Source organism: Anser brachyrhynchus (genome assembly GCF_964034855.1).
Source record: "Anser brachyrhynchus genome assembly, chromosome: 2".
NCBI lineage: Eukaryota > Metazoa > Chordata > Aves > Anseriformes > Anatidae > Anser > Anser brachyrhynchus.
The window spans coordinates 135488248-135727720 of record NC_137695.1 but is presented as its reverse complement, the minus strand read 5'-3'; the positions used below and the strand labels follow the sequence as shown (position 1 = coordinate 135727720).

General features: G+C 38.0%; 2 protein-coding genes and 3 long non-coding RNA genes across 12 annotated transcripts; 2 read left to right on the top strand and 3 right to left on the bottom strand.

The window, feature by feature from the left end:
• The first annotated feature begins 27786 nt into the window (after nt 1-27786).
• Nucleotides 27787-43121, top strand: LOC308190008. 2 transcript variants are annotated; one of them, XR_013946772.1, is made up of 4 exons: nt 27787-28464; nt 30686-30818; nt 32024-32125; nt 42979-43121. It is a non-coding gene; the product is annotated as an uncharacterized lncRNA (long non-coding RNA). The 2 variants fall into 2 exon arrangements; XR_013946773.1 differs by lacking the exon at nt 42979-43121 and adding an exon at nt 32701-34586.
• Nucleotides 40807-61683, bottom strand: LOC308190007. Its single transcript, XR_013946771.1, has 3 exons — nt 60182-61683; nt 59421-59498; nt 40807-46031 (listed from the first exon to the last, which is right to left on the bottom strand). It is a non-coding gene; the product is annotated as an uncharacterized lncRNA (long non-coding RNA).
• A 24858-nt stretch (nt 61684-86541) lies between these two features.
• LOC308190009 lies at nt 86542-144522 on the top strand. Its single transcript, XR_013946774.1, has 4 exons — nt 86542-86635; nt 95370-95421; nt 139677-139754; nt 144491-144522. It is a non-coding gene; the product is annotated as an uncharacterized lncRNA (long non-coding RNA).
• Nucleotides 119356-209455, bottom strand: SLC26A7 (solute carrier family 26 member 7). 7 transcript variants are annotated; one of them, XM_080580772.1, is made up of 19 exons: nt 208989-209455; nt 185385-185677; nt 173361-173471; nt 169732-169904; nt 161934-162098; nt 154981-155133; nt 153505-153587; nt 152508-152655; nt 150238-150351; nt 147122-147199; nt 145206-145301; nt 138029-138135; nt 135186-135252; nt 130104-130241; nt 128328-128376; nt 125300-125400; nt 123331-123385; nt 123138-123241; nt 119356-121273 (listed from the first exon to the last, which is right to left on the bottom strand). In XM_080580772.1, exons 2-19 carry the CDS (start codon nt 185572-185574, stop codon nt 121238-121240), a joined length of 1968 nt encoding a protein of 655 aa, XP_080436898.1. In that variant the 5' UTR covers nt 185575-185677; nt 208989-209455; the 3' UTR covers nt 119356-121237. The 7 variants fall into 7 exon arrangements, 6 of the variants coding, with proteins under 6 accessions (XP_080436898.1, XP_080436899.1, XP_080436896.1 ...); XM_080580773.1 differs by lacking the exon at nt 208989-209455 and adding an exon at nt 198701-198781; XM_080580770.1 differs by lacking the exon at nt 208989-209455 and adding an exon at nt 185773-186351.
• Nucleotides 209456-214851: 5396 nt separating this feature from the next.
• On the bottom strand, nt 214852-224237 carry OTUD6B (OTU deubiquitinase 6B). Its single transcript, XM_080580769.1, has 7 exons — nt 224013-224237; nt 221630-221784; nt 219661-219756; nt 218731-219043; nt 218330-218391; nt 217537-217643; nt 214852-217005 (listed from the first exon to the last, which is right to left on the bottom strand). Exons 1-7 carry the CDS (start codon nt 224104-224106, stop codon nt 216921-216923), a joined length of 912 nt encoding a protein of 303 aa, XP_080436895.1. The 5' UTR covers nt 224107-224237; the 3' UTR covers nt 214852-216920.
• Nucleotides 224238-239473: the final 15236 nt, after the last annotated feature.

Sequence of the window (239473 nt, the reverse complement as noted above, 5' to 3'; positions counted from 1 at the left end):
GAAAGGAAAGGAAAAAGGAAAGGAAAGGAAAGGAAAGAAAGAAAGGAAAAAGGAAAGGAAAGGAAAGGAAAGGAAAGGAAAGGAAAGAAAGGAAAGGGAAAGGAAAGGAAAGGAAAGGAAAGGAAAGGAAAGGAAAAGGAAAGAGAAAGGAAAGGAAAGGAAAGGGAAAGGAAAGGAAAGGAAAGGAAGGAAAGGAAAGAGGAAAGGAAAGGAAAGGAAAGGAAAGGAAAGGAAAGGAAAGGAAAAGAAGGAAAGGAAAGGAAAGGAAAGGAAAGGAAAGGAAAGGAAAGGAAAGGAAAGGAAAGGAAAGGAAAGGAAAGGAAAGGAAAGGAAAAGAAATGAACAAAGAAAAGAAAAGAAATGAACAAAGAAAAGAAAAAGAAATGAACAAAGAAAGAAAGAAAAAGAATGAACAAAGAAAAGAAAAGAAATGACAAAGAAAGGGACAAACAAAGACCGAAGACTGATGTTCTACACATAAATCTGCTCAAGAGGAGCAGATATCCATGGCAAACCCTGGCAGGGATTTATTTGCATAAGGTAGAAAACTGTTATGTTTTTCCCATTTTATTTTTTTTCCACATTTCCTAGAAACAGCATTACTATAACATGCAACTACTAAGCACAAGATCTTTCCATAGAACTACTGTTTTTGCTGAGATGGATATATAAGATAGTTAGAATGAAGCTGCCTTGGACATGCCTTGCTGAATGTCTAACTCAAGGATGCCTAAGTCTGAGCTAAATCCAAACTACTAGGAAAAGAACAAAGGTATCGTAATGTCTTATAAACAACCCTAAAGTAAGTTAAGCACATTATTATAAAGGGGCTCATAAACTAGAATTATGTCATGTAATAGCAAATGTCTGAAGTTTCTTGTAGTAGAAAACAGGATGCAGGTCTCTAAGATCTAAACCCAAATATCTTCCACAGCAATGCTTAAACAGAGCAACACAAAAACCTGAAACATCCTACTGTATGCTCCCGACAAAGTTGTGGATTTAGAGAATGGAAGAAAATTATTAATGTATGAGCTGTGTTATCGGTACACATTGCACTTTCCTTGCGACTGGGGAGATGGACTTTCAGAAGCCTGGAATAGCTGTCTAGCACCAGCTCATGTTGGGACAAAGGCTGAATCTATCAGTCAGGGAGAGACACAGACTGTCTCTCTCCTTCCTTCTCCCTTCACCTTCCACCTCTGAAGCCACAATCACTAATGTTTGTTAGGCAATTTGCTGTCATTGTCTGGACTCATCATAGCAATGGACTTTTACTCAGAGTTGTCATTAATAGCTATTTATGATCATAACAGTGGTTTTGTAAATGATTGTAGAATAGAGCAATCAGCTAGCAATCAGAAATATGTCTCTTCTTTTTCTCTCCACACCGGGAAGAGCTGATAAGAGTTATCTTCAGAAAGAAAAGAAAGATATGGGTCAGTGACATAATATTCTCAAGCACAGCTACTGTGTCTCAAGAGGGCAGGAAGAATATGAGCAGAAAGTAGGTATTGTGCTCGTCTTCTGGTCAGCTTCAGCTTTCCATTCCCCTGAAGTGAGTAACCAGCCAGGGAGGCAGGAGATATTCACAGAGGTATCCACCTTTTATCTCTGTTTATCACTGAAGCAATGGGTAATCACTCAAGAGAGGAACTGTTTATATCATTCATTCAGGGGATTCTCATACTGCACTCTTTGATCTTTACCACTTGCTTTTCAGAGAAGAATCTTTTTTTTTTTTTTTTTGGTATTATTGACGAGATACAGTGCTGGCACTAATGACTACATTCTTCGTGCTGTGACTGTAATATTCCTTTGCTGAAATCATTTAGGAATTTCCTTAGGTAATAGAAAGGAGGTGTTTATTCTTCTACTTATGCCTCTGATTTCTTTCTTTTTCTCCACAGTTGTGATCCTTCCTGCTCTTACTTATTAAATTGTAAACCTTTCGTTCTCTCTTGAGTCCCAGCTGTTTCTAAAAGGGTAATTCATACTTCACAGCCTGAGACTCATCCTTACCCCCACTCATGTTCAGTCTCTTTAGAAGAAAGTGAACTTCCTGTGGTATAAGCCACATGGAAAGGGTTAGAGCTGAACAATATTTATGTAAGCATGTTGTTGCTTTGACAGAGCCATGGGGAGCAAACTGTTAGGGGCCTTTCTGTTTAAAGGCTCACAGGACTTTGTGAAGGAGAACACAGAAATCTGTGGACTCTCAATGCTGTGAGGCATTTGGAGCCAAAAATCAAGGGTGGTCTTTCTGGAAACCTTAAAAAAAAAAAAAAAAAAAAAAAAAAGTTTTCTGTTTCCCCTCATTCTTGCCCCATCTGAAGTAAGTCTCTGAATAACATATTTTGATCAAATGGACAACAGCAGGGATAAGATCAGGAGTTCAGGCAGGGTGTGTGTGTGTGGGGGGGGGGGCAGGGCTCACAACAACGGGAGAAAAGGCCAAGAGAAATTTTGGCCAAGATCAAACCTCATCAGAGAAAGCTAGAGCTGTGAGAACTGGAGAGGAAGAAAGAATTTGGAAGGAAGTCAAGAGAAATAAGAAAAGTCACTTTAGAAAGTGAATCAGGCCTCAAGGTTTAACACCAAAACTCTGAAGCTTTTGTTGAGAAAGAGGGGTAAAATTCTGAAAAGATAAAGAAGGGTGAGATGGGAAATTCTGCCTTAACATCTTTAATTTCTATTGGCTGCTTCACATACACTTTCAATAGCCATCTCCCTATCCCAAAATATATTTGCATCAGAGAGACTGAAATAATTCTCAGGGAAGAAGGTTCAAAACTATGGTGTTTTAAGAAACAAGGATCAGCATCGTCCTTACAAAGAGGTCAGGGTGGTTTCTAGTCAAGCTTTCTTTCTAATATTTATATTGTTAATTGTTTTCTGCAAAGAGACATTAAAATTTCCCTTAATTTTCTTCTCCTTTATTTCCAATCAACTCCACAGTTTTTGATCCCCAGCTTATCCCATTATCACTATCCTGTTCTAATTATCTTCCTTACTACCTAAATTACCATACATGAATTCTTTTTCCCCTCCAGGACTTGGCTTCTCATACTTTGATCTGCTAATTGGCTTTTCAATCATCTCACTTTGTTTTCTTTTCTTTTTGATACTTAAAAAGGAATTATTGACTGTAATGACCTGAAAGGTACCAGTTTGATAACACTGGCTCCTGAGACCTGACAGTCAGCCCCATATATGCTGATTCTAAGACAACTAGTATGTCTTCACAGCCAAGAGACAGAACATCTCTACTTCTGGGTATGTGGTTTAGACTCCTTTTCCATAGTTTCTTGCTTCACCGTTGAGCCCTGGTAATTTAAACATCTGTCCCAAAAGACCTCGCCTGAGACTGTCAGCCCACTGCAACCTCTGCACACATTTTTGTGGCTACTGCCTGGACATACTGACTTGAACACGAAACACCATGGAGTCGCATATCACTCAAAACATTCATTGAAAGTAAGCTCCCTGTTTTCTTTCTAAGTGTGGGCTAGGCTCTTCATCTTCCTACTTTTTTTTTTTTTTTTGTCCTGTTTCTCTCCTTCCTTTAGTCCTTCTTTCAGTTCTGTTTAATCTCCTTGCCGGTCTTTCATTCCTTTTAATAATTCATGTTAAACTCCGCAAAGCTCCAGTTTTCTTATTTTACTGACCCTTTTCATTGACCCCTGCTTTCCTTTTTTACAGTTATGTCTACACATTGTCAAAGCAAGTAGGACCACAATACACAGGGTTGTGGTCTAAAGATCAAACCAGTCACTGAGCAGAGAAGTTCATGGTCTTTTGGGTAACATATACCCATACGCACCGCCCTGCTGTACCAGCATTTCAGAATCTAATAATCTTCACTTGACATTCCTGGATTTGCCTAGTGATGACAGTCTCTGTATATTAAGGCTAGTGAATGTCTCTATTGCAAATCACATTTATGATTTTTTTAATGTCTTGAAGACTGTCAGAGGCAGACATCTGAAGGGTGCGATTTCTTGACAGACTGTTTATGTACTAATGTGTAAAATTTCCCTAAAATCTGCTCTGCCATTTCTGTTGCCCGTAGGGTTGAGAAATTCAGTAGTGCCTTATGTTAGTGGTTGTCTAATCGTCTTGAATACAAGTTCTTCCCGTTGCACTGTCATCATGCCATAAAACGGTTCATTGAAGATTCCTAGAAATAGAAAATGAGTTTAAAAAGTAAAAATCACCGCTGGGTTTCCCTCTGCAAAATAAGGATTTAATTTAACAAATTTCAGTGCTTATGTGGAAAATAAAACGTGTGTGTTTGAGGGGCTGTTTTCAAGTGGGAGAAAATTTTGAATCAAAGTCATACGGAAAATGAAGTTTAAAGAATTACTTTGTGAATGTAAAGGTAAAATGTTGCCTTCCCTGCACGAGAGACAGGCTGCCTGGGGAAAAAGAGGAACTATGCTTATCTTTGTGTTGGGTAAGCCTTTTGATAAAGGTGGTACCAAAGGAAGGGGCAGATAAACCCATATGGGAATCCATATGATTACTTTGTGTAATATCTCTAACAAACATTTCTGTTACCCTGACCACTATGAATCCAAGCAAGCTACCTCTAAGAAGCTAATCAAGCAGGGAGAAAGGTGGAATTGAGTAGGCTTGGGTATAATTAAAAATCCTTAGAATAATTATGCTTAACATTTTATTGTGTTCAAATCCTGATGAATTCTGATCACATCAATGTATTATCATGGAGAAGGCTTTATTTCCAGAAGGGTCCTGTAGGTATTCATGTGTGAGATATGAGCTAACAAATTTCTTATAACCCATTATTGTTCCCTAATGTGAGATTTCAGGGTCTATGGATCTGAACATCTCCTACTAAGGAGATGAGGACCTCCAAAAGTATATGCTGAAGTATTCATTTCAAAACATATTGAAATAGAGCATCAAAACACCAAAATCTTTCATCAAACAGAATGACCATACATCTCTCTCTTGCTGCAACATGGAAAACAAATCCTCTTCTTCCCACCCCTGCACTACATATGTAAGACATATAAACCACTATTTACGCATATTCACAGTAATTCATTTCCATGTTATTTTAACCTTACCAAATGCTTGCCTTGAAATATTGGTACAACAACAACAACAACAAAGAGGTATTTAATGAAACGGGTGCATTTTAAAACAAACAAATAAACAAAGGAGCAAAAACATGTACAAAGAAGAGCACTGCCGCAGAGGGAATTAGAGATGTGGTGTGCTAAGGAATGGCTTGGAATGGCTTAGACTATCAGAGATATGCCACATTGAAATCAGTCTCATACACCCAGTCAATTAAGTCTAAAGATGTATCAAATTATAGCAAAAAAGATTATTTCTATGTAAAGTACAAACAGATATATTGAAACAGATAAAGTAGCAACCATATCCATAATAGGTGCCTTAAAAATAAAGCTTTCAACACTCACATAACATTGCATGTATATTACATACTGGATATTTTATCACATTAATAACACAGTAATAACTGCTGAACACAGCTCCATGTGAGGAAAAGCAATACAAAAGAAATACATCTACTTATTGTCTCAACAACTTCATATTTTTATCAAAATAAATATTTAAATTTCCTTGAGTAAAAGGTGGCAAATTCTCTTTTAAATTAATTTGTGCATTTAAAAATAAATCCTTACTTTGAAATACATATTTTCCATCACAAAAGAAAAGAGACAATCAAATTAAAACCTGATTATATCATTTCATTGCTATAAAGTCTGAAGAGTACTTAAGATAAACACTAAAGATATCGTTATCAGTATATATTTATGCCATAAGCATAGATGAACAACTACTTCAATTAAACTTAGTTTAGTTAATTTCCTGCAGGCTTATAAAGGGCTCTGAAAGTGCTAAGATTTATTATTTTTTAAATGTAATACAACAAGAAGTAAAACTATATTTTTATACCCCTTAATATACTTTTTTTTCCTTTTTTTTGTTTTCTCTTCCACTTAACATAGGAAATACTACGAATTAACTGTTTTGGCTGAAGAAACAAATCAGCAAAACAAAATCAATTTTGTGCCTGATACTAGAAGTGTATGTCAGGACCTCTCTATCCTTGAATGTCTTCTTATTCTGTAAATTGAAAGACATGCAGCAACACAGTTTATCTGAAAAGTCAATGGATTTAAGGCAGGAAGACATTTCTAGTCAGTACAGCAAAACATATACTGTGAAACTGAAGACAGATTTTTTTTTTTTTCTGAGTAAAACTACTGTCCTCTGGTTTCAAGAAAGATGTTCTTCTGAGGAAATAGATGGCATGCTATATCTATCAATCAATCAATCATTTGGCTGATCGATGTCTTTCACTCCTTGAAGAAATGACAATACACAAGACTTAGCTGAAGTGGAACAAATGTTCACTTGCTCATCTTTAATGTAAATGTACCTTATGGATTGTTGAACTTTCCAGAGACTACTGCTGTGTTGATTAATTGCTAATGAATGCTAATGAAGGAGTGAGGTGAATATACACAGTGATGTATTTAAGTGATGATTGATTGGATTTAACACTAGCTGTCAGGAGAGTACTTACCACATGCACAACAAGTCCATAAATATGCACAGAACTGTTAGTTGTCTTCCTGAGTGTCTCTCTGGTCTTTTAAGTCGAGCTGTGACAGGGAGACAACTGCCCCCCTAGACTTTTATTGCTGAAGGAAATTCATTCCTTAGGAAGGACATCACCTTTCTATGACAGGTTTTAATTAAGGATTGAAGATCAGCGTGGAGTTGCATGACACAATATCACTTTATACATTCACTTTTAAAGGCAAAAGTCAATTTTTTAGAAAATTTTAATAATAAAGAAAATGCTTAGAGACTGACAAGAGACTCTGTTCATTAAAGCTATGAAATACAGAGGGGACATTAGGATAGACAAAAGAAAGAAATGTCATTTCCAATTTCAGAAAAGCAACATTGTTATTCCTTTATGAGATGGAGGAAAATAAATTGAAGCCGCAAACTTTTTCTGGCAAGTGCCATGCAGCTGGTTAGAAAACTCAGTGGCTAAGAAAAAACAGTGATTGACCAAATAAAGAAAAGTAAGAGATGTGTGTGCCTGGCTCAAGTGCACAGGAGGAGAGATTCGGAAATGGAAGGCGTAGCAGAGCAGACCCAGGACCCAGGATGGGGTGAGTCTGTGGAGCTTGTTGCCAGCTTAGAATAAATTGCCCGTGTGGGAAGCAGGAGATATTTGTGTCATTTGGATGACAAATGCTCGGTGTTCAGCTATCAATATCCAAATTTCTATTGTGCTAGGGTCTTTTGAAACACCTTGCATAGCTGAATGTGAATATCTCCCAAACACTAGTCTCTGGTGAATTCAGTACAATGAAAATGACCATTTAAAAAGACCTTTCAAAGTTAAAATTCCTTTCTTTGAAATGATTTGTTTTTCAAAAATAAATATATTCTTCAGACAGTCAAACTGTAAGCTAATCAAACTATTTTCTATAGTCCACAAAAAATAGAATAGATAGGAACAGCTATTTCTAAACACTTTGGAGGCACTCATATATTACCATGGTTATAATTTTCAACCCCCTTTGATTTTCAAGTCCTTAAGTGCTTCCCAGTAGGTATGTAGACCCTCATACAGAGAAATTAAACCTGCTAGTAAACAGTTGACTATTGAAGGTAGTTGCAATATGTTATGATGCAGGAATAAGAGCTGAAATTCTGACATTGTCAGGAGCAATGAAGCAAATTCAAGCATTTCTAATGATTCAGACAGTTAACTTTATATTCAACTTTTCCACTGATGATAATATTCACTGAAATTTGCTTATACGAGGTTGAACTGGAGTGCAAGTTGAGGAGATTGGCCAATACTGATGTTTGCCAAATGGCAAGGGTGATGGTGATGGTGAATTTCCACCTGGATGTCTCTGGAGGTAACCACAGTTCCTCGCTGTGACCTTATTCTAGGGAGGTGTTGTTTGGCAATAGACCACTGAAAAGGCAGACCCAGACCTTTTGCTAACTGAAGGAAAGGAGAGCATCAACTGCCCTTGTATCAGTGCAGAGCTCATTCAGAAAGAGTAAATACATTTCAGTGGTATTTCTATAGGAAAATCTGTGTAGCTGATATGTTAAAATAGTTGGTTTTACCTATTTAGGCAAAATGGACAAATGAGGAAGAGAAAGGCTGTGTATGGCAATATTTGCTTCCAAGTTACTGGCATCTCAAAAGCAGATGACTCAGATCAGCTTGGATAAAAGAATTTAAACAAACAAATGTGAAAGAGAATTGAATTGGAAACTGGTTTAAAAATATCGTCTGGTCACGATCTTGCAATTTGACAAGACAGCCACATGGGAAAAAGCACATACACACACACACACACACAAATTGTCTTAGAGGGAATGTTAAAATATAAATAAATAAATAAAAAATTACAGAGTAATATAAAACAGTTGAGAAACACAAACAAAAAAAAGCATCTTCATAGTGATTAATGTAAATTAGAAAATATGAATTATATAAAAAATAAGGAAGAATAAAGAACAGAAGTTGTCTAGGGTCACCTAATAAGACCATACAAAGGAGAATTTTAAATATGTTAGGATCAAAACAAATGCTCAAAACTACTGGAAGTGGGGAATTTCTGAATACTGAAACACATTGGGCACATTTCTGTCCCGTATTTGTTAAAAGAGGTGGTCTTACCATATACTGACAGCGAAGTGATTTATGCACCAATGAAAATATGAAAAAAGGAAAATACTAGAGAGCAGCTATTAAAGGTAGATTTTTCAACAGTGACAAACACAACCCATTTGCATGCTAGAGTCCATGTTAGTTAGGCTAGGAGTAGTCTGAATCATCCAGCATATTTTTCAGCATGTTTTGAATACTGAGAAGGACCCCAAGGAATGGAAGAAAGTTTCTGGGATAAAAGGAAAAAAAGAATATGATGAGATAGACAAATGTAGCTTCTTAGTGAACTGTCAATTCCAAGAAAAAATGCACACATCCATCATTGATACAACTTGGTTAATAAAGGATAACACTAGAACTACTCAGTATAGGTTTAAAAAGACAAAGAAAAAAAAAGAAAAAAAGAAAAAAGGAACTCATCTGCTATTTTTAAATGAGATTACCTAATTGCTTTAAATATATCACATAAACACACTTTTGTAGTGTATTTGTCTGTTTACTGTTACTGTACAACTATTCCAATAAGAACATAGAAAAAGAAAAAAAAGCCCTTAAAAGTTTCAATGATTACGTAGCTTGGAATTTTCCTTACTGATGTGCTTCAAAACACAATTAGGAATGGATACTTGTAGAACAGGTAAACTTGTTAAAGAAATCAAAATCTTTCATTGTAGTACCACTCTACTCATGCATCAGAAAAGGTTTCTGGCATATTCCTGAAGAAATTTCCACGGGCAGAAAAGAAAGTTGAACTTTTGTTGTTGTTTTGTTTTGGAGGCTTTCGCTTTTTTGTTTGTTTGTTTGTTTGTTTTTGATTTTTAATATTGACCCAGGTGGCATCTGCTGAACTCCTGAAGCAAATGTGAGCAGAGACAGCATTTTGTTCTCAGTTCAGTCTTGTCATCAACAGAGCATGTTTTGCTCTGTTCCTGTGCCAGGATTTTGTAGGGACTCTTGCACTTCACCTCTTTCTCCTTCATGATCCTGTCAAACACACCTAACCCAGATTTGCTCAAACACTATGATTGCCCAAGTCATTGTGCAAAAAATCTAATGACTAATGGAGGATGGTATGCCTTATGAAGCATTTCATCAAGTAACAGATTTTTTTTTAGACTTTGTTTAGAATTTTTACCTCTTTTTTATTTTTTTCAGTGGCTAAACAAAGACTCTAAAATAGAAAGGACACTTCCTTTGAAACAATTTGTCAAGAACAAGATAGAAAGATGTCTGTATTTGAAATTTTGAGGTTATTCAATGTCCCTAGATTGAAGGTCTAGGTCTGAAAAAGTGAACACAGCACCTGTGATTGGAGGGGGTCATTCAGGCAAGCCTAGGTATCCATGATGCTTTTCCTTGAAATGGGCGGATTTTCAGAGGTACTAATCACATTGGTGCCTGCAGAGTTTCCTCCAGGAGCTGCTAGATACCACCCCTCTGTGAGAACATTGCTCTAAATCTGAAGCATCAAACTGAATAAATAGGATGTCCTGTTTGGACAGGAGACCGTATTTATCTTTACACACACACTCACAGAGACTAATTCCAGCAGTTCAAGAAAAGCACTTGATTGGCTTTCCTTGTTTTATTAATCTTCTCTCAACTTACATGATCACCACCCATGATAGACTCTTCAGGAAATGCCGTTCATGTATTCAGTATAAGCCAGCCTGTGCTGCCGTATATTATTATTATTTTTTTAAATTTTATGCTAACTATACGAAACCAAAGATTTCTCCTGAACATAATGTGTTTTGGATTTGTGATAGACCCATGTGTCTCATTATTTCACTGATATCTGCCGGAAAGTTGCCAGGCTGCTCTGTCTGGGCCGTGTGTCCATGTCTGGATCTACATGCTGTCAGGTTCTCTGGTTTTAAACATCTCTGTGATACAGCACTTTTCTTAGCTTCTCTGGCATATCTCCAGGAGACAGGCACTGTATTTGAAGGTGAGAAGAATACACACTCCTGAATAATCCTTCAAATGAGCACTCAGGAACAGGAAGAATGAGTCCATCCCACCCACTGTCTTCAGAGAAGTCTGTGTAGGAAGGAACAAAAGCATGTCTAAATTTATTTATTAAAAAAAAAATCAGCCATGTGATGAATTATTTCAAAATCAACTGATGTGACAGCATCAGTAAGGCATTTTCCCTGTACTCATCATTTAGGTGAGATACTCAGCAATATCTCTGTACTAGGGCATAGCTGGGGTTGGAGGACAACTTGAATCATGAATGGACCTTCCCTGGCCTCAGTGATCACACTGGTCCACCAGGAACTGGGTGCAAATGGCCAAGCCATGACATGGGCCTCACCAAGCCACATGACAGCATTTCTCTGCAGTGGTTACCGTCCACATGAAGAATTGCTTTACCATAGCAATCACTTAGGGATGCTGCAGCAGTAGTTGTGCACTGATAATCACTCAAATGGCGTAGCACATTGCCCAGCAATGGCAGAGGGCTCCCTGGTGGCCACCAGCACATCAAGACTGCTTGGAAGGATGGGAATAGGAGAAGAAAAATGTGTGTGGCACTTCTGCTCTTGACTTGGTATTCCGTCTTCTTCCATAAAATCATTAACAGAAAACTAAGAGCCCAGCAGTCACCCAAGACAGTTTCAACAAAAGGAAAGGGGAAATGTGGAACATTTGCATCCCTACAGCTGGTTGTGATGTTATCTGTTTGATATTAGAGGAAGGTGGACAACCATTTTCAATCTCTGGGTCTGTTAATAAAGATCTGTAGTCATAGAATTCTAAGCATGACAAATCTCCGTTGACTGTCCCCGATTTTGTCAGATGATGTTTTGTATTTACCTAGTGCACATGTCACGATAAGCACTATAGCTACTGTCAAGGATGCAGGACTACCTACTTCTATACTCCCTTTACACTCGTTACCTAATGTACTTTTGACATTGATAGTCCAGTCACAGTACACAGTTCTTGGTAAAAACCCTGAAAATGTCTATATTCACTAGTCTCTGAAGGGAGTCACTGGTTGGAAAAATGGACTAAAATAAATGGAAGAAGATTTCTACTAGAAATAGTCCTCTGATATCTCTTTCCCCAACATGCCCTCTATCACCAAGAATTTGAATGTACCACTGGAGATGTGTTGGCTGGTAACAACACTCAGTGCCTAACTTCTGTTAAATCCACTCACATCATTCACCTGGATCAATAAAGAAATCCTTACGAGGTCTGGCAAAAATAAATAAATAAATAAATAGATAAATAGATAGATAAATAAATATATAAATAAAATGCAAACATGATTGGGAGACAAATATTACTCTTGGCCTGCAGCAGTTCCACCTCAGGATGTGCTCACACAGACTCAGACTGGTCATCACAGATCAGTTTCTAGGTGGATATTTCTGGGAAAAATTCAGGAACTGAAGGAAGCTTTGTATCCAAAATTATCCACATATTAAACCTATGTGTTAAATAATACCTTCATGTGTGAACTTTAGGATGATTTTGTAAAGTAGTTTCTATACATTCAGGCATACTAATTCACTATGTACAGAAATTATATCCTATTATATCTTATAATATAAGAAATAAGAAATTATATCTTATCCTTCAGGAAGACTCACAGAAGAGGAGGAACAACAGTGTCTTTGTGTCATCTAAGCTCCAAGCTACTAAAGGAATTTGGAAGCTTCTCCCCTAAGTTAGGTGATGTATTCTGATGAGTCTCCTTACTTAGTACCCGTATATTTTGGCCCCAGATTTCTACATCCAATTTAAAAGGAGACAAACCTTTCATTACATCCCTTAAAAAATTAAATATTAAAAACTGTAGAAATGAGAAGCTGAAATAAATCCCTAAAACATACACTAACACACAAACATAACTAAACATATATATATATATATATTTGTTTCCCTCAACTCACACTTTGACTTCAGTTTCCAAATCAGTGTTCATTGTCAAAATGAATTCATTAGATAACAATGCCTTTAATTTCAGTAGAGCTCTAAGGCGATTAAATTCCAAGTGGTCTGGTGATTATGGAAACCCACACCGTGGTAGTGAAAATGGTTTTAAAGGTGCTAAATATGTGTCATTAAAACATTTAAAATGTCTTAAACTTAGTATCCAAGACTTGAAATACCAGCAATTATCAGTCCTACTTCCAGTTCCTTTAGCCTTTCAATGTACGAATCTGAAGTTTGTCTGTGATCACTGAAAGCCCAGACTTAATACCAAGTTGGGTGACGAACACTTGGCATCTCCATGAAAAATAACCCTTGGTATTTGCCCAGACTCTTGCCCACTGCCCTCCTTTTTTCCATGTTCTGAGACCAACCTTAAAAACTGCCTTCAGCTAGCTCCTGCAGCCTCACTTAATGGTATAGCTAAACCCAAGTAAATGGCCCTTTACGATGATGGGGCTAAATCTGAAGATTTAGAGTCAGCAGCCCCCATTCCCCATTCCCCTGCACTGCTTGGGGGAAGGACTTAGAAGAGGGAGAATGGAGGTAGGTGTTTTTGGTTTCTTTCCTCTGTTTCTCACTTCTCTAGCTTTCTAGTAATAGGCAATACATTTACTGATCTCCCAACTCTGAGTCTGCTTTGTCTGTCACAATAATTTTTGAGTGATCTGCCTGTATTTATCTCAACCCTTGAGCCCTTCTCATTACATTTTCTCTCCATTTCCCTTTGAGGAGGGGGAGTGAGAGAGCGGTTGTGGTGGAGCTCAGCTGCCTACCTGAGTAAAACCACCATATTATCATCTTGCCTTTCTCCACCATGCCGAACTCTTGTCTGACTCCTATCCCAAGCCCTAATTCTTGTTTTACTGTGAGAAAACAAACATCTGAGGATAAGACTAAGCATCTGCTCCTGTCTGGAGCCAGTCCCAACATTAGCCCAGTGATCACTGCTGGGTTTTGCTCCTCCAGCCCCTCATTCTGAAAAGTAATCTGAGGTTTAGACTGAATTCATAAGTCTCTGTTAACCCTAAATGTTTAATTTATCTGAGCAACTGCTGCTCTAACCATTGATGACTTTTAAATACAAATTGCTCTCCTTCGTTTTTTGCAGAAAAATAAATAAATAAATAAATCCTTAAATTTTAATTGGACAACCATAATTTGAAACCATACAAGATGTGAGTTACAATATGCGCACAAATGAATCTCAGCTCTTATGCCAGGTTGCACAACTGTGTTGGTCACATTGCAAATGAGGACTGTTTATTTCCTAATATTGATCAATATTGATCACACAGAAGAAACCAAGCCTACTTAAAATGTTAACCAAGTATATTATGTCCAATTCCTTTTTCAAAAGGTTCCCTATCCATTAAAGTTAAATGAGACTTCATCATTAACTTAAAGGAAAACCGATCTCTGACTTAAATTAAAATTGCAGGGCAGAATCAACCACGTTCTGGTACTGTCTTTAATAGTGCTCATCTAATATTTATGTTAGTGCTTCTTTGCTTAGTTTTAGAATTTGGTTTAGTTTAATGACATGTTTCATGTGGGTAAATCAGCTCCTACAAAGCTCAAGGCTGTCTAAAATCCCTCCAGTCTCCAAAACGGGCTGGTTAGAGTGAGCTGTGCTACTGCTGTGCTACATCAGAAACATGCTAGATTTTCAGAATTTGTCCCAAACCCTTAGATTCTTTTTTTTTTTTTTTTTCCCTGACATTTCCTAATTCCATTGGATATTGGCCAGCTGTCAGGACTCTTGTAGTCTTCTGGCAATGTGGATTATAAAAAAGTTTTTGCACTACTTGCAGGCTTTAACCCAACCTTACTGGCAGTGTGCAGACCCTGAGGCCTTGTCCCCTCTTTTTAACCCTATTCATGAACCCATCTTTCTACTCACTTTGTACATATGTGACATCTTTTTAAGCTAGATGTTACAACATCAGGTTTGAACCACATGGTTTACTGCTCTTATGGTGATTGTAACCTACTGCCTCTTTCCAATGGATTATGCCTTTTTAGGGATATTGGTGAATCTGAGTATCTCCAAGCTTTGAGGGAGCTTTGGGTCTGGCGATGACTCTGGATCCATCATTGGTGGAAATGAACCATACCTTAATCTCATGGACATAGTGTCACCACAGATTAAGCTTTCCAGATATTTCTGAAGTAAACCAGAAATCCTGTACAGTTTCAATATTTCCTGTTAGAGTACAAAGAATACATACCTGCAGCCACTTCAAAAATTAATTTCAGTCTTTCCTTTAGCTGAGAAAAAAAAATCTTTAACTCTTTTGTAGCAATGCTATTCTTCTTTTGATGATCTTTACAGAGGCCATCACATTATTAATATTTAATCTTGTTCTTAATGTTAATCATATGTTTACTTACCTTTAATTTAATGGAACTATACCTGTACTTAAGCTGCAGAGACACAAAAGAGTTTACAGGATCCGTTGTAGACCTTGGAAATGGAGAACTCAGTGAAACTGAATATAGAAAACTGATGTGATTCAAGCTTTTTTTTTTTTTTCCCTGCAGCTCAAAACTTGAGATTTCTGCTCTGTTTCAATTACTTCATAATTTATTCCACATTATTTTAAAAACAAAATGGAGCAGGTGAGTCACAAGTAGATGGCATGATATACTTCAGTAGCTTATTCACCCCTGGTCGTGTGAGCCAATCTTACAATGGAAATATCTGTTAAGTTGTGAGAACATTTTGTCTCATCCAAAGAACAGCATGTCTCCTATTAAGGCTTGTTATCCAAAATCAGAGCGGTAAAGAGAAGTCACCAACAATAGTACTTCAAGTGAGTGAGGTTACTGAGATAAAAAAAATGTCGACAGCTGTTCATGAAAAATAATCTAAAATGCATTCAGACCATAATTAATAAAAGGATGAACAGGCACTCTTTCATCACCATGTAAGACTGCACCTTAAAAGGAATATCAGTCTTAAAAATACTCTTCCCAACATGTTATAGGGAAATTGTCTGGCTTTTCTGAGGTTGATAGTTTCTGTCATCATAAAATTTTCTGGCTTGTTAAAGTCAGTCCTTCTGTCCTGCTTCTCACCTACTGTGTCCCTGCTTGTGTTTCAAACCTCGTTGACCACAGTATCAATGGCAAGCTACATTTCCTGTCCTGTAGCTCCACCCCATTTTTCCCTCTTATGGTTTAAAGTATACTTACAAGACAAATTTAAGGTACATTTACAAGACAAAGGCTATCATCTGGCTCTGCAGTTTCCTAGGCTGATTCAATATGCAGCAATACAGATGGGACATTGAGGTGTGCAATAGGTACTCTGCCTTCAGACTAACTTAGCATCATTCACTTCATGCAATTTTAATGTCTGTTATACACAGATGGTCTTTCTAGACCAGTTATTAAGTCCGTTTCAATAGGAGAAACATTATTTGGGAGTACTTTGGATCCTACCATACAGAACCACTATAAATAATGCTATATACTTTTCAAAAAAATCCTCCTAGTAATTAAAGACACAGAGAACACAACTTTCTCTTTTGACTGGTGTACCTATTCAGGACCAGTTATTCAATATGTTTCTCTCTGTTCTTTTGATCTTCATTTACTTAATCAAAGCCAGCTGTTTTCTCCAAAGAACAGCACAAGAAAGAAATATTGGTTTATTAATCTTTTCCCAAGCTGATGCATTCTTGAGCTGAGCACTGTCTGAACTCGGAATGATTTACATTCTTGTTTATTCCAAAAAGGCTTTGTATTTTCCCATCATTTCCCTCCTACTAGTCCAAAAGATATTCAGAATGGTAAAGGCTTCGTCTACCAAACAGGTGAAGGTAAGCATATTCCTATTCCATTTTCATGATTAGGCTCATTATTTTAACAGCTCTTTTTTTTTTTTTTGATGAATTCCACAAAGGAAAGAACACAGCAATAAATGTACTGTATTATACTTTTTCCCTACATACATTTTTTTTTAATCACTGAACATAAATCCATTCGCCAGAAGATATAGGACCTAAGTCTGAGATCTTGTAACTTCAAGTAATATCACTGAATTTAGAAAGTTTATGTAATTTAGCAGTTCAGTACCAGAGAGCAGCTTGGCTTAAAATCTATACACAATATGCTGACTTTTCTGCAGCCAGCAATTTTGATGCTTGGTAAAGAGAGAGAGTTTAAGAGCACCAGATATTGCATCACATACTGTAAAATAATTAGGGTATAAAAGGCACTTTTGTGTGCTGATGCTTCTGCAGTAGTTAATCTCCTGGTAGGCTGAGTACTTTTCCTGGAACTCAGGACAGACAGATTTTACACTGACGACTGTTTGATTGCGTGTGTTTTGCTGCTGTAGTCCTCTGGCTCAGCAGGAGTTTTGGATCCAGAGTAAGTGCAGACGAAGTGCAGGGAGCACTGCATCTCTGATGCATCATTCACTGGCATCCTCCTTCTAGATTAGTGTGCAGCTTTGATGTCTGTGAGACAGGACATGACGCATCATCAGCATGGGACAACCATGTGTGGATGATCAGGAGGCTGATCAGGACACATACACATATAGAGGGCTTACACTGAATTTTAACTAGCCAAAGGAAGTTTGTTATATTTAATTCACTGAAAGAGCTGCCTCTCTAGCCTTCCCCCTCATCCCATAGTTGTGCATTTGAAGGAACTCAGTGAGGAGCTGTATGGCCTAACACAGTGTAGCCAAGGAAACTGAGCTGACTTCCTTCAAATCACTGCCACGTGCTCGTTTCTCCCGTTTGAGGAAACAAAACAGTGATGCTTGAGAGGTCTAAAGTCCACTGGTGCAATGGCACATTTCTTGCTTTTGTTTTGTTTTAGCCACTGCCCATATTGCAGGGAGCTCATTTAAAAAATGAGCTTTAAATTCCCAATTTAAGAAATGTCTTTCACTCATCTTATTCTAGATCAGGGTGATCACATCCAGTAAGTCAGTGATGTTCCCCACCTGTACTTCCACTCTGACCCTGACAGGAAGCAACATATATTGCACAGGAGGACCACAGCAGACTGAAAGAGGATACTTCAGTGCTTACAATGGCAAAAACCACCAGTGGTGATTTAGAAATTACCCAGTGGTGTAGATTGTGTGTTCCAGTATAGGGCAGTAAAAATAGGGATTTATCCAGGTAATAATAACACAAGTGGTGTTTCTATTCACTGGTAGATAGTAAGGGTGCAGATTTTCTCCTCGACTGCTAGAAGATCATGAGTCAAGGTGCAGGCTTTCTCCCTTGTACCTGAAGGATTCTTTGTTTACTAACAAATACTTTGGGAAACTTCTGGGCTAAGCTGTCACAACTTCCAGGCCACGGAAAGCTAGGCCTGATGGCAATGCACCTTATTGGCATGTTTTCTGGTTAAATCAAACATTGGGCAGCTAGAGTTGTAAAATGGTCAATAAACCTTTTATAACATCATAAATAAGAATGCTCATGCTGACTGTTTGATTGAAATGGCCACCTATTCCTACCTCATATTCTGTGATCTCTTGGCTCCTGTACTCCTTTCTTTACAGCTACTTTGACTGGATATTTCCTCTCTGCTTATGGAAGGAAACAACTTTTGTAAATGCTATTAGTATGCAAGCTGCTGAATATCTGGAGGTTACTATTCTCAAATGTTGCATACACATCATTTATTATTCTGTGTTTGTGACTTTCAGGTGGGGTTGTAACATGTGATGTACTGGGAACACAGCAAAAAAGTAGCATAATTCAAAGCCATGAATTTGCTTCCTCCTTCCTAATTCCTTCAGTTCAATTTCTGGAAATATTCTATGAATGATTTTTCATTCATGGGCTTGCTCTTAGATCTAGGCAGTTATTTACAGGCACATCTGTGGCACTCATCGCTGGTATTTCAGCAGTCCTGAGAGGAAGACTTGCATTCATTCCCCTGTTGAGCACAAGGCAAACCTAACAACAAGGAGATTTGGTACTTCACCCTTAGTCACAACCTTGGGACTGAAATTCCTTCTGGAGCCCAGGCCCCCGCTGTAGCCAGGGAGGAGGACCATGGGGCTGAGCATGGCTCTAGTCCAGGGATGGGAGGAACGTAGTTTGGGGGTCAGGAGGAGCCAGTCGAGATGAGTGCTGCCATGAGCTCCTCTACCCGCTGGTGTTGCACATGGAGGGAGAAGATATCAGTGGGCAGGTCAGCTCAGGGCTTCTTAGGGCTCTGACAGATTTCAGCGTGTGTTTAAAGATGAATGGGCACTACTAAGTGAGGGAACCCCCTGCTCCAGCTCTTGCAGGGGAAACAGGTGGCATTTCTCCCTGTGGTGGTAGGTGCAGGACACTGGCCAGCCCCTGACAGCTGCACAGGGGAGAGCAGTTCTGCTCTCATCTCTGGTTTTGATAAGTTTGAGTTGAATAACGTATGCAACTTAAGTTATGCACCTCCTGTTCCCAGTTTCTGGTGATGTGCAGAAATGCTCGTGGGCATGTATACAAGTATCCAAATGATTTTAAAAGCACCAAATAGATTTTGCGTTTTGTTGTAAGATTTCTCCTGGTGCTTGTATGCCAAATTGCAGCCTGGAGTGACATTTTATGACCAAATTATAAAACATTGCACACAAAAATTTCCAATGGAAACACTGGCACAGCCAAACTCTAACAGCACTTTTGAGTTCTGCCCTAATTGCAACAGTGCTGTATAAATCACAGCTTTCTGCCTGTCATTTCTCACGGTCCCAGTGTGAATCCCAGACAGGTCAATGCGTGCCCATACATGATAGGGAGGAAAGTGATGGCACACACCTGAGCTCCCATGTTCTCAGCTGCAGTGATTATTAATGTGAGAAAGCTAGAATGATGGAAAGTGGCCCATGTTCTAGCCAAATTTATAGCTTCTAGCCCCAAAGTCCCTTAGCCTTGACCAGCTGTTGCACACCTGGAAGTGGAATACAGAAATACCCTCCTTCAATTTATCTTTCTTGAACCATTGCGTATGGGACTAAGACAGTGACAGACAGAGCGGTAGGTAACATGATTATAGTCACCCCATGCAAACAATGAGTTTCATGCAGAAACACTTCACTCCACTACCGAAAAGCTTTCCAGACAATCCAATGTCTTAAAACAACATTATACTGACAGTAGAGTTTTGATCCTTTAGGGGTAGTATATGAAGATTTCTTTGTATTTATTTATTTTTATTTTATTTTAAAAGATGACAGGCTAACCAAGGTGAAAGTATTTCCTAACTCTAAAAATATTAAATCAATGTGATAATCATCACTCACAACATGTTTCCTTGAGTACAGGGCATGCATCTACTTCTATGGATCACTTAGTGTTCTGAGTGTTAACATCCTTCCTGAGATCATCCAAAATAGAAGCATCCAAGTGATTAGAAATATTTATACAATTCTATACCACATTCTTCCCTGAGATTCACAGTGAGGAAAGGTATGAGCAGATTAAAGTGTAAAAAAAAAATCCCCTCTTTTGTCTTTCTCTCACTCACAGCGTATATCATCAACAGATTAATATAATGCTCAGATAAATTCAAAATGATTCTGTCAAATTTATAGTCAAAAGCTAGGGGAAAAATCTGATTCTATTCAAAGCAAATACAAATTTTTTCTTGAAATCAATGAGGCAAGGAGCTCTTTCTAAGCTCTTTCCCATTAACAACACCCTTTTTTTCTAGTTTACATACCCTAGCTGGTACAAAGTGTATTTCACGGATTCAATGAAATACAAATATCCAGCTTGAGCTGAATGACTATGAGGGGACAAAGGATTTTGTCATATGTAACAGGGCAAGAAAATGCTCCTACAGAGAGACATATTTCTGGCTTAACAGCATCAGACTTCAGTGTTCTCTAGAAAAGCAATAGGAGGATCTTTGCAAGAGCAGCAATGTATGATGAGTTAAGCCCATGGTAGACACAGAACTGTCATCGCTCCCCAACATGCCTTCACTGGATGTGTGATGTACCCATGTAGTAACAGCAGTATATCGAAACTTTCCATGCTGTATCTTTGTTCTTGAATGAGAATCATGCCTTCTCTTTCTCCCCTCCCCTCTAATATCCCATAGCATCTCCAAATGTGCTTACAATTATTTCGCTACCCTCGGTAAAAACAGAAGATTTTTGAATGAACTTAATACAAATGTAGAAAAAAGGAGATGTTTTTAATGGATTTTAAGGAATTGCTAGCTGTTTGTTAAAGTTTTTTTCATGCCTCATCTGAGATCTTGAAATCATTTATTTAATAATATGACGGCAATGACTCACATCTTTTCTAATAGAGTTGTTTTCATTTATGTTGTATGCAGAAACAGCTCTGTTAATAAAAAACATATATAAATAAAGTAGCTCCAGAAGGGAATGCTGATTTGTATAAGAAAACCCTGGACAATTAGGAACTAATGTCTGTAAAATATTCTGTTGCCACAAGACACACACAAACTGATTGAAGACAGACACTTCTATGAGAGTTTGTTGAGGACTACTTTATAAATAGATGCTCAATAATAGTAGGCCAGATGTTCAAAATAAATTGTCAAGCAAGGTTTCTTGTAACCAAGCTGAGGAAAGCCATCAAAGCAATTGTTTCACAACATCAGATCACATTCTGAGCCTGTTAGCCTATTGTCAAATGATGCTCTTAGGGATGATGAAGTGCTTTCTCCTGTCAGAAGAGCCAATGCCTCTTTTGGTGGAGGGATGAAAATAAAAAATTGGTCTGAGCTTCATTATGAAGATGAATGTAGACAGGGCATTTTGAACCACAACATAGAGACGTGACTATTGCAAGGATTATTGTCATCAGCGAGCCGACAGCTCTGCATACTATACTGGTCAGCACATATATTACATTCACCAGCTTACTCATGCATATGCACATTGGGAAGTTGCAAGAGCAACATTTTCCAATGAGGAAAAAAAAGAAATGATGAGATTTTTCCTGCATAAATATTGGCATCTGAAAGTCAGGAGCATAGTCTAAACATCAAGGTTCCTAGTGTAGCCATTGGAGAAACAGCTGCCTCCAAAGGTTCATTTGTCTTCTCCTGAGTTAGGTATGAGTCACTTTCCGATGGTAGTTCTCTCTCTCCACTGACTATAGAGACTAGATACTTTCCGTGATGGGGATATGACATGACCCCAAAAGCCAAAGCTCTGACATGCATCTGTTAATGTAGTTTCCTTTTGGAACACCACAAAAGCACCAAAAGGAATTTGTATCTGAAAAGAGATGTCTTAGAGAACACACTTTTTAAGCGGAGAAAAATCCAGATGTGCTGGGAAAGACTGAATTAAAATAAATGGATTTGGAAGCAACTCTCTCTGCTTTGCTCCATGTTTCTTGCATGCCAAGTCTTTTCCTCCAGAGTTTCTCTTAGTCCAGCATTTTTTGTGTGTATATGTTTCCAAGTTGAAAAAATATATATATAAAAATTTTTCTATGAGCTCTTTGGAAAGCTCTGTTTCTCTCCATCACCTTTGAAAGTTGCCCGTGTATAAGCTCTCTGATTTCCTGAGCAGTCTCCCAGTCTGGGCTCAATCTGTCCATCTCATGCTGCATTTCAAAACCTTTCTTCATGGGCAGTATTTGGTTGGTCTGCAGGAAGGAAAAGTCTCCGCCTTCCACCAGGGATTCCATCTAACCCAGAGTGAAGCAGCCAAGAAAGGTAAAGCAGTAGCCTTCTTCCCTGGGGCCCTGCTTTTCCTTCTAACATATATAACAAGAGTAAGGTAAGACAAAAAGTCACATTTGATTTACATAGGAAGAATAATTCTACTGCAACTCTTAGCTTTTATGTTGCACGAAATGACAAGCTTTCCATGGGAAAACTGTACAATGTGTGTACGTCTGGTATTTTTCTTCCGGTCTGATAACAATTTCCTCAGGCAACTCTGTAGCATGTAGTGAAAAGTATTTCATTTATTTACTTTAAATCTGTTGCCTGGTAATTCCATTTGATGCTCCTTGAAAAGTACAAGAGTATTGTGGGAAACACTGAATAAACATTCTTCATTCATTATCACCATGCTACTCCTAGTTTTATATATCTCAGTCATATCCCTGTTAAGTCATCTCATTTCCAAACAAGGTCATTGTGGTTTACAAAATGAAAGACATGAGAAGAAGTGAAAAGAATTAGCACAAACCCTGGAATTTCTCTTATTGCTAAAAGCAATCCTGCAGCAAAACAAAGGCAAAATTTTCACTAAATGATATCCATAACTATGAAAATCTGAGCACTTCATGTTTTCTCCAAGTGGCTTAGACTTAAAAACTCTTCCAAAGGGAAGTTAGAAAAGTTTTACGTACCACTATTAATAATAAATAAATAAATAAGTGCTATATACTGCAGTTGACTAAATGCTATTGTTCTTTTTCAGCATTATCTTTTTTGCCATATGTTTAGAGTCACTGGGACTGCAGCACTGTGAATAGCAGCCACACAAGCTATCAATTAACTGTTTCTGAATGCCTCCATATTCTTGCTATACATCACTGTGGCTCCTCTAACCTTTGCAAGATGTTTTCTTCAGTCTTTTTCTCTACAGCATTCTGATGCTATTGATAACTTAAAGTCTAACTGTTATAGTGGCACCATGAGAACATAATCATGGCCTCTAACCCCAGGCCCTGTACAGATCCAGGAGGTATGGATATGGAATTGCTCTCAACCACATATAATTTAAAAATGAAGATGAAATATTTCAAAAACACTCAAAAGTGGGATTCATCTCAATTAGTTCCAAATGTCTCAGCTGCAGATGTTGTCATCTGAGCTAGTTACCTCCAGCTTTCTTTACAGCCAATGAAGGAAAACAGACACCACTAGATATCAGCCTGTTGGATCAGATCTGGCAATGCCTTGTTTCCTTCAATCCACAACAGAGCAAGTCAAGATGAGCTGTTGCACACACACCTGTATCTACAGATGTCTGCATCTGGTCAGATGTAACCCACAGGACACAATGGGGGGCAATGATCTCAATATGGTTACAGCGAATTAGGATTTACAGGAGGAAAAAACAAACAAACAAACAAAAAACACACCCTCATAGTGGCTCTGTGCATGCTTTAGAGGCGAGACATTCATTAGCTTAAGTTAGAGGAAAGTCAGTTAAAATGTCAGTGTACTCACAGAGATGTAAGATGATGGTATCTATACCAGAGTATTAAGTGTCTGAGATCCCAAAGGAAGATTACAACTCATTGAAGAGCAGCATGGTAGTATTGTACCAATGGCTAAGAAAAGCAGTTGTGAGAAGTTTGAAGAGCAAGGAAGAGAGATTAAGAAGTTTATTTTACCTGTGTTTAGCTTGGCCTGCTTGTTGGACAAGAAAAGGTTTTCCTTTAAACATAAAGAAATAGATATGAAGTAAAGACATAAATGGAAGACATATCTTTTTGACACAGACGCACTGGTTGATCTTGTATTTGCAAATGAGACACAGAAGAAAGTGAGAAGAATCAAATCAGAAACATAATAAAGAATACGACATTACTGAGCACCACTCCTCTCTCCCCCATAATCAGGGAGGAGAGCAAAAACATCTTTCAGAGGACTTTCTGTACAAGCAGTTAGCAAGAAAGTAGAAAGAAAAAAACCTCAGTGAGGCCAAAAAAAAAATAGAAAAAAGAAAAGGATGAGTTTTCCAAAAGCTTGTGCTCATTTGTGTTCAAGTTCAAGGCAGCCGGGTTGGTGAGGGAAGGAGGGCAATGCCACTCTGCATTGGGAGCTGAGAGGGTACCGGGGTCAAAATGAGCAGGGGTTGGAGGGACAGAGTGGTGTTAAGCTGAGACTTGTGTAAATCTGATTGTGAAGTGATGGAAAAAGAGACAGAGCATACCGAGAAGCTAAGCAACAGACTAAGGAAGGGAATGAGCACAGGCACAGGCTGCCCAGAGGCTGTGGGGTCTCCTCCTTGGAGACCTTCAGAAGCCGCCTGGACGTGGTGCTGGGCACCCTGCTCTGGGTGTCCCTGCTTGGGCACGGGTGGCACCAGGTGGCCTCCAGAAGGCCCTGCCAGCCTCAGCCACTCTGGGATCTGTGGGTGGGATGAGATGGAATAATTGGAACAAAGGGAGGAGTAAGGGGAAAGGGCAAAAGGTGACAGTCTATATTATGGACAGGGAAGGGGAAAAAGAAAGGAAGGTCAAGGTATATTTTATATTTGTATTTATATATTGAATATATACTTTTTCCTTCACAGGGAGATGCTGCAAATTGCAGTGTAGACAGAAAGAAATAAATGCAAGCATGGGGATGGGTGTAGAAAAGTGAGTGCTAGGTGGTGAAAAGGCAGCTGCTATTACAGGTGTAGGCACAGTGGAAATAGCAATTTATCTCTGAAAATGACAGACAAGTGATTGTCTGAGGTGATATCTAGAACAAAGTAAGCAACGGTGCTTTACTAGCCATTTTTAAAGGTCACCTTGTAATTTTAACTGTGATACCTTGAGACAGATGAAATGCATTTATAATTTGATGATTCAGAAAGAAACTAAAAGGGCAACCCTAATTTACCGTTCATTTGAGCACCAAAGGAAGCATCAACAAAGCTGTATTGTTATGTTTTAAAGTGGCAAAAATATGGTCACAAAACTTCCATTAACTGAGTTGTAGACTAGGCTGGTACTTTGAACTTCCTGATTATAGGTTTTTAGAAAGTCAGGGCTAAAATCTAAACAGACACACCACATATTCCTGTGATTGACGAAAGCATATCTAGTACTTATAAAAATGCTTACATACTTTAATAGTATAAAACGCTGTTAAAAACATTTTTTATTTTTAAAAACTCTTTCAGAAAATGTTCAAATCCTGGCATCCCATAAATGCAGAATTTTCTGTTGTTTCCTTCAGTAAAATAATAAAGAGCAGAGCTATACCACCAAAACTATTCTAACAGTGCTGGCTTCAGCATAACCATCTTGGGTCCCAGCTGGCGAAAGGCTCTTTGGAACCAGGTTGAGACACTCACTCTGTGAGAAAAGCAGATTTAAGTCCCTTTTCTGTCTGATTTAGAGGGGTAATTCTGGGTGACTAATGGATGATTTTGGCTGAGTACCCTCCAGCATTTCCTGAAGGGCTTGTCTACCTTTAGTCAGGCTAGGAACATTTCTTTGAATTTCAAAATGTTCAAAATGGCTTGATAATAACTAAGCTACAAACTGATGGATCGCATATAGAAGGCTCAGCTTATTTATTTTTTCATTTACAGATAAGACCTTAAAGATTTTATTTTTTGCCTTGTGAAGATGAAAACCCTATTGCCTTTCAGTACAAAACTTTAGGAGTTATGTAGAATCCCTAACTAGAAGCAAGATAGAAATGCACATGTAATTAATTCAGAACCTTTCTTAAAGACATGCAAAAGAGAAGTACAAATCTCACAATCTAAACAAAATCTTCTTCCTTTCAAAAAAGTACATTCATAGTTTCCATTCTGGTCAGCAACTTTAGACAGCTGGAGCCCACAGCTAAGAAAAAATACATTTCTTATAATTGTATAAATTAGAACAGGAATGATTGTAATTGCCCACATTCTCTACCAAGATGTTTCTACAGGTTTAAATTAGGAGACTTTACAGGCTTGGGAGGGCAAATTTTTGCAGTTTAGGAAAATAGTAATTAAGTTTTGGACATTGCAGAAAAAAAATAAAAATTAAATGAACAAAAAGGTTGTTTGTTTATTTGTTTGTTTGTTTTTAAGTATAACACAATTTGACAAGTCAGGCATATAGAAGCTATCAATTTTCTGTAGTGTGAAAAATAAAATTTATGAATAATCTTCTAAGCAACATCTGCATTGAACATACTTGTAAGTTACCTAAAAGGTTAAGAATCTAAAGGCTGACTTGATTTATGCCTGTTACTGATAAGTGACTAAAAATGCTTCTCTATCACTTAACTTGATTTATTCAGATGTCTGAAGGTGTTATGGAAGGAAGAAAGGGCATCATTATTTCTATTTTGCAGCTGAGGAAGCAGAAGAAAGCAGAAGCATTGCAACATGTCCACCTTCATGGGGAAGGTACTGGGGGATTCATGGAGAAAAATCTGCTCCTGGCTCTCCAGCTAACACTGTCCCCAGAACAGTTGGATTTTGCTGGAACTGAATAACTGCTGAGTAGTGCATTCACAACTATGCACAAAAAATACGGTTCCTGATTTGATTCAGCTGCATGCCTGCCCTTTTTTGTTAGTCTTATTTCAATCTATTTTTTTTTTCTGCATATGAATGTTGGTGAAGAAAACTGATATAGAGGAATACACATATTCATGCAGGAATAGGAGTATGAAAAAGTGTACTCATCTTCTGTTTATTATTCATGATTCACTATTCATCATTCACTTTTTTCTCTATTCATAAAGTTTCAGGCATCCAATCAGGAGTGGAGACCAGGATGAATAATGGAAATACACAGTTCACAGATAATACTTGGGCTGTAATTTGTACTGGCAAATGATCTGATGAACATTTATAAATAAGTGAAGCATAGTATTTTGGTGGCACAAAAGATTTTGCCCTCAAACAAGGCAGAAGAGAGATGAACTTGTTTATGGCTAAGGGCTCTAAACAAATAACCTGAGCAGATAGCAACCTCATCTGATATATCCTGACTTATCCCAGTAAGATCAAAGGCCATTAAGCTATGGAAACCACTTTGTTCTATGAAGAGGCAGGTGTATCATTTTAAGTGTCATCTTTGGGGAAACACGGACCAGTATCCACAACTGGATTGAGGGGACTTTGGGCCCAGATCCAACAAGCCCAGTGGAAACTTCACCTCTGCTGAATAAGTGATTCCTGCCAGATTGTTTTTCTGAAGAAAAGAGCTTCATGTCACATTTACTGTCTTGAAAATCAAGGGGATTACTGTCTGTGGTGTGTACTCCACACCTAGTTGTCCAAGGAAGGGCCGCTCTTCATCTTCCCAGATGCTATGTTTGATCTGAGGTGTTCAATACTGCAACATTTATTCAGGGGCTAATAACTTTTGGAGGACAGCCCTTAGGACCTTAGAGGAAACAGAGATGAAAAATTATGTTGTATGGGATGGTGTATTCTGGTTTTCCACCCAAGCTGCAATAAGCTAGTGCATCCTAATCTGGGGGTTTTAGCAAATTCCTGGAAGAGTTTCAAGCATAACTCAGGTTGTTCCTTTGTCTATATTTGTTAGGAGATGCAATGAGCTGAATTTTGGTTTATGTTTACAGCTCCTTCCACTTTGAGGATTTCCATTATGTCCATCCAGTGAAATCAATAATGAATAATCAAATCAGGAAACTTCCCAGTGAGAAAGGCTGGAGGTGAGAAGGGACCAGTGTTAGAAGCTGAACAAAGAATGAGGTTATTGCACAGCAGCCGGGGCTATTTGTTTGCTGTAGCTGGCAAAATTAATTCAAGAATCATGCTAAAATCATTGCCTGGCATTTTTTATATTTCCTTATTTTCTCAGTTTTTTCAGGTTGGTCAGCAAATTAGCTGTCAACCTTCTCTGAGAGGTTAATTAGAGGAGACTACTCAGGACACTTCACAGGAGTGTGCACACACTGCCTGGTAGGAATCTAACAGATGTATTAGAAGCTCAGAAACCTCTGTTTTCCTGACTGGGGAATCTTTTTCTCTGCAGGACCCAAGTTCAGGCAGAGGTCGGATCCATGTTTCCTCCCCATGAGGATCAAAGTCTGCTGAGACTGAGCAATGCTTGGAGTGAATATCAGAGCCTCAGCTTATGGTGATAGAAACTGGAGAGGTTATGCAGCTCCATGCAATGTTATTGATTTCCAGAGTAAGAAATTACTGTTCCTAAGGTTTAAATTTTATTCTTTCCTCTGATGTTTGAAATTGGTTTGTCTTTTAAGCTATACTAACAGTTGACATGTAATATAAGATGATTTTGTTGTCACTAGCCAACAAATGTTTGACCTCAACAGAGAATGTAAATTTGAAGCACAAAGCTATAGAATTATGTCTCAGTCCTCGCATTTGTTTTGGCTGTGACCAGTATGAAAATGGCTCCAAATCCAGCTTAGTCATTCCTTGCAGAAGGACTGAAAAAGAGCCAGTCAGACTTCTGCACAAAATTTTGTGTGGGCTTTAGATCAGGAAGCATTTACCCAGCCAGGGAACCCAGAATAATAACGTGAAATGTGATTTAACTGTTAAGTCACAGCCAAAGAAGAATACAAACCTACGTATATTCAGGCCTTACTGTTCAGTACTTGCTGCTAGTTCCAACCTGTTTCTCTCTTTCCCTTCACAGGCAGCTAATGGCATTAATATAACTGAAAACTCATCTTGGGAACAAGAGCACAATTAGAAAATCTCATTCTGACACAGATTCCTTTGCTTTAGTAGATCTTACTGACTCCCTAAAACAAAGTTCCTGGTGATCCTGGTATTAAATTTCACCTTTGGTGTGTTAATTCATGTACACTGAGAGGGAAAAAGGGCAGGCTTTGGGGAGCAAAAAGTGTCATGTTAACTGTGCCATTAATGCAGTTAGCCTCTGAAACCCTGTGCTAGCTCCAAGGAAGTCCAACTCCTTTCTTTTGCTGCTGACAACATACTCAGACATGAGGAGGAAAACTTGTATCTCCACACTGAATAGTTCAGTTAATCTTCCTTACTCTGAGGGTGGTGAGGCCTTGGCACAGGCTGCCCAGAGAAGCTGTGGATGCCCCATCCATGGAGGTGCTCAAGGCCAGGCTGGATGGGGCTTTGGGCAACCTGGGCTGGTGGGAGGTGTCCCTGCCCATGGCAGGGGGTTGGAACTGGGTGGGCTTTAATGTCCCTTCCAACCCAAATGATTCTGTGATTCTATGACTCTAATCTGAATTACCAAGAAGTGATGCATTAGAGACACTCCTGAGGCAATGAGGAAACCTTCCACCCCATTCAGTTCTAAGACCAAGATTGCATTAATTTATTTACTTACATTCAAGTTAATTAAAGGAGATCTCTTGCAAATTCCCCATGAGATACATCAGTGGCTCATCGAACTACATGATATTTCTACTGCAAATAATGATTTGCAGATGCAGTAATTCTTCGCAGTACACATCTTTACTGCAGTCCGTTACACTACCACCTGGTACAAGAGGATATTTAACTCATGGCACTGAAGTCCTTTATGGTACCCCTGCTTTTTAATTTCTATGCAACTTCTTTAGCATTTTTGTTTCTCATTAAAAAGAGATGATAAGTAAAACCTTGACTAGATTTAAACAAGTGCCTTAAAAGTTACCCCATTGCATTTTCTTTCATCTCTTTGTAGGACAAACTTAAGATAATAGACCCATAGGCACACCTGTGCTCATCTGAGATCCCCCATAGCTCCATCAACCCTTCTTGAAGGAACAGCAGCTGCAGACTCCTCTGAGCACCCCACACCCCTCCAAGTGGTTGCTGAGAAATTTTCCCTTTCCTACTAATTTTTGTAGGAGCTGAGGTAACTGCTTCATCAGACTTTGCCTCAATTAAATTCATCATCAAAGAGTCTAATCTAGATCACTTTCATTCATTGAGTTCAGTGAATGGTGCATGGAGGAGATACAACTTCCAGGCAAAATTTCTTCCTGTGGGCAAAAACCACCACCTGGAGTGCTGTTGATAACTTCTTGGGTGTATTGTTCCAGTTCAGGCCTGCCAGTGATGCTTCTCTTGGCTTTAATATGGGCACAGGCAGCTGCCTTTGTGCCAAGCCACATTTTCTATGTACATGTAAGCAGCATAGTCACAGACTTTTTTTTCCTTTTTTTTTTTTTTCTTTTTTTCTTTTTCAGTGCCCTTATATCACAGCAGCTCTCAGCATCACCACGTAACTGGATGCTGAGCTGAAATCTGTGGTGCCAGGGCCCACAGACTGGTATTTTGCCATAACATCCCACTCCACGAGAGCTCTCAGACTGGATGCATAGGTGGAATAAGAGATGATTTCTTTATGTATGAGCGTAGTGATTAATGTTTACCTGACAAGAAATTTTGGTGCTTTCCATTCTCTGGAACAGGTCCAAATTGAGAGTGTGTGAAAGCCTGAAGACGGATCGGTAAAGAAGATAATGTGGGCTCAGGTTCTCTCCAACAAAGAGGAAATTTGAAAATGGTTTTTCTTGATGTCAGGCGTGGAAGGTGAGAACTGAGGTGGGTCCTCTTGTTGGTCTTAGTACAAAAAGAGTGCCTACCTGCATATGGGCTCCTCTCTCTCCTTGCATTTACCTACTTGTAAAGCTATGCAGAGTAATGATATTTCTGCTCAGCCTCTGTTAGGTTCATCACTCCAAGCTCTTTGGTAAAAACAAATAAACAAACAAACAAACAAAAACAAACAACAAACAACAAAAAAACACCCTTTTGAAAAATCCTATTTGTAAAGTAGAAGTGAAGTAGTTTCCTCAGTGTAGAAAATTTCTTGTAATTTTTCCTTCCTTCTCAAATCCTGTGCAATGTTACCTGGCAGTAGCTCCCTGTTTCGCCTGCAACATTCTGTGTGTTTCAGGGTAGTCACTCTGGGATGTCTGGTGGTTCACTGGTACCATGAAGCCAGCTAAAACATCCCCCTCTTCACCCTCTCCTTCCATATTCACCTGATGAACTTCCTTTTTATAGCAGTATTTCTTGTTTCTGGGTACATGGTCTTGTCTCAGGCAATCAAAAATAATTATAAATTCCATACAAAAATCAGGGAAAGATCTGTTTTCCCTGTTGCTCTCAAGAATTATGCAAAAATTCACTGGCCTTTGGGGGAGAAGATGCTGCTAAATCTAATCTAATCTAATATCTGAGTTTGGAAAGAACTCTGAAACCAGGCAAATGTTAATATCTGCCAGGATTTTTATCACAGTTTATGCTATAAAATTGCTGCACACTAATTCGCCTTCCCTCCCTCCCCCCTAACTTCCCTCTCCTAGCCCTATTTGTGCCATATAGAGCACAGTATCATATCTTGCTCCATTTGCAGCCAGGTGCTTTATAAAAGGGAGATTTGCACCAAGTGGGCACCAAGAGTTCAGTGCATCCTGAGCCACTCTGAGACCAGTGGGATTACTCTAGATTGACCCAGACAACTGGTGTCATAATTTTGGTAGTTCCAAACTGTGTTGCAAGTTACAGAATTTTTGTTGTTGTTGTTTTGTTTTGTTTTGTTTTTTGGCTGGGCTTTTATACCCTTTCCTTGCTGTGGCAAGAAACTACACGAGTGAGAGTAGACTTTGATCCCTGCTGAGACACTAGTTGAACATAAATACATAAGCAATATTGAAAAGAAAAGAAACCATGAAAAGTGTAAATAAAGGATGGTGAAAAAGCCCAGCTCACTCATTTTTTCTGCTCTGTATCTGTGGCTACAGTTATTTCCCTGGGGACGAAGACAGTGAAGGAATGCAAGGCTCATCATTTCTCTTCTTTCCAGAGAGACCACATGAGAATGAGATGAGCAGATGACCATCCCTGTAAGTTAGAAATAAGACTTATGCTATTTAAAGGGGAGGAGGAAAGAAAAAAAAATAACAGGAAGGAAAACAGAACAAATGGTTTCCTTTAAAGGCTTTTTTAAACAAAGGAGACACACTATTTTAAATTATGAGTTATACTTAAAAATAGGTTACTTCTTATCCAGTGAATGTACAACAAGAAGAGAGACATAAGCTCTCAATTCTTCCTTGCGTTATTCCTCTGGGATCTGAAATTAGTTTTATAAATTACTTTCACTTTCTTGCTTCATAAGCTCAGTGGTTTGGCACATATAGACAAAGGAGATGTGAACATTTGCAGAAAACCTGTTGCAGAATATGAGGCAACTGGATCTGTGCAAGGGCATTCAAAGCAAAGAGGGCTATGCAGGAGACTTGGGTGTTGCAAAGCTGAGGGATGATCTTGAACTGCTTGAACAGTTCTTGTGAAAGTGTGAGCTGATTCTCTTCCTGAAGAAGCAAGAAAAATCAGTTTTTCCTTTTAAGCCTTTAAGAAAGTAATTTCTGTTGCTGTACTTTGTCGTGTCTGTTCTACTCTAACCATTCTCCACCAGAAAGCTGTCTACCAAAGAGAGAGATTGAGTTTGGATTCCCTCAAACAAAGAAAGGAACTGAACCTGAAGAAAGGACATGATGCTAAGCCTTCCACATCTGCTGTGAATGAATCACTTGCTGGGCCCTTACATAAATCTAACCTGCCCTCATTCAGTCACTTCCACAGAAAACAGAAGTTATGACTGCTTTTTGTGAAGAATCCAATCTGGCTTGTGTACACACACACACACATGTGTTCACGTATGTGTGTATGTGTGACACTGTGAGAAACACTACTGAATCCAGCACTTCAGAGAGACTTACCGTAAGGAATTCATTACTCATAGATCCTTTCAGCCTCAAGCACAGTGATGGTTGGTATCAGCATATGGTAGAAACATGGTTCTCAGTACAAAAAATACCAAAATTATTAGATGGTAGAAATATCATTTGACTGTGATGCTAAGCCTCGTGCCCCCTCTGTGCTGTCCTGTGTGGGCTGCCCTAGCCCTGATCTGCACTGCTTGGTCACACTGAGCACATCTACCTCCGTGTTCCCCACAGAGTTGTTTTGTCCTTTCTCCTGATTAGGGTCAAACAACATTTCAGCTGCTTCTGAAGCCACTTTCTCCCCCAGCACTCAGATGGGCGAGCACATAATGGGGTCAGTAAGGATCACCAAGGACGAGCCCTATTTGGGGAGAGAAGTTCACATGCACTCCTGGAGATGGAGTCTCCGTGTGCCCAGTCAGTTCATCTGGATAAAAGGGAAGTTAGCAAGGAGAGAGGGATCCCTGCTTCCAGCCACAAGGAATCCTGCTAATCCCATAGAGGGATGGGTTTCTTTGGTATTACAAAAGATTCAGTTCTTTTTGTCTACTACACAGGCAGAAGCTAAGTCTTGAGCTTTGCTGCTTCTTAGATTAGGTACAAACAGAGTCTCATTGATAGACATGTTGCTGTCTAAATTCTGCCAGAGTCCTAATGGATCATAAATCTATTTTGACTGTGGTCTTGATGGGACTCTCATGTCATAGTCTCTTACTTGACTTTTCATAACAATGTCTGGCAACTCTCAAAAACTCTCAATCTGCATATGCTTTCTATATGGGATACAAATGCTTTGAATACAAGTAAAAATCCCTTCCATTGTACCTGACTGGCTCTTTTATTTTTATCACACATAACTCTTGTCTTTCCTCATTTCTCTTACCTAAGCTGTGCAGTGTATCTCCTCACTTTGTTTGGGTGTCTCATCAGACACGAATCATGTTCCAGTCAAGGTATTTATTAATCTTTGATGTCTTCTGGCTTCATCCTTTCTTCTCTAGAGTTTTTGTTGTTGTTGCTGTTTGTTTGTTTGTTGGGGGGACAAGGGTGAAGTGGGGGAGGGGTTGTCATTTACGGTATCATGGAGTCCTTCAGACGCCTCAGTTGCCTGTATCCCTCAGAATCAGGAAGAGCTCCTCCCCTCACTTTACAGACTTTATAGAGATTTGATGCTCAAAGAGATTAACTGATCTGTGCAAGATCCACAAGAAAAGCATGTGGTAGAAACATTTATCAGATGTCCAGCAAAGCTGAGCAGTCAGGGGCTTAAAAAAACACCATCCTCTCTCAAAGGATGTACTATTTATCTTCCAAAAGAAGTCTTTTTTACTTCTTTCTCCCTTGTTCAGACACCCAGATATTTTTGTCTGGCATAAACACAGTGTGCACTATCATACTGTCACCTGTAATTTCTGGTTAAAGCATAATTTTCCCTAGTTCCACGGCTGCCCATTCTGAAGTTTCTTAAAACTGTCCTTGAAACTGGTTGATGTTAGGAACAGACTATTGGACTAGATATCTGTTCTGGTAGAGTAAGAAAACTCTGCCACATCTACTAACAGCACAATTGCTTGTTGATTCCCTCTCCAAGAGTTTTGGGTTCACATTCAATCCAAAATCCCTAACAATTGGCAACTGGACTGATGTAGTAAGCCAGATTTTACAGTAGAGTTCTGGGCCTGACATTAGTTAATAAATATTTTTGTTAAAGACTTAGATGGTGACATGAGGAGTTCATATAGCAAACTCTTCAAACTCCAAATGACTTTGATAAATTAAATAAATAAATAAATAAATAAAAATACCCTGGAATAAACAGGATGCAGTTTAATAGGGTAAGTAAAACACATGTAGCCATAATCAGATGTGTGCTTAAAGGAGAAGAATGTGAGCTGGACTGCAGGTCTGCAGAAAAGACGGTGAATTCCAGCCAGAACAAATACAAACACAAAAATATGCTAGACATGTGAAACAATTATTTTGTTATTGTCCCTATTTTTGATCTACTCATCTTGAATATTGTGTCACATTTTGTGGACTGTCCCCCAGAAAAAAAATATTGTTCAATCAAAAAGAGTCTGCAGGAAACCAACCTGAATGATCAGTAGTTCAGCAAACACTACCCATGTGGAAAAAATGAACAGACCTGGGTTGCTTCTTCTGGGTTGCTGGCAGGCGTCACCATTTCCAAGGTCCACCAAACTAGTCCTTCCTCCAACTCTTACCGCATTACTCCCTGTAATTAACTGACTACACTCTCTTCAGACTTAAATACCATTCCTCCCTGGATTCAATGCCTCTATTCAAGTTACCTGGAAAACTATCATGCCTTCTCCGAAAAGCATTTCAGAATGCTCGAAACATTAATTTAACAAGAATGAACACATCTACTTACATGAGAATGAAGTCTATCACAAATCCAAACTAATATTGCTTAGCAATATTTTAAGCTCCTTGCAGGAGTGGAAGTTCTGTTCTGGCATTTGTCCATCTCAAATCATCCAAAAGGCCTTCAGTGAATAATGACACAGAATAGCTTTCACCTATTTGCCCTCAGAACATTTTCTTATTATTTTGGAAATTATATAGGATTAATTTTTGATTTCCAAACCTAATAAAGTCCAGGGACATGAGCATTAGCATAAGCTTATGGGGCCTAACATTTTATTACTCACACAAAGCTTTTCTGGATGAGACTTGTAAAAACAAAGTCTGTTCTCTCATAAGTTAAAGGGCTGGTAGCACACTGAGAGAGGCTGGAGATACCTGAGATATTGCTTCAATTTCTATTACCCTGAAAACACTTCCTCCCCTGCCCCCCATGGAAAAGTCTGATTAAAGAAGGAGTCCTTGGCTAAGCTCAAAACAATCTCTGAAAACCTATAAATCTTTATTAAATTCTTTGCTAAAACTCAGCTGAGGAGGAACGGAGACATACTTTGTTCTGGGTATGTTTTTGCTACAAAATACTCGGGGGCCTATAATAAGAACAGAGCTCATCTGTTGCTAATGATTTGGAGGAAGGGCTTTTCCACATTGCGGGATAATATTAAGGGCACTGTGCTACAGTAGTAGCATTATACTTCATCTGCATCTTAGCTGAGGCCAGACATTTGATATGTATGTAAAACACCACTTACATATGGTGCTGCAGCTCATGGCTCCTGGGCCGCATTCAGCCCATGGGACACGTCCATCTGGCCTGCAGCCTTGGCGCTGAGAAATTGCATCCATGTGGGAGCAGCAGGCAGGCCTGAAGGAAAGCTGTTAGTCGTTTTCTGAAGGGTCAGATGCTGAATACCTTGGGGAACTGCTGCCACCTTCACTTGGCCTATGAGTAGGGTCAAAACTGAAGTCTCAACTTGCTATAAAAAGGCAGGGTCCAGTCTGCATTTGGTGATGGAGTAGAGGTGGAGAAGCTGGTTTGGGAAGTGCTACTTGGGCACTGTAGACCTCTCCCTCCCTCTAGTGGTTTGCCTACATATAGAAATTCTTGTGAATCTACTGTTGCCTCTCTGCTAGAGGACTTGACCCAGAGGTTCAAGTATTTCCAGGCTCAGTTTTGCATCGTTGAAGTAGAGGTCTAGGGTTAAATACCTACTATGAGCCTCAACACTGCAAGACGTCCTTGCAGCTTTGAGCTAAACAACTGTGGCCCTTGAAGTTCCCAGGAGCTCCTGGGCAGCCTTAGTGTGAATCCCATAGTAATACGGTGTGTCATATTAATTGTCCCTGTTGACAACATGGCATTACAGATTCCTAAGACTTAGAGGCTCTTGAGGTTCTTTGGGTTGTTGTGGCTGTTTTTATAAGATCAAGGGATCCTTGCCAGAAATCTCTGCTAGCATCTAACAGCATTGTTAAGAATACTACCCAAATCAATAAATTACACAATTTCTATGATATATTTAATATAGAGACTAGGGTAGTTATTGTGTCAAGCTTACATAGGAGTTAAGGTCTTCACAAAGGAATGATGTAATCAAGGGAAAAATAATACAGTGTAGAAACCCAGACAGAGGGAGAAAAAGGGCTTCTGATGTGAGATGTTACAAGTTTGTTTGATTTCACAGCTTGGTTTGTATGCTGCATCTGTCAAGGTATTTGCACTTGGCAAGTGAATTGCTCTTTTGTTTTTTGTTTTCAAGGTCAATGACTTCAAAGCTGATTTGGGAAATATTAGAGAGAGAAAGAATGCAAAGAGGGGGAAAAATATAGCAATGGGAAAGACAGGGAAGGATGGAAAAAAGGAAGAAACTAAAATACCAGTTTCAAAAATACACAGAACAAAATGTGTCTCCATTCCTTTTTAGCTGAGAGCATGGTAAGTGTGAGCACCTTGTAGAAGACAGGCAGTGCCCAGAACCACTGTATGAATGATGTGATAGTACTACCACAAAGCAGGTGTGTGTAAGAACTGCTCTTCCTACTGCTCAAAAATGCTATATTCTTGAGAATGAAATTCTCATGTGGCAGAAGTCAACAAGAGTTTGCCATTGATTTTTGTGTACTGTTATTTCATCCTTCTTACTTAGCCTCACAAAGTGCTACACTGATAAAGATGTGTCCCCTCTCCTATCTCACGTGACTGGTCAAAAAGAAGTCTGCCATGGATGTTCTTGGCTGTTTTTGGCTGCAGCTGTGATGCCTCCCTGAAGTAAAAACTGGAACCTGCCACCTTGTTGTGGTTTAATCTGGCCAGCAGCCACATACCACACAGCCGTTCACTCACCCTCCCCCCTCCCTCTGTGGGTTGGGGGAGAGAATCGGGAAAAAAATTAAGCCTGTGGGCTGAGATAAAGACAGTTTATTAGGACAGAAAAGAAAGGAAGATAATAATAATAATGATAATAGTACTACTAATAATAATGTGTACAAAACTAGTGATGCACAATGCAATTGCTCACCACCCTCTGACTGATGCCCAGCCTATCCCTGAGCAGCCAGTTCCTCCACCCCGGGCCAGCTACCTCATATTAATTGTCCAGCATGACACCATAAGGTATGGAATACCCCTTTGGCCAGTTTGGGTCAGCTGTCCTGGGCCTGTCCCCTCCCAGCTCCTCCTGTACCCCCAGCCTGCCTGCTGGCAGGACAGAGCAAGAAGCTGAAAAGTCCTTGGCTTAGTGTAAGCACTGCTCTGCAACAATTAAAACATCGGCACGGTATTCTCATCCTAAATCCCAAACGCAGCACCATACGAGCTACTAGGGGGGAAACTAACTATCTTAGCTGAAACCATGACACACCTACTGCTCTACCAGCTTCTTTTCAACAGGAACTGTTTTACTCATTACAAAGCAATACATGTAAAATATGGTGACTGAAATTCTCCAGCTGAAATGTTAGTGCACTGGGAAAATGTGACAGATCCTGTGAGTCAGGCCCTTAAGGCAAACAGTAGAAGTACCACTTAAAAGTTTTTTTTCAAATTCTAAATCTCTTTGAGCATAAACTGAACCAACGGAGAAGTATTACATCAAAACACTACAAAGAAAACAAAGTACTTCAGTGTTTCAAGTATACCAGAGTAAAAGCAGCCCAACAGCTTGATCAAATCTGATAGACACCATTACCTTTGTTACAGCCGTAGAAAGCACAATTCAGATGTTGCTTTCATCTCTCCCACCTCTTTGTAAAGCTCCCAAAATAACCGTAGAGAGTGAGAAGCACAACGTGTTGTTTCCTCCTGCCAGGCTAGCTAGGCTGAATCACAAACATACAGGAATGTCCTCCTTTTTGAAGGAGAATGAAGCTATTTGCCCTGCAATACAGAAGGGAAATTGAGGGATATGGGAGGCCATATGACTGGTCCAACATCACCAAGAAAGTCTGGGGTGAAGCTTGAAAGATGATTCTTATATATCCTGGGCTTGTACCTTAGCCACGTCACTCTCCTTCCAAACTGACTGTGTTATAAGTGCCACTGATGCATTGCAAACAGTTTCTCAGGAAGCAAGTGTTTGTTTGCTCTACCCAAAGTGTGAAATGCACTCAGTGTTACCATGTATGAACTGAGAGTCAATTAGATGTGAATGGGAACCTAAGTTCTAGACAACTTTGACTCCTGAATTTTAGGAACATATTTGTCACTTCAAGGCTTACGAGAAAGTCTTAACCCTCATCTTCTGCTGCATGCTGTAGCTGCTATTGGATAGCAAGAGAATACAAGAAAGAGGACAAATATAGACTTATCCTTTCCTGATTTATTCTCCCATTATTCAGCATGAGTACTTAGTCATTTAAAAATTTCCTTCGTACAATAAATTTAACACATATCATTTACATGATATCAAAGCTGATATCAGATCAGTGATTTTTGCATTTGCATGTATTTTAATTTACTAATTGGCTGACAATAGATGTCTGATTATTTCCTGCATCTGCAAAATGTCATATAACCTTAAATGTTAATATCTGATATTTATTGGAAGCATTTCACAGTTAGTATTTGCATGGTGCTTTCATTTTGGACTTAATTTCCTTTTATAATCTAGAGTTAAAAATTGAATTTTGTACTCTTCAATATAAATCCAGGAATTCAGAGTTCATCCTGTAGACATAATGCTCACAGAAATGTCTTGGATCAAAAAGGCTGTTGTTTCCTGTCATATTCAGACACCCAAATTGTTCACTGTTCAATTTCTGGAAGCATTAAAGCCTTGTATTTATCTGTAGGTCAGGCAGCTGCAAATCTGAACTGTGCCCATGTTGAAACGTCTCTTTTAAAAGTAGGAGGTGATTTGGACTAATTTGTCCGTGGCCTCTTGAGCTCAGACTACCACTTGAGTCCAATTATATGCTCTGTCTTTGTGCTACTGACCTACAATCTACAGGGAGCTGAACTGAGAGCATCTCGTCTGCTTTCCCGAAGGATTTTGGGATAATGATTTTGAATGTTTAGTGTGACATGAAGCCAATGATTACATCTTCAGTATTTTGATTTATGAGCAATATTAGGCAGGAACAGAGAGAGAACCCTGTTGTAAAGGTATTTTTAATCATGCCAATTTTACGTAGTGGAAGGAAACAGACTCAAGAGCCATTAGTGATGATTAGGATCTGCATTACAAAGTAGGTGGTGTACACATACAATATTTCCTATGCAGTTCCACATCTCTTTTTGCCTGTGAGGTTAATTTTTTAACTTACCTATATAGGATTTATTAATAGAGATTATCATGCTTCAATAATTAAAGGCTGAAATAAACATTTTAAATTTAAAAGAATTCAAAAAGTTATGCCTTTTATCACAGAAGCCATTGTTTCAAACATAGAATTGGGCAAAAGAAAAAGAAAAAACTGGTAAAGTGGAAAAGATGTTCTTTCTTCAGTAAGACTTACTTTATACAGAGTTTTCTTCACTGCCAGACATGAAGTCCTGGCTACATGCTGGAAAAGAAACTTCCATAGGTGGGGTGATGGGAGCCTTCTCTTTGGCTCACTTCTGATAGGACTCTGGGACAAAGTCAATTGCGATTTGTGTGGTCATTTCCCAAGCCAGGAAAGCTAGAATAGCAACTAGGAACAGTCCAGGTTACACATTTTTCCTGGGTTTCAACAGGCAGCCCAGCCTGAGGGCAGGCAGGGAAGGCATCTTTGCATGTTATAACCCTCCCTTAGAGTTCATTGCAATCCATCTTCTCACTGCTAAATCATCCTCAAGGTAGTCTAGTCCCACCAGCTTCTTAAAATCTGTGATTGAATCATTTTGGCAATTTCAGAAATCCTGGAGGCATGCAAAGTCACACAGTTACCAATGTCAACACTGAAGTGACTCAACATTTTGACTTTTTTTAAAAAAATTTGTTTTATTTTTTATTAATTAAAGTATTTCTTCTTTGTGTTGCTCAGCTTTCACATTTGATATGGATGTCTGAAAAGAGAATAAAGCATAAATGATGCCCAAACAGATTTCATTAATAAACTCATAAGAATTTTGAGCTTCTCTTGGTTTAATATCATATTTGAATATATTTTAAACGATTTATCTTAGAATATTTTCTAGATGTGAAAAAAAAAAAAGAAAGAGGAAAATATGTTCCTTTTTTGTCTTCTTCAAGGTTAGTTATTAAGGTGAATTGTACATAATATGAGACAATGCAGCAGCACCCTCACAGTTATTAATGGGAAATAAATATGGATTACAGATGTGCTGTCTCATTGCAAAATAAAGTGGGTGATTTATAAGTTGTCAGTTATCACTTTGAAATACCAGTCCTTACAGAGCATCTGAACTGGATTTATTCTGAAGGAATGATATGGAGCAGAAGGTTTTACAGCTTGCTGTTGTTCTCCTTAAAAGCACTGAGACAAAACAGTGTATGCTATAAATCACACGCTGTATACCAAACATTGTTTACATGTTTTCAAGTGAGTTGCTAAACTAGTACAAAAGAGACAAAATTCCTGTTGGTTCTTGATGGAGATACTTTAGGAATTATATTCTAGTTTCTCTTAGGGGAGTATATTCATAAATCAATTTGTGGTTTAATCCCTACAGAGAACGTATTTCTTCTAAGAACCTTGTCTGTGTCTTTGTGTTTGAAGACGAATGTAATTGATTTTACAAGACTGATCTTTTGATCAGATTAGTTTATTGGATTAGCCCTTTATCATCACTAGGATTTATTTGTTTTCCGTGATGTATTTATTTAGATATTTTATAAAGGATTTTTTTTATATACTGCACGGCTGTGACTTAAAAATTAGAACTTCCAATTAGTTTTTTGTTTTTTTAATGAATGAATGAAAATTTTAATACATGACAAATGAAAAGTTGGTTAAAGTTCACTGAGAGCCAAACTCTGTTTTGTCACCTGTGAGAGGGCTGAAAGCGATCAATCAGATCGGATTTCCAAGGAATAATCCATGCTGCCTGCATGGGAAGCCTGATGTGAGTAGCAGTCCTGAGGACCCCCTAAAGCTGCTGGCTTCACCCAGGGAGGCTTCTCTCCAAGGGATGCAAGATGACACTATAGATTTTAAGGAAGACAAAATCCTGATGAGAATCACCCTGAGGTACCTTCAGCAAGTCAGCTAAGTGTAGTACGAAATAACTCTGTGATTTCAAGATCATGTGGACAAATCGTGCCTTTTTTCTTTCATTCTGCCCATACCTTATGCATGCATTTGTTTTTATAGTCTGCTTTGGATGTTGGGAATTAATACTTCCATCTGCCTTTTACCTTAACCTGACTTGCATTAGGGTTTAGTTTACATAAAGGCATTTTTCTTCAAAAGGAAGGCAAATCAGAAAAATAGGGAACTGTGATAACGTAAGAAGCATGCTGTATCCACATTGCTGTTCAGCTGTGCCCACACAGATGTGCACAAACCATTTAAGAACTGGTATTTTAGGGGTAACAAAGGGAAGTATCTGTTGGTAACCAGAGAGAACCAGGAAGACTCATCAGAGTGCAGTGAGGAGGCGGGGAGCTCACAGAGGACTCCTCAGGGCTTTGGGGCAAATCTCTGTATATCAAGCAATTTCCACTGCTGTTCATGCAGCTATTTGTATGAAGAGAGCTGGCACTGACAATGTTTAGCATCCCTGTGAATCAGGATACTTATTTAGGTGCTTAACACAACAGACACCTTCGGGCATATGCTCTGGAAAAAAAATAGTAAAAGACGCTGGATGACTTTCTAGATTTATGCTGGCCTGCTTCAAACAGCTTTAACTATTTGCCCATGGATTTGGATGTTACTACACTTTGACCTGGAGTGTATGGTAGCATCATGCAGTATGTTCTTGACATACTACTTTCTTTCACATCAATGGGTTATAGTTATTAATGGTTGAGATATAATAATAAATCAAATAGTTGGCTATGGATCCAGCCATGAAACTCAATATCCTGCTAGCTTGTGAAAATCTCATTTAGAAGAAAGAGTGGCTAACCCTAGAAAAGACCACCACATTTACCACATTTACCTTTTTTTTTTTTTCTTCTGTTTAAATGCAGACACATAGGGGTGAGCTAAAAACCACCATTACCTCTATCACAGAATTACAGAGTCACAGAGTCACAGAGTCACAGAGTCACAGAGTCACAGAGTCACAGAATCAAAGAATGGTTGAGATTGGAAGAGAACTCTGGAGGTCAACACCCCTTTTTAGGCAAGACCACCTACAGCAGGTGCTCAGGACCATGTCCAGAAGGCTCTTGAAGATCTCCAAGGAGACTTCACAACCTCTCTGGGCAACCTGTGCCAGTGCTTCGTCACCCACATAATAAAGAAGTGCTTCCTGATGTTGAGACAGAATCTCCAGTGTTCCAGTTTGTGCCCATTGCCTCTGGTCCTGGCATCAGGCACCACTGAAAAGAAAAGAATCTGGCTCCATCTTCTTTGCACCTTCTCTTCAGATATTTGTACACATTGATGAGATCTTCCCGAGATGCCTCTTTTCCAGGTTAAGAGCACTACTGCTTCTTAGGCCACTAAAAGAGTACAACAAACAACCCAGTCTTTGTGAAACCAGAAAAGCAGGTAAAATATTTTAATTTTTGAAACAAATATATATGGTTTATAAAGAAACACTGAGTGGTGACCCTTGTACTGAAGTTAGTCTTTTATTTCCCACACCTATGTTATAGGAAACACTTCAGAAATGGAAGGACGAGCATTTCAAAGTTTGAGTTCTGTTTAAGAAGTGGTTTTGTGGATTGGGGGTGGCCTTTCTTATTTCCATTTTCTTCCTCTATTGGAGAGTTACTCATTGTTCTTATCTGTGAAGTCAATTAGAAGAATTGCTAGACAGAGGTGTTAGAAAGATTCATGGAATCTCTCTCTACTACAAAGCAGGTTAAAAGCAAATCCAGATAAAACATTTCATGCTCATTTTGGCTGAGGTTATTTTTGATCAGATCTGTGTCTCTAGGACAAAAAATGAAGTTATAATTTAATAGACTTTGTCAGGAAAAAAAGACTGTTTTGGTCAAGTATTCTGATTTCCTACATAGGAATTTTACAGTGTTACCCAGCAGCTCCTACATCAGCTTGGTTTTTCTTTCTTGGTTGGTCCAGAGCATTTATTTAAAAATCATAATTTTAAGATGATGGAGAATTAGGCTGCTGAAGTTATATTAGCATCTATACCAGATGAAATGTGCAGTTAAAATAAAGATCCCCACGCTGAAATGGTCTGTAAAACCAGAATGCATTACCTACACATATAATGAACTGAGCTCATAGTCCAAGTCATCCAACTGAAATTACTGGGATCACTCATGAGGCAAAATAGGACAATTCAGAAGGAATAAAAACATCAGTGTCTAGCCCAGTGTGAATCATAAACTTGTTTATATTCATACTTGTCTATGCTCTCTTGTTGTAAATACAACTTATTAAAAGTCTCAGAGAAAATAAAATACAAGCAATGGTAGAATGAACAAACCTCTTATTGCAAGCTCTAGCATCAGCATGTTTATACTGTTACATAGCATTGGAGAAACTAAAATATGTTCAGAAATGTTTCAAGAAAACTGTTCTTGACAAAGCAGATTTCTAAGAGAAAGAAAAGCTTCACATGTAAAAATATTCCTTTTGTTATTTTCCTAAGAAAAAGATGCATTTTACTATGAGATATTTGCTTTAAGTGTAAACTAATTACAATAAACAAGCTAAATTAAATTGTTTGAAGCCACTGTAAAATCATGGATTATTTTTCTTTTGTATTCCTCCCTGTTGTTGTGAAGCAAGTATGTTCATTTGTATGATAGAGTTGTTATGTTCACCTTTGAAGCAGAGAATTTAAAAAGTCTTAAATGTTAGAGGCTGATCATGTGGGATTTAGTCATATAATCCCTCATCTTTCAAAAGTAGAATTGTTTCTTCTGTTATCAGAGAACCTATATTCATTCTTTCTGCAATCTAATTGCTTCGTTGTTAGAAAAAATAAATAAATAAAAAATCCTGATAGTCACCAGGTAGTTTTTCCTTTCAATCAGAAAGCTGTGAAAACATAAAGCAGAAACCAAACAAACAACTGGAAATTGATAGAATTTTTGCAAGTATGAAAAATAGATGCATTGATTAATTGTATTTTCTCCAGCAAGCCCAATAATTAACTTCATTTTAAAATTAAAGAGGCAGGAAAATGTAAAGAAAAGAGAAAAGAAGTCTAAAAAACTGTCTTTACCATGAAATATGCATCTCTTTCAAATCTTTCACATGCCATGTTTGAAGCAGGTTGCAAGCATCAAATCATGTTAAGTTTGTCTTACTCTAATGCAATGTGAAAGATACTGCCTGAAGTAATGCATTACAACATGACTTGTTAGATGTGGGAAATTTTAAAAGAAAGCAATTTGCTGATAGAAATAACAATAAAAATTAAACAATGACTGGTTTGCATAAAAATGCAATATTTTCATGGTGTATCTGAGGTCACAAGAGACACTTTGGTCTGAGAAAAGGATTAGTTTCTCATCTGCTGGGAAATGACTAAGGTAGGTAAAGATATCCTGCACAGTAGTTGTCTTCTGCAAAGGCAGTGGTTTGAGCAGCCACTGCATACAAACAAATATTTCCATCACTGCAGTGGTCAACATGGTCAATCTTATTGGAAAAGTAATGTGTGGAAGCTGTACATGCAAGTAAACACCATAAATCTCTACTGCTTGTGGTCATGAGATCCTCAAGGCCCATTGCTGAAGAGCCCCTGTGCCTTACCATAAACTGCAGTTTAGGAACATGTGGGTGTTCTCACTGAGACTTTGGTTGTAGTCGTTTTCCCTCTTGCTTTGCCCATTGCAGGTGTTACCCTACGGACCACAGCAGTGGACAAAATTCTGGATCCTCATAAAACCACATACACCATCAGCTGCACATGGGGTGTGCCATGAGAGAAAGGGCTCCCTTCACTTGCATGAACCAGTAGGTCTCTCCAGGATGAAGGCTGGGCACACAGACAAAATGTTAGTGACCACAGGAGTTCAGGCTTGTAGAAGTGAAGCTATACCCGTTGCTCTTCCTGACAGCGCCAGCTGGCAGCTCCGGCCTGCACCACTGTCACCTGCACAGAGAGTAAACAAAGAAGGCATGCAATAAGTCTGAGTGGGGCATGCAGCTGCACAAATTCCATGTGGTTAGTGCAGGCTGAAAGGAGTTTTATATAAACTGTTGAGATAACCCAGTGCAAGGGAGACACAAGCCATACGGTGGGAGATGAAAGGACAAAGGCAAAAGGACTGAACGGGGAGGGGAATGGGAGCAGAAGCTTGGTGATGTTTATGGTAGGAAGAGGGATGGGAAGGGCAAGAGTTAGAGTGGCAAGCATAAACAACGCCAAAATAAAGGGCAAGATCCTCTTTGTTTTCCCAGATGAGAACGGCGATGACAAAATAATTCACAGCACAGTATTGCTGTGAGCCACAGCAGATATAGCAAGGCTGTCTTTGTGTCAGAGAGAGTCTCACATCAATTTTCCATGGTGGTCGGACTCTGTATCTAGGTGTTATGCAATTCGTGTGCACACATACTCACAGTAGTAAGTTCAATCAGGCTGAATAAAGCTGTGAGCATAAGAAAACAGTATGCTTAGCTGTCTGTAACTGTCTGTGAAGGGGTGCCCATGGCTAAAGGGCAGCAAGGAATTGAAAGAGGAATTCCTGGTCTTCAACAAATACAATCCTATATTTGCTATCCGGATGTGCTCACATTCATGGCTCCAGTCACTGCCAAAGCTTTCAGAGCAGGAGGACGTTGCCATATTGTGTCACCCAAGGAAGTGACCATGCTGTCTGTCACATACTTCCCAGTGAGGTGATTGTTCTTACACACAACTATAAAACACCAGAAAGATGTATAAACCAGAAAGGACTTCTCTTCTTCAATCTGAATGTAATAAATCACTGTGGAAAATTAAAACATATATTAATAGCACGTGAAACCAATAACTATTTGCAAAAAAACTGAATAAATTATCACACATTAAAAAAATAATAATAAAAAAAATGACAGTGCATTTAAGAAAAGGCAAGCTGGGAATAGAAAGAGTTAGACTTCAAGGACAATCTGCCAAGCAGCAGAAATACATTTGCATATGTGGTGTCTGAAACAGGAGCATGAAAGTGGAAGACAAGGATCAGCAAGTCCAGCCATGGTCATTGGCAGGCACATCACAACATTGGTCTCTGCTCTTTGCAGCCCACAAACCACTTCTTTGCTCCCTGTTACCAGTTGCTGGGCTACAGGAAGAGAGCAAATGCCACAAGTAAGTCAAAGGAAGACAGTAGGAGGTGGATAAAAATTATGATTAGCCTCATGCCCTGCAGTGGCAGTTCAGTCCTGCAGTTCTTCTTAAGCCACAATTTTCCCTGCTTCACTGGACATTTAGATCCTTGGCTCTGAACCTCAGTTCCCTCTCCTTCTGTGTCCTATATAAGAAAAGGAGAATTTACTAACATCTTTTGCTAAAATCCTTGGGATAGCAGTGAGAGAAATAGAAAGAGATGCACGTGTGTATCTGTCTCCATAGGTTACATCCTCAATTCTTCATATTTATGGGGATGGCCAGGGATTAGGAGGAGCGTATACATGGTTGAGTTCCAGTAATGGATTATTTTATTCTTAAAAAGTATAGTCTGAGGACAATATTAATCTCTTATGTAAAACTGCATCACTTTAATGATGTATTGTCAGGGATGAATTTGGGTCTACTCATTTAAATTAGATCCAAGTGACTAGAAAACCCCATGAGCAATTTTAAATAGAAAATAAGAACTGGTAAATAAAAACATCTGGTAGATGATTAAGTTTCACATATTGAGCTTTTATTAGGAGTAGCTGATGTAACTCTAAGGGAGAGCTTGCATGTAAGCAGTGTTCATTTACATATGGTGCCTGACCAAGAGTGGTAAAGAAATGCAGGCAGGCAGAAAGCCACTGTGAGAATTCTTCAACAGTGGGCTTGAAATATGCTTCCTCTTTATTCCTCCTCTTTCAACTGTGGTGTGACTGCAATTTTCAGGAAATTCTCCCCACCCTTTTATACATGAGGCCTTCAAATTACACATCTACATTGTCTTTGTACAAATCAGTTGGTAGAGAGAGGAGAGAGAACATGGCAGGCCTCTGTGTTTTCATCAGAAGATCCTTGGGAAGAGCTGGACATCTCTGACCTACCACATACTCACACACTGCAGGTACTGCATCTGTGTTATATGTCAGCTTGAGCAGGAGACTTGTTCCCAACTAGAGGTGACTGAGTATGACAGCTAGAGAACACGTAGTGAGGTACTCTCCTAATGAAAAAACTACCAAGAACAGTTTTGATCCATGAAGAAGCCAAAAAAAAAAAAAAAAGAAAAAGGAAAGAAAGAAATTTCTAGCCTTTTAGCCAACAAGGCAACTCAGCAAGTGACCTGAGAGAATCTTTATTATTCTTTTAATGTGAACAAAGACCCTGGACTATGCCCAGAGGTGTGGTAAACTGCCAGCACTCTTGATACCTCTATGTTAATTTATTCAGCCTTAACTTAAAATATACTCTTGATATTCCTAATTACGGAACTCATATAGCCATACAAACATGATTTGCTTTATTAATGTTCTGCACAACATCACAAAGCAAGAGTCATTAATCCTGGTGAAATGTGAGGGATCTGGATTATGCAGTGCTCCCACCAGTGAAAGCCAGGCTTTGTGTGCCTGCACTGTGGGTGCATGGGGGTGAAGGAAGTTCAAGGCCGCGGCATCATATCACAGCAGGACAGGGACTTCTGCCTCCTTGGACCTCCAGAAAAACATCAGGAAAAAGAAAAGCCTCATATGCCTTTCCCTTCCCCTCTTGCACTAACACAAGGGCACGAAGGATAAGAACGTGCTGTGGTTGCCTCTCCTGAGATGCACTCACACTGCAACACACGAGGGATTTTCAGGCTCTCATAGACCTAGAGAGCACTGGTGACACCATCACTGAAGCTATATGAAAGCTGAGCCAAACACCAGTCTCAGCTTCGTGTCAGTAGCTTGCGCCCTAAAGCAAGGAATAAAGCAAACCTGCCCGGAGCACCTTGTGCCACAGCTGCAGCAGTGACCACGACGACGAGAAGACTTCACCAAGTGGTGCTGCAGAATGAGCCAGCTCCCATCTTCCAAGGTTTGCCTGCACAAGGAACCTTCTACAGAAACATTTGTGGGAGAGGTATCTTGCTTTTACCAAAAAGGGACATAATGTCATTTCAGTAGTGCAGTCAAAGTCAGGGAGAGGCCAACGTTTGCGATCAGTTTCCTTCCTTGTCTTTGTCTAGCAGTGCAAACTAACAGCTTCACTTTTGCATTGACCTTTCTCAAACAGGACGCCTGAAAGACTTCTCGCTGCGCGTGTTCTTGATTAGTTTTCTTTTTAGGCTTTTATCCTCCAAAGTCTTATTTAAACCAATAGTGATATTAATTAAAACAGGACTGCCTTACTTGCATGAGTAAGAACTGCTCAGAGATTTATCAGATTGTGTCCAAGATCCAAAATAGATAAGAATATCTAAGCCAAGGGTTTGTGGACTTTAACACTTTCCCTACTTTTAAGCAACTAAATCACACCATAAATAAAATAGACTAACAGGATAATTAAACAGCCTGAATGTAGCAAGGGGGAATATTTCAATAACAAATATTGCTACCCATATACCTCAACAGAATGTGCTAAAGTAAACAAAATGATAGCATAATTATAGTCGTTCCAGTTATGTTAATTAGGCTATATATACGCTTCATTGATAAGCAACTGTGGTGCAAAGAATTGCTGTAAGCCTGATATTTCCTCAGTTAGCAGCTTTGTTGTGCATATGCTGCTGTTATGATCTCGGTTACATTAATGCAGAGCAAGAAAAATAAAACCACCCCCAAAAATAATAGTAATAATAATGGTATGCATCATGGCAAGTATAGTGCAAGGTTCAAGCTGAACAGCCCATTGTGATTTTTCTCACGCTGCATTCAGATTTAGAGAGAAGATTGCCAGCAACTCTTCCCAAGACAACATCCCAATAAACTCAAATGCACAGCAAACATCACAGCTAGTTGTGCTCCACAGAGGGAGCCCTTTACACCTGTGTTTTGCTGACTCCATAGCTATAATTTCTCAACACTCTGCAAGGTGTTGTTTTGGATTACAGCTGGTCAGAATTTAACATTATGTCTTTTTCTCCAGCGTCTTCACCCCCCCCCCCCCCCCAGTGTAATATTTCACAAAAAGGTGTGGGTTTGATTTGTGGTTCCCCCCCCCCCCCCCCCAACAATATTACCTTTTGTGGGGAAAAAATAATCTTTTAATTGAAAGAAATATGGCTTTGCACAGTTTTGATAAATATTTACAGAGAAATAAAAAAAATCAGAAACCAAAAGGAGAAGAAAACACTGCATAAAACAAAAAAAAATAGGCTCAAGTGCTCAACAATTTTGACAAAACATTTTATAGCAAAAAAAAAAAAGGCTTCTTTTTAAAACAAACAAACAATTTTAAGTGGGTCGCTCTTTAAGTACCCTAGAATCTTTACCTGTTTAAATCTTAAGCATGACCCATTATTTCTTTATTGTTTAAAGGTCTGAATTTTTGAACACTTCTGATGGCTGAAAAAATCTTGGCTGTTTTTAAAGGTGTTCCTAGATCATCAAGATTTTACTGCTAGATTGGTTAACCTGGGAGAGATGTTTATACAAGTAGTTGGGGTTTTTATACATGTAGCTTGGGCATATCTCTACTGCTTAGTACAGGATAGAATAAAGATCCTGCAAACAGCCCCATCAGCACTGTGCTAACATTACAGTATTCCCAGGTCTCACACCAACTTCAGTGCATGTTGCAATGGTGTGCAGTGGAGAGGCTCCTGCCTCTGGTTATGGCATCTCTCCTGCAGTGCTGCTCTGCAATGTGTGGACACCTCTTTACTGGCAGGTTAGCACCAAGATTGTAGGTGAATAGAAAATATAATGCAGGATTACATTAGAATATAGGTACTTTAATGAAATTGGAGAAGCCAAAATACCAAACTGTCCTCTTTTTAAGTTACTGTTTGTGCAAAGCAGGGTATGTTTTTACCCAGACAAGGCATCCAGAGGTTAGTCTCCTGTCTCTGCCCTTCTGGTAAGAGTCACGACCTCTGTGTCTTGGCCTTCTACATCACCACAGTAAATTGGTTTGGAGAAGAATCTGCTGCTTGCCTCATTGCTACAGTCTTACCACCAAGATTTAAAAACACATGCCAAACATTAAAAGCTTTATGAGACTGGTTAAAAAAATCCCTCCCCCCCCCCCCAAATGTAATAATTTTTATTCATGGCCCATTTTTTATTTTCTTCAGCTGCTGATGTGGCTAATTCAGGCTAACTGGTGTTTCTTCATGGAATGGCAGTGCCCTGTTTGCTCAGTTCTAAGCCCCCTTGCTGCAAGGCAAGGTTTGTAGGACAGGAAAAAAACATGGCAAAATGTCCCCAAAAGCAGATACATAAAGCAATATTCAGAAACACTTGTCTCAATGCTATAAGCATCAAATAAAAATAATTACAAGTGCAAATGAAAACATACATTTGTAAATCTCCCCCCTCCCTGCAAATCTGCATGGTTTGAAATATTCAAAAAATAATGTAATATTTCATATCAAATACCTAGAAAAAACAACACTAATGATCATATCAAAACCCTATGTCCCAGATTTTTCACTTTAAGAAGTAGTTCAAAAAATACAGATTTAAACGCTAAGTCCAGAAATAATGAAAGATCTCCAAATCTACAAATAAAGAGGTCCAGTCGTGCAAGTTACTCAACATCTCCTAAGATTTGCTGAATACAAAAACAAATTTCGAGAGGCATTCAGTAATTCCTTTCCCCAACTGCACGCCTGGAAATGTGAATCATAATTAAATGTGCATGTGGTATTTTTCACAATATGTTGTGTTTGTGGTTTTAATTATCATCATAAGCACCACAGTTAATCTGTAGTTCAACATGTGAAAACGTTTATATAGTTTTACATGATGGTTTGGTAACACATACAAACATTTAGGTTTAAAGGAATGATGAGGGTTGGGTCCTCATCGTTTTATGAAGTCTGACGTCAGCCATCTGGAGACCCTTCCCAGCTCTTTTGCCACCTGTGACTTGGCCACCCACTTTTTCCTTCTGACCTCACCTCCTCTAGCCAGCAAGAGAAAGAAATCCTTCTCTGCTGAAGCACAGAAGAGAACCAAAGATAAGAGCCGCTCAGAAAAGAGGGTTTGTATGGTGCTGAGTCTACCAGAGATCAATAAGCACTAAGGAGTAATTCTGAAATGGCAGTGTTCTTGGTCAAACGTCAATGCCAAGCACAAGCCAACCTGGTCACCAGCCCCAGGCATGCCCAAATGCCATGAAACATGCTCTTCACCTCCATCCACAAGGCAGTGACAGTGTGAGAGCATACAGCTGATTATTACTTTACAAAAGGGACTTGCTAAAGATATAAAAATTAGGATGTTCTGAGTGGCTGTGCTACAGTAGGGAGAATGATGAGATGTCAACAGGTCCTGTGAACAACAGTGACTGGGCTCCTACAGCTCCAGGACAAATGATGAGAGACTGCTACTTCATGCTTTTGCCACTGGGACTGCCCCTCAGGCTAACCTTCAGGACCAGGTCTTGTCCTGGTCCTGAATCCCCCCCCCCCCCCCCCCACTTCAACCATTTTTTTCAAGGAGGCAAACCCAATTACTCATACTGAACCTGTGGGGTCTGTTCCCTGTCCAATGAGGTGGAAACAAGGGTATTCGTCTGCCTTCATTTCTGCCTTCAAAACTGCCCACAGAACAGCAACCAGAAATTATATAGGACAAATCTTCATAAAGCTTATGAATGAGTTCCTAGAAAAGCTGCTGTTTTCTAAGCTTAAAAACACCTTGGCATTGGCATTTAAATTTTTACTCAAGAACATCTTTCCTATTGACAACAGACATAGTAGAAATACATTCGGACTTCAGTTACTTTTGCAAACTGTTAAACTGTCAGTGGTCTTCTAGATAAACTGGTTACAAATTGTGGGGAAAGATATTAAAGGAAAGAGCAATAACAAATAAAATGCAGGTACAAAAATGCAGGTACAGAAAACAATTAATGGAGTGGTAGTTTTTCTTTTAGCAAGGAGTTGTGAGAAGTTTTGAAGCCATCAGCTACACACGCACGGTCAACCTGATTATTTGTACTTGAGTACAAATAGTTTAAAGCAAGCAGAGGTTTGAGGGAATCCTTGTTCTTCCTTCTTAAAATTGTTATTTTCCATTTTTCTTTGAAGCTGTTGGGATTAGTACCTTGTGTGTGAGGTAGCCAGCAATAATCTATGCCACACCAATTTGGCATAAAAAGTAACCCCACAATCTAGGTGACACAGAGGAATTAACAAATTGCTTAATATCCCTGTGTCCATTCCAACATCTCTCTAAAGTACAGATCACACATAAGACCTTAAAAAGAGGTTGATAACATGTAAAGAATTTCTCCTACACTATTCATGCAGACACAGGGAAATCAAACCACTTCCTCTGGCATCACAAGCCCAATGAACAGCACCAGAGTTATGCAGGAGGCAACATAAATCCAAATGTTCATAGAATTCTGCAGAACAAACCACGAGGGTGCAGTTTAAACATCTGTGTATATGTATCAACCCAACATTAGTCTTCAACGTGCTAAAACAAGAACATATTCACACAAACCCAGACTATATGAAAACACATCAAGTTCATTCTGCTTCCAGATAATTATACAATATTTAAGAACTGTTTCTCATCATATTTTATCAGTACTCCTTGGTGAAAATGCAATAAATAAGGAATGCACTACTACTGTGCATGTGTATGTGCTCAAAACAACTACATTGTAATTCAAAGAAAAAAAAAAGAAGACTATTTATCCCTGCTGATTCCTTCATGGCAAACATGGACACATCCATGCTATTTCTCATCACAGTTTATTCTCGGTTCCTCTTTCACTGCAGCCAACAGGCTATTTATTGAGTTCACTGTAACAATTACATTCTGTTTACGGGTCTATTTAAGGTGCTCCTGTATACACCTTTTTGTTGCCTTGTTTTTTGCTGATAGATAAATGAAGTCATAGTCCAGCAGAGACTAAAGTTATTATCATCACAAAAACTGTCCCTTTCATTCAGCAGTTTCACTTGGACTAGGACAAACAATACATGGAAACTAGTGAAAGCAGCACAACGCAAAGGCTCCAACAGGAAAACCATGTGGAACTTTCTGGGACATTTTAAAGCTCCTAGATGCTCACAGTCATCTCTCAGCAATTATTGCCCAGCAGCAGAGATGACAGAAGGGCATGTGTGCCAGTGAGTGCTCCCAATCACCTCCACAGCCATGTACCTTTGCTAGGCATTTCAGCACGCCAACTGCAGGGAGCAGTAGCCTCCAAGGCCTGGACACATATTCCCTCCCACCATAGAGCAGCAGTCCTGACACAGATAAACCAGAGTGAGGAAGCAAGGGGAAGTTATATCCATCCACATACCCATCAGCACATTGAGGGGACAGAGGCAATGACTGGAGGAATAGAAACTCAGCAGAGGAGTAAGTGCAATTACCTTTTAGGCTTTCCCAACAAGATGCATCAGAAGACCTTTAAGGAAGACCTCTCTCCTTGGAGACTTTTCCTACGTAATTTGTGAGTACTTATTTTCTTAGAGATCAGAGAATTACTCACACCCCAATGTGGCTGGCAGATACCCAACTGTTCTTACCTTCTCTTTCAAAGAACTATGAGTAGAGGGTGTTTCACTAATTAAAGTTATGGCAACATCTCCCAGATTATGCACAGTTCTGTCTGCAGTGCTGTGTTTGGATATGAGGTTACCAGGCATCTTGCATTATTTCTTCCTTAAGACCGTGAACAATAGCTTGCAATATAACTGTATTTCATAAAGAAACTCCCACAAGGTAGAGTAACTCAACCATCAGAACAGCTAAAGAATAGATAAGAATAGGCAGTGGGTCTGTCTGTCACCCTGACACTTCAAAAATAAATTCCACATTGCTATAAATGTGTTAGAGAACAACAGAATAATGGATTCTTGTTAAGTCATTTCTTCTTGCCTCTTTAGGAGAGAAGGTAAGAGTATTTTCTTGTTGATTGAACAGAGCTAGAGTAAAACTGGTCCATCTATAGTGGTACCATCTTGTGTTTCACAGCTAATATTCTCTGGCCTAGAGATGATATTCATTGTCCATTTATACTAGCATCACTAAAAAAAATGTTTGCAATACTATTTAATTGGTGTTCTTTCCAGTTTCTTATTTCAGGTTTAATTCAAAACAAAACAATCTGAGTTGAACCAAAGACTCATGAATTTATACAGGCTTAAGGCAGTACAAAAGATGATCAGAAACCAAAAATCCCTTATCTTCTAGGAATGATTTCGATACAAGTAATTGCCTGTTGTGCAACTGTTAGAAAATTTTGCTATTTGTGATAAAGAGAAAATAAAGAACATTGTTGCTGTGAGAAAACTGAGCAACCTCCTGAAAGGGCTGACAAAGAACTTGATTTGCTCTAGCTTTAAGCAGATAGGGGGATAAGGCATGTTCAGTACCATTCCATCTAAACAGTGAAGGGCTGTTGTATACGTCTTTGTTCTGGCCCTTATTTACAGTATTATTCATGTTCAATGAATATAGTTTATCAGCCATGTTCAAATAGATTTAAATTTCAGACTACAAACAAGTTCTTAAAAAGATTAAACTTCTAAATTCAAGCTGCAGAAAATGCAGAAAAATGTTGCTGCTGTCAAAGCTCATGTAAGAGTTCTTCATGGGCAATCTTACAAGGAGTATACCATCTCCTGAAACAACATGAAACAGATGCTGAACTACTTGAGGCTTAGTTCCTTGAGGCATTTTTTGTACTGTAAAGTAGCATATCCAGATGTCACTACCTGGAAGGCCTTCAGCATGCATTGTACTAAACATAACATGAAGATGACCAAACATTATTCAGAGCTGAAGACTAAACACAGAAGAAAAAAAAAAAGTGATTCACTATTAGTTCAGCATGGTTGACTGTCCAGAATCACTAGTATTTGGAGCATGACCTTCAGTATATTACACTAATACATCTGAAAAGAGGAGTGGGGCTCCAGAATACAATAAAAAGAAAAATACTGGAACAGAAAACCTCATCAGGAAAAGCATTATATCTAAGTGCTAAAGAGGTGCTAGCTCCAAGATATCTGTTTTTCTCCTTTGTGTCGCTGCTATTGACTTAATCCCTCTATATCTACTATATTCAGTCCTTTTCAACCATCATTTACCCTTTTTCAGTAAAAGTCATTGATATCTTATAACTTGACCTTTCTGTGAATGTCAGATTGTCAGCATCAACAAACTAAATTCATCTCCTGTTCCTTGCTTTTCCTTCCATTATAAGGGTTTGTTTTTCTCCACTCTTTGCTCTCTCCCTCATTTGCCCCATTTTTCACTAACTGACAGCACTGCTAGCATCAGACCTGATTTGGTTCCTGCATGGTTTTGACAGAATGTTTCAGGATCCTATCGACTTTCTCTAATGTTAATTTGTTCTCTCCTTCTTGGCTTATCTTCCTACCTTAACAATGCTCCACCTCCAAGATAACCACTTTCCAGACCTCCCATCCCAGCAAGCAGCTAAGCCCCATGCAGCCGTTCACTCAGTCCTCCGAACCCCCACAGTGGGATGGGGGATATAATTGAAAAACAAACAAAAAAATGTCCTGGGTTGAGATAAAGATAGCTTAATAGGACAGAAAAGGAAGGGAAAATAACAGCAATAGAGATAATAGGATATACCAATCAAGTACGGCAGAATGCAATTTCTCACCACCCACCCATCAATGCCCAGCCACTCCCCAAGAAGGAGCCCCCTGCCCCTGGCCAACTCCCCCAGTTTTATTGTTCTGCATGACACCATAAGTTGTGGGATATCCCTTTGGCCAGTTTGGGTCAGGTGTCCCGGTTCTGTCCCAGCTCCTTGTGCACCCCCAGCCTCCTCATTGGCAGGGCAGCACAAGAATCTAAAAAAGTCCTTGGCTTAGTGTAAGCACTGCTCTGCAACAACTAAACCACCAGTGTATTATCAGCATTGTTCTCATCCTAAATTCAAAACACAGCAACATACTAGGTACCAGGAGGAAAATTAACTTTATCCCAGCCAAAACCAGGACAGTTCCTCAAACCAAATCATCCATTCTTCTGAGAGTCCCACTTCTCCCTGTCCCCATGAGAACCTGCCAACTTCCTCCAACAGAATAAAGGAAAAAAAAAAAGACAGGGCTCTCCTCCTCCCTTCTTGCCTTTCCATGTTGACTTCAATATGCATTGAAATAAAACTGGCTTGGGATTACACGTGTTTTTTGATGAAAAAATGAAGAAAAAATAACTATAATAGCTCAAATGGTTAGTAGCATTCAGGCCCAGATTCTGAAAAAACTCATGTGAACTACATTAAGCCTACCAGTTGAGGAGTTGAAGGCAAGTAATTAAACATCATGGTTTCTAGAAGTATTTGCAGAATTAGGGCCACCCAAGACTGACAAATGAAAATAGAAAACAACTAAACTGTAATTAGCTTTGAGATCCATTGTTTTGGGGCTCACTCCAAAAAGGTCTAACATCAAAATACTTTTTGAGTGCCAATGTTTTCCAAGGTCTTGTCCTTAATGTTATATTAAGCGGGTTTATTTGCATTTAATTTTCTTTATTTCATTTTCTACTTTGACTGGGTCTGTGCATATTTGTTTGTTTGGAGAATAAAATAAATTGCTTTAGAATGATGTTGTTTACACAATTCAATTAGCTTTGAAATTCATGATTCATTTAAAAGGATGGAAACAGAAGGAGCAAGTTTCTTCTCTTCTTTCTGGTCTTCACCAGATAGAATCAGCTTTTTCTTCATCTTTCAAGACCCAGCTTGAATGGTACCAACCCAGTGAATCTGCCTAAACTTCACAACAGCAAGCTTTCTTTCACAAACCAAACTATAATTTAAAGGAACTGTAGAAAATTGATATTTTCTGTGAAAAATTCTCCTCCTGCAAATTCTTTTTTGGAATTTAATCTCCAATCCATTTGTTGTTGTTGTTCAACTAATAGCATACCATGTGAGTATTGTACAAATTATTCTCTTGAAAAGGATCCCAAAAGCATCCCTAAATGCTTTGCGATCATCTTTAAAAAATAAAATAAAATAAAAGTGGAAGGGGCAAAAAATAATCTTTCAATATTCTAAAATCTTAGTTAAGGATATAGATGCTCCTTACTAGTTTAAAGTTCAGGTGGTTGTTGTATTTATATACCATCTATTCAAATAGATTGTAGTTAATTAAAAAAAAAAAAAAAAGGAAAATTTATTCTTTCTAAGCCAACCTTATTAAGAGTTTGCCAGACTTTACAAGAAGTATCTACTGTGCAATACCAAAACATGAATCAAAACTTGCAGGGCCTCAGAGGAAGACCACTGAATAAGAACACAATGAGTTATCTGTGGTAAGGATCCCTAGGAGTTCTTGTTTGTCAGAACAGAGGGTTGTAACACAGACCAGTAACCACTTTCCAACACAGACCAGTATAGTACGTGGATTTGCACCTCCTGCATATCACAACCTCTGCACAGGCCAATTCCTGCTAACTTATTTTTTTCCAAACCATGTAGAAAACACTCCTAAATCAAATCCATGCTAAAGGCTCAAAAGCAAGATTCAGTTATATGTGTAGCAGAAATCAGGGTTAATATCAGAGGAGCACACACCACCTTAACTATAGTGATGCTTTAATAAATGACACTTCTAAAATACAGCAACTGAATTCTACCAGTGTTATTAGTAAGCTGTCTCCTGTACTGAAGGAATGAACAAGGACAATATTGTTACTTATAATTCAGAGCTAGCTTGTATGAAAAGGACATGTGGCATCAGGAAAATGTAATTAATTTGGTGGTGTAAGCCTTCATAAATTATCAAGTATTCCCAATAGCAGTCCTGCAAAACTTACAGAGAACATGAGCTGCCTTTAAATTACTTAGTTTGCTTGCTACCAGAATTCTTTTAAGGTGGTTAGATACTGACACGGTATTAAAAATGCTTAAACTACTGCAATGGCTGACATACCGAGCCACCTTTAATTAAGACCATAATGTTCCTGTGGGCCATACATAAGACAGTAATCTGTGTCCAGAGGCTGTCACTCTCTTCTCTAATGGACTACAGCACACCAAAATTAATTATAGGGGAAAGGTTGCTGCTCCAACTGGGACTGGAGTCTCAAGATTCAAAAGCAAATGTTTTGCTGTTGATCAAAATGAGCAGCTCCTTTTGCAACAGCAAGTGCAGTTTCTGTCACATTGCACTTAACCCTCACTTCCAGCAATAAAAATCAACAAATTTCTTACCTGAGGGGAAATTTTTATATTCTTATTTATTAATTCGTTTGATCATTATGATGCCATCACATCTGAGCACAGTTTTGCCTGTCAAAAATGGGGAAAAAAACTTGAATTGAAGAATTAGAGTAGAAAAATTAGATCAGAACCCCATCCACAATATTCTTGTATGTCTATGGCAACAAAGTCAGACTACTGATAAACAAAGATTTCAAAAGCATTTTTCATTGCTATTTGCTTATTTTTTTTAACAAATTAACTTAGAATATGATAATGCTTTCTATGTTTGACTTCAGCAAATATTCAATGGTAAATGATTTTACAGGTGGGGATGCTTGCAGACACAACAGATTTTAAGCAAACACTATAAAATATTACTTAAAAGAGAATTTCAAATCATGGATGCTATTGCGTAGTGCCAGAGACTTAACTTTTTGGTTCTCTGAACCAAAGCAATAGTCTAGGACAGAAAAAGAAGAACCATTCCTGATGCAGATAACTCTCTGTTAAATTACTTACATTTAACAAAGAATTTTGTGTTATGAGCTTACTGTGTAGATTTCATATCTCACCATCAAACTCACTGAAATAATTTGCTAGGTTAAAAGATATCTGCATAGTTTTGACACTATGTTTCTGTTCCTGCCCATAAGAGGAAAGAGGGAGAGGCAAACGTGTGTTATTGCAAATATTTAAACTGAAACAAGGGTTTACAGAGAGAGAAGAAAAAGACATAACCAAAGTAGCAAGCTTGAAGACAAATTACTGACCAAAATGAAGAGACAGCAGTGATGGTCTCAACACAGCCTGGTCCATGTGATTTTTTTCAACAGATGACCATCAAAATTCAGATGTACACTACCAGAATGTATCTGCAGGCCCCCCTCCTCCAGCCTCAGAATATACGCAGCTCCCAAGACCCCCAGGGGAAATCTTTCAAGCAGCACTGTTCCCTATTTCAGTAACACCTGAGATGATTAAATGAACAATGAAACTCAGCTGTAAATGTGCAGCAAGGTTACAGTCTGCAATCTGAATAGTATTAGAAGGAATGAAATAAAAATGGAATCAATGTTCACAAGGATAATGTAAATCAGATGCAAATAAGCTTCCATTTTATTTGTCTTTTCTTTTTTTTTTTTTTTCTTTCTAATAGTGGCACAGTTAATTGATCAGATGCTCAAACCTTTTTTTTTTTAAACTCAATGCCTCTATTATTCCAGAAGATTTCCTGGGGGATAGAGCCATAGCAAGTTCCCATTCCCATGAATAAAATAAACCCATGTCTTTGCCTATGAATGACTGCAAAATATAAGCCAGAATAAAATAAATGAATATAAAATGACAAAAATCCTCCTCTTATAACCAAAATAAGTAAATAAATAAATAAATAAACTAAATCGCAGAAGCAGGCATTTGTCTCTATCAGGGCCTTCTTCATGAAAGCAGTGCTGGTGTGGGCAGCATCAAAGCATGCTGTAATGAAGTATTTTTGTAAAAGCTCGTTGCCTGTGATTTTCAAGTCACATAAGCATATGTCATATATGTGCTGGTGATCCATGTACCATGTATCCTCATTTTCTCTGTCCAAAGTGGCTGAAATACCTTTACTAATCATTAGCCTTTAAAGAACAATCTAAACACTCTATGCTAGCAGCTTTTTGGCCCTAAGAGCCTGGAGCATGCAGGTTTCAGGTTTGGTTCTGCCACTGAGTGGGTTGTGCTGACCTGATTAAACACCTTAATGTTATTAAATCAACCTCGTGGTCTGCTATATGGAAATATTACACAATACATTCTTTTCTGAGCTGCACTATAATTTACCTCTCTAACACGAGACCAGACCTTATAAAAGATACCCATCATACATCAACCTACCTGTTTAGTCTATAACCCTGAAAATAACAGACAATAAATAATAATAATAATAATAATAATAATAATAATAATAAAATAAAAGCCCTAAAGACCTACAGACTTTTCTAATGTCTCTGTAGCATCAGTCTTACTTCAGTGTACTTCAGTCTTACTAAAAATATTCTTCAACCTCCCCCAGGCCAGCCTTACAGAAGGCACTGCCAGTCTCCAGAAGCAGGCTTTAAGATTGCTGATGAGTGTATGCATCTCTGTAGATCTCCCAATACATGACAAGCAATCTTTCTCATACCTTCATTTCCAAAATTAACACATCCTTTGACTGTAAAGTGATTTTCAATAAGTGAAGAAACTAACACTCAGCAAGGTTGCTGTACATTTCTTTTCTCATCTGACATGCCTGAGATACTAACATGATGACATTGCCAGACCTTCTTGTCCATCTTGACTGCTGACTTGGAATATAGGCAGACACAACTGTGCAGCAAACATTGCCCTTCTGTCTCAATAATTTCTCAATAAATTCTGTCTCAATTTTTATTCCTACTATTAAAAATTTCTTGGTAATGTGTAACCTGTTTTAGGACAGACACAAAATCAGGCTTGATGGTTCCATGATGTTTTTTTTACATTCAGCTTGCTTGAACAGTTTGACGCCAGCACAAGTACTTTAAGAATGCCCTGAAATCCTTTCATAGAGCTTGTCAGATCAATATCAATAACCAGCAGGAAAGATGTTTGGACTGAGACAACTGGAAGCAAATCTGTTATGTTACTGCTTTAGTCTTTGAAGAAAAGTGTACAGCCAAGCTGGAAGCCAGGAGAGAGAACAGGAACTTCAAAGAAGTTCAAAGGAACTTCTCTTCACTCTCACTACTGTTCTTTGCTCAGCAGAAGTTCATACACTTAGCTTTTAGCTATGTGTTTCTGCCAGAATAATCTACTCTGATGCAGACAGTGAAATGTACACTGGTAACATCATATGAAGGACTGGTCATTGTGTACTATATACACAATTAAGTACCAAAGTAAATCAAAAGTCTCAGGTAAGCAATAATGCACTCTTTGTGGCTTCTCAGTAGTTTGAATAAGAAAAAAATACTCCCAGACTTCTACATATCAAGCCTTTTTGGGACTTGGATCTTCATATGTTAGTCCCTGTTGAGTGAACAAGGTAATGAATAGAAAGGACCGCTGGTCTATTTTATTAGTGTCCCAAGTGTATAAATATACCTTAAAATTGCTTTGTTCTTAGCTCTGAATAGCTGAATGTCCCATTGCAGTTAATTTGTGCCTAATGGATTGTTCAAAGCATGACTGCAGTCTCTCTGATTAACCCTCAATATCGGGGAATAGCAAAGAAAATGTGAGCAGAGGCACCAAAAAGGCATGTATGTAATGGTAGTTCAGGTAGCTGGCATCAGCAGGGAGGCATTCCTGCTGGCCAGCCCTTTAAAGAGGATGTGTGGCTGAACATGGTTGGCCAGGAGCAGAAACAAGACCACTTAGGTCTGCTGGAGCCACACTTTCAGGACCACAGAAGCAGCAAAGAGGCAGCTCCTTCCTCTGGATCATTCTCTGCATAGAACCCCTTTCTTTTGTGTTGCAGGTCTGTTCCTTCTACATTTCCAAACCCTTTGCAACACCTGATCCACTCAGATTCCCAGACCCGATTTCTTCCTCCAGACATATTTTTTTTTCTTTAACACAAACAGCAAGGACAAAAGGTCCCTTTTGAAACTCAAAAGGTTGTTATGAGATTTAATCGAGGCACAAAGAGACTGTGCTGCTCTAGGGAGGGAAGTTAGAGTGGAAGAGGGACCTACCACCCATTATAACTAACATCCTATTTCTTTGTCATTATCTCTTAATTATCTTGTCTTGTTTATTTAAACAACAAGGCAATTAAGAAACATTGTCAATGGAACAGAACTCTGGCAGAGGCGAATGGTCTCTGCTGTGAGATAAATGCCAAGATACTTAACAGGCAGCAGCATAACAAGAGAGTGTTTATTTCCAAACATTGGGCAATGACTGCTGGAAAACGTGTGCCGTTGTTACTCCAGGATATCTTACTGTCCTTTGCTGTAATCATTAATTGCCTACTGCTGCGATGTCCCTTGGTACTTTCTTCAGATGCGACTTTACCTAATGAATATACCTGAAATATTGCATTACCACATACTTTTGCATTAACAAAAGGATGCTATAAATACTGAATGCTACAAACCAGAAAGAGTTCAGGAAATAGCAACTGGAATTAGCACTGGACTTATGGGAAGTAGCTAAATATAATTTCAGTAGGAGATGACTTAGGGGACAGGCAGGATGGAGCAAAAGCACTGTCCTGTTTCATCAGACCAACAATCCATCTCATCCAGTGACTGTACTCTGACAGCAGCCAACAGCAAATAATTCAAGGCTCATAATATCTTTACACCAGATAATAATAGAACAGTATGTCTGTAGAAGAAGTTACTGCCTAAGATCTGGAATTGGTGGTGTTTTCTGTCCTGAAGTAGCAAGGGTGATTTATCATTTCATTGTTTATTCTGGTACAATTATGGAAGCCTTTGTTGTCTGCATGCACAGTTTATTGATTTTTGAATACTATTCATTTGTCTGTCCTTGCCTCAAATAAGATTGGAAATTTGCACCTACTAGCTATGAAAATAAAACCAATCAGTTTTGGTAATCAGGGACTGGTTGTGGGAAAGGAGCTGGTAGGAGTGAAGCAACTCAATAGGCTGGTGGGAAGGGGGTAGGTCGGGAAGCTGAGGGACTATGGGAGAAAAACAGTTGGGAGCAATTGGGAGCTCCTACACTGAGTATTTCAGACACACAGACAGAGGACTACCTTCTACCCCTTCATCACTCCCACTGTCTGCTCCCAAGGAAAGGTTTTCTCTGCTGTCGTGGCATATTGCATTTTATGGCAAAGATTGAACAGAATGGCCTGGAAATACCATTTCCAATTGTTATTAAGGGTACTAAAGTCAGATTTTGTGTTTATCTTCCTTCTTTCTGTATAGCCACTTCTATACAGCAGAAATAATAACAGATGACCCTGTGAACAGATGAACAGATGAACAGATGAACAGATGAACAGATGACCCTTTTTCTTAAAAAGAAAAAAAAAATGCATTTATTTACTTACTGATATATTTAGGTGTTTACTATTCCTTGTCTATTCTTTGTTGCTATCCAGAACAGAAAGTCCACTGCTGGCCACCATCACTTAGGTTTTCAGTTTCGAGTCTAGAAAATGCAATTGCAAATATTGTGTCCATTTTGGAGTGGAACAAGAAAGCAAGAAATGAGTTGAAGAATCTGGGAGTTACCAAATAAGAAGTAAAGTTTGTTCTTTAATGTCGGTTTGATATTCTCTTGTAATTGTTGTGTATTCTCTTTTTCAATTGCCTTTTCTCAGTGATTCCAAATGCAAGGGTAATACTTGTAAGTTGCACAGTTTACTAAAACAAACACCTCCACCACCTTTTTCCTGCTCTGCTGGATGTGCTCGATTGCTTGATTATCTGAAGATCATGTCCGGTTACAATTATCATCACTTATTAAATCAAGTTTGACACAGAAAAATAATGAAATGCTTAAATCAAGGCATTCTACTTTGTCACACACTTGGGTCTGCTGGCAAGTCTATGGAACAGTTGTTAATATTGAAAATGAGATGAAAGATATTCTAAATTTATCTCCCCAGCATTTTCATTCAACATAATAATGGACGCTTGACAGTAACACATTGTTGTTGAGCCAGTGAGAATCATTTCTGAAATGAAATGAGCACACACCATCAAAAGTAGTCTCACAGAAACCTGGAATCATTCAGCATGGAATAGATAAATGTTCATTCACCTGGGAGCTGTATTTTGGCTGCCTTATGGCTCAAATAAAAATGAACAATTTTCAAATGAATATAAAAATCATACTTAAAAGATTTCAAATGGAAACTATATATGTATTTTCCAGCATCCATATATAAATTAATATGTACCATCTGGGTTACATCTGGTGATATTAAAGTGTTGTCTCATGAGCAGAATAGGTGTGAGAACCATGAGGCAAAGCTGAGCAGTTCTGGCACTTAAACTGCAAAGGAGACAACACTCATATGTAGCACCAGAAGTATATTGCCCTTGTCCCTCCACTGCTGCTGCTTTTAAATCCATTTCCCTTCTTCTCTCCCATATTATTGCCTATAAATTTTCATATATTACTAAGAACTAAGAACTACTTAGAGCATCTCCATAATCCAGGCTGCCATTTCCTCTAGGTCTGGGTTCAGCTTTTGCCGTAGGTTTTCAGTAAGTTGTTTTTTTTTTGTTGTTGTTTTTTTTCCAGCAGTCACATTTTAAGTGAAACATGTCAGTCTTTCATTTTCCCTGGTGCTCCCACAATGAACTTCATCCTTTTCTCACCTTTCTCTAAAAATTCTACTGCAAAAAGCATACTTTGGTCTGGTTGCCTTCAGTCTCTCTCTTCCCAAAAAGTTCTGGTAGCTTGCTGGTATTCCACCTTTCTCTATTATTTTAAAAACTACTCCCCATCTGTCCCTCTCCTCACCCTCACCTTCTTCTCTTTCCTTAAATTGTCTATTTCTCCCAAAGAGTGTGTGTTGCCACTTCCTTTGTTATCCTGGTTTGTCTGAACCCATAACCATGGAGGTTCTTAGGGATCTCAAAGAGCATTTGTTTGGCAGTTATAGTTTTCTAATAAAGCACCCCTGCCGAAGAAGTTCTCAAAACTGATAAGAGATAATCTTTGACATGTAATTATGAATTCAGGTACTTGACACTGACATAGTCAGAAGTTTCGCCTTTCATCACTTGCTTTACTTCCCACCATAATCAAGTGGGTTTTTTTTGTTTGTTTGTTTTTTACTGTTTTTCATTTTCATCTAAGTTTGAGGGCTAAGTCCTGCGGTAGCAATGAGGTATTTTTGACCATGCAAGAGAAACAGGAACAATTGATTTCACTGACATGCTTAGGTTTAACAAGAAGAGCCAGGCTCTTTCCAGCGGTGCCCAGTGCCAGGACAAGATGCAATGGGCACAAACTTGAACACAGGAGGTTCCATCTAAACACAGGAAGCACTTCTGTAGGTGTGATGGAGTACTGTCACAGGTTGCCTAGAGAGGCTGTGGAGTCTCCCTCTTTGGAGATCTTCCAAAGCTGCCTGGACATGGTCCTGGACAACGAGCTGTGGGTGTCCCTGCTGCAGCAGGTGGGTTGAACCAGAGGTCCCTGTCAACATCAACCATTCTGTGATTCTGTGAACATGTTGCATGTGAATGGGAATGTGATCTTCCATAATACTAGGAGATAGATAAGTTGCACTCTTCAGTGCATAGAAAGTGCGAGACAGAAATGTGCAGATATAAAAGGACTAACTCATGTCATGCAGTGGGCATCAAATCCTGAGGGCTGGTGGGCAATACCACCTCCCAGAAACTAGTTCTACAGCTGGAAGAAAAAAAATATCATCCTTTTAAAAAATATTTTCTTGTTTTCATATAGAGCCAGGCCAGGCATTGATAACATCCATCATGATAATGTTGATCTTGCCATGAAGCAAGGAAATAGAATACATGGCCTTTCCTGCTCTCTTTCAACCCTTTTTTCTTTGCTTTTGTGGGCTATATGATCATATGGTGAGTGTGGCCTTTTGACCTCTGCTACAGACAAAACCATCCAGTTCAGAAACACTCACATTTCCAAGAAAGTGCCAGTAAGATCTCTATGCAGAAATCAAATCTCAGTGACTCTGTATTGAACACAGTGCAGGAGCAGATGTCAGACTTCTGATTTACAGCACATGAAAGTCAAGTACTTCAGGACAACTTGTATGAGAGACGGAGAACAGCACACCATTAAGAATGGTGTAAAGTGGTTCATACGAGTAGATGAGTCTCTTCGTGAATGCAAACAAAGAGTATGGCTGTTCCTCTGCCTTTTCATATAAGGTACGTTCATCAGTAGGGTCTACTCTCACCCACAGTTATGAAGCTTCCACATGCAAGAATTTCAACATGAAAAAAATGTGGATAGAAATGTTTTTGATCAGACACTAAGTTACACACAAGTCTGGCTTGTGTTTCTCTCTAAGAAATGCATAAAGCACCATGTCAGGCCCTGTGTCTTTTCAACACACTGGAGCTGGGGAGATCCTGTTTGCTTAGGACCTTCTTTAGGTCTTTCCCTGGGCATAGGACCTTACTTGGAGAGTGGATATATTTACTTTTAACAAATGAAGGCATTATGCCTTTTTATTTACTTGATTAAACAAATGATCAATCACATTTTAACCTCCAAAAGCCGATTTTTGGACTGTCATCAATTGCTTTGAATTATGTCAAAAAACAGGTATGTCTGAAGGTTTCTTTGCAAAAAGCATTATAATAACAAGATACAGTGACAGCCCAAATTGCTTCCCAGCCCACCTAAATGATTCAGGTAAAGAGAGAAGGAAAGATATTTTCTCTTCTTTTTGCACATGTAAAACTGAGGCTTGCAGTTAATCAAAGAGTCTCACTACTATTGTGGTTCCTTCTTTTCACACAAGACAAGTTATCCCAAATTTGGGTTCATTGTGGCAGGGATGAAATGAAAGGTTTCTCTTTCACTTGGATGAACTATAACACAGGTGGAAGGGTTACAATTATTATTATTATTATTTTTACTTTTAAATGAAGCATTAAAAATCTGCCAGGCAGAATATTTTTTCAGCTTTCTTTCCTAACCCTAGAGTGGCTGTAAAACCTCAGCAGTTAAAAATGTTTTCTCTGGCTCCAAGTCTAATGCATCTATAAAAATTACATTTTAAATAAAGAAAACATGTTTTGTTCCAAATCCAGAGTGGCTCTAAGATGTTACATATTTTCTAAAAATGCATTTAATTCTCTATTTAAAAAAGCCTTCAATACACCGTGACAGACTAATTTGTTGAAAATTCTGTATGTTCTAATCTCCAATTTATCAACCTTAAACTGGCATTTTGGGATATGGTAAAAGAAAAGCCTTAGATTCAAAATCTGTCATTGTTTCCCCTCAGGACTACATTTAGTTCATGGCCTCTCTAGGGCTGGATTTTGTGTTCTGTGAGAAGCAGAGCTCATTTTGGTTTTAAGTCAGATACAGACATTCTGAAGGGTTTTGAAACCATGACACCAACTGAAAAGTCACTGAACACTTCTACCTCTTTGACTGAATCTGTGATTGGCCCTTTCTGAGCAGAATAGCGTAAGACATGAGGGTCCTTCAGAAAAGAGCCATCCTGGGAAATGCACTGTGTGATTTCTATAATCTTCTCCAAGCTCTGGTGTGGGCTCCTTCTTGGGTTTTGAGCAAGTCACTTAACAATTTTCACTTCCATCTTTGCTGAATGGGAAAACTCATTTTTACTGGCCTTAAGGCATGTTGTGCAGACAGAACAATTTGCATGCTTCCAGCAGATAACATTTTGCAAATGCCTGATTTAAGGGAGAAGTCCTCAGAGTAGGGATATGGGAGGATGGAGGACACATGCTCAGGCTGCCCAAGAGGTAAGGCTGCATTCGGCAGGGCTCAAGACCTTCAGAGCTGTGTGCAAGACTGTGCTCTCCCTCACTGCTGATCCCTGAGCTTTACCATGTCTCTTTGGAGACAAGACAGTTAGGGGGTAGAGAAGAGGGTAAAAGTTGCCTGAAGTATAGATATAACTGCATAAAGCTATTGCTCTGTTTTCTTCTCCATTCTTAACTTCTAAGAGGTTCCAGCCACCTGTGTGCCTCCAAGAGCTCTTGACTGAAGGCTCACATGCAGTCTGGCTTAATTTTCCCTTGTTCTTGCCAAGATACAAGAAAACTGTAAAACTTTCCTGCAGTCCTCCACAAGCAGCTTAGCTCTTGACTATCACGCAGAACTATGCACGATCAGCTAACTGTGTTATCCCACTCTCTGTTCCTCAGATCAAGTACATACTGACCTGTATAAGTTCTAGTACAAATCAAGTACATATGAGGCTGTGGTACATACATGTGAGGAGGAGGCAATGTGAAGAATACAGGTCATTGAAACCTCCTCATGTTCACCCAACCCCTCCCATTGAAGCCGACTGGAAGTATTTTGCCTCTCTGCAGTGCAGGGGCACAGATTTCCAGCTCACCTTCCCAGCTCCTACGGATGAAGTAACTCAGTGGGAGTTGTGGGTAAGAGCTGCTGCCTCACTGGAGGTGAGCTCTGCTTGCAGATCTCAGCCGGTGCCCTGCTTCCCACTGGAGCTCTTCCAAGGACTCCTTCTGGAGATGGTCTGCATTAGTCTGTAGAATCTCTTAAGAAGCCTTTTTAAATATTGAAAACTGGAGAGATGACAACATGAGCAAGCAGACTAGAGTCGTCTGCACTGGAATACAGTGTATTGGAATACAGTATATGTCCTCCTTTCTTTTTTTATAAAATAATTTAAATTTGATGTCTAGAATATCTCGCCGTCCTTTTTTAAATAGTTTTAGTTTTGTGTAGTGTGAAGTGATATAAACATGCTTAGGCAGAAACTGTTTATGTTGGAAAAAATATTTTCACAGGCCCACTAAAGAAAATGCCATGATTAGCTCTATCTCAAGTTAAAGTACACTGATGTTAGGGATGGCCATAAAAACCAGTCTCTCCTTAACAAGGAAGAATCAGAATAATTCTTGTTTGTTTACTTGTTTGTTTTCCCATAAAGGACTATTCTTAAAATAATGAGCATTTGTTTATTCATATCCAAACAATTTTGGTTAGGTGTTGATGAAGCCTTCCCAAACATCGTCTTCCAGTGAAGGACCTAAGAGACAGCCCCCATTTACCCTCCTTCCTACTGTGAGATTCCTGCTTCCAAGCCAGAAGTAGCAAATCACCACCCCCTGCCTGAGTTGATTGAAAGAGCTGGAGGAATAAAAGACAAGGGTGGATTCACATGACCAGGTCATTATGTGAACTGTGTGCTGGGAACCCTGCATCTACTGCTTCACCTGATGGATTGCCCACGAGATCTCAGCAATCCCCCTGCTGGTGGGGCAGGGTGCCCATGACATAAACACTAGTTCTGGGCTGCGGAATTCACCCAAGGCTTTTCTAGAGCTTTCAGAAGCTCTGATAAACTCTCTTCTCTTCTACGACCTCATCACAGTGCACAGGAAGGACAGGCACCAGGGCAGAGTGACTGTTGCCACTATTTCCTGCATTAGTGCACAGGATCAATGTCTCTGTAGGAGAACTGTGACTTTATTTTTACTAAACGGCCTGTGAAAGCATTTCCATTAGAGATGGTTTGGTATATTATAACTAAGTGGATGGAACAGAGTGAACAGAGTGAGCGTTTATTTACTCAGGAAAGTTCGGATCACATGGAACATCTGGTTTTCATTGAAATCCTCTATTTTCCAAAAAAAAAAAAAAGGCAAACTAAAAGGCCCAGCTGTGTTAATAGAGACTGAAGGAAGGCAGGTGGCTGACATGTGATCACAAGTGAGTTGAAACGGGATGAAAACATGAGCATCCTCTGAAGTCTCAGTTCAGATGATGCCTGGAGATCATTTTAGGGTCCAATTTACAGTCCTGAATAAGTGAAAAGATTGCTTATAAGTGCTGAGTGCACAAAGAGTTATGTCGTGTTTCTCTGAAATGTTTTTGTTTTCTTTCATTATAAATGTTATTATCATGCAGGTCAGCCTAACAACTAAGCTAACAAGTAAGCACAAGTTCAAAAAAATGCATGAGCTGACATCTTTTGCAGTTGGTAACACCACACACAGCTTTCTAGGCTCCTCAACACAGCATTACCCAATAGAACAACTGTTCTTGTTCAGAGGCACAGGCATGGGATATCTGACTTAGCAGTCAGTGCTAGGAAAGAGTTTTGAGAGAGACGAATAATTCTAGGATATGTGGTTGGGAAGAGGATTTGTTCTGAAAGCATTCATGACTTGTGGAATCTGCTGCTGCTGCCTTGAGAAACAATTGCAATAGAAAAAGAAATGTTTTCTCAGCTTGTTGGCATTCAGCACTGTCCCCAGCGATGTGGGTTACCTTTTAGTCCCTAGGATCCCAGGAAAACATGGTCCTCTCATTTCTAACAAGAAAGAACTTAGGCTCCTTGATCCTCAGTCCCTGCTCTAATAAAGGAGTGATTAACATTACAGTTTATTATTACTTTCAGTTTCAACTCCCATATGAAGCTAGAGGAGCTGCAGTACTAGTCAGAATCCTATTTTCTGCCTGTCAGTTAACCATATGAAGTCCCAAGACAGTCTGACTCACCTTCATATATAAAAGAAAATTATTTCTTTCAACACACACCTGTGTCTGTCTTAAAATGTATCTTTATTCTGAAAAGTGACTGTCAAAAAATTGCATCCTTTCACTCAATAGATTTATAGCTTGTCTGTATTTATATCCAATGTATTTAGTACTAAAATACATTTTTACTGCATTTTTACTTTCACCTCAGTGTTTACAAAGGTATGAGAGAAAAAGTGGATTTCTGTTCTGGCTCATGCATCACAAAATGATTTGTTAAATGCTTTCCAATTCCAGGACCAAATGCTTCTTCCTCAACTATTCCTTAGCAAACTCAAAGGACAATTTATTTGCACAGGTTTAATTGTGAACAGAATTTGATGTAATGAAGTTTTAATGGCAAAGCTGTATGAGCCAGAAAATGCACAGCTTGACTTTCAGATCCCAAGCTGAGTCTGCAAGTGGAGATGCTTCTAAACTGAGAAAATGTCATTCAAGTCACTCAGGCACAATAAATGTGAATCCCTCACCACCTTTTTTATAGTCAAGAACATGCTCATGTGAACACTAATGCAGGACTAAGATGCTGATAGTTATTTCTGCATAACCAGAATAGTAGTTAACAGCAAGACTCGGAAAAGAATTGTGTAAAAACTGTCAGGCTCAATATACACTAATGGCCAAATGTGTTTACTTCAGAGCAAAAGAACTTCAGTGCACCAAAGCTGTTTCATCTTTCCAATTCTACCAGTTCATCAGAAGAATAATCTCTGTTTCGAAATCTTATCTTCCATTGCCCTTCGGCTGCCATGGTTGCAGCAATACTTCCACTCCTTTGCTCAAGGACTCAGCTGGAGAACCAATTTCTAATAAACCGTCAAGGAGTGACAGCCATAAAAATCCCTGATTTGGGGTGCGAGTAGAGTGAATTGTGCCAAGAAACCAGGAATTTAAGACTGGGTAGGTGGTAGGTCTTCTATGTGACAATAATACATACAGTGACATTCTTAGGAGAAAATGGCAAAGCAAAGAATTTCTGACATATGAGTGCCCAACAATCTTCTCAAGTCCTCATTTAACTTACTGGTGTGTTCTGAAAATAATTTTCATATGAAATAAGTGTTTAGAGTCTGTTTACTCACCTTTTCTGCCTCAAGTTCCTCCTCCAGGCGAAAACAGCCTAAATGCAGCAGCTGACGGTATCTCTGTTTACAAAGACAAGTACTTAGTATCTAGAGTCTCTTGGCCTCTGGGAATGCTTCCAGGCAAAGCCAAGATGGTTAAATAGCCATCTGAAGACTGTCAGAGATGGGAGGTGAGAAGGTACCAGGAGGCGAGGATCAGCCCTGATAACTGGTTATTTCTAATGTGTGAGCAGAACATTTTGTTCTATAATTATTTTTTGGTCAGGACCACTATGTCATTGCCAAGGACTGAGCATATTCCTGCTGTAGCTTTGTGATCATTTATGTGTTGTGATTTTAACCTCAAATGGCACTTCAAATGGGTGCTTTCTCACACCATATTTACATCTAAACAAAAATATTAAAAAAAAAATAATTATTGGCCTGATCTGATGTCCTATAAATTATGCCATTTTATTTATTGTCATCTTGTAAATTGATGGAGATATCTTTAGAAGTGTTCTACAGTAGCTCAATTCAGCTGTCATGTAGTCAGTTATAATTTGCCCTATTTTTGCATAATTCATTTTCCCTAATATGTTGATTTATTTGGCCAAACATACCACTGTTACCGTAGTGCTGACTTATTTACTTGTTTCAAAATCTATGTATAGTTCCTGTCTGGTTTAACAGTCATTCCAACAGACTAGCAGGCTGTGACCCCAGTATCTTCAAAGTGTTGCACGAGGTTTTAGCCACTCGTCTCCCATTAAATTCAATGATACTCAAGCTAAAAGCATGAACAGTTCCTTCTCTTTACAGCCCTCTTACCTGTAGCTAAAAGACAGGAAAACCTGTGATCATCTTTTTCTTCAGGTGCCCCACGTTAACCTGAAACTCAGTAAATACAGTTTTTATTATATAACCCAGAGTCTTTTCAAGCATTAGTCAATGTAGCACAATGCTCTTTGTTTAGCTTCACAGTAGAGAGAAAATACTCTGGCTTGCTCATACTCCCTACATGGTTGCCTGTCTCTCAATGGTAATGTGCTGTATATGCTATGAATTTGCCTCCCAGCAACTTTACTGTATATGGATATGTGTAACTAACACAATTTAAGCAAAACTTCAGGATTCTCACCTTTTTTAAATGACCATACTTCCAGTTAAATTAATTCCAATGCCAACATTTTAACAATGTTACTTTATAAACAATATTGAATATTATAAAAAGCAGTTCTCTTTGGTACTTTTGTATTCCTTAAATAAAAATAGACCCCAGAGCAGAAATTATCATCAGACAGAAAATCTACACAATCCTTTCACCATTTTTAGTGCCCATGTAACCCAACTGCACTTTTATGCTCATCTAGGAGAAAAGGGACCTTGTTGAGAAAGTGAGGGCTTCCACTTTCCCCCACACTGTGCTTGTCAATGAGAGGAGACAGATGCTCAGAGCACCCTGCTAGCCCCCACTAAGGAAAGGTAAGCAATGACTTTGTCAGCTGTTGGAAACAGCTCTGACCAGAGCTTCTCCCATCCTGTTTACCCTAAACAACTTATGGAATAAGAATTAGCTCTGTATGTCACATATTTGCCTTTTCAAAGAACATTCTAAAGTGAAGAACAGGCTCATCTGATCAAGCTGCTTCCCTCTTTCTCTCTCCTTTTCAAGGAGCAGTGAGCTTGTTCTGTTCACGGATACATTTAAAATTTGGTTTGTTGATTCTATGGCCCAACTATAAAAGAGTGAATAATACTGCACATGTGAATTAGATCTGAATTATTCTAGTGTAGAAGTTCAAACAAAGTCACTGGCTTCCTGTGAAGAACTGAGCAGGCTGGCCTTTAACTGTAGATTCTTCTTCTTCCTATTTAAATTGGCTGCAAGAAAGCAAAAAGCCTTTCAAATAATTTAAACAGAGATGGCAAGTTAACATCCATTTCTAAAATATAGTTAGGTGATGCTATTCCCCGTAATTAAATACTTCATCACTGGAAACCGTAATAAGAATGTGCTAATTTCTGTTCACAGCAGAAGCTCAAAGGCAATAAATTACAACTCTCTATCACACCCCCATCCCTTTTGTGATTACTATTCTGCTATGGAACTAACGATTTTTCTCTCAAGGCTAAGAGAGTATCTTCTGTTGCCACAACCTTATCAAATTTTTTCATAAACCTAACAAAAATCAGGCATTGGTTGTGAAATGTGAATTTCTAGATTCTGTTAGACACTCTTGTAAAATACCAATAGCAAGCAAACAAAACTGTTCCATCAAAGAATTACATTGATGCATACAGACAAATTATTTGCCATGTATTCTACTGACTGTCCTGAGAACATCCTAACAGATATTAGAAAGACTGTTAAAAATTACAGAGAAAAAACACTCTCTATTCAGATATATTTTTTTAGCATTTTTGTTCTCCAAATGCATTTTCACAGGTCCCTACCCATAGACTTTATCACAAGAACACAATAAACAACTGGCTATGTTTACTCTTTCCTTCCACATTCCTTCCTTTACTCTTTCCCTCCAAAGTACCTTCTCACATCAATGAATCAGAAATCAGGTCAAGGCTTGCTATTGTCTTAACTTTCTATAAAATACTTTTAAAATGGACCACAAGAAGTACTCTAGTCCTCTCCCCTTACAGAAAATAAACTGCTCCTACCAATCTTAAAGTTGGCTGCGTTACGGATTCATTTCCGATACTTGTCACAGTGATGGGTAACATGTATACAAAGCTATGACTCCTGAACCTTATTTCTACCTTTTAAGTGGCTGCAATGTATCCTCCAGATTGCTGACTGAACTGGAAGCAGATGCTTCGGAAACCATTTGGATTTCAATAAAGGAGGGATTGTTTATTTGGTTAAAAGATTGTGTGCAGATTTCAGTGGTTGGACTGGAGTCATAAGCCATAAAGCTAGAACTTGAGATAAAGGAATTCAGCTTCTTGCTTGTTCAGAGACTTTCTGCAAGATCTTGAGCAAGTCATTTAGGCTGCTTTAAAAGTTAAGTATTTTCAATAGCTCTGAGGAGGCGTGTCTAGCTTTTTCTTTTCTTTGGGACAGCATATCCATCTCATGGCATCATTCATCCTTAAATTTTTTAAACATCCCATAGTGTCCAGATATTATAATGAGATCCCAGAAATTCTCTTGTTAAACCCTTCTTTCTTTTTCATGAAATTACACTTGTATATGATAAAGGAAAATTTTAATGTAGAGACAGAATATTTTCTCCCTGGCCTTATCTCTTTTGAGAAAGGAAAAATGTAAGCTTCTCTTAAAAGCGGTAATTTTCTGGCTCATTAGAGGTGTCTTCTCCTTTTTTTTTGGCAATGAAAAGCCATGTACAGTGGCAGAGGCAGGTCACACATGATTTGAAGAAATGCCATTTAATTTTAAGAAGCTGCCAAGAAAGTCTCCCATCATATCTATATACTTCCTACTGGCCTAGCAGTCAGCGCCACTAGCCATAGCACCCATTGGGCTACTTTCTTCAAAGCATCGTTTTATGAGAGCTGCCTTCAGGAATCTGTGTTCAAAAGACTCTGAAGACCTTAGGGTTTATTGCTGTTATGTCTGAAAAAACATTGGACCAAGTCAGACTGCTACTCGTGCCCTTTGCAGAAGGAACAGAGCAGGTGGGTCCTGCAGTAAATACAACTCAGGTCTCATGACTAAGAATCATTAAATAGCCTAAAAACAGCCACATTTCTAAGATGTTTACAAATTGCAAGAGAAACATTTTGCAGAATAAAGCTGCAGTCCCGGAGCTTAATACTCACTTTACTATTTCATTACTGCCCCTGTTTTATATTAGCGCACCGAGCGATTTGTATGCGTCTATGGACCTTTTAGTAATGTATACCCAAAGCAATTGCCAAATGTTATTCAGGGCTGCTAATACGTAATAGTTCTAATGAATAATGTTTTTGTTAGGAATGTGGCAAACTGCTATTTATTCAGATGAATTCCAACCAACCATAATGCCTGGGTCTTACTTCTGAGGTATGAATGCAGTAATTACCAAACACAGTTCTAAACTGCAATTTGTTAACTTGAAGGAGATTGTGAGATCGTGACATACATTTAAAGTGCCCCCAAAGCTATTTTGGGTTGTTTTTTTCCCCCCTAAGTCTTTGTTTATATAAACAGAATCTCCTGTTACTGAATCCACCAGTTGAGTGTCCCCACATCCACTTATGCTGTGTGCATCAAGATTCAATAACTGACACAAGACATCAAAGCAAGCAGTAATATCATCTAGAAGAGGAAAGAGGGAAAGAATTTTCAGAATTGTCCAACTCTTTTTCATTTTCCATTAAGTTTAGCCTCCAGAATAACTTGGCCTCGGAATTTGTCCCACATCCAAGAGGTCACATAAATTAGCAAGAAATAGCACTAGAACCAAAATTTTGTGGATTAGAAATGAAAACTGTGCAGTTTGCTTATGGGTCCAGTAAGAGAGCTGCACAACTTTGTCAGAACTGGACCAGAAGCAGAACCAGCAGGCTGAGCACTATGGGGATGGGAGGAAAACATGAACGGTGTTGAGTGGCAAAGCTGACTAAAGAGTGATATAAATATAAATACAAAAATCAATATCAAATCAATATAAAAATAATCTATTATGTATTTATGAACTGTAAATAAACATGTTCAAGATTAATGTCTGTACGTGTCACAGTGGACTGAAAATTCAATTACAATGTTATAAAAAATATAAATAAATATTTTAGTGGAGATGAAATTAGAACTAGCATTGACAAACGAGGGCTAAAATGGACAGCATTCCAAAACAAGGATTTTTAATAAGGGTGAGATAAAAACCAGAACAAAGTAGCTGCAAACAAAAAAAGAGTAAGAACTGAAACTAATTCATTACTATGGAACTAACATAGCATGAGAAATAAAGAGTTTTGGAGACTGGCCTAAAAACTTTTAAATCATGTGATTCCAAATCTAAATCTAAACTTGTGAATCTAAATAACTAGTATGATGCTGTATGTATTTCCCATCACTCAAGATTATTCAGGACGTATACTTTCTCCTGTCTATCTGCTCATTTTCTGCAAAGTTTGCAAAGTTGCAGGTACGTTTTATGCTGGCAGAGAGTTATAAGTATTTAAACTTATGCACAGACAAGAAATTTGCAGCCTCATAGCTGGGAGACAGATGATACTGCAGGTGCATTAACACAAATGCAAGTACCACACTATTTTTATTGTGATTCACCTGGGAATTTAAAGAAGAGGCAGTCTTCCCTTCCGCAGCTGAGAGAGGCCAGGAAAAAAGACCTGCAGAGAATACAAGCAGCTGGGCTGGAGAAACACGGGTTTTCTGTGACTCATAAGTTTTAGAGTTTGAAAAGTCCAGTAAATACTGAGGCATGGGGAGAAGAAAACTTGGGCATAGAACTAGTTAATGAGGGAAGGATGTTAGAACTGACTGCAACATTTCTGTGTTATTTGTTAGGTATAGACAATTTTTTTTTTCCCCGTTATTATTGTAGAGCTCTCTACTGCTAGATCAGAATGATAATTCTTGGAGGAGCTTGTCACATACATACCAACAAAAAGGCAATCAATGGTCGAGGAGAGCAGAGTCTTCTTTAAAGCCATACAGGAGCCAAAATCTCCGTAGCTGTGACATTGATTATGCTGAACCCTGTGCTTCCAGCCTGGGTCCCAGAGAAATAAATTGAGTTTCAAAAAGCAAACTTTTTTTGGTGGGGGAAGTTTGTGTGTATGTTTTATCCTGAATCCTTCTACTGATTTGTTTGACATCATACTCCCACATCAGCACAAGAGAGGGGAGGGCAGCAGGAAACTGTGGCAGACAGATGAGGATGAGAATCTGGTGGGAAGACAATGGAAATCTTTAAAACTGGTTGTGCTTCCCCGAAAGCGTAACATTAAACAGCACTAGGGGAGACCCAATCTGGACATAGGAGATTTCTCTGGAGCCCTGCAGCTTCACTTGGAGAGACGGTAGCTTGACTGTTGCACAATTGTGAGCTTCTGTGGCAGTCCAAAGAAGTGTGGTCTCACAGTGTTCAGCCTCACAAACAGGAGTTCAGCCAGACACAGCTGTGGTCAGAAGAGCATGATGAATTTAGAGCCTCTCCCCACATCACCGAAGGAAGGGACTGCCCTCAGCTGCCGCTTCTCTGAGCCCGGCAGCTAGACCCCTGATGGGGTTTGTTCCTGGGGTCCTCAAAGCTTGCTCGACAGGTGATACGACAGGTGAGGATTGCTGAGAATACCTTTCCTTTCCCAAAAAGAGAGGAAGGTAAAGCATTTCTGATGCCATATTGCCTGGTGGTAACTCTCCCACCATGTGTGGCTTTTGCTCCTGTGATGCTTTCTGTCCCAGAGGAACGATGGGAAGACAGGATTGTTGTAATCAATAGGAAGGAAAACAAGGAAGAAAATGAGAGAGGAATTAATTTCCAGAATTATGCTGCCATGAGCCCTGGAACCACTAGTGTGATCCCAGTGGATCTCATTCCCTCATCACAGTATCTCTTGCTGCTTTCCAGAAGATGATGAAGTGATGTGATTGGCCTATGTCACGTGTGTCATACTTTTACCTCAGAAAGAGAAATTGGGTAATGCCTTATATATCCCCTAGATTAGTCAAGGTCAGATGAGTTTTGGGTGTGTCTCTTGCCCAAGGAAACATTGAAGATGTTCACCATGAATGTGTGACATTCCTCCCTGCACACCCGCTGCGCAGGTGTAGCACTCTGCTTAAGTATTCACATGGTATTCACTCTGGAGGACCTCTGTCCCATTCTGCACCTCTAACATTCCCCATTCAAAACACAACTAGGCACGGCGAGGACTATTTTAACACACAACATTCAAAGTAGACATTGAATACAATTTTAATTCTCACGGAGCTCTTCTGGCTGGCTCCTCCACAGACATTACTGTTTAGTTACACAGCATTCCTGCGGCACCAACTATTTAACTCCTGAGAAACTGAACCATGAACAAGCCCAAGCATCCTCCTTTGGATGCACACTGGAAATTACAAGGTCCTGATATCTCAGAGCACTCAGCAATTTTTAGCCCATAGCATGTTCTCTCATGGCTCCAATCAACCAGTCCTACATTCAAGAGCACTTGGCGTGTCTGCTAGGCTGGCTTTCAGCAACTTGCCCTGGGAATCCAGAAAACAAGGAGCAGACAGATTAGTGAGCCTCAAAGAAAATAAGGTCTGACATGACTTACCTAGTATCGCAGAGGAAACCCATGTTGTAGATTAAATTAGGATCCAGCTCTCTCAACTTGCATTTGATTAAACTAATGATGAAATCATTTCTTTGCCTGCAGCCCCCTGAATCAGACCCCCAACTTAATTAACAAATTATGCACGGATCTCCTAGCTAACAGTCCCATTTCACTACACCATCATAACTGCACACCAGAGCATTTCATCCCGTTCATCGAATGAGACAGATCCAGCAGAGAAGTTGTAAGTTCATGTAAGTAGTCTGCTTCAAAGTGCACACATGAAGCAGCAAAATAAAGTCTAGACGCAGATTAATATAGTAATTTCTTAACTTTTGAAGGCTAAAATTTGAAACTTACTTTTTGGATTTTGAAAAGTGTAGAATTATTTTAAAATGTCTCGTCCAACTGTTTTAAGTTGTTAAAGGAATACTTTTAAGAACTGCCTTCTTCAGCAATATGCATGCTATTATTATGTTCCACAAGCAAATTAACTATGAAAGACCAATTATACACTGCCTTTCATGTTAGGTGAGCAATTTTCAAGTGTGGGAAGTGTAATAAGTACATTTCTTTCTGCAAAGGGAGTTCTGAGTGTTTTACATCCACTCTGTACTTCCATTTTCCTAGTGGTAATGACTCTGTAAGGGACTCAGAAGAGAAGAGTCAGACCTATAATCTTAAAGACAGACTTTGCAGCCTCCATTCATTTAAAAGTTATTTCCTCAGTCGTCTCCTGTAACTTAAGAAACCTGAGTTTGTGAGGTACTGAAGCGAAAGGCATCTGGTGAGTGAGCTGGGGAGGATGCAGGATATCTTGACACTATCTACAGCAAGAGGGGTTTAAGATGTGCTACACAGGGCTGATCCAGATTAACAAACTGATCATGGGTAGGTTCACCCCCACTGCGAACCGGGTAGGCACACAGTTGGGTGCCTGCAATGACAGCCAGAGTGAGTAGGAGCAGGGCTGCAAGCAAGACCAAGGACCTGCTCTGCAGGGACATTGCCAGCACCCTGCGCACAGTAAGTGTGACTGAGAAGCCTGAGGGAGGTCACCACACCTGGCTGCGCCTGCCAGCATCGTGGTGGGGCTGCAGGATGAGGCAGGGAAATCCTAACAGGCCAGGTGTGAGTCCACACCTGCATCCTCTTTGAAATAGTAGCTGCTTCTCCGCGCTGTGGAAAAGTTGCACACAACAAGGAATATGCAGAGTGACAGCAGTTGGCAGCCGTTTAAGCCCAGGCAACTATTTCATCGTTAGACTAAGTACACAGTCATGCAAACTGATCACGTTTATTGCTGATTTTGTTTATACTTGCGTGTACTAAGGGTTTTTCAGCCAAGAGTAACTCCCTTGTTCAAACCCAACTCATTTGCAGCAGAAGTGATCCTCAACCCTGCTGCATCTGTGTGCACCCTTGCGAAAAGAGAGGGTGGGTGGCAGCGGCAGTGGGAGCAATGCCAATCTTGCCTTGCCAATGTGGATATATGCTCTAAAATATCCAGAGCTACTGTACATGGGGAACTGTGGTGAAAAGGACAAGCAGATGTGATTTACCTAATTGACGGCCTAATTAAGATCTGAAGAAGAGGTGGGTGATTTAGAGCTGTTAGAAAACAAGTTATTGAAAGGATTGAAAATTAATATAAAAGGTCTCAGTGGTGTTTAATAAACAGAATTCATTCAAAAATGTTTCTAAATGTTCCAGACCTCATTTTCTACAACAGCTCTGCCAGCCTATGATCACCACGTTCAGAACTGAGCCAAGAGAACACAGCTGGGGTGAGTGGGGGCTGCCACTGCATTTTCTTGTTCTCATCTGTTTGATGTGATGCCTATCCCTTAGACTGTGGCATTAGTCAGTAGACAAAACATGGTGCAATACGTCTCTCACTTCAGTGAAACACCCACACTCATTACAGCATGTTTTGTTCAGCAATTTCCACACAGATGAATTCTTAAGCACATCAAAACAAGTCAGGCTGGGCTGGAGGCAGCTTTAAGAGCAAGGAATTGCCATGCCCAGCCCTGAGGTGATGCCCCAGGGAGTTCAGCTCCTCCTTGTATTTGCTTATTTGCATTTTTCCTGATTTTTTTTTTTCCAAACAAAAAGAAACACCTGTATCTCACAATCTCTCTCAAATTGTAACCACTATCATGAGACTAAGCTATATCACTGGGGAAGCCAGACAGTAATACCCATCTCTGGGCCAACCTTGTCGTTAGATCTCTAAAATAGACATTTGGCCAGGGAAGCTGGAAAGTGGATCAAAGAAGACTTCTGCTTGTCTATCTAGGAAGCCATTAGTTTTTCTCCATAAGACAGTCTTGAGACAAGTGTGGAGGGAAGGCAATATCTGAGGTAGCAAAGAAGGCCACCTTGCACAATCTTTGAGCCAATCGGCAGTTTTGCAGATGGGAAAGGAAACCATTTAGTTCAGGGAAGCACTGGTGATGCCCTGACAGAGCTACCTTTGAAGTCAGCTTTGGTATCACAACTGGGCAAAGGAAGTGAAAGACAATGAGAGCAATCTTGGCTTCCTGTGTAAAGCAATCCTACCTGCAAGCTGTGTCTCATTTTGTATCTGGATAGTTCATTAAACTGTGACACAGTGATACTGCTTGCTGCACGTGGGGATCCCACGTCTGTGGGATACTGCCAGAGAGGCAGTTAGCAGAGGCTGGACAGCCCTTATTGCTTAGAAGGGAATAATCAAAGAATAAGGGTTCCTGTATTAGAATATACAGGTGTTTTGCATTTCTATCTTCCCACACTTATGCCAAGGTTTTTGAACCTTCTGGATTATTTCAATCAAGTTTTTCACAGAAGTAGAGGTCTCAAAGGTAATTAATGTCTTTAAAGAATATGACCAGTTAAGGAGGGAGAAATCCCACAATACACTGACACAAAAACAGCCAGAGAATCCACTGTGGAGAGGGACTTAATGATTCTCCTACTATAGGGAGAAAAGGAAAACAAATAAACAAACCATCAAAAACAGTTGTACCTCAAATATCAGTCAAAATAACAACTTCTCAGACACCAAAGTAAATCTCAAAACACAGTTTAGTAGAAACTCTGACTGCAGTAGTTCTGATGTTCACTGAATAATTTGTTCTCTCTGGGAAGCCTTCTCTTTTGAACCTGCTTCCTCCACTTGGTAAAAAAAAAAAAAAAAAAAAAAAAGAGAGAGGTTTAAATGATCCTCCCAGTGCAGCATTTACCTTTAAAGACTTGGGGAGTTGTTGCAGAGAAGGCCTTGAAAGAATAAAGGGAAGACATTTCTAGTGAGAGTTGAAATTATTTGGGTCTTAGGTTGGTTTTATTTTAGATTTATGACAAAGAAACCTGGAGTACTAAGTGTATTTTCTTTTACATTTGTACTAGAAAATGAAATAAGCATTATCCAGTTCTTGTTTTATGAGCCTATGGAGATCTAGCCCATAAAATGAATGAGCACAATATCACTGAGTGCTGGACTTTGTTCAGAGTTAGCTGAAGGTTATGCAAAATCATAATGAGATCTGCTAACTTAAGCAAGAAGGACATTAGTCTCCAGCCACCCGTTTTCTCCCCTTCTCTTCTGCACTGTTTTTATTTCAGGAAGCCTGTGAAGTTCTGATCTTCAGAAATGTACCCTGTGTACTTCTGAGAATTATGAGAAATTGTTGATGTGGCTTCACCACAGGTTTTTGAAGTGAACCAAGGCGTTCACTGTGTTCTCCTTGCTAATTGTCCCAAGTTTAGAACTGATCTCATTCAATGCAATAGAAACAACTTTTTTTTTTTTTTTTTTTAAGTTCAGGCAGATTTAAACAGGAAACTGTTTTTCTTAGAACAGTGTTTACTCATCCAATATAGTCTCGATGTTAGAGAAAGAGAAGCTGGGAAAGAATCTTCCTGAAATTTTCATTTATAGATAGATTAATGAGGGGACTTGGCATATCATCTCTAACTCATTTAGACTTGTTTCGCCCATTTGCTGCTTTATCCTGGAAGTGCCTGAGGTACACAGGCTACTGAGTCTCTGACAGTGGGAACTGCCTACATGCCACCAGTGCCAAACAAATTTTCTGTCACGGAATCTCTGGCAGAACTCCCCAGGGAGGCAGCAGTCAAGCACCTGTGGCCTCCAAGGGTCAGTGCAACTGCTCCAGCTGCACAAAAGGGAGATTGGCCCTACAATTTCTGACACTTAAAACCCCATGAAATGTTTTTTTCCATTAAAACCCCATGAAATGTTTTTTTTTTTTTTTTTTCCAGTCATCAGTATCAGCTGGATTATGAGTTGAGTTTCAGATTTTGAACCAAAGTCGTCTATTTAGGAAGGCCTCACGTCTACTATCGTCTGACCCCGGAGAAAGGTACATAGCACAGCTGGGCACAAATCTCTGCTGGGATCTGCTAGTGCAGCCATAACCTAACTGTAATAATTCTCCCTTCAAATCAGAATTTTACAGCTTTCCACAAATCTCTTTAATTACTAAAACCAGAACTCATAGGACCTGGAAGCCTTCACAGTGTTCATCTGCCTAAATTTGGAGAGATTTTGAATGTTGCAGCTGAGTATTAATTGAAGCTGTGACTGTCTGGACAGCAGAGAATTGAGAAGATATTAAAGGGAACAACCCTATATAAAAAACATACCATTTCAAAAACACCTTATTTCTGCTGGAAGCCAAGTACATTTCCTCTACACTCATCTCCGGTGATAAATATCCTGGAATTTTCCCCCCTGAAATGCTAACTAGTCTGCTGTAAGAGAAAGCCCAGCTCACTTTGAAGTGGTAAGTACGCTTAAATTTGCTGCAGGCTTCAGTATCCCTGAGGGTCCTAAGGCCTACAAATTATTTTTATTCATTTAAAATGAAATAGAAATTAGAAAAAAACCTCAATACAACTAAAATGAAGACACCAGAGAGCTTCATAACCCCATCATTCTCCCTGTGGTGTTCTGTCTTCTATCTACGAGGATCTCCCCTATCATTTATTCTGAAGAAACCTCTCCTTTCATTCAGAGCAAAGTAAAATTTGACACATGGTCTGGGAAAGGCAAACATTATTACTGTCATAACTCCACTGTCTGGTGTGAATTGGGGGTGCTTGTATGTTTGTTTGCATATTCTGACAGCAGTGCATCTATATACACTCTACAGAGAAGCTCCAATGAAATTGTTTTCATATAGTGATTTACAACTGCACCCAAAGGTATGACTGCAGCATAGGCACCATGTTTTGACCAGCCTCAGTAATATTGCCCAGTGAAGAGTAAGGGTTACATTTTGTTATAAAAGAACAGCATTTAGCGGTTAGCCTATGCAGATATCCATGCTACTGCACCTTCCTTTCTGTTGCTTCTCATGCTTGCCTGACTGATGTGATTGAAGTTGTGCCTATCCACACTGCTGTCAGACCCCCAGTCACCCTCTGAGAGCAGTACAAACAGTCTGGAGGCAGTTCTTATGCCAGTTTGGGACTGACTGTACCTCAGGGAACAAACACGTCATCTGGCCACCTCATATCAACAGATAAAGCATCACAACCCTCTCCTCCAGCCTATGGAGAGCCTTGTCTAATTCAGCTAAATATTCTTAAAAACCGAGTGGAAATTTTTCTAGGTAGTGCTTGTCACCATGCATTTTATTTAGGTACCTGCCCTACCAGCCCTCCTTAATTTCCATACATTTGTCCCACCTTTCAAGTACATTAGTTCCTATGGCAACAAGGATGCCATTGGCATGGGCAAGCTCAATGGCATTCATAATCCCTCTTTAAAGTCCATTTATAAAACGTAAAGTCACTTATACTATGGTTGTCAAATAAAGAAAGTGTTTATGGGCCAGCTTTGGATCCACTGATGTGGGTAGGAATTCTGCTACTGCCTTCAGTTGCATCCAGTATGGTCCTTATGCTGCACACCATATGTCTCGCTAACCACCACACAATCCCTCACCCCAGACTGCTAGCTCCTCTCTTTTTTGGAAGGAAAACTAGTGAGACTGATTCATGCAAAGTACCCTCATTGTTTATAATGAAGATTAAAAGCATAATTATTTTTAGGAGCTCTTCAGTGATATGAATTTTTAGACTTTAGAGAGAGATGTCAGATGATCTAGTCCTTGACTTTATAAAGACAATTTCCTCAGGTGCTGCGCTCTCTTCTGTTTCATGTCACTGCACCCACCTCCCACATACTCCTGGCTGCCATTTTAAAGAATAGCATAGGAATTATTTCAGACATGTAGAAGATGGGGTGTGATTCAGTTCGAGATCTCAGTGGGCTGCAGGGACAAAATTGGCAATTGTGAAGAACCTTCCTACACGTTTTCCATATATTTCATATGTCATCCCACAAAAGGAATGAAAATAGAAAAGTCCCTTTCACTGAAGCTGTGAGAAGAGGATAGAAATCAGAGAGGTGAGTAAAGTGTGCCAGAATGCCTCCATTTTACACAAGCTACTCCAAAAAAACAGGGAGTAGTCATCTCCTACACACAATATTTCTTAAAACCTGTGCCACTAGACCTTAGAGTATGAGAAGAATCTAGACGCTGGCACCAACACCAACACAATGCTTTCATTATTTATCATCTGCAAGCAGTGTGTTTAGGACAGAGAAGAAATTCAGACAGACCAAGATTCCTGCCCTAGAAAGCCTACAAAAACTAAAAGTGGAATTAACAGCCAACAGTAAGTAAATAAATAACATTGCTTGTGTGAATTGGTAGATCGACGTTACTGGAGTTCTGGACAAGGTACTTCGGAAAGAGGTTTGGAAGGAGGGAGGGAGTTCCCCTATGCATCACAATGAAGAGAGACTTATTTCTATGCGTAAAAGGAAGAATCAAAATGACCATGTGAAAAGGACCTTTCCTGAAGTGCCCTGGGGACCTTCTGAAAAATAGTGCCTGAAGCTCACTGATCTCTTGAAGCTTCTTTAAGTCATTTTCAAGCATCCCACTGGGACATCTAGGATGGGACAATCCTTATGAAGGCAACCGACGATCCTATAGAGGGATCAAATGAAGTCTCAAGAAACAGCATGTGTTTGTCAAAATCCAGCTTTGTGGCAGTGAAGGGTGCTAAGTTTTCGAAATATTCAGTGCTAAATAGGGAAGGCTACAAGAAGTTTTAATGTCTTACATTAACTTTATCTTGAACTCTATTCAGCTCTGCCTGACTCTTTATGCAATATGGGACATATTGATATGTGTCAGTTCTGTCTGGAGGGATGTACCAAAAATATATCAATCTTGGTACATTATGAGACTGAATTGAATATTAAATTGTTATTCTACATAGGCAACACATTGCCTAGGTTGACTCACACATACAAAAGGAAACGTCTGACTTAATTTCTATGCTTTTTATGTTATTTCTGTGCATTTCTATCATCTTAAGAGGAATCTGGTCTACTTTCACATGTGAAGGTTGTTTCTTGGGAAAGAGAAACAGTGACATCCTGTGGTTAAACTGTGGGAAAAGTGTATATTTTGTCACACAGATGTCATTTCTCTTTTTCTATATGACTTAAGAACAATGCAAGTTTTCACCATGAAAAAAGAATATTGATTGGATAGCCCCAAATAGCACTTTATAAATGCAATAAGCTTTCTGTAAACATTAGATTACAGGTGTCAGTATATTGAAGACTTTTAACAAATGTGGCATTTTATGTTTGGTTAAACACTTACCAAAATACACTAGGACTACTTTTAAACATTTAGATAATAGTTTTAAAACACTTGCGAAAAATGGCTTTTGTGTGGAATCCTCTACATTTTTCAGACTTGAAAAACAAAGTCACATCAGAACTAGTATCTAGATTTTTCTCTCATAAGCTCCTTTAGGACTTATCATCTTTGGAAATACTTTGGTTACTGTTGTTCCCAGAATGTATTTGAAAGAATTCACCTTAATCAGAATATGATGGCATATTTCCAGGGTAAGCCAAGAGCACTAGCAGATGTAATAATTGAGCAGAGAATGTTCATATTCATGGGAAAAGAAAAATAAATAAATAAATAAATAAATAAATAAATAAGGAAGTAATTCTGGTACATTGATTTAAAAGGTGATTTCCTTACATGTGACTCTTTTAAGCTATTCTTCTTTAGACATTAGAAAACTTCTGACAATCCTGTACTGATAGAAATAATGTCTTTAGACAAAGCTGCAACAATTTAAGATAACGTACCAAAATAATGCCTCAAAGACTTTGCAATGGTATCAAAATCATATTTCCATAGGAGAAAAGAATGGCAGAATTCCTTCCCCCAGCATTAACTTAATGTCATATACTGGCAACATACTTAAGAACTTGTCTTAAGGCTCTATTTTCTTTTTAGATGTATGTTACAGAAAGATAATTTCTGTGGTTTTCCTCATATGTGATTCACATACCGGATTTTTCCTCTAGTATATTTTTTGTCATTTGCATGTTCCTCAGTCATGAGCTTGTCCCTTCTTACATTTAGTTTGCTTCTATTAAGATTCCCAGGGACACAAAGTCATGGGAGCTGTTAAATAATGGCTCCCCAGTTTCCACTACAGCTCTTGACAGTGGCAGCAATACAAAGAGCAAAGGTTCTCCTGTCCCCTGACTTCCCAAGTACAAATGGCCGAGCGGATGGGTGACAATGATGCAGAATGAAGTTGGAAAAGAAAACAAACTTGTTCAGACAGAAAGGTTGAAATGTGTTTCTTGAGCATAAGTGATTTTCTCCAGGGCTTCAGTTTCATGACTTTTTTCCCCTTCAATGCAAATAACCTACAAAGGTAAAAGCATGTTTATAGAAAAGGGGGGTATCTCAACTCAATGTAAACGCTGTGCAGAATGCACACATCCCTGATGGAAGGTGTGAATGCCAAACCATAAGCTATAAAGAAAGCATTGTTGCCAATGGATTACTTATAACCTTTCTTATCATTCAAAAGGTACACAGTTGGATAGGCACTTTTTTCTATACATAAAGCCAAATAAATAAGTAAATCCCCCCACATGGCATAGAGAGTATTCACTGAGATTGCTAATTTCAGAGACAAAAGAATATGCCATCTAACATTTGCATGTATTTCATTATGTTTGACTGGCATATGGTGATCCATAAGCTTACTGCTAATATAGTGCCTGTGTTTTTTAATTAAATTGATGGTCTTAAAAAAGGTACCTAGTCTCCTGAGTAAGGTATAATCTCTTCAATTTTGAATATTGCGTGGTCTCACACCAACTCTGCAGTAGTCCTAAAATTGCTTCAGACACTAGAAGTTGCTTCAGAATAATTTTTAAATATAGGCTTCTAAAATTATAGTAAAGGACAAAGCAAAACTATAACTAGGGATTTCCCCAAAGTAAAATGAAACATAGAACAGTGCAGGCTATAATTCAAATTGTCAATTAGATTTGACTCAGAGGAATCTGAAAATTAAGTTTTTAATTTCTATGTACTCCTTCCACTAATCTGTTTGTGAACTTCAGACTATCAGCTGAGAAACAAAAAGAGAGGAAAACTAGACTCTTTTGAACCAGAGATTTAATAACTCCCCCAGGTCACAGTGCTCATTATAGAGGGAATGAAGTGCTGGTTCTTGGGCAACAGAGCAAACATCTGCATCCTGCAACAAGCCAGGTGCTCTAAATCAGGGCAAAACCAAGGCAGCCCAAGCAGCAAAATCTGAGCATGTCCTCTGTCTCTGCAGCCTGCCTGGGTCCCTGCTATGACTGTGTCTGCAGCTGGAGCGACCTCCCAACCGAATAAGCACACCTGGAAACGCTGATGGGCAGCAGCTGTCTGGCACCCACAGCGAAATTCCCAGCAGGCGTCAGGTGTTTGCCTGACTTTTCCTAGGGGAGCTGGATGCATGTGCACTGTGCAAGCTTTAAAATGTCATTGTTAGTTTGCGTGTCAGTGAATAACATTTAGGACTTGAATCGAAATGACAAGGGAGAGAAACGTTCTGTGAGAGGTTCTGTTATTGGCAAAAATGCTCGCTGTATTTTTATTCTGAATTTCCTTTCTGTAAATCTTTCAACCGTCTTTGCTTGTGTACCGTAAAATGTTTACTTGCACACTCCTGGAATCTGTGCACACCTATCACAGTGAGTGTTCGCTCCATTATATTCTCACTACCAGACACAGCTTTATCAAAGCACAGAACTGATTTTCACACATTTCATCAAATAATTCCGAATATATGAACAGCTTATCACATGAACTGCTTATCTGCGCCTTTCTACCAACTCTGCATTTGGTCACCAAAAGCATATACCGTCTTCTTCCTGACTTCTGAAATTAAGAGAAGCATCCAAGACACTCACTGTAGTAGATACCTGTTTGCAAAGAGGTTTGCATACATATATGCTTTTTACCACTAGCATATGTGGAGTATTCACAGTCCTTCAGATATCCTCATGAACAAAAGCTTTCACACTTGAATGTTTGCAAGTCAAAGGCAGAGCAAATGCCACCAAAGGCTGCTTTTATGAATGGGGATCATGTGCTTTTATTTTACTCCAAAGGTTTATGCATCTGGGAGCTCTGTTGCATTGCTTGAACAATGCATTTTTGCTTTGATATTATTTCATTCTCAGCCTAGTCCAGGAGCTGTGTATTAAACACTTTTTTTAACTACATGAACAAAGCATTGGTTTTGCTCATGCTGCCCGTGTCAGTCTGTAAATGCACAACAGACATCTTCCAAGTTCTACAAAATCACCTTTTGGGTAAAACATATGCAAGAAAGAACATTCCCCGTTTGTCTGAGTTGTCCCAGCCATGCCCTCTGTTTACCCCCATGCTGCATCTCAGGATGTAGGAAGTCCAAAACCAAACAGAAATCCTACATTGTGTACACGTGCCATATGTGATTCCCCCAGTAGTTTATAGACTGTACAGATGACAGTGTAAATGCAATGTGCACTGGGTCCATCTGACAACTGTGCATGCACAGCTGCACAGCACGTGCAGAGTACATCAGACATGAGGATGGGATGCACTTCCAGTGCATGTGTAGGCCGTCTGGGTGGTGCATGCACACATATTTCTGGCCAGGAAACCCCTGTCACAAATGTGACAGTTCTAATCTAATCCAGAAGCAGTTCTGGTAACAAGTGTCAATCACTGCATCTCTTCCGCTTTCTCCCTTAGGCATGTCCTAGCCACTGCAGATTGTGGATGTGCTACCCGTCCACAACACGCTGCAGAGAACTATTACATTTACATTTCTTCTAACATTGCTCTTTGATAGGTTTCCCTTCTTTTCCCACCCTTAATCTATAGTTGATGTCAAGATTTATTCAGTCTGCATCATATTGTAAAGGTGCCTTCATGAAGGGAAATGCATAATGCATATAATTGTTAAACACTACTTGACATCCTGAGGGGCTTACCCCATGTACATACCCATTTGAAAGACAGCATCATCCAGAAAGTGTAGGGAGCAAACCTAGTGCTCTTATCCAGACAGACATGGTCACTACTCTTGTATGGGGAGACCAGGATCAGCCACTGAGAATCAGTTACACACATTTCCAACAGAGCTTAGCTGTGTATTGGCAAAGCTGCTCTGAAACCCTCTGCCACACTGAAAGCCTCCTGTAAACAATTTGGCTTGTCTTTGACCATTTCACTGGATTACTTGATACAAACGTTGAGCATTTGTTGCTGACTGTCACACAGTGCTCTCCAATTAGCCATCCACATATTAGTGGTAAAAGTAAACTACTGCTTTGCCGGTCTTTTCTGCTTCCCTGGTTTTGTGTTCACTGATGAGAAGAACCTGCTCGTTATGGATGGATGACTTTTTCTCTAAATTTCTGCTTTTTCTCAGGATGTCTATAGAACAGGACTGTGTTTTAATGTGATCTCAGCTCTGCATTTCTGTACTGTAAAAGAGGTTCAGATTTGACCTTTGACTGCTTTAACGTGACTTTTGGACGAGACATTTTCTTTCTTGAAAGGTATTTTACAGTTCAGATGATAGAGATGGATTCCAACCTTAAAGTCACCTAAGGAAATACATTTGCCAGAGTTACAATTATCCACCAGACTTTTTGGGAAATAAGTACCAGTGAAGAGTGTGGCACTGTACCTAGATTTATGCCAGCTGGACATTGTATCAATTTCATTAAAAAAAAAAAGTGTATATGGACACACATACATAAAATATGCAACATATTTCCAGAAAAATCATGCAGTTCGCTGCAACTTAATGAGCACTTAATCAGCTGATATTACAGTTATTACAATAACATTGCTATAACCTGTCCTACAAATTTAAAACCATCGAGAAGCTACTGCTCAAGCAATCTTGACTCTGATCCATATCTCCTTAAGTCACCTTGTTGTAATTCAATAGACTGTGTGATCACTGTCAAGAAGTTAAAGGTCTGTTCCACAGAGATGCAGCTTTGCTTTCAGAGATGGCACATTGTGCCAGAGATTTGAAAGCCTTGGTTAATGTTAAATCAGTATTAAGAGTAGTCTCAGTAGTTCCACATCTTTACATTTACATCATTGTCAGAGTATATTGATCAATGATGCACATTTTCTGGAACAGGTGGATCTAGTATAGCAGGAGCTAAGATATTTTGATGACTCTCTGATGGTGCAGTTGGTGGATACACAAGCAGTAAGTGTTGACAGAAGATCAGAATGATTTTCTTACATTATCTAGTATATTTTAATGTAATTTGTGTCTGTTCAGCAACAATCATTATCTGGTAACAAGTAGTTTTACAAGGAATTCCTTAAGACATGCAGGTACAGACTTTAAAGGAGATTTTTATGTTAAAGAAAAAAAAAAGAATATTTGTTATACTTCTTTCTGCAGAGCTTTATGTGTACAGATAGAGGAAAATATATCTGAAAAGGCAATATTTACTAAAACAGAAATATAAGAGGCACTTGCGGTGGCTCCGCAAGCAGAGTTCAAGGTTTCCTTGAAATCTCATGTTTTACATTAAAGTCTACAAGTTTCTGAACCATATACAAGTTCTGCAAACTGTCTCACACCAGTCAAATCTGTGTGCAGTTAAGAGGCAAAAATCTCCCTTGCACTGAAGCTTACACACCAGAATATCTGATTTACATCATTGCAAGTCTTTTAAGATTGCAGTTTGCCCTGCATCTGGATCCGGAGATGCTTAAGTAGCAGAGCTTGCTTTGAGTGATTGAACAGGGGCCAAAATAATACTTCCAATTAAAATCTGCATTTTCCAGCTCTGTCAGTAGCAGGAAGACTTGGCCACTTCTAACATCCCACTTCACCCATTTTAGTCACCGTGTGGGGCTGTTTGTAACAGCTGTGGCTTCAGGAAGGTACCTGTCACTGAGGATGACAGTGGTCTCAGCACGCCCTGAGGGTTTCAGTGCCACGGCCAGTCCTGTAAGAGGGTAAAAGTGAGTGCTGTGTGGGAAGTCAATGGTAACTATCATCATGCTCGTGAAAGATAGCTCAGGTCTCAAGATCACCATGGCTCACAATGGCAGCTAGTCGGGCGTGCACAAGGACCACTTTAGTGTTTTCTTCATTGCTGCTCCTAGCCCTCATGTTTCTGGCATGGCTGCTCGCGCAGAGAAAAGAGCAGCCGTGAGCACGATGAGAGCAACCCGAGGGAATGGAACCCCAGTATAAAGAACATGCTGTTTTACTTAGACACTTTTTCATAAAAATGAGAAAAAAACTTAAAACAACATGTACGTCGTCGATGTAGTTTCCCTTGGATTAAAAACAGAACACTAGACACGTATTTAATCAGTTTTGCTGTCCCTGGGGGTGTTAATATTTGGCACGCTCCCCCTTTCAATTAAGAGCTGGTTCTCTTGTTCTTAAATAAAAATAGTCAGGAAATTTCCATGAATGCTTTCTCATAGAAAATGCATTTTCTGCAAAACTGAACTTTGAGGAAATATTAATATTCCTTGAGGTTTCTGAGTCTTCACTGTGCAACATTGACTCCAAGGGGAATGTTTTGCTTAGTTAAAACATTTCAATCAGATCAGTTAGACTGTACTTAATGGTCACAGAAGTCATAGCAGTACCTTAAGGGAGTTTAGTTCAGATAATGCTTGCCCCAGTTCTTTTTGCCAAAGCTTCCTTGACTGAGCATAGACATTCCTGAAGCTGAAACATCGGACAAGATCCAGCTCAGCTGGAGACTCCAAAACACAGTGGACAGACAAATGGGAACTCTGCATCTAAGCTACAGTTCCCAGGAGGAATCAGAGGAGCTCCTACGGATAACATTTTAGCTGAAGTCAACAAACCAAAATTAGACATTTTTATTTGGAACTATTAAGGCACTTAACTTCAATCAAAAGAATTGAAAAGATCTGCTGAAATACATTTTAACTAGTTCTGTAAAAAATGATATTTGTTGTTTTCCTCCTTTTAAAAGCAAATAGAAATAATCCTTCAATTGTTGTTCCACCTTTATGTGTTAAGCAAGGGTGACAGAAACCTGGGTGGACCCAGTAAGTCATCTCCCAGACTGCTAAAGTTTAAGGCCAGGAAGGCCAACATTTTATGCAGGCTTCACATACTGAGTGAGTCCACTAATATGTGTGACTAAAACAAAACTTATGTTGAGTGAAAGCACATCTTCCAGAAAAGCATTCAGACTTGTTTAGGCAATATCACTGCTGGGTGGTTTTATTTTTATTTTTATTTTTATTTTTATTTTTATTTTTATTTTTGGTATTTTATTGCAGCAGTTATTTGCCCTTGTTGCTCAGAGCACATCTGATGTTTTCTTCTGACTTCATCTGGCCAGAGCCTCCAGCTGTAACTCTTATTATGGCCATATCTGTTGGATACTTCAACATCCATCTTTTCATTCGAATAAACACATTGAGCTTTAAGTTTGTGAAGGTAAAGTAACTTCTTTAGCTCTCAAATAAATTTGCATATTCTTTTTGGTCATATTCCTTTATTCTTTTTTTTTTTTTTCCAAGTGGTCAACATCTTGATAAAAATCTGGTTGTAGACCTGTGTGCCATGTTCTCATATTAGCTTTACCAGTACACACACAAGAGAAAAATAATTCCAAATTTCTACAGGCTGACCTACTTGTATACTTGGGGACTGTATAAGTCATTTGGCTTCCCCACCACAACTGTAAATTGTCATGAACTTTAATGAATTTTCATGTCTTATGTCTTATATTCCCTTACAGCTCCTTTCCATATACTTCATAAACTCTGCTAGAGCATACTAACTATTTATAAAGTACTACAACTTTCCCTTGACAAATTTACCATACAGGAATAAACCTAATATATTCTATGCTCCAAAAACTAATCTGAACTTCGACTTATTTTTCTGTAATATATGCAATTATCTTGAGAGAAGGATTTTTATGAAGATGTGGTGATGTCTCCATTCATTCTTCCCTTTCTTTCCCATTTTTTTGGTTTTTTGACAGAACAATACTTAAGCGAAACAGCCAGAATTCAGTCAATTAAAGGGCAGTAGAGGTAAGTTTTCAGAATTTTCTGGTTTTTCTTTTGTTTCCTTTTCCCCCTGTTATTCCTAGTCAAGTATTTTCATTAAAAATAAATAAATAAATCTACAAGATAATATAAATATATATACGTGTGTGCGTGTAACATTGATCAACTCCAGAAGACTAAGAAGTAAAAAGGCTAGGAAGGATTTCTATAGGGAAGACTGACCAGAAAGTGGAACAGAAGAGAGTTTATGGAAAGACAGAATAAAAGGAATAAGTGCAAAAGATTTAAGAGCTCCTCACAAGAATCAGATTGAGGAGACTAAGAAGAAAAAGAGATCTGTAAAGGCAGAGCTACTCAGATCACAGAAACTCTTATGTATCGTCTCAGAAATAACTGCATGACTGTCAGCGAAGGCAGAGGAGTGAAGTGCACTGGGGTTCTTGCCCTGGTTTTGCAGGTTTCAGTGGGAACAGAAGGGAGCACTTTGAAGTCCTAGACTGGGACAAAAACCTCACTGCTCAACAGGGGCTCATGGCTAGCAAGAGGACTGAAATCCACCCTGAATTAACCCTTGAAGAATAAATGCCATTGTTTTGGCTTGGAGAGTGGCTCATCTTTGGAAGGGGGCCCTAAGACTGTGACGTCCCGTGATTAAATCTCAGTGCCCCCGGGGGCAATCCTGGCCTAGGTTACTGATAACAAGGACGCTTTCCATCCACTTGCCAACCTTAGCTAAACAAGCTGCTTCTAAACCTCACTCCTTAAAGTCTTGACTGTCACAAAATTCCCACAGATTTCAGCTGATCAAGGTAATATTTCTGAATACCTGCTTTTCAGCTTAGATGGCACAATGTTAATAGAAAGCAATCATTCAGAATTAGCTATGAGTGATATTCCTGAGCTTTCAGTACTCGGAGTGCTTGAAGGGCACACAAATAAAAGGTGGTGTTCCTGATTTTTGTGTGCCATGCACATACAAGGAGCTCTCCCTCTTTGCACAGGGTAGCTGGGAATTGGTTCTCCTGGATTTATTACACCACTTCTCTTGTACACCATCTGAGAATCAAATTGTCTTTGTTTGCACTTTTTATTTTTAAGGTAGCAGTTTACTGCCTATATGTTGACCTTGTGTGTGCCTGTGTCTGTGTGTACATCTATGTAGAAAAGCTTAGCTTGGAATAATCAATTGAATATTAGGCAAACAAAGCAGAAAGAAAATCCCACTCCTTTCACTTCACTGAAGCTGTGGAAAGGCATGACAAGCAGCAAAACCCCAAGCCATACTCAACCCTGGTTCTGAACGCTGGCTCTGAACTAGCAGTGGACTTTACATCAGAAAAGCTGTGAGCCTAAGTCAAAGTCTAAAGAGTTAAAAGGTCAGGAAGGTAAACAGAATCAGGGCCACTGCAAGCTTTATAAGTCAGTAAAGGAATTTTAAAGCCATATGCTGCTTAACAGGCACTGGGGTAGAGGGAACGTGAGACTGGAGAAATATGATCTGTAGATCAAGTCCTAGTAACAATTCTGGCAGCAGCAACATTCAAAACCATCTGCAGCCAGTTTAGCAAACAATCTGGAACACCACCAGGAACAAATTAAAATAGTCAATCCTGGAAGTCATGAAAGCCTGTATGAACAAGAGCCTGAGCAAATGAAATGGTGTTTTCTTGAGAATATCTTGCAATATTCTCAAAAACATCAAAAGAATTTTTTTGCCCTCTCTTTCATGTGAAGACAAAAAGCCGAAAGGAGACTCATATGGGCAAGCAGAGAGAAAGGCGTTGCAGGACTGGAGCTCCAAAGCAATCAAAATGCCACAGATTTCACTGGCAGTAATGTTAATACAAGTCAGGAAGAGTCCTTGTGTACACTGCAGGGCCTCAGACCCGGATATTCCACTACACTTTGTACCACATGTTGAGTGCAGGAGCTGGGAAGCAAGTGTGCTGAGAAATCCCACGGAGAGGGGTGTGGGTGAGAAAACTGGCTAGCATATGTGCGGCTCCAACATACAGCAAACCGAACTCTCACTACATGGATTTCATTGTGCGGCACCTCCCAGCAAGGGGGGAAAAAATGTGCATGTGTGTAAGAGGTTAGGAGTCTAGGATGTAGCGCCAACAGGAAACGGAAAAGGGAGAGAAATAGAAAACCAGACGTGCGTAGAAACTGCAAGGAAACACACCTCTGTTAATGCTATCCAGCGAGGAGCACTGCCTTGGCAAATGGCTGGGATAGCGAATTGTCAGGGAGAAGAACGTGAGACGAAGTGTCTTCACAGGCCCACACACTGGGTGCAGCACAGTCAGGGTCTCTGCCGTGGGCCATGTTAACTCCCCCTGGGGACTTCTGTCCGCTAAGTCTCGCATCAGGTGTGATGCTGATGTTCGAAAGAGGCAGCTCCCACCCCTGCTGCTCCGGCACTGTCGCACCGCTCTGCTCCGGCAGTGAGGGCACAGCCCTGCTCCAAAGTGCCCTCCGCTTTACCTGAGAAAAGAGGGAAAGATTTTCAGTTGTGCGTTTGCCTGGATTGTTTTCATCAAAAGGGAAGTTGAGCTCAATCCAAGTTCCTAGCACATCAGATTCTCACTGGTTTAGGCTGAATATGAGGATCTCTCAGAGTGCTCTTTTCCCAGAGCAGTTTGACTCACCAGCAGAGACGGAAGGGCAGAACGAATGATCTGGGCCAGGTTTTTGCTCACACATTGCAGGATGTGAACAAGCAAGGTTCACATAGGCTGTCACGAAAAGGAACCTTAGTGGGATACCAGCTTCCTTTCTGTGCAGTCGGGGACAACATGAGAACAAAAATTAATTTCATATTAATCCTGCTCTGAGCTTTGCATAGTTTTAGTCATTCACCTCTCAGTTTTGTTAATCTGGAATTAACAGATACTAAGGCAAAGTTTTACTCAGCTTAACTGCAGATGTAAGTCCCACTGTCTTTGCCACAGATTGGTATGGGTGAGGCTGAAGCCCTGCTCCTCATCCCAAGGAGGGTTTGTGTTCACCAATTGTCACTGCAGTAGCAGAGCTGTGATGGAGCTCCCTCATTCCCCAGCCCTGACTTTAACCAGGAGAAGGGTGCTAAGCTCACCAGACATCCCAGACCAGCCTTGCACCCAGCTGTGAGGAGCCACATGACTCGTGCTAGGTGGCTGTTTCATCGCCATCTCTCTTTGTTGGTTATGTCATGGCTGCTCTTAATCTGGCTCTAAATCTGCAGTCAGAAAAAATAAAATAAAAGAGTGATTTATAACCAAGAAAGCATTTTCTGACAGACTGGGCTAGAGGAGGGGAAGCAAAGCAGGCACCTATAAAACACTATTTCAATTTGTGTATCAAGACTTTTATTAGCAAAGCTGATGGCAAGCGGCAGTCTGAGCTGATGAAGTTCACAATAAAAAAACCATAGAGACCATTCCCTGGCTTTTTAATTGTCCTTTCTAAATCACCCATGGTATGGATTTTGGAATTAAGTGGTTTAATAGCTGACTCAACTGAATGGTTTTGATGATGGTTTTATTCAAATGAGGGACAAGCTGCGCTTGCAGCGTAGAGAGGCTGGGGAGGGAGCAGCGGAGGCCCTGGGGGCAGGCACCGATGACGATGGGAACAACGGGAAGCCAGGAAAGATTTGTGCCCCCATGCAGAGACCAGCAGCCCCCCCAGAGTCTGCCTGGCTGCCAGGCCCCTGGCAGGAGCCCCACACGCACCTCGCTGCTCCCCACCAGTGGTACAGGATGTGGTGGGACCAGCCATGGTCCCTGCCCAGGCAGGGACCATGGAGAAGGGAGAAGACTTGGCTTCTCCCCCTGGGGCTTCTCCCCCAAGCTGGGGTTGATAGCTAGGGGATTTCTGGGGACAGACTGCTGCCCGAGCTCTCAGCACAGGCTAGTAGCTTCCTCACTGATGCTGCTGCAGGGAGCCAGGAGGGGGGGAGGTAAAATACGCTCTGCCCTGAGGTTCTGAAATGGCAAGATCACTCCTTCTTACCGAGGAACAGTTTAAAAACAGAAAGTCCTGTATTCATTCTCCCTCGTATCCTGCCTCATTTCATGGTCAAATTTCAGTATATTCCTGTACCTCACTAAAGCATAGCTATAAGGTACATAGCCCAGCACTCGCTGGGGCTGATACCAATGCAGTACCAGACAGATATGGAGAGCAAGCTGTATACCAAGAAAACATTTGGTGAAAGCCAAAACACCAGTCCCTGTCCTTGTCCCTGTCCCTGCACCCTGACCCTGTCCTTCCATCCTTGCAGCAGGAGCAGGAGGGGCGCAATATTTGGTCAAAAGGGCCACCCAAGGTAGGCAACAAAACTTTCAGCGTAGGTGTTCAGTTAAGTCTTTCTGGCTAAAGCAATATCCTGTAAAATCAATAGGAAAACCTAGATTCCTTTTCCTTCTAAGGCCCCCGGAGTGGGGGGTTGTCTGTCATTAGATGCCTCAGTTTGCCAGAAAAGATCTGCCTTTGAAGATCTTCAAAAACTCTTACCTTTTGTGGTCACTTGCAAGGGAATATAAGCACAGGGTTTAGCAGGGCTGTTTCATTAAGTACCCATAGCACTGATCTACATCTGACTGAATATGCCGTGACCTGTCATGCCCCATCTTTGGCAAAAGATTTTTTTCAATCTTCTAAGAATGTTTTATTCATACCTGTATCTAATTTTATTTGAAAACACAGAGGATTCGGAGTCAAACAAATAAATATCTGAAAACTCTTAGTGGTGAGTATCATTTCTCATTTTTCCTGTAAAGTTCCCAACCCTCCATAACATCTAATGGGCTGCAGGAAACAAACACAGCTGCTAAAACCCCTGCAAATGAATTAAAGAAGTAGAAATAATGATAAAACTGTTTACATAATTTCAGCCAATATCATTGTATTGTTTTGTTCATCTCAGACAGGCCTAAAATTTTGTAAAACTAATAAACCACAATATTTAGAGCAGATTCAGTAGTTGTGAGCATATACCAAGACCTCAGGCGCAAGACATAAAATAAATTGAAAAAATAAAAATAAAAGAAGGGAAAATGTAAAGTTCTGTTTTTCTTGAAAAGAAAGCCCCATTTGCCGCTCTTAGCACAAAATGGCCACCATAAGAAACAACTGCTTTTTTACTTCTTCTCTTTAAAGGAATATACTTTCATGTACTTTCTGCATATGTTGAGAAAGGGTGAATTAACCATGACTGCTTTTAAAGAGCACACACACACAGATTTCCTTACCATTCCTAAGGAATAACTCAGATTCCATAGCCCTGAGAGAGGGATACCAGAAAACCCAACAGGAAACTCATGGACAAATACAGTCACACGTAAAAACGCACAATGTATGAGCGTAGCAGGTGTATTCTGTGTTCATGGAAACATTGCATGAATTTTGGATAAAACTCCAAGGACAAATGTAAAAAAGAAAAAAAATAATCTTTATTCCTTATTAAACTTTATTAGTAAAATTGTTTCACTGCTAGGAAGCACTTATTGAAAGAATTTTAAATTATTGTAATTAAGTAGTTAAAAACCCACCGATTAAGAATTACCAGTGGTGGTTTTACCCTGCTGGGCAGCTGAGCTCCACCACAACCACTCACTTACTCCCCCTCCTCAAAGGGAATGGGGGAGAAAATACGATGGAAAGGGCTCAAGGGTTGAGATAAGGACAGGGAGATCACTCAATAATTATCATGACTGGCAAAATAGACTCACCATAGGGAGATTAATAAAATTTATTTCCTCTCACTAGCAGACTACATCAGTGAAAAACTAAAAGCAAACCAAAAACACCTTCCCCCATTCACCCTCTTCCACGTCCTCCTCCCCCCCAAGCTGCACAGAGTAACAGGGAACGGGGGCTGCGGTCAGACCCTGACGCTTCATCTCCGCTGCCCCTTCACGGTCACTCTGCCCCTGCTCCCCGTGGGGTCCCTCCCGCGGGATGCCGCCCTTCCCGAACTGAGCCTGCGGGGGCTGCCCACAGGCAGCAGCTCTTCAAGAACTGCTCCCACACGGCTCCGTACCACGGGGTCCATCCCCCAGGAGCAAACTGCTCCAGCACGGGTCCCCCACGGGCGGCAGCTCCCCCCAGACCCCTGCTCCTGCGTGGGCTCCTCTCCACGGGCTGCAGCTCCGGCCCGGGGCCTGCTCCTGCGGGGGCTCTCCATGGGCCGCAGCCTCCTCCAGGCCACATCCACCTGCTCCACCGGGGGCTCCTCCACGGGCTGCAGCGTGGAGATCTGCTCCGTGTGGGACCCGTGGGCTGCAGGGGGACAGCCTGCTCCACCAGGGGCCTCTGCACAGGCTGCAGGGGAACTGCTGCTGCGTGCCTGGAGCACCTCCTGCCCTCCTGCTGCACTGACCTGGGGGGCTGCAGGGCTGCTTCTCAGTCCTCACCCTCCCAGGTGCTGTTGCACAGCAGATCTTTTTTTTTTTTCTTTTTTTTTTTTTTCCTGTCTTAAAAATGCTCTCACAGAGATGCAAACAACATTGCTTATTGGTTCGGCTCTGGCCAGCAGCAGGTCCCTTTGGAGCCGGCTGGAGCTGGCTCTGATCTGACATGGAGCAGCTGCTGGGCTCTGCTCACATAGGCCAGCCCTTCAGCCCCCCTGCCATGCTCTTGCCACGTAAACCCAAGATGGTACCCTAATCTTGTGGTGTTTTTAATGGAAAATCTGTTCTGTGGAAGAAACATCAATTATTTTTTAAAATCTTCCTGGATTCCTGACCCCCATAAAAGACAATTATGATTTGAACTCTTCAGAAATCTGTTATTTGGTAACATCACATAAAACCTTTGTCTTTCCTGTGCACTGACATCCATCAAACAAAATCATTGCACCATCTTCAATCACCTGGTTAAGAAATACTACAGTTACTGTGATAGCACCTAATCAATATATTCTGTTTTGAAGATAAATCTTATTTCAGTAAATGCCTTGCTTCTTGGACAGCAGGAGACTGTTACTCAATGAAAATATTCTGTTTCATTCAGATTATCTCTTCATTAAAAGTTCATGGCTGGGGAAAAAAAAAAAAAAAAGTGTGGTTGGGAAGGCAATTTCTTACATGAATCTGAAGCTAACTAACTCTGTGGCCGAAACAAAAGGAAAACAGAAAAGGTGTTTTCTCCTGTCCATGAATCGAGGTACTACCTCCTGCTTATATGACTCCTCACACTGCCATTATCAACAAAGACGATTCACACTGGCCATCTAGAAGGGCTACCTGATCTAGTAGGTGTCCCTGCCCATGGCAAGGAGGTTGGAACTAGATGATCTTTAAGGTCCCTTCCAACCCAAACCACTCCATGATTCTATGATTCTGACTTGTACTTATATCTCCCAGACAGATGTCTTAAATATGGATTTTCCACCACAACTTAGCTTTACTTCAGTCTAAACTGAAACGGTTAAAACCAAGAAAAAATTTATATTAAAATAAAATAAAAGTAATATCTCAGAAATTGCTTCAGACTACATATTTTATAATTAATTTGGCATATTTTGTGTAAGCTAGGAATGCTTATTATTTTTAATATAAAATAGATATACTTTGGCAGGAGAAAGTCATTTCAGATTCAGTAATAAGCATATTAGTGTTTCTAGGTGTTCTAGGTGCTCTTGAAAGAGTATTTTGGAAGAAATTTCCATTCCATTCTTTTCTTAGGTGCTCTAAATATTCCACTGATCATTGAGAATTGCCACCGCATGGACAGGTGAAATCCTGCACAGCAAAAAAACAGTGTTGAAAACTCTATGGACATGGATGGAGCAGGCACTATACTTCAACAGTTTGAATTTTCATCATTGTAGTCATTTCCCTGGAAAATACTTCCCAGTATTTAGGTAACTGATTTATGTATAAAATCTGTTTTGCTACAAAATGCTTTCTGTATTATTTTAGAGTGGAAATATTTTATGTAATATGGAAATATTTTATGTAAGAATTGCCTCGGTTAAAACTTAAAATACAATTTTCCCCATAGTTCTTTTATTCCATAACCCCCCCCCCCCCCCCCAAAAAAAAAAAGGATTAGCACCAAGAAATTTAAGTGATTTGCACAAATGGAGGTGTTCAAAGATGCTCCAGTTCTGAAAGTTCACAGCAAGTGAAAAGCTTTAATTATCTGAACCATCCAGATAGTGAAATGGGGGTGATTCATCATTCCATTAGACAATTCACGTTATATCTCCAATTACATCTAAGATATAAATGGATATAAAGCTTACGGTACTCTGGAAGATTCCAAGACAGCTTTAATTGATTTCATTGGGAATTCCATTTGTGTACCTAAGGGGAGATTTTGGCTGTTCATATTAAAATGCAGCATCTCAACATACTTAAATAGTGTTAGAAGAATCTGAAAGAATGGACAGCTTAGGTTTTTCTCAAGAGACATCAGGATGCTGCAGCTTACATGAAGTATATAACAATAACAAATATAATAGTATATAGTATATATAGTACATAGTATATACTATATAGTATATACTATATATACTATATAGTATACTATACTATAGTATACTATAGTATATAGTATATACTGTATACTCTATATAGTATATAGTATATAACAATAATAAGTATAATAGTATATAACAATAATAAATAACAATAATTTGAAAATATGAGTATTCACATCAACAAGGATTTCAGTGTAGTGATGCACTTTGGAAAACAGGGCTGCATCAAATAGCATTCCTGAGTTTACACCGGTTTAATTTCTAAGAGATTTCTGAAAGAAATAACAAAGCCTGATCTGAGAGTTAATGGCTAAGGACTGCTGTATATTCATATTTGTTTGGAACAGTTTAGTAGGCTGCCTTGTTGTGCCTTCATGCCCTTCTGCAAGCAACAGTGGTGCATGAGCATGTGGTAATGAGCGTCCTTAAGGCGGAGGGATTCCAGCCAACCCTGCAGAGTGTTCTGGGCTGTCCAGCAGCATGAGAGGGACTTCAGGTTGTGAATAAAAGACTTGCATCTCCTTCAGTTCAATATACTGTCTCAGCTATTTCTTCAGGAACAGGAAGGGAGGGGAGAAGCAGCAGCACTGCAGGCCCCTCTCAGGGGTTAAAAACCTGGTATTTTTTGGCTTTGGCTGGATGGCTGCAGGTCGTGCACAGAAGTGTGAGTATAGGGGAGTACTCACTGGGTGAGTATGCAATAGCCAGGGACAGTGGTGCTCTGTATTTTACTCTCAACAGATGCCAAGTCAATGGGCAGTAGGACAGCAAGAAGTAGTTTTCATTTCCTGCCTAAATGTTTTTCTCAGGGTAGCATACAGTCAGCGGAACTGCTCATTTATGTCAGTAAGTTCAGTGTCTGTTGGGCATTAACTGAGGCAAGTGTACCCTGCTTAATTTCATAGTTGCCAAGTAACTTTATTTCATGCTATGCTCTTTTTGCAAGAAAATCTGAACAATGTTTTAGAAGGAAGCTTGTCTGTCCCATTTTACCCTCTTGCATTTGGTCTCCTGACTGTCTTTAGCCCACTGCTGTCTCACAAAATCTCCTTTGGGCAGTAGTAGCATAGTTAAAAGCTCAGAGATTTATGGCTTCAATTGTTTAGCTCAGTGGCAATAATGCATCATGACAGAAGCAATTGTTGGAACAGGCAGCTATGATACCATTCTTTTATGAAAAACCGTAGTTTGAGATAAGGAAGGCAAAAGAAGTCTCTTGTGAATATTATTATCCTCTGGAAATTATCCCAAAAAGATTTGCAGTTTCTCTATAGGCTATGGCTAGAGTTCATTGATCCACAGACTATCATCCTGAATAGCAGATTAAAAACAGATGGCCATAGATCTGCTCTTGGCTACAAATCTCAAAAGAAATGAGAGGGAGTACAGTGGTGACTGACCACAAATGAAAGGATAGTAAGGATTCTTTTTTTTTTTTTTTTTTTTTAATTCCCTCTTTGGTTCTTGTATAGTTTTATACAATGTCCATTGTAGTTAGAACTCAAATAATATTAACATAGAGAAGGTATGCAAAGTAAACCAAAGTAGATCAAAATTATACAAAGTACCCTAAAAATACATTACAAAATCTTTTATGTGGGGCCTTTGTTAGGTTATTGTGCTGGAGCAGCACATTGCCAGTGAAAAGAGCCTTTGTATAAACTGACTTGAATTAATGGTAGTACTTTTGCTTTAGTGGCTCGGGTCAAGTGAAGAGTAGGTATAAATTATGTGTCCTTATAAAAGTGATAAATATATACTGAAAAGTAAGGCAATATAGAGAGTGAATCCCTAAATATTTTAACTGTCAGGTCAAAATCCTTGTTTTCATTTAACATATGTCCATATGCAGATTTGTTAATATAGCAAGTAATATCAGTCCTTTCGCATATAAGTGCAACCTCACAGACCAAGGTCTTCCATCTTCTTTTTTATTTCCATAGTGTTTGGAATAAAGATATTCCATTTATTGTGGAGTTCTATTCCACTTTAAGTAATATTTTCCTTTTTCTCTGCTCTGAATTTATTGAAATGGTAAGCTGAAACTCCAAAATTACTCATGATATAAAAATTCCAGAAAATGTTAGTACATGCTCATTGAAGCAATATATTTCAACATTGTTTTATTCTGACCTCAGTATCATCATTCTGACAAGATAAAAATCCTTCAACTCAAGACTGTAAAAATTCTGAATTTGCAGTTATTGTGTAAGACATTGTGTTTGGATTTGATTTTTTATTAAAACTATATAAAAAAATCAATCTTCAAATCATTTGAATAAGATAGTCAAACAATTAATCTTCTTTTGATTTTTTTTTCACAGTACATTTTCTCAAAATTAATAAATTAAGTATTTTGAAAATAAGGAAACTACACTTTCTTCAGGAAGCTCTTCTATTAAATAGTTTTGAGGCAATACTACTCTTAGATAGTAAGTCACAAGCCTGGGTAGTCAGTGAAATTCCCATACAGTTCATTATTTAGTTTCAATTCAGCTTTTTTTAAAATGTTTTTGAGCACAAATCAAGTGCAAGCATTTTTCATCAGGAATATACTTAATAACAACACGTTAATGGACTCAATAATATTAATTGTAATTCTATAACAATGCATAAACTATATAATCAATATTATTGTTATAAACATCTACAGTAAATGGTTGTAGGAATCAAATAATCAAATTATATTGTTTCTGTTCTTAGATTGAGAGTATTTTTATATTTCATTTATTCTTGGATACAGTTTACAAGCACAGCTGCACATACTTCAGATTCACTTTCAATGAAGCAGAGCATCTGTAAATGTCTGTTGTTCAAATATTTGAAATAATTTAATTCCAAAGTATGTAGCATGAAAAAATCTTTTTTCTTTTAAATGTTGATAGTACATGAAATACATGTCTACATTAGCTAGGTTTCTTTTTTACTATGATTGAAAGATGAAATATAAATAAATAAAACCATCTCAGCTCAGTTGATGTTCAGGAATTAGCATCAAATTATTGGAAGGTGTCAGCCCTTCGCAAGCTGCCCATGCTAGCATCTCCTGGAATGGTTAACAACTTAGAAACAAACCAACACAGAAGTTCTGGTCAAGACAGCTCTGTTTTCTGAATTAAAATCTGGATCTTAAACAGTCCAAATCGTCCAAAACGTTAGATGCAACTCAGATGTTCAGCTGCAGACCCATTGGAGTTCTTGTCTCCCTAAATTAAACTCACTTTTCCCCAAGACATTAAAATTTCATTTACATTGTTATTCTCCACCAATATGGAATGATTTATTTCTCATTTACATCAGACTAAATTGACAATTTTCTATCAAAATGTTTTCCCCTGTGAAAATTATTTTGCAATTAACACATAAGTTTTACTAAAAGAGTTCAAGGATATTAAACCTTTCAATTAATGATAAAAAAATCAAATGGAAAAAAATATTTTAAAGAAATATAAATATATTTTCCGTTAGTAGTGAACAAAAGGCATTTTATGTGCACATTTATTTTACTTGCCAAATCAATTTAACTACTGGAAAAAGGTTTTTTGTTTGTTTATTTGTTTGTTTGTTTGTTTTTGTTTTTTAATGAAAACAGCATTTTTCCCCAAAAATCCATCCTAAACATATGAAACTATTTTTTTTTAGAATAAAATATAAGAATTAATTTGTTCTGACATACTTATCCTCTCTTTAAACATCTCTGTTTTACGATGCTGCTGGGTACTGTCACAATTCACCTTCTAGACACGTCAGGGAATGTCTCAGGCACATCAAATATTTTTCAGGGGTCATTCCATGAATCCAGCACTTCTTCAATTATCTTTTTTGATGACCAACGAAATGATCCTTGTTGTCTTGATAAAAATCCATTCTTGGGAATGCTCTGCCTTTTCTGTCACTACAAAAACTAACTCCTCACAAATCCCAGATTGAAGAAGACAGCACCACTGCCATTATTCCAGATGTAGCCCCACAAAACCATTTTGAAAAATTCTGTCAGTTCCAAAAAATGTTACCTCTGATAATGAGTATTCCCTGTTTTCACTCCTCTGTAGCTAAATTTTAATGTAAGTTACACCAACTGAATTTTTTAAGGACTTCTGGTGGAGCAGATCTTTAACAGATGTATCAGCTTCAAGGTTAAAATCCTTATGTAACTAAGTTTTTGGAACATAAAAGGAGACTGAGACTGTCTTTGCTGTGGGCTGTTACTTAGCACATGTGCATGTGAAATCTACTACTTACATGGCATTATGTCAAGATCTCAAAAACCAGAGGCTCCTCCAAAATATGGAGAAGAGTACTTGCATATTAAGGAAATAGTGTGCTGCTCAAAGTGAAACATAGAGAGGATCAATCTTACTGTTTTGGTTCAGTAAGTCTGTGCAAAGTATGCTAATTCTGACATATTCATCCTGTAACAAAATGAATTCTTCTTTTCTCCTTATGAACCAAGCTAGGTCTATGGACTTAAGCAAAGAGGACAGAGATGGGTTGTACATTTTTTGGAGAATGGGAAATCATAAACTGTTAATTCCTCTGTTGAAAAATGGTCCAGTCCTTCAACAAAACATTAGACAAGTTAGAATTAGGTACATGGTTTTGAACTCTGTGAAGGAGGTGGACAATGAAAGTTGTTCATTAAAACAAATGTCAGCCAAACTTGCAATGTCTCTTGATTAGCAAAATGGCTTTGCATGTTATGCCTTAGAGTGCTTCCTCAAGGTCCAATTTCCCTAATTTTCTAAACTTGCGCTAATTAACTCTTCATGTGGAGACTCATTGTTACTGATGCAGTAATGAGCTGCACCAGTTACCAGATGCAAAATAAAATAAAATAATAATATTCATGACTCTCAGCTTCCAAGGCAAAGTCTTTGTCTTGTTGTTCCCCTTTTATATAGCTTTCTCTTGTGTGTTTAGTACAGGAACATCCTCCAAAGGAAAGGTGGACTCCCACATCATGCCTAGGCCTCTGTTTAGGAGGAGGCTTTTACTCATTTGTATTTCCAAGCTCAAGATGGCCAGCACATGAAATGCCCATGGAGACATGAGGTGGGATTCTGCATGCTCCCCCAAGCCTTCAAACCTTTCTGATATAGAGTCTGGCTCTGCACTGTTGGTGCAGTGGTTAAAAATAATTTTGAATAAAAAATCCTTATCCATAGCCCAGACTCATATCCCGAAGAGTTTATTATCTGAACAACGAAGGTCTGTAATCAAAATATCCTGACATTAAAGTTGCTGTTGTATCACCATATTTTTAAATATAGCCACAATTTCTCTCTAATTTAGTGTCTTATGCTCTGCAAAGACAGGCAACTGTTCAGCCAAGAGTGGTAAGGAAGGTTAACTAGCAGTTCCTGTCTTCAGAGATCAGCCAATGTCATTGATTATGGCAGTTGTATAAAGACGGAAATGAGGAAACCACATTAATTTTAGTGTTGTTGAATACTCATCATAGTGAAGGGTGAAGGACAAATGAATGCTTAATGAAAACAATTAGAACTATTGGAAAGGAATAGTTGTTCACAAAGTAAAACGGAAAAACCTATGAAGAGGTGGGTGTGTTTCTATGAGCTGTAAATGACATTACAGTCTTGGGAGGAGCAAGATGTGTTTGGACTACCAATTTTTGTCTATAATACACAGGTAGATGCTTAGAATTACACCTATATTCAAAAGGTTGATGGCAACTTACTAACCAGAGCCAGTAAGTCATAGCTACATGCACATTCAATGGGAATAGCACACTGGGAAGTGTGAACTGTCTGAATGGGACTCCCATGTCGTTCGGTAGACTGCCCAAGGAGTCAGACAGTCTTTGCTTCACTCACTGACTGGTCTGTTGAACTTAAACATCTGTTGGGCATGCAAGGGCATTTCAAACACTATAATAGCTGCTAGGAATATGTCTTGTTACCATTAACCCCTTTGTGTCACCAACTTCAAGGAGCAGAATATACACTGCAAGGTCTGGTACAAGTTAACACACTGCAATCTTTGCATGCAGACATAGCCCTGGCCAGGGATAATGAATTAATTTTCTCTGGAACTCAGACAAAGGCTGGCAAAACAGAAGTTTGCAGTGATGCCTTTCCCCTTGCTGTCTTTGTAAGAGGCAGGCTGACTGTGGATTGCTCTGCAGTGACTGTTGAATTTACTCTTGAGCAAATTTTTTTTTTGAAAGAATGCAAAAGAACTCAGCCTGGTGATTTTATCATATTCTTGCCTTTAATGCATTCCAGGAGAAAACAGATGACATCCTAAATGAAATCAGATACATAAGAGTATCCTCCACATAAATTTTAAGGGACAGAAATATTTTCAATAGAGGGACATTTGTTTAAGGTGGTATTAAAAATAGATAAATAAATAAATAAATAATCTTCCCCTTTCTTTTGGCTTTAGGCCTATTTTGAAATATAATGTGGCTATTTTGCCCTTCCACCCTTCTACTGTCACAGTTTTTATCTGGAACATTTTTTTATCAGATAGCAGTATCCTGTGCAACAGGAAAAATATATATATATATTTCTCTTTCAAAAAAAATAATCCAAAGGTTTCATTGTGGAATGAGAAAGGGTCTGATGACATTTTCTAGCAGCCAGCAAATCATGCTGTCATGCATAGGGAAAAAGCCACTAAAATATCCCCAGCTAAAATATCGCAAAATTATGTAGAGCTCAATTCTAGGGAGCCATCTGCCATGTGAAAGCTCCACTGATTTCTAAAGGCGTTCATCGCAGGCAAGCTTGCAGGACTGGACGCATAATTTGTCCCTTTTAGAAACTGTAGCTGTCAAAAAGAAGCCTTCATCACAAACACATGAGTGGCAGAGGCTGCCTGAAAAAAAAAAAAAAAAAAAAAAAAGGCCGTGAATTCAACTGGGCAAAAAATACACCAACATACCCTCGACAGGAGTTTTTGTGCTGTCTGTGTGCCACAGCTACAGGTGTAGAAATGAGCTACCCATGAAAGGTCTGATCCTGCCATGCGTATGCATGGAAATCTGGCTGCTCTCGGGAAGTTTTCTGTTCAGAAAGTGTGCAGATAAGGTTCCCCTTCAGTAACTGCCCCTTTCTGAATTATAAGGCCTTTTAAAACAAAAGTTAAATAATGCCAGCCCACTTGGAAGAATCTTCATAATACAGATATACAGACCATAAGCTACAGATCTATAGACTACAGTTATGTAGACTGAGATATGTATATGTGTGTATGTGTAAAATTTTAGTATTTCCAGTCGTTTTATTAAGAAGTATATGCTGGGGATGGTTTTGTGGGTCCTACCTTGGGACAGAAAGATGGTCTAACAGCCTCTCAGCGTCCTCCCTCCCAGCTCTATGTTTTTGGGAACACTGAACCTAGATGTGGAGGAAGAAATCTGCAGAGAGGCAGAAGGGGATGTGTTTTACAAATTGCAGCCTCATGAGGACTGCAACAACATTAAACACCCGTGGAGAGTTTCTATAATACCAATACTAAATGAAAAATCTTTTATGGCAATAGTGAAAGCAAAGCCTTTGATATATATATATAAAATAGACAAAATTCCATTAATTTTCAACTCAGGACAGACGGTATATTTGAATTTACAGACATGCCAAATGGTAATTTTGGCTTCCAGTCTTTGAGATGTGGCTGATCTATTATGGGTGATAACAGCATATGCTACTTTCTGAGTCAGTTTCTGTTATGTCATGAGAGGCGCCACTGCTAGTAATGGGAGGTATTTTTACGTTAGCTAAATTGCAGTGAGGTTCATAACATAACAAATAGGTGGGCTTCAAAGGTATATTCAGTGCTTGAGATGGATGTCAAACTCAATACTGCTTAAATAAATCAACAAAAGCAAACCTCACATGACAAATCAACATGGTATGTAGTTTGTTGAGGATTTTTTTTCTTTCTCGATGTCAAAGGGTTGTGTGCTTTGACAACTTCCTTAGCTGGTTATGCCTGGGAGACTCAAAGGAGACATTTGGCCTTCGTGGGTCTGTGTCTGAACTCGTATGTCCTGGGGAGGTATGTAGCTGCTTGAGACGCCACCGAGCAGCGATGAACAGCCAAGGAACGGCAACGTCTGAGTGCAATTTGATGGAGCAGATGTTGCATCCCAGCACTCCACAGCTGCCCCAAGGCTTTGTCTGGTGTCAGCCCTTCCCTAAATGAGTTTTCATAATGAATTTATTTGTTAATTGACACATAAAAATCTATGTTAATATAACATTAAGGACCTATCTTAAATTAACATGGCCAAGAAATTGGAGGGGAAAAAAAAAAAAAAACACACACAAGAAATCCTGAACTCGAATGTCACCAACACTTATCTGCTGTTTTCCATGGGGAAGAAACTGCTGGTACAGACACACTTTACACCCCACAGAATTAAGCATTGCTGCTTTTTTTTTTTTTTTTTTCCTGCTACTTGCTAATGAAAATAGTATTTGCATGGGAAGATCCTTTCTGATACCTGCATGGGCAGAGGCAGCACCTCCAAAGCTTGGTTGAGGTTTTGGCAGTTGCTCCTGACCTTGAAGAGCGCAGCGCCATAAGGACACTTTATTTGCTTTTACCTGGTGCCCAGACTTGCAGCTCTGGTGGCACCAGACCTGGGCACAGCAAATTTGGGGCAGATTTTGGTAATCTGGCAACACACAGCTGAAGTTCTCAGACCACACCTTGGAGCACACAGCCCAGATGGGCAGGATGTTGCCTTTCTAAGCCAGGGACCAGGGAGAAGGAAGGTTCAACAGCCATCCAAACCTACATGGATGTCTCCTGATAAATGGGACAGTAGGACTATTATCCTAGCTTTGAATTAATCTTATGACTGAACATATTTCTCCTTTACCTTTCTCTCCTCTAGTTAACACACTTCTAGTCGTATCCTAAGTTTTCTTGGACACATGCCGTGAACTCTGCCTGACACTACCCCACTGGTTCTGGTTGAAGTATCTGAGTAGCTACACTGGTGGAGGAAAAATGATTGAAGTGCTTTGAGTGCTGTGTTTGCAAAGACTGTCCACAACACGGAGGTGTTAATGCTCAGGATACACCTGTTCCTCCTTATGGACCACCTGTCTCTCTGAAAAGGTGTAGTCTGGGAGGTTAAAAGAGGCAGATGTCAGCTTGCTCATACAAGTACTTCACACTGTTATAGATGGAACACCTATAAATACTACATTTTGTCTGAAAAAAGAAATCTTACTCTAGAAAACAAAACAAAAACAAAAACAAAAAACCACAACACCCTCTTTTACTGCTATGAAGTAATTTAAATGTTATTACAACTACATTAACAGGCTCGATGCCAGTGTGGGGCAACTATCTTTGTGTGAGGCAAGTGGCACCTCTGCAGAAAAATTACTTTTCTGCTGATCAAGGGCCTGCCAATAGCAAATGGTTCAGTTTTTTATCCCGTGCCTCCTCATGCAGCATCCCCGTGCAGCCTGACATCCCAGTTGCCCCACATGCCTTCAGCCTTTTCATCCATGCACAGTATCACACACTCCCATTCCCTTGATATTTCTTCTCTCATTTGGTCTCTTCCCACACCCTGCTGCTTCCTCTCAGTCCCATGCACCATGGCCTCGTATTTCACCAGCATCTCAGCCCTGGTCTCCAGCTCTGCATCTGAACCATTGCACGTGTGTCACAGTCGCTGTTGTGCTTGGGCTACCCAAGCTGTAGAGCAGCCTATAGGAGAGAGGACAGGGGAAGAAGGAAGGAGCGAAGCCTTCCAAGACTTCTGTCTGTACGTCTGTAGAGCATCATGGGTCCCCTAAAAGTCACCATCTTAGTTTCATGGTGCTGGGAATTGAAGACATTAGGCATGCCGGAGATATGTGAAGTGGAAGCAACAGTGGAGCCAGGCCAGCAATGAACCTGAAGATCGGCAGATTTAAACACAAATTTACTGCTGAAAATAAAATGAAAATGCAGATTGCAAATGCGATATTCCAAAACCTGTTTCAAATCTGGAAACACTCCAAGACCAAGAAAGAGAGGTTGATTTTTTTTTTCCTTATCAGTTAGGATTGCTCTCATTCTTTCAAAACATGTCTTCCCTTATGGAAGTACTCTGAATTAAGATTTTGGCTAAAGGAATCAAGCAGAAAGCTTGAAACAGAAAGAAATGAAGTTCCAAAGATTTAAAAGGAGTTAGAGAGAAAGCAAAGAGAAAAAGGAACCTGAAAGAAAATTCAGAGAGCATTTAAAATTATTAGTTTATACTGAAGTATAAACTAACTATACTGAAGTCTAAACTAACTACACTGAAGTATAAACTGACAATTCCAGTACTGTGACTACTAAACTTTCTTGGATATGAAATGTCATAATATTATTTTAAAACATATTAGAAGAGGACTTCAGTAATAGAGATGTAAACACAGCAGGTCCACAGTGGCAGAAACTCTCCCATCTGTAGACTGCCACAGATGAATTGTTGCTATAATTACTATAGCCTGTTCAGGCTTCAAATGTTTGTGATAGCAAGTCAAGTCCCTTGCCATCATGAGTTTGGTTTAAAGACCATTCTCTCTCGAGACTAAAAAACATGGTTACCAGATCACACCAAAAATGCAGCTCTGTAATGGAACAGGTCCTCTCCTGTCCTCATGTTTCTATAATCACTTTTTCTATCGCTGTGCTGGTTCAGTTCCTTCAGAAGCTTCAAGTGGTCCAAACCTGAAACCACCCCAGAGAGATTGTGTGTCATTTTGTATTGCTCCTGGCACTTTGTCAGTAGGCTAATAGAGACCTTGTTTCCTGAACTGATGAGCAACAAGCCTTTTTATCCACACTACCTGGGTCTACAAATGTCAGCTTATTTGCTGGTGGCTTTTTTACATAAACAAAGCAATTTACAGACAAGCAAAACTGTGCAAAAAAATGATGTTCAACAAAATCTGACAACTATTAGTAACAATTAAGGGATCAAATTCTTTTCTGTCTCAGATGTAATAAAGACAGTGTGTCCAATTTGTGGGATGTACTTGTGGGATTTAGGTGAAAGCACCGGGTGCAGCTTAATCCAGCATTGTGGAGTTTTAAAAAATTCTTAAGTTCTGGCTGCAGTTTTAAAGCACAACGGGCATAAAAAGCATTTACAAGCACCTAGTCAGACAGAGGCAGCTCAGACCTTTATGACCACCCGTGCATCCATTCCCTCAGTTCTTCTTAATCCTTAATCACCTGAACATATCCAGCACAAAAAGCCTTTTTATTACTGGAAGGCACATTAGGAAAATATTAAACAGCTATCCATTTCTCTGCTTCTGCAAGTCATGCTTTCCAGAAATGCTGTGGAGTCAGAGGACTCCTGTTAGGGAAGAAGTTGCTCCTCAAGCTACCTCTCAAATCCCTGGTGAGAGCCCACCTTGGGCTTTGACACACCAGTTCTGGGAATGAAAAGAATGAGGTTACTCAGCCATCTCACTCCAGAGTGCTTTCCTTGCCATTTTGTGAGTGTAATCAAGAAGCATAGCTGTAGAAAACAAACAACAAAAAAACACCTTTATCATTAAGAATATCTACTATAAATTGGTAACGCTACAAACCATTTATATTTTGCAAGCCATTGTAAAATTAAATTTTAAAAAATGTAGAGGTTGTATTAATTTTGGTAGAGGTAAATGCTTTCATAAATTACCAGGCTTGAAAAATTAAGCTACTACTTTCAAGACCAAATTTTTAAAGGGATGTCAATCTTTTTCTGTTAATGCCATTGCAGTTATTAAGGCAGTGGGAGGATTTACCCATAATTTCCCTTATACTGGGGTAAGCCACAGACTTTATATATGCTATACCATCAGTGTGCACCATCCGTAGATGTAAACTACCGAGTTAAACATAGATTCACAGATTCACAGATTTCTCTAGGTTGGAAGAGACCTCAAGATCATCGAGTCCAACCTCCGACCTAACACTAAGTACTCCACTAAACCATATCCCTAAGCTCTACATCTAAACGTCTTTTAAAGACCTCCAGGGATGGTGACTCCACCACCTCCCTGGGCAGCCCGTTCCAATGCTTAATAACCCTTTCGGTAAAGAAGTACTTCCTAACATCCAACCTAAAACTCCCCTGTCGCAACTTTAGCCCATTCCCCCTCGTCCTGTCACTAGGCACGTGGGAGAACAGACCAACCCCCACCTCTCTACAGCCTCCTTTCAGGTAACTGTAGAGAGCGATGAGGTCGCCCCTGAGCCTCCTCTTCTCCAGGCTGAACAAGCCCAGCTCCCTCAGCCGCTCCTCGTAAGACTTGTTCTCCAGACCCCTCACCAGCTTGGTCGCCCTTCTCTGGACTCGCTCGAGCACGTCCATGTCCTTCCTGTAGCGAGGGGCCCAAAACTGAACACAGTACTCATGAACACAGTACATGACATATTCAAATGACTGTATATGCATAGAGGCAATATTGGGAAAATTAGCCCAGGATTTCTGTATTCTTTATATAGGTAAAAACATCTGTTAGATGCCATACTCCCCTAAGAATTGTGAGAAAGCCAAACTTCTGAATATAATACAATTTCTCTTCTCTCATTATTAAGATCTAATATATTTTCAGGTTGGAGAAAGAAAAATATCTCATCACAGATTGGTTAGACCAAAATGTTAAAAAAAAAAAAAGCTGCTAAGTATTGAAATAATGAGGGCATCTTCCTGCTGCCACATGTAAATTGTCTCATATTCCAATTTATTTCTGTATAAATTTATTGTGTATGCTAATACACAAAATTGAAACAACAAAAAAAATATTAAATGCATCGAAAAACATATGGAAACATGCAGATTATGTGATCTTTACTAAAAATCCATCTTAATGATGAAAGCACCATTTAGCATCCACACTGGAAGTGCACTTGTTCATTTATTTATGAGACGCTACTTTCTGTAGACAAAGAAAGTATCTTCCAAAAATAGGAGTGCCATATTTTCAAGGCATACTGTGTATTTTATTTTTGTAACTAGTAAATGTCAAACAGTATTCATACACAGTATTGACGCATTAATGTTTTCATTCAACAGTGAAGATACCTTTCCTTGTTACATTATATATTTATGGCACACAGAGCTGTCAAATAAATTATGTCAAAGCAGCTGAAGTCAGACCTTGTGACACTTGAATCATAGAATCAGGGCAAATAACCTTTAAAAAGAAAGACATATGATGAGAATTAGAACCATTTAATTTGCATAAATATAATGTTAACAGTCTTTTCCTTATTACACATTTTATGCCTGATTTATAATTGTCACTATGTTCACTTCTTAACATCAGTTTGCACTCTATTTTTTTTTCTTCATTGCTTGCTTTGTTTTGGAATGTGTGAAACACAAATTCTGTAAGAAGCATATGATCAGATCCCCATTTTAACATATTCTGATTTGCACATCTTAAATTTTATGGGAAAACTCTTCATTCACGTCATGTAATATCTAACATTTAGAATTAATTCCTAAAAATAGCTAAGAATTCCTAAACACATCAAACAAATACCAAATCTCTAAAAATATTGAGCAACTCTTGAAAATAATAATATATTAATATTTTCCTATGTAGTGCAGAATACATCAAAATGTGCAATATTGAAACGTGGATCTTTGTAACTCACATGTTCCATATGCTTTGAGTTTAGGGCTGTAAAATCTATGCATCTGAGTACACAGATAGGAACCAAAATAAATGGCTGGATTTTCAGAATTGTTTACTGCCTGGAGCCCCTGTTGGTTTCATTAGGTGAAACCTTGCAGAATGGCACGTTAGGTGAGGAGACGCTTCCTTGAGCCTCTGCTGTGAGGAGTGGAATCTCTTGCCTTCAGAAACCAACAGGAACCAAGGAAGCTCAGCAGTTTGCAGGACTGGACTCTTCTTGCTAACACCACATGGCCTTACACATGCAAGCACAAGCAATAAAATTTTGCATTACTCTGACAAGTCCCTATGTATATTCAGGTAAATCAGGCTGGAAGGTACAAAGATGCATGGCTACCTCAGGGAGACAGAATAACAAAGCCCCCTTATTCTTACTGGCTGCAATTCATCTCAGTTGTGAGAGTGATACCAGGGCATCTAATAGCACCCAGGCTTTGTGCAGCCCCTTTGCTACAGGGTGGGTTTGGTTCACTCTGCCCTCCTGCCCCAGAAGAACAAGTACATTGCAGCTGATGGGAGGTCTGGGGATAAGGTGCTACAGACCTCAGCATAAGTTACAGCCTAATGCTTCCTGTGAGCCAGAGCCAGTGGACAGTATATACAGAAGAGCATTGAGGAACGGGTTAAAACTGATATTGAACTCCAAAACTAAAAGGTTTAGGGTGTTTACTTGAAGCTTCACCAAAGAATCAGGCAGTTGTTTGCCAGTTAACAGTACAACTGGAGCGCACACACCATCAGCAGAGATTTGCAGAGTCACGCAGATGAGACACTCAGCATCTCACAGGCCACAAGCAGAGAGATCCATGATGACTCCCTGGCAGTCAGTCACTGCTGTATGAAATCTAACAACATCTGGTCACCTGAAGGCAGGCAACAATTACGAGTTTTTTTAAATGTCAATAATTTGGTGGTCAAATAAATAAAAAATAAAAAAATAAAATAAAAGAAACATCAGCACTGAAGTAATTTGCCTTCTTAGGTCACTGGTAGGAAAAAAAAAAAAAAAAAAAAGACTTTCTCACCCAGTAACCACTGCTCTGTAAAGCAGTTCTGGTCTGGCAAAGCCTAAATTCAGTACAGATATTTTAGAAGCAATTGAAAGGGAAGCTTCCATTGCAGCCCAGCTTCAAAACGCCTTCATGGGCTCCTCGAATGCTCTGTTCTGCTGAGAAACAATTGTCATTAGTGGTGCTACTTGCCAGAAAGGGAAGCTAATTAACAATTTATATTCTCAGAAATAAGAGGAAATTTAGGTTAATTATACAAAGTAAAATACATTACAGGAATATTACAAGTATCCCAAGCCCCAGTGCTGGAAGATTAGAGAAGTCAGAGTCATAAGGTAAGAAATGTATTTCATCCTTGATTCTACCCTGAGAGACAATCAAGCAGTAATCACAGCATTAAGACAATTTGAATTTGTAGCCTTACACTGATGAAACACATTTGTAAGTGATATTGTGCCACAGGAAGGTCTTTGACCTAATGGGAGATAAACGTCCATCTCAAAACAGCCATTTAGCTGTAGAAAAGTTATTTCTATTGAACACAGGGAAAAGCGGAAGATATTTTGATTAGCACTACAAATTTCTTAATTTGATGCAGAGAGCTTCATCAGGCACTAACATTACAAATAATTTTAACAGCATCTGTGTTGTTTCATTAACAAGATCATTCAGAACAAAAGTGAAGGTCTCATGGTCGATGCTATCTTTGCTAAAGACCACGGTTTAACAATTTCATTAACCAACATATCCACAAATCTTTAGAAGATACATTTAGCCATCAAAGATGAAATAATGAACTTAATAGAAAAGATAACTTTTATTCATTTATTCGGCTTGCAGTTAAGTAGAGATCTCCATTCAGCTGTGACATACAGTTGATTCTTCTACAATTAAAGCACAATGTAAACAGTTTCTAAAGTGTTCATAAATTACTAAAACTGTCTGAGGAAATTAATAATCAAATGTTATAGCCTGTTACTACGTCCAAGGATGTAATGAGTCATTTGCAATCAACTGCAGCATCTGACACAAATGCACTTGGCACAATGAACAGAACTTACTTCTGTGTATAACAAGCTTCTCACAGTTACCAATCAGCATTTTGCATAGTATTTTTGAAAAGTTATCTTAGTAGAACACGTAGAGAATGTTTCTGCTCATCTGTGGTACGATGTGTGAAATAGCCCTAATAGTCACCTATGACTGAAAGGCTAAAAGAACACAAGGCTCTCTCCCATTGTCTTTTAGTAGTGTGGAATGACCAAGGACAGAAGAAAGGCTTATATTTGCCTTAACAAAAACATGCAAGATGTGAAAATCACTCCATGAGCTGTCCCATGTACTTCAGGTAGCTGCTTTAGGCAGAGACAGCTGAGAGAGTCTAGACAAATATATAGATGTAACTGCTGCTGAAAAGAGGATGCTTAGCATTAGATTTTGGCTATGCTCTCCAGCTGCACAGAGCACCCTTGTGCTTCTCTCCTCTCTGTAGTGTTAAGATGACCATTACAGCCATGCCATATTCATTTACATTTTAGCTTCCATAGTTTTTTTTAAGGTCAGTGAGGTAGTTACCTACTCCTCATCCATTCTCTTTTTTTTTTTTCTCCTCAACTTTTATATTTTACAGCTTGTGTACATATATGGCAAAGACAAGAGGAAAAAATCTTCACATATGTTGCCAAATAATACGATATTGATGTGATAGTATAATCTAATATGATTGATGGCAATCCATAATTGCAAGCCAAACGTGTGAATTCAACCTGTGAATTCTTCCCCCGTTTGTTTGCTCGCAGAGTACTGCACGCTGGAATTTGGGCTGAAAATTGACACATGCCTTCTGTGTCCCTCTAGGGTCACCTCCCAGCTGCCATAGCTGAAGATTCCAGCCCTGATCAAATTCCAGCAGTAATTCGGAAATGCAGACTATGCTGGAAACAAGAAAAAGTTTTGGAAAAATGTTACCAATTTTTCCTCTTCAGTCTGAGCTAGAGAATACCTGTGGCACTGAAAATATAGCAAACCATTATAATAACTCATGACATCTACTAGAAGAAGAGACAATCCAGTGCACTTAGCCAACATCCATCTGCCTTCTTTCAATATACTGTGCTATCACTGACCTTGGCAGGCATTAAAAAGCATATAATAACCAAGTATGAAAAATGCAAGGATATGTTAGCTGTGATATGATGCTGTTATTGCAAATAGCTATCTTGAACAGCAAAAAGGATAAGTAAAGCTATTAGAGTATGCATTGGTGTATGACTTCCTGCATATACTGTATCAATTATAACACACCACTTTTAAGAATTCATAATGTCTCCTTATTCCATGCACAAAACTACAGATGCATATTACAACTAATGTTATAATAGAAGATATCTAAAAGATAGTAAACAGTCAATACCCCACATCTGCTTTCTAATAATTTTTGTCTAAACATGTATAAAAATATAATATAAAACCATTATAGAACAATTGTATGAACATTCTCTGAGTGATGGCAGCTAAAGATTTTTTTTTTTTTCTGAATGGCAGATCTATCATTACTGAATGTTGTAAATATGTATGGCATACAAAATAACATCTATGAGATCTCTTGGAGAAAAGAAAAATGCTAAGGAGAAACCGTGGTATAGTTCATTCTGTATGAGTTGATCAGACTAGCCACATTTGATGGGTCAGCATCACACTTCACTCTGTTCACTGAACTTGCTGTAATTCTAAATTGTGAGAAACAGAAGAAGAAAAAAAAAAGTATTAAAATGTTTTCCTAGAATATCACATAAAAGTAGTGGACAAAAGACTGATGTGAGGGGATCAGAAATGTAAATCCAAACAAATCACTTTCCATAAATTTCCACCTCTTTCTGCTCTGTTCTTTTCTATTCTATCCTGCCATTTTTTCTTCACTCAAAATTCCTGCTGACCTGAGCATCTTAAAAAGTCATATGAAGCGTAGACACAGTTACAGTGTGGTGCTGCTACTGCAGTCACCCTGCCTTTTTACTCCTGTCCATCTTATCTTCAGTTGTTAAAGTCAAGGAATACATCAAGAAACCAACTCACATATTTTGAGTGCTCTGAAGAGTCATTGGCAATATACATACACTGTCCATAATAATTACATTCAAAATTTGAGACTGTGTGCAAGTTTTTCAAACTGCTCCACTAAATCATTATTCAGAGTTTTGACTTGCTTAGCAGCTCCGGTAGAAGCATGTTATCAGTTCCTCGAAAAATGGACTTCTGAGCTCCTTTTTACTTGAACATTTATCCTGGTCTTTCCACATCCCATTTCCATAAAACGGGAATACTAGCTATCTTACAAGAATGTTAGGAACATTAATGGGTGTCTATAAAGAATGTAGACCTTTTATAACACAACGATCATGCTAATTCATCTAATCAGACCCAGGCAAAATATACAATAGCCATCCCCATTATTTTTGCCCTGCAGTTACCATTTCAGTAAATTATTTTTGCAGAGCAACAAAGAAAAATGTTGAAAAGCACCAAAGAGAACATACTTTTCCTAGTCAATCCACCAGAACAAGAGTCAACTCGCCTTATCTGGGTAAATCAATGGAAAGTGTATTTTGTCCATAGGCAGTTCTAATTTAATTCGTAAAATGTGCCAGATCACAGTAAAGGGGAGAAAGAGCAAACAGAAACCACAGACCGTGATTAGTTTAATGTCTCTTGGAGAGGGCTCTGAACTGAGCTCTAGCCATGTTTGGAATCATAAATACAACCATGGGAAAGCACACTGCTTATAATGCATGCTCAGTTACACTGGGATTACAATGGAAAAGGCTTATACAGTTTACGAGGAAAGCCCAGGTTTATAGCCTTTTAAAAAGGAATGGAAGAATTATTATTGAGCAAATAAATACATGTTTAAGCAAATGCATGTTCAAGCCTCTAGCCTCAATTTCTGAGCAAATCCTTCTTCCTCCTCCCTCTAGCACTCCCTTCCACCTCATACATGTCCTCTCCCCTCTTTCCACCAGTGAGCCAACACATTACACTGCAGGGCCGGGCAGAGATGGGCTTTTTAGCTCTGAACAAATTTGCCAGGGATCCAGAAGTGTTTTGGTCAGAACAGCCTGGAACCGCAACTTGAATTTATCCACCTTCTCTGTTACTTAGCACATGTGCATCTCAGGGCAATGCTAACTGGAGGCATGCTGTTTAAGCAATTCAGACTGAGGAACAGAGTGTAGCTTTAGTTATGCACAGCTGGGTACAAGGTAATTTCCCTCACTGAGAGGCTACGTTAGGTATTTTGAGATGACATTATGCTTTCCAGTGGACCATGCACCCAGGTTAACGCACCTGAACATCACGCCTCTGGATCCAGCATAGAAGACATAGAAGTTATTGCAAAAGAAGAGGAAGAGAATGCAAGCAGGGAAAATGTGATAACTGCAGCCCCAGAGGCTGAGGACTGGTTGCAGAGAATACAGATAAAAGATTTCTGCACAAAACATTCACTGGATAAACGAGATTTCCCCAGACTATCAAAGTGCAGTGAGCATCCAAGAAGCCCCTCCAGACTTCATCTACCCCTGCTGTAAGTCTCACCCTGTGAATCTGAATGGCATCGATTGCTGAAGAAACAGATTCAAAGAAGACAGGGTTTTCGGATTCAAGATTTCCACCGTACTGCATTGCTTTTATCAAGGAAGCTGTAATAAAACAAACATATGAGCACTGATAAGGTAGTGAGGATATATAAACTGTCATGTTAAAAATTTTGCTGTAAGCTTATACTTGCCTTTGCAGCGTGCTAGCAACACATCAATGTGTCTGTTTTTGCAATCCATGTAAATCTATATGTGTGAAAACATGAAATTCAAAAAAAAAAAAACCTGTTTAAAATACCAACGGAGAATAAAATACACAAAAAAGAATGTATTCAAAGCAGGCAGAGCATGAAGTGCTGCTGTTCAGGCTATGCTGACAGCAGCCACCAGAGAGAGCCCCTCTATAACACAAACAAGGAAAACCCACACTGAACAGGAAAGCATCATTTCCTCCCCCCTCCACAAAGTACTCTACAGTTCTACTGGCAATAAAACTAAATTGATTAATAATATAGCATTTATAATTATATTTTTTAGATTAGTTTTTCCAGTATGCCTTTTTCAACAAGTTGCTGCATCTCCTCTCTGTATGCTTACCAACCAGTCCAGAAAGACAGGAATTTGACATAGGAAACTTTGAAACTTCCAGTAGTCTATCAAAAAATTGCCATAGCCATCATGCTACATCCTGCAGTAAGTTGTTCTTTTTCCTTTCTTTGAAAATATGCAACTTCACAGAGACTAGGTATCCAATAAGCTAGAAAGTAACAAAAAGTGAAAATAACTCTAGAACTAGAGTAGGGCCTTTTCTGACAGACGAGGAAGCATCCAAGGCAGTCCCCATTAAAAAAATAAAAAATAAAAATAAAAATCTTAATTCATCCATGTAAAGTGGAACAATGCTAATAGAAGAGATTCAATGAGAACCACATCAGAATAACAGATTTTTAAAAAGGAACCAAAAGCCTGCTTCAGAATAAAAATCCTTGTAACTCCAGCAGAAGTGATGGTATTTAGGGAATTAGGGAATGAGTGTAACATGGAAGAAGTGCATTCTTCCTTCGGGTAACTCAGTTCTGGACCTGTCTTTCAGACAGAGATTGCAACCCCAAACTGTATCTCATAGCCCAGGATGGAGTTGTATCCCACAAATCTGTCTAATGCTTCTTTGATTTAATCTGCATTCTGAGATCTCAAAGACCTTTTGGAAATTAGTTTCACAAATTGTTTGTTTATTTTTACCTACTAAGCTTATTGAATGCCTTTATTTTGAGGGGGGATGTAATAAAGAATAATTCCCATTCACCTTACTTAATTATCCCAGTTTTCCTTTTGACTATATACACACCTAGATATGTTGTTTTAATTTTATTATTATTATTATTATTATTTAATTTAGCACTTCATTATTCACTTCAGTAAACTGAGAAAACAGTTAGGATAAGAAAGGGCCTGGGCTGAGACCCAAGTTCAAATCTAGTCTTCTATCTTACACAAAAAAATAATATATGAACCAAACCTTGCATACCCAATTAAATCTGTACTAACTGCACATCTTCTATTAAATGCCAAACCCTATGGAAACACAGGAAACGGATTCTGAACATATTTTTTCATCTGCTGTATAGAACCGATCATTATGGTTGCTGGTTTTGGTCTTCTCAGGGCTCCTGCAATGAGCAAGGAACCCAACCTTCTAGGTATGTAACCCACAGAAGAAAACATGGAGATCATTAAGACTCCTGGCTTAGAAGAAAGCAGGACATATAGATAAAATCACAGAAATAAAAGCTGTAATTTTAATGGTGTAAATCCACACAGAGGTCTGCTACAACTGACATAACTGACATGACAGGGTTGAATATGACCTAAAACAGTTTAAAAATAAATAAATACATAAAAAGGAGTGCTTTCAGAAACTCATTTCCATTAAATATGAATACTTACATTTGCACTGAATGTCACTTAAAATATTTAGAATTATTTGTATACAATTTTATATAAACATAGTGCAGTTCGGTACCAAAACTCTGCTCATCTTTTCCATAAGTGACCACGTTTATCCACTAATGTGAGTGATGTGAGTAGTAGCTGGTCCCAATAACTTGTGTGTGCAATCATATATTTCTATGTACAGAACGTGTCTGGTGTTATAAATACCTGAAGCAACGTGGAGGCTCCAGTGTAGTCAAACAAACTCAGTCCACTACAGTCTAATATCAAAACACGTCGCTCACTCTGAGATGGCTGCAGTGACTCACCTGCATATTTGATATGGGAGAAAGCTTTAATTAGCAAATAGTCAAGAAATGTGTATAACGACAGAACAAAATAAGCCCAAAATATCACAGTAAAATTTGTCTATTTTTTACTGGGACATGCATTAAGCAAATGGCACATTTTAGAAGTACAGATAAATGAAGGGCCATCAGAGCAATGGGGTGAAGTCGACAGGCAGAATATATTATTAGTGAGATGTATTAGACAGAAATAGTCTCTCCAGGACAAAAAAAAAGTTCTTCAGATTTGAAATTCTACATGATTCTGGCTTGTTTGGGAAAGTTCACTTAGGATTCACAGAGAAAATATACCTCTCAGATTCTGAAACTGCGTACATACTAAATGTGTCCTGAACTAGCATGCAGATGATTCCTGGCTTTCATAAAAGGAAAAAAAGAAAACAATGTACATCTTATTTACAATGGTCTGTGGACAAATAACAGCTTTAATATTAGTTATCACAAAACAAAATTCAAAAAAAAAAGATGAATGAAAGGAATTATGAATGTAAAGATAGGTTAATTGAAATGGTTTTGACACAGCAGAAGAAAAGATTTTAAAATCTTGAGGGGACTTAGAATTTTCTTATTGTGTAGATTTATAATGGTGCTAATTCCTTTCTGACAGGAGTCTGAGTCTTTTGCACTTGCACCTCCAGAGATTTACTTTCTTTGTACTGTCCAATGTACATTAATAAACACATTGCAAACAAAAATAAAGAATTTCAAAGAAAGCCTGCCTGGCACTACTGCAGTGGAAAACCAGGAAGGATTTATGAGATCTGCTGGTCTGCTTACTGTAATCAATTCTACAAAACTCTGTCTCCAAACCAGAAGAACTTACTCTTTCCCTGTTACTTACTCACCCCCAAAAGCATGCACATTTATATCTGCATGTTCCAACAAGTTTTACCTTAAAAAATGGTCTGAGGTTAATTTTCCCTTTTGATTGTTATGTTGCTTAAATACAAGTTAAAAGTTTGACAGTTCAAAAACAGATTTTGAATAAATATAATTACAGGTAACTTGCTTCTGTATAACAGAAGCAATAATAAAGAAATTGGAAGAAAGGAAAGAAATAGAGAAGAAGGAGGGAATTGATTTAACTTAGAAATACTACATTCAAGCACAGAAGTTGAGCTCACCTTACACCTGAAGTGTACTTAGCTGATATGTTGCACAAGCACACCATGAAACCCTACTATTATCAACTATACTCTGAAATCTCTTCCTTGACAAACCTCATGAAGGTCAAACCATACGTACACACGTACATATGCATAGAGAGAGTGAGAGGCTATGCTGGACTGGAGCTCGCATTACCTTCCCCAAAAGCTGGCATCCTGCCATTAACTGGAGGCTGCTTGACCTCTGAAGGTGGGTGGTGGTGGTGGGGAAACCTGCTGCCTCTGAACCACTGGGCAAGGGCAACAGAAGCTAATTAACTTGTTGCTGATATAGACAATGTCAAGTCGGTATTCCCCAGAGGTCAAAAATAAAGGTTTTGACAAAGATGCTGCTGCACCTTCTAGGACAACTGATGTCAGGACAAGAATTATGTCTTCCTGCTCCCCTCCTTCCTAAAAATTTAAGCCCCATGCAGTTATGCTTTTTTAGTGATTTTTTTTCCTCCTCTCCAGTTTTTATTTTAAAGCTCCCACAAAGAGTCACCATACTCTGTTTAGTACAAAGAACAACAACATTTAAGTCCTCAAGGCAGGACTTAAGGAATCAGAAAAGAGGTCCTGTGCTATCTGTCATTTCTGTAATGTGAGATACCAGTTTATCCAATGAAACCACATTTCAACGAAACCTGAAATTTGTACTGACAAGACCTTCCAAAGATCTCCCCACAAACACAATGCTGTGTGCTCATTTACCATTTTACAGTATAGCACTGTATAGTCTCAATAGCCATTATCGTTATGTTGCTGTGCTACAGCAAAACATTCTATCAACCCCAAGTAAAGTAAACACTGTAAAAACATAAAAATGTCATGAGCCTAGTTAATAAGCATAAACTATCAGACAACAGCCCCCAAATCAGATTCTCTACTGTGGTCTTAATGCTTATAAGTGTTTTAAATAAACACAGCATTTGAATTCCATCCATGATGAAGTCATCTGTATAAAGTATCTTCTGCAAAAGGTTCTAGCAGCTATCCCATGGGAATGTATGTGCTCTGGTTTAATTTAAATTCTATAAAATGTGGGAAGAGTAGAATTATCCAGTTTAATCCTTAATTAAAAGCAAACCCTTAGGTTTTTTTTTTCTTTATTCTGTGTTGTACTGTTTTACTGTGCTGTATTGGTGGCCACAGTGTCACTGATAACTCAGATGACGTTTATGAATTTTTCTCTTCAGTGCCTTTAACGTCCACAAAGACTTCACATAGCTCTAATCCCACCCTATTTTTAGTTTTGCATATTAATGTTCAAGTCCCACGATGAGCTCAAAACCAAACCAACCAACCAAACAAACAAAACACAAGAAAGCAAGAACACAGCTTAGCAAAACAGCTTATTAGGCCTTTGGCTGAAGACCAATAAAGGCAGCAATGCTGGAAGTGATCCCCCCCCCTCCCCCACTAGGTACCCCTATCCGTATGCATAGAGTGATTTGTGTGAAATAAGCAGGGACTCCTGCAGACAAAAATATTTTCATTGGTTTCCCACTTTTGAAATCTTATAACCTCAGTCAAGAACAGAATAAAAACAGGACCTGTTAGGCCAAGGTTAACAGAGTTTAACAATTTTTAGCACTCATGTTTCAGTGAAGGTGTGATCTATCTGAAATATTAGTTTCCAGACAATTTGAGTTCACCTATAAATAAATAGAAAAACCTGGAGCCATTTTGCACACTTACATCCATCTTAGTTTTAATATAATTTATAGATAATAAACTCACCATGACAACTTCCATTGGAAAATGAACAGAGTAATGTGTTCTGCTCACACTGAAATAAAAGCAATGAACAATTAGCATACCAAGGAAAACTAATCCAATGCAGAGTAACCAGAGAAAATCAATGCAATGCACAAGAATTCTGTTTCTCAATATCAAAATTAACTCATTCTCTCCAAAAACCATATTGTATGCAACAGTCTATTGGATATGTTATAACTGCTGAGCAAGCCTTTCATTATTCTTCTAATGTCATATAAAACTGTAACCTCACTTTTTTTTTTCCCTTCAGATGACTCAATCTCTTTGACATTTGTATCCATTATAAAACATATTATGAAAACGATGCTCTTGGGAAAGCAGGGGTTAAGAAGCGATAGAAAGATGAGAAAGATGTTCTTGAAAAGATAAATTCAAGTTAGGAAACTTTTAAGATTAACTTCTACTTGATGCAATCTCATCTAAGATTTTAGTGAGAATTGTTATGATGTAAATATATTAAAGAGTTATGTTTATCTGGAGAAATGTTTTTGTAATGGTTTCGATATGAATGTTAAGTTGTCAGTAGACATATGTTTAAAACAGAAATATACCATGGAAACAAAATCCAAAGTGCAATACTTTTTCATTTCCATTATGTTCCATAGAAAGACTATTATTTCACACAAACACACACACACAAAAGAAAAACAAAACAAAACAAAACAAAAAAAACTATGCACAGTATTTCAGGCAGCTGTACTGCCAAGTAACTTCCAGAATAGACAAAGGATAACATCTCACTCCTAAGTAACTTATAAATTAACTTATTAAATTAACTTATTAATTCATTACTCTTATTAAATTAACTCATAAATTAATTCCATGTAAATCCTAAGTAATTTCTCTCAGTTTGGGAGTTTGTTATCTTGGTAATCCAAATCAGTTAAACTAGAAGAGCCAAGGAAAAAAAGCAGCACAATATCTGAGCTGGATTTCTGAATAACAAGAAGGCACCCATCAGAGTAGGAACGGGTAGTGCAGATCTTTAGCAAGAGACAGCAGAGGTGGTAGACAAATATTACTGTTTTAACAAACCATCTAGGAAATACCTATGATTTTCTCAGTCCAGTTCACCAAACCAGATGAGATTGCCTACAGTTTATCATTTATTGTATTGGATTGGAATGTCTTCATTGTAATGATAGAAAAACAATACATTTTTCCCTCTTTCTGGGAACATTGTAGGAATTTTCGGTAGCTATGTGCAAATAAACTTTACAAATACAGTCCTTACTGGGACATTTTCCAAAAACAAGTTATACAAAATTTTTGTGCTATTTATTTTTCCAATACAATCAGTGCAGAAAATTAAAAAGAAACACCGCCTTAGGTGAAAACTTCAAGCAGTTTGTACCTTCTTCCTATATCTATTAAAATTATTCATAGTTAGAATCAGAAATGAAGCATCTGTCTCTCATGGACTCATCTCCAGAGGGAAGAAAAAATTAAAAACAAAACAAACAACAACAAAATAAACAAACCCACAACTTTATTCAAGTAGAATTTTAGCTACTCATTGAATTTTCGAAGTCACAACCTCACATTATCTGAGGTTATGTAATGGTTCCCAGAAATTTTGAAGAGCTTTGGCTAAGTGTTTTAATGTATTTTACAGGACCTTATATTGAGAGGTAGGAAAGATATTATTTTCAAGTAATTATAATAAAAAATGCAAAGAAAGGAATCATACTCTTCAGCATTGTCACCATGATTACAGAAGCATGTAGCACATCTTACCTTGTTTACATCTTCACATGCCTGGCTGCTCGTGCTATCCTTCTGGATTATTTTTGTAAGGTCTGCCTGAAATTTCCTGGCATTCAGAAAGACTAATGGGTTGTTGACTGAAACTATCTTTACCTGTTTTAATGATTTCTGTGAAATGAAATAAATAAAATGCTGAGAAGTTTATCTTCATTTTACAAATTATAATAATAACAACAGCAGTAATTTCTTTAAAAGTAATGAAAATTCCTGTAAATCAACCTAGAAGGAACTTTGGATTGTGAAGATGATCTAATGGATAACCATCTTGATCAGCTTCACACATGACTGAATAAAAAAGTAATCTATAAGGAAAATTATCCTTAATTCAGGTTAGCGCAAAAGCAAAATCATATTAATTCCAATGCACAATACTAAGAACTATCATCTGGCAGATAGTAGGAGCACTGTTTCAGTTGGTGTGATTCCCAGACACAAGCAAGACAAGGTCTGAAGACTGGGAAAATCTTCTACTAGGTAAGTATTATATGTATTGTAAAAAGTGAACAAGTTTTTGGAGCATACAATGTGGCTGGTTTGAGGAAACAGTCATAATGCTAATCTCAGTCATCTGAAGATGACTGTAGTACAATAGGGATATTTTATCATGGAAATGAAAAAAGCAACCACTGACTTCAGTATGGGAGGAAATTCCCACCAGCCCCACTTGTCTGGTTCTCATACCACCCTGAGCTGAAGTTGAAGCAGAAAATCATTTAAGTACATCCTGCAGCAGAAGCACCTGCCCTGGAAGAAACCTTTCTGTAGCCACTCTTACTTCACTAAGCCCTTCAGCAAAAGCAAATTCCTGATGGTCCCACTTGTACTGACTGGATCCAGACTGAGCCTGATTTAAAACTTTGCTAGCATTTATCTACAACCAACATAATCAATAATCCACACAAGAACCATCATCTGCCCTGGATCCTGTCTTTGCATTTTATCAAAAAAAGTTTCATCCAAACTTCACACTGTAAAAAGCCAGTCACGATATGTGTATATATATATATTTATATATGAATATATTAGATATCAACATCAGTTGACATGCAGGTTTTCTAAGTAGAATTAACCTAATTCTACTGATGTCTTCACTTTTGACAAATTACAAACCAACTGTGTGTCTCTCTTCCTTGGGAAAGAACCCTATTCTTGCCGTTTTCCCTGCAAATATCCCATCTATGTGATAGATACCAACCACTTGTTCTCTATCACCATCTGAGACAGACCTGACTCATTGTGGAGCAATTGTTCTCAGCTGCTTTGATGCCTGCTGCTTGTATTTCAGACTTGAAGAAAAGTCTGCTGGCCGTTACGGTCTTCTACTTTTCCAGTTGTACTATTTGATCTAGTAAAAGATACTACATCTGCATGCTTTTTATCTATATTCAAATAAATAACGATTCTTTTATGCCTCTAGTGTTGTAAAACAGGACTAAGCAGGATCATATTTTCAGTAGCATGTTCTACCCAACAGGCATGAAACTAGAGATCTTTAAATATCCATAACAACACTGCTAATAAGCTCCAGTTGGCAAAAACACAATAGGATTAATTTGCCTTTCAGGTATGTCTTTCATAGAGGCTGGACCTCTGGATTACACATGGAAGTTCAGAGCATTTTGATGAGAAGATGAGAACAGATGAGAAAAAAAGAGGATAGTTGAATCCACAACTGAACTTTTCACAGTAATGATTCTGTTTATTTTCATTACTGAAATATTTTTTTAATACCAAAGTAAAATATACGATTTATGCAAGTATCAGTTCTCAGAAGTGAACTACTCATGACAATGGGTAATAGGAAGTAAAAAAACAAACAAACAAACAAACAAACTCCAAGAGTTTGCAAGAGAATATAAACTCCAAAATCCTCTATTCTTCCTCATGAAAGTCAAAGACACGCAAAGTTACTTAACTACGTCGTACTTAAACATAAGTAAGTGGAGCTGACAGAGAGGCAATTTTGTAGAAGTTCAAAGAATCATGGGATTGCATTGAAGATACACAGTTTTCCCAACAGACCTTAAGCAAAACAGGACTGAAAATCTTTACCACAAACCACACAAACGGTCTCCTTACTGTAGACTTCTGAGAAGCAGACAAACTCTCAGACACCACCATAGTAGACATCATACAGGCTAATGAAACATTTCAGACATCCAGAACTGAGGCAATGAACCCCAGACTATATATAGTGACTTAGTACAATTTACCTGTGAATGCAATCATCATATCACCAACATAGTTCAGTCTGTCAAGCGGTAAAGCCTAACCAGCAATTAAAAAGGGTAAGAGTATATGAAAAATAAATAAATTAATTAAATAAAACTTCTTAAATAGGGGTAAAACAGAGGTCAATACATGGTTGAATGTAGAAATACTGTGAAGTCTAACATTCCCTTAAAAACTATTCTATACATGGCTTGGTATGGAGACAAGTGGACGCTTTGGTGCCATACCAGAACTGACAAAGTAGAATGTGCAAACAAAGACAAAATAAGGCAGATGTGCAGAGATCAAAGCCTGTGATCCTCAACGAGCTAATATGAGGTGAAAGACTTGAAAGTCTCAAATCATAAGGCCAAATCAAGCTGATGGAAGACTTAGGTATAACCTTTTGTATGGAATCACAGAATCACACAATTGTAGGGATTGGAAAGGACCTTGAAAGATTGTCGTCCAGCCCCCCGGCCAAAGTAGGTTCCTTAGAGCAGGCTGCCCAGGTAGGCGTCCAGCCGGGCCTTGAATATCTCCAGAGAAGGAGACTCCACAACCTCCCTGGGCAATCTGTTCCAGTGTTCCATCACCCTCACCGTGAAGAATTTCTTTCGCATGTTGGTGCTGAACTTCCTGTGCTCAATTTTGTGGCCATTACCCCTTGTCCTGTCCCCACAAACTACTGAAAAGAGGTTGGCCAAATCCCTCTATCTCCCACACTTCAGGTATTTATAAGCATTGATGAGATCCCCTCTCAGTCTTTTCTCCAGGCTGAACAGACCCAGGTCTCTCAGCCTTTCTTCATAGGGAAGATGGATGGGGAAGGATGGGGAATCCAAATTTGTCTATCAGTCCTGGCTCTGGTTTAGTTCTAGCTCCTTTCTCAGTAAAAACTCTTCTGAGAAAAAAATAACTTATTTTTGTCTGTTCTTGCTCAGAAAGAAAAAAAAATCATCTCAGGAGGTGTTTTTACTCTGTCACTTAGAAGGTTGCTGCCAATTGCCCTGCACACATGGCACAGCTCTCTCTACACTTGGGTAAGAATTCAGTTTAGTGAATGCCTTTGGTACAACGTGTTTCAAACAAGCTTCTAAATACCCTTTTAATTTTTTCCACATCAAAGTGTCTTTTCTCCTGTTGATGAAATAATCCCTATAAATCCACAGACCTTAATGGTGGGGTAGATCATTAAGCTTGCATATTTTCATGTTTAAAAGTCCTGTTACTTATGTCTAAGCTGTTATTTACCAGTGGAACTTGGATTACTCTAACATTCATACATTAAAAATTACCCCAAATTACCCACTGACTCCATAAATTAAATTAAAAATATTTAGTATAGTCTTAAAAATATTTTCCTTTTTTTCTGTATAATAACCTCTTGAGCAATTTGCTTTCTTAACAAAATGTTATTTTCCCCAGTGTCTGCAGACACTGCTTAGTTATTACTTGGTTACTGGCACTAATCTTAATCATTCAGGATAAAAAGATGGGGAACAGTTAGCTTAAAAATGATGCATAGGGATTTGTACAGATATTTTATTAACTGACACACACACACACAAAAAAAAAAGTAGGCAAGTCAAATATTGGTTACCATCTCTGACAAATTTACTCCACCAATTTTCTTAAGAATGAAAAGTGATAATAATAATTGACAGTTGGGCTAGCCTCAACAATAGTGTTTTTAATTTACATTTTAGAATCCTCCCCATTCTCATGTACCTCTCACATTCCAGCATTGTTCAGCATGCCAAAACAGTAAACCCACCCAAGCCAAATTCAGATTTTGAGTCTGAGATAGCTCTGATGGAAAACATTTGCCAGACAAAATAAATTCTTCAGAAGAGTGCCTCTTAATAATAGGGTAATAACTGCTGAGCACATTGCTTACTTGTACAGAAGACCCTTCATATGTGTTGGGAAAGTAAAGCAGGCATAGTAGAAACTGCCAGGATGAAGAGGTCAGGGTGTCCTAGTGAATGGACTCCATGCCGAAAGGACACATGATTCTACTTTCTTGGCTGCTGACCTACTGTTTTGTTTTGGAGGAGGAAGGTCACCTCCCTGGGTCATTACCCTTCCCTTCTTACCACAGACCCCACCACAAGAAACTTTGATAATAATGGTAATGAAAAAAATGAATAAAAGGAAAAAAATAGAATCCTTGACTAGTAGGTTTAAGCTTGTAAGAAGCAAATTTGAAAACCACGTTCTTTGCGAGAGATGCTTCCATCCATATTTCATATGACGGTACCCTCATTTGAGTCCAGGGTGGTGCGATGTGTGAAGTGGTCTGACAACTGCATGCTGCTCTCTCTTCTTCCTACTACACACAGTGTCCTCAGGGACAGCCAGGTCACAAGGGGCTGGTGGCAGAACCAGGGGTGGAAAAGAGGTGGTGGATGATGAGGGCATCAAAGGATTTTCAAGAAATGAGGAACTCTGAAAAGAATATTTATTATCTACACAGCTATCATCTGTGTAGATAACCCTTGTTCTTGCTGAGGCGAGATTTCCCTAGACAGACAGGATTTAGGAAACTTTATAAAGAGCAATTCCTCACTGAAAAGTAACAAATAAACCAAGGCAGGCAGATATAAAAGGACTTGCCAAACTTAACTTTGCAGACCAGCAACAGAACCAGGAAAATATTCCAATTTCCTGAGGCTACTTTTCTATTCTCTATGTCACACAGGATTTAGATTCAAAGTGATCATTTCATAAAAATGTTCTGAAAATACTGATTATAAGCTAGTAAACAATTACAGAAGATAAACAAATATAAATTAGTAGGACACAAAAAAAGGAAAAGAAAAAGATAATTTAACTTACACAATTATCTTCTGTTTTGTATTTATATTCCACTTCTTTCATATTTTTCAAATTCAGTGTCCTTGCTCTGTAACCAATACAAACAGAAAATCTGTGAGGCAAACAGTAATAGTCGTGAACAGAAACAGAAAGTGAAACACACCAAAATTACAACATGCAAGTTTAAAGTTATGACAATGCAATCCATATATATTTTTGTGCATATAAAGCTTATTAATCATAATAATAATGAAGTTAAAAGAGTAAAAGGCAAATTTTAGAATTATAGAATATCAATTTGAAAATTTAATAACATTATATATTTATTCAAATATTAATAATAAAATGTTTATATTAAATTTCATTATTTGTTTATATTATTAAATGTTTATATTAAATTTCATTATTGACTTATATCTGGCCAGAGAGCTAGTTTTATGTCAAGATATGTAATATATAAATTACAACTTCAAATGTACAATTTAATTTTAATTAATATTTTTTACCTACAAAATCATATTGTAAGGAAAGGAAACAAAGATAATCAATAGATATGAGTTATGAAACTCAAGGATTTTTTTTGTCATTAAAATTGATGCACCTCTGTATGATAAAACAAAACATTATGCTATAGCTGTCAAAGTGGAGGACTTAACTGGAAAAGCTGGTGTCCCTATGTTCTCTATATGGTCAGTGGAAAGAGAAAGTTGCCTTGAAAAGGCAGTTCAGTGTAAGATATTCTACTTCCATACATCCTTTGCAGGAACACATTTAAGTGGAGAACAAGATTTCTATAAAATTAGCCATCACCTGAGCTATGTGCCTAAAGCAATGGAAATCATCCCAGAACACAAGCATTTAGTAGATGCAGCAATGCACAGGGAGGTACTGGGTCACTGCAGGTACTGGGGTAAGCTAAATGAGGCTTGCAAAACTCAGCTGTTCTCTCCTGTCTGCATAAATCTAGCTGTAGCTGCTGCTGTTTTTTAATATATTCTGATACATGACATAACATACCATGTCCAATACTCTGGTGTCTGAACAGAGGTTTCACAATAAATCATCTACAACATTTTTTGTGCTTTAGTGTCTAACTCTTCTGCAAGTGATTACTGAGAACATTTTTGTCCGTGACTGGGCGACTTACTGCATGTTCCCATGCTAAACTTACCTGTGCAGTACAACTTTTAAGATTGTTAGATCTTTCAGTGCCTTTATAGTTAATGGACAATCATGTGCAACATGATCAAAGACCACAAAAATCACTGGAAAGAGTCTTATTTATTAATTTGTGCAGGTTCAGGCTGAGGCCTCTGTCCAATAGCAGAGGATCAAGCTTTTTTTTGTCAAATATCCCTACCCTTCCGTTATAGAATCGTAGAATCATTAGGGTTGGAAAAGACCTCCAAGACCATCTGGTCCAAACATCACCCTACCACCAATATCACCCACTAAACCATGTCCCTAAGCACCACGTCCAACCTTTCCTTGAACACCCCCAGGGACGGTGACTCCACCAGCTCCCTGGGCAACCCATCCCAATGCCTGACTGCTCTTTCTGAGAAGAAATGTCTCCTCATTTCTAACCTAAACTTCCCCTGGTGCAACTTGAGGCCATTCCCTCTAGTCCTATCACTAGAACCTCAGTCATCCAAACACAGTATGTAAATAACTTGGAAACTTATCTTTCCTTTTACTAGCAGAATTTACTCATAGTTTAGTTTGCTGAGTAGCAGAAGGTTACAAGAAAGGTTCTGACTGTTTCAAGCAGAAACCATCTGCCATAATTTGCAATTGCCTTGCAATTTTGAGCTACTTTCATGCCGATTCTGCAAATTAATTCTGTGAGAACAGAGCTCTGCACAATTTTAATGAGCATTAAACTGAACTGTCTATATGGTATTTAATTCCAGTGCAATTAAATGTTCGTGCAAACAACTGCCTGCTTGCCTACAAGTCATTTGTAGGACTGGTGAGTTATGGATTAATTTTGTAGTACGAAATGATCATGAACGATGATATTTTCCTTTGCTCATGATCAAAAGTAGCAACTGTAATATATTGAAAATAATATATGAATATGTTAGATTTAGTTACTTTGTCCTGACTTTTCTAATTCATACATAGAATTTACAATGAACATTTCAGACATCAGAAAATGTTGTGTAATTATCTTTCATTAATGTGTTTTAGCAAAACAAATATCAGCTTGCCAATCCTGTGCTAGTCTTCTCAGAAATGCTCTTCCTCAAAGGCAAAAAAGTATTGAATGGAAGCAAATTTATATTATTGATTGCCCTGTTGATTTTATGCTACCTTCATTTAATGGGTCCTAGAGATGTGTAATATTAAGAGAAATCACAAAATAATGCCGTAGTATAAAAAGTTTTAGCCTACAGGTGTGACTTTTCCTTCTGAATGATCTTATCCTATAATTTTCTGCAATTAGAAAGGAGGGTGCAGTGAGGACAGAGCCTCTTATCCGTGCCAGGATAAGAGGCCCTGGGCACAAACTGGCCCCCAGGAGGCTCCCCGTGAGCACCAGGAGCACTTCTGTGCTGTGCGGGTGACGGAGCCCTGGCACAGGCTGCCCAGAGGCTGTGGGGTCTCCTCCTTGGAGCCCTTCAGAAGCCGCCTGGACGTGGTGCTGGGCACCCTGCTCTGGGTGTCCCTGTGTGGTTGGACCAGGTGGCCTCCAAAAGTCCTTCCCAACCTCAACCATTCTGTGATTCTATGCAACTAAAAACTGAGGTCTCATTGTTAAATTTAGTGTACTGTATATATATATCCCATCAGTGAAGCAATATGCCAGAAAGAAGACAAAATGATGTGGTACTAGAACATTTCAATAAATTATATCTTACCTGGAAAAGCGGAAAATCACAGTTACTATAGTGGAGACAACACCATACAACAGTCCCACATTAGCAGCAAAACAGATTGTGAACACGTAAGTACTAACCCATATGCTCTTTAAGGAGGGAAGAAAAAAACTTGATTAGGTGAATGGCGATTAGCTTTAATTTTGTAACAGTCCACATTATATGAGTCAGAAAAAAAAAAAAAAGAAAGAAAAGAAAAAAAAGAAAAAAAAGAGAGGTGAACATTTGGATCTTTGAACTGACAAATACAGAAGACTGAATTATCGATCAAAATAACGTCACTCCACTAGAGAACACATCATCCTAATGCTCACAGAAGTTCATTTTGGAGTTCCTTAAAACAGTATATGAAGTTGCACTAACAATGTAATTCAGAATAAACTCAGTTTGTTAAAGCTATATTTGATTTTCTCATATTGTAAGTTATTGTCAGCTTCTTCACTGCACGCAGTTAAAATCCTCCTTTCCTTTTACACAATGAAGTACCCTAAAGATCACATACAGAGAGCTCGTCTCACACTAATTATTTAATTGGGAATTATAATTTGATAGGAAGTTAATTAAAAGTGGCATTTAGCAGACTATAGCTGACCAAATCAATTCTATAACAATTTTAAAATGGTGGAGAAAGAATTTATTCTCATGAAAATTGTAAGATTTCAGATTGCTTCCCCATCTTTCAATGCTTGATAAATAATACTTTGAATTCATTTTAAATATAATTAAAAAAAAATACAAATAAGAATATCTGAAACAAAAGTCACTTTAAAAGGGTTTTTAAATATTTAAAAGGCAAAAAAAAAAAAGACATTTCTTTTTTTTTCTTAATTTATTTCTAAACAAAAATAATCATCTATATTTCCATACTATAACACTCCATGTGGCATAGCGATGTATAGATTTTTAAATTAAAAGGAGAGAAATATAAATGGCTGGATTTCTTATATAACTTTAATGTTAGGGATATTCAGCACATATTTCTTTCCTTGAGGAACCCTTAAGAAATGACTGCCACCTAATCTTTATATAAAAAGTGTTAAAAAAGAATGGCAAGTATTTTCACTCCTATGAATATACTGTTCTCCACAGGTGCCCCTTTGAACAATTACAGTGCTTCTTGTTAATGTTTGCAGAGGAACAGATCACATTACAATGGCACAATTGGTGTTAAAATTACCCTTTCTGATGCTTTCACTTAGCTCGGGAAAGCCAGAGACAATAGCATACTTTCAGCCTAACCACAGGAATTTTGCTCAATTAGATTTCAGAACTGTTATTTTATGTATTATAAACTGTAAGTCATACTGTACTAACTCACGTTTCATGGAGGACAGAGTGTTACATGACTCTACTGAGAAACCTTTTCCTCCCTCATCTTCAAAAATTCTTAACTACTGCAAAAGGTTTTGCAGTCTCCTCAATGACCCAGCTGCCAGGAAATGAGGTGGTTCATTCTTTGAAACAGTTCTGAGTCTCCAGTAATATTTTAAAATGAGATCTTATACAAATTACTGTGGATATATTTGCACAAAAAAAAAAAAAAAAAAAAAAAAAAAAAAGCAACTCATGTTTAGTACTGACTGATCAGAAAGAAACTAATTCTAAACTTATTTATTATATATTTATAAAGGAGCTTTCTGAATATGAAAGGGCTAACAGAAGGACTACAAACCTGAAATTCATTTGGATCAAGAGTTGGCCCATTCTGGTAAGGCTGAACCCTTGACAAAGCCTGAGATCAAGCAATCCACTTCAACTGCAGACCTGTGCCTTGCTGTCACCTTATTCTTGATATCACATCTAACTAAATATCTGCTGCAAGACCTGCAAAATTCTTCTTAGTCTCAGAAGAAAAAAGGAAAGATGAAATCCCAAAACAAAGTCCACACTGGAAGAATCAAAGCCAAAAATATTGAAGTACTGCTGAGTACTGAGAAAGCTAGTTGAGTACCCCTTTAGCAGCATAGTATCTTACCTCTTAACTGTAACCAGACTCCTATTGTTGTAGAGGACGAGCCAAAACAATCATATTCTCATCTGCCAATCACCCTTTCAGTGATTTATATTGGCCTTGAGTCAGTACTTTTTATGCAGAGTAGCATCAAACTTGTAGGAAGAAGTTATGTTAATCTGCTAGACTTTTTTTTTTTTTTTTTTTTTTTTAATTCATGGGCTGTTGTAAGGTTCAACAAAGAAGTCATAAAAACATCAAAGGTTTCTTTGGCAACTTACTTCAAGATTGTTAGTACATACTCCAGGATGGATAGAATCTAACCACTTCATTCTTCAAACCTCAGAGATAATGTATTATATAGGTACATGTTACTCTCAAAAATCAAAACAAAATCCAACTTTAAAATATGCTTGTACTATATTTTAAAGAGGGAGAAAAGAAACAAGTAGAAGATACAGATTTATGTTGAATCCTGCATGTATCAGAAAGTATCAGAAGCATTGGGGGGTATTGTGACTGCATGCATGTAGCAACTATCTCTGAAACTCTATGGGCAGTGTGTTTCCATGTAGACCTTTGAATTTCATAGGATCTACACATCCACCACTGGGGGAAGGCTACAATAGGAACTTGGTGGGATAAAAGCACATAAACAGAAGTGGGAGAATACTCTCTAGGTCAATGATTAAACAATGCAACACTAAAATACTGTGATACTAAAAGTTTCTGTACCACTTTGAAAACTGATGATAGATTTAATTGCAAACTGAAATGATCAACTATTGACTGCATGGGTATGGTTCATTTCACTTAACATTATCTACAGCACAGATGTCTGCATCTGGGTAAGCTATCTAGATTCCCACTATAATCAATGGAGACTTGCTTATCAGTGAGAGAGGGGAATTTAGGATGATTCTTCCTGATTGTGTTGGTGACTACTTAAGGAAGAGATGAATCATGCCCTAACATGACTTGACTGACAAGCCTTGCACTGTATATACTGTGAAGTATGCCAGTCACTTGCATGTAGCCAGGAGAATCCTATTAAAGTCCTCTTCATTCAGCAGTTGCCTTGGCAGAGAAGGTGCTGGAGTCCAGGAGGAGGCTCAGACTACAGGGAGGATACATAGTACATCCATGCCCTAACATCCTTCTGCAGACAAATGACTGATGTCTGCATACATTCCTCAGAGTACCCTGCAGCAAAACTCAGCATTTGAGTGCTCAAGTCCACTATAGTCATACAAGAAGAACTGCTGAATAGTAGATGATACGGTACTTTTTTAATATCATTTTTCACAAGCATTCCATACTCAAGAGTTGAGAGGCTTTTTGTTTCTGCAGACTGCCTGGAGACAGATGGACTGATATAAATATTATTTTTTAAAAAGAATTTATATGGCAATCACACTCTCAATGGATTAGGCACTTGTAAACCTCTTCCCACTCCACTTAGACAAACTGCAGCAAAATTAATGTAACACAGAGTAGCATGTTCATTAATGCAGGAGGGATAGAAAATCTAGGACTTCATAACCTAGAAGTATTTGTGTAAAATTATTGTCATAGAAGAGCTGGAATGTTTGCTACTCTGTGGAAATTTGATTAGCAAAGCCCTCTGAGATCTCTCATGAAACAGGGCCTCACCATGATGAATACCTGAACAAATCTACAATGTTATCATGGGGATATTCTCATGAGGATAAGAAGATAAAATGTTCTAAAAATGCATGAAATTACACCAATGGGCTCCAAAATCCGATGGAAGACCTTCCCTGCACCCCTTACTCCAATCTATTTTGACAAAGTAATTTGACAGTGTGGTGGTTTTGTGTTTCAGAAACCCACACTGGCGAGATGCTGGAGGGCACTTGTTGAAAGTAAGCCCTCCCTTGCTGGCTCTACTTTAATTGCTGACTTGGTATCAGTGATTACATCTTTTACATATTAATAAATGTGCATACACTTACAATTCATTCATCCATAACTACCTCTCGCATCACAGCACCATGCAAGGAATGTGTAATTTTTACCATAAATTGTTGCTGTTCTTTCTGTTTTACAAGTCAGGCATACAACTTAGCTCTGCCTCAGCTGAGGTCATTTCCTGGCCAAGTCATTTGTACAATTTGTAACACTTTTTATCTTTAAATAAAATATTATTTTTCTGTTCAATACTCTAAATCCCTTTTATATAGCTGTTTAACTCATGAGAATAATCTTTATTCTATTGTCATTTTTCACCTTCTGAAAAACAGTTTCCCTGTATTTGGTAATTTCTATTTCCAAATGTTAACAACAAAATGAATATTTTTCTTTAGCAGTCCATTATCAGTCTTTGACTAGTTAGAATATCTGCAGCTCATCTGGGATTTTCAGCCCTAAAAAGAGTTAACAAGAACTTTACTGGCCTTTTTGTTGATACTAGGAAAGTGCACTCTCAAGTTGGTGAACAGAAAAGAGAAGATATGTTAACAAGTAGGCATGTAGAAGGAATTAGCCTTGCGGGGAAGGGTACAGAAATCAATGCTTGAACTGATGACACACAGAAAAAGTCCGCTTTCCCTCCCCCACCCCACCTTGCCTCCCTCCTTCCCCACCACCCCCCCCCCAAAAAAAAAGAAAAAAAAAAGAAAAAAAAGAGACAAAAATTCATGACAAATCATTGTCAGGTCAGCGTAAAAAACACAGATAACACAGGGATCAACACCTTAGAAACAACCAAAAGATGGAGGGAGAAGAAAATCTGTAATGTATATAGTTATGTAAACATACTGTTATTTTAAAACACATATCAGTGGAATAGAACAATTATTTATCTGAAATCATTGAAGTAATCTGAGAAGGTGCTGGGGCTGACAGAAGACCTTAATTGAAGCAAGAGACCTTTAAAGTTAATGTGAAAGTTGTGAATGACAGGACTCTGGAGCAAGAGCAGTGAGGTTCTAGCTGGAAAGAAGTTCATTGTGATTTGAGGGATGGGATTTAAAAGCAGGACATTCCTGAAATCTGATAAAAAAAAAAAAAAAGTTGAAAGAAAACTGAAACAAGTATATGTAATTATATTAACAACTATATGTAGTTATATTAAATTTGCAAGAAAAAGCAATCCGTGGCTGAATGGAAAGATTTCAAGCTGTACCTTTTACATTTAAAAGGATTATGATGTATAAATCACTAGTCGACAAACTGTGTTCAATGAGAAGCTTAAGTGCGAGGGAACAAGGTAACAAAAACTATAACATTCTGTTTCCATGCACTATCATTTGCCAGACACGTGAGCATAACAAACCTGACTTCTATGTTACATGACACACACCCTTCAAAGAATCAGTTCCAGAAAGGACAGCTGCTAATTACTTCCAAATGTTTTGTTAGAGTTTCTCTCTTCAAAATGCTCTGGATAACCTGGTAATGGAACTGATTTGTTTCCAACAAGCTGTCAGGTCTTGGGTGAATGTTTTCAGGCCAAAATCAACACCACTGTAATTTCTCAAATCACTGGGCTTGGTGGGGCTCCCTAGCCTAGGCAGCAACATAAGATCCATGTTTAGAGCTTTAGATTATGCTATTTAGAGCAGGATGATTTACCCTGTCAGGCTAAGGATTGATGGTACAACTACTTGAAGATAAATCGTTGTTCAAGTACGTTCAGTCAAAAAGATAAACCCAGCAAACTCTCCCTCTCTATAAACTCTCTTAAAAATAATGACAGATGTCAGAGATGTAATAACTACTCACCCATCCTTTTCTGCCAAAACTACGAAAGCAAAAATCAGTCAGGCTAGTCTGCCTATAAAGATGCATCAAGGCTGGTGAGCTTCTAGAACATTCTGCTGGAAAACTTAACCATTTATTTTCTCAATGCATTGTTAGGGAAGCTATAGATGCCTCCCATAACTACCAAATTTCTTAAGTCCACTGTCCCCAAAATAATTCTTGATCCACATCATTTATCATTTGGGTCAGTGGCAGCCTGGGTCAAGCTGAAGACCAAATACAGTACAAGTGATAGAAAATATTTTCAGAATTTTGCTGCCTGAGGAATATAAGGCTTCATGAAAGACAGACCTTTTCTTCTTTTCTTCTGGATGATACCAATAATAATAATAATAACCCTAGTCTTCTATCATTGAATATGAGAAACCTCACACAGTCAAACTTGATGATGTTTACTCAATTCCATTTTCCATACTGAAATTCAATACCTTATAAACATATATATATTTTAATCAGGCTAGACCAACCATTACCCCTGCAGAATACTAAGTCACTGGAGAGTTCAACAAAATTGAATATTACCTCCAGAAACCTGTACCTCCCACCACAGAACAGGGGGATATGCCCCAAATACTTTTATAAATATTTGCTAACTGAAACTGCATAAGCAGAAGTTTCAGAATCATTATGGAATATCAATATGTGTTTGTGTGATCTAGAAAGCTGTTAGAAGTTTTGGTTCCACTAATTTGGTAATGTATTCAAAGGTTCCCTTGCTAGAGAAATCTGGAAGTCTTCCTAAACATGGAGTCCTCTTTAATATTTGCTGGGAATTCTGTGCAAAGGTATGTCAGATTGTTCAGACTTTGAATTAAACTGTATTTTCATATTATGCCTCTTTCTACCTATCTGCTCTTTCTGCTCTATTTTATCTCTAATACTGCAGAATCTCTCATTATGATCAAATACGTATTTTCTTTGCAAAATCTCTGAGGTAAGGCAATTTACATCTTTCTGCATCTCTGGTGTTTCCAGTTCTGCTTGTCATGTGTGGTCATTCCATATCCAAAGAGAACAAAGATACTGGGATCTTTTTGACAATAACAAAATAATAATAATTAAAAAAATATAACTATAGCAAAAACATGCTAACTGGCTAGAGTAGGCTTACAAAATTAGATACATATCTGACCCAATTAGTCTGGTCTGACTGTATATACATTTTCAGCATTAAATTGGGTTTGATTCTTTATCACTTGCCAAAATTTCTAAAATTTCTTTTTTTTTTTTTAATACAATTGACATTTCAGATGCAGCTATTCTGAGACAGAAAATAAGCTGATTAATACACAAAAACCCTAATAATAATGTCTTGAATGTCTTGCACTTATCTATTCTAGGGCCATAGAACTATTAAAGTTTATTTAGCAAGTATTTATTAAAGGCTCTCAAGAAAAACTCCTCGGATTGAGTCTCACTTACCCAGTCTATTTTATCCACATTCCAATATTTTTTTAAGTCACGGAACTGCATTAACATTCCTTTCAAGCCCACAATGATAATGCTTGCTAGCACACACTGAAGGAAAAAAAAAAAAAAGAGCTTGTTATGGAATTAGTAGGGAAAATGAATGTTCTTTCTTCAGTTCAATGATCAATATGGTAATTAAACTATTGAAAATCTGAAGTTAGTGTTTCAAAAGTGGGATAAGTTCAAGTATTCTTCTGATGTAAATATAATAGTATCACAGACATTCTTTTTCTTTCTTGAAGGCATTCTAGAGGGCACTTGACTATGAGAAAATGACAAAAACTTCAGGACATTCCAAGACTCTCCATGGATCATCAGACCAACTACATTCTGACACATTTGGGGGACCCCAAAGCAAATCAGCACCCAACTTCTCCACAGTGAAGAAATTAAGTTTCCCTTCATAATTACCTACAGAAAGTGCTTAATGCAAAAATAAAAAATAAATAAATATCCATTAATTTTGTGGCAGACAAGATAATTTATAGTTCTCCAAATCAAAAAAGGAGGCAGAAAGGGATGAAGAAATCTTCAGGAGCTCAAGAGTGATGGAGAATAATCAACTTGCAGCGGGGAGGTGGGGAGAACCAAAAAAGCGTAGGAGAATAGTAATAAAATATCAAGAAAGCAACATATGAAACATTTTTCTTTTTTTTTTTAATATGGAAAAAATCTATAGGAAAACAGTCAAAACTTACATATATTCCATATAAAAATGAAGGGAGGAAAAGAGTATAGTAAGAAAAAAGACATATTGTGCATCTTCAAATGTCTCTGATTTGCATGATTAGAATAAGCTATAACAGGATGTTTTTAAAAGTGTTCTGCCTTCATCTGACACTGCAAACAATAGCATGAAGTAAGTTTTAAAATTGTATACAAACATAGCAATATTTTAGATAATTTTGGAGCTGTATTCAACATCTTTGACATCTTTAGATAAAATTCATAGAATCATAGCATGTTGGGTTGGAAGAGACCTTAAAGCTCATCTAGTTCAACCCCCCCCCTTGCCACGAGCAGGGACACCTCCCACTAGACCAGGCTGCTCAAAGTCCCATCTAACCTGGTCTTGAACACCTCCAGGGATGGGGCATCCACAGCTTCGCTGGGCAACCTGTGCCAGTGTCTCACAGCTTCGGAGTAAAGAGTTTATATCTAATAATCTTATATCTAATAATATCTAATAATCTTATATCTAATAATATCTAATTTAAATCTCCCCTTTTTTAGTTTAAAGCCATTACTCCTGGTCCCATCACTACACTCCCTGATAGAGTCCCTTTAAAAATAAATAAATAAATACATAACTATTCATTTTCAATATCAAAAGCTAGATATATCTTATGTGAAAATACATCATGTTACCTCATAGATTCTTAATGTAGAAGATGTATTCCAAGACAGTTATAGGAATATCTCATATTTTTCTGTAATTAAGCTTAGATCACTATCTTCAATCATCTCTGTTACATTTATTTCAAAAGTATAATCATACATCATATACAAAACTGGAGTAATATTGTGGATCTTCATTAATTTCTACCAAGCTCTGTCAATTTAAAACCACAGCAATCTGGCTGAATGCTTTTCACAAACTACATGTCAAAAGTAAGTAGAAGAGAAATACTTTATTATATGCTTCAGTGATATCTTATGTATATGAATGTGTATGTGTAAAATCTACATATACTATGCAGTAACCTCTATATCTTATTATTCTAGGACATGTTCTACCCTTGCTGTTTTCTCTCTCATTGAAATTAAAGGGAGCTATTTCAGATAGTATGACATTTCTTTCCCTCAAAGAAATTAACTCTTTAGAAAATATTTGATGCAATCTTTAAAAAATAAGATAAGGAACATACCATAGGCAGCCAGTATAGCATTGGTCCAATTGTGTAGATCACCACAAGAATTAATGCAGAGGAGATAAGGCAAGCCACCTAAAATAAATGAAGAAGAAAATCCAATCCAATCACTCAATTAAAAAAAAAAAAAGTTTTATTATTAAAAGTTGTAGACATAGTCAAGAATGAGATGCTGAATATGTCAGCTATTAATATATCTATAGATTGCAGAAACATGTAGTTTCAGTTTCTATCTAGGGTGATTACTTTCAGCCAACAACAGTGAAAATACAGTAAGGGATACCAATATTTGGGTTAGACCATGATGTCAGTACACAGACTGAGACCACAACACCATTGACGTAGTTGTTAAATGGAACGTGTGTAAGCATTATCTCATTTCAGATGTTTTGCTGCATCCAGTGTCATTCCATAACATATTTATAGCAATTGCATTCTATGTAGCACTGAATCACAGATCTGTCATAACACTGAGTATAAATTATATATGAAGAACTGTATTATTATTTTTGCACAGTAAAAGTTTTCTAACTTCTTTTACTGGGATTGGCACTGAAAGGAAGCGATTGGGTTAAGTCAGAAACCACCAATGACCCTCGTGTTTTAGCAGCTATGCATTTTATTTTAGAAAATGTAGCAGCAAATTACATTTATATGTATATATAATGATAATTAATGCAAGTAACATGAATCCAGACAAACATATGGCTTAAGAATCGTATGTTACTTCACAGTATTCATGGTATTAATCTGATGGAAAACTACAGTAAAATTGTAATCTCCTTCTCCACTCTGACTGTTCACAAAGTAGAGAACTTCTGGTCTCATTAAGATACAGTCCAGATTCACAGAAGGTTTTGATGGTAAGTAGACAGATGCTCACTTTATTTTTATATTGATAAAATTTTTCTTTACTAAAATAATTGTTTAATTTTAAGAGACAAGTTGTTAAAAACAAAACCAGACAAGTTGTTAAAACACTAGAGAAGAGAGCCATGGTGTACTTAAAAATACCATCAAGGAGGATAGACAGAGTGTTTACAGAAAAAGGGACACAAAATCTGCTGGTAGAGTCACAAGGAGCTTTTCCCTTTCTCTGCCTTCTCAAAAAAGCAGCACACCTCCCAGCCAAAAAAAAAAAAAAAAGTGTTGATTCTACTTGAAGGACACTTCTCAGTCCATGATACAGTCCTTCACTTCTGTTGTCTCTTTGGAAAATATGTCAGTGAAGAATAAGCAACATCACTGAATGCAAAATGTAGTCTTTGGAGAAAAGAAGGCTATGCATAGCCTCTGAAAAGCTCTTCACATTTCTCTCATGTCTCTCTGTGTACTTAAATCAAGCTGTTGCTCCTTTTTTTTTTTTTTACCTATGATCTGGCAAACATCTATTAGTGATATTCTTCTAATTTGTTCATTCTGCCTAGACAGACCCAAAAGAAGGATCTGGAGCAGATATGTTGTTTTCCAAAACAAAGGCAAAGAAGACAGGAGAGAGAATGTTGTTATTTATATTCTCATAATCCTAGTGTATGACCACATTCCAATTTGGGGATGCAGACTCTGTAATACTATGAAACCTCTGGATAAACCAAACCAATACTTGTTATTTTTACCATGGACTTCCCTACCTTGACTTCAAACCATGTTGGTTTCTTTTTCCATTTCCTATCATGAACAATGTTCTAGTGGGTCATTTTCCTATATGTTCCAGTACTCAGATGTCCTTTATGCCTTCAGGTTACCCATACAGGTTACTCAGATAGGCCTTCAGGATACCCTAAAGCTTCCCACAATGCAGTAAAACTGCACTTTGCCAACAAAAGATACGAGCAGGTAACAGAAGAGGATATCTGTGAAGGTGAAGGCACATGGCATGACATTGAATCCAACACAAAAATTCAAAATGGATAATAGAAAAGTGGTAGCTAAACTATTTGCATATAAATGCTTTCAAAGATGATTATTGGATAAATTATTCATTATTGTTAACTGTGTTCAGAGAAGTGTGCTGGCTAATTAGCAAGTAATTAACATGCAGAGTTTTGAAATAAAACTCTGTATCATTTCTCAGTGTTGTGGTGTCTGCATGAGAAACAATTGCACAATACAGTCAAGAAGAATCAGTACCTATGAACTGTGCTTAAGCTTGTCAGTCATATTTTGTTAGCACTTTCATTGTAATTAATGACCTTTATACAGGCAAGGACAGCAGTTATAAAAGGACAATTGCAACAAACTCCATGGGACATAATATTTATGTGGCAGGACACTTGATTTGCAGAGGAAGGAGGGAGAGGCAGTGTTTAGGGTTTCCCAGCTGGCGTGGCCCACATGGTGCCATCATATGTCAAGGTCTCAGCAGAGCAGTTTACTGCCTTTCTTGTTCCCAGGCACAGGTAACAATATTACAGGGTCACAGTGAGCATTTTCTTCAATTACAGTTCCCTCTTTTCCAAGCTACTGCCATGGGATCTTTTGGATTTCATTTCCATCAGAAAGAGAAAGACAAAAAAAAGTCTTGAAAAAATGAAATGTCATCTCTGTGGGCTCAATGAATGCTGAGGGACAGGACAAGTACAGGTCACAAGTACAAGTTCTGTCACAAGGCAGAAGTTGAAACATTGCTTCCTCTAGGAGCAGCTCTTAAGATTACTTTCTCTTTATTTTGCAAATCAGATAAGAGCACCAAATTAATTAAAAACAACAACAAAAAACAACAGTTTAGCCTGAATCATTAAATTCCTTAGACACCATTAGAGGGCACTTTTGTTACAGTGCTGACAGATTCACCAAAAAAACCAGAAAGGCTTCTGTAGAGTTTCCTGCAGTCTGAAAACAAAGCACTGCAGACCCCTTACTGCCCCAGACTTTAGAGTTTGTATTGAATTAAACTGGTAAAAGTGCATGAGGAGCACTGTTAGCTTTTCTAGTAAGGCAGTTGCTGATCCATGCAGTAATTCCATGCAGATTGTTAGAATTAATAGGGCAGAGTCATTTTCCAGGATAGAGGAAAAGGGAGAAGAGAGGAGTACAATGGATCAACGAGTGCAAGCTCCAGTGAGCAGCATCGTAGACTTATTTCTCCTACTGACTGCACTCTAACCCCTTACCTGTGTTCTGGCGCCCGTACTATATAAAAGTGACGTCCGTCCCATTGCTGCCGCACTTGGTATGCAAAAGAAAAATGAAGGAATCACGTTGCTGAGACCATGAGCCAAAAATTCCTGCAAAGTAGTTAAAAAGAATGTTTTTCTTTTTTTTCTTTCTATTATTCTGCCATTTCAAGGCTTCTAGCCAACAAACGAGTCCCCTATGTAAATATTAGCAATGATAAAGGATGGGCATATTTTTTGAGGGAAAATATCACATACATACATGATAAAAGATCTCCCAGTATAATATATCTTCTTGCAACACAGAGCTATCTTGAAAGGTAGAGCTGCTGAACCCAGATTCATCAAAAGCAGAAGACGACACATTTTGTTCACAGAACAAATGATAGTGCTAAGTTTTGAAGATGAAATTCAGCAAAAATATTTACATCGTGATCCACATCTGCTTTTTAACAGGCAGCAGTCTCAAGTAGTGGGATCTGGAGAATGTCCAAGTTTTTTCTGGCTTATGACTCTACTGGAAGAAGACAGCCACTGTCTTTTTTTTTCTTTTTTTTTTTTTTCTCTTCTTTCATAGCATGCTTTAGTGAAAGTGAAGTATGGCAGAAACACTATCTGTGCACTGTATTTCATTACAAACGTATTTGATGTATATTCACAATCAAAATGCAGACGTGTCTGGAAAATGACTTACAGAAGAAAAAAGTGCAGTGGGGAAACTACCTTGTATCTGCAGCCTGAGATGAACAGCTTCTAAAGCTGTTCAAAAGCACCCCAACTTGGCTACCCAGCGTCAGCCTCCTGTCCCAGGCTGTAAGGAGCTCATTCATCTCCTGAGGGCAATGCGTAAGAGAAGACATCTGTACTTCTAGAAGGGCTCAGTACACAAATGGTATTATATCCAGCCAGGACAACACGTGATTATATGTAGGTCTCCACAGCACACGAGAGCACCACTTTAAAGGACACAAGATAGCCTTGCGCACCCACGCGTCACCATGTACAGCCCTGTGCCTGGTCCCTGAATGCAATGCAGCTTTGCCACTATGCTGCCACACTGTATGCTCTGTTCTCATGAAGGGTTTGCTCTTTGCTCCATTATTCTGTGCAGACATACAAATCGTTCCCACCACTTCAGTAATTAAGGAGCATAAGTTACAAGTTTTCCAAACATGCAGAAAGACACACAGGCTGCTGTGCTCCATTTAGTGCCCTTGAGACACTACAGCGTATCAGCTCAAACAAAGCACTTTACACTGCTACCTAGGAAACACTGTTCTGCAGCATCAACAGAAATTCGTGAAACAAAGTATTCATTCTGAACATTTTTTTAGAGAACTGAGTAGACAAGAACATTGTCACCATATTTTCCAGTGATAGCAGAAGCTGCAAAGCACATGCACTGATGTAGCAAGACTGATCTGTTGAGATAGGATGACCAAATATGTCTCCAGCTGCAAAACCACCTGTCCTTCATCCAGCTTTATGTCATTTATCTCAAACCATTTAACAGAAAAGTGGGCGGAGAGCATTCTCATAACACAGCAGTATTTGGTAGTTAAGACCTTATTTAAAATTGAATGTTTTCTACCACGGATTTCCACTTGGCTTGAAGCTACCTGTCCACGATGACCAGCAGTGGGGTAGTGCAGGAAGCAAACATCCCACTCCTATTTGAGCTTGCCCGCTGCAGAATGGAACTCTGCACAGAAAGCTCTTACAGCTGAAAAATTGGCAGTGCTCTCTGAACCCACCCTGCTTCTTTTATATAAATAAAGCTTTATTTCAGATGGGACTTCTACTCTGCATAACCCTTATTTTATAACTGATAAATGTTATAAATGTCCTGGGGCTGTAAGTACCTAGTTTATTTTTAAAACTGCTTTGTTTCTTTAATCAGTAGCTGATTTAAAATCTTAGCTGGTCTTTAAGACCTCAGCTGCCAGAAGAGAAGCTGTCTTGCCTTAAAACACTGGAAAAGCACATTAACGCCTAAATTGGCTGCTGGCTGGACCAAATGCAGCATTGTGAGATTATCCTAAAGGATTCACTTTCCCAAAAGGTATATCTCAACCAACTAGGCTATTCTGCAGAGCTGATTTGTACTAGATTGTGGTTTTACAGTAATCACTGGAAGGCCTCAGGATGCCACATGAAACTTACCTTTTCCTACTGGGCGTTCATCTATAACATTTTTCCAAAATAGTGAAGCAATTTCAAGGCTTACTGACCTTAAGGTCTCCTTAAGTGAGGAGAAAGAGCTTTACCTGGTTGTCATCCACAGTATATTTAAACTTTTTAGCAGAGCCTTGGGCTAGAGCTAGCGATGCTACATAACCAACCAGCGCTACTCCAAAAGCTTCAGTGACTACTTCAGACAGGACATTCATGGGTGGCACTTTTGGTGGTGGTAGCCTGTAAAAGAAAGGAAAAAGAATAAAGAAAAACAAAACAAAACAAAACACAATCTTTTTGCAATTCATGAAAATACAAGAGAAACAGAGAAACAATCTCTGCATGCCTGGTTAACATTTAAATACTTGTGACATTTATCAATATTTTAGATTAGTAAGATAACAGTATATTGGGAACTGCAGGGAAAAAATTGTACTGGCAGATGAAAATTTTAGATAGATAATTCGATTTGTAAATTGTGGTTTGAGAATTTGTGGAGAACTCCCTTTAAATTAGCTCTCTCCACTGACATAAAATCCCTAATTCACTAATTTTGTAATGAGAAATAGAAGAGATTCGACTGTATATCCTTTTTCTTTTTTCATACTTGGCTTTCCTGAAAAGTTCAATTTAAGTCTTTTAAACCATTTAGTATCTTCATAGGTTATAGACAGTATGGAAACATACTCCATATAAGGGAGAGGTTAGACTCCATCTAACCATCTAAGGGGGGTTGCTATGAAATGCTGCAGTTAAGAACTGAATCACCCCAGCCCGCCTCTGCACTCCACGAAAAGATTTCAGGATCTCCTTTCTATCATATATCCATTAGACATCATCAGGTATTCCATACGTACTCCATAAAGTATTGAAATAACTACAAAAATGTACAAGAAAGTTTGCATAATATCTATACCAATACACCTTTTTAATGTGGGACTGAACTGTGAGAGGGTATTTGAGGAGTTCAAAAACGGACATGATAGATTTTTGCTATTTCTTATTTCAGAAAACTACTTTGACCTCTTAGCAAGCTGTTTGCAGAACTAAACATATTTAAAAGCCACAAGCTAATAAAAAGCACATTACCCTTCAGGAATATGTCCCACAACTTCTAGCCCATAGGCGTATTCCATATCAGCATAGTAGCAGGCAGCAGATGTAGCAATTATCTATTTGATTCAATACAGAAAAAGACATTATGTTTCTGTTGCTTTCAGGTTCTCACATGGTCCCTGTTATTGCCATAGCTAAACACATGACGGTGTTCATGAATTTATCCTTACTACAATTCACTATGACAGGGAAGTATTATTACTAAAATTTCAGCAAATGTGGAAGTGAGGCAAAAGAATCTAAGATCTGGATGCAATAATGGGTTTAGAAAATACGTCTGAATAAGGTCTATAGTGGAGTTTAGCTGCTCTGTGCTAATAAAATCTTCAAAAGTCTCTGGAAAGCCTCCTGACAATCAGAATCAAACTGTCCCTGTGCAGCATGTGCCTCAGGCCACTTCCATTCATGCCAACAGCTTAAAGTAATTCATAATTTAGCCATTCCTGAGTGGTCTGAGGCAGATGATGTTGTCTGAGCACATCTAATCCAGACTGGCAGAGTTGACTTCAGCACAAAACCCAGTAAGAGGTGGTGTGTTTGCCTCCTATATATATGTTCCAGCACGGATAAACCTTGCTGAGGGAGAGGAAATTTTAGGCCTAAGGAGGTTCAACCTGTTTCCTGTACTTTTTGTGAGCTAATCACATAAATCCCAAAAGAACAGGATCAAGCTCCAGTCCATCATCCTTGGTCTGCTGCATTTTCTGGTATTGTTTAAAAGACAATACAGAAATAGATCCTAGAGCAGGGACCAGAACCTCCTTTTCCAGCATTTTTCCCATGAAAAAGGATTCTTTTGTAAACTTTTTTTTTTTTTTTTAAAAAAAAAAGAGTAATTGTGATGATCCACTCTGAAAAGAATCTTTCACTTTTTTAAAATTTTCTCTTAGATGTCTAGAGAAAATCAGAAACTTCTGTCCTGGTGCTGGTTATCTGACCATAGCTTAATCCTTAAAGTAGAGATTTACAATGCAATACCTAATTTCAATTTAGCCTCTGCCATATGAAAGGAAAATTGTAAGTAAACTTACAGAGAGCAATAGCTTAGGTATTTAAATTTCTTGCAGATAATTAACAGGCAATATCTAAGCCAGAACTACCCAGTACAAGATTTGCCTGGAGTTACAATGTGTCAGTTACTTTTCATTTTCTACTTCAGACTTACACTTTAACATTCTAGGCTCCATATTCTTGTAATTATGTAAAAAGTAGTAAGCACATGAAAAATATTACACAAATTGGGAATGTATGTCACTTCTTTCTTAATTATTTAGCCAAACTGTTTCCTGTTCTTACATTTAACATACAGCCATGAAAATTAGCTATCCATTTAATAAGTGGCAGGTGTGGCTGTGGGTAACTCTACACAACACAGTAAACTTTAGCAGATTAGTTAAACCACTGAAAACTCTGTAAAGAAAAACGTCTGATATTTGGCTTCATACTTACCAAAACCAGATCGATAGGAAGAACTATTTTAATGTTTCTCTGAAATTTCTCATTCAGTTCCTTAACAAGAACAAGCACCACAATGCTCAGCAAGGAGAGAAGTAAGGCCTCTAGTTGAACTGATCTGATATTTTCAAATATGTAGGCATAAATCTACGGTGATTGAGATGAACAACAAATTAGAACCAGATTACAAAATACACCATTCTGGGTCACGTGCTATGACATCTTCTACACAACTTCAAATGCTTTGAATTACCCAGGAGAGCAGAATCAGTGCTCCAGGATCTGAGTCATCTGACACGCTGGCTTCCACTTAACATTTTGCAAGGAAAAAAATCACCAGCATACCATTGCTAAATTCTATGAATTTTCAAAGACTCAAAATCTGTAGTGAATATTTGTATATAAAAATTCATACATTTCTATTGGTTGGTAGAAGGAAGCTAGAAAATTCCAGTACATCTGATATTTATCCTTTTCTTATTCCATTTTATTAAATTCAATGACATAAATGAGTGTTGCACAAAAATGTTAAGAAAAGCTCGCACAAAGATTTATTTTAGGTGTCCATAGCTTGTGACATCCATCAACTCCAATGGTAAAAGTAACATCTAAGGAAAAAAATTAAAAGACAGAAAGGAGGGAGAAGAAGAAGGAGAGAGGGCAAGAAGAAAAAGAGAATGAATAAATGCAGTATTGGCTGGGAAGAGAAGCAAGAGGAATCTTCCCAGATGATTGTCCTTTTCATGGCCTCCTCTCAGCGCTCAGGGAGGTACAGTTTCTAGAGTAACCGTATAGTTTCATCAAGATGCACTCAGTCTCCGTGTTGGTTGCTCTTCCCAATATACTAACAGCGCTCCACAGAGCACACTTGGATCAGGTCCAGATGTTGCATACACTAATTAGCTGTCATGCTTTGTGTGTGTATTGTTGGCTATTTAAATGACTATTTAAATGACTAATGCTATCTACAAGGCTCTATTTCTTTCCATAGCATGAAGTTATAGGTTAAAAGCCACAAAGCAAGAGATAGAAAGAGGCTGGGGGGAGAAAGGATGATTCACACATCAGTGGAAACTTTTTCTATGGGAAAAACAGCCACGGTGATGTGTGGGAATCTGCAGGTGCAAGGGTGCAAAGCACACTGGACCACAAGATTAAAAGTCCTGACACAGCAGACTCTGGGATGTTGGGGAATGCCTACAGTACTGCAAGGGAGAGACAGAATGCAGTGCTAAAAAAGGAGACTGGAGCAGAGCTACAGAGCTGCAAATGGGAGGCCTCAGCTGCTCGAAGTCTATGGCATGGCATGGTGCAATGTGACGTAAAGCATGGTCAGAATAATATTGCATCTGTGATAAAGAAAGAAAATATAATGCTAAACATAAGGAACCTGTGGAATAGAATGAATGAATAGGAATAGGAAGACTATGAATGAATAAAAGGGATCTATGATGATGAATACAAAATTATAAGTAACAGGCTTGGAAAAACACAGTTGCCTTCACTCCAGCACTGAGGACACAGTTATCAGTGAACTGTAATTTCAGTTCTACTCTGAATTTAAGGTTCCTGAAAATGAGGCATAAATCAGTATGATAACAGATTAACAGAAAGTAATGAAAAAAATCACAAGTCAGTTGTAATGGCTACAAAGGGCTGGTGAAAGTTGGTGGAAACTTCCATCATGATATACAAAGGAATAATTATATCCCCATCACAAAGTATTTTCAGGCCTTATGAATAAAAGCAGCAGTCCATTACCTAGAGGAAAAAAAGAGTAATGAAAATGGAAATAATGCATATGCTTAATAAAGCTGCAGGGGAAAAAACAAGGTAGGCTCAGTCCCTTGAATTCTGCATTAAGGTTTTGGTAACTACTGTGTAGCCTGAAATGCAAACTGTATAGAGAACAGAAGCTGAAATCTAGGCTGTAGATTTAGACTGCCTTACAAGTATCTTCCTTTAAAAAGACAGCATAAAGGATAATAAAATCAAACAACTGAGACTGAGATATTTAATTAAACAAATGAAAGGTGTTTCTTTTTCTGACAAAAACAAAGATCACTAAAATAAATTAGAAGTGGCATTTGTAGTTTTATCAAAATATAGATTAATAATTTTCTGCCCCACAGAATCTGTTTTCAAACAAATGTATAATGCTAACAAGGTTTGGTGGTTTCGAGTTTAAATACAGATATTTATGTTAGATGAGAAAAAAAAGACTAGAAAAATTGTCTTAGGAAAGGTTCTAGGAGAAAGGTAGTCAATATGATGGCATTTTTTCCCCATTCTAGTTCTATCACTCCTTGAAGACACAATGCTCATTTTGAAGAATGAGTAAATTACAAATAGGTTCCTGATTTTTCCTCTTGTCATTTCTATGAAGTTTTTCATAATTTATAAGGAAAAAAAAATACAACGAAAAACTCTAAAAATAGTTATGGAAAATAAGAAGAAATTGGAGAAGAAATGTATTTTTTTCTCATAAAAGGGAAAATGTAGACCACCCCATTAGCCTTGGACTTTTGACTGAGGATGAACAGTGTAAACCAGCACAAACATTTCTCAGAATCTGGAAGAAAAACATTTTAAAATCGACTTGTTAAATAAAATGATCTACATGTCATAGGTCTGAAGGATGGTAATCGAATGACAGTTTTTAACCACATATTGTCCCATTGTCATCAGACAATGTGGACTGTGTCTTGAGTGACTTGGGATGAGTCTCTGTATCCATAATTTTCTAAAAATGCATTTTTAAGAGAGTGCAGACCTTGGCTCAGTGCCCAAGCAGGAGCTGTGATTAATTAGGACAAAGAAAGCAATCTGGAAAACTACATTGCAAGCTGTGCCCACGAAGTCACTAAAGTCTGAGCTAGATCTAAGGTAAGGAGGTAAGAAAAGGGAAGAAATAGATTGATTCTTAATTGTTAAAGTCATAGAGATGTCGGCCTTTTTAAAATGAGCACTGTCAGCATTAGTTATCTCTGGCTTTGGTGTTGAATTTAGTTTGCCTAGACAAACTGAAATATAAAGAAGGGTGAACAAATATAATTCTAATGAAGGATTACTAAGAAATGTGCATAAACTTTTAGAATGTTTTTCTTTCTTTACAAATTGACTGAAAAATAAGATTTGTTATTTTTCTAAAAATATATAGCCAAAACTCCTAGAACTTTCACAGAATGCATGAGGCTGTCAGGGACCTCTGGAGGCCACTTGGTCCCACCCTTGTTCAAACAGGGATACCCAGAGCAGGGTGCCCAGCACCACATCCAGACAGCTTCTGAAGGTCTCCAAGAAGGAGACCCCACAGTCTCTGGGCAGCCTGTGCTCCATCACCCACATTGTAAAGTACTTCCTGGTGTTTAGGCACAAACCCCAGTCTGTGCTCATTCCTTCTTGTCCTCACACTGGGCACCAGACTGAACAGTTTCATCTCTCTCCGCCTCTCCTCATAGGACAGATGTTCCAGTCCCTTGCTGGCCTTATGTTGGACTCTTTCCAGAATTTCCAGATCTGTTGTACTGGGGGGCCCAGAACTGGACATAGTACTCCAAGTGCTGCCACACCATCACCGAGTATAACAGAGAGATCACCCTCCTTGCCATACTGATGATACTTTGCCTAATGCAGCCAAGAATATTGTTAGCCTTCTTAGCAGCAATGGCACATCACTCACTCATGTTCAACTCAGTTTCTACAAGGACCCCCAGATCCTCTTCTGTAGAGCTGCTTTCCAGCTGGGTTTCCTGGGGTTGTTCTTCCCCAAGTGCAGGGTTTTGCACTTCTGCTTGTTGAACTTCATGAGGTTCCTGTCGGCCCACCTCTGCAGCCTGTTGAAGTCCCAATGGATGGCAGCACGGCCCTCTGATGAAGCAGCCACTCCCCCAATTTTGTGTCATTTGTGATTTAACTGAGAGTGCACTCTACCCCATCATCCACATTGTTCACAAAGACGTTAAACAGGATTGGACCCACTACTGATACCTGGGGTACACTGCTATCTACTGGTCTCAAACTAGACTTTGGCCACTAGACACTGTAGTGTGGACAGATTCTCTGAGGATCTTGTGGAGAGCAGTGTCAAAGGCCAAAAAAGATTATTTCAAAAATGAGTATGGAAGCTGAGGCAAACAAAAGAAGAATTAAAAGCAACAAATTAGTTATAACACCTTATACAGCTTAAGAGTATATGGCCCTATTACGTTTTAAAAAAAAAATGTTTGTTTGTTTTTTGACAAATACAACACATTGTGTGAGGAAAAAAAAAATTCAGGTAGAGGGAACAAACATGAAAAAGAGGGGGTAAAGGACTGATATTGGGAACATGAAGACTTTCTCAGCTAACTTGCAGCACCACAAGGATTTTACAACCAAGTTGCAACACAACCACAAAAGACTGGTTTTTGCAAAGTAGGTTTGTTTACATCGCAGGAGATCACTTTGTAGTGCTGCATTTTCTCAGAAACTTGTGGTAGGATAAACATATCTACACCAGGATAAAGGGCAAATATAGATATGTCTTTCTGTTTTCGGATACTAAGTAAAACTTGTTGATAGTTTTCTTCCTGTCCCTTGTGAAAATTAGGTTTCACGTGTAGCGCTGTCTTACCATTTGTCTTTCTCACATTTACCTTGCCATTCCATTTTGTAAAATCTCTATTGATGCTGCAATGTGCAGCTCAACTGCAGTGTTACAAATCGTATACAGGGAAAATGAAATGTAATATATTACATAAGCTATGTGTAAACACAACAATCCCATAGGCTCGATGCCAGTTTAGTAGATTTGTTCTCCATATACAGTGCTCATTTTTACATATTTATTCGTGATCTCACTCACTGTAAAAGAATACATTTTACTGGCTTGTTTTACTTTTAACTCTCCTATCACACTTTATTAAACATTCTTTTTCTTGCTTTGCCAACCCAAAGGCTGCCTGAAGCAAAACAATGGGCTTTGTGAGTGGGAGGTGGTCTGGAGTGGAGAAAGGAAAAAAATACAAATAAAACGCAAAAATACCAGTCTTTGGGGTTTCATGAATTTGGAGTAAAGAACATGTCCAGAAACACATTGCCAAATTCAGTGCTGTTGACTGAGATACTGGAGTTTCTTGAAGCAATCCATAAGTCTAAACAGATACCAGAAGCATTTAAAAATACTTTTATGGTTAAATTGTCCCTTCTACATATGAAGGCTTTCTCATTTGTTATTATTTTAAGTTGCACAGAGTTTTGTTGTTGTTGTTGTTCATTTGTTTTTACACAATTCTACAGAGCAATTGAAAACCTTAAAAATATATATATACTTGGAAAATGCTCAGAGGAGTTTGATTTCAAAAGTGAAATGAAGGGCAAAGACCTTGTTTCAAACACATTAAAAATACAAGGGATAAGGGAATAGATTTCTTTCAAAGCATTTGAATGACTTCACTTATGATATCATCAACACACCAACATGGAAATATTTCCTTCTACTACTTCTGTTCTTTATTATTGCTCATAATGTATATTTTGATTATGTCTTGGCTGTGGTGCTGAACACTAGTCATCTCCACAAGATGATAATATGCCTATATGTAAGTAGAATCACCATGGAAATATCATGAAAAACAAAAAAAGGAAAAAATAGCTGCTCTCATTTTATATTAAGAAGTATTTATGAACAGGCTTTTAAAGAATAAACAACTTTTTTAATATATGGTGAATCATTTGTAATAGTCTCACAGGCCAACCAACTACTCATAAAAATGACTATGACATTTTTACTTATTCTTACAAGATATATTTACTTGTCTTTATTATATGTCCCTAATTCTCATCAATAAACTGTTCCTGTAGAAAAACTTACTGATGTATTATCCAAATAAACTGTTACCAAATGTATAAAATACTATAAAACAACATTCTGAAAAGCAACATCTTTTTTTTAATCACATAGTCTAAATTAACTAAGTTCCCAAAATAAGAAGAGAAAATGAAGAGTTGAGCAATGCAAGAAACTGGTCAATCTTTTTAAATAAAGTGTCCTAATTTAGTAGCTAACTAGAACAAGCCTCACCTCTTCCCTCATCTGGTAACCGAATCATCTGTTGCTATCAGTTCAAAGTAAATATCTACTGAGCGAGTAAACATAATTTTGCTATGAGTAAAATGTCATTTTGACAGATATTATTGTAATACTACTAATTCTTCAGACAAGATATTATACTCACAACACCTAAACTCGGAGTTTGCTAAAGTTAACTTAAAGAATCTATTCTCAGATCTTTTATGCAGTAAAATCATACAGTATAGAAACCCTGAAAGATTTCAGCCATCAATATCTACTTTCCAAAGGGAGCCAACATGATAATATATAAAAGGTTTTATGCACTTTATAAAAGCTACCTTGAAGCTGTATACTTGCTGTACTTCTGGCCAAAAATAAATAAATAAAATAAATCATGTCATAAAGTAACACGTAACATATCTAGGGTAATTTTTTGCATAACAAGTCCACAAATCATGAGTCACGTTTATTTTACTACAATGATGGTTAGGTTACATTGAGCAAAATATAAAGAAAATAATGACATTTGTAATATACAGTGTTCCCTCTCAGATGCTGGTCATACGAGAGTTAACCCTCCCTGTAAAAGTATATAAAATCTGTAATTGCTCATGTTAATGAAAGGAATTATTGATGCTATAATACATTTATATTGCAAATTGTTTATTGTACCCTTTCAAAATATGACCGGTCCTGCTAACTCTTCATCAAGTTTTTCTAATCTGTTTCTACAAACAGAAGTAGCGAAACAAAGATTTTGGTATTACTTTTTTGTTCATTCACACACATGCATCACAAGTTCTGCATATATATATATATAAAGAAAAAAAAAGCATAGCGTGTTAAGAAAATGTTAGCTAATGAAATAACCCATCTCATTTACAGAACTCACATGAAAAAATCCTAGTGGTCCTGATATATATGGCATTTTCATTCCCAGCAAGTACTTCACTTGTGAAGTCACCACATGTGTTGCTGCTCCTGTTGTCATTGCGCTGATCACTGGTTCTGTTAACAAGAAGGTGGCACTGCCCAACTGCAGCATAAACATTGCTACCTGGAAAGCAAAGGTATATGCATCAGCAAGCGTAATAAAGTGCAGCTTCCTGGTGATAGGGCAGTGAGTCCTTTTAATAAACTGTAAGATAATTGAGAATAGAACACACAAGTCCTCTGAAGGATGAACTGAACTTAAAACTGAACCCGCTGGTTCATCTGCATTATCTCATTCACATCAGGGGTTTACCAGACTCTACCTTTAGCTTAGTAATGAAAGCCAACTTGGAAAAGCTGTCTTCATGTGATGCTTATTATTCTCTCTTGCTCAAATATGGGATAAAAACAAATACTATAAAAACATCAGCTGAATAAGCATGGTGCTAAGATTCATTACTGCTCCTCTGATATTCATACTGAGTAGGCAAAGGGTCATGGTCCACCTAACCAATGCCAACTTGTCAATAGCATGATTCCCAATGTCAGTAATGTCAATAGCTACCAAATTTATTAGGTGCTAAAACTGCAGAGACATGAGGCTTACACTGAGCTTTGCCCTGCCCCAGGCCACTATGCCACCAGTGTCCCCATCCCACAAAGTCACACATCATCTTAGCTCCTCTGGCAGAATTTAGCCATCTGATATCCTACCGACCCTGAGCATATTGTCTGATATATCATGATACTTGGTGCTCTTGTGCTACAATATCATAATATCAAATATTTCTCGTGTGACCAATCCAGTATCTCTAGTTACATCAACTTCAAATGCAGAGGTTTCTGTTTTTGCAGCTATTCAAGTAAGGGAGCTACAGAATTTGCTTTAGATGATGGAGGGTACAAAAATATTTTCTTCTTTACAGAAAACCAGAGAAGTTTATATAGCTTCATGTTCTGTTTCAACAAAACTTATAAAATTATAGTAAAAGTAAGATATCTTAAAGATTTTAAAAATCTGCTTCCTATGTACTTGGGCAATACTTGAACTAACTTAAAATAGAATATCTGTATACAATCAGAAAATTTAAAACAAGAAGAAAAACTCAAAATCTAATTTCATAAACACAATCCTATATTCAAACTAGATTTCTCCTCTAGGAAAAAAAAAATAAAAAAGGAAAGAAAGAAAGAAAAAAAAAAGTAGACACTGGCTCAGCTATATTTGATCTTGAAGATAATTTCAGCTGCCCTGCAACTTTTACATAAGTTATTTCAGAGTGCAGGGATAAGGATCATAGAATATTATTCCTCTCTAATCTGGGAATCTGTTTACAACTATTGTAGATTCTTCATACGAATATAGTACAAAACCCCAAAGTATTAAGTGTCCTACTACTACATTATCTCCCTTTATCCCAGACTGCAATCACTTATTTTTTTTAAAGAATGAGATTTGACAGAGTTTATTTCTTTGACCAAGGTTGTTACTGACTTACAGATGCTACTGTGGTTTGCATAACATGTAATACTTTGCTGGATGACATTAAACTACATTTAAATTATTCCCCTTACAATGAGTTCTGCAGAATCATTAGATTAAAAATTGTTATTTTTTTTTTTAACTTTTATATCCATTTGCATTTGTTGTTCTTCTGCCTGAAAAGTTAAACAACTCTGCTCAGAGTTGTTTATAACAATACTTTCCATGAGGATTATTTTGTGTTTACCATATTAAATACAGTCATTTCAGAACACATCAATCTCCTTTATTTTTGTTTTTGTTGCAGTTTTGAGGTTAAGACAATCCTTTTCAACTGTTATTATTCCTTACACATGACCACCATTTGTTTTTTCACCATAACTCTCACCTGTATGCAGCAAGCTACAAGTATAAAAGCTCACAAAAAAAACCAACAATAAAATTAAATAAATTTAAAAATAAAATAAAATAAAAACAGAGTGGCTTTTATTTAACAGAATAACCTCTAGTGAGCAATTTCCTAATCCCTTCAAGAGATGAAATATGAGAATCTTTTTCTCTATTCCCAACTAACAGCATGTGAACTGCTCAGTACTACAAAAAAAAATCAGAATATTGATTGCCATTCCAGATTGGACCCCAATAAAGATAATTACTGTTATACTCTCAGTGAGTAGTAATTTAGTTAGTCATGCCTAAAACCAGTAATTACTAACTTCAAAATATTTTGTTTATCTGTTTGTTCCAACAGTGTGCCTATTCAGATATTTAAAATATTTTTCACAGGAGAAAAGTTCAATAAGAAATAAATTTTCCCTCCTCTAGTGAGTTTTTCTTTGTTTCTTAAGATCAGTTTGTATTATATTGTTGTGAAATTTCTAAACGTATTATATTTTAGTTTCCAGAGGATGAAATGGATGTTTCTTTAGTTGTGGAATCAAAACCACGGAGGCTGTTCAGTGAAGTAACTAATATCACTGAGAAATAGTAGTTAATATTAGCATTTCAGATAAAGTTATTATTACTATAGTGAATTACAGAGATTTACGACTGCAGAACGTTACAACTTCTGCATCACACTCACATTTACTTTTTTTTTTTGACCTTATTTTTTTTTACTTTAATTTTTCAGCATTTTGAGGCCATGTGACCTTACTTCACAGGTAGAAACTAAAAGGTTGGTCACATTTAAAGCACACTTACTGTTTTTGTATAACTATGTATAACTACGGGTTATATAAAATAAATACAAATCATGACTATGGTTTCAGATGGGCAATTTCTGTAGCCACTCAATGAAACAACAATGAAACAACAAGCACCAGCCTATGCTGATCATCAGTCTCTTACTGTAGAAGGTAACTCAGGACTTCCAGAAACAAAGGCAACTCTTCATCAGCATGTACATCCTGCTCTTTATTTACTTTATAGCTAAATTAATTAAAAATTATATAAATAGCTAAATTACATATATATATATAATATATTTTATATATATATAGCTAAATTAATTAAATGTGCATCCATGAAGCAACCAGAAGAGAAAACACCTGAAAGGAAGGGTGTAATTTTCAGCATAAGTGTGAAAGTGTGAAATTCCTGTTGTCCTTGCATGTAATGTACAGAACTGCTTAGATGGAGAGGAGGCAAAAAGTTGTTTGGAAATCAACTTCCCAAAACCATTTTCATGTGAGTTTTCCTGTGACATATATACTTTGTATTTTTAGCATTTATACAGTCATAGATCAAGTCTCAAGTTAACCTTCTCTGCTGGAGAACAGACAGTCCATAGCTTGGCTACCACTGCTTTTTGGATAAACACTATTTGAGAGTAAGCTAATGTGCTGCACAATTGCAGCACACCAGGTTACGTCATAAAATCTTTCACCCACTGAGCAATAATCAAAATGCAGAGTTTAATATTCTTAAAGAAATTTACAGTAATCTACTTTATCTTCATTACTGTCATGATGCTCATTTTTGTAGGTTCCTAGTCTTTTCTGGTATACTGTATGATTTTCCTTCCCTGTTGATGCACAAAAACTACAGAGAAAACTGACTGTGAAGCTTCAGAATAGCAAATAATAAAATGCAAAATACTGTCAAAAGCAAATAAGTTTCTCTTTTTGTTATTTGTACTAATGCTGTTTTTTTCTAAAACTGTAAAAGGAATAAAATTTTCAGATAGTTTAAGATTGTCTCCAGATTTTTTCCTTTTTCAAAATTTAGTTCTTAGGTGATGAGGGGATAAGTAATTCAAAGAGAGAGTAATCTCAGTAAAAAATAAATAAATAAAATAAAACAGTTTTTCTAGTTTCTTTCTGTGTCTTTTTCAGTACCTCACAACAGGAAAAAAATTGCATTAAGTAAATTTTCTTGAGATTTTGTTTTCACCAGATATACATTCTTGATAAAATTCATGCAAATGAAATCAGAAGGAGCTGTCAGGGAAAGGGAAAATACCCAGGAGAAAGTGAGGGGAAAAAAAAAAAAAAGAGATCACAGAAACAAATTATAAAACCAAGCGATTAAACAGAAGTGGTGGAGTAGAAGAAAAAGATGGGGATTTAGCAAGGAGAAGAGATATGAGTAACTGCAAAAAGCAGACTCCTCTATGTTCATTAATTCAAGCACTTTTGGTTCTTGTCCACTTTCAATACTTACTTCCCATGACAACGAGCTCAGTTTATTATTGTTAAAATTCCACTCTCATTGTGTAGCCAATTTAACTTTATGGCCAGTAAGAATTTTTCACGCAGAACGGGCTCTTTGGAAATCACTAATCTCAAACTTTCTGTCCAAAGTAATTGAGTCTGATAACATGTTACCTGTTGCATGAATTCAGTTTTGGAGAACATTTTAAAACCCTCAAAACTCCATGTTCTTGAAGGAGATGATTCTTTTTTGAACATTACACAGAACAAGAAGTGGTGGTACTCTTTTGGATCATTTGCTGCCTGGGCTAAGAAGATGAGTTCAAGCAGAGGCAATATCTCTTGGAAGGAAACAGTACAGACTGTGAGCCTCTCATTTGGTATTTTCTGTAGATTATCTCAAAATCAGAGGTTGCAAAAGTGAAGATATCTGGGGAACTTCTGGAGACCAACATGACACGGACAGTTCAGCTTCATTGAGTCACCAGTTTAAATTTCTTTTTGGCCTGTTTAAATAGACATAATTGGTAGCTTTTGTTCTTTTGATTTAGAATCACAGAATGGTTTGCGCTGGAAGAGACCATAAAGCCCGCCCAGTTCCAACACCCTGCCACGGGCAGGGACACCACCCACCAGACCAGGTTGCCCAAAGCCCCATCCAGCCTGGCCTTGAGCACCTCCAGGGATGGGGCATCCACAGCTCCTCTGGGCAGTCTGTGCCAGTGCCTCACCACCCTCTGAGTAAATATTTTTTTCCTAGGATTACTGCTCTTAAGTTCATTATAGCTGAGTTAGAAGTATTTTGTAGCTTCTGGTGGTGTGTGGAATGAGCTTTCCTCACTCCAGGACCTGAAGAAGACTTCTTTCTGTGGTTCAGACTAACAAGTAGCATGCTGTGTTGTGCTGTCATTGTGGGAACCAGAACTCCCATCCATCCTAGCTGTCCTTTCTAAAATGCAGAATATCAGCCTGCAGAAAGTCATTAACCAAAGCTTTCCATTGTAAAAGGAAAATGAACTATTTTCCTGATTACCAACGTATAATAAAGATTCATGTTTGTTTTCAGAAAGAACTACATATTACATACAATAGCGCAACATAATTGTCTCCACAGGGAAGCAAAGTATTGGATGAGAATATTAGCCTTACAAAAACATACTTCATGTTCAAAGGTACTCCTTCCTTATTAAGCAAACTTATAGCAGGTCACATAAATAACCAAGTGTAAAAGTAGAGTTTAATGCTTTTTAAATATAGTAGCTGAAAAATAGTGTCAAATCATTTTTCTGGCCAAGTAGGTTCAAGTCTTTACCTACCCGTTCTAAGAAGGAACATGCTGTTTTGGAGAGGGACAGTTCGTCCTTTGGGTGGAAAATGCCCATGGTAAGGAATAGTCATAGCGTCAGCCATTTATATGTAATTAGGGACTGGTTAGAACACTGTGTTTCAGTATAAAGAAACAGCTTTATGAGCAGATAACAAAACAAAGGTTTGCTCCTTTCCCAGACTAGTACCGTCCCATCTACAGTGATGATTCCACTTCCTTTCACATTTCAGAATGTCCTCAATGGAAATCTTTTGCCCTAAAATACATCATATAAACCTTCTCATAACAGAACACCACACCTATTCTATACGGTTCATTAATTTTTGGTTTAGTCTGATCAGAAGACGACACAGGTCACTGATGTAGCTCTCCACTACCAGCAAGATTCACCTTGTCTCCTTATCTGATAATTGCAGCAACTGCTAGCCAGGAGAATGGAATCAAGAAGAGAAATGTGGATTCTCACAATTCACAGCACCTAAGATGATGGCAAAATTTAATCACAGCCTTTATCTGGACTTCCACCTGAATGTCACTGATGCGTAGCCTCTAGGCAGTCCTCTGGGATATGGGAAATACATATTTTAATCTGTTCTCTGTGTCCTAGATAAATGCTCTGATCATTGCACTTGCATGAAGCACTAGTGGCAGCACAACAAGCACCGACTCTATTAGTAGGACTGTAATAAAAACAACCTTACTGACCTGGGAGAATTGCCCACACACTTGGCACAGCTCCCTCCCAGACTCACTTTGAAGACTCAGGCAGAGGATTTTCCAGTTCTTCTCATTCCAATCAGGCATAAATAGGACGGAGGCTAAGACAAGTCAGCTGGGGCAGTTTAAAGCATATGAAAAAGCAGAACTTTTCAGAATGAAAGAGGAAGAGGTCTAGAGGATTTACACACCTAATGGGATTCTGCAGCAGCTAAGTAAAATTTTTCTGCATTGGATTTTGAACTTAGATCAAATGCAGGAAACTTCCCATTTTAGGCATTTGGGCATTTCAACACACGTGGGGATGACATAAGAGACTGCCATTCTCTGAGCACAGCACTCCCAAATGTGTATGCTCAGAGGACTTTTAGCTGTTATAAGCACTCTGCACATGATGCAGTGGTGTGTTACACTCATTGGTGCACATACAGAAGCCAGGCACAATTACAGAGTCACTGAATCGCAGAATGGTTGAGGTTGGAAGGGACGTCTGGATGTCACCTGGTCCAAACCTTCTGCTGAAGCAGAGCCACCTAGAGCTGTTTGCCCAGGACCATCTCCAAGGAGGGAGACTCCACAGTCTCTCTAGGAAAGGCGTGATGTGATCTGCACCAGGTCTATCTACCCTATATGTTGTCTCTGGGGGTTCCTTCATATGGCAAACTCAAGTTATAAGTCTGTAACCAATAAAAGAAAACAAAACCAACAACAACTGACATAACAACAACAACACAGCAGAAATGGCCACGCTTCTTGATACTCCCTACCAACTAGCATAAGCACATGCCCCAGTCCCTTCCAAGTCCCAAGCCACTGGAGATGCCAATGTGGGCTCCTTAGCTCATCCTTTGCATGGTAGAGGGACCCAAAGCACCAAGTGTAGAGATCTGGGTTTCTTCCAGGAGGTGAGGTACCTAAGAGGTGTTGCAATGTCAAGTGCTGGAACATTTCTTCCATTTTAATATTTACAAGGAAAGATGGAAGCCTTCTTTGAAGACCTAAGCAACTGGCAATGGATAAAGGAATTCAGTGCTTGTGGTGAAAATAGGAAAAGAGGAAAATTTAAAAGACCTCTGATCATTTGAATAAGCTTTGGAGAATCATTTGAAGACATCTGTTTTACTAATTTATTTTGCTTTAATGATGAGTGTATGAACTCTAAAGAGAATTTAAAGATGTTTCCCCTACTGTTTTTAATTATTGAATATTGTATAGTATTTCTCTTCAGGCCAAAAACAATAGAAAACCTCAGGAATATGTCAGTGCTTACCAGAGAGCTGATTCATGTTTTGTTTCTGAAGGAGAAGGAAAGGGAACACCAACAGCAACTGAATGTTTTATTAGAGCTGACTGAATGTAGTTTTACTTCACATTACAACACCCTAGGAGCATGTATACAAATAATTACTGCATCTCAACCAGCAAATTCTTAAAGCACATTCAGTCTATCATTCATGAACATCAGACCAGACCCATGGTCAGTTTTTCTCAGAGAAGTGAAAAAAGTATATTACAGAAGTCAGAGCTGTCACAAATGCCAAACATCAGCAGCATACAGAATGTGTTCACCATTTACCTGAATGATTCCTCCCAGAAATGAAACTGCAGCTGCAACTCCAATCCTCTGCATTTCAAACTCTGATAGGCCCAAGACTCCTGAATTATTGTTTGCAGTGAAATTAGTGCCAGCTGAGGGAACAAGACGTTCAACTGCATTGGCAGATATTAAGGAAGTCAAAGCAAATGTTCCTATAAAAAAAAAAAAAAGCCGCAGATTAGTTACCAAGGATTGTATATCTGTACTCATCACTAAAGGTCCCTTTTTCAAAACTTCACCATTTTGAGTGAGTGTCATTTTGTGCAATCCTAAAAATAATTTCTAAGATAATATTTTTACATATTACTAATTTCTTCATGTAAAATACCATTTGTACATGTAAATTAAATGCAAACTTTTCATGATAATACTTATTCTTATATTAAACATATTAGACAATATTAGACATATTAATAAAAGAGGTTGAAACATAATTATTCACAATTATTTGAAGATATCACAGATGTTTTTGACTTACCATGTGTGTGATGAAATATTTTTTGTCTAAAGGTCCCAAATGTTCACCATTCAAATTTCTAGGGTAATTAAATCATGCTATATACCTAATACTTAGCACAATATAGTTAGCAGATGTGAATGTTTAAAAAAAAAAAAAAAAAGAAAATTTGCACTGGAAGCAGGTTAAGAAAAAAAAAATCTTTTCTTAGAGTGGTAAAGCAAGTTTAATGAAACATAGATAAAGAAGGAGGATAATCCAATATTTTAAAGGACAAATATATCACATGGAGCTCCAATAACACAGAAAATGCCCAGTTATGTCAGCGCCCCTCAATGGCACATCTGGCCCAGTACTCTGACTCCAGCTGTTGAAATCAGAGGTATTACTCAAGGAAAGTACACAAGCCTGGCCACTTTCTGTGGTCTATTCCCCTCGTAAACCACAGCATCCATAGCTGTTGTATTGAGGATGCTAGTGGGCACATCCTTACCTGGTCCTTTTAGATTTTCCTTATGGACTAGCATTCATGAATTTGTTAAGTCTCTGTTTGAGCCTGCTTGTATTTTCTTCCTCCACAGCGTCCTCTGGGAGCAGGTTCCAGAGGTTCAGCATCTGCCATAGTATTCTCTTTATTCTATACTTTCTTTTAAAGTGATCTTTCATCAGTTTCACTGAGCTCTCATTATTCCTATTCTTCCTTATTTGTACAGAACCTGGTGAGAACAGTTCTACCGTCGACTTGGCCTCGATATAGTAAAACTCCCATCACAAGTTCTTTGGGACCCTACTAGGACTCCTCCACCCTGAAAAATGACCATTGAGTCTTATCTTTGTCTTCTTGTCCTTTAACCAGCTAATAATTAATAAAAGAACTTTTCTTCTATCACAAGGGCAATTTAGTTTCTTTAATAACCTTTGGTGTGCAACCATATCAGCAGCCGTTTGACCATTCTGATATCTTACAAAGTATTTATTTTTGTTATGTGCTTTCTAACACTCCTACAGAACTCTAGGAGGTTAGTGAGATGGGATTTTTCCTACATAAAAGTCATGCTAACACCTTTCCAGCAAACTCTGATCATACATAACTTTCAGTGATCTTATTTTTTACTGTAGTCTGTAATAATAGGGGAGAAATACAGTTTCTAGGATTCCCTCCAGAGCCCTTCTGGCAGTTGAAATCACTCTGGTAGTTCAACAGTCTTGTGACCTTGTCACAGAAAGTCCCAGTTATGTCTTTGTCAGAAAGGTGTCACAACAGTTTCCTTCCTGTCTTCCTCATTTTTATGTATTTAAAGAACTTTTAACTACCAGTTTGATCATCTTCTCCATGGCAGTTTTCAAATTCATTTTTTTAGCCTTCTAAAATTCCTGCATATGTCTGACCTACCACATTTCATGGCCTTCCTATCACAGATAAAGATGCTGTCAGAGGATCCTCCAAAATCACTTATATCAAAAGCAGACAAGAAAAACATGCAGGGATTTGTTATTCAGGTAAATAATCTTTCAAATTATATCAACCGTGTCACAGAAGAGATATTTCAAGTAAAAGTTGACAGAACATGGCCATTGATGAAATTTCCCATTTCATGCTAACGTAAGTGACTTAACTAACAAAGGACACCCTTGTAGCCTGTGCACATATAGAGAGTCCCGTTGATATTATAGAAGCTGCTGTTAGGAGAAGAGATTTTCAACTATGTACAAGGGCAATTACGGAGCATTTGGAGATCTGAGAGAGGCAGTATGGCTCCAATTCAGCCTGCTTACCACAATTACTTAACTGTGGCTGATGGGATAATTACATGAGACATTTCTACTGAAAGGATCAACAACACTTATCACACAAGTTTATTTAAAATAATAATAATAATAATAAATTTGTTTGTCTGGAAGACATCTGAACAGGTTTCCAGGTTTTCACAAAAGGGATTGTGCAGGAATCCTCAGCCACAGAATTGAGGAACTCTCAGCAAATCACTCTTTGAATGCTATTCTCTCAAAAGGATAAAAGATCAGCCTTAGCTGCTTGCACTTACCTGTTGCCTTATCTGTTTTCATTAGTAGAATTTAGGTCAACCAGATACTGATTTATCCACTTTCCTACATATGAGACATTCTTATCTTCCTAGTAATCGCACAATAACAAACAGCTGACAATCCACTGCCAAATTATTGTTTTTAAACAACTTTTTGTTATAGATTCGTGTTTTAATATATTTAATGAAAAAAAAACTGTTCTGAAAAAAAATAAAAGTATACTAATCTATCTCTACTCAAGTGCCAAAATTATTTTCCATATTCTAAATTTTCACTTTAAAAAATATTTCTTAAATCAGCGGAGTACATTCCATCACTCATTATAGCTTCAAGTTAATATCAGCATCCACAGCTCCTTCTCAGACATCAGAAGGCTCAAAAACTTTCTGCGCCTTTAAGGAAAACAAACTTCCAGCTTTCCTCCCGCTCTAAAATAATGTATAGCTGTTCAGAAATTTTAAATAATTTAACTGAATATTAGAATGCCTGGCATAAGAATTACTAGTCAGCCAAACATAGCATTGATAGCTTTTCCCCTAAAAGGTAAACAGAATTTACCAAATTTCTTTGTCCATACTGCAAAACCTAAAGACACTAAAATAATTCAGACGCACTTTGCTTTGTACTGTATATAGAGATATACAGATAGATATTTCTAATGGGTAAAAAGAGCTTTATTAATGCTTTCAGATCCAGTCACTGGTCCCACAAGCATACATTAGTGGGAGCAATACGGGATGCCAGAAGAGTGGATCATATAACATGGAGTGCACACTACTTGTCCAGGACTGCACAGAATATTCAGGACTAGACTTATATGCAGCTCTGCTGATGTCAGGAGTCTGGTACTTCTGGGCTATCGTTTCCTCAAGCTTGTCCCTGTTGAACTAGGTGAAACTTCATTTAAGGAAGAGGTGGATCTCCTGGTGTTTGGGTAATTCAACATTGTGTAAAATGGAAAAAGAAATCATTGTAAAAAGAAGAAAAAAATATATAAATATATTTCTGTTTAGTCTTTAATTTCCTTCCATTGATCTTATAACACACTTTTACTTCAATTGCCAGTTCCTTATTTCTGAAAACATTTTAACGAATAGACACTTACCTGTCGCAACATGACGTCCCATTCCAAATATGGCGTAAATAATGACAGGGAAGAAAGAGCCATATAAACCAAAAACTGGATGGACTGAAGACAGAACAGCAAAGGCCAGCCCTATGGAAAGTTACATGAAATTACTTCTTTGCATGAAGGTAAAATAAAATTGTTCTGCTTTTTTTTTTTTTAATGAGGAAATGTCTATGATTTTATTAAGAGCAGTAAAAGAAACACCTTCATTTACAAAAGTCTAGACCGTAAGCCACTGCAAAGACAACTTTTCAATGAGGATCAGGAAGAACTGAGAAAGGTTTTTCATCTATTGTCTATCATCAAAGTCTTCACACTTTCTTCTGCATCTTCACCACCAACAGAAACAAATTGGTCACAGATATGATCTATGGCCTCAGCTACTGTTTTTTCAGGTTGTCTCAATAAGTGTTTCCAAACTATTTTAATAGAAAACCCTCACAGGAGGAGGCAGTACCATTCCACACACCCCCATCCCAACAAACAAGGGTTTGAAACTGCCAGGGCTCCAGGCAGTCAGATGGTTATTTCTTACAAGCAGTTCAAAACCTATAATTTTGGTTTGGACGGAGCCCTTTCAGTCTGCTTTCTTCTAATTTTTTAAACAAAAAAATATTCCAGAGTTCATTGTTTTTAGGTGCCTGGGTTTTTTTAATCCTTCAGATATTAACATTTTTTTCATTATGTAAAGCTGTGGGTCCAGAAACACAGAAAATATTTGATTTTTATATTGAAATGGAAAATGAACTGAATTGGTTAGGATTTAACTTTACAGATTACTAGTTACCTTCATTGCTTAGCTATAGAGGACAATGTCCATCTTTCTCCAGGAAATCTTCTTTTAACAGAGACATATCTGCAGAGCAGCAGCTGTGGTTGCTGTTCAATTTCAGATATCTAAGATAGCAAGCAACTCTACATTGACTTCTTACAATGCAGCAGAGAGACTCCTCTGTCTGTCATTTCAGTTTTTCCTTCTAGCAACTAAGATTAGGGGAAATTGCCTGGCAGAGTACCTCCATAAATCTTGTTGGATACCACATCCTGCAGTAGGGAACACAGGACTGGCTTGTGCAACACACAAGGTGCCTTTCTGAAGTCCACCTTCAATGTGAGTGACCAGTCTAAGCTTTTATATAGATGTACGTGTGTGTTCTGGGAGAATGATCGTGCATGGTCTGGGACAGAGAGTTGGTTCACATCTATGGATCTAAGGAATCATTAGTTCTTTTATATGCTCTCCATCTTGCATTAAGTGTTCGGCCTCCATCAGTGATTACAAGGGAAGCACAAAAGCTCCCTCTTCACTAGGAAAAGGTAACAATTTTGAAAAGCAAGTTTTAAAATAACATCCATTTTTGCAGAAAGCAGATTAAAGTCTTATAATACATAACATTAGAATTAAATTGTATTAATATTGGACCTTGAAGCTTTCCTTCTAAAAGGAACTGAAGAGTTTTTCTTATAAAAGTAAATGGTTCGCATTTAATAAGTTTTCACCCTAAGAAACTTTATAACTCAGTTCAAGAAGAGGTTACCTTAGAAGTTGTACAAAACAAAACTAGAGGTTACTGTGATATGCCACTATACCACTATACTATACCACTTTAGCTAAGCTAAAATACTTAGAAGAGGGACCACTAACTTTTTCCTATTTGATATTTCCAATTAATACAGGATTAAGAACAGCAAACATTGTTCTTCCTCTCAGTATTTAAAAGGAAAACAAAGGTTCAGCTACCACAAAATATTCTGTTGTCATCTGACTGTAAAAGCCAATTATTGCCTCTCTACATGTATTTACATTTTTATATGTTTCCTAGGACATTATGACAATTGAAACTTTTGACAATTATGGCCAGAATGTGTTTGATCCAGCATAAGTTGTACGAGCTGTGTGTAGAGCACAAGAAGCAACACAAAAACTGCATCAACATCTCATTTCAGCTCTCTGAACAGGCCACAGAAGAACAGGGAGGCACAACCTGAACTCCTACAGCCAAGTTCTGTAAAACTGTGAAAGGGGCTATCCAGACCAGCAAACCCCCAGGATCCATGAAGGAATTTTTCTTTGCTCACAGACTTACTGCTGGGAAACACATCTCATCTATAGGCAGATAATCTGAACATAAACCTGGCCCTTGTTCTTGTCTTTTCACTTGTGGACTTTTCATAGTCTTCTTGTATTAAGTTTCTAGAAGTGGTGGCTCATTCTTTTCATGGTGAGGTCATAGCAGTTAAGACAGAGCTAAAATTACCAGTCTTTGATTCCAGTCCTAACTCTGCTGGGTTTTTGTTCCTGTTACTGAAAAGTGTCAATTGTGTGTAAGAGCAGAGGGGCATTATAAAACAGAATTAGTAAAGACTTCAGGTTTTCTGGTTCGATATATAATGTTCTAAAAGTTCAAATACATTTTAAAGATATAAGCAGTAGTATATTTCAGCTCACTTCATTAATTTTCATATTAAACTTTGCTACAATGCATTCCATATGCTCAAGAACTAGTCAAAAGACAAGAAACATTATTTTATTTTTTTTCATTCCAAACAGTAATAATACTCAGAAGAAATATATCATAAAACAAGGATCCCATGTAATCTCAGTGGTAATGTGGAGAAGCCTCAGTGGCAGTGACATTAAGGTTCTCATATAAGAATATAAATTCCATGGAAAGAAATGCAAACAACAAGTTCAAATACAGTACATTAATATTGTGGTTCTTTGCTTTAACTAACTCCTTATCATAAGATAACAGTGTGCCACGCAGTTTCATTGAAAACCATGCTCTCTGGCTAGCACCAGATGCATAACAATCACAGCTTGCCACACTGAAAAGCAAGAGATGTGGCACCACTGTTGGTAGCTGTCAAATGAAGTTAACTATAGAATAACAAGCTTGATACAAATAGAAATAAGGCCTACCACAGGAGAAAGGTCTCTCAGTTTGCTAATGTGATAGTTTCTCCTAATTAGGCTAGAGACAAAACCACAGTCACATAAATAAAAAATATTTTCCATAAAAAGAACTATGAATCGGCATAGTATGATCAACTAGTTAACAATTTTCTGCATTTGGAAAAAAGCTGGTGACACATATGTATGTTCAGAGGATATCTGTACCATGTCTTTTAGAAATTCTGTATGCAAACCAGAAGCAGAAAAAGTAGCAAGTCTACAATTAATCCTAGGAGTTTAAAAATTTTCTTCATTTACTATTTACTGTGAAAAACTACACATTTAATAGATTTTCCTGTAGCATATATATTCAAGTAAAAATGTATTATTGTAACTTTTCTTTTCTTGAATGAGTCTACATTAAGAGGGCCAAACATCAAGTTTATGGAACTCCAAACAACACTAATACATCTTATCCCTCTCAAAATGCTATCTGCAGTCAAGAAAAATCTCTGATGCTTCAGAAAAAAGTCAATTTTTCTTATTAAATAATTCAGCTTTGAAAATAAGGAGAAAAGCATTTCCTCTAGATGTCCTGAAATGTAGAATTCACACATATTTAATGAGTCTCCTATCAATCCCTCTTGGAAAACCAACAAATTAAACAGCCAATGATTCATATCTAAGGCTTTAATTTCTAACTCCAGGCTAATAATATTTACTGAGTTAACTATATATATATATATATATATCATAACAATTGCTTAACACAAATCTACAGCCCTGGAAGATTATTTGGCACTGACATGTTAAGAGCTATTAGCACAAAAAATGATCCTTTGTAAATAATAATATTTTCCTCCAAAAATTGGAAAGCTCGGTATCAGTTCTTTTATGGTGCACACATACAGCTCATGCTTGCAAGATCCCTGTTTCCTAATGGCATAATTTGCTGGGGCTACGCACGTGGATTTTACCTTCTGCCTAACTTATTTGAAGAGAAGGTACAAAGAGCTAAAAATCATTTCTTAGTTCATCTGCCATTCAGAGCCTGAAGAAAATGAAGAATTTAATAGCAAAATGGGATGACATTCTGCAAAACTTAGCATAAATCTTTCAGAGTCCACACAAGTGATAGCAACCATTAGAGAATGGTTTTTGAGGAATGCTTCAGTGCAGCACCTTCCCAAGCAACCATCACCTTCAGTCCACGGAGACTGGAGTATCTCAGCTGTATTAGTCATACAGTATATGAATTGCATCTTTCCCCATGTGCCATCTGAGAATTACATCAAAAGTATTTTTGGGAAAGCACTGTTCTACTCCTCCACTTTGCAGATTTCCAGATACTGACACTTGTATCTTTATGTTCAAAAGAAAGTATAATCAAGTATTACGGTAGTAGAAACAAGTGGACTGTCTGACTCATTTATGAATTCTCTAATCAAGGTATCTTGACCTTTCTGTACATAAAATTTTACATACTTACACCCAAAAACAGATAGAAAAAAAATCTAGAATTTTCTTTTCTTTTCATGATGATCTAGGAAAGAAAGGAAAAAAAAAAAAAAAAGACCATTGACAGACAGGCAGAGATTAAAGATTTAGACCTAATACTATTATACACCGGTCAGCCATAACACATGAAGAACCTGGCCATCTCCAAAATAAAATTAAATAAGTATTTTGAAAGGATATTACAGGAAAACTCCTCTGCACCTCAGTAAGAATAACCAGAGAACTAAACTATGAGGTAGCCTCTTGAGTAGCATCAATACTGTAGAGAAATAAAGACCAGTCATTGGCTGATAACAGGCCTTAACCCAAGATGAACCCGACTTTATGAGACGTATGATGAAAAACATCCATTTTGACAAAATGATGGTCAAGGATCTCAGCACTAATAGTCTTCTTGATCTCTCTGACCTAGAAGTTTATAGGTGAAGTCATTTTTTTCTTCAGGGAGTCAACACTCCCTGGGTTTGTCAGTCTCTGTCCATGGTGCTCAGTTACCTCCCAGGCGCAGGGACGGGACATCGCACAGCTTATCTGGTCATACTGACACGTATACCTGTACCTAAGACTCCAGAGGATTCAGAGGTCATTCAGAAGCTGAATTCACATTCCTAGGAGTCAGTCAGACAGGTCTACATTAGCACATGTGCAACTTGGAAGAATCTTAGCAGACATTAGGAATGAAAACAGTGCATTCACAGCAGCACCAATGCCTTAGTCGTCTGCTGGAAAGTTGTATAAATACGAAATATTGCCCTGCATTTACTTACTAATACGCTACATTTCATTATCAGCTTACATCATTATTCTCTGTAAGGGAGAACTATACCAGAGTTCAGCTGGAGACTTTCTTCCACAAATCATTTATGAACTGCATGGATTCTCCAATGCATTCTCTAGGAAATTTTTTGGCTCTCATTCCAAACGTGCTTATTCAATTTCATCTACACATGCTATTTGTAAGCCAGATGTACATTTACAAGACAGATCTACTCCTTAATAAAATTATTAGCTCTAGTTAGTCTGCTCAGAGTATATTTATGTCTACATTTATGGTCAGAGCCTGAAAAGAAAAAAAGAGAAAAAAAAAAAAGAAAGAAACAGCAACTATCACCCCTGAGAAGACAGCTGGGGTTCCTCCATGAAAAGATACGTGTGTGTGTGTGTGTGTATATATACACATATATATATATATTTGGCATCGTGCCTTCCAAAACACTGGGCACCAGTTCCGGAATGCATGAAGGCAGTATAGTCCATTTTTTTTTATCAGCATGGTCTCCAGCTAGTGTTAAGGAATTAGTTGTTCAGCAATAAATCCAGCTCAAGATTAAATTAACTTTAATTAAAACATACAAAACACACCAATCCTAGGCAAGTTATTATTGGGCTTGCAGAATGAAAAAAAGTTGGCAAGAATAACAATCCTGATTTCATCAGATGCCATCTACTTATTTCACTTTTAGAGGAAATATGCCTCAAGGGCCCTCCACCCCTCCAAAAAAACAATCCACCAAAACCTATTTGAGCCAAAGCATTTCTTTCTCATGATAGGTCATAGGAAAGCCAGCTAATGTATAACACTACATATGAATTCTATATGAAGTATATCCATGTTCTCACTGACTACAAAAATAAACTTTTTAAAAAAATTGCAGAACACCACTGTAATCTCAAATCCAATAAACATGAAAGTCCAAATCTTGTACCTACATGCTTCCATATGGGTACCCTTTGAGTATATGCAGTATAGCACATAGTCACACCTTTCTTTCAGAACAAATAACAAAATGCTTATGAATCCACCAAATATCAGGAACTTAACCAGAGGAAGATGGAATCAGAAATACAGTGAAGATTTGTGGAAGATTTCTGTGTGTTTTTTGTTTATTTGTTTGTTTTTAAGATAAACACTTATCTTATACCTCTACCTTATACCGTAATTTAAAACTTCAGTTTTTGGAGCAGCAACTGATATTGTAGGGAAACAAACTTGTGAAGGATCCCCTTGAGCACTGTGCTCTGATCCCCTTTACAACAGGCAAATGTAATTTAATGCATATATGAGTTACGTGATAAGGAGATATATCTCCTTATCCTGATATTTTAATTGACTGTTTTTAGATTTTAAGTCTAAATGTATTCATGCTACTTTATACTCATTTGTTCATGTGCTGCAACTGTTTTTTTTTGTTTTGTTTTTTTTACTTTAAAATAGGATCTCCAAGATCCTACAATGGAAAGTGAAAGGTGCAAGTATTATCATCACCTGGTAAATGACAAAACATAAATTAAGTCATGCATTTGCCAAAGCAGAATTCTCTCTGGTCATTAATAGCTTACAGAAGAGGATTATAATTATCTAAACCTAGATCAAGATCTTGGAAGAAGTTTTGGGGGAAGGGTTCATATTGTCTAAAGTTAGGTATCTATATTAGGAATTTACCTCCAGAAAGAGTAAGACAACTTCAGTTGTTAATCAGAGAACTTACTTTGAACATTATGTAATGTCCTAACCAAAGTACTCTGATTTACACTTTGGATACATCTGTGTCCCCTAATTATACAGAGAACTGACATATCTAAATAAGTTATGCACACTAATATATGTATTCAAACAGATTATGGGAGATAATTAAGGATAATTTCTGTGGCTATGAACTCAACTGCATAACAGAGGGTAAAATTGCATAGCCTTTTTCAGACAAACTCAGATTTATGTTTTTGCAGACCATGACAGTCAGAGAAGCTTACTGATGGGTAAGCGTTACCTACATAGCTTCTAGATGCCATGTACTGTGTGGACGGTACACATAGTTCTGAGAGGAAAAAAAAAAAAAAAGAAAAAGAAAAAGAGAGATTCTAAACAGAATCAAAAAGAGAAGCAAAAACTGAGATGGGCATGCAATATATCAAGCAGTATACATTGTATACTTTATATCCCAAGAGAAGGCACAAAGGTATTTGTTTGAAAAGATTACATTGGATGAAGAAGGCTAGCAAAATGGATTAATCAGAGATGTATCAACAGATTGGTAATGAATAAATGATGCCAGGAAAGACCACCTATGTAAGGCCTTGAAAGTAAAGATGAATAACTTGCTTAGTGCAATAAAAAGTTACCACAGACTGAAAATGAGCTAAGCAGCTGCATTCTGAACAGATATGAATAGGTTATAGCACATGTTCAGGAGGATACAGAAAATCAGTTTGACAGGTTTATGAGATTTAGCTGCACGGAAAGACTACATCATAATACAGCTTAATGTTATCATGCAAGAAAACTCAGAAAAATTCAGACAAAATTTTATCAAAGTATGCTCCTTGCACATGTGGATGAAGTCCAGGTCACACGGCAAAGCCACAAGCAGAAATTTGGTATTACTGTGACAGGTTAATGGATGCGATACACTAAAGAGTATGATCTGCCTTTAACTATTTTAAACATGAACAGTTTATTACCCACAATACCACAGTTATAATGGCTGGGAAATACCTCACCTAAATTTTCATGTCTACATCATCTGTGGCTACACCTGAGCCAGTCCCCTATTACTTTCAGTGGAAATCTTACCAGTACAATCAGCCTTGACAATGTAGATGCCTGGAGTTTGATGAATCACACCTGTAGTGGGTTGACTCTGGCCAACAGCTAAGCACCCCCAAGCCATTTGCTTGGTCCCCCCAAAGGATAGGGGAGAGAATCAGAAAAGCAAAAGTGAGAAAACTTGTGGGTCAAGACAAAGACAGTTTAGTAAGTGAAGGAAAGAGAAAAACGAGCAAACTAAAGTGATGTAAAGATAATCACTCACTACCTCCCACAACGTCAAACACCATAAATTTCACTCTTACCAACTAGATTTCCATTGACTGTAAGGAATGCAAGAGCAGCTCCTTGACAACTAGATACCTACACTGCAGAATGTTTATTTTATTTACACAAGTTTAATTTGGAGAGAAAAATCTTATTAGGGACTTGCAAATCATCTACACGGAGACAGTAATTGAATTTGCGTGTATGGGTAAGAAACAAAGAACAAAACAGAAAGAAAAGTCTTCATATTTTAAAATCATCTTCCTGCTGATGGGGTATTAATGAGTTTTAAGAGGGAATGAAGTACTAGTCTGAGAAGCAAATAAAGGATTCAATTGCTAATTTAGAGACTTGTTTCTCTAGTCTATCAAAAACAGATTTTTGAGAAACAGACAAATTAGGTAGTAATTACAAAAACATGAAAACTCTGATTTCTTAGCTATCTCTGAAAATGTGCTGCAAACTTCAGTACTGGATAACCAAGTTCATTTAAGATTCTAAGATTATTTTTCAGCCTTAGGTATCAGAGTAAGAATAATGATTCTATGTTTGAAAAATGAGATATTGAGAACGACATTATTAAATAATTATAGTTTTGTGGGCTTGAACTAATGAATTTTGGTTTCTTTTGTCAGTTTAGATTAAAGGTTGACTGCCTTTGCAGTCCAACAGTGCAAGCTCCAACTGAATCTTTCCAGCAATTAGGGCATTAAAAGGCTTTTTTTTTTTTCTACTACACGTTAACTGATGTCTAACAAGATATGAGTTTCTATTATCAATTTTTAGAACATGTAGGGTCTGTTTTCAATGGTTATTTTCATACAATTTGTAGAAACATAATCACATTGGACACCTCTTTCACCATCTTCTGTTGAATTAGCTAAAACACTAAAACTAGAGGACGTAGACAGAGACTGTACAGGTATTGTTTCAATAGGTAAACAGGACAGAAGAATTCACCAGTGAATTCTGAGACTCATGAATTAAGATTAACTTGCATTTGTAGTAGACAATAAAACAACTATAGGAGCATGTGGAGACGCACTGCTTAGTTTCAGCAAAGACTTGGTGTTGAGCCCTCCTTCTTCGCAAATGCCAAATAGCACATCACGATAATCCCATGACTTTCTTTCCCATCTCCCTACCCTACCCTGTCCAGTTTCCCCTACCTCAGTACTGGATCCACTACTTACACTGGATGATTAATGAATTCCCTACACATGGTCAAACACAAATTAAGCATGTTTTAAACAAGCTTCAACAGAATTTGAAGGGCAGTTTCAGAAGGTTCACTTTCTACAGAGATTATTACATTATGGATTCTTTGATCATGATTATATTTTAGTCGGATAATATGAAAGAGTAAACATAACACCTTGGAAGCCTTCTAAAGGTCTATTTCTTCCACACTGCACACAGAAGTAAAGACAATTAAATATCCAGGTATCAGGCCTTTCTTGTGCATCGTTCCTAGACTCTGCCCCACAGGACATACGTTCTACTTTATGTCATGATAGAATTCATTTTAATCCTAAATTAAGTGATATACACTCGTGATTTAATTTTTAACTTGTGATTTAAATTTCAAGTACCTGACTTGAAGATACCTTACAGAGTTTATAGGCATAAGTCACATTTAGATAGCAATCACTCCTACACTGAAAATCACAAGATAAGTGGAAGTAGCTCTTTAAGATTCTGTCCAAAACAAAAGATAGCATAAAAACAGCTATTCTAAACTATTCAATACCCCTGCAAAAAACTTTTGGGGAGCAAACATTATCTGCATACATTGATCACTAGTAATATCATTAATTTAGTCTTTTCTTTTTCTCCCTTACACAAGGTAGACTCCAAAAACTGCTCTTGTGTAAGAACTATGCAGACGCAATTTCTAAAAAAGTCTACAAGGAACAATTATAAATGTAACCTTTGCCGTATTTAGTATGATGCCATGACACACTAATGGCAGTGACTTCCTTCTTTCCCTTCCTTTACAAAGACAAGACGGCTCTCTCCTAATTTTTTGGTTAGAAGTTGAAATGCAGACACTTTACACCAGATCAGAGCACCTGCCATCTTGAATATTCTGAATATGGCCAATACCAGATGAGTAAGATATCCCACAGTAGGAAATTGTGAAAAACAGCTCTGAGGAAAGGTCTTTCTTTATTCTCAAGCTACTGGACTGCTCTCTGCCCTGGAGCATGCAGCTCTTATCACTCAGAAAGCTGTTGTGTATGCATACTACTTCAGATTTTTCCATAACTGAAGTATATTTCCTTATACTTGAATTTATTTAAACATCTTGCTGTGACACCCAGTGACACTGTGCTCTGCATGACAATTATCAGTCGTTTCTAACTTTTTCATACCAGTGTTTGATTTTTCCATTTTCTATCTTTACTGGATCATCTTAAATTAATCTCTCATATTAATTAACTTCTTGGTACAAGACTCAGACAATAAATTTCTGTCTAAAACCATGAGCAATGTAGAATTGCTGGTAACTTAATATTTTTTATGTATTTCACCATGATGTTATTAACAGCATTTTAATTACAATTGTATATGTACATACCAGTGAAATTAGATACTTTACAGTATTAGAGTATTAAAGTTCTTAAAGTTCAATCACGCCAATGCAGATGTTCCTAATTACCTTAAAAGCACAAATACTTATACAAACCGGTTGTTTCCAGCTCCAGTGTAATTCAATTAAAGTAGTGCTTATAATTTAACAACATGGATGATAGTTAAGCATAGCTAATATTGGAAATTGTTAAGAAATAGCATATATAGTTTATATAAGGCAAGGAGCTGAAATTCATCTGAAGCAGACAAGCAGCTGGGATTTGCCTCAGACATGTATAAAATATTACCTAAAGAAGGTGACACTATAAAAGACATAAAAAATGGATGAAAGCTTTTATTTCCCAGTAGCAATCACTTTGCAAACTTGCATTATTGGGACTTTTGGTTTCTGCAGGTCATTCCTCAGGGTTTTCTTTCTGAGAGTGTTTTTTTTTTCTTTTTTTGTTGATTTTTCTTTATTTTTAAATTGCCAAATGGAATCTAGCTCCACCCCTACTTTGTATCGCTGCTTGACAAGAGGTGTGCTAGGTACTGTAATACAGCCTTAAATCAACATAGGAACTGAAATATGCAAGCTGTGTATGCACACAGACCCTCTCCATGGGTAATGTTTCTGGCAGAAACACCTCTTAACTACAGAATATTGTTAACTTTTACTGCTGCATACTGGGTTTACACAGGTAATAGTAGCATGCCAATGCTTACTCCAGAACGGCATTTCTTAAAATTCAGTTATAAAATAGACACATTACAGTGCAATTACCATATAGATATATTTTGGTTTTTTCATGTAAAATAGGAAAATATGGTCATTTAACTGATTAAAACATCAGATACAACCATATAGCTGTATGAACAGATTTACTGGTCTCCTACCTCCAATATTAAGTCTGAAAACCTGTCAGAGGGATGGGATAGTAAAGTTTCAGTTCAGAGCAATCAGTTAAAATAACACGAGCTATTTCCATCCACATTTGTACTTCTATTATATACACATAAGAGTTAATACTGTAAACTCATATTTTTTATTTAGATTAAATCAACATTGAAAAGGTAAGCATGTATTTGTCTTAAAGAAAGTTTTAGGATAATAGTAAACAAGGCGGGGGAATAAAAGAAGACCAGAGAAGTTCAGCAGGACCCCGGTTCCAAACAGGACTCTCAGCTGTGCTAACTGTACCTTGTGTCACCTGTTGAACGGCTAGCATCATCCCAGAAACCGCGTCGGGAACCAAATTCTCCTTCCAGTCGTAGGCGGGCACCCACTCCAAAACGGGCAGCCGCCTCATCCACCAGTGCCTGATGTCCTCCAGGCGAAGAGCCCGAACTTTCCTCCAGCCCTCACTCCGTGTCCTTTTGCCCCCCGGCATTGCCAGCCCCGGCCGAGGCTCCCCTGCAGCGGGACGCACGGCTCGGCACCACCCCGCGCCGGGGCGCTCTCCAGGTGGCTTCTGAGGGTTTGCAGTTCCAAGGCTACAGGGGGAAAAAAAAAAATAAAGTAAAATAGAAGGGAACAGGGGCACGTAAGGTTTCTGCAGCCGTTCTCTAACCACGCTGGATAAAAGCACTTATTAAGCGCTTTTAATCATCTAAAAGTGAAACGCAGAGATCCCGACTCCGTTTGGGCTCGCCTCCCCTTAGTTTGGGATCCCTGCCCGTCGCCTCCCGCTTTATATCCCGGGCAGCTTTATAGCCCCTGTGCCTTTGGCCTCGCTCCAGCTTTAGCACGGCGGGACCCCCACCGGCACCGGCTCCCCCCCCGGCTCCCTCCCGGGGGTCCCCCGGGGCTCCCCCGCGGCCGCAGTGGCCGCCCTGCCCTCGGGGTGCTGGTCCTGCGGTAGCTGCTGCTCTTGTACCCCTCGTCCGTGGTAGGCAGCGTGCAGATCCAGAGGGATAAGAGCACGGGGGAGGTGTAAATGTCAAGTTTATACGCCTTGTCCCATACGGAGCAAGGACACGGTGGCAGTAAGGCTTTCGTGCCTCTGGATGGCAGAAAAAATAATTAGGTTAAAATAGAAGATCCATCATCTTCACAAAAGTGCCCTCCTTATCATTGTTCTGCAACAGGCAACAAAAATAAAAAAATATATTTAAATATTTCAGGTTTACTCCTATACATTAATTTACGTCTTATTGTTTAGCTTAAGATGAGCAAAGCTAAAGCACCATCCGTTCAGCACGGTAGCGTGGTTTTGATATTCTGCTCAAATCACCAGCAGCGCTGAGCCATCTATTTTAAAGGAGATCTCAGTTCTCATCTCAAATAAAAGCTATTTCATAGCCCCTGAAAAGGTTAGAATTAATTTAAAATGGCAAATAAAAATAATTAAATTTCATTTTTAATCTATTAATTCAACTTCCTGGTAGTCTGAAACTTGACTCAATTTTTTAACTCCTGGCTTTGGTGGTTCTGAAACAAAGCTCCAGTTTTGCAAATATCTGATTAGGTTTCTAACATTTCAGAGTTAATCAATGCTCAATATGACCTTGGTAGTCTCCTAAATATTATGGTTTTAATGGTTTTCATAGTTATAAATGTTTTTTACAATGTATATTACATCCTTGTTCCTGCATTCCATTTTGATTTTCCTTGTTCATAATTTTATTACATCTCCTATATCATATCAGTCCATACCACATTTAATGTTTTTTTCTTCTAACATGTAAAAGTTTCATTTGGTTAGCTAATTTTTTGTGATATGAAATTTTCTTCTAAATCACATTGCCAGCACATCTAATGATCAAAATATTACTGACAAAACATTGTGGCTCCTGGGTGTACAACCTTAAAATTGATACACTTTGAAAAGAAATCAAACCAATCAGAAATAAATAAATAAATAAATAAATAAACACAATTTGTATACAAAAAAAAAAAAGGAAAAAACCACAAGGGCAAATGCACTACAGACTGTGTCATTCAGGTGATGTCCACTGTTGTATCACTCAAAAGTGGAAAGAGAAAAATGGAAAAAGAAGAAACGGAACAGAAAGGAAAGGCACAAAAAATATCTTCTACTAAAGTTCCCAAGTAGGACTACACCAGTACACTTACTTTTTGCCCTGCCCATCCTTTAAACATGTACATCTTTTAAAGAGCAGAAGAAACACCCAAGACAGGTTTGTTTTACTTCTGTTCACTGTAACAAACCTCAAGATAATGACTTTTTTTTTTTTTGGGGGGGAGGGGGGGTGAGGGGGCACAGGCCTTGCCATAGCTTAAAAGTACAGTTTGTGGAGTTCAAAATCGAGGTTTTTATAACTGCCAAGTTTTTCAAAACACAGACTTTTGCTTATTTTCAAATGATCCGCAGTGGACAGGAATCCGTCTAGCTACAGTGAGTTACCTGTCATGAGCTGCTTATTTTTAATTAAACGTTCAGTACCTCTAACTGTAACAGCATTTACAGAACAAAAATACATCTAAATACAGTTCTACACATAGATATGTATGTACAAAAATATGGGTACTGATGTAAAACAGGCTAATCCTAATTTAATAAATACATGGTTCACTAGAAGCTATGAATGAATATTCTGAAACTGTCAGAGAAAGTATTATGGAACCAAAGACTCATCACTAAACACACAGGAATATAATCGCTATTCTTCAGGTTTGTCACATCCAAAAGCTGAAGCTGTTTGAGAAACTCTGTAATTGAGATTTTCCCAGCTAGTATTTGCAGTGTCAGTAAATTTGGAAAGTTTCATCAAGCCCAGATTAGTATCTGAACTCCTAGGATTAGCTGTATCAACACACTTCTGTCCGTCACCAATAACAACGGATGGTTTTTCTCTATGGGTGTGAGCACACACGAGTGCAAGCATCTTACAGCTAAGACTTGAAAATAAGCACTGCTAGTTAGACTCAGACAGAACTGAACATGCAGAGTCTTTAGGATGTCCATGATGTTGCAGCATTTGTGTGGAAATTTGATTTTACTCCAACAATTGCTTTGATGAGAAAAAGACAGATTGAATTATCATTAGATCTGGAGTTGATCAATATCATCAGCAGTCATGAAAAACATTGTTCCTCGTTGTAACTTCAGAAATTAATAAAGTGCTCACAGCACTGACACAAAGCAATATATCATTTACCACACCCCAGACAAAGAAATCAATTTATTTTTTTTTTTTTAAGGGAAAGCAGACATACATACATAGAAGAGCAAACCTTTCACTACACAGTAGTGCAACCTAAAGGAAACATCGAAAATTCTTTTGTTCTTTTGTAAAACAAATCAGTATCCTAATTGAAAGACATACCATACCAGACACACAATGTTTAAATATTTTCACATCAGGTGGCTCCCATTAACCTATAAATCTATAATCCACAAACCCCCAAACTACAGAGACTTGTCATACTGCAAACTGTATTACAATGTCTATGAGCTACCAAGGCTCCAAAAACCTCTCCTTTCCTGAAACAGGTGCATAAAACTCAGTTTTCTGAAATGCTAAATGCTAACCATGAGAAACCTTTGGTTTTATGCATTTAAGTCAGTGTGTTCACACACATATTTGTAAGGTTAGTTTACGATTAGCTTTTTTGAAGGTCTTACAGAAGTAATACCTATTTTCAAGTGACTAAGTACTTGTTTTTCTGGAAAATACACAGCACTATGATTCTAATAGTGGACATATGTACAATGCTAAAATGACAACTACATAAGTCAAAATTCAGTATATAAATACTATGCAAAAGGAAAGAATTTTTGTACTGTACATCAAATCTGGAGAGCTTTTCATACTTGTTTTAAAATAGGTTCACTGACAAATGGGTTAATTTCTGTGGGGACAGGCTGTATTTTCATCAGTTCCTCTAATATTTGCATACACTGGATATGGTGGATACACATACGTGGTGGATACATGGAGTTAGAAGGTTTGATTTTCTGGCCTCAAAGGGTGAAAAAAAAAAAAATGTTTACACCTTATTTCCACCTAAGCCTGAAAAAGAAAAAATCTGGTAAACTTTAAGACAGAAGTCCTAATCCCCACTTCATATGGAGGTAGTTTTGTAGGAAATCACTGGACTTTTGCACAAAAATTTTATCACATAAACTAACTGGAAAGTTCTAGATGTTCTATAAAGTTCTATAAATATGTTTACTTATCCTCACAGAAGTTAAATGAAATTATTTCTACCTTAGACTGTCATTGATGTCAGGATGGCTATAATGTGAGTTGCTTTTTGCAAGGTTTTTCAAGAAGACAGATCACTTACTAAATATCTGCAAGCAGCCAATATTAAAGCAGTTGGACTTTGGGCTAAATGAACCTGTGTTCCTGCTGATTTACATCATATGTTCCCTAAGAACATTGTGTTCATCCAAATCACTGCCCCATGGTCTCTCACCCAGCCTCAATGAGCAAGGGAAAGTACATGTTGTGATCAAAAAATATACAACTATTGAGGTCTCCTCACCTTTTTTTTAAGTGGTGAGACAAATTTCCACTCATCCTTGTCCTCTATTCTTAGTTTTGGTACTACTATCTTTCTGCCAAATTCAGATAAAAATGGCTAAAGGATTCAGAGGATATCACATGAAAGACAAGAATAAAAGATGGACAAAAACCTTAGCCACACAATCGTTATTTCTTTAGGAAAGCTGGTTAAAATTCCAAGAGAAATCATATGAAAAATTCCAAGTATGTTTGACAAAACACAACTAGATTGAGAATGATCCTTATGGGTCCCTTCCAACTCAGGATATTCTATGATTCTGTGATTTTATGAATGGAAGGCGTATTTAAAATGAAGTGTGGTATGTAGGAGTTCAAACAAGTTGAACTATCGCTATTATATTATACAAGCTACTGGAATGATAAGAAGGTGCTAAAAAATTGAACAAAACAAAAATAGTGACAAAAAGCCATGCCTTCAAAAATGTATTCATGAATTTTGAGAATTAAAAAAAAAAAAAGTGTTAACAATTACATATATTACATAAAATATTAAACTGGGCCACGGAGGCTGTATCCCTTAAGTATGCTAATTATTTACTACTGAAATTTAAGGAACTTCATGCCCTACAATTTTAGCATTGAAACCAAATATACTTCACAAAGTCCAAAGATTCCCAATACATCTTCCAAACTGGATGTAATACTTTTATTTTCAGTTATACTTAAGCTTAAGAATGCTCATTTCAAACATCAAATACTTAAATGTGTATATAGAGTGAAAAAATAAGATCCTAGCCCTTCACAAAACGGATTAAGCTAAAAACTCCCTCTCTTCACCATATAAGATATTTAGGAGCTGCTGTGGCTTGACACTAACACTTCCTGTGCCAAGGAGTGGCCAGAATTATGCCAAGATAAAGGTGAACCTCCAGGCAGCACAGAAGTCAGATCCTGACCCAAAAAGCTGGGGTTCAGCTTTAGCATCTCGTCTGCAAATGGGGTTTTCAGAACTCTTCAATCAGGCTGTGCTATCCACAGCTCTGTGAAGCAACACTGTCACCCAGTGGCTTTGCTTGGGATTTTTTCTTCAGTTGTCGCAGGGTCTGAGAGCACTATCCAGACCGGACTGCCACACTACATGACAGTTTTCGAACTGGATAACATTAAGTATACAGCTTAATGACACTGTCTGGTAAAAATCAAAGTTCTGTAGCAGCAATACAAGTACATACAGTACATTATTCAGTACATTTCAAATGTATTTGCTGGTCTGAAGCTGAAGACTGAAGGTGGATTGCTAGATTAGCAAGTACTGAACCATAAGTGCTCCCAGTGCTCAGGTACAGTCTGCCCTCAGCTAATTAATAATTGAAAAACGTAAGCACAAACAGGAAGAAAATCTAATACTGCACCCATTCTCTTAAATTCCACTCCTGTTGTGTTACCACTGTCTGCTACACAGTAGCTAATGAAGAAAAAAAAATGATGGCGAAATGATATTGAATTATTTTAGCACACTTAAAATGAGCATAAGAAACCTAACTGTGTCCAGCTCTTAGGGAAGTCTTCTGTAAAGAAAATCTCATTTTTTTCATTCTCTCTTAAAATTGCTTCTAGCAGCTGTTTGAAGGTGAACTTTCCTTCAAAGTAAGAAAAAAAGGTTATTTTGCTCTTTTTAAATTAGGGATAAAGGTCACAAAATGGGCTGGAAATTGAGGCTTATGAACTACGTTTGACAACTCATAGCCAAAATACAGAAATATATTGACACCAATACAATGACATTAAACACAGAAATATTTTGTGGTAACCTTGACACAGTCTCATCTGTCCAAAACAGATGCTATTTAAGCACTCAACACCAAAAATGCAAGTTGATAAAATACTTAAGTCATAAACATCAGCTTTTTATTATTATTTTGCTTATCTGAACGTTGAGACAGAGTGAATAAACCAGATTTTCTGATTTCCAGGTGCACAAAGCAGACTTCAGTTTTGGACACTGATAGGCCTAAGTTCAAGTGACCTATCTAACCTCGTCCTCCCGAGAATGAGCTTCTCTGCTCAATCCAAATCTTATTCCATTGAAGATTAGTGGGTGCCGAGCATTAAAATCTCTTGAAGAAATAGCCATCTTTGTGTCTGAGACCTAAAACGTGAGACACTGCCCCAGGACCTGGCCCACCCGCAGCTGTGGGACACTGAGGCACTGATGCTGCTGGGAAGACAAAATCCCCATCTAAAATGTAGGTACATTCAAAAAATACACCACGCTGTTCCCAAGCCTACAAAGGACCCATACATTGAGTTACTTTTTACCTGAATAAATGTTCTCATTTAGGTGCTCACTAACTACAGTTTGTCTTACCAGAAAAGCATTTGGGAACAACTATTGTGAAACAAGCATTCCTGGGGAATTTTATCTCCAAATATCCTTAGAATCGTAGAACAATTTAGGTCAGGAAGGACCTCAGAAGGCCATCTAATCCAAACAGTTCCTCAAAGAAGGGATAACACCAAGTCAGCTCAAGTTGCTCAGGACCTTGTTCAGAAGCATTTTGAAAACCTCCAAGGCTGGGGGACAAACTATTCCTGTGCTTAACTACCCACTGCATTTTGTTTTTCCCTGTGTGTCTCTTTTCAAACAGAATTTCCCTTGCTGCCACTTGTGACCATTGCCACTTATCCTTTTCTTATACAACTCTGACAACAGCCTGGTTCTATTTTCTCTGTCACCTTCTGGTATTTCTTCTTCAGAAAGGAGAGCCCCTTGCTTCAGTTTTACATTACTCCACTTTCAAGAAGAATAAAAACAAAATAGTCTTATTACAAAAATGATCATACAAGAAGCTATTCAAAATGGTAATTGTTTTTAATATAAATAGACAACATAAATTGATTTCAAGTTTCAAACATAAAATATTTATTGAAGGAAAATGGAATGAACTTCACTTCAGTTCCTGGAATGGTAGCAATGTGTGACTCAAAAGAGCTACCCACAGTGCCACAGCTACTGTGAGCCTGTGAACACGCTAAAAACAGGAAAACCTTAAGCACCATCAGGATCATGAAAAAAGATAATTTTCAGAGCCATATAACAGATCAATCAAATGAATTTCAAGGAAAAGATAAAGAATGTTAAAATGTGATGTTGCTGTCCTTTTGCTTCAAAAATGTGCACCATTGTGAAGGAATCACTTTGCTGTTGCATCCCATAAGTTGCCATTTCTTCCTCCAAACATACACTACATTCAACAGTGTGAGCAATGTAGAAAGTTTTTCACACTGTCTCTAGTATTACGTCATCTATGGCAGGGGGATAGACTACTAAATCAAATATTATCCCACTTTTTGTATCCTTCTTTCTAATGTAAGTGTTTGTTCTGACACTGTTACAGACCTAAGATACTGCCATATGAATAATCAGCAATAGCTTGCCTCCAGATACTTCAACAGATGAAATCCCTTATTTTGCATCCCCTGGTAGTATCTCATTCATTTTTCTCTGTGTGAAAGCCTCTGAATACCTAATTTCCACCCACTCTTACTGCATACCGTGCTGCTACATGTTTTACAGGGATGCATGATTCAGTGCAAGTGTTAGTTACAAAAACCTGCAGCTTTGGAGTGTTCGTAGATTTTATTCGTTGGGTTGATTTCAACCAAGTGAAAAGGATACTTAATCACTTAACTGAAGAAACAGTTCAATTATCAAGCACCATATTAAACCAGATCTGTAGGCTGCCATAATATGAATTACTATGGTAATATATTTTACAGCTTATGACAGAAAATATGGCCATTCAAAAAGGAAAGCCTATAAAGGGTAATAATTAAAATTTAGTAATTAAATAGCTAGCATTTTACTGCCCTCAGAGACAGTAAGCCAGAGAAATTCCAAAGTGGCAACCAAATGAATTCCCTGAAGCTGAGAAACAGCTAAAACAATTCTTGAAAAAGTGGTCTAAAAATATTAACAAATACATATAATCCTTGGTTTCCTCATTGTAATTTCAAATATCTTAAAATGTACTTCATGAGACTAATATCTTGTAATCTGCATACTTTGCAAAAATGTTTCACAAAAAGAATGTACAGTCCATGCTAAATAAAAAAAAAAAAAAGTTACTTTTCAAGCATGAGCCCCAGAAGACTTGAATGCTTTCCCTTCCAAAACTTGTTTGTTAAATTCACTTTAAAAAATATCAACACAAATATATGAAAATCCAATGTATTGTACACAATGCTATCCTAGTGGCTAAGAAGGTAGAGAGAAGACAAAACTTGTGTTAATACTCTGAATTGTAACATCAGCTTTTACAGATACCAAATATAAACCAGGCAGATATATATATTCATAAGAACATTATTTTTATAAAAAACTTTGCTACCAAAAAGGATAGTAACTTCAGAAAACTCAACAAACTGTTGTGCTGAAGTGTCTTTGTGTGGTTCAATAAAAAGTCTCAGCCTTGCTTGGGACTGAGTCATCTAGACACACAAAATAATTAGGCTTGATATGAAGTATTTTAGATTACTCCATAATGTCTCCATAGCTTATAAAAAAATTTGCAAATGCTAATTGTTTAGAAATAAGTCAAACTAAGTCCTCCAGTGTACTTGCCAACTGCTCAGAAACCAGGAACGGTGCTGCTACCTCTCCAGCACTTTCTTCCCAAGTGTGAGGAACAAAACCAGCCCAGTCTGGGTGCAGTCACCCAGCACAGGGTGACTCAGCATGCCAGCTCCTTAATAAGCCATGACTTACCCAAAGACTACCATCAGACAACTCCATATAATTCACTTAAAGTTTCCACTCCACAGATGCATATTCCCCAATTCCAAATGCACTCAAATGCACTGTCCGGTTTTAATTTGCATTAAAATACAGAATAATTGAGATGAGAACCCAACCAAATGCAGCTACTTGACCATTTTATGCAACTGCACATCTTTTAGACAACTGAATATAAGAGAAAGCAAGTCTACATATGGCAAAACTTCCATGGCCTAGACTCTATCATTTGGACATTTTTGCTCCAATTTTTACTGGCCCATATTTGCAGCAGAAAAATCTGTTCTAGATCATCTTGAGTAATGCATTCTATCTTTGTACCTCTGCTCCACATGTTTATTAGTATATACTTCTGTTCTCCTATTATGCGAATGACAAAGACTGCATTTATGAAGAAAAGGCTGCTTTCTTAAATATCCACTGTTGCTCACATTAGACAATTTAAAACTAGATATCTTTCTTTCCTGGAAATGACTGAATTATTCTACAATGAAAACAGTAAATTATTGTTTAAATCACTACAACTACATCTTGGCATTGCTGTGGTGTATAGCGTTGAAATCTGGTTGGGAGCAGGGAGAAAGGATAAGACCTTCAGTCATGGTCCAATAAAAACTAAAGATAAATTCATAATCATCTGACTGAATTGCACATATTTTAATTAAATCATGATTTTAAGATGTTTGAAATGTGCTTCTTGGGGCAAGAGAAACCCACCACAGACACTTATAAAGGGTTGCAGAACTTCAGTTGGTTTTCCAACCAACCAATGCCCCTGACACCCCCAACTCTTACGATGTTGTCATCTGTCCTTTGTCATGGTGAGGGAACACAGACAGCTGAGACCATTTCAAGACCCTGTTCTCTTCTAAATACGTTTAAAGAGTGGGATGGGATGGGATAGTTCAGTTGGAAAGGACCTTCAAAAATCATATATAGTCTAATTGTCTGACCTCTCTGGGACTAACAAAAAGTTAAAGCAAATTAATAAGGGCATTATCCAAATGCCTCTTGAAAACCGGCAGGTGGAGTAACCATCTCACTAGGAAGCCTGTTCCTGTTCCAGTGTTTGACCACCCTCACAGCAAAGAAATTTTTCCTTATGTCCAGTCTGAACCCGCCCTGGCACAGCTCTGTGTTGTTCACTCGTGTTCTACCATCAGTTACCAGCGAGCAGAAACCGGCACCCCCCTCTCCAGTTCGCCTCCTCAGGAAGTTGCAGAGAGCAATGAGGCCACCTCTCGGTCTTCTCTTCTCCAGACTAAACAGCCCAAGTGTCCTCAGTATCTCCTCATCATATGTATTTCAAGATGTATTGCCAAAACAGAAAAAATATCAATTGATTATATGCAGATTTTCCAAATACAGTTTTTAAAGTAATCAGGAAGACTGTGTTTTTCAGTGTATATGCATTAAAAATTTCAGGTTAAACTCTTAAAAATCTTTATAATCATCTTTTCATCTTCATTTTCTGTAATCCTACAAAACCTATGTCTCACTGAATTTAATAAATAAGTAAATAAAATTGTCGAAGGGATTAAACTAATTCTCAGAGCAGCTATGGAAAGGTTTCTGCAGACCCCAGTGATTACTCAATTGACTGTAGAGTGTTTTGTTAAATAAAAAATGCACTTGAGCATATGGCTGGATAGTCTGCTGATTCAGGTGCTTAGCAGTTGCTTTTGTTTAGTTCCTTATTCTCTTAAACAACACAAACCACCTTCTTTGGTCTTTTCCCCTCATAGTTATGTTGTTACTTTTGAAGTTTTGATTGTTTAGCTTATGTTTTGCTTTCTCTTCCACTGGCTTGCAATTCATTTTCCTTTTATGCAAGATTTCCACTTTCTGATTCTCACATTCTGTACAGACATTTCCCTTCCACCTGGTTGAAACCTGTCCCATGTGCTCAAATTTGCTGATGGGACAGGAATTTTCCTGATTATTCAATGTTTTTTTCTCACATAGGTCAGTTGTGCACTTTCCCAGATTGGAATTACTTCCCTCAAACGAGTCTTTCCTTGCCCTTCAGAAATTCACAGTTTTGTAGGTTACAAGTTAGGCAGAACAGTGCCTCAAACAAGGCACATATAGCACAGATTTGTTGCTTCAATCTTAAGCCATTTTTGACAAAGCTGGAATTGCAATAGGATTTCACTGGAAAGAGGGGAAGCTTTCTCCAAGATACAGTTATCTAAAAAATAATCTTGTTTTAAAACATATTTTGGGACAATTTCTGTAGAAAACTTGATATCTGTCATGAGAGAGAAACTCAGATTCAGAGAGTGACTTTCCGTACTTCAAAGAAATTTGGTGTGCTTACTCAAACATTTTGAGTGAGAAAGGAGGCTAATTTCACCCACGTGCAGTGACATCAGTTTGTCATTTTCAACTAAAATTTCAGTCTTCATGGGCCAAAATATGTGCTCTTCTATTACTTTGCAGATGCCCTCTGGACATCAGTAAAGAAAAGGAGGAAATTTTACAGAGAAGTTGATGAAAAGGGAAAGCAGTGGTAAGTCCTGATGACCTTCATTTACACAAACTGTACAGAACTAAACTGAAGTAAAGGGAACTGACATTGAAAGACCAGAGATTTGGGCAGCTATTAGAGCCACACCATGACTTTGTTTTTCAGCTCTTCTTTTAGCTCCTTTCCAGCCATCTTAGATCTCAGTGTCTGATAAATGAGGCTCTTGTTTACCAGTAGCAACTTACTTTATTTGCATATATATCTGCCATTATATTGCCTTATTTTCACGTGTGTTGATTTTTAAAGTGTGTTATTTAAAGAGCCAGCCACTTAAACCAATGTCAGTATAAAGTCAAACAGGAAGCACCGAGAAACCTGATGCTGGAATGAAGGTGTTTTTGAAAAGGAAAAATGAGATAAACAGCATCAATTACAATATCTACATCTAACAACAAAACCTGTAGCAGACATGAAATATTTTTGTATTCAAATTATACAATTTTTTCCAGAAGTTTTTAAATGGTAAGCCTGCATGTGTGTGTGTATTCCTATATAAAGACAAAGTCTGTACAAATGCCCACACAGACAGCACTTGTGTAAACATCAGTGATGTTTTTCTACTTGTCGCAAATGGATTTTGATTTATGCCCTACCCAAAGGAGAAACTGCATATTTTCTCTTTAAACTATTGAAATAATTGATCTTTAAATCATGCATAATATTACATCTTAGACTAGTCACATATGAAAGTATTCTGACTCTGATTTTCTTGTACTTGGAAGCACAATATGACTGCATATAAGACAATAATCTCTAAAGACCTTAAAGGGAAAACACCACTAAGATCTCCCCTCTGACTCTGGTTTTGTCATTCTCATACATTTGGGCACCTCTCACAGCCTTCTTAACAACATCTTCATCATGATAAAAATATAAATTTAATATGCCATGTTTACAGTTCTTATAGCCATTCTGCCTCAGTGTCAACAATGAATGGAGTGCTTTTAAACCACTCTCTTGCTCAAATGTTCAGATCCAGGAAGGTGTCAGAATATTTGGAGCTTTGCTGAGATAACCCAACCTGTACCTCTCACAACCCGCACAGCAGTATAAAAGTTCATCTCCTCTCAGCAATTTGCATCCTTCAAAGTGAAAAGACCATGCTATAAGCTAAAAGTCTCCAGAAATGTTTGCATTCCAATGATCCTTTATTCTAAACAGAGATCTTATAGAAGTACTTCAATTACAGAAGAATCTGCATGTTTATAGAACTTTTATTTACTCATTCTTAAGCCTTACAGTATCTATAATAGGAGTAGTAATTAGCAAAGTAATTTCAAAGCAACTTTGGACCAGCTGAAGAAGCTTAAAACGCACATCCCTAAATTCAGGCACATTGAGAATCCCTCTGAAATTACTGACTAATTATGTACTTAAGTTTAGGATTATGTTTCCTGAATCAGCTCTGTCTGTGTAACATCACAATGATTTCCAAAGAGTGGGAAATAACAAACAACTGTAATTTCTGAGGAGGGAGAAATAACATGAATAATCAGATTCTTACCATAAAAGAAAGAGTAATCTTGCTTCCACATGAAAAGGTCCATAGAAGTAAGAACAAAGAGTATAAATCTTTTTTGTAAATATAAATTCATTCATGCTTTCTCAGTGTTTTCCATGAGGCATAAGAGACTCTTTAAGTGTAAAGTTGTTCCAGGAAAACAAACAAAACAAACAATCAAACAACAACAACAAAACACAGAAAAAAAAGGTTAAAAAAAAAAAGCAAAAAAAACCAACTCCAAACATTTCAAACCTGATTCTTATTCCATATTTTTCATCATTTCTTCATTTTCTTCCATATCAAGACATCTGTATAACAAATTTTAAAAGACAATTTATAAACTTATGGAAGGTAGGATTTATAATGGAAATGACAAAATACATTAACAGGCAACACTTTATGCAAATTTAAAATTTGAACCCAAAGTCTGTAAACAAAAAACATAAATCACAATATCACATTAAAAGGCATGGATTGCAAGAAGAAGCCAATCAAAAAGCAATCATATATCAATTGTTTACAGCTTACCCAATAAAACCCTGAATAATGTTTAAGCAATGTCATCTGTTTGATCTATCCATTGCTAGAGCTTAAACAGCCAAAACCACTACCATTACACAGTTACAAGGAATAATTATGTATATGGATAGATTACTACTTTGGAATTAATTTTCTCTCCATCTGGTGTGCATCTTATTTTGACCACAAATGAGGTACTATGCTAGGAAACTAATTAACAATTATTGTAAACAATACCAAAGAGAGCAATCTGATTGATCTACTGAGCACATTCTTTCCTTACTCTGTGGTGCAGCAGCAGCAAAGACCATGATGGGCAGGAGCACAGCAAAGTCCCTATAGACAGCAGGTGTACAATTTGGACTCTTTTCATTTTCTTCTGATAGTAACAGTAAAACAAATGATTTTTTTTAAATATAAAACCCAGTGATATTTTACATAATTTTTAAAGAAAAGTTGTAACATCAGTATTTTGAAATCACTTTTCACTTTCTCATTCTGTCAAGCAACCTGTAAATATTATTAGCTTTTTTAAAAAGTTTGCAAGGCATGAAGGCTTCCAAGGGCACAATTTAAACTAAAATTTCATCTTTAAGACAGATGTTTTCTTTTAAAGATCCTTAGGACAGGGACCACTGCTATCTCCTGGGTCACATGTAACATTAAGCTAGGAGCAGACAGCAATACTGCTTATATAAAAAATTGGAGCATTAGGATATAATGAAGTTAAATATGGTCATACTATGAAAAGACTTGACAGAGTCTGAATAGTTATGTTTTCAATTACTTCAAAAAATTGAGACATTATAACAGGAGATAGTACTACAAGATATTAAGGAATTTGCTTCTTTAAAATATCTAAATTAACAAGATACTAAGTAATGGCAGTCCGTGATTGCATTTCATGTCCAGAGACTCTGGATGATCAGTGTTAGGTCAGGGTGATCTGCAATTACAGTTTCTTAAAGTGTGTTTATTATGCAGCTGCTGATGGCAACTCTATAACTCAGATTTTTACAGTTAAAGCAGGAAATATATTTAAAACCAAAAACAAAGAAACAAACAAAAACTCTTCATATTTGAAAACATTATTTCTGGAATATACAGCTGCCTGAGACCATAGAAGGAACATAGCTTATTTTCAAATTAAGAAGCAGGAATGATTGCACAGCAGCACTACAGGCCTAGTTAGCCTGGACTTCATGGGAACCATCTACACAGATAAATAGCTGAGGGCCTAAAAATGAAATTATGCCTTGGACCCTCGATGCCCATATTGATTCATTTTTAGCTCATTCCCTTGATCTCTTGGATTGCTTCAAGTAACTGAGCAAAGTTAGGAGGAAGGTTCACTCCAAAAAAAAACAGCCAAAAGGCAGCACAGATAAGGCTACATCAGTCCTGCCTTCTTTTGCATACCCAGTGCTTCAGAACTACAGCCCAGAAGTTTCTGCATCCCCTAAAAATCTTGATGGTGCAGTATAAAACATGCTTACATGCCTTCTGGTGGGCTGGACAAACAGCCCTCACTTTGTTACAGAAACTTTAAAATGAGAAAAGCACACAAAGAATAAGGGCTGCTCCTTAGAGCCACAGGCACACTGTGGGACCAAGAAGATCACCAAAGCCAACAGCTCCACTATGTGGAAAGGGACAGGAAGCTGCAGAGAGATGGTGTCCAGCAGTGAAAGCAGTGGTTGGAGTAACACAAGGAGAGATCACACCAGCTCCTGACAGTGGCAGCAGAAGCAACATCCATCTGGGAGGCTGCTGAAGCTGCTGTGAAATCCAACAATTTTGTTGGATATGAACAAGTCCACCTTCAAGTGGCTGTTAAGAGATTTGGTTTTCCAAGGTGCTGAACTTCTTCAAACCTCTTTCCATCACCTGTATGGGGACCCAATGCATTCATACGTGATGTCTTGAAAATGCCTTATAATTCTATAAATCATTAAGCAGAATGTACTATAAAGCCTTTGAATAGGAAGCTATATAAAAACAACCAAATATTAAGTCCTTCTAAGAAAACTACTGTAAACTCACATACCTAGGATCCTCCAACAGAGCTTTAAGTCCAAATACTTCAGCCACTTCCTTAAAGTCTATTTACTTACAAAGAAACATATGCTTGTGCTGAATAATACACATTCAGGATTTCCTGTTTTTCAGTACTGCACTTCCAAATGCTTTCTACAGATTTACAATTCCATCTCAATTTCTCAACCCACATCCGCACGTAACCCAATTCTCTGTTCTATTGTACTATTCATCATATTACAGACAAGTCATTTAACCTCCGTGACCTTATCTACCATAGCAAATCGGTGGTCTGTGTAACTAGCGCAAAGATGCACCTGTTTTCAACTGATAGCATAGAAAGAGCAACCACAATTCACAACAACTCATAAAAATTAGGTTTGTGTAAGAGCACATACTTTACGACTTGGTCATGAGCAAAAATTAAGCGGAACTGAAATAGGCTATCAGATCAGGCCTTTGTTTTGAAGTGATTTATCTTCCCCTGTGCTTTCTGGCTTACAGAAGAGAAGTGCTAGTGCACTTCAGTGACGGTGTGTCCGTGACTGAAAAGCCAGCCGGGTCCTGTTGGAAATCTTGGACTAAGACATTGCTCCAAGTTTTTTCCAGAATATCAAGCAGCAGCAGCAACAACAACAAAAATATAGATGGGTTTTCTTTTCTTCCAAATTTTAAGTTTGGTTTACCACTCTTATTTCTTTTAAATGGAACTGCTCATCTGATTTCCACCATGGATTTCTTAAAAAACAGTTAGTGAACAGAGAAGTCCATCTTGCACAATGATGCTGCAGATATAGTCCCAAAGACCACATTGAAAAGAAAGATATTGTTGACTGATGAAATATAACTATCTCATTTTGCTCTAAAGTACTTGAAAATATCCTGATAAGTATAAAAATCTTGTGCATTAGATCTAAAAAATAATTATTACCATCAAATGGAAAAAGGTAGAGGATTACACAATTTGATTTTTCTTTTATTACAAAGATCCCCAGTTCCTATCAGCTTTATGCTTGCTTCAGATCAGAAAAGAAAACAAGAAAACTGCCTAAACAAAAGTGCCATATCCCAAGCAGGATAAGAAACTTATTAAAGAAACACCACCACCAACAACAAAAAGAACAAAACAAAACAAAACAAATGAAAAAAAAAAAAATGAAGTTCTCATTTGTTGCTTTGCTTCCACAAGTTACCAGAAGAATTTCAAGGCTGGAGGTATTTCCTAACCTAAAATCTTAACACATTCCAATACTGTTCTGCTAATTAAATAAAACACTGTGTATTTACTGTTATGAAATACCTGAAATATCTGTTTTATTTGAACTTATTCTCAGCAGGACCAATCATGGCTAAAAATAAGGAATTTCACATTGTCTTTTAGTACTTAAATAAATTACAGTAATACATATTAAGCAGGAAAAAAAAAAACACCTACTTGCCACTTGTCTAGCTTAATTATCAAGCTTAGCTGCTTTTCACTGACTTCATTCTGTCTAACCCAGTGAGGTAATTTTAGCTTGCATGCTATAAATCATCGGTAAGATTAACAACAATACATATTAAGAAGATCTATGTTTTATTGCTACTCAGCTGAACGTCAGCTAAAGTAATTATGGCTATGAAGCTATATTTGTTTTTCCATAATGTGATCCTTTAAGTCACACACATTTGTAATGAGGAATATCCACTTCAATCTCTTTCAAGAGTAGTTTTTAACTGCATTACATCATTTAATATGGGGTTGAAAGTTCATTACCCAACACACAAATCTTTTACTCCAAAAACTCTGTAACTTTAAGAGGATCTAGGGAAAAGTTAGAATTATCAGCACTGCAGAAAGTAAATATATATAAAAGTGTGTCTTGGGGACTGAAAGGCTGCAGGAGATAGCAATGGAATTTAGGATCCTCTACTTCTAAGTCACTCTTTTCATTATGTACTCTATGAGTAATAATTGAGAGTTGTTACTACAAACTAGTTGGTATTAGCTCCATGGCCTGAATCCAGATACTCATGGATGAAGCCCAGATTTTTTAAAAAATCATTGTACAGTGGGAATTCTTACTGGCAGTTGCAGCAGAAGTGTTAAGAACTGGCAATGCAGAGAAATTGTTATGTACTCTGAGGTGGAGAAGTGCTTTCAAAAGAGGTGTAAGTTATATTAAATGTGTGATAGTTGATGCAGTTTAGGTCTGAATAGGCAAAAAGGTATTCAATACCACATAACAAAATTTGCCAGAAATGCTCCATGTTTGTTGGGACTGGAGCTCCAAGAAATAGACTCAGGGCAAATTGCATTAGCTAAGTGAGATAGCTAATGCTGTGTGACAAAGTACATTACTGCTGTCCAGCCCAGTCTTACATAATGTTCATTTAATGAGGTGCAAGAAATAGAAAATGCTTTAATGAGATAGGCAGCTGATGCCAAATTGGATGGAGATGCAATAATAAAAAGATCTTTGGAAATACAAATGAAAAATAACAAACTGAAATTCAAGTGGAAAACAAAGTATGAGTTGCTCACCATTTGCACAAATGTGGACAAAACACCTCTTTGCATGGGATGTGCTCAAAACAGCCAAGTGATACAGGGGAGAGCTCTGGGAGTCTCAGGAAATGACTGAGGTCAAAGAGCTGAAGTTCTTAAGTAACAACTTCAACTGTTCCCAGCCCCAGCAGAAAGCGATGACGATCCATCACTGGAGTACTGAATGATTCTCCAATAAGATGATCTATCTGGAAAGACCTAAGTATGATAGCTCATATAAGAAATGGATGGCTAAGGATGAGAATGGAATGGATGTAAGGCCTGTCTAAAGGAATAAGCGTCAGGTGATTTTCTCCTACTGAACACAACACAGCATCATAAATAAGCTGAAGAGACAGAAATACCTCTCAAGCTGTTCTAGTCTGTCAGCTGGATCTATCAATCTAGGACAGAAAGTAAGTAGAAAAAAAACAATCAAACCCCGCAGTCACTATGAACCAGGAGGCAGAGTCCAAAGAAGTTGTAAAACTCAGCAGAAACTGAGGAAGACATCAGCTAAAGAACTTCTCTGAATTGTGGTCCCTTCGACCTGCCAGGCCACAGAAATATGGGAACCACAGTCAGAAACACATAGAACCAGTGTTTCTCTTCTGCCTGGATGTAGAGAGTGTTAATACCCTTTCCTCCCCTTCTTTTTTTCACATACAGGAAGATGCTCAGAAAGTGGAAGAAAGAATAATCTGGTCTATCTGAAATTGGTGGTGCCTTGAGCTAGATGTTCATCTGGAGGACCTTCAGAGATCTCTTCAAAATTGAAATATTCTCTGATTCTGCCATACCATACACTATAACAGAATGTAACTATGAAATTTGTGCTTCATATTTATTCCTCTGTTTTGTACTGAATTTCAGAGAAGTGTGACTGAATGTTGACATTTTGCAAATGAGCTGTTGGGGGGTACTTGAGTAGTAAACTCAGATTTATTGAAACGTGGGTGTTACTGAGTTTACTGATAACCTTATTAAGAATTCTTTTTCACCCAATTTCAATAATCATATTCTAACCCCGTCTCACCATAACCTTTTGTTTCCCACTATTTTGAAAATAGGGTATTATCCTTTAGAGATAAAAAGTAAATGAGAATTAATACATATCACTAACCTTGGTGTAAAATCACTCAAATATTTGGTTAAAGTATCATTGCAGGCAGTAAATTAATGAAAGTTATGTGCTTTAATCTTGTGTTCTTGTAATGTGTTCTGTACTGATTCCAGAAAAGAGCTTGTGTAACTACTGTTTTACTTCAGAACATAAACTGAAGAAAACAAAAGTACCCAATTGGTAGATTTTTATTTTTTTATATGTCCACAGGAAGATGAGTGGCATGCAGAATTCTTTCATAATTTAAAATATAAGTGGAGTTACTCAGCATAGTTATGGGTTATCTACTCTCAGACTTCTATATTTCAAAAATAAATGTTTGTTAGAATTAGAAAAATTAGATAAAATTAGATAAAATTAAATAAAATTAGATAAAATTAGATAAAATTAGATAAAATTAGATAAAATTAGAAGTGAAGTTGCTCCCATAATCTTAAAGTCTGTTCCATTAAGATTGACAGTTTTATCCTTGACAATGAATAATTAATTTGTACAGTGTTTTAATAAATAATTTGTCAGCTTTCATGGTAAAAATTGGAAGCAAGAAGTGTTTCACTACTGAGACAGTATACTGCTCTGTCATTTGCACTGAAACAGTTATAGATAAAATTTAAGCACAACTAAAATAAGCCAAGTAGAAGATATTTTAATGTATTAATGTCAAGGATTCTGATCTTGATGGGTTGTTTCTGACAATTTCTAACTCTCCAGTAAACTGTCATTCAACTGACAAGATTAATCTAGTACAGCAAGTAAGGATTAGCTGTCTGATTAAAATATGTGAACTATTTATCAGAAGCACTAGGGGACTATGTGCTCCTAAATTATTGCAAAGGAAGAGGAGCTTCAACCTCACATACTGCTTGGAGCATGTCTTTACTTCTTTATGCTTTTACTTTATGAAGCATTGTCTGTTTCTTTCTGCTTACATTTCTTTAACTTGCTTTTTCATTTGTAAAACAGTTGATGTAAACTGAAGCAGCAAAATTGCTTAGTTATTGATATTAGATGCTGCAAACATTTTGTGCTGAAGTAAAGGGAGGTTCTTAGGTTAAGGAAATCATAACGTGAGATAATCCACTGCTTTAGAAAAAGCCCATCAGTATCATTCTGAAAGAACAGGTTTGTCTTCGTAAGATTAGTAATGAGATAATTCAAATATTCCTTTATATGACTAAAGTCATATAACTAAACCCAACTATTTGAATTATTTTGAAATGCAAAACATTTTAAGATACTCCTGTATATCAACTTTACTGATGCTATTCTCTGCTATTTCTTCTGGTGGTGTTCACTGTCATGATTAACAGGAATGTACCCACAAACAAAGCAGAATAGAGTAGGCACCTGTATGGAAATTGGTTTTTTTTTCACCATTCCAAAGGTGCATTTTGCTTCAGTTAACATACTGATGTGAACTACAGATTTTTTTCTGAAAATTATTGTTTTCGATGAAATCAAAGATCTTGCATTAGTCAATGCTTTGTGAGAAACAGCATAAATTTTGAGAGATGGGCAAGTTGCCTTAGAGATCTTTGCTGTTTCTTTTAAAACTGAATCATAGGAACTCTGGGGAATACTTTGTATTTAATATTCCATTCTAGTTATGGCCTTACTATTCAATGTGATGGTTTTAATTCACTAAAACAACTTTTAGTACACAATACGTATTTTTTTATGCATAAGAAATTATATTTTTAAAAAATAAGCTCACAGATCTAACTGATATCCTGTTTGCTCTCTTCTTGGCCTGGTTACTTAGTTTTCATTGTAAAAGTAGTCATCAGTTCTCATCTCCTTTTACAGTGTACAGTATAGTGTTGTTGTTTCTTTTCCCATCACTAAAATGCATGTTTGATGACAGTCACTGAAGAGATCTCTTAATAGTGACCTGATATGAAAAATGTTACACACTGTTGCAGATGAAATTTGTAAAAACTAGCTCAAGACTCTTCTTATATCATGTAATGTCTGTAATAAGTCTGGGGAAGCCCAGTCAGTCTTTGAAGGCAATAGCCTAGTTTGCCCATCTGACAACATTTAATGTTTCATGCATCACTGCAATATGTATTACACATTGTGAGGGATCAGCAAGGATAAAAGACCTCTACTGAGGTCATTTCACCTGTTGTACAAATACACTATCTTGTGTATTCTTCTCAAAATATGTAAATAAATTTTGCAGGAAAAGACACATAAGGGATTAAAGGGAGACTTTATTATAAAATGTATTTACTAAGCAATAGTTTTCAAATTTAGCCTACTCTGTCTTATTATTTCATTAAAGATCAAGAGCTAGCCAGGAAACTAGAACTCTGCAAAAAAACAGTATTAAAATAAATAAACAAATAAACAGAAATGTTCCATCAAATCTTTTCCCCCTTATTCTTTTCTGGTAGAGTATACAGACAAGCAGCAACTTCACCTTTGATTTTCAAGGAGGTGGGAAGCTGCTTTTGGTTCTGCATTTCAGCCACTGGAAATGACCATGGAAAGATCTGAGAAAAACGTGGCAATAAGCACCAGAGATGAAACCTTGTTCGGTTATTCTCTGGCAGGACAGATATGGTTACCACATACCATCTGGGATGGAATGGGCTGCTGCAGCTCACCATGAGCGCAGTCAGCCAGGCTGACCAAAAACGAACAGAGCCCCACAGCCACATCAGGGTGGTTCCTAACTCCATTGCTGACGGAAAAGCAGATTTTTTGGTTTTTCTTTCTTTCTTTATTTCTTTCTTTGTTTTTTTGAGGGAAGAATACTTATGGAAATGAGAAGTTAAGCCATAAATTGGGTAAATAATTTAAAAGTGGTGCCTATCTTCATGAGTTAATGCAGTGAGTGGCCAGAAGACAGTGATGGAAACAATTAGATGGAATGACTAGAAATTATGACATGCAGGGAAAAGAAGAGCGCCTTCGGGTTTTTTTTTGTCAGAAAGAACAGAATGGTTTTCCGATATGTAAAGGGGGCAACTGCTACCAGCCTTTTCCCTGAGTACTAAAAAGAGAAAATAATTTGTATATTATCTGTGAGAAATGGTCTTTGGGAGCATGATCCTGCTTAGAAAGGATAGACATGGGTCTGTTGAAGTCTTTTCCAGCTTTGTAGCAATCTGATTTTTGATTATTCTTTTTGAGTGTCAGTAATTTTACAGCATCCAGCACTTAAAAAATACAGTGGGATCCTCTTTGGGAAACAAATAAATTAAAGAAAAACAACAACAACAACAAAACTGCCCTTATCTGAAAATTAAATTTTAGCATCTTTCCAGTAAGCAAAAAAAATATATGACAAGCCACAGTAAGTCAAAGACAGGTACATACAGAGAAATAATATCTGTAGATACTATTCTCTCAGATAAATTGTAGAGCAGAAAAAAAAAATAGTTAGAAAATTGGAAACTTAATAAAAAAGGAATAAAATCTTCAAGTTTTAATTTATATTAACCACTAAAATCTTTTAGCTTGATTAAAAATGCTTTAAAGTGTAGCTGACTATGCAATACTCTGACAAAATCACATCCACAATTTAAATTTTCCTGCTTTATTAGATGGTCATCATGTGTTTCTGAGTAACAGTAGCAACTATTGATTATTAGAACATACTCAGAATGAAAGTGGTGTAATTTGTCTTATGTTTTTTACAGAAGGCATGAAGTGAACAGGGAAACCTCTGTAAGGGAATGACAGTTTAGAATGTGCTTAGAATGGCAGGGGGGTTGGTACTAGGTGATCCTTCGGGCTCCTTCCAACTCAAACCATTCTATGATTCTGTTTCTTTCTGGAATCATGGAAAATGAAGCAAAATGGAAGACCTTAATTTCTATACAAAAAATCCAGTAAAACAATTGTGAATTGCTCAAAGGAGAAAAATGACATCGGAAAAAAATTGTTTGACCTTATTTAAATAATACATTTTCAGTTACTAAAATGCTCTCTGGGAAAATCTTTTTCTGTCTGGAAGGTACAGCCAGGTTTTGCTGACCTTTACATTTCTTGGCATGCTCTTTTTAATCACTCTTTAATTTGCTATTTTATCTGCATTTTTCAAGTGTTTTTGTCTAGGAAGCTTTTGTCTTGAACAATCAACTCAATGTATTTTCACATCAAGCCTGTGGTAAGTGTAATTAGAAATGTTCTCAAATATTGCATCAGGAACACAGAGAAGTCTGTGTCCCGGAAAGCGATTAGCAAGGAGGTGCTCAGATCTCGTCAGACATCAAAATCCTGATACTTTAAATTTCCATCACTGGCACGCTGAATCACAGAAATGGTTTTCTTTTAATGAGTGTGATGCAGTGCCTGAGAAGTCATGCATGAAATCAACTTACCAGTGATGGACCTTAACTTCAGGGCCTGCAACCAAGAAACCTCTTCTTAAAGGCTCTTCCAATGGCTTTTACAGGCTCTTCCAGCTGTTTGCAAAGGCTTCGCATACATTCTTTTCTATATTGGTTGGTGTGTTGAAGGCACCCCGGTGTTTCTGACCCGCAAGCTGCGGACAGAGCAGTCACCGGTCCCACAGCAGAGCACCAAGCGTCAGGGCTCTTCTCTCACAGAGCACAAGCCTCGTCTCCTCACCTTCCCAGCCTGCCCTCCCTGGACAGCCCGCAGCCAGCCAACACACCCCTTCAGTTGCACAACCTAGTCCTAGTTTCTTTATAACCATGCCCTAGATCTGCAACGGTCCACAGACTTCCAGCACCAGGGGAAAAACTCAGTAGCTAAGACGTTTTTCCAAAGGACCTATCATGTGAAGAATTCACTTTCTCTTAATTAAAAAAAATAAATAAATAAAAAATGCAGCCCTACTCTTACACACAGCATCAAGGCTATTTTAGTGAAGATGTTAGGATCTAAAAGCTGTCCAAATAGAAAGAGACCCTTATCACAATTTTTGTTATGTGTCCTTGCACTAGAGGGGGGAAGATCACTTGTTATGACGGGGAAAGCTTTTTTTATTTCTTTTAGAAATAACAGAATCTGCAAAAACTATTAACACTATCAGAGGCGTGACATCCAGTTTCTTCTTTATTAAAATAAACAAACAAAGTTTATCTTTGACACAACTAAAACAGAAAAACTAAAATTTAAAGTTTTGGAATAACGGGTAGGTCATTTTCCTTGAGAACCCTTTTGTTATTGGCTTTTCCTTATGAACCCTTTCGTGATTGTTTTTACTGAAATAGCTCGGTTTCTCAAGTTGGATTTAAAATATCCTTTTATTACATTCTCCAACTTCTTGTCAGTATATTGTTAATTTTCATTTCATTAAGAAAATTATGAGCTAGAAAAAGCAGTAAATCCTGTAAACCTCTGCCTTTGTTTCTTTCCCCTTCTGAAGAAATGTCTTTTAGCATAAGAACAGATCCCGTGGAGGAGCACACAATCTACCTTGTGCAGATCATGTTTTCTTTCTGGAAAGCATGCTACTGGTTTAATTTGCCATCTCTGTACGTGGCTAATTTTATAGCTAACCTCGCCTTCATATTTGCATTCTTTGCCTGGATGCTTTTGTGCATTTCACACGGGCATCCCCAGTCACCAACAGCCTTCTCTGTTCTGCTTTTGGTGTTTTGTGCTCCAACTTTCTGCATACAAATGCAAGAGAAAAATGCTTCTTTGGTAGATGTGCCGCTCTTTGTCCCCCACTGTTTCCAAATTCAGTTGAGCCTTAATAGGTTTTAACAACAAACTGTTGACTTTTTGTACCACTCAGGTCTCGTTTGTATTTTGATTTTTATAGGATATGCATGTGAATGAGGAAGAAAGACTTAGTTTCATCAGAATGGTCCTCAAGTACCTTCCAGAATGCAATTACTAGAGTGAATTTTCAGGACTTAATAATCATTAAATATATACTTATGCATGTGTGTGTGTATATATATATACAAATGTTTTTGAAAAAAACATTATTCTCCAAAAAGAAAAAAAAATCCTTTAAAACATAAAACAGCATTACTCACATCTGAGAGGCCCTTAAGTTTGTTTCTGAACAAACACAACATCCTCAGACTTTTCATAAATCTAATCTCTTCAGGTACCATGACAAAACATTTGCAAGACAGATAAAGTTCAGGGAGCCTTTGCAGAAAATCTGTCTCCCTGGAAATATATATATTTTAATTTTTGTTACTATCTAAGGCTATGCACTCCAATTTTTCTAATTTTTAAAGAGGATAAAGCTTTTCAGTCAACACCTTTATGTATTTAATTTGGAACATAGAGATTATGTCAGTTTATTTGCAATTTTACTGATTTGTGTCTGTGTGTATGTGTGAACAGTTCATTTTATGATATACCTGTTTTTAACATATGGAGGCAGCTGATAAGGATTTTAATTCTATTTGAAAGTACACATACCATATGCCTCGGGTGATTAATCATAACCCATCTGCTGCTTTTATTAGCGTCTCAAAACAAAGGAATTGGTGGGTTAGTGTTCTTCCTAGAGCCAAAGAAAGCAGAAAAAAATGCTTTTTATATAGCAGGTCTTATTTTTATGTCTGCTCAGCTGCTTACATAGATTAAGTAATCAACACAGGCTGCTTGTCATTAATAAATACATCACAGGAAAGCAGCTGGGAGATAAAGGGCAGCTTGTGTCTGGGAACTAAAAACAAAAAAGTTGTACTTGCAACAGTTTCATGGCTTATGAAAGATGATGGCCCGAAGTGCTGTCTTTTAGACTAACCAGGTGACGCAAATGGGACATCCTGACACACGCTCTCAGCAAAGCCTTCAGGGCATCCCTCGGGTGTTCAGCATCATTCCTCTTGCACAAAGGCTGTTGAGCCCCTGAAGATGCCACTTGTCCTACACAGCTGATTGGGATGTCCTGGAACACACACCACAACATATCCCCTGCACTGTGATCCCCCACACCATCTATGAAAGAGCTGCTGCCCCTCCCTGCTTACTCAACCTTCACATCAGTGAATTCATGAGCCCCAAGGTGACCAGAGCTGGCCAAGGAGGAAGGTTGGAGAGCTGGGCAAAATCCACAGGGCCGATACCAACCGCGTGAGGCAGTGTCCCTGCCCCACCTGCTGCCAGCGCAGTTAACTGTAATTCTCACCTTTACAATTCATAAAAACTTTACACTCGAGCAAAACATGGCAGCTGGAGGGCCAGCATCCTACCCTGTCGGCTCTGCCCCATCACACTGCTGCTAGCACCTCTTACTCCTTGAGGCAGAGTAAGCCCAGAGGTGACGTGCTCTGCATATACTTGAAATTTCAGCCTTGTGGTTTATTTAATGCGGCCTGTCACAACTCCAGTTAAACTGCTTGTGAAAAAGGGAAGGTAAGGACCGAGCATGGACAGCTGGCAAAATGTATCCCCAGTGAAATTTTTGCCCCAAAGCAAGCTGTTATGAAACAGATTTCCCTCTTCCCGGTGTTTTAGCTCTGGGATAATATTTTAATATATGCAAACACAACAGATTATGAAAATCATACATGCATGCATAAGGAATATAAATGCTTTATTGCGTTTCATATTGTGTATTTACTAAAAATAATAATAAAAAAAAATCTTGAAAGTAATGAAAGATTTAAATAATTTATGGCAAAAGGTGAGCACTCCTGCCCTCCCTCCCGCCCCCACCCGCCCTGCTTCCCAGGGCTTTCCCACACTCCCAGAGGTAAAGTAAAGCCAACACACTGGATAGCTTTTGCTTTCAGGCAGAGTGGCTTGGCAGGAAAATACTGTATTATTTTGCATCAAGAGAAATATCTAATCTCTGTATTTAGCTTTTGTTTATGTAAGTAATACAGTATTCAAAAGTAATATAGAATTCAACCAAATTATGACAACCTTTTGTTGCTCTTTAAAAATAAAATTTAGAAAGTCTTGTATACTAAAAACCAAGATTCAGGATTTTAAACTTTTTGTTGCTGGAAAGTATTCATGAAGACTAGGGTTAGGGTCTCTGTAAAGTAATAGCTATCTGTGCTGTCATATCAGATGTGAAATTGGTTTAACATTCCAATGGAAATCCATATTAAGCAATTGTAATGCCGTAAAAATAATCTTTCAGAGAGAGCCCAAAGCCTACCAGGAGCCATATTCAAGCAACAGAGCCAGACTAATCCATTTTCTCTCATATCTACTTGTTGTTCTCAACATTAATTCCAGTGACCAGATACGAAAGATTAGTACACTTATACGAGAAAATGATTCTACACAGACTAAATTCTCCACAGAACCTAAAAGTTTTTTCTCCCAAGTATTGACATAATAAAACATCACCCACAATTGCACTAGCTCCTTATAAAGCAAACAAAAATGTGAATAAAAGGTCCCCAACCACCACAAATACAAGCAGTTTCCGGGAGAAAAAAGGCAATAAGCAAAAGCTAAAACATCTAGAATTCCAGCAAGAGATAATTGAGAACATACACTTAATCCACGTAAATGGCACTGCAATTGAATACAGATCCACTGTGAACAGGATTCTTCAGAAAGGATCTTTATGTGGCTCTTCCTTCAGAGGACACAATACGAAAGGCAAATCTTTTGCCTGTTTATTTTAAAAGATATTATATCTGTTTTATTGGAACTCGTATAACGAACTTGGAAAAAACAAAACAAAAAACTAATTCTAACTAGTTTGTTACAACAAATCAAAGACAATAAAGAGAAAATTCCCCTTGGCCTTCAGCAGAATACATGGCGTTCACTTGTCAAGTAACTAAACGAAGCGTGGCACGTTGACCTGGATGTCTCTATAAAACTATAATATTTATATCAAATACGCATACTCAAATCTGCTTATTGTCTTTCTGCTTAGTGTTCTGATCATGCCTTCATCTGCTGACCTTCTAAAGCCTTTCCTTGAATACCAGTAGCAGACTGCTGTGGTTGAAATCAACACGGTCTTATCGAGTCTGACTGGTTTTCATCAGGAAAGGATGGGTCTCTGCCACTTTGTCTTACTAAGAGAAAATAAATGTCAGACACTGTACACATGGTCTCCCTGTTTAGCTATTAGAGCAGTGGAACGCCTTCTTTACATATACCAGTTTACAATAGATTAATAACAAAAAGTATAAGCAGCTAGAAATCTAACTTTATTCAAGATTCTATTTATTCATTTCAATTAACTGAAAATTTTACACATGCCTATGTGTCTCTCCCCTGCCATTCAGATCAACGCACGCCTTATTTTAACATGGACTCCCCTCTCAGATTAACACAAATAGAGCAATAGGTACTGTAGTCATCATTTCTTGTTTTTCCCCTTCTCCATAGAAGACTTGGACCAAAGGAAGGACCTCTAAAAAACACGTATTTAGCCCGTGTGTATAGTGAGACTTCCAAAGAGCCACAATAACACTGCACCTTAACCGTTAAGTAAAAGCTGGCTGTGTGTTACACGTGTGACAGAAGTAAAGACTGAGAATCGCTCATCTGTAGTGGACACTTCTGGACAACAACCACCTATTCAGACACAATAGGGCGATTTTCTTTAGAGATAACTAGAGTCCCCATTTCCCACTCTGCCCCAGCAGTGAGTGGGCTGCAGGTACACAAGAGGCTGGGAAGGACACAGATAGGACAGGTGACCCAGACTGACCTAAGGGGTATTTCTACCAGGTAACATCATGCTCAGTGACAAAACCTGAGGCAGACGCAAGAAGGGTGGGTTTTTTTGTTTCAAAAGGACTTGGAGAATGGCTGAGCATCAGTATCGTTGTGAGAGGCGGCTACAGATAGCCTTTGCATTGCATGGATTTTCCTCCTCCTGTATTTCAGCCTACAGGTTTTCTTGTTTTTGTTCTTTTTATTCTTTTCCCTGCCCTGAGGAGAGGGTGAGAAAACTGTCTTAGGGTCAACCCACCACAGTCCTCCATTGCATCTACTAAGGCAGCAATTTCATGATGTTCACTGGGCTGCGTAACGCAGCCTCGTGCTCTCATCCAAGAACTCTCCAAAACAGGTTAAGGAGACAGCTGAATCGAGTCCCCATCCTCACCATCAAATTGACTAATTTATTAAACCCATTACATTGAGTTTATATCTCCAGCTTGGCTGCCAGTGGAAACATGCTCAAATATCACTCCAAGATCCAAGATTTGATGGCCAACAAGAATTCAGTTCTTCACTTTAAGAATATAATGTTTCAAAAACTGTGTCCACAAAATGACACTACTATGCAGTTAATTAAAATTAAAAGTGACCACAACAAGATTTGCCACAAATAAACCAATTTATTACTTTTTGGCAAGTTCCATACAGCATGAGCAAGGATCTTTCGCTCACTATATTAAAACATTCTTTTGCTTTATACAGATTGTAAACATCAGTAGCAGCACAAACTGTTGGTACAGGCATTCCAGGATTCTGGTCTCTCTCTCTTTCAGGTAAAGAAACAAGAATGAAAATCCAGTAAACCAACCTTCTTTCACAAGGTATCTATGAGAAGCAGCATATGCATTTCATATCAATTTTGAGCAATACCAAGAAGGGTATTTCAAACTATTATTTTTAGCGAAATTCAGTGGTATTATGAATAGACACACCTTCTACATATTAATGTAACCAATTTTTTGTTTGAAATTAAAATCACTGTTTCATATAATCAAGGTAGTAAAAAAATTCTGCAGTAAAATAGCTGTTATAAATACAGCCATATTTGCTATACTGTATCAGATAAATAAGGATGTAGCAAACTCTTGATCTGGTTAATACTTGGTTTATCCCAACAGGCACCAGTCTAAAGAACTTAAAATACACAGGTTCTCATTGTTGAACCAGCTCCTGTCCACCCACCAGACTTCTGCTATAATTATTTTTTATTTTTCCTCTCTCAAAGTGCTTTAAACCAGACATAATCTGATCCATAAAGTGAACATTTATCTCTTTGAGTAAGAGCAGATTTTTTTTTTTTTTTAATTTGTAAGTCCCAAGAAGGTCAATCTGCTGGCTAAGTTCACCGAAGGATTGCAAAATGTGCACTGTTAGCTCAAGCTTCAATTCAGGGCATACCTGTTTAAATTTGGTAAGAACTGCTTTTCTCCACAACAACTTATCAGCATTAAAATAACACAGACAATTATGATGTTATTGGCAAAGGCTTTAAAAAAAAATCTATTGTTAAAACCAACTGATTGCATTACAGTAATGTTGCTAATTTTGAAGTCATAATTATAGCAACCTCAATACAAAAATCTTCATTTCCAATGTAAAAAGACAAGCCATATTTAAAAAAAACAACAAAAAAAACAACACACCCTTCAAGTCTTCTCTGTGCATAATAAGGAGCAAAGAAAATAAAATTAATTATTTTGCAGCTCACCTTCAAAGTTACTGGCATAAAACAAAGTGGTTATTTTTATACCTGTATGCAACCGTCTCTTTTAAGCTTTGCAAAATACTGCCTTTTAGGTGACATTTAGATCAGCGGATCCATAAATGACGAGTTCAGATAAATTTCACTACCTGAACTGAAGAAATTGAGGATCTTTCTGTTTGTAAGATTTCTATATTATCAAAATGCACAGATGAAGATTAAGAAGGATGAACTCGCATCAATGCTACGATGTACATAAACAGCAATCCTCTTCCAAACAGATTTAGTAGTTGGAAGAGCATCAACTGTTCCTACTGCCAGCTGCAAAACAGAAGTGAATCCCTCAAACCTTGGCAAAAACTTTTAAGTCCATAAAATCGTATGACTGTTTGCAATTCCTTCAGCCAAGCAAGAGATTCTACTACTGAATTTCTCTCCAGCTCTTCGCTGCCCAAATAAAGAAGCAGATCCCTATTACAGTATTAAAGCTAGATTCTGATGGAACTAAAGAAACACTGCAAAGGATAGTCTGTCAATCTGAACAAACCAATTTTTTTAAAGTCCTCAACTCTTCCATGATCATGAAAATCTGCCAGAAATAATGTGATGGGAACCTTCAGGTAACCTTAATTCTTCAGTAGACTGGAGATTAATCGAAACATTTACTGCTGAGTATTTTCACTGTGGCATGGGATAAAGCTCTATTAAAACAAAAAGTTCTGATCTATACAGCCAGCATTTTAGAGATTAATACCAACAAGTTCAAAATACTGTTGCATTGTTTGCGTTTTTTGTTTGTTTCAAATCAAGAGCTTTTTCTGATTCACAGTAAAACCCTGGTACATCTCTTTTTATTGTTAATCCTTTCCAGGTAGTTTTACTTTACAGTCTGTCTGAGAATTGTTTGGAGCCCAACGTATCAAGATGCAACTGTTATCCACGTGGATTTGTTTGGTTTCTTTTTATGTTAGCTGCCATTTTCTGTAGCAGTGTCTGTTAGAAGTTTTACAGAATTATAATGTTCTCCTAATCCATAGGCATGTCTCATATACCTAAAAAAAAGTTAGAAAACAAATGTTTAGTTTAGCTAAAATACACTGCATGACAAACATCAAGAGCACTTGAAGACAGCTTAAGTAAATTCAAGTTTTAGCACAGAAATAAAGAGTGAAAATAAATATAAATATATACGGTCAATGAAGAGTTTCTAATTTTGGTGACTTCCAGACATAAATTGACATAAGCTTTGAATAAAAGTAGAGTTTCCTGATGCATTTTTTAAAAATCAATTTCACAATGATTTTGGAATTAGCACGTAAAATAACCTTGCAGCATTCTAAGAAGTAGTGACTGAATCACACTTCAGACTCATTGTCAGCATTTTAAGAATGTTAATCACAATATCTTCAAAGTTAAATTGTAAATCACAACTACCATTTCTGAAAAAAAATGAGTATTGATCTTGCAGGTCAACGTCAGGCATATAAATGAAAATGAAACAAAACAAATGAGAATCAAAGGTGAGTTCTCTCACACAGAAATAAATGCAATAATTCTAAAAATGGGTAAAATGACACACTTACACAAGTGTTATTGGTTTGCCAGAATATTCTTCACCAACAATAATGGAAGGGGAATCCATTTGCACTACTTCAATAGGTGTTTGCAAAATGTGCGACAAAGCCCTTAGCTGTAAGGCATAAAAAGAATTCAACAACAGGATTAAATCCAACATGGTGAGGAGGGAAGAAAACAAGATATTTAGTTTTAGCAAATATGAGTTTAGGCATAACATTTCAAATTTTGTTAGAAATTAAACTTTGTTAAAATAAGCAAAATAGCTTCAATTTTTTGAGGTGTAATTTAAAACAGGTTGCCATAAGTTAATTATTGTTTTGATGATAAAAACAGGTAACATTGTGCTAGCTTTAGTAATTTAATAACTGCTATTTTAGAAAGCAGTAAAAGATAAGAAGCAAAGGCATAAATGAAAACAAACATTTTCTCAAACTCAAAGTTTATATTACAAAAAAAAAAACAACATTGCTCCATCATAGTCAGCTTTGCTACGATCTAAGTCTGCATAATAAGATGCTTTCCCCTTAAGAAATATTCTTCCCCCTCACCTTCTGTCATTCTTTCTAGTGATATTTTAGACAACCAAATTCTTTAACTGCTATGTCATCAAGTTTATCAGGACAGCAGGGGACCATCAGAAAACCTACTGATGTGGGGAAACTATTTATAGCCATAGGAGAAAGTTCTTGATAAAATTATGAATGTGTTTCCTTATGCCTACAGGTATTACTTCTTCATAAATCCTTTTTTGAGGATATATTGATAATTTGTGAAATTGTGAAGTGAGTGAATACTTACTTCCAGTTGACCACCCCATGCAGCCGTATTTGCTATATCATCACAGTATTTTTCAAATTCCTCTGTGGAGAAAGAAAAAGTCAACTTTTAGTAGTTCTCTCTAAACAAGCAAAGAAAAAGCAAGTGAGGAAAAATACTGATCCTGAAGTGAAAAACTAGAACCAGACAAGTCCAAATGCAGGAAAATATATATGCTCACTGAAGAGAAGGAATAATGTTTGCTAGAATCCTTTAATAAAATAAAATTACGACTCAGGTGTATCAAGTAACAAAGTAAATCTTCTGTGTTCTGTAGAACACAGCAGAACCAACAAAGTAATAAAGTTCAGGAACAAACATACCATTATGAAGAAGAATAATTATAAAATAAAGTTTTCTGAAGTCTCTTATGCAATTCTTACCTCTGCTATACATGTCTCCAGTAGTGGGGTTTGTAAGAAACGGCAGGAAGTCATCAAAATGACTTTGCATATACTTTGCCGTTTGGTTTCTCAGACTTGTAACAGTCCAGGAATTCTGGCGATCCTTGAGCTGATCTTCGATAGCTCTGTACATGCAGTGGCCATCGGAAGGAATCTGCTTAATCTCCAAGTGTCTTGCTGCCAACAGGGAGGCAAGTTTCTGACTTTCAACATGTCTAGCACCTGTTAAATTCTCGATCTCAGCTTCAGCTATCCTTTCTTCTCTTTCTTTCTCCAAGGCAGCTTTTTTTTCCTTAGATTGAAAACACATATAAATTACATCAAATATTAAGATGTCTGTACAGTTCTTGGCTTAGTACTTGCCTCTAACTCTTCAAATGTTTCCCCAGTATGTTCATGTTGGTGAAATGTTCTGCTGAATTATTACTACTAAGTCTCAGAATCCTTCTAAACCTAAACACTAACAAATGCTAAATGACCAATACATCCTAAAACTCAAATATTTACAAGAACTTCAGAAGTAAGCTTCCTTTGTTAAATCTGTAGTCTTACTACTTCAATTTTTTCCCCCCACACAGTATCTTACATATTTTTCATAAGAACTTCACTAAAATACTAATAAAGAAATTATTTGTTTTAGACATTTTTCCTATCTCCTACGTCTTTATCTCCTATTTTGATTCCTATTTTATCTCCTATTTTTTCCCAGCTCATGGTTGAGCATAAAAAGTAGACCTTTTAAAAAAAATCCTTACATATTTCTGTGTAGCAAACCTACAGATTTTGAACACATTCAGGAGGTACAAAATCAATACTGAATTAGCCAGGTGATGTCTCCTGTAAAATCGTTAAACTTCAATTATATTAATTTAAACAAACATATTTGTAAAATGTTTAAACATTACATACCCTCCTCTTCTGTGCTTTTGATATTCGAGGATGCTGAATCTGTTGCTCCAGTTGCTCAAGCTCTACATTTGCAACCCCATCAGTTACAGAATCTATCTGAAAAGGAAAAAAAAAAAAAAGTGTTAAAAGTTTCTATTAGTATAAATAATAAATGAGATGCGCGTTTCCTGAAACAGTTTTAAGCTGTTTCCAGGTAGTTCCAGTGTATATTTACAATGCTTTCCACAAAGATCCATGTAGCACAAAGCCTGTCAAAGCTGCAAGTCAAGCATTTCATACCCCAACCCCACTGTAATGGGCTTGAATACTTTTTCCACTATTCCCCAGAAAATAAATGATTATGAAGCACATAGCTCAAATTTAATTCAAGCTGTGTGAACACTGCTTATAGACTGCAAGGGAAAGTTTTCCTCGCCTTACCAACAGATGAATGTTAAGCTTAAGCACCCAGAGAGCTGTTACCCAGTTCTGTAACAATTAAAGCAGGAAAAGGCTCCACCATCCATAACAAAACATAAATACCAGTTGCAAAAGACAGAGGGTTGACCTTTCTCAAAAAGAAAGTCAAAACTAATCTCATTATGCTATCAACCAGATGTCGCCTTGGCATGCACAGTAATACTTTCAACATGAGTAAGAAAGTCGAGAAACGAAAGAACCCATATACCTCAAACCAAAATCCTCTCAGGGAAGTCTATGACCATGGCAAAGACGTTAGCTTGAAAAGTCCTCCATCACAATGTTTTGACAGCTCGCTTAGCAAAATGAAACAAATTCCTGTAACTAATCTAAGACACGCGTTATGTTTAACGCTTACAAATTAATCATCTCCTTAAGCGTCTGAGCAAAGACTACTATGTAAGATTTTTATAGGGTCATAGTGCTTGCATTTTTCACAAGGATTCTCAGCAGATGATTCTCAGTCAATATCATTTCCCTGAAAGTCATTCACAAATCTTTTTCAGTCTTGTTTTCAAGCAAAAGGGCAATCTGCTTAAGTCTCCATTAAGTTACAAATCTGAAAACACCTGGTCCAGAAAGAATAAGACAGATTTTTGTTTCTTTACAAGATTTACTTAGCCAAAAGCCACATACTGTTATGGAATCACTCAAGGAGACAGAAAAGCATGGAGCATTAGCATCAGTCACAGAGAACCATATTGCACCAATTTAGCCGTAAGCTGTACTGCTGTTTAGGTGGAGAAAGTAGGAGAGAGGTGGAGCACAGGCCTACTTGCACAAACCATACTTAAATTCAAGCGCACAATACAAATAAAGAGATCTTCTCAGTACTGGATATACAGAATTAAGTCTATGGATTGCAACAACGGGATTCACTTTATTTATTAAGTGCTAAAACGTAGGTAAATTTTTTATATATTGTAAAGTATTTAATTGTATCTAATTTACTCCACTCAGTGTTTCCCTCAGTTAGATTTGAGTAAAACTAAGCCTCTGTTAAAAATTAAGTAGGATTCCAGTTTCCAGATGGATGGCAAACAAGTAAGTAGCTATGCTGCCAACACGGCAGAACAGTAGCATTTGAGCCAACTCCCATGTCTGCAGAAAGTGTGTTCTTAAAAACAAGGTCTGTTATACTGCAGACAGAATTGCAAAGACAATCACACTGCATTAGTCAACTGCCTGTCAAAGTCCATCAATACCCTAGTAGCCTACGTAAGATAATTAGAATTACTACAGAACAGAACTAAAAAAAAAAAAAAAATCGTTAAGAAGCCTGAGCTACTAACATACCGTAAGAGCAAAACCAAATACTGCTCACCAACAAGAATACAGATAAATAACCCTTCCAGCGTAACAGCTGGATCTTTCCAGAATTACCAACACTGCAAGGAAAACAAGAAATGCTTTAAATCATTACACATTACTTTATAATCATTTAAAAAAGTTAAAGAAGTCCTAATACAAATTGTATCTGTGTAGCTCCAGCTGGAGTTAAGGCATATACCTTATTCTGCTCAGGTGTAGCTTCCTTCAGCTGCTTTAACTCCTCCTTGTGCTTCTGTTCAAGTTCTGCCTCTAGTTTGGCAACTTCATCAGCCAGCTGTTTTCGTCTCTTTTTATCATTCTTGGGAACAGCATTTTTCATGCCTTGAATTTTTGCTGTTAAGGAAACAGTGTGATAAAACGTTACCTCTAAATATAGCTACTCCACAATCATTGGAGGAAGGAGGACTGCAAGTCTTAAAAGAAATTACACGTGTCAAGATATCACAATTATCACATTTTAAAATCACATAAATTTTCTTAACAGACACAATCATGACATCCAAAGAAGAAAACAACTTGTATGGGGTTGCTATTAAAAATACTTATGAATTTTAACAACACAACAGACCTCAGCCTGTTTCTTTCAAATAAAATTATTTGGGCATTGACTTCTCAAATCCTGTCGCATCAAAGATGTGTATGTTTTTAATAACAGACTGAAAGTAAAAACAGAGATTACCTGTCCTTAAAACAAAGCTTCTAAAAGCCGAATGGGTACTCAAGAAGAAAAAGCATCAATTTGCTTAAGTTCCTTAAGTATTTTTAGGCCTTAAGTCAAGGCTTCATTTCTTCAATCACAAAATAGTTTGGTTAGAAAGGATGTCTAGAAGTGATCTAGTTCAACCTGCTGCTCAAAGCAGGACTGATGTCGAAGTTAGATCAGGTTGATCAGGAATTTATTCACATGCCTGTGGAGTATCTCCAGTGATGGACATTCTGAAACTTTTGGGGGCATTATTTTCTAGTATTCAACCATTCTTGTTATGAAAATGTTTTCCTTTTTTTTCTTCTCAAGAGAATCTTCTTACCACTTCCAACTCTTGTTTCTAGCCTGTTTACTATGCTCTGCTTCAAAGAGTTTGGCTCCACCTGTTCCATTTAGTAGTGGAAACAAGCAGATCCCCCATAACCTCTTCTCCAGGCCGAATAAACTCAGCTTCCACAGCCTTTGCTCTTACAAGAATATGCCCTGATAGCTCTCCTCACTTCTGCATTCACTGTTACAGCATTCCAGCACTGTTTAACACCCTGCTTGCCATTCATCACCAGTACATTTTTACTGCCCTTCACCCTTGACTGGGTGATGGCGATGATAATGAAACTTTTCAAAAAGAGGCCACAAGAATACTTACACTAAAAGATTTATGTCAAGTATTCGGCCTCACAGATGAAGCACTTGAGTTAGACAAAGACGCAGTTCTGTTCATAAAGATTGATGTAATGAGGGAGAAGGAAATCCATGCACGGACTCACCAGTGCGTAAGGAGAGTACATTGTGGGGTGGCAGCTACAAGGATCATTAAGTGGAAGAGACGCTGGGTTCTCTGAGGCTGAGATGTACCTTACATTAATTCTTAGGAATAAATTGTTTTGCTGTCAGTTAATCACTGTACTTCTCAGGAACGTGTTTTTCAAGTGAGTAGCTTTAAGTTACCTGCCTCTCCATCAAGAAGACTGAATCAGTCTTCTGTAAAGAACCTGCCATCCTTTTAGGCAGGGGAGGACTGAAATTCCTCAGCATCTCCCAGCTAGCGTACCATGTGCTCCAGATACCTAACCTAATTCTTGATTACTACCTGTTTTTTCAGTGTCACTTAACTTTAGGGGATGAAAATCCATCTCAAAATACTAAGTTCCTACAAATTTAATATGTAGCCACCTAGTTTCTCTCCGCCTCTTTAACCCTTTGATAAGAAGGCTGCAATTGACATATTACATACCAAAGAAACCAAACAAGGAAAAGGCCGTATCAATGTAGCTAATGAAAAGGTTATAATCAACAATGAAACTCAACAGAATCCAGCTGACAGAACTAATTATGTTAATATATAATGGGGCCAGTAAACAGGGGCTCAGGAACGAGTCAGGTGCGGCACTGTAAGCCCACATGGGTCCTCTCCTCCAGGTATGGCTGAGCAGGAGGTGGAAGCTCATTGCAGATCAGCCGCATTTGGGATGATGAAATGTGGCCGCATGGGCAGCAGGGAGGCAGGCTTCCCCAAAACACCTCATAAAAGCACACATCCCCCTCAACTTCAGCGCAAGGCAGCGCAGTGCTGGCGCTGGAAGCCAGGCTGTTATGGCGGGGCTGCCCATATCAGCGCTACCTCACCCTCCGTACCCTTCCTACGCGGCCAAACACAGCTTTCACACCTCGGCCGGCAGGCAGCAATATCACGACTATCGCATTCCTTCCTATCGTGAGCGATGCCCCTTGCTCTCCCGGAGCTGGGGCCGCTGTAACCCCCCCCCCCCGAGCACCACGAAACCTTCCTCCTCCCCCCGCAGAGCAAGGCGCTAGGCGGGGAAGGCCGCTCCCTCCTCCCGGCGAGGCGCCTCACCTTGGAGCTCCCGCTTCTCCTTGCGCTGCCGCTTGACGAGCCGCTGCAAGGGCCCGCCGTCCTCCTCCTCCTCCTCGGCCCCGCAGCCCTCCATGGGCGCCCGGTGGCACCTCCCGCCCCGCGCACACGGCGCCTCAGCGCTGAGGGGAAGCGGCCGCCATGACGCGTCCCGTCCTTCCCTTCCCTCCCCTTCCTGCCCGCCCGCACCGACCGCTCTCCCCGCCGCTGTCGCCGGGGGGCGCCGGTGGCCAAGGGCTTCTTCTCACCGCTCTCTCAGCCTCCGGCATGGCTGCGGGAGCCACCCCGGACGAGTTTCTACTTTGTAGGGCCGTGAAGGGGGGGCAGGGGATGTTTAGTGGGAGAGCAGCCCCCGTCTCCTTTCTGCCCCCTGACGAGAATAACCGCCGAGTTCCGTGCTCCGACCTCCTGTCCAATGCTCGATGAGGAGCTTATTTAACCTGTTGACTTTTGTGCAAAATATACAGTATTATGTACATGTTTGTTCATTTATTTATTTATTTATTACCTGGAGTTAATTAAAGCTACAAAGTACCTTATAGACTCCGGCTTTTCCAAGTTTGTGTCTCCTCGCCACCATGAAGTGATTTCTCATTATCTCTTGTCGTTTTATTATAGTAAAACCCAAATGTCTTGTTTGGGATTTAAATCCCCACCGCAAAGTGTGTTGGAGAGCATGCAAACCTTCCTAAGGATGTTGTGGGAGCTACAGGTTGCTGTGAGTTAGCGTGGAGTAAGTGAGATGCTCTGTTCACTGCTGCCACAGACATTCTTCTGTGTTCATGAGACTGGAGATTTTAGTACACAGTAAGTATGAGGGAGTACATTTTTGAGACTAGTCGTATAATAAGTGCTGGGGAGGTTGTGCTACACAGCCAGCTAAACCTGAGTTTCCTCTGCTGCCGTGAAGCATAGAATGAATGAAGATTACTAAACAGAGCACTGCCATTGCAAGCATCAGGCCACAGGCTCAATGCCAACTTCTCAAGGCCTCAGTCCTGTTCTACGGGGTTTGTTATCAACCTGTTGTGAGAACCTGACCTGTCAATGGGAGCTTGGTGCCAGACATCTATTATGAACTAGAGTTTAATGTGGGATAACAGCAAAGGCCTTGAAAATATTGGAACAGGTTGAAAACCGAGAGCCCAACAGTATAAACAACTGGTTCTCATAGGATGCAAGCTATGAGAAGGACTCCTCTGAGCATACCAAAGAACAGCAGCTAAGCAAGAGAATAACAACTGAGCAACAGGAGGCGTTTGCTGAGACCTGAGAAAGGAGGGCTCCGCAGTACCACAAGGTGTGCGTACAGCTTAGGGGTGTAGTCCAAAGGCTGCCTGCCAGCTGTCTCGGGCAAGCCATCATTATGGGGATTTGCAGTCATGATGTGGGGGTATTGACAGGGCTGAAAGTGTGCTACCTGCTCTCCCTGCCCGTGCTAAGGGTCCCGATGCCCCCTGCCTGCTTGCCCCATGATCCCTAGCTCCTTAAGGATGTCTTGACCTGCCAGCTCATCAGGAACATGTACATCAGGATCAGGTCCATGCATTTTTTTTCCCAAAAATATCCTGTGCCTTTTTCCTGTCCAGCACTTAAATAAAATGTTTAAATAAAGCCTTACTATGTCTAAGCTCAGTTCAGCTGATTATGGTTCCTGGGCAGAAAGGATGATTTAACAATAAGGTCATAATAAAATCTAACAGTTAGAAGCTGGGAAAAAAAAACAACTGAAATCTGAGGTAACTAACTTTGAAGCACTTTATCTAGGATGTGATAGGTTCACTCACACAAGTCTTTAAATCAAGTCTGGGTGCCTTCCTATGGATATGCAGTAGCTCATCTGTAAATTACAGGTTCCATGCAAGAAAAGTGTATTAAAATTCTCTCAGAATTCAAAGAAGTCAGACTGGGTTATTATAATCACCCTTTCTGGTATTAAAATTTAGGATTTTATTAATCTGTTTTGTAAAGAGAAACTCAAACTTCCCATCCAAACAATGATAGCTATAAAATGGTCTGTACTAAGCATCGTGTGGCTTATATGGTGTCAAAATAGAAATTTTCAGAATTAAGGGGCGCTTTTCAAATGTGCCTCAACATTGGCAAGTTAGTCACTGAAGTCATTGACTGAGGGTTACCTTTGATAACAGCTGACTGGGACAGTGAATTTACAAGCTGTTTTGTTCTCTTTTTTTCATATTAATTTTCTGAAAATGAAAGCATGCATTGCTATTTGTAGTATTATACTTTGACATCATTTCTGCTATCTTTCTCCCAGTAGTTTCCCAGTGTTTAGTAAGCATGCTGAAGTTCAGGAGGACCTTTTGTTCACAGGCATTTTATAACTAAGTCAGGGTGGAACCTGTAGTACTTCTGGCACTGTGAAAATCTAGATTTTGTATCTTCAGTACCAATATCAGTAAGCTAGTGCTGCGTAGCAGGCAGTTTTCACGACAGCAGTAATAAGCATCCACATCTTACTTCAGCTGAATGGTATAAAACGTTGGTCAAGCAAAGAAGCTGTCTTAGTACTTTTTGATAAATGTGTATCTCATTTCCCTCCATTATCTCCCAGATGTTTCTTGCTGGTTGGACATTGAAGTAAATTACAGACTTGGTTGTAGCCATACACAAAACTCTTAAAGTGGCTTAATTGTTTCACTGAGGTTTTGTTGACAATTTTTTGACTTATACGCAATGTAACCAGTCTCTCTGGATCATTTGATCCAGGGCATTGAATAAGAAGTAGCTAAATTTTCCTTTTCTCGGTGTCATAAATCAGCTTGTAGTAAGATTTGCAATTATTCTGCATAAATTAAGAAGTATACATTGAATTACACTGAAGCCTCCGCATAATATGAGGATCAATATAGCACATTTTAATTTGCTCCTAAAACCTGACATGGTATATGTGCACGTTAAGATGTTTAGATTGTTTATGCCGTACCTCTATCTTAAAGATGCCAGCCTTGGATCAGAGCACTATCTGAAAGTTCACTTACATCTGTAAATGAGCTACGTGAGCTTTTCCTGTTGTTAGTTATGTTTTCTGGAAACAGTGCAAACAGATTTTAGTAGCAGGACATCTGCAGTTAAGATCCCTCATCCATGAAACTGTTTCCTAATATTTCTTCAACATCAATCTGACAGGTATAGGCTTGGGGAAGAGTGGCTGGAAAGCTGCCTGGCAGAAAAGGACCTGGGAGTGTTGGCTGACAGCTGGCTGAACGTGAGCCTGCAGCATGTCCAGGTAGCCAAGAAGGCCACCGGCATCTTGGCCTGTATCAGAAATAGTGTGGCCTGCAGGACCAGGGAAGGGATTCTCCCTCTGTACTTGGCTCTGGTGAGGCTGCACCTTGAGTACTGCGTTCAGTTTTGGGCCCCTCACTACAAGAAGGGTAATAAGTGGTTGGAACATGTTCAGAGAAGTGCAACAAAGCTGGTGAAGGAACTAAAAAATGAATTATGAGGAGTGGCTGAGGGAACTGGGGTTTTTTAGTCTGGAGAAAAGAAGCCTGAGGGGAGACTTCATCACTCTTTACAATTACCTGAGAAGAGACTGTCGGTCTCTTTTCTCAGGTGACAAGTGACAGCATGCAAGGAAATGGCCTCCAGTTATGGCAGGGAAGGTTTAGACTGTATATCAGGAGGAATTTCTTCACGGAAAGGATGCTTAGGCATTGGAATGGGCTGCCCAGGGAAGTGGTGGAGTCCCCATCCCTGGAGTTATTTAAGAGACGTGTGGATGTCGTGCTTAGGGACATGGTTTAGTGGTGGACTTAGAAGTGTTAGGTTGATGTTTGGATTTGATGATCTTGAGGGGCTTTTCCAGCCTAAATGATTCTATTATTCTATAAATCTAAGTGTCTGGACCTAATGCGAATCCAGTCACTTAAATCTGTAATGAGTCATGTTTATCAGTTAAACAAAATACTGGGATTTATTTCTGGAGCTGACATTTCAGAGCTTACAAAGCCTGATATGTTTACCTTTCTATTTGTTGGACTAGAAAGTGTAAAAATAATCTCAGGTCTCTTTGCAAATGCAAACAGATTCAGGGTCACTCATTATTCAGTTATCTTACAAACACTGGGATCACAGAGAAAATGTGGGTGTTACCAGGAGATGTCCTTGATTTCTATGAAGACTGCTATTGAGAAAGGTGAATGTTAGTGGTAGAACAATTTTGCCAACCTCTACAAGTGTATTGTTTCACAGTGTTTTGCCTTCTTAAATCTCCGCATTTGGAACAGAGAGATTTTATGCAAACCTATAAGTCTGGATTTGCAAACAGTTTTCTTGGCTATATGACCAAGAGATATGACCTATGTTTGACAAAAGGTGACCTGAATGCAACCTAAATGCTCAGAAATAAAAAGTAAAAAGAAAAGGCCCAGCTCCAGCTCTTCACCCTGCTTTTCAGTAGATTTTTTTTTTTTTAAATTGGACACTTGGGATTTCCAGTACCAGTAGTCACTTAAATGCATTCAGCAGAGGCTGTCAATCAGGTTTCACAGGGCCAGCACTGAATGTCATCAAATTTTGCTGGTGTAGTCTTGGCAAGAACCTTGGCCAATAATCCACTCTCTGCCAAACCCCTTGAAGCTGTGGTAGTTTTCACCATGATCTATATTTATTATCTAGATTGTGGAATGGCGAAATATAGCTCTTTAGAGATATATCTTTAATCTTCACTAAAGATTTTTACTGTGTCAGTATGTTCTTCACCTACAACACAGTACAAAGCAAACATACCTAGGAGTGTTTGGCCTACTAGTTTAATGTTTGAGCACAAGAACGAAGAGGCCACCGAAACAGATTCTTAATTTGCTATATCAGAAACACTTTTATTGTGAACATGGCTGGTAGTAAGCTTGCTGAAAATGTTTATTCTCAAATTATGCCAGAACCCTTCATGCTGCTCCAGCAGGGCATGAATGGTCCTGCAGGCTGGAGGAGCACCTTCTGGCCAAGGCTAAAGCACGGGCAAGACCTGTCCTCTACCTGCAAGAGGTAACTGACTGCAGTTACCCTCCACAGGGCTAACTACTGGAGCTCACCTCTTATGCTCACATATGCTGGGTACCTGAGGAGGGAAGAAAGGCCCAGCTTAAGTGCCATAAGGACAAGGAAAAGAAGAGTCAGAAAAGGAGTCTGGAGACCTAGACAAGAGGAAGGACAGGGAAATTGTGAAAAGTGCTTTGTCCTAGTGAGGAGATGGTTGGACAGGGAAGGACGATGATTGTGACAAGAGGAAGGAAGGTCTGGAAGCTAGTAGAGAAAATGGAAGAGGAAACCAGAGAAGACATGTTTGACAGAGGGAAGAGAATTTTAAAATGTGAGGTGAACAATGGGACTAAGACTAGTTGGATAAGTAGACGAGGAATCACTGATCCCTATCCTCAGTAGGTGGAGTAGGGAGATAGATCTGGCAACAAGCAAGGTTGCAAGAAGAAATTAGGATAACCTGAATGAGAATACGGAGAGAATTAATGAATCAATGTTGAAGACAAAAGCAAGGGGCAAACCGGGATAAGGACATGGAGTGGGAAAACAGGAGTACTGGGGCAAGGAAACAGTTAAAAAAGATTAACAAAGCAGATGGACGAACTCCAAAACTCTGCAATTTGATCCCAAAGAGAGTAGGGCACATAAATACACTCATACTCTGACTGACATGCAAAGACATTGCACTCATTCCAAAGAAAACTATCACACTATGTTCAACATTTACAAACAAAGAGCTGATTAAGTTGTTGATGAGTTTGGCAACAGACTATTGTTTGCACTTCCAGCCTGTTAGAGTGAACACCCTCTACAGGGAGTGACTTATGACCGAATTGTGGAGACTGATGAGATGAAATAAAACAACGAATAATTAAACAATGAGCACAACTTAATTATTTGAAAAGGCAGAGAACATATGGAGAATATAGCATTTGGTAAATGAAGAGAATAGGTCAGAAGAATCATAAAACTCTACATTATGTCTGTGGGGCTCCAAGTCTGAAAGCACAACTTCCAACATTTCAAACCAGTGTCGGTACTTAACGTCAGCCATCTTCCAATCTTTCTCTCAAATTGCTTTATGAAGTTTTACCTCTAGATTTATAGAACCTGTTAATAAGCACCTGCCAAAACTCTTTGTACTTTTGCTGTCTATTGTCAGCAAAATCATATGGGAGAAAAAAAGAAAATCTAGCAGTTTCCTCAAAGTCAAAGCAATAAATAAACAAAGCTGATGCCTATGCCTGTTCCTCTTCTTAAACATTTCAGAAAATCTTTTTCTGTACTTAAAAGAAAGTGATACTTGCAGAAACCATTGCCACTACTCCTTCAGGTGGTTTTTTTGTTTGTTTGTTTGTTTGTTTTGCTGTGTGTGTGTCTTTTTTTTCATGGAAAGTTGCTTTTAGGACTTGAATTTGTGGCAGAACTGAATTATTTTCCACTTCCGTGGAAATCCTGAATCAGTGTCTCTCTTTGAACTCCAGCGCTCCTCAACTCTCAGCGTCCTCTCAAAATATGCTGAGAATTGCTTTCATTCTTGGTCTGTCATCTGTTCTAGTCATGTGCCCAGAGATGATGCTGTGTCTGATCACTTTCAAATGCTAGGGTGCTAAGGACATATCAGAAATTATAGATATTATAAAATTCATAAAAAAATGTTTTTTATATATATATATATATATAGTGATCTATAACAGATAGCATAATAGAGATCTCAAATGGTATAGTAGGTCATTGGGGAGGGATTGTGAAAGGAAGTCACAGGGAACTACCTGGAACTGTAATAGCTACCTGCAGGAAATAAGTGATGTGGAAGCTACTATGTGCATATTAAATAGGATCACAGTGCAACATCTTCCAGCTCCACTGTGAGGGAGCAGAATATTATAACTTAAGTGAGGAACCTAATGGCAAGACCACAAGGAAATTGGATTATTGGGCCCCAAAGCTGATGTGCACCAAGAGAACTTTTGCAGAGATATACTAGAGCAACTAAGTCTTGTGTTCTGTTTTGTTCTGTTTTCCCAGATGAAAAGATCACAGTAAGATCATACTTAATCAGTAGAGGTCTCTGCCTCTAATCAAACATGCTCTTATCCCCAACTTTTCCATGACAGTTGGTGTCAGCTCTTAAATTTGCCATACATATTCATTGACCGCAATCACGCCTTGCCCACATCAGTCATCACTCACTACAGCTTCCTTTAGCATCTGCTTCTTGAAAACTGTTCAATCAAGGTACTATTTATTTTTTACGGCCTGTCACACTCCACTTTGTTCATGCTTTGTTGGCTTGTTTGAAACTTTCCATCATAAGAGTGAAGGTAATAGGATGCTGGCAAATCTATCTTGAATTTGTCTTGCTCTTTGTACCTTCCAGCAGTAATAATCTTCATTAACAACTACATCTCCACCATAGTCCGTGATTCTCTTATTAGCAGCCTCTATAATTGAATGTATAATTGAGAAGTAACAACTTCCTCAGCTGTGATCTAATCACATATCCACAATATGCCCAAAGATATCATCTCCTGTATTGGTCAGTGCTAGGCAGTAGTATTATCTGTTGGCAGTGCATCAGTATTGTGCCACTGCAACATGAAGTGTTTTTTTTTTTTTCTCAGTTTTTTTTTTGTCTGGTGCTCAAATACTAAGTAATTTTCCTCCAACCCTTCTTCCTGTGTTCAACTGCATATATACTGGACTATGATGTATGCATTTGTGGTATGTGTTTCTGTTTAACACATTCTTTCAGTTTGCGTTGTGTAGTTGCTCAGCTTTAGTGCTGAGCAATTCCTATTCTGATTCAATGCAATTCCATTTTGTTTCCTCCCCTGGAAAGCTCAGCTCCTTCTTCAAGACATCTCCAGCATTAGAGCTTTTTTCCCAGCTGTCTTTCTGGTAAACTGAAATCATGTTTCCAGCAAGCAGCCCCATCTGTAATTAACGAATGCCCAAACTCACATATGGATGTCAGAGTTGCCAGTTCTTTAATGTAATTATCTATTCCTTCCTTAAATTCTTGGCTTAAGAAATGCTCTTCCCATGTACGAATTGATGGCACCAAACTCATTGAGCCTTTATCAGCTTCTTTAGTGTTCAGGCATTAGTCCTTGCAAGCCCCTCACTTCTCACATCTTTTCCCTCAATAATCTCTGTTTTCACTTTTCTGTTTTCAATATGTACTGATAAGATCTAGATACAGATAAAAAAATATTTTGTTATTTTTATTCTTAGAGCTGGAAATTCAGCTTTCTAGTAGCTGGAGTCCCTCCAGGCTTCTAATTTATCTGTTTTCTCATTGCTACTGTGTTTTGCAGTTAATTATAATTTCCTTTTATTGGTGGGTGTTATTATTGTTATTTCCACCCCTGCATCACACGCTGAGAAATACACAATAGGACTCTGTGTTTGTATAACTACATTATTTCTTTATGAAAAGGATCAACAAAAGAGGTTCTGTAGGTGCAGCCAGTATTTAAAAGCAAGCATGCAAACAGTTTAATATCTGGGTATTTACAGTAAACTCACTCCCCACCCCACACAAATGCACCCCTTTTCTTTCCCATCAAGTCACGTGGAGGTTTCCTAACCCCTGAAGTCTTGCAGAACCCTGAGCCATAACAGAGCCACCCTCAAGGCACCCACTGCTTTTCAAGATTTTCATTCAGTCAGATTTCCAACATCTGCACATTCCTTTAGCAGCAATGTCTCTTTTGGCAGCTCCCCGTAGTAAAGCTTATCTTGGAGACTGGCCATAACCAGTGTTTCACTCCCCCAGTCTGATTCCAAATGTTTACTTTCAAAGTGCTGGTGATTCAAAGACTGCCAGTTGAACATGACTAGTCTTGATCACATTTGAGAATTATGTTAACAAATGCAGTTAAGTTTAAAAGGCAGCACTGTGCCACTTCAATATATACAATCCATATGTATGTGCATCTCCGCAATACAATTTGAAATATTGTCATGAACCTACTAAGCATTAGATCATCAGTGAGACTGCTACTTACCTGGTATAGATAGATTGATGCTCACACAAAAATATCTAGAACAACTGGCCTTGTTACTCTTTTATTCTCCTGGACAAATCATAAACTTATTTATGTTAATTCGCCCACTCCTGAAATGCAGCAAGTCTTCAGTTAGAATGCTGCATGAAACACGTTCTGGTTGAAAGTGAAGAATGCTGCTCTTTGAGACTGAAATGGCAAAGGGAATTCAAGTCAGAAGAATAATTACCCAAACTGGAGTTTCACCAAGATGCTGCTATTCTTGTGATATGTGTCATGGGATACCTCATGATCAAAAGCCTTCGTAATCTTGACTTCAGTTTTAAGCTTTTTTCTTTATTACTTTGTCTCCACCTAGTACCACAAGTGTGCAGCAGTTCTGTTCCTCCTTAGAGCAGAGTGCCATCTACTGAAGCACCACAAGTAACTTTAGGTTTTCAACTATTTTTCTTGGATGTCTCCTATCTAGCCATTGACTAAGCCTGATATTGCTTATTTTTATGACCAAAACCTCAGAGGCATTTCTGACTAGAAAAATAACTCCAATTGAAAAAAAAATAATAATAAAAAATAAAAACTCAAATAAAAGCATAAGAGCACATCCCCCCACACCAAGCCCCACACTGAGAACCAAAAATTAAAAATCAAATGGAAATCATATATAATACCAAAACATAGAAGTGTCTACAAATCTAGAAGTATGTATCCAAAAAAGCTCACTCTATATCCATCCATTCAAGAAGCCAAAAGAAAGTAGAAAAAAGGAATTAAAAGGTTATTCAAAAGCAACAGTAGGGTAACATTTGACAGATCACTGAATGAATGGAATGTTTTCTTACAGAAGGAAGGGATCAAGATATAGGTACTTACTGAGTTACAATGCATATTAAATGAAGGAATCTTGAGTATATGCAATGTGATTAGGAGGAAATGAATATATTAAATTAAGATTTTGGAAAGCAGCTTGTGTCTTCAAGATGACCAGGAAAAGGCTTAGCAGTTATGGTAATAGACTGATATGGAGCTGGGCTGGAAAGAAATTTAATCACATAAACAATTTTTCTGCCAATCAAGATTACGTTTTCCAATGTGAACTACTTCTGAGCAGAGACTGAAAATTCCTCCATTATTCTAAAAATATGGTTAGCTAGAACAGCACCAAGACTGTAAAAGAAATGACAGATGTGTAATCAGGAAAAGATAATAACAAGAATACACTTCACAAGAACAGCAATTCCAGTTAGGAATAATAGAAGAGGTCTCCCTTTGTGTAAATGAAGACATCTTTACCATGGTAATTTCTGTCTGTCATAATCTACTGTAGTAAAATTAATGCGGGCCAGTAAATTGTAGCTTTGTAACAGCAACCTCCATACACACATTTGCATGAACGCTCTGTAATGACAGAAATAGAATACATAGGATAAGAAGTTACCAGAAATAGACTTGTAGAGTCACTGGCTAAAAGCTACCCGTCACTTTTGGTAACAAAGGATAGCAACATGCAGAGGCTGAGTCTGCAGGGAGCATGACCCTCCCTGCTGCTCTCGTGTGTCCTATTCCTACCTTTACAGCTCTGCAGGTGGGAAGGAGTGGGCTGAAAAGAACAACCACTTTCTGCACCATTAGCCGCTGCCAACCTCTTAAGTCATCATTGCATCAGATAATGTTCTGTGTCTCTGTTTTGCCAGTGGGAGGGTGACTTACCCCACAACCATGCTGATGGGACTAGAGATACAATTCATATAATAGAAGCATATACATGCATATTAGAGATTCACATTTAATTCCTGTGCTGTGTAAACTTACTAATTTCTGCTGTATGGAGAGGAATCAACCTTGTCCCAAGTATAGATAAATATGCAATTGCACTATGTTCCCATTTTCATGGTGCTTGTATACTTTTATGTGTGAATAAATGACAGAGACACGTGAATTAAAAGAAAAAAAGAAAGAAAAAAAAAGTAAACATCTCAACCTACTAACAGTTCCAGAGGTTATCACGTGGTTGCTCATAGCAATGCCAAGTTACAAATGTGTCTCGAGTCAGAAGCCTGCACAAAGCACAGCACAAGGGAGAGGAAGTAAGGAGTGTTTTCCAAAAACTCTGCCAAAATATGCTCTCAAATATTATCATGCATACTGTATCATAGTTATTGAACTGTATTACCGTACCTGAAACCATATATACAAACCTATATTTAGTTATTTTTATACCTGGTGTTAATCATTACATCCTGTATTTCATACTATACACAATAACGTCATTACAGTTCTCAGACCATGTACAGCGTAAAACTTTATCTTACAGACAATCTTGCAGTGCAGGAAAACCTCTGTACCTTTCGTGTATGCTGTACATGTTGCTCCTATGCACCTCTCTGAATTACAGCTTTTAAAAACAGGCCAGGTCTTGTTGTATTTTACTGTCTCCCTAATGTAGCAGACCTGGGAAAATGTAAGAATAAGCATTGTTCCTTTTATCTGTATTCAATATACTTGTCAAGTAGCAGAGGAGAAATTAATTTATTTCAGTAGCACAGGAAAAGAGACAGTAATACAAAGGCATAGAAAACAATCTTGGAAAGCTTTAGTCGCACAGTTTATCTTCGGCTTCCTGAATGTCAATTTCTGACATCTCTAGAAATTGAGATATTTTAACAGTTAGCCATAGATCCTTCAAAAAGGATTTGAGCTGACAGAAATTCTGCAAGCATGTTAGGGCAGATATTTATTTTCTCTTTTACTGTCTTATTCTTTACCAAACCCAGCACTGGATAGGCCTTTCCTTGTCAGACATTGTTAGGTGTGATTTTATCATCCAAAGGCTAAGATGTTTAATATGATTTAATTTCTGTCTACTTACATTATTATGCTGTTTGGACAGTATCTGAAAACTGATCAGGCCATGATGGCTGGGGCACAGAGATGGGTCATGGGTGAAACAAATAATCCTAGGTTTTTCTTTCCTCTTCCTTCAGCCATTAGGAAAAAGGTTAGGAAATTAGAATTAGGAAACAGGCCCCTTGGGAAAACTATATTCCTTTTCTTACACTACCAGCGAGATGTTATGTGAACGTGCATAACCCTTATCATGCCTAAACTTTTCTTTCTTTCTTTTAAATGGTCAGGGAGAAATTGGTTCCTCAGTGTCTTTGAACGACTCCTATCATAATACATTTAGGCTTGTAGTTTCTAAGCATTATTATGAAAATAACAACAGACAGATAAAAGGTCACTATTTGTTCTTAAATATATTTCTTAAATTCATTAAATATATGTTCCTAATTATTTATTCTTAAATATGACACATAAATTTACAAAGTTACCTATAAAAAGTCAGTAGGAAATGAATGGACCCCGTACAATATTTTTTGCACTTGCTACTTATTAAGAAATCAAGATTAACAAAGAATTGTGGTTGTCAAAAGTATTGAGACACAAATACTTTTGCATTTGATATTGAGCTTCAACATTTGGAGTGATTTTTCTTATACTAAACTAATTTGAATCTTTCTTTTACTTAGGGAAAATAATAATAGGAAAAAATAACCACTGAGAATGATAATATTTTCAAAATAAAGAAAATTAAAACTTGAGTACTATCAAGCTTCTCAAAAGGTCATACCAAGTCAGGGAACTTATTAGAAATAGTAAAAGTGAATATGATAAGGCCCTTTAATTTTATGCCTCTATTTGACCTCTTTTATGTTATGTCCTTTTAATTTTATAACTCTATTTAACCTGTTTTATGCCTCTATATAACCCTTGTTAGTAGCTCATCTGTCTTGCTCTGCCCTTGCTCATTTGGTACCAAAGCTTATACAAAACAACCCAATATGGGGGTGGGATGAACAGGTATGTGAATGATTTAATTCTGTGACACAGATGAAAACACCTTGAGAAACTTTTTGAAAGGTTGTTCTCAGAGGTACCGTTGGTTAATTTGCCTGTAAAATTTTCAAAGCTCTAGTAGCGTGTTTTTCAGCTTACCTGAACATATGGAGGCATTTTCCTCACAGGTCGTACATCTAAAATACTTTCCTTAACTCTGAGATTAATGCTGAATACAGGCATAGCTGCCTGGTGCATAACATAAATTCCCTTTGTTAACAGCTACCAGCTAGGCAGGTCTTCCAAAAATTATTCTATATATCCAAAATAGTAGTGTCAGCCCATAAATCTCTGCAAAACTAAGGACCTGTTGGAGCCACTGTCTATCACCTGGCCTTTACTGCTGAGGACCTTCAAGATTCACTGGCAACACGAACAGGTACCGCAGCACAACCCCAAGGCACACGCTGGGTGCACAGTGACCTGGATTTCAGAGGAGCCTAGGGGCAATGAGGTAGAAAAACGCGCATTGTTCCTTGCACCATGTACTAGTAATGCTCTGGTACCAAATTTGAGTAGTGACTTATCCTCTGGGTAGCTGAGCCATGAGCAGGGCTGCTCTAGGGTGAGCATCACACCCGCAGAGCAAGGCAGGATTTTCATAGATGGAGAACTGCACAATGGTATAATTAAACATGTAATTAAGCATTTACCCAATGATTGAGTTATTCCATTTACAGCCTGAGTAACATTCAAAGAATGTTTGTTACTAGCCAAACACATCATATTGTTTGACTGGGCAGCATTTGGTACCTCCTGCTGTTACTAGCTGGGTCCACCTAACTTCACTTGGAGATTGCACAGTGTGAGCACATCTACACGTCAGGCTGCAACACTGGGACGTCCTTAGATGCATAGACTCAGAATACTGAAAAACAGAGACAAATGACTGAGCTGTTCCCTAATTGCTGTCACTTAGACTGCTTAGCAGCTCAGGTGACTAAAAAGTGTAAAGGTCTCTGACAAGTCAAATCCCAGGAGCTGGAGGAATGCTTTTTTTTTTTTTTTTTTTTTAATCCAGAGTGGGTACTTATTTAGATGACAATCATATTTCAAAGAATAGGAATAGGTCAGCACGCTGGGATGTTTAATAACAGCAATTCTCACCTGTGTGTGCAGGCTTGAACTGTCACACTGAGTTGTGACATAGCTCTCACTTTGGGCAGCTGGGAGTGATCTCAGGGTTTCCAGTCGTCTTCTGAGGCACAGAACATCTGTTTAGGGCAGAGGTCAATTTTCTGTAATTGCAGCAGGAGGGACTGAGTATTGGCGGAACTCACTGCTGACTAGCTGACAGCTTTAAAATAAAATATATTTTCTATCCTTCCCAAAACAAGAAAAATGATAAAGAAACCTAGTTGTAAATGCTAGCTCCTGTATTAGGACTCTAAAATAAAGCCTATGCCTCTGTATTTGTTGAAAACGGAGCATGTGGTATCAAGACCATGGGCTGAAGATACACCCTGATGAGTAATATTACTATTTTTGGCCTGCAAATATCAGCCTAATAGTACCTCAGTGAGACAAAGGATTTGGGGGCACAAAATCCTAAAAATCCCTAAAATTCATCACCAAAAAAAAAAGTCTTCAAGTGTTGACTTGATCTTGAAAGGGTTCTTTTTAAGCTGACTGAAACTGAAAGCTGTATCTAATTTATACCAAAAAAGCATCTTCAGGTTATTTACCGTATTTGTAAGGAAGGGCAGTTGCCATGGTATGACTGCATTTCCTACGTGATGAAGACAGCTGGCCAAACAACCAGTTGCTTTGCAGTATATTATTCCTCACGTGGTAACATCAGAGCTAGCTCAGACTCAGAGTATATTCCTGCATGAAATAACATTTTAAAATGTTATTTTGTCCAGAATTGGAAAGAATGAAGAGTATTTCAAAATTTACTACAAAACCTTTTTTTTAGAAGCATTCAAATAATCTCTGAAAACATTGTTCTTTCATCTCAATATTACTTTATCTTACTTATTCCATATTCTAGTTATTATAAATGAAGCATTTAAATCTTAGAAATACTTCAGCCTCTATTTAATTTTTTGATTATTTCTCCTAGGCCTTCAAATTCATCGGTCTATTTATAAGCTTGATTTCCTAGATTCTAATTCTTTTGTGGAAAACTGCTTCCACTGACATTTTAAAAATCATATACTATTTTATCTTATAAAATATGTTATTAAAAAATGAACAGCTACTGAAATCTCAGGCCACAATCTCATCTGATAAAGGTTTCCAATTGTGACTCATTACCCAATTCTTATGAAAACATCTCAGTGCTTTCCGTATAAAACATTTCAAGAAGCTCTTTGGCTTTGGGTAACCGCACGGTTGGGATGTGGGGTGCCACTTGGCAGCCATCGCTAAAGTCTGATTTTGTACAAAGTAGCCTCTTATCTTCTTGTGTTATCGCAGCCTGTCAATCTCTGACCTCTGGACAATGGATTGACATGACACACAGATGAAAAACATCTGTCTTATGGGCTGAAAAATTCACTGGGAAAGGCTATTCCCCCTTCTCTG

What these genes read in the sequence shown, in the direction of transcription:
- SLC26A7 (XM_080580772.1), bottom strand. Translation starts at nt 185,574, where the DNA reads ATGCCGGGGGGCAAAAGGACACGGAGTGAGGGCTGGAGGAAAGTTCGG. An exon ending in ATGTGGATAAAATAGACTGG is followed by an intron (nt 138,136 to 145,205) that starts GTAAGTGAGACT and finishes CCCTCCTTAAAG; the next exon opens with AGCATATGGGTTAGTACTTA. An exon ending in GAGCCTCCACGTTGCTTCAG is followed by an intron (nt 123,386 to 125,299) that starts GTATTTATAACA and finishes TCACACATATAG; the next exon opens with ATTTACATGGATTGCAAAAA.
- OTUD6B (XM_080580769.1), bottom strand. Translation starts at nt 224,106, where the DNA reads ATGGAGGGCTGCGGGGCCGAGGAGGAGGAGGAGGACGGCGGGCCCTTG. An exon ending in GGAGAAGCGGGAGCTCCAAG is followed by an intron (nt 221,785 to 224,012) that starts GTGAGGCGCCTC and finishes TTTCCTTAACAG; the next exon opens with CAAAAATTCAAGGCATGAAA. An exon ending in TGGAGACATGTATAGCAGAG is followed by an intron (nt 218,392 to 218,730) that starts GTAAGAATTGCA and finishes CTTTCTCCACAG; the next exon opens with AGGAATTTGAAAAATACTGT.